This window comes from Passer domesticus, chromosome 9 (genome assembly GCF_036417665.1).
Source record: "Passer domesticus isolate bPasDom1 chromosome 9, bPasDom1.hap1, whole genome shotgun sequence".
NCBI classification, from domain to species: domain Eukaryota; kingdom Metazoa; phylum Chordata; class Aves; order Passeriformes; family Passeridae; genus Passer; species Passer domesticus.
In genome coordinates this window covers 26,650,665-26,932,301 of record NC_087482.1, presented here as the reverse complement: position 1 = coordinate 26,932,301, position 281,637 = coordinate 26,650,665, and the positions used below count along the sequence as shown (strand labels likewise).

The following is a 281,637-nucleotide window of genomic DNA, read 5'->3' as shown; positions in this document are numbered from 1 at the left end:
TTCTAATTAAGTCATGAAGTAATTATGCCATCATTCACTATATCAAATAACTGGAAAAACACTGGAAAAGAAGGGGTTTTTACACTAAGTTTAGAAAAAGTAAATTAATTTCATAAAGAAAACCATGTAGTAAAAATAGAGTAATTTAAATTCCTCAAATTCCTTTGATGATGGAGCCCTGAACCCCAGTCATGTGCAGTGCAGCCTTGTTGTGGTGTGTTTTTTGTTTTATTAGCATGTTTACAGTTTGATTTGCAATTTTGTAGTTTCCTTATGCCTTATGCTGTTCCTTTTGTCCCTGCCCTTTTCCCAGAATTTTCCTCACTTTTCCTTTTATTAGATGCCAGTTTCTCCCTGAGCCTGCCTCCCCTCCAGAATTTTCCCTGTCAGTTTTGTATTTCTTCAAACTTTATCAGTTCACTGAAACCATTTTTCTCCCTTGAAATTCATTATTTGTTGATACATTTTATTCCCCGTTTTGTTTTTCATTCCCAATTCTCCTGATTTGTTAAAGATGGTATCCTCCCCTGAGACCTGCACCTGTATATAAGTCACTGTGTGCTCCCAGTTCAGGGTCCAGGGACAATGAAGAGGGGAAGTTTTACCATCAAATAAAGTTACCCCAGGACCTGTGTGCTGCTTTTGGTTTCATGCTGCGCTGACACTGGTAGTTGGGACTTAGGGGAGCACGGGGCAGGGGGATTGTCACTCCGCTGTCACCATCCAGCCAAGTCCGAGCAACACAGCCTCAGCTCTCCCTTTGAGGCCAGAGAACTGCCAAGGCTCAGGGCTGGGACGACCCTTCGCCCAAAAGCGGCTCCAAGACTGATTGGGAATCAGTCCAGAGCAGGGCTCACACAAAGAGCAAAGTCTCAAGGCCAAAGCCAAACCTTCATCACGTTGGATTTGTTTTAACACTGATCTGGAGCAAATTTGCCTCCCCTGCAATACCACAGTTACCATGAATCTTTACATGAGGTACAAAATAAGCACTGTTCTGTCCTGACCTGTCCTGAGCTGTGCTGCCCAAATACTGTGGAGAACTTGCTCTGCCTCGGCCCCGTGCCCCTGGGGCTGCTCTTGGCCAGGCAGCCTCAGTGGGAGCCAGCACTGGCTGCTGCCCCAGCGGGCCCCCCAGGACAAGGCCCAGCAATTGAGAGGCCAATGGAACCACTGGGCAGCAGCAGAACCCTCAGCAGAGTTATTTGGACAACCATGGACTGGACACAAGTCCACTGCAGCATGACTCCCAGTGAGGCTAACTATGCTAAGAGCAGAGTTATAAGAAAACTGTGGAGAAAAATCAACAACTTACTGTCTGTTCTCGTACAGCTTGCGAATGCCAAAATAGCAGCCTATCAGCACAAGTGGCACAGTGAAGAGTATCACCACCGTGCCTATCATGCAGGACCTGCACGCATCTGGGGGGCAGACAATTCTTGGAGTGTTCTGTGGATTCTGGGTGTTTGTGTCTGACTTGCCAAGCACTTCTGTGGGAGCAATTGAGAGCATGAGCCGGTGCTGTGCTGCACTGCTGAGCTGGCAGCACAGTGGATACGGGCATGACGTTCTCTGTTTCCCCCAGAGCTGGGGCCTGCAGGCACCTTGCCGCCCCTTGGCACAGGCTGTGCCAGCCAAGAAAGCCCAGCAGGCCGGGAGGAGAGCCCGGGGGCAGCGCAGCTGCTTGGGCAGTGGCTGCTGCCAGGGACACGGGCCAAAGCCATCCCTGAGCAGCCACTGCCACCCCTGGCCCTCCCTGTCCCGTGACAGCTCCCCCAGCCCCAGGGGACAGGGTCAGACCCTGTCAGGAGGCATGGGAGCCTTGCATTCCCCCTCTGCCCTTTCCCCACCATGGCCACGCTGTGCAGCTGCTCCCAGGTTTTGGGACGTGTCTCCCATGGAAGGAGCCCAGCAGGAATGCTGAGCCTGGCTGAGCCTGGCACAGCAATCACCTTCTGTGGCACTGTCTGGCACCTCCCGTCTTTGTGCATCGGTGGCTGGCACTGAGCCATCGCTTCCTCCAGGAAGTGCTGCCTTCTGTAAAGCTTTTTGGTCCACGTCTGGAGAAAGGAAAAAGGACAGCTGGATCTGGTGGAAGCATTCCCCATTGTGGAGGGTGGCAGCTTCAGGAAGTATTACTTGTCTAAGACATGGATTATGATCAGGAAGCGGCCAAGGCTCTTGCGGCTGCCACACAGCCCTTCCTCCTCCAGGCCGGTCCCCTTTCTAATCTGCTTGAAACTGGGAAATTGCAGGGGATCTCAGGGTGTGCATAGCCCTTAGTGCACTTTGGGCTCCCTGGCAGCTGATGCCAAATGCCTTCCTGCAGAGGCTGGGCAGAAGCTGCAGCCAGGCCAGGCTGGGAAACAGCCCTGCAGGGCATGAAAGCAGCAGCAGCAGCGAGGCTGCCATGGATTCCTTCCCACTGTGCCGGGCACGGCGTGTTCAGATGTGCAGCCAAAGTCCCCGGCTGCTGAGTCCCAGGGGAAGCATGAGGGAAATGCACCCACCATGGCGTCTCTCCAGGTCACTCAGCATCTTGGCCCAAAGTTGGGCTGCCTCCAGCGACTTGCTGTCTCCTGTGTCTTCATTCTTCCATGTTGGAGGACCTTAATGGAAAACAATTCAATTTCTCCTTTAGGCCTGAGTGGCAGTGAGGGTACCTGGGTGATTGGTGCCCTCCAAGGCACTCCCTCAGCTCTGCCTCCCACTCAGGAGCAGTAGCAGGGGGACCACCTGAGTGCAGTGGCCCCACACTGGGATGGAAGGAGCCCCTTGCCGGGCAGTCTTGGCAGAAAGGACTCCCTGGAGCTGCCAGCAGCTCTAAACCCAGCCCCAGGCAGGGCCAGGGCGTGGCAGTGGCAGCAGGAGCAGCTCAGGCTCCCTGGGGCCAGTAAAAGAGCTGGGTCAGCCCTGGGGCACAGCCCTGGGCCCGGCCCCTTCCTCCTCTGCTCTTCTCCCTGGCTGCACAGAGCACACGGAAGGACACACTGGCATTGCCTATGAGAGGAAGATGGACGGCTAAATGCTCCTTCCTCCCACTGACAGCCATCCTGTGGAATGACTCAGGGCTCCAGAAGAGAACAGGCCAAGGCTTCCTGAATCTTTCAGTCCTGAGATTATGTTAAGGGAAATGGCACAGGCATGATCTCTTGCCACATGGACATAGATTATTTTCCTCTGGAAAGGCACACGGAGAACTTGCCTCCAGCAATCTCCAGGGGTTCCAAGCCACCATCCAATAGGGCATCCAGGTAATCCATGTCACCATCCCAATCTAGAGGGGAGCAAAGATCATACTCATTACCATAGTATGATGGGATCCCCCTCTCCCTTAGGGAACAGGGCACTGCAAGGGGGTCGGGTAAGGCTGTGGGAGCCAGATGTCAGTGGACAAGGCCAAAGCTGCACACGGGCCTGGGGAGCTCTGGAATGGCTCTGGTCACTCTCCACCCTCTTTGCAGGCCCTGTGCAACATCCCTGGAGTGATGGCTGGAGGAGCCCAGGGCACATGAGTGTTTCCACAGAGGAAACGCTCCCCAAAACCCTGGGCAAAACCATCCCCAGCACTTCCCAGGGAGCAGGGAGCGCTGTGCCGGGAAAGGGGAGCCAGGCTGCCGGCTCACCTGCTCCCCGCGCTTCCAGCGGATCAGCCTGGGCAGCCCTGGCAGGCAGGGCCACGGCCAGGAGCAGCAGGAGTAGGAGGCGCAGAGCAAGGGCCATGGTGCCTTGCCCTCTGCCAGTCCCACAGCTCTTGCTGCCAGCGCTGTCCCGACACCGCTGTCCCAACGTCAGCACCGCTGCTGCCACCGCCGCTGCTGCCACAACAGTTGTGCTCAAGGACTGACTGCTGGCTCCTTGTGCTGCTGTGCAACCACGGGGCTCTGGCACCTCTGTGACCTCAGAGCCTGCTTGTGACCTCATGGCCAGGTTGGAGTTGTTTGGAGAACTGATCTGCCTTCTTTGGGAGGGAGCTCATCCTGTCCGGCTGCTCTGCCCAAGGGCTGTGACACAGTCCCAGCCCAGCTGATCTCACAAGCTGGGACATGAAGGGATGGAGAGCAGCTCTGCCTAGAAGGATTGGGGGTACTGCTAGAAGAGAGGCTGGGCAAGAGGCAGCCATGTGCATCGAAGGGAGAGTGCCCAGCAAATTGAAGGCAGTGATTCCCCACCTCTGCTCACGTGAGTCCGTACCAGGAGCACTCTGGAAGAGGTTTTACAGTGACCTCTGTGAGCCATTGAGAGGTTTGATAAGAGGATCCATGTTTACATCTAAAAGAATTTTCTACCAATGTTGTTGACACGGAAACCAAGAAAGAAGAATGAATAAGAGAAACCTGCAACTCCCTATTCCAATGAGCATTTTGCTTGTCTCTCGTGACCAATGAATAAAGGGTAAACATAAGAGCTTTGTAAGAATGCAGAAAAGGCATGCAGGCTAGAATAAAAACAGGGTTTGAAGCCTTCTGGAAATGGACTGTGTTGCTTTGTAGTGTCTCAGTCTCTACCACGACAGAGTACTGCATCCTGTCCCCAAGGCAGGATCAAGTTGATCAAGTCCAGAGGAGGGACAAAATGCTCTGAGGGCTGGAGCCCTTCTGCTTTGGAGACAGGAGCTGTCTCCTAGGAGAGCTGGCAGTGTTCAGCCTGGAAGAGAGAAGACTCCAGAGAGACCTGATTGCTGCCTTTCAGGGCCTTCTGGGGTCTTGTAAAGAAATGGGACAGAATTTACAGTAGAGCCTTTTGTGACCAGACGGAGGGGGAATGCTTTTAATCTAAATAACGGTCGATTCAGACTAGATGAAAGAAACTCATATTTTACACTATTGCTTTTGAAACCCTGGCACAGGTTGCCCAGAGAGGTGGACATCCATCCCTGCAGACATTCAAGCTCCTGCTCTGAGCAACCTGACCTAGTTCAAGCTGTCCCTGCTCACTGCAGGGCATTGGGACTAGATGGCCTTTAAATGTCCCTTCCAACCCAAGCCATTCTGTGCTCCTGTGCACCATCAAAGCAGTGCTGCATTAGTGCTGGGCTGATTATGCTGGCACCTGTATTTTGGTAGTTGTGCCATTTAGCAATTGGCCATGAGAGGATTGATGGGCTGGGCAGTGAAGTCTGCAAATAACACACAGTGTGCTCAAGGAGAAAAAGGAGAGCAACACGGCTTCCAGTTCAGATAAATGCCAGCATTTTGCTGCCCATTCCTGGTTAGAGAAATAAAGGAATGTCCTGAAGATCCTTTCTTGTGGGTTCATTATTGGCCATATCAGTACTTGTGTTCTGTAAAACAGGTTAAGTTGTTACAGCTTCTTGCCCCATTTATCCCTGGATAAACCCCAAATACTGCATTGCTCCTTGTCTACTTTCTTCCAAGTCAAGGTAAATTTTGTTCATTACTGAGTGGGACATGTTCATGTGTTCACAAGCAAATTCCTCTTGCCATTCGCACAATGGCAAGACTGCTTTGTTGATTTGCTCTAATCGGACTGTAACTAAGGCCTACCTCTCACTAGAATTAAAGCTGATGCATTGGGAGGCAAAGTGTTGAGTCATTTCTCCTGGAGTCTGGCACTGTAGAGAGTTGTTCTGTAAGTAAATGACATCTGAAGACAGGTGTAGTCTACCATACTTCTGGCATACTAGAAGTGAGAAAAAACCCTTTGAATCAGGATTTTTTCCTTTCTTCTTTCTCCTCCTCCTCCTAGGAATTCTAATCTCTGAGGTCTAAGCTCTTCAGCTGCCTCACAAACATTGTTTTAATTCAGACAGGCATCCATGCATGGAGCCACAAATCAGGACCGTGGTGTGAACCTTGAAGCAATGTAGGTTTATAGCACTGAAAATAATAATCCAATACCCAGGTTAAGCCAAGCCTATTGGTTATTTCCCAAATAACTCTACCTATCCTCAGAGATGTTTCAAAAACGATCATTGTAAAAGCTAGGAGCGGGGAGAGAGAATGTTATCAACATTAAAAATTCAGCTGTCTGAGCTCTTTATATTCCTATAAAAAGAGAGTCCAAACCGTTCATCTATGGAACATGAACTAAGAAGTGAACAAAAGACTGTCAAAATAATTGCTTGGGGAACAAAAAACCCATAAATAAAAACAAGCTTAAATGTAGATAATAAGTAAACCATCATGCTGAGAAAAAAAAAACAGGCCTGCCAAAACTAAAACCAATAGGGCTATTTCATCTGTCTCAATAAAAATAAAAATAAAAAAAAAACAACAAAAGAAACCCCCCAAAAAAACCTGAAAAGAATCAGAGATTCTCAAGGGCATTACTTTATATAGAAACTTCCAGGTATTGGGAAAAACATGAAGAAAACGGTAGCATGCAATTCACAGATGTAACCCAGAATTTGTTAGTGGCTTTGTTGCAGAATTTCTGAGAGCAGACTGGAACAGCATAGGGGCAGATCAGAGCACGTGTGGGCATTTACAGCAGTCTGAGGGATGTTTTTGGAACCAGCTGGAGGGAAGAAAAGCAGCACACAATTCCTGGGACAATCTCTGTGCTGGCTGTGGACTTTTTGACAGTCTGTCCCCTGGGGCTGGGGGAGCTGTCACGGGGCAGGGAGGGCCAGGGCTGGCAGCGGCTGCTCAGGGATGGCTTTGGCCCGTGTCCCTGGCAGCAGCCACTGCCCAAGCAGCTGCGCTGCCCCCGGGCTCTCCTCCCGGCCTGCTGGGCTCTGTTGGCTGGCACAGCCTGTGCCAAGGGCCGGCAAGGTGCCTGCAGGCCCCAGCTCTGGGGGAAACAGAGAACGTCCTGCCCGTATCCACCGTGCTGCCAGCTCAGCAGTGCAGCACAGCACGGGCTCACGCTCCCCATTGCTCCCACAGATGCAGCCGGCACAAAACACGAGTTACCCATGCCCAGGAGAGCCTCAGAATGGGTTGCTGTTGGGGAACCCTCTGTTTGCATGGGATAAGGGCAAGTTTGGCTATCTCTTTCTGCCAGGAAATTATTTGGAAGTGCTCAACTGAACATTGACTCAGAGCTTCCCCACTGCAGTTCATGTCTTTGATTGTAATTCAGTCCTAGCAGTCAGTTTTATACCCCTCCCCTTATTTTCTATTGTTATAGCATATTTTATTACCAATGGGTTGCTCCTTTCCCCCCTGTGATGTTGGTTTTGCCCCACTTGTCCATCTCCCCAAAGACCTGCCCTTTTGTTCACTGTTCCTCCTCCCATTGCATGTCAGTCCCTCTCCAAGCCTGCTCCTTGCTCTAGAAATTTTCCTATCAATTTTGTATCCTTCGGAACCCCATTGGTTTGTTTAAGATCTTCCCCTCCCCTGTAATCCCCAATTGGTTTAAATATTGTATTCCCCGCCTGGTGTTCCACCCTCAGTTTCTCCCAATTGGCTAAAGGTTGTATCCTCCCCTGGGACCCTGCCAAGTTTGTAAGTTGGTGTATGCCTTTAATGCAGTGTTGGTCTGGTCCTGGTCGTCTGTAGAATAATCACCTTTGGAAAACATAGAGAACAGCTCTCCCTGTTCCTCGTCCCTACCCTCAGGGCAGTCCTACCCCCAAGGCAGTCCACCTGTGCTGTAGAGCAGCTGTGCCCTGCAGCCACAGCCCAGATTCGACAGTTTTCTGGGGGCGGCCCAGTGCCACTGTGGGTGTGGGCAGCTAGTGGGGCTGAAGAAATGGGGCAACACAGCACTTCCCAAATCAGCTCTTCTGCTGCAGTAGAGAGATGCAGCTGTGACCCCAGTGTCCTGGTGGTAGCACAAGCAAAGCCCAACTGGCAAAAGCACTGGCTGAGCTCCATGTCCAGGAGCAGCCGTGGATGCCAGCTCTGGGCCCTGCTGTGCAGGAGGGTCCCTGTTTGCCACTGGCAACTGGGACCTCAGCCACCTCCTCTCCACACAGGTGCTCCTGTGCATATTCAGAAAACAAGCAGAAAAGCAGAGGCAATGAGAACTTGACATTTTATGCCAGGTCTTCGCTTCTGCCCCTATCTGCCCTGCTGTGGCGGCATCAATGTCATGAGGCTGTCCCAAAACCCACCCCTCCACAACGAGACCCTCTGCCCCTGAGCACCCTGGTCCTGTTCCCCGGCCAGGACTAAAGGTGGGCAGCCCTTGTCTGGCAGGGCAGGGCTTGTCCCACATTTTATGTTCAAATAAAGAGATGGAGTTGTCACAACTATGTCTGAGTGGTAGCAGCAGCAAAGCCCAAACGGCAGCACCACTGGCTGAGCTCCGTGCCCAGCAGCAGCCGTGGATGGCCACGGTGTGGGCAGGCAGGAGCCAGGCAGGGGCTGCTGTGCCCAGCAGCGGGGCCCGAGGGGATGGGGGAGCCCATGCTGAGCGTCCCTGGGCTGAGGGCACATTTCCTTCTTTGGCATCATCTGGGCCTGGACCCCGTCCAGGGGCATGCCCAGGAAAAGAGGGAAACCACCTAGAAAGTGCTTGCCTTGAGATCAATGGAATGAGGCTGGACTCTGAAGGAAGTCCTTCATAGCCTGAGGGGTGAGCTCAGAGCCCAGAGACAGAGACTGAGCCTGTGGCACCCGCAGATCTCTTATGAGCAGAGTGGCCATTTGCCCCCAAGCCTCATCTGTTCCCCCAGGGCCACGTGGTGAACCCACACACAGAAGATGGCTCAGCCCTGTTGCTGCTCCCTGAGTGTTATGTTTGGGTCCCTCTAAAAGGCATGCAGGGGCTTTAGGTCATCTCGGTGCTGTGCAAGCGGCTGGGGGCACCCAAAAATTATGCAGGGAATTTACTGCATGTGGAAAGGTGTGCAGGGGCCAAGGGACACCTGTAAATTGAGCAGGGGTCTGGGGTCTCTTGTGAGGCACACAGGGGGATTTTAGGGTGGCTGAGGGTATAGCCATAAGATGTGCAGTGGGTTTGGGTGTCCCCTAAAGTGTGCAGCTCCCCTGATGGCCTGTGTTGCATTACTTTTGTAAGCTATGGCATCAAGTCCTCCACTTTTGAAATAGGGGCCAAAGGCCAGCACACCGCACAGCACGGACTCGGTGGGAGCGGGGCAGGGCTGGGGCTGCCTGCAATAGTGGGAATGGCCAACGTGAGTTGAATTTTGGACGTGACATTGCTTTGGCATGTAGAACCATGAAATGTCTCACATGCCCAATATTGTCTAACTCACTTCTGGTGAAAAAGAGCTAGATTGCACAGAGCTACCAGCAGGGACACACTCTCCTTGCTGGAAGGGCAACTGTTCAGATCCATTCCCACAAAATCCTGCCCCGGCCATGAGGTCACAGCAGGCTCACGGGTCACAACAGGCTGAGGACACAGCAGGCGCTGAGGTCACAGAGGTGCCAGAGGTGACAGAGCCCCGTGGTTGCACAGCAGCACAAGGAGCCAGCAGTCAGTCCTTGAGCACAACTGTTGCGGCAGCGGCGGCGGTGGCAGCAGAGGTGCTGACATTGGGACAGCGGTGTCAGGAGAGCGGTGGCAGCAAGAGCTGCGGGACTGGCAGAGGGCAAGGCAGCATGGCCCTTGCTCTGCGCCTCCTCCTCCTGCTCCTCCTGGCCGTGGCCCTGCCTGCCAGGGCTGCCCAGGCTGCTCCGCTGCATGCGCGGCGAGCAGGTGAGCCGGCAGCCTGGCTGCCCTTTCCCGGCACAGCGCTCCCTGCTCCCCGGGAAGCGCTGGGGATGGTTTTGCCCAGGGCTTTAGGGAGGGTTTCCTCTGAGGGAGGGACAGAGCCCCCACGGGGCCTGGGCGGCTCCAACCATCTCTCCAGGGATGTTGCACAGTGCCTGCAAAGAGGGTGGAGAGTGACCAGGAGCCAGTACAGAGCGCCCCAGGCCCCTGTGCAGCTTTGGCCTTGTCCAATGACATCTGGCAGACAAGGTCTTACCCAACCTCCTTGCAGTGCCCACTTCCCTAAGGGAGAGGGGGATCCCAGCACACGATGGAAATGGGTCTGATCAGATCTGTGCTCCCCTCTAGATGAGCATGGTAGGAAGGCTTCTCCAGCAGCTTGGCTCCACGAAGATTTCCAGCCTCTTAACCCTCCAGCAGGTATGTTGTCAATGTTCCTAAAAGAATAATCATGGACAGCCTGGTAGGCACTAGGTGACAGGAGTTTCTGTGGCTGTTGAGTTACAGGTGTGTCTGCAGGAAAGACTTTTCAGGCTCCTTTCCTGGTTGCTGCACACAAGCCCCACTCCCATGGCAGGGGTGAGTAGTGTGTGCCTGCTGACCCCACAGGCTGAGCCCTTGTTCTGTGGGATCCCTCCCGGGGAAAATGCAAATGCTTCTCTTAAGGTCCTCAAAGAGGGAGGAACAAACCTATAGGAGACAGGAAGTCCCTGGAGGCATCCAAAGACATGGATAGGGTCCTGAGTGATGTGGACAGGCAGCGTGGTGGGTGCATTTCCCTCCTGCTTCCCCTGGGACTCAGCAGACAGGGGCTTTGGCTGCACATCTGGACACACCGTGCCCGGCACAGTAGGAAGGCATCCATGGCAGCCTCGCTGCCCCACAGCTGCTGCTGCTTTCATGCCCTGCAGGGCTGTTTCCCAGCCTGGCCTGGCTGCAGCTTCTGCCCAGCCTCTGCAGGAAGGCATTTGGCATCAGCTGACAGGCAGCCCAAACTGCACCCTGGGCCATGCCAACCCTGAGATCCCCTGCAATTTCCCGGTCACTGGGGAGCTCCGGAGGGGTGGTGGTTTGGAGGAGGGAGGGCCCTGGTCCCGCTCCAAAGCTTGGATGACTTCCTGAACCTTATTAATATCTTCAACAAGCATTGCGTCCTGAAGATGCCGCCTTCCCATTGGGGAAGAGCCACACCTGATTCATCTGTCCCTTCTCCTTTCTGCAGAGATGGAAGGAAAGCCTGTGCTGAAGGCTGAGTTTCCCGGAGGAAGCAGTGGCTCATTGGCAGCCTCTGCTGCAGGAAGGGAGGCGATGCCAGGCACAGGCCCAGGAGGTAATTGCTGTGCCTCTGAGCCTGAGCCCTGCTGAGGCTTCAGCTGCCCTCTCTGCTGCTTGGCAATGCGGAAAGAGCCCGGAGAGGACCGGCACAGCCCAGGGGAATTATCCCGAGCAGGCTCAGGGGCACTCGGGTACTGAGCAGTCCTGCTGGGGTCCCTGCCTGGGGGACACAAACTGAAACCTGGGAGCCACTGCACAGGGTGTCCATGGTGGGGAAAGGGCCGAGGGGGAGAGCAAGGCTCCAGTGTGTCCTGAGAGGGTCTGGGTATGTCCACGTGGGCTGGGGAAGCTGTCGCCGCAGAAGGAAGGACAGGGGATGGGAGGGACACCTGTGGCACTGCCTGCTGCAGTCTTCCCCAAGGATTTAGTGTGGATTTCCTTTGTGGGAGGGAGAGAGCCCCCACGGGCCCTGGGCTACTCCTGCCGCCCCTCCAGGGATGTTGCACAGGGCCTGCAGAGAGGGTGGAGAGTGACCAGAGCCATTCCAGAGCTCCCCAGGCCCCTGTGCAGCTTTGGCCTTGTCCACTGACATCTGGCAGCCAAGGCCTTACCCGACCCCCTTGCAGTGCCCACTTCCCTAAGGTAGAGGGGGATCCCAGCACACGATGGAAATGGGTCTGATCGGATCTGTGCTCCTCTCTAGATGAGCATGCTAGGAAGGCTTCTCCAGCAGCTTGGCTCCATGAAGATTTCCAGGGTCTTAACCCTCCAGCAGGTATGTTGTCAATGTTCCTAAAAGAATAATCATGGACAGCCTGGTAGGCACCAGGTGACAGGAGTTTCTGTGGCTGTTGAGTTACAGGTGTGTCTGCAGGAAAGACTTTTCAGGCTCCTTTCCTGGTTGCTGCACACAAGCCCCGCTCCCATGGCAGGGGTGAGTAGTGTGTGCCTGCTGACCCCACAGGCTGAGCCCAGGTTCTGTGGGATCCCTCCCAGGGAAAATGCAAATAATTCTCTTAAAGTCCTCCAAGAGGGAGGAACAAACCTATAGGAGACAGGAAGTCCCTGGAGGCATCCAAAGACATGAATAGGGTCCTGAGTGATGAGGACAGGCAGCGTGGTGGGTGCATTTCCCTCCTGCTTCCCCTGGGACTCAGCAGACAGGGGCTTTGGCTGCACATCTGGACGCGCCTTGCCTGGCACAGCGGGAAGGGATCCATGGCAGCCTCGCTGCCCCCTGCTGCTGCTGCTGCTTTCACGCCCTGCAGGGCTGTTTCCCAGCCTGGCCTGGCTGCAGCTTCTGCCCAGCCTCTGCAGGAAGGCATTTGGCATCAGCTGACTGGCTGCCCAAACTGCACCATGGGCCATGCCCACCCTGAGATCCCCTGCAATTTCCCAGTCTCTGAGCACATCTGGAGGGGCAGCTCTTTGGAGGAGGGAGGGCCCTGGAGCAGCCCCAGTAACCTGGTGGCAAGCATTGCCTCCTGAAGATGCCACATTCCCACTGGGGAAGAGCCGCACCTGATTCAGCTGTCCCTTGTCCTTTCTGCAGAGATGGAAAGAAAGCCTGTGCTGAAGGCGGCATTTCCCAGAGGAAGCACTGGCTCCATGGCAGCCTCTGCCGCAGGAAGGGAGGCGCTGCCAGGCACAGGCCCAGGAGGTAATTGCTGTGCTTCTGGGCCTGAGCCCTGCTGAGGCTTCAGCTGCCCTCTCTGCTGCTTGGCAGTGCAGGCACACAGCATTACCTGACCCCCTTGCAGTGCTCGGTTCCCTATACAAGGGGATCCCAGCACAGCATGGAACAGTTCCCATCTGTGCTCCTTTCTAGTCTGGGAAGGTGACTTCCGTCATTTGTTAAAGCACAGTTTAAGGATGTTGGAGCTTGGTGAAGGTAGGTTATCAGCAACCCTTCGCTAACAGAATAATCATTGTCTAAATGTAATCATTGTCCAGAGTAATATTCCTCTGTCACTTCCCTTAAGATCCTCCAAAGTTTGATGGATTCTGTAAATCCTGGCCTCCAAATTTCTACTCTTGTACCGAACAATGATCCCACTGGATTGCTGTCAGTGGGAGCATTTAGCTGTCCATCTTCCTCTCCTAGGCAATGCCAGTGTGTCCTTCCATGTGCTCTTTTGCAGCCACCGAGAAGGGCAGAGGGAAGGGGCCGGGCCCAGGGCTGTGCCCCGGGGCTGAGCCTTTGGCAGCTCCTTTACAGATCCCAGGGAGCCTGAGCTGCTCCTGTTGCCACTGCCAAGCCCTGGCCCTGCCTGGGGCTGGCTTTAGAGCTGCTGGCAGCTCCAGGGAGTCCTTTCTGCCCCGACTGCCCTGCAAGGGACTCCTTCCATCCCAGTGTGGGGCTACTGCAGGAACATGCTCCCCCTGCTACTGAGTGGGAGGCAGAGCTGAGGGAGTGCCTTGGAGGGCATCAAGAACTCTCTGCCACTCAGGCCTGAAGGAGAATCATCTGCAGTGTCACAGGAGCTGTTCTGTCCTGCCTTTCTTTGCAGATGAACCTGATGATGATACTGATGATGAATATGAGCCTGTTGACGAAGACTATCCTGTGAATGGAGATGACTTGGATTCCCAACGCATACCCATTACTGAGCCTCTGGGCGATGCTGAGGGTAGGTCAAGGCCTTTCCCCTGGGAGAGCTGCCAGCTCGGAGCCCAAAGCTGGGCCAGGGGGGCATCACTGCAGGTGCCAGCACAGAACCAGGCACGTGTGTGCCCTCACCCTGCGGGATCCCCTCACCGCTCCTGCGGCTCAGCAGTGCCCGTGCAGATCAGCAGAGATGGCAGAAGCTTCTGTGGCTGTTGTGTTATAGGTGTGTCTGCAGGGAGGACTTTCCCAGGTCCTTTGGTGGATGTTGCACGCAAGCCCAGCTCCCATCACAGGGGTGAGTAGTTTGTTCCTGCTGACCCCACAGGCTGAGCCCTCGTTTTGTGGGATCCATTGCTGGGAAACAGAAATATTTCTCTTAAGGTCCTCCAGGACGGAAGAAGAAACCTACAGGGGCTCGTACATCCATGGAGGAATCCAAATATCTGGAAAAACTCCTGAGTGATGTGGACAGCCAGCGTGGTGGGTGCATTTCCCTCATGCTTCCCCTGGGACTCCGCAGCCGGGGGCATTGGCTGCACATCTGGACACGCTGTGCCCGGCACAGCGTGAAGGCATCCATGCACCACAGGCCATGCACACCCTAAGATCCCCTGCAATTTCCCACTCTCTGTGCACATCTGGAGGGGCTGCTCTGTGCAGGAGGGAGGGCCCTGGAGCAGCTCCAAAACCCTGGCCATTCTCCTTATCCATGTCTTTGACAAGTGTTTCCCGCAGCAGAAGGGCACAGCACCGAGGAATTATGGCATGCAGGCTCAGGGGGTTTGGGTACTGAGCAGGCCTGTGCCAAGGGGCAGCAAGGTGCCTGCAGGCCCCAGCTCTGGGGGAAACAGGGAGTGAGAACGTCCTGCCCGTAACCACATTGCTGCCAGCTCAGCAGTGCAGCAGAGCACGGGCTCACGCTCCCCATTGCTCCCACAGATGCAGCCAGCACCTCAACACATTCTGACATCATCTGGAAAAGCATGAGAAGAGTTTTCTGCTGGGGAACACCTTGTTTGTTTAAGTTGATGGCCATTGTGGCTGGTGCGGCACTGTGCCTGATGATGTGCTGTGCAGGAATCTGGTATTGCTGGACGAGAAAATGGTGAGTGTTTTGCGATTCTCCACCTCAAACAGCTTCCTTTAAAGGCTGCTCATAGTCAGGGAACATTGCCAGAGAGTCTGCAGTGGAGTTGTGGCCAGTCCATGATTTTCCAAAGAACTCTGCTGAGGGTTCTGCTGCTGCCCAGTGCTTCCATTGGCTCTTAATTGCTGGGCCTTGTCCTGGGGGCCCCGCTGGGGCTGCAGCCAGTGCTGGCTCCCACTGAGGCTGCCTGGCCAAGAGCAGCCCCAGGGGCACGGGGCAGAGGCAGAGGGAGGTGGGGAGGAGAAAGAGCAGGGCCGAGATTGCCCTTGAAAGGCAGAGGCGCTCTGGGGCCCGCTCCTGGCCAGGGACCCTGCCCAGAGCCGTGCCCTGCTGGCCGGGGCCATGAGGGGCAGCTGTCCAGCTGGGCCCAGCTGTGCCAGCAGCTCCAGCCGTGCTGGGGAGCCTTGCCAGCTCTGGGCCCTGCTGTGCACGAGGCTCCCTGTGTGCCACTGGCAGCTGGGGCCTCAGCCACCTCCTCTCTTCACAGGTGCTCCTGTGCGTCTTCAGCAGATGAGCCTACCAACACAGGCAATGAGAACTTGAGAATTTATCCCACCTCTTCACTTCTGCCCCTATCTGCCCTGCCATGGCTGCATCCCCGCCATGAGGCCGTCCCAAAACCCACCCCTCCTCAACGAGACCCTCTGCCCCCGAGCCCCCTGGTCCTGTTCCCCGGCCAGAATTGAAGGTGGGCAGCCCTTGTCTGCCAGGGCAGGGCTTGTCCCACATTTTATGTTTATAATAAAAAAATAGAGTTGTCACAACTCTGTCTGGATGGTAGCAGCAGCAAAGCCCACCCGGCACCACCAGTGGCTGAGCTCCATGCCCAGGAGCAGCCGTGGATGGCCACGGTGTGGGCAGGCGGGAGCCAGGCAGGGGCTGCTGTGCCCAGCGGCACGGCCTCGAGGGGATGGGGGAGCCCATGCTGAGTGTCACTGGGCTGAGGGCACATTTCTTTCTGGAGAATCATCTGGGCCTGGACCTCACGAGGCACACTGGGATATTTTGGGGTCCATGCAGAGTTGTGCAGGGATCCCTCATGAGGCACAAAGGAGTATTGATGGCCTCTCCTAAGGTGTGCAGGGATCCCTCATGCGGTGGGCAGCAGGGTTAAATTTGAGGGGGTTTTTTACTCTTCTCAGCACAGCACAGGGACACTTGGCCGAGGTTTTGCCAAGCTGGGAGAAAGCCTCTTGCAAAGGCTTGGGCCCAGCCTGTGGGCACAGCGGGCGGGCGCAGCCCATCCCCTGGGCCAGGCCGGGCTGCTCAGGCCGGGCCGGGCCGGGCCAGGCTCGGGCCCCGGCAGGGAAGGGCCGCGGCCCTGGGCTCTGCTGAGGCTGCTGAGCTCCAGCCTGCCCTGTGCTGCAGCCCAACACATTGACAGCCATGGCCGTGCCCTGGGCCACCGCAGGCACCCGGGGCTACAGCTGAGGCCGCGCCTTCTCCCACTGAAGGGAGGCTGGCTCTGTTCCCTCGGAGGGCACAGCTTAGCTCCCAGCACCTTTGGGAACCTGCCTGCCGGGGAAGTGCTGGGGGGCAGAGAGTTCCAACCCTTCTCACTGGGAAATGTGGTGGTGTAGGGATTTAAATTTTTTTCCCTCTCAATTTGTGTCCTGGCAGAGGGTTAAGTTTGCTTGCTCTCAGTAGGGTGCTTTTCTTCTTGGCAGTCAGTGGGGTTTCAATGCAGCCAGGGTTGAAGGAGGATCTCTGGCCGCTTCGGCCGTGGCTGTGGGACACCTTGGCTTCATCCTTCCTTTGGCTGTGATTTGCACTGGTGCTTGTGCTGGCATTTTGCAGTAACTGGCTTCAGTTTGTTGCTCTTGGTACCAAAAACCGAGAATAAACCTCTTTAACACCCCTGTAGTATTAAGAGCCAGGCCTTACTTTCTTGACTTGCTGGATGCACAGGCCATTGGCATCACAGGGCCTTCTTGGTGGGGTCTTCAGATACCCTGGTGGTCACTGGAGAAGGAAGCTGATTTTTCTGGGAAAAAGATTGTTTCTCATGTGTGGAAAAGAATAACCTGTCACTTCCCCATCCCTTTCTATACAAAGTGATACAGCAGGTACATTTCATATATCTCTATCTGCCTTGTCTATCTATCTATCTATCTATCTATCTATCTATCTATCTATCTATCTATCTATCTATCTATCATCTATCTTACTAATCTATTGTGGTGTTGCATTTTATTCAAATAGTGTGCTCTATTTTGAAAATCTATGCCTCAGAAATGTATGGTTTATTCCAAGCTGTGTTCCTCCCCTGAAGTCTCATGGATCTGTAATCCCATTGGCCCAAATCTTATTTCATGCCCACTTTGAATTTCCCTCTTAAGCTGTGTGAGGAAGACCAGATTCTCTCCTGCCCCATCTCTCCCCTAGGCTCCCCCTCTCTCCCTCTCCCTTTCCCTTTCCCCCTTCTCCCTCTGAAACCATGTTACTCCTGGGGCTGGGACCCCAATAAACCCTCATCTAATCAGCACCCTCAGAAGTCGTGTGGAGTCTCCTTGCATGCCTGCTGCTGCCAGCAAACTCACAGCCCAGAGGGCCCTCCGGGGACTCCTTGGGAAGCTCCCCTCAAAGAACTGCTACAATCTATGAAATATTTCTATGCATGATATTTTGTTTATTTTCAAATTATAACACATCTCTTGAGAGCTGGAAAAGAACACCATCTATCTTTGATATAGCAAAGCTTGGGTGTAGAAGCAAACCTGAACTGTGATTTCCTTCTTGCTAGACATATGCTGGCTTGTTTAGATTGACTTTCAACTGAAATCCTGCAAAGCTGGAAAATGACTGGTGGCCATCAATCTGATTTCTTCTAAAAAAACTTTTTACATTTTAGTTTTATTTCATGTATGGTGGCAGGTAAATAGCTTTCTTCCTTAAGCTATGTGCTGGCAATATTGGAAGTAGAAAATAACATAATACTGGATAGTTTAGATACTTGATAGTTTTCTTGTGAAATTTTATGGCACTATCTCCTGCCCCAAAACTAAAGCAGCAGGTCAGCTACTGAGCACAACTTACTGCATAGCTGCAGCTCATGTTTCTACAGTGGAAGTGGCTTTTTGTTCTTCTGCATGGGTATGAAACACTACCAATTGCAAGGCCGTTTACAGAGCAAAGAGCCTTGTTAACTGTTGCCTGGACTTTGGGAAGGTGGTAGCTGTTAGATCAATACCCAGTAAACTGCCGAAATTAATTTTTGTGACTACTCTCTCGTGATTTTGGCCTGGCTTCTTTAGGAGGTTCAATTTTCATTAGAAATGGCACAGTGGAGCCAGTGCTGCCTCAGGACAGGTGGAGCTGGGACAAATGGCTCATTGATTTTGATCTCAACAAAAAGCCATCTGAGCTCCTCATGACAGCAACCCCATGGACTGGAAATGGATCCATTAAAACTAACTCATCACAGAGCTTTTAACTCGAAGCTCTGACACATCGAGCTTGCTCAGTTCTGCCATGGAAGAAGGGAGTTTGAAGACAAAGAGGTTTAGCAAGGAGATCCATGTACAACAAATGTGTTTGTATTTTAGCAAATGAAGTATCTTAGGATGTAAACCCTAATCCATACTCCAGTCTTATCCCTCCATTTACCCAAATTCTCTGTCTTAATTCCTTAGTCAGTAGGAAAATATGACAGGGAAGTGTAGATCCTCCTTTCCTTCTTCAGCTGGGCAGCTTGTAACCTTGTCTTCTCCCATAAACAGGAGCAGTCAAATGGGAATTTTGTCATGAAACCATACTTGGGAAAGTTTGCCCTCTGTTTGTTTTTGTCCCGAAGTAACTGAGATTCATCGGAGTATTTACAAGCCATAAATGATGGATTTATTTTGCTTGCTAGAATTTTGATTTTTTTAGACCTTTTCTGCTGCAGAAGAGCCTGGCACTTGCAGAACTCTTGCCCCATGCACTTCTCCAGTGCTTCTTGCAGAGAAGCTTTGGGAAGCACTCAGGAAAAGTGCCATGTTCATGTGTGGTTTATGGAGCCCACAGGACAGGGACATGTCTTTGCAGTGGGCACTGCCTTTGATTCCAAGGTGTAGAAGGATTCTTGGCTGAACAGGGCCATGATATTCCCCTGTGGGAATTGGACAGCCCTGGCCTGCAGGTTACAGAGTCACTCTGAAAACCATGTACCGTCCTCCAACCGGAACAAGATAGACCATGTACTGTCCTCAAATAGATGCAACAAGGAAGAATGAGCATTGTGCCATGATAAAACCAAATGCGCCAAGCACGTTGTGGGAGCTGCTCATTTGGCACACCTTAGCTAAAGATTCTTATAGTGTGACAACCAATCAGTAATTAAGATGTATGTGTGAATATAGCTACTTAACCAATCAGCATTATGCACCAGTGGCATGAGACAGTGTATAGAGAAGGATAAATATGTCAAAGTTGCTTAATAAAGGAGGATGACATGTAGCCACATTGGCTGTGAGTGTCGTTACTCAGCCGACTCTCTGTGGGACCCTCACCACCAAGGAATTGTCATTGCTGTGGGCACTGGCTGTTATTCCAACACCTGTGTCATTTCTTCTACTGGAATCCATGTGAGAAAGGTTGTTCTTCACCACCGAGATTTTTAGTTGACATTTTTGATCTCAAACAGCCCAAAGTTTTCCATCTCACATGTTTCTGATGCTGGTTTTTCCTTTCCAGTCTGTTGTTGGCCAAGGAAGATGCTGCTTCGATTCTGCAGGCCCCCATACATGGGTACTGTTACAGGTAAAAATCGATCCAGCCAATTTAATAAAAATAAAATATAAATTTATTCACAACCAATATACAGTCCCGACAGCCAACAATCAAGGACAGCACTGACCCTGGGATGGAAGCTGGGTGAACACAGATCCACCTTCTATCACACCCAATCCCCCCCAGTTCACCAGTGCCGCTTGGCAGAATCCGTTTTTATACTCTTTTTCTAGCCCCCAGCAGAGTTCCTTTGTCTTTCCCCAGGGTTCTTCATATTCATGATGCCTCTATTCTCCGTCCTGTGCTGGACAAAACCTTGTCCGGGAACTGATGTGTATCCACTCTTCGGTTACCGGAATCCCGTGTGCAGATGTATGTCCTTGATGGTCCCCTCTGTCTAAGAGGAACATCTCCATGGGCCACCATCGCTGGGCCTCCTCCTGTTCACACCAGTGAGAACGACAATCTCCTGTGCCGGCTGGGTTCACTTCCTATGTTAATGACACTCCTCCTACTCGACTGCCAGCTGCGGTTTCCTCAGCCTGTGAAGCAATCCCCTCTTCCCTTGCTACTGTGATTTCAAGGTTTGATATTTTATTCTTATATATATATATATATATATATTCTATCAGCAGGAATTACCATAATATACATAACAGGTACCAAGCTGAAAGTTCTCCAGTGCTCCACAGCAGCCCAGTTATCCACAGGAGGGCCATGAGCAGCTCCAGAAGCTCCAAGGGATTCTAACAGATGAATTTCTGTCCCTCAGGAAGGCAGGGCTGGGTCTGAAGTACAGGGTCTGACTCTGCACCCAGCTTGGCATGGCAGCAGCTGTCCCACACTTTGTGGAAGGCACATAACATGTGCCACTCGTAATTCAGCACTGGCTTAGTCAGTCTTATAAACCTCTTTAAAAAAAACCCAAAAAACAGATTGGGCAAAAAATTATTTGTATTTAATTGGTTGGGGTGTTTTTGGCTTTTTTTTTCTTGGTTCTTTGCTTTGGTGATCAGAGATCATGGAGGAAGAGACAGATTTTCTGTTCAACTTGCCTGGCAGTATGCAGGGGGCATGAAAAGAAGGTCAGCTTTTCACCATCTGGTTAAGGAGCTCTAAAAGCAATTGTGCTGTCCCTAATCAGGGGGTGGGGGCACTGCTAACAGCCTGGATTGTCCCCACCTGTGTTCCCCTCCTTACCAAAGTGCTGTGTAGATCCAGAGCCTTGTGCCTTGGCCCAATGGTGCAAAAATCCTCCCAACATCCCTCCGTTTGCAAAAATTTGTTCTCATTAAGATGAAAAGCTGTATGGATGGCCTGCAGCTAATGTTCTTTTGTTGCCTGGACCCCAGTCAGTGCTCACATCTAAATGACTGACCAGCCCCAAGCTGCTCTTAAGACTGATTTGATCAAAGGCACTGAAGCTCTGTTGAGTGCAAATTCTCCAGGAAAACAAGCACAGGAACTTGGATAATGTTGGTGGCAAAAGCAGAATGCAGAGTTGAACCTCTGAGGACACCTCACTGCTGCCTCCCCCCACCCTTTTCTTTTAAATTCATTTCATATTCTGAGTGTGAGCTCTTGCATGAAATGGGTCCTCAGCCAGGAGCTGCTGGGCCTCCTGGCTGTGTCCCTTTGTGCTCCCAGTGCTTCTTGAAATAAATGGGGCAGGAGATCTTTCTCCTTTTTAATGCCTTTATTAAAAAGAATCAGCTCAGGTGGGGAGAAATCGACGGGTTGCACCCATGCCGCCGGAGCTCCCAGGAGTGGCACGGAGGAGGAGAATGATGCAGTTGTGTCTGCTGGTCTGCAGGCAGAGCTGGGGATTCCGTCCTCACCAGAGATTAGGAGATTCCGCCTTTTCGGTCCAACACCTCGGGTCCTCTCTCTAGTCAACATCCTTTCAGGTTAGGGTGAGAAACAAAAACGATCCAAGCAGGCACTGGACTACGCTCCCATCCTTAGACATCACCTAGGTCCCCTACTTCTATGTTGGCTCCTTGTTTTTAGGGGTTTTTCTGGAAAACTGCAAAATTTGGTGCAATATATTGCTCATCTGCCTACTAGCTCTGATGCCACTCCCATTCTCCTGGTACGTGCAGGGTCCCTGTGTCACTCCCTGGCAAGCATTAGGGGGACAATGGTTAATCACCAACCATTAACAAGTAATTGAAGAAGAACTCTTAACAATGAAGCTAACTGAACAGCAACTGGTCCAACTTGTTTTAACTCTGCAACCTTAAAAAAAAAATAGATAACTTATTATTCATAACAGTCCCCCCTCTTTTTCTTTGATCAGGCTTAAGCTTAAGCTTGCATCAACTTACAGTTTTTGCCTCATTAGCATAGAATTTCTTATATGTTTTGTATTGATTATAAATTTCCTAAGCACTCTGGTGATCATATTTACCCAAGTTTGTTAATTTTTTTTTGGTTTTTTCAGGTTAATCTCTTTAGAAATCCTTAGGTTATTCTGTACAGCAGTTTTCACTATTTTAATTAAGCAGGGAAATAAGAACAAACTAACAAGTGTACACACAGTGAAGGTTGTAGTTTTCTAGCTTTTTTTGAAAGTCCATAGATTATCCCACCAACTGGAATCAAGTACAGGAGTCCTTTTTTGATTTCTTACATATGCCAGTTTTCTTATTTCATTTAAGATGTCTCTCATGACTGCTACAGTTAATTTGATTTGATAAATTACTGTTTTGGTTTGGGTGAGTTGGTCATTAATATGATTAAGAGCTAATGTGGTCTGATTCGATATTATCTCTGATATTGCTTGTAACTTCATAATTTGGTTTAATATATACCGCTTCTTCAATTTGTTTTTCCTTAAATCATCGTATATATAGGGACTCTTGTACTTGATCCAGATTCTTTGGGAAATATAAAGAAAGCTTGTTTTATAATTCTATGATGCAACTGCCAGACCAGTCTCTTGGCAATTCAGTGGATGCTGTGGTACCATTGACCCAAAACAGGTGTTTAGGGGTCTCCCGAAATATATTAGCTTTTGTTGTGCTCTCCTAATATTTAGAAATATCTTTTCCTTTGACCAGATTTAGCTTGCTTTAGTAGCATCACGTCCAAAGCACCACTAGGTTTCTCCTACAGGATACTTTCTCAGGAGTGGCTGCCTAAATGTGGCAGTGTTCTGGGCTGTGCAATATATTTTCTCATTCTCTTGATAAAGGATCAATTGGGAGAGGTTAACACAATTATAGTTTAAATTGTTGTGGACTCTCAGCAAGGAACTTACTTCTTTCTCATAGAGAGGTTGGTAGCACTCGCTGCACGGCTCTCTTGGGCTCCCCAGAGCACTCCCAGCAGTCAGAGCCATTACTACTACCCTTCCCAAGAGTCCGGTATGGGTCATCTTGCACAGCCTGCCCACCTGGCCTTGCCTCTTGAGGATTTTACTGAGAAGAAGTTTCCAAGCTCTTTAGAGTCTCTTGCTCTTCTGGTTAAACCTCTCTTGATCTGTCTCTGCTAATTTGGTCTCTCCTAGGGGAGCACTCTGCAGAAGATTAACCTGGAGTCTTTGGTACTAAGTTGGGAGGACTTCACCAGAATTACTTATTAACAGTTTTTAACTTTTACAAATTTCTTGAAACACTTTAAGACATGTTATGATTCTAAACTTTTGTCTTATGCAGTTCATCAGTCTTTTTGATATGTCAACTTGAAGTCATTTGGTCCTTTTATAATAGTATATTCAGCTGAATTAGCTCCTGATGTGGTTGAATCTTGTCCTGAGTTAGGGTGTGAGGGTGGTGTGGAATCTGGTCCAATACCAGAGGGAGACACTGACAAATCTTGTCCAATGCCCGGGGGTGGGACTGGTCCTTTAATTCTCGTGATGTGGGTCTAACCTTTTTCTCTGCTCCGCACAGCAGAATTAGCGATGACAAGTGCCTGAAAGGGGCCTTCAAATTTAGGCATTAATGGTCTACTATTCCAGGATTTTATCAAAACCCAGTCTCCTGGGTTGATGTCGTGTGCTTTTGTGTCAAGAGGGGAGGTTTGGGGGAGGTATCCTTTTTTTCTAAGTCTTTCTAGGGTTCTTCCAATGACTTCTAAATATTTTCTGGTAGCTTCTTCTCCTTCCAAATAGTCTCCTGTGCTATAGGGTGTTAACAAGAATGGCAGTCCAAACATCATTTCATAGGGTGAAATCTTTATATCAGACCGGGGTCTTGTTCTGATGCGCAAGAGCGCTAGGGGCAAACACTTTAGCCAATTCATTTTTGTTTTTTCAATTAATTTAGTCAATACATTTTTGAGAGTTTTGTTCATCCGTTCCACCCTCCCAGAACTCTGGGGGTGCCACGGAGTATGTAATCTCCATTTTATTCGTAAGGCTTTTTGCATTTTGCAATGTTTGGGCCACAAAGTGTGGACCTCTGTCTGAGTCTATGGTATTCACCATTCTGTATCTGGGGATAATGTTTTCCAAGATTACCCTTGCTATGACTTGGGCTGTTTCCCTTTTGGTTGGGAAGGCTTCTACCCAGTGAGTGAGATGATCCACTATAACTAGTAGATGTTTGTATCCTTGTACTGGGGGCATCTCAGTAAAATCTATTTGTATGCTCTGGAAAGGTCTTAGAGTTAGTTCCTTCCCTCCAGGTGTTACTTTTCTCATGACTTTCTGATTTACTTTTTTGCAAATTAAACACCCTTTTGTGATTGCTTTTGCTAGGTCATATACACGTATGCACAGGTTATTTCTTAGGAAATGATCACATAGTCCTTGGACTCCCCAGTGGGGTAATTTATTTAGTTCTGTTAGCACTGTCCCGGCAAGTGCTTTGTTTAAAAACACCCTTCCGTCTGATGTTAACTACTCTCCTCGTTGCCTTTGGTGTAACTTTGTATCTTTTATAGCCTTTAATTCTTTTTCACTACATATGGGTTTTTCTCTTTCCTCCTCCTCGGGTGTGGTTTCTGTTTTAAAAACTTTCACTGGATCCCCTGGTTCTAAAGCTGCTTCCTTTGCTATCTGATCAGCCAATCGGTTTCCTTTAACTTCAAGGCTGTGTCCTTTTTGGTGCCCTTTTATATGAACTACTGCTATTTCTGTTGGTTTCTGTAAAGATTCCAATACAGACTTGACTAGATTCTCATGAGCTAAGCTTTTTCCACTTGAGCTTAGATATCCACGCTCCTCCCATATTTTCCCAAATGTGTGTAATATCCTAAATGCATATTGGGAATTTGTAGAAATGGTTCCCCGGTCTCCCTCCAATAAGTCTAATCTTCTTTTCAGGGCATATATTTCACAACTTTGGGCTGACCAGGTTTGGGGTAGTTTTCCTTTTTCATCAATTTGTAAAGTTTTTCCGTCTATGATGGCATAACCTGAAGCTCTTTTTCCACCTACTACCCTTGAAGAGCCATCTATAAACAAAATTCTTCCAGTTGTTAGAGGTTGATCTTCTAAATCCTCTCTTTCTTTGGTTTGGAGACTGATCAATTCAAGGCATTCATGTTCTAGACTCCCTATAGGCTCTCCCATAAGGAATTGTGTTGGATTGAGGGCGTTTGATGTGATGAATTCTAAATGATCTGTGTTCATTAGTATTATTTCATATTTTAATATTCTTGCATTGGTTAGCCACTGTTGAGCTCTTTGGCTCAGCACTGTTTTAAGATCGTGAGGGGTATGTACTTTAATTTTTCCTTGTAAAGTCAATTTTTGGGTCTCTTCTATCAGAATAGCAGTTGCTGCTACTGCTTGTATACAAACTGGCCAGCCTCTAGCCACTGGGTCTAACAATTTGGAGATGTAAGCTACAGGTTTTCTGCAGCCTCCCCACTCTTGAGTTAGTACACCGTAGGCTAGACTTCCTCCAGCACTTACAGAAAGATCAAAGCTCTTCTTGAGGTCTGGTAAACTTAGGACTGGAGCAGAAGACAACTTCTCTTTTAGGTTCTCTAGTTGTTGATCGTCTTCTGCTGTTCAAATTATGGGATCTGGGGCTACCAGCTTATCATATAAAAATTTCACATTTTGTGTGTATTGATCCAACCATAACTTGCAGTACCCAAACAGGCCTAGAAGCTTTCTCACATCGCTTTTTGTTTGTGGAGCTGGGAGAGATAGGATGCCTGAAATTCTGTCAGGACTCAATTTCTTATATCCCTCTTCTATTATGTGCACAAGGTATGTTATTTCTGATTGTACGAACTGTAGCTTCTCTTGGGAAACTTTTAATCTTTTCTGTCCCAGAAAATTCAAAAGTTTAATGCTAGTTGTTCTGACCTGATCTTTTCCTTTCCCTGATACCATCAGGTCATCAACATACTGCAGGATTTGTACTTCTTTTCAGGAACAAAACTGTTCTAACAAACCCTCCTAGGGCTTGTCCAAAGAGATGGGGTGATTCAGTAAACCCTTGCGGTAATCGGGTCCATCTTAGCTGTTGTTTTCTTTTTGTACTTGGGTCTTCCCATTCAAAGGCAAACCAATCTCTACATTCTACTGCCAGAGGACACGCCCAGAAAGCATCCTTCAAATCTATAATAGTGAACCAAGCATGTTCTCTTGGAATTCAGCTTAGAAGATTATATGGGTTGGGCACAACCAGGTGTCTAGCAATGGTCTTCTTGTTTACCTCTCTTAGGTCTTGTACCAGCCTGCATTTCCCTTCAGCTTTCTTAACTGCCAGTATAGGGGTATTGTGTGGTGACATACAGGGTTCCAAAATTCCCTCTTGCAGCAGCTGTTCAATAACTATGGCCAGCCCCCTCTTTCCTTCCAGGGAAATTGGATACTGTTTGACCCATATGGGTGAAGTATCATCTTGCATTTTTATTGTTATCAGAGGAATGTCCCGCTTTCCTCCTTCAGCCCACACCTCTGGGCTTATTTCAGCAACATCACCTTGGGATAACTTCATTATTTGTACCACCATCTTCCCTTCTCTCGGGACAATTCCTACTCCCAAATGAACTTGTAGATCTCTCCCTAACAAACTTTTTTCTAGTTTAGGCAGGTAGATCAAATTTGCTTCACACTGCCTTGAGTTTCCGATTATTTTTACATTCTCGATCGCTGAGGCTCTAAATGGTTTCCCTTCAGCCCCTAATACTTCACAAAATTTTCTACCGATTACCATACCTTCTGGTATTTTGTTGAGACAGGACTTATTTGCTCCTGTATCAACCAAAAATTCAAATTCCTAATTTTGGGTTCCCACTTCAAAGTTTACCAAGGGCTCCTCTAGGTGTTGCATTGGGTCCCCTAAAGTATAGAGCCCTTGACACCCCTAATCGTCACCTCTAAGCATTTTCTCTAAGGCTTCTTGTTCTTTGGCTATTGCTTCATCAAGGGTCAGCTTTTTACAAAACCTTCTAATGTGCCCAGTCTGCTCACAGTAACAGCAACGCCTTTCACTTGAAGGGACTTGAGGCCTCTCCGTTCCTCTTGTACCTGATGGTACTGGCCTATCCTTACCTGCTCCTGGTGGTGGATTCCTCTACTCTTTTGTGGCCTTGGACTGTAGGAAAGAGTTGTTTGCTCCTACACTTTCTCTAGCTATAGAGACCATGATCCTAGCTTTGGCCTTTGCTTTTTCTTCTTCCCTCATTAAATACACTTTCAATGCTTCCTTCAATAACTCATTAATGTCTTTTTCTTGCCAATCTTCAATCTTTTCCAGTTTTCTCTGTATATCAGGCCAAGATTTAGTAACAAACTGGACCTTTAATAGCACTTCACCCTCTTTGGTGTCTGGGTCTATTCTAGAGTACAATTGAAAGTTCCGCTTTAGGCGATTAAGCCAAGTAGCAGGAGTTTCATCCTTCTCTTGTGCGCCCGCGAATGCCAATTTTGTATTAGTTCCTTTGGGAACTGATTCTCTGATCCTTCCAATTATCAGAGACCTCTACTCCATCATGGCTTTCCTCCCTTCCTCCTGATTAGGGTTCCAATTGGGATCCACTAGTGGCAATTTGTCTTCACCTGATGGCACTTGGGGTCCTGGACGATTACCTTTTTCCCAAATTCTTATGCTAGCGGCTCTAAGCATTCGGGACTCTTCTGGGGAAAATAATATATTTAGAATAGAATTCATCTCCCCCCAAGTGTATATATTTGGACCCAAGAACTGATCCACTTGGTTAGCAATGCCCACGGGGTCTTCAACTAAATTCCCTAACTCCTTCTTGAATCCTCTCATCTCAGAAGCAGTTTGAGGAGCGTTTACAAAAGCAACACCTCTTGCTACCTGCTTCCATAGGAACTACTCTAAGAGGAAAAAGTCTCTCTACTTTGGAAGTCTTGGATCGGGTACCGCAGTATGGCCCATCTTCAGACACAAGATTACTCATTTGAGGGGTATTAGCACTAGCTTGGACCTGCTGTAGGTCAGCGGCTGTACCTGGTGATAAGAGGTTACTAGGTAAGGAAGCATTTGTGTCCCAGTTAGGAGGAGGTGGAGGGACAGCAGTAGGAGGGGGAGAAGAGCTTGAGTGCATGTTAAGTGGAGCTGGAGAAGGGGTGGAGCATGCAGCAGGTGGAGTAGGTATTAGTAGTGGTGCAGAAGCAGCTAAAGGAGTCGAAGGACATGGTGAGGGAATGGCCCCCATGGCAGCTGGGAGAAGAACTGGATGTGCTATTTGAGGTGCTCGAAGGAGAGGATTATAAGGTGGAGGGGCATCAGGAGGCAAGTAGTCTAGGGGGTCCCACCTTTCGGCAATCTCTTTAACTTCAGCATCTCCTCTTTCATTCCCCTCTTTCTTCCTCTGCACTTTACAAATTCGCACTCCTTCGTCCTTGATGGCATTCAACCAACAAGCTACACAGAACAATTGCTCAGGATCGGTATCCTCTCGAGATGTCAGATACTGACTCAGTTGTTGACACATCCACTTGTCTTTTGTCCCACACCACGGCCATCTTCCTTGTACATCTAATTCTGGCCACACTTCTAGACAATAGTGAATCATCTTAACTTTATCTAATCCTTCTGTGGCTTCTATGGAGTCCCATCTCTCTAATAGTTCACCTAGGGGACTGTGGGGAGGTATAGTCCTCAGTCTCTGGCCACTTTTCTTACTATTGCACCCTCTCATTTTTTCAGCCTCAAAAAAAAATCACAAAGATGATTTTATCTTAAAGGAAATATATCTTACTTAAGAAGTCCCGACCTCCTCCGCCAAATCTCCAATTTCTCTGACCCTTTTCGTCAGGTCATGTTTGAGGCCTTGGCCTCTTGCGCCCTGTCTCAACAAACAAACAAAAGAACCAAAAAAATTCCTCGAGACCCTGGCTTCTGAGGCTGTATGCCTGACCTCCTTCATCAGGACTTTGTTTGCCTGCAGGACTTTTAGACTTGCCCAAATTCTTCTTGGGACTTCTGAGTTTGCCTAATCTCTCTTGTCAGGACTTAAAACAAAAGTATTGCCTGATTTTCAGTTTGCCTGACCTTCCCCTGTCAGGACTTATGCTTCAGGGCTTGAAAAAACTCAAGACAGGCTTCCTCTGCCAGAACTTGTGCCTGACCTCTGTCATCAGGACTTAAAAACAAAACCTCCTGATTTTCTAAATCGCCTAACTTCCTTCTTTAGGACCTCTATCAGGGCTTTTGGGGTACGTGCCACTCACACAGCTATTTCCTCCGCACGCCCGGAGGGGGGTCCTCTTTACCCCTCTGGAGGCGCGTCAATCACCAGTTCCACTCGCTTCCCCCTGTTCCCGGCCGGCCCCCTCGCGGGGGTGCGGAACCGCGGTACTGAGGGGTCCTCGCTCGCTTCGAGGGGCCGAGCTGCCGGCCCTCGTCTCACTCACACACACTCGCTCGCCTCCCTCTCCCGCCGCCGGATATTCTCACCAATCCAGCGCTGCTCCGTGTCACTGTCCCAAGCCAATCTTCTCTGGTCCCGATATCCAGCTGTTCTGCAGATCCAGGGTGGGCGGCCGTCCCAGTCCTGGTGTCCTCTTCAGGTGTGGCTATCCTGGACGAGCCGCCAAGCTGAAATGAATGAGGCAGGAGAACTTTCTCCTTTTTAATGCCTTTATTAAAAAGAATCAGCTCAGGTGGGGAGATATCAAAGGGTTGCGCCCACGCCACCAGGGCTCCCAGGAGTGGCATGGAGGAGGAGGATGATGCAGCTGTGTCTGCTGGTCTGCAGGCAGAGCTGGGGATTCCATCCTCACCAGAGATTAGGAGATTCCGCCTTTTCGGTCCAACGCCTCGGGTCCTCTCTCTAGTCAACATCCTTTCAGGTTAGGGTGAGAAACAAAAAGGATCCAAGCAGGCACTGGACTACGCTCCCATCCTTAGACATCACCTAGGTCCCCTAGTTCTATGTTGTCTCCTTGTTTTTAGGGGTTTTCCTGGAAAACTGCAAAATTTGGTGCAATGCATTTCTCATCTGCATACCGGCTCTGATGCCACTGCCATTCTCCTGCTACCTGCAGGGTCCCTGTGTCACTCCCTGGCAAGCCTCATGGGGTCAATCACCAACAATTAACAGGTAATTGAAGAAGAACTCTTAACAATGAAGCTAACTTAACAGCAACTGGTCCAACTTGTTTTAACTCTGCAACCTTAAAAAAAATAGATAACTTTTTATTCATAACACTTCTGGTCAGGTTTGGCTGGGAAACTTGTCTACCAGCCTCTGTGGTTGCTCCCTGTCGTTCCAATGCACAGCCCTTTCTCGCTGCTTGGCATTTGAATACTCTGATTACTTCATTGGGTAACTTGCATCTTGCACTGCATGACATTAAATTGTGTTTACTCAGACTCTGCCCTATCCTGAGTTTCTGGAACACATTTCTAAGCCTTCCAGCTGTAGCCCAAGGGAAACTGTTTCTGCCTTGCATCACAAAATTGGCAGATTTTTTGCAAAGACTGCCCATTACAAAGGACTTGCTGTGTGCATTAACATCTGAGGGGCTGCTTTCAAAGACAGGCAAAAAACCCATGAACAAACAGCAAACCAACCAAACAACATATTTTTAAAAACTACTTTATTTTTACCTCTTATTTTTAATCTTTTCCAAGCTGGCCTCCTTTTCCCCTGCAGTGTTTTTCTTTGGAGAGAAAAGCCCCCTTGCCAGATGATGCGACTTCACAAGGAAAACAAAACTCACACACAATGCATATATGAAACCTAAACGTGGAGATTCCCATTATCACAATCATCATCAATGATTTTCAGTGTATTTTGATGTCAGATTGTTTCCAGAAGGGTGAGAACAGTATCTCAGATCTCCTGGCTAGTTTGGTGTCATACCCACTTATTATGTCTCCTTTCTTATTATCTTTCCTTTCTGCAGTTTTGTAGTTGCTCTGCCCATTTGTTGCTCTTGGATCTCTGCCTCCTTCACCTGATTTTTACCTTTTTCTGGATTTGTGGGGATTTTTCTGTTGGTTTGGGTTTTTCTTGGTGGTTGTTTTGTTTGCCTGATTTATTTGGTCAGTTTTGCTTTTGTTTTGTGGTTTTTGGTTTTTTTTAATTTACTTAACAGCGGAATCAGCTTGTGATTTCTGTTGTGAATTTCTGATACACAGGTACATAAAGGCTGTTTATGTTTTTACAGTCATCTCAGACACAGACCGGCAAGCTCCTTGACTTTGAGAACTGAGTGCTCTCAGACAGAAAATTGTGCATGAATAGGAAACTTGTAGCTCCTGTCTCCATTACACACAGCTCAATGTAAAGTGGTTGGAATGATACAAATTCTAGCCTTTATTTTGCCTTCTTTTGCTGCCATGCATCAAATTGTGTCAGACTCATCACTGACCTGGGCTCTTCCAGGATTGGGTGTGCAAGGATGATCCCTCAGCTCGTGTGTGGACCTGGTGTGCACCAAGCCAGAGACGTGACTGTCATCCATAGCCAGCCCCTGTCTGCCAAGAGAACAGGGAGCTGCAGCTCTGAGGAACTCAGGGGTTAGGCAGCAAACAGCCCAAATGCCTAGTTTATATCAGTTACTGGTCAGGAGGATTTGCTGCTGAGAGATTTTTATTTTCCTGGTCAGAGCTGGAATAAAAGAACCCTCGCAGTTTGCTTTAGCGGTGGAGAGACTCTCTTCAAAAGGTTCCAGCTCTGCTGCTTGTTTCAATTAAAAGCAGAGCAAAACTCTTCTGTTGGTCACATCAACATAAGTTTCAGGAGTCTGTGAAAGACATAAGAGTGTCAAAATTATTTCATTTTCTAGTACTTACAGTCTTCTAATTAAGTCATGAGGTAATTATGCCATCATTCACTCTATCAAATAACTGGAAAAGCACTGGAAAATAAGGGGTTTTTACACTAAGTTTAGAAAAAGTAAATTAATTTCATAAAGAAAACCATGTAGTAAAAATACAGTAATTTAAATTTCTCAAATTCCTTTGATGATGGAGCCCTGAACCCCAGTCATGTGCAGTGCAGCCTTGTTGTGGTGTGTTTTTTGTTTTATTAGCATGTTTACAGTTTGATTTGCAATTTTGTCGTTTCCTTATGCCTTATGCTGTTCCTTTTGTCCCTGCCCTTTTCCCAGAATTTTCCTTACTTTTCTTTTTATTAGATGCCAGTTTCTCCCTGAGCCTGCCTCCCCTCCAGAATCTTCCCTGTCAGTTTTGTATTTCTTCAAATTTTATCAGTTCACTGAAACCATTTTTCTCCCTTGAAATTCATTATTTGTTGATACATTTTATTCCATGTTTTGTTTTTCATTCCCAATTCTCCTGATTTGTTAAAGATGGTATCCTCCCGTGAGACTTGCACCTGTATATAAGTCACTGTGTGCTCCCAGTTCGGGGTCCAGGGACGATGAAGAGGGGAAGTTTTACCATCAAATAAAGTTACCCCAGGACCTGTGTGCTGCTTTTGGTTTCATGCTGCGCTGACACTGGTAGTTGGGACTTAGGGGAGCACGGGGCAGGGGGATTGTCACTCCGCTGTCACCATCCAGCCAGGGCCGAGACTCAGCTCTCCCTTTGAGGCCAGAGAACTGCCAAGGCTCAGGGCTGGGATGAGCCTTCACCCAAAAGCGGCTCCAAGACTGATTGGGAATCAATCCAGAGCAGGGCTCACACAAAGAGCAAAGTCTTAAGGTCAAAAACAAACCTTCATCACGTTGGATTTGTTTTCACACTGATCTGGAGAAAATTTGCTTGACCTGCAATACCACTGTTACCATGAATCTTTACATGAGGTACAAAATAAGCACTATTCTGTCCTGACCTGTCCTGAGCTGTGCTGCCCAAATACTGTGGAGAACTTGCTCTGCCTCTGCCCTGTGCCCCTGGGGCTGCTCTTGGCCAGGCAGCCTCAGTGGGAGCCAGCCCTGGCTGCTGCCCCAGCGGGCCCCCCAGGACAAGGCCCAGCAATTGAGAGGCCAATGGAAGCCCTGGGCAGCAGCAGAAACCTCAGCAGAGTTTTTTGGACAACCATGGACTGGCCACAACTCCACTGCAGCATGACTCCCAGTGAGGCTACCTATGCTAAGAGCAGAGTTATAAGAAAACTGTGGAGAAAAATCAACAACTTACTGTCTGTTCTCGTACAGCTTGCAAATGCCAAAATAGCAGCCTATCAGCACAAGTGGCACAGTGAACAGTATCACCACCGTGCCTATCATGCTGGACCTGCACGCATCCGGGGGGCAGACAATTCTTGGAGTGTTCTGTGGATTCTGGGTGTTTGTGTCTGACTTGCCAAGCACTTCTGTGGGAGCAATTGAGAGCATGAGCCGGTGCTGTGCTGCACTGCTGAGCTGGCAGCACAGTGGATACGGGCAGGACGTTCTCTGTTTCCCCCAGAGCTGGGGCCTGCAGGCACCTTGCCGCCCCTTGGCACAGGCTGTGCCAGCCAAGAAAGCCCAGCAGGCCGGGAGGAGAGCCCGGGGGCAGCGCAGCTGCTTGGGCAGTGGCTGCTGCCAGGGACAGGGGCCAAAGCCATCCCTGAGCAGCCACTGCCACCCCTGGCCCTCCCTGCCCCGTGACAGCTCCCCCAGCCCCAGGGGACAGGCTCAGACCCCGTCAGGAGGCATGGGAGCCTTGCACTCCCCCTCTACTCTTTCCCCACCATGGCCACCCCGTGCTGCTGCTCCCAGGTTTTGGGACGTGTCTCCCATGGAAGGGGCCCAGCAGGACTGCTGAGCCTGGCTGAGCCTGGCACAGCAATCACCTTCTGTGGCACTGTCTGGCATCTCCTCTCTTTGTGCATCGGTGGCTGGTACTGAGCCATTGCTTCCTCCAGGAAGTGCTGCCTTCTGTAAAGCTTTTTGGTCCACGTCTGGAGAAAGGAAAAAGGACAGCTGGATCTGGTGGAAGCATTCCCCATTGTGGAGGGTGGCAGCTTCAGGAAGTATTACTTGTCTAAGACATGGATTATGATCAGGAAGCGGCCAAGGCTCTTGGGGCTGCCACACAGCCCTTCCTCCACCATGCCGGTCCCCTTTCTAATCTGCTTGAAACTGGGAAATTGCAGGGGATCTCAGGGTGTGCATAGCCCTTAGTGCAGTTTGGGGTCCCTGTCAGCTGATGCCAAATGCCTTCCTGCCGGGGTTGGGCTGAAGCTGCAGCCAGGCCAGGCTGGGAAACAGCCCTGCAGGGCATCAAAGCAGCAGCAGCAGCAGCGAGGTTGCCATGGATCCCTTCCCGCTGTGCCGGACACGTCGTGTCCAGATGTGCAGCCAAAGCCCCCGGCTGCTGAGTCCCAGGGGAACCATGAGGGAAATGCACCCACCACGGCGTCTCTCCAGGTCACTCAGCATCTTGTCCAGAAGTTGGGCTGTCTCCAGCGACTTGCTCTCTCCTGTGTCTTCATTCTTCCATGTTGGAGGACCTTAATGGAAAACAATTCAATTTCTCCTTTAGGCCCGAGTGGCAGTGAGGGCACCTGGGTGACTGGTGCCCTCCAAGGCACTCCCTCAGCTCTGCCTCTCACTCAGGAGCAGTAGCAGGGGGACCACCTGAGTGCAGTGGCCCCACACTGGGATGGAAGGAGCCCCTTGCAGGGCAGTCGAGGCAGAAAGGACTCCCTGGAGCTGCCAGCAGCTCTAAAGCCAGCCCCAGGCAGGGCCAGGGCTTGGCAGTGGCAGCAGGAGCAGCTCAGGCTCCCTGGGGCCAGCAAAAGAGCTGGCTCAGCCCTGGGGCACAGCCCTGGGCCCGGCCCCTTCCCTGGGCCCTGCTCTTCTCCCTGGCTGCACAGAGCACACGGAAGGACACACTGGCATTGCCTACGAGAGGAAGATGGATGGCTAAATGCTCCTTCCTCCCACTGACAGCCATCCTGTGGAATGACTCAGGGCTCCAGAAGGGAACAGGTCAAGGCTTCCTGAATCTTTCAGTCCTGAGATTATGTTAAGGGAAATGGCACATGCGTGATCTCTTGCCACATGGACATAGATTATTTTCTTTGGAAAGGCACACGGAGAACTTGCCTCCAGCAATCTCCAGGGGTTCCAAGCCACCATCCAACAGGGCATCCAGGTAATCCATGTCACCATCCCAATCTAGAGGGGAGCAAAGATCACACTCATTACCATAGTATGATGGGATCCCCCTCTCCCTTAGGGAACTGGGTACTGCAAGGGGGTTAGGTAAGGCTGTGGGAGCCAGATGTCAGTGGACAAGGCCAAAGCTGCACAGGGCCCTGGGGAGCTCTGGACTGGCGCTGGTTATTATCCACCCTCTTTGCAGGCCCTGTGCAACATCCCTGGAGGGGCTGGAGTGGTGGCTGGAGGAGCCCAGGGCCCATGAGGGTTTCCACAGAGGAAACCCTCCCCAAAACCCTGGGCAAAACCATCCCCAGTACTTCCCATGGAGCAGGGAGCGCTGTGCCGGGAAAGGGGAGCCAGGCTGCCGGCTCACCTGCTCGCCACGCTTGCAGCGGAGCAGCCTGGGCAGCCCTGGCAGGCAGGGCCACGATCAGGAGGAGCAGGAGGAAGAGGCGCAGAGCAAGGGCCATGGTGCCTTGCCGTCTGCCAGTCCCACAGCTCTTGCTGCCACTGCTGCCCTGACTCCGCTGTCCCAACGTCAGCACTGCTGCTGCCACCGCCGCTGCTGCCACAACAGTTGTGCTCAAGGACTGACTGCTGGCTCCTTGTGCTGCTGTGCAACCACGGGGCTCTGGCACCTCTGTGACCTCAGAGCCTGCTTGTGACCTCATGGCCAGGGTGGAGTTGTTTGGGGAGCTGAATCTGCCTTCTTTGGGAGGGAGCTCATCCTGTCCAGCTGCTCTGCCCAAGGGCTGTGACACAGTCCCAGCCCAGCTGATCTCACAAGCTGGGACATGAAGGGATGGAGAGCAGCTCTGCCAAGAATGATTGGGGGTACTGCTAGAAGAGAGCCTGGACATGAGCCAGCCATGTGCATCGAAGGGAGAGTGCCCAGCAAATTGAAGGCAGTGATTCCCCACCTCTGCTCACGTGAGTCCGTACCAGGAGCACTCTGGAAGAGGTTTTACAGTGACCTCTGTGAGCCATTGAGAGATTTGATAAGAGGATCCATGTTTACAACTAAAAGAATTTTCTACCAATGTTGTTGACATGGAAACCAAGAAAGAAAGAAGAATAAATAAGAGAAACCTGCAACTCCCTATTCCAATGAGCATTTTGCTTGTCTCTCGTGACCAATGAATAAAGTATAAACATAAGAGCTTTGTAAGAATGCAGAAAAGGCATGCAGGCTAGAATAAAAATAAGGTTTGAAGCCTTCTGGAAATGGACTGTGTTGCTTTGTAGTGTCTCAGTCTGTACCACGACAGAGTACTGCATCCTGTCCCCAAGGCAGGATCAAGTTGATCAAGTCCAGAGGAGGGACAAAATGCTCTGAGTGCTGGAGCCCTTCTGCTTTGGAGACAGGAGCTGTCTCCTAGGAGAGCTGGCAGTGTTCAGCCTGGAAGAGAGAAGACTCCAGAGAGACCTGATTGCTGCCTTTCAGTGCCTTCTGGGGGCTTGTAAAGAAATGGGACAGAATTTTTAGTAGAGCCTTTTGTGACGAGACGGAGGGGGAATGCTTTTAATCTAAATAACGGTCGATTCAGACTAGATGAAAGAAACTCATATTTTACACTATTGCTTTTGAAACCCTGGCACAGGTTGCCCAGAGAGGTGGACATCCATCCCTGCAGACATTCAAGCTCCTGCTCTGAGCAACCTGACCCAGTTCAAGGTGTCCCTGCTCATTGCAGGGCATTGGGACTAGATGGCCTTTAAATGTCCCTTCCAACCCAAGCCATTCTGTGCTCCTGTGCACCATCAAAGCAGTGCTGCATTAGTGCTGGGCTGATTATGCTGGCACCTGTATTTTGGTAGTTGTGCCATTTAGCAATTGGCCACGAGAGGATTGATGGGCTGGGCAGTGAAGTCTGCAAATAACACACAGTGTGCTCAAGGAGAAAAAGGAGAGGAACACGGCTTCCAGTTCAGATAAATGCCAGCATTTTGCTGCCCATTCCTGGTTAGAGAAATAAAGGAATGTCCTGAAGATCCCTTCATGTGGGTGCATTATTGGCCGTATCAGTACTTGTGTTCTGTAAAACAGGTAAGTTGTTACAGCTTCTTGCCCCATTTATCCCTGGATAAACCCCAAATACTGCATTGCTCCTTGTCTACTTTCTTCCAAGTCAAGGCAAATTTTGTTCATTACTGTGTGGGACATATTAATGTGTTCACAAGCTAATTCCTCTTGCCTTTCACACAACGGCAAGACTGCTTTGTTGATTTGCTCTAATTGGACTGTAATTAAGACTACCTCTCACTAGAATTAAAGCTGATGCATTGGGAGGCAAAGTGTTGAGTCATTTTTCCTGGAGTCTAGCACTGTAGAGAGTTGTTCTGTAAGTAAATGACATCTGAAGACAGGTGTAGTCTACCATACTTCTGGCATACTAGAAGTGAGAAAAAACCCTTTGAATCAGGATTTTATCCTTTCTTCTTTCTCCTCCTCCTCCTAGGAATTTTAATCTCTGAGGTCTAAGCTCTTCAGCTGCCTCACAAACATTGTTTTAATTCAGGCAGGCATCCATGCATTGAGCCACAAATCAGGACCGTGGTGTGAACCTTGAAGCAATGTAGGTTTATAGCACTGAAAATAATAATCCAATACCCAGGTTAAGCTAAGCATTTCCCAAAAACTCCACATGTCCTCAGATATGTTTCAAAAGGAATCACCGTTATAGGTGGGAGTGGGCAGAAAGAGTGTCATCAAAATAAAAAATTCAGCTTTCTGAGATCTTTATATTCCTATAAAAAGAGAGTCCAAGTTGTTCATGTATGGAACATTAACTAGGAAGTGAATGACAGATTGTGAAAATAATTACTTGGGGAATGAATAACCATAAATAATAACAAGTTTACCTATAGGTAATAAGTAAACCATCACGCTAAGAAAAAAAACAGACCTGCCAAAATAAAAACCAATAAGGCTGTTTCATATGTCTGAATAGAAAAAAAAAATACTGAAAAGAATCAGAGATCCTCAAGGGCATTGCTATATATAGAAACTTCCAGCTATTCGGAAAAAATGAAGGAAACTGTAGTGTGCAATAAACAGAGGTAACCTGGAATTTATTGGTGGATTTGTTGCAGAATTTCGGAGAGCAGACTGGAAAAAAGGGGTTGATCAGACCACGTGTGGGCATTTACAGCAGTCTTGAGGGATGTTTCTGGGACCAACTGCAGGAAGGAAAAGCAGCACACAATTCCTGGGACAATCTCTTTGCTGGCTGTGGACTTTTTGACAGTCTGTCCCCTGGGGCTGGGGAGCTGTCACAGGGCAGGGAGGGCCAGGGGTGGCAGTGGCTGCTCAGGGATGGCTTTGGCCCCTGTCCCTGGCAGCAGCCACTGCCCAAGCAGCTGCGCTGCCCCCGGGCTCTCCTCCCGGCCTGCTGGGCTTTGTTGGCTGGCACAGCCTGTGCCAAGGGCCGGCAAGGTGCCTGCAGGCCCCAGCCCTGGGGGAAACAGAGAACGTCCTGCCCGTATCCACCGTGCTGCCAGCTCAGCAGTGCAGCACAGCACGGGCTCACGCTCCCCATTGCTCCCACAGATGCAGCCGGCACCACAACACGAGTTCCCCATGCCCAGAAGGGCCTCGGAAGGTGTTGTTATTTTTGGAACCCTCTGTTTGCATGGGATAAGGGCAAGTTTGGCTATCTGCTTCTGCCAGGAAATTATTTGAAGAGCTCATCCGAGCCTTGACTCAGAGCTTCTCCATTGCAGTTCATGTTGTAATAAATAGGTGTGATTCCTGCTGATAACATTGTAAAGTAATCAATATTGATATAATAATTAATATTTGGAAACAGTAAAACAGTTAGAAGGTGTAATGCCAAGAAAGAAAGGAAGAGCAGGGGCTCCCCCCCTTCTCCTGCAGATGTTCACAATAGTAAGAAGCAAGAGATAAGTATTACTGAGTTTAGTTGGAAGAGAGGAAAGTTTGGTTGGACATCCAGGAAAATGTTAATTATAGGAGATTTATTGCTTTGATGCTAGAACATAGTATTGGCTTGTATGATATTAGCTTTGGCTTACATTATACCAGCTTGGTGTGCATGTGTAATCCAAAAGGTGAATCAAAGGACATCGAGGAAGAGGAGAGGCCTTCATCAGAGATGACCCCAAAGAACAGTGCAACCACCTAAAAAACGGTGGAGCATGCGTGGTAAAAGTGATAATGAAGGTGGAGATACAAGTGTGACAAATTGAAAATGGGAGGAGATGGTGATGATGTACAGTGTAAAAAGGAGAATTTTAGGCTTGGCAATTTGTATGTGAGGGGACAGGGGTCAAGCCCTGCCCTCCGTACCCTCCATGTACCCCGCACGGTTATTTTTCCTTATGCGCTATTATAGGAACCAAATTATCCCTTATCATAACCAAATTATATTGTCAATATTTTGAGTGGATTCAATTTCATATACTTTTCAGCTACTTCATTAAAATTGCTGCAACATTTAATTTGCTTGGTTTACTTTCATGATACAGTAATTGGAGAAATATAACAAATTTTTTGACTGTAATTCAGTCCTAGCAGTCAGTTTTATACCCCTTCCCTTATTTTCTATTGTTATAGCATATTTTATTACCAATGGGTTGCTCCTTTCCCCCCATGTGATGTTGGTTTTGCCCCACTTGTCCATCTCCCCAAAGACCTGCCCTTTTGTTCACTGTTCCTCCTCCCATTGCATGTCAGTCCCTCTCCAAGCCTGCCCCTTGCTCTAGAGACTTCCCTATCAATTTTGTATCCTTCGGAATCCCATTGGTTTGTTTAAGTTCTTCCCCTCCCCTGTAATCCCCAATTGGTTTGAATATTGTATTCCCCGCCTGGTGTTCCACCCTCAGTTTATCCCAATTGACTAAAGATTGGATCCTGCCCTGGGACCCTGCCATGTTTGTAAGTTGGTGTATGCCTTTAATTCAGTGTTGGTCTGGCCCTGATGGTCTGTAGGGTAATCACCTTTGGAAAACATAGAGCAGACCTCTCCCTGTTCCTTGTCCCTACCCTCAGGGCAGTCCTACCCCCAAGGCAGTCCACCTGTGCTGTAGAGCAGCTGTGCCCTGCAGCCACAGCCCAGATTCGACAGTTTTCTGGGGGCGGCCCAGTGCCACAGTGGGTGTGGGCAGCTAGTGGGGCTGAAGAAATGGGGCAGCACAGCACTTCCCAAATCAGCTCTTCTGTTGCAGTAGTGAGATGCAGCTGTGACCACATTGTCCTGGTGGTAGCACCAGCAAAGCCCACCCGGCACCAGCACTGGCTGAGCTCCATGCCCAGGAGCAGCCGTGGATGGCCACGGTGTGGGCAGGCAGGAGCCAGGCAGGGGCTGCTGTGCCCAGCGGCGGGGCCCGAGGGGATGGGGGAGCCCATGCTGAGCATCCCTGGGCTGAGGGCACATTTCCTTCTGGGGGACCATCTGGGCCTGGACCTGAAGAGGCACACTGGGATATTTTGGGGTCCCTGATGAGGGTCCCAGGAGTCCCGCATGTTTTAAATAATTAGCTTTTTTTGATTAATAAGGAGAATTTATTTCATAATTAAAATACAGTCTTAGAATGTCTAGAAGCAAATATCAGATTGGCCCTGAACCAGGCTGACAGCGTCAGGTGAGACAGGTGGGGCATTTCTCTCCCCTGTGCATCACGAAGGGACAGCTTTCACAAAGTGTTTTTGTACATTTCCAAGCTCCAAGGGTTGTTGGGGGCAGGCGTTTTTCTGCTTTCTTATGGTTGATCTTATCCTTTTTGCATTTTCATGTAGTTTTTCCTTCTTGCTGCAGCTCTTGCTGAGAATTTCCCCAAAACTGGTAAATAATTCACATTGTTAGAAGAAAATCTCCTGGAATATGCATTCTAGGAGGCACACATTTATCTTATAGATGATGCATGTCAAATGCATATTGCTGAGATTTGGTCAGAGAAATAATCTTCTGGAATCAGCATTTCTGGGGACGAATATTCAGGCTAGGATTTTGGTGCATATTGATTGCCCAGAACCCTCTTTTGGTATGCTAGGATTTTCATTAGGCGAGATTACTGTAGTCTCAGCATCAATTTGTACATACAATCTATCAGAATCCCTCCCTTTCTATATTAATTTATTAAATTTGTACTTTTAGGATACACTTTTAACAAAACTTACTTATTTTTGAATTTTATATTTAGTATTTATAAAACTTAACAACTACACTTTTATACTACTAGTCAGGGTATCAAATTAACAGCTCTTCTCATAAGGTAGATTATTCTAAATCTTTAATTTCTTTTCTTTGGATTGTCAATTATATTTTTTTTATATCAATGCATGTGCTTATTGTACTTTAGATATATTTTGACTCCATAGTCGTTTAAGGCTGGTAATACTTGTAAAATAAGTTTTTCATGTTTTCTTATGTTGCCTGCTAAAATACGTCTTTACAACTGTCTCATGTACTTGTTTTCTTAACTCTTGAGCAATTTGCTTTATTCTACTCTCAGGATTTATTTCTTCTCTAGCTCTTACAGAAGAAAAAGTTTTAATATATTGCTTACATATTTTACCCATTTTATTCTTTTTGCTATATTTCACATTTCTTTATTCCAGTGTCTTTTACTACTCATAGTGCACATTCTGAATTTGTCAAACTTATAGCGTACTGCACTAACTTGGGAGTGTGCATATGGCCCATTCTTTTTGGGCTTGGATGACTGATACAGTGACAATAATCCTCTGCAGTTTTAACTCTCTACCTCTCTCAAAGACCCTTTGGGTTGAAGCCAAAGGGCCAAGATGTGTATCTTCTTGGTAGCAGAGCTTACACCTTGGGATCTAGTCACTGGTGTCATTCGTCTCATTCTCAGTATTTACTTCATAAGATTTATAAGAGCCTTTTAAATTGTTTTTCGGGATTTATGATAGCATCTCCTCATTTCTAATTGTTATAGTTTTATTTCTTTGACATTTTAGCTCTAAAGTTGTAATTAGTCTGTACACTTCTCTTTCCTTCAGCTATACTTGGCTGTTTTCCTTTACTTTAATTTGATCCTTATTAAATATCTAATGGCTTTTGTTATATCCTATCTGATTTAATTTTACTTTTAATGTTTCTTGGAACTTAAATCTGGTTTGTATCTTATATACTTAATTTTTTCCGATTTTTCACGAATCATATGACTTGTTCTAATATATTCTTTACAGTGTTTCATTAGCTTTTACTTCTATTTCTTTTCTCTATTCTGACAAAAGCACAAAAATATTTTATTTTTTGAAATAAATTTGCATATCACAATCTAAATATTCAGTTCACTTAAAACAACCTCATGAATAATACAGTTTAAAATAAAACATTTTCCTTCCCATAACAATCGGTTTTACAGCTTAAAAGTTTAGGTCTGAACATGCATCAGTCTATTTTACTTCAAGGAGTAGTGGTGACTTTTTAGTGAGGTTTGGCTGGTTTTCTGTTGGTGGTTTTGCAGGTCTTCTGTCCTGCCTTTCTTTGCAGCTGAACCTGCTGGTGAAGGTGGTGCAGCTTCCCAAGCCATGTCCAGGACGGAGCCTCTGGGAGATGCTGAGGGTAGGTCAAGGCCTTTCCCCTGTGAGAGCTGCCAGCTCAGAGCCCAAAGCTGGACCAGGGGGGCATCGCTGCACGTGCCAGCACAGAACCATGCACGTGTGTGCCCTCGCCCTGCACGATCCCCTCACCGCTCCTGCGGCTCAGCGGTGCCTGTGTAGATCAGCAGAGATGGCAGAAGCTTCTGTGGCTGTTGAGTTACAGGTGTGTCTGCAGGGAGGACTTCTCCATCTCCTTTGCTGATTCCTACACAGAAGCCTGGCTCCCATGGCAGGGGTGAGTAGTGTGTCCCTGCTGACCCCACAGGCTGAGCCCTGCTTCTGTTGGATCCATTCCTGGGAAATGGAACTCTGTTGCTCTAAGGTCCTCCGCAGGCAAAGAACAAAGCTACAGGACACCAGAAACCCCATGAGCCATCCGAAAACATGAGGCAAATGCTGAAGGAAATGCAGCAGGCAGGACAAGGTGGGTGCATTTCCCTCATGCTTCGCCTGGGTCTCAGCAGCCGGGGCTTTGGCTGCACATCTGGACACGCCGTGCCCGGCACAGCGGGAAGGGATCCATGGCAGCCTCGCTGCCCCACAGCTGCTGCTGCTGCTTTGACGCCCTGCAGGGCTGCTTCCCAGCCTGGCCAGGTTGCAGCTTCTGCCCAGCCTCTGCAGGAAGGCATTTGGCATCAGCTGACAGGCCGCCCAATTGCACCACAGGCCTGAGATCCCTTGCAATTTTGCAGTTGCCGGGTAGAAGAGAAAGGGCAGCAGTTTGGAGAAGGGAGGACCCTGGCCTACCCAAAAAGTTTATAGGGATTTCCTGATTCTTAGCCTTGTCCTTGACAAGCATTCCCTCCTGAAGGCGCCACCTCCCCAGTGGGGAACAGCCCCACCTGACCCAGCTGTCCCTCTTCCTTTCTCCAGAAGTAAATGCAGAGGCTGGGCCCTTGGCCTGTGGGATTAGTGCCAGGGGAAAATAGAGATGGAGAGACAGAAGAAGATAGAAAGGGAGGGAGAAAGGGCAGGAGGGATGGAGGGATAGAGGGTTAGTTGTGGCACTGCCTGCTGCAGTTTTCCCCAGTGCTTCAGCAAGAGTTTCAGGTGTGGGAGTGAGAGAGAGACCCAGGGCCCTGGGCTGCTCCAGCAGCCCCTCCAGGGATGTTGCAGAGGGCATGGAAAGAGGCACCAGGAGCCAGCCCAGAGTTCCTAAGGCCCCTGTGCAGCTTTGGCCATGTCCATTCACATCCGGCTCGCACGGCCTTGCCCAACCCCCTTGCAGTGCCCAGTTCCCTGAGGCAGAAGGGGATCCCAGCACACCCTGAAAAATGTTCTCAATCTGTGCTCCGATCTAGCTGAGGTTTCTTGGAAGGCTTCTCCATTAGCTTGGCTGCATAAAGTTTTGAAGCCCTTGGAGTCTCCTGCAGGTATGTTCTCAGTGTGCCACCAAGGAATAATTGTTGACAGCCTGGCAGGAAGGAGGTGACAGAAGCTTCTGTGGCTCTTGTGTTACAGATGTGTCTGCAGGGAGGACTTTTCCTGCTCCTTTGCGGATTCCTACACAGAAAGCTGGCTCCCATGGCAGGGGTGAGTAGTGTGCTCCTGCTGACCCCACCAGCTGAGCCCTGCTTTTGTGGGCTCCATTCCTGGGAAACGGAACTACTTTCTCTTAAGGTCCTCTGAGAGGGAAGAACAAAGGCAAAGGCCAGAAGAAACCCCACGAGCCAAACAACATCCTGAAACAAATCGAGACAGAACTGCAGAAAGGGCATGGTGAGAGCATTTCCCTCTGCCTTACCCTGGGACTCAGCAGCCGTGGGCTTTGGCTGCCCATCTGGACACGCCGTGCCCGGCACAGCGGGAAGGGATCCATGGCAGCCTCGCTGCCCCGCTGCTGCTTTCATGCCCTGCAGGGCTGTTTCCCAGCCTGGCCTGGCTGCAGCTTCTGCCCAGCCTCTGCAGGAAGGCATTTGGCATCAGCTGACAGGCAGCCCAAACTGCACCACTGGCCTGATTTCCTCTGCAATTTCCCAATCCCCAGGCCCATCCGGAGTGGTGGCTGCTTGGAGGAGGGAGGGCCATAGCCAGTCCCAAGGCACTGGAGGGATCAGGATTTTCCTGATCCTTATCCATGACTGGGACATGTGTTGCCTCCTGAAGAGGCCACCGCCCCAGTGCGTAATGATTCCATCTGATCCAGCTGTGCCTCTTCCTTTCTCAAGGGATGGACAGAGAGGCTCTGTGGAAGGTGGCATTACCTGAAGGAAGGGAAGAGATGCCAGGCACAGGCCCAGGAGGTAATTGCTGTGCCTCTGGGCCTGAGACCTGCTGAGGCTTGAGCTGCCTGCCATCTCTGCTGCCTGGCAGTGCAGGCACAGCCCAGACAAGACTGGCACAGCCCGGGGGAATTATCGTGAGCAGGCTCAGGGCACTCGGGTACTGAGCAGTCCTGTTGGGGTCCCTCTGTGGGAGACATGTCCTGAAAACTGGAAGCGAGTGCATGGGGTGCCCATGGTGAGGAATGGGCAGAGGAGGTGAGCAACGCTCCGGTGTGTCCTGAGAGAGCCTGGATATGTCCCCTTGGGCTGTGGGAGCTGTTCCATGGGCAGGTGGGCAAGCAGGAGGGAGGGACAGAGGTTGGGAGGGATAGTTGTGGCACTGCCTGCTGCAGTTTTCCCCAAGCATTTAGTGAGGGGTTCCTGTGTGGGAATGAGGGAGGCCCAGGGCCCTGGGCTGCTCCAGCAGCCCCTCCAGGGATGTTGCAAAAGACATGGGAAGTGTGTGGAGTGTGACCAGGAGCCACAGGCTCCCACAGCCTTACTCATCCCCCTTGCAGTACCCAGTTCCTTAAGGCAGAATGGGATCCCAGCACACCATGGAAATGGTTCTGATCTCTGCTCCCTTTTAGATGAGGATCACGTCTTAAATTACTTGGAAACACTGGTGAATGGTGGTTTGAAGACCTTGCCAGATGTTGGAGGCAAGTTCTCAATGTACATTTCCTGACAGAATTATCAGTGTCAATGTGACAAGAGCGCAGTCAAGTGGCATTTCCCCTAAGTTCCTCTGAAGGTTGATCAGTTTTGGAAGTCTTGCCCTGCTCCTTTCTAGAGCTCTGTAGGATTCCACAGGATTGGTGTCAGTGGGAGCATGTAGCTGTCCATATTCCTCCCGTGTGCAATGGCAGTGTGTCCTTCCATGTGCTCTGTGCAGCCAGGGAGAAGGGCAGACAGGGAAGGGGCCGGGCCCAGGGCTGTGCCCCAGGGCTGAGCCTTTGGCAGCTCCTTTGCCAGCCCCAGGGAGCCTGAGCTGCTCCTGCTGCTACTGCCAAGCCCTGGCCCTGCGTGGGGCTGGCTTTAGAGCTGCTGGCAGTTCCAGGGAGTCCTTTCTGCCTCGACTGCCTGGCAAGGGGCTCCTTCCATCCCAGTGTGGGGCCACTGCAGGCACGAGGTCCCCCTCCTCCTGAGTGGGAGGCAGAGCTGAGGGAGTGCCTTGGAGGGCACCAGTCACCCAGGTGCCCTCACTTGCACTTAGGCTTGAAGGAGAATCTTCAACAGTGTCAGAGGAGCTCTTCAGTCTTGCCTTTCTTTGCAGCTAACCCGGTTGGTGAAAGTGATCTGGCTTCCCCACCCACGTTCAGGATTGAGCCTCTGGGACATGCTGAGGGTAGGTCAAGGCCTTTCCCCTGGGAGAGCTGCTGGCTCAAGATCCCAAAGCTGGTGCCAGCACAGAACCATGCACGTGTGTGCCCTTGCCCTGAGTGATCCCCTCATGATTTCTGCTCAGCGCTGGCAGCTGTCTGGGGAAGGGAGGACCCTGGCCCAGCCACAAAAGCACAGATATTTTGTGAATCTTTTCCCCATTTTTGATAAGCATGCTGCCCTGAAGATGCCAGCAAAGAAATGGTGAACTGTTCCATCTGATCCAACTGTCCTTTTTTGTTTCTCAAGTGATGGACCAAAAGGCAGGGCTGAAGGAGGTGTTTCCCCGAGGAAGCAGTGGCTCATTGGCAGCCCCAGCTGCAGGAAGGAAGGTGATGCCAGACACGGGCACAGGCAGAGCAGGTAATTGCTGTGCCGGGCTCAGCCCTGGCCGGAGCTGTGTGGCAGCAGCTCTTCCCCCAGGGCCTGCCCTTGCCCAGCCCGGCAGCAGCCAAAGCTGGAGGCGCCTCGGCTTCCAGGCCTCTGGAGCTCATTCACAGCACCGGGGAAACGGGAGTGGTGCAGCAACGTCCCTGGCGCTGCAGCTGCTGCGGAGCTGGCCCTGAGTGCCCAGAGGCCCAAGGCACAGGAGCAGCCCCGAGCGGGAGCTCTGCCGCCAGCCCAGGGCCAGAGCCAGCCCTGGCTCCCGACTGGGCAGGGGCTGCGCTGGGTCCTGACAGGGCCTGAGCCTGTCCCCTGGGGCTGGGGGAGCTGTCACGGGGCAGGGAGTGGTGAAATGAGTGACACCTGTGGCATGGCCGCCTGTAGTTTTTCTCAGGCCTTTAGGGAGGGTTTCTGCAGTGGAAATGAGAGAGTCTTGCAAGGCCCTGGGGTGTTTGCCCACCTTTCCAGGGATGTTTCACAGGGCGTGAAAAGAATCTGGAGTGTGACCAGGAGCCAGCCCAGAGCTCCCCAGGCTGCTGTGCAGCTTTGGCTTTATCCATTCACGTCCGACTCCCACAAACTTACCTGAGCCCCTTGCAGTGCCCAGTTCCCTGAGGCAGAAGGGGAATCCAACACACCATGGAAATGGGTCTGATCTCTGCTCCCTTCTAGATGAGGTGTTTGGGAAGGCTTCTCCATTAGCTTGGCTGCATAAAGTGTTGGTCCTATCTGAGCCCCTCTCAGGTATGTACTCAGTGTGCTACCAAGGAATAATTGTTGACAACCTGGCAGGAATCAGGTGACAGAAGCTTCTGTGGCTCTTGTGTTACAGGTGTGTCTGCAGCAAGGACTTCTCCAGCTCCTTTGCTGATTCCTGCACAGAAGCCTGGCTCCCATGGCAGGGGTGAGTAGTGTGTCCCTGATGACCCCACCGGCTGAGCCCTGCTCTTGTGGGATCCATTCCTGGGAAATGGAACTCTGTTGCTCTAAGGTCCTCCGAGGGGAAAGAACAAAGGCAAAGGACACCAGAAACCCCATGAGACATCCAAAAATATGAGGCAAATGCTGAAGGAAATGCAGCAGGCAGGAGGACAAGGTGGGTGTATTTCCCTCATGCTTCCCCTGGGACTCAGCAGCCAGGGGCTTTGGCTGCACATCTGGACACGCCGTGCCCGGCACAGCGGGAAGGGTTCCATGGCAGTCTCGCTGCTCCGCTGCTGCTTTGATGACCTGCAGGGCTGTTTCCCAGCCTGGCCTGGCTGCAGCCTCTGCCCAGCCCCTGCAGGAAGGCATTTGGCATCAGCTGCCAGGGAGCCCAAAGTGCACCATGGGCCTGAGATCCCCTGGGATTTCCCACTCTCTGGGTAGATGCAGAGAAGCAGCTCTGTGCAGGAGGGAGGGCCCTGGAGCAGCTCCAAAACGCTGGCCGTTTTCCTTGTCCTTATCCATGTCTTTGACTAGTATTGCCTGCAGCAGAAGGGCACAGCACAGAAGAATTACAGTGTGCAGGCTCAGGGGCTCGGGCAGTGAGCAGTCCTGTGCCAAGGGGTGGCAAGGTGCTTGCAGGCCCCAGCTCTGGGGGAAACAGAGAACGTCCTGCCTGTATCCACCATGCTGCCAGCTCAGCAGTGCAGCACAGCACGGGCTCACGCTCCCCATTGCTCCCACAGATGCAGCCGGCACCACAACACATGCTGAAAACATCGGGAAGAGCACAAGAGTTTTCTGCTGGGTAACACCGTGTTTGAAGAAGTTGATGGCCATTGTGGCTGGTGCAGCACTTTGCCTGATGATGTGCTGTGCCATAATCTGGTATTGCTGGAAGAGAAAACGGTGAGTGTTGTGCTGATCTCTAGCTCAAACAGCTTCTTTTAAAGGCTGCTCATAGTCAGGGAACTTTCCCAGAGGGGCTGCAATGGAGTTGTGGCCAGTCCATGATTGTCCAAATAACTCTGCTAAGGGTTCTGCTGTTGCACAGTGATTCCATTGGCCTCTCAATTGCTGGGCCTTGTCCTGGGGGCCCGCTAGGGCAGCAGCCAGTGCTGGCTCCCACTGAGGCTGTCTGGCCAAGAGCAGCCCCAGGGGCACAGGGCAGAGGCAGAGAGAGGTGGGGAGGAGAAAGAGCAGGGCCGAGATTGCCCTTGAAAGGCAGAGATGCTCTGGGGCCCGCTCCTGGCCAGGGACCCTGCCCAGAGCCATCCCCTGCTGGCTGGGGCCTTGAGAGGCAGCTGTCCAGCTGGGCCCAGCTGTGCCAGCAGCTCCAGCCATGCTGGGGAGCCTTGCCAGCTCTGGGCCCTGCTGTGCACGAGGGTCCCTGTGTGCCACTGGCAGCTGGGCCCTCAGCCACCTCCTCTCTGCACAGGCATCACATTGAAGAAAAACTGAAAGCTGCTGGCTGGACACGAGATCTCTACTGCTGGAACAGCAACAGCAGCATCTCTGACTCGGACGAGTTTTCATTTTAGCACCACCAAGCTCTACGGTGACTTGAGGCCCCCTCCTTCCAGTACCGAAGGCGAAAGCCCACTGGAAAGGCTGTGGGAAGTGCTCAAGTGAATAATGACTGAGAGCTTCCAAAATCTGCTTCCAAATTTTCAAAGTAGTTTTAGAATCCTGAAATGCAACCCTATTTTCTATTTGCTTTTCTTTTTTAGAAATATTTAGAAATATTTTTTTGTAGAAACAAATCCCCCAGTGTTTCTTCCCCACTTCCACAATATGTCTATGTTTTTGAAAGTAGTTTTACAGTTCTGGAAAGTTTTTTTGCACTAATACAATAAAAATAAAATAAAATGGCATTTCAGTGGTCCTCTTTGCTCTGCAAAGAACTAAGGCACCCTAAGGCACCCTAAGGCACCCAGCCTGCTGCAGAGGCAAGGATCTTTTCCCACGGGAACTTTGTACCTAGTCAAAACCAAGTCACGTAAAACCTTTTCCCAGATATTTCCAGGGATTCTTGACCAGCTCACCTCTTAGTCTTCAGAGGCAAACTTTGAGCACAGTGGGAATCTCTTCAAGTCACCATCTTTGTTTGCTTGTGCAAGAACTGCCTCAGTTCCAGAGCAGGGGCTTCTCTCAGCTTCCTGCTGCCCCCGGGCTCTCCTCCCGGCCTGCTGGGCTTTGTTGGGTGGCACAGCCTGTGCCAAGGGCCGGCAAGGTGCCTGCAGGACCCAGCTCTGGGGAAACAGAGAACGTCCTGCCCGTATCCACCGTGCTGCCAGCTCAGCAGTGCAGCACAGCACCGGCTCATGCTCCCCATTGCTCCCACAGATGCAGCCGGCACCACAACACGTCTTCCCGATGCCCAGAAGGGAATTGGTTTCTGCCAGGGAACACACTGCTGGCTAGAGTTAATGACAAGCCTGGCTTTTCTATGGCATGCAGGGCATTGGGGGACCCCTGTAAGGATGGCAGTTGGCCGGGGTCCCTCATGTGGCACACCAGCTGGAGGGGGGATTTTGTAGGTGTTGGGTTTTGCAGGAAGGCATGCAGGGCTTTGCGTCCTTTGTAAGTGGTGCATGGGGCTGGGGTTCCTCGTGAGGTTCTCAGGGGATTTGAGATCTCTTCTGTGGCGTACAGGGGACTGGAGACATCTGTAAGGCTGGCAGGGGCTTGAGTTCCTCGTGATTAACGTGGAGGTTTAGTGCTTGCCGTCAAGGCCTGGAGAGGAGCTGAGTCCTTCCTAAGGTGGGCAGGAGGCTGGGCTCTTTTGTGAGGCACACAAGGCTGCCCTGGGGTCTCTGCATTGGTGTGCACGGATTCTCTGTGAGGCACACAGGGACATTTTGGGGTCTCTGCTGAGGGGTGCAGGGATCCCTCATGAGTCACAAAGGAGTATTGATGGTCTCTACCAAGGTGTGCAGGGATCCCTCATGAGATGTACAGTGGGGTTTTTCAGTCTCCTCAGCGCAGCAAAGGGCCACTCTGGGTGGAGGCTGTGCAAAGTGGGCAGAAAGCTTCCTGCCAAGCCTTGCGGCCGGCGGGCGGGCGGAGCCCATCCTTGGGGGTCGGGTGGGGCCTCTGGAGCTGCCGCGCCCTTGTCGGGCAGGTCCCGGCCCCGGCGGGGAAGGGCCGCGGCCCCGGGCTCTGGCGGCGCTGCCGAGCAGCGGCGGAGGCACAACAAGGGCCCCGCTCCGGCCTGGCCCTGTGCTGCAGCCCTGCAGCCCAGCACAGGGACAGCCACGGCCGCTCCCTGCGCCACAGGCGGCACCGGGGCTGCAGCTGAGGCCGTGCCTGCTGCCACTGAGGAAGGAGCTCCTTGCAATGCCCACTTCCCTAAAGCACGTGGGCAAGCCAGCACAGCATGGAAATGCTTCTGGAATGTGCTCCCATGGACACTGGGATCGAGAGATGGATTGAATGGAAGTCCTGGCCAGTCACAGTGTGAAGATCACACTGCATGCTGGAGGCAACTTCTCCGTTTCCCTTTCCTGACAGAAAAATCACAGATTAGCAATTGTGGCCAAGAGCAGCACCAGGGACACGGGGCAGAGGCAGAGGGAGGTGGGGAGGAGAAAGAGCAGGGTCGAGATTGCCCTTGAAAGGCAGAGGCGCTCTGGGGCCCGCTCCTGGCCAGGCACCCTGCCCAGAGCCGTGCCCTGCTGGCCGGGGCCTTGAGGGGCAGCTGTCCAGCTGGGCCCAGCTGTGCCAGCAGCTCCAGCCATGCTGGGGAGCCTTGCCAGCTCTGGGCCCTGCTGTGCAGGAGGGTCCCTGTGTGCCACTGGCAGCTGGTGCCTCAGCCACCTCCTCTCTCCACAGGAGCGCCTCTGCAGCTTCACAAGACCGGCCAAATAGTTCCATCAGGGAGACCTGTACCTGTACCTGTGCTTCTCATCAGCCTTCTCTAAGCCAGTGTCCAAAGACCCTGACACAGCTGCATTATCAGCTTGTTGCTAGGGACATGCTGCCACCACCCTGAACAGGAGCCTCTGGCCCTGAACGTGCTGGCCCTGGTGTCCGGCCTGGACTGAAGGTGGGACTCGCCTGCCAAGGAAGGTCTTGAGCAACACCTTTCACCTCTGCTCTCTGGGTGGTAGCACCAGCCATGCCTTTGCTGATTTTCTGGGCACAGCCAGGTTTGTGCAGGCAGCAGCTGGCCATGGGTCTCCTGAGACTAGGAGCTACTATAGTTATTTTTAATTTTGCAAGATTTAGGAACATTTGTCATAGAATATTCCCCTAATGATTCTTCCCTGTTTCTACAATAGTTCTATATTTTTCAACGTAGTTTTAGAATTGGGAAAAACACAGGACATTTTCACACTTCTAGAATAAAATATAGAATTGCATTTAATTGGTAATCTTTATTTCTGGAAGAGCTTAGACAGCCAAAACACCTGTGTACTGCAGAGGCTCATTTCCTAGGGCAGATTTGTGTCTTGTCAAAACAACTAATGAAAAACCTTTTCCCTTATATTTTGTGGGATATCTGACTAGCTCTCCTCTTAGTCTTCACAGGCAAACTTTGAGCACAGTAGGAATCTCTTCAAGTCACCATCTTTGTTTGCTTCTGCCAAGAACTGCCTCAGTTCTAGAGCAGAGGCTTCTCTCAGCTTCCTGCCGCCCCGCTCCGCCCCAAGCCTGTCCTGAGCCCTCTCCTGCAGCTGCTGCACTGCCATGGAGCTGCTGTAAAACACAACAGCTCTGCCACAGCCGCTCAGCTGGATTGGAGAAGCTGTGTTTACATTAGGCTGGTGGCTTCTTGAAACACAAGCTGAGCTTCTGAATGCTGTGTTTCACCTGGCAAAGGAACTGATGCTGCCTTTCTCATGGAGCCTAAACTCCCATGGGCTTTCAATGCTTTCTGGCCAGCATAGGGCCTGGAAAACCATTTAATGCAGCCATTTAGTACTGAAAATGGCCCAGTCTGTGTACCAAAGGAACTTGTTTAAATGCTGGAGCACACCAGCGCATCCTTCCAGGGCATATCTTTCTCCCCCACACCTCTCCCTCCATGACTGCCAAACAGCACCTTTGACAGTTCTTTCCTCCAGAAGCTGAATGGCACCATTTCATTTGGGGGAGGAAAATAAAGGAAATGTTCTGGGATACCATCATGATCATCATCGTCGTCATCATCATCATCATCATCACAATGAGCTGCAAATCAATTAAATGACATCAACAACTCAGACTGTGGACTTACTTCTCAGTGCAGCACTGGCTGTACTACCCCTTGAGACTGCAGATGTGCTACAGTCTTTAAAATCAGATGGATGCAGACGAAATTTGGAGCCAAGCCCAGCTCTGGGAGAGCTTTAGGGATTGGGCCTCCACGGGCACTGCTGTGTGCCTTGAGTAACCTGCCCCAAGCCATCTGCCACCTGAAGAGCCAAGTGGGGCATGGAAAAGCACAGGCTACAGAGGGGCTGGGAGTGCAGGGAGCCCATCCTGGTCAGGACTAACACGCTCATCCCACCTTTGGACTGGGTTTGGATGGAGACCAGAACTAATAGCTGGCAAAAGGAAAAGAGGGTACAAAGGTCCCTGGAGTCCCCTGCCCCAGTACCTCAGCCAGTGGGGAAAGGAAGAGGCCAATATGTGGCCGGGGATTTAAAAGGAGGCTGTGTTCCCCACTAGTTGAGAGAGACAACCCCACAAGTGGATGTCCCAATGGACTCGCTCCCTATGTTCAAACAAAGCTGCAGGACTCCTCTGGCTCCTTTATGGACACTGGCTTTTCACAGCGTGATTTTTATGCACACCTGTTTCCTTGTATCAGACTATCAGCAGCCTGCAGTGACTCACTGCCACTCTGGTCTGCAGGGGAAATGGAACTAATTTCCATTGGGGCCCTCCCAGAGGGACGAACAAACCCAGAGGAGACAAGCAACCCCTGCAGGCATCCAAACTTCTGCACCAGACACTGAGTGAGCTGCAGAGGGGGCCTAGTGGGTGCATTTCCCTCAGCCTTCTCCCGAGACTCAGCAGCTGGGCACTTGCACTGCACATGAGTGTTGGATAATATACCAAGTTTAATTTTTGTTTAATGTCTCCAGTCAGGCTTGGTTTGCCTTTGCCTTGGGGAAAGGAATTCTCATGGCTTTTTTAAAGGATGTTGCACCACTCTCAAGGGAAATGAGTTGAATATCTCAATGAACTGGGAATAACCCAAAAGGTCCCCAAAAAGATAATGACCATCAAGAACACATCAATGACCATCAGCAAACATCAAGGAACATCTGCCCCAGACACTGCCCCCTGGCATAGTTGGAGACACCTGGTCTGGAAGAGGCTGAGAAGAAAGTCAAGGAGGGTGGACTTTATTAACATCAGAGGCCAAGAAATCTGGGTCCAATAGGAAAACAAATACTAAGAAGTATGTAATTTGAGACTAACAAATATTAAATGAATGGAAAATTGCATCTAGTTGAATATTAGGAAGTCTGAAGCTTAATAATGGAGCTCTGTGTATTGTGATGTGTTTTTTCCTTTATTAGTTTGATTTGTAATTTTGTAGTTTCCTTATGCTGTTCCTTTTGTCCCTGCCCTGAAAAGAACTTTCAGCACTTTTCCTTTTATTACATGACGGTTTCTCCCAGAGCCTGCCTCCCCTCGAGAATTTTCAGTTTTGTATTTCTTCAAAGTTTATTACTTCACTAAAACTGTTTTCCTCCCTTGAAATTCTTCATTGGTTTATACATTGTATTTCCTGCCTTGTTTTTACTCCCAATTTTCCTGATTTGTTAAAGATTGTATCCTCCCGCTGGGACCTGCCCCTGTCTATGAGTTACTGTTTGCCCTCAGTTCAGGGTCCTGGGATGATGAAGAGGGGAAGTTTTACCATCAAATAAAGTTACCCCGGGACCCGTCTTGCTGTTCCTTTGTTTCATGCTGTGCTGTCACTGGCAGCTGGGATTTAGTGGAGCTCGGGGGAGGGGGATTGTTGCCCCCCTGTCACCATCCAGCTGGGCCAAGCAACAGTGATGTATAGTTATGTTATTGTAGTTTAGATGTCCTCTGTTCTCCCCATAGTTCCCTTTCCCCCCATGTATTGTTACCATCACGCAGCCCGGGTTGTCAAGGCCAGGTAGAAGAAGGCGTGCACATGTCCTTACCTGGGGCAGTTGGGAATGGAGAAGCTTGTTGCCAAGGGGGTGCAGCATGACAATACCTGATCTCCCATCAAGTTACAAGAAAGCAATCTCCACCGATAAATGGCAAAGAAGAGCTGACTGACAGACTTTGACCGGGCCCAGGGCTGTCTGATGCAAGTCTCAGGGGTAGAACAGGCTGAGCACCAATCTTGAAAATGAACCAGCAACGTGGTCTCCACGAGGCCAGTTCCCAGCGCTGCAAATTTTTCCTTATATAGTCCTTTGTTGTATTTTTGTTAAGGTTTAATAAACCTTTTTTAAATTTTCAAAGTGAGCAGTTGTTTCTCACTGATAGAACTACTGTCAATATGCTTTTGCTTTGTGTGATTGGTCAAAAAACTTTTGAAGTAAGTTGTAATATTAAGTTGTTGGTCTGCTGCCAGGGATGTGAGCTGCTGGCATCTTCCCATTGTCATAACCATGTAATGGGACTGATGCTGGAAAAGAAACAGCTCGAGACGCGTTCCCCAGCAGTCCCATCCCGTTCGTGATTTGTACGTAGACTCCCCCGGTCAGCAATAAATGGTGCTCCTCAGTGAGGAGGATTTGTAGACTAGAAGAATATAAAAAATAAAAAATAAGACCGTGGACAGTGCTATTGCCAGAGGCCCAGGCTGTTAAAAGGAGGAATGGATCATGCCCTTTGTTGTCTGTAGCTGGTATCCTTGTAAGTAACAAGTAGCAACTTTAGGGGCTGCTGGGCAACGAGATGGGAAACCATCTATCTAGAACAGGAGGGGATGTCTTTTACCGGCTTCAGACAATTTTACAGGAAAAAGGACATTCAGACAGCTCAAAACATGAACGAAAAGACTTATTAATCTGGGTAAAAGCGAATACTCAAAATATAGACTTGAAGTCTGCTTTTACCTTTGATTTCTGGGACTGGATAAACTGGAAAATTTACAATCTAGTCTCTCTCAAAAGGAAGAGACTTTAGTCAAACCTGTTTCCAGAGCTTTATCATAGAGCTTTAAACAGAATGATCATAACAGAGACTTTCTCAAACACCAAAACAGAACACCTAGTTCTAAGATGTTAACTCCGAGTGGTGCTAGGTCTTTGTCCTTCTCTGGGAGGATCTCGGGTTTTGTTTGTAGCTCTTTCCCTTCTCCTGGCATGTCCGGGGTTTCCCCAGGCAGTGTGAACAGCATCCCAATCCCCGCGAAGGGGGAATCAGATCAGCTTCCAGCTTCGGTCGTGTCCTCTGTTTCTTCCAGGATTCCCTGTGCCTCTGATGCTGTGACCAGGCATCCTCCATTTCTCCGCAAAATCATCCACCCCTGGATTTCCTGGGAAAGCATTCGGGATTTTCGTTGTGCTCCAAGAATTTGGGGGTTAAGGAGTCGTGTTCTGGGGAGATTGGGAGTCAAACGGGTGCGAGAGATGAGAGTTTGGGGAAGGTTTGCAAAACAAGGGCTGCTGTTTCTGCGCCCTGTTCCTCTTCCAAACAAGTTGTGGTCGGATCTTGTTCTGAAGTTGTTCAGCGGGGCCTGCCAAGGGGGGCTCCAGATCCGCTTTGCCTGGCCGAGGGGCTGTGGGAGTCACCCCTGCCACGGTTTCTTCCCGGAAAGTCATTCCCTTAGATCGGGCTCAGGCGGGCAGATTGTTTTGCAGTTCTGAGAATTCTTTTCGTAGAGATTCCTCCACCAAGCCTATTCCAGGGTTTTTGCCGCTTTTAGCACCCCAGACTCTGGTTACAGCTAGTGGGGGGGCTTTAGATTTAGCTCTGCCTGCAGGGAAGCAGGCAGGGGACAAACAGAAGCAGTGGGAGGCAGCCAAGAGTCGAGCAGAGCTGGGATGGCTCTGCCCAGAGAGATGGATGGGGTGGAGGCAGGAGAGCTCAGGAAAGTTTCTGTGCAAACACAAAGAGTTCAGTAGAAGCCTTGAAACCTCTCTCATTTGCTGCTGGGGGTTGGGCGGGGGGAAAGCATGCTGAGATCGCAGCTCAGACCTGAGAGTTTTCCAGCTGAGTCCCTGTGGGTGGGGATGCGGTGTGGAACCTGTAACAGCTCATTGCAAAGTAAATTTGGGATCTGCAGCTGTAGAGCAGCTTGATTTGTATGAATCTATAAACCCCAATTTAGTGAATTGAGATGTGATTTAGCAAGCTCTAGCTTTCTTCCTGTAACCAATACAACACATTCCTCGGCCGCTACCTCCAGCGGCGGGCAGGGGAGGGGAGGTGGGGGTGTGTTAAAAATGTAGAGCTCTCCTCCTCCACCCTTCCTGGCAGGGCTCCCGGGAAGGGCAACACCTCTGCCAAGAACTTGGAGCTTCTTGGCAAGGTTCCTGAGACAGCTGATTGCTGTGACAACACTACCTGTTCTTCTGTACCAGATACAGGAGTGATGAGAGGAAGAAACCACACAGTCTAAATCAGAGGGAAACCTTCCACTTCAACTACCTAATTCATCTAATATTAGTCAAAGTTTAGAAAAAATTTAGACTCAAATAAACAGCTCCTTGCCTTAACCTGTAGGATATAGTCATAATGATGTAAATCCATGCTATGAAACTCATTCTCACCATGATATAAAAGAACTCCGTCAAGCTTTGAAAGAATGTAGGTTCTCTTCTCCTTATTTTAAGAATGTCTTGAAAAGTATATTTAATTCTTTTACTTTAGTCCCTGCTGATTGTCAAAATGTAGCTTCCTTGATCTGAACCAATTCACAATATCTTTTATGGGAATTACAATGGAAAAAATCTTCTTAATAAATCAGTTGAAAAATATAACAATACTCCTTATGAGAATATAGATATTATATACCCAACTAGCAAGCGATCCAACTTTCCACAGACCAGAAAATCAGGCTGTAGAATTGCCTCAGCTATAGTCACAGATATTAAAAATGCTGCTAGAAAAGCTTTCCTTGCAGTTGAGCCAGCTGGTACCCATGTAAATGCTTACCCTACTATCAAACAAACTGATTTAGAACCCTTTAGTTCTTTCCTAGATAGATTACCCAAGCTGTTGAAAAACAGTGTCCAGGTGAACAAACTCATTTCTGTTTTATTCAAAACCTTGCTTTTTTTCGTCAATGCTAACGAAGAATATAAAAAAATTATTTTAACTGTACCTGATCAGCCTCCAAGTGTAACACAGATGCTAACAGCTGGCAGTAAGCTCACCTCTCCACAACATCTGGCTAATGTACAAGTCAATGTTTTTGGAAAGCAGATTGCAGAATCGCAAGAATAGTCTAGAAAAACATCGGGAGATAATTTAGGAAAAGCTTTAAGAGAAAATTTGAGACAACAAATGGAAAAGCTTGAAAAAGCCCTAGAAGCACAAACAAAAATTTTGTCCAAATCTGTTGGCACTTTACTGTTGGACTCTGATAAAAAAAATTTCTTGCTTTGCTTGTAGTAAAACAGGTCACATTAAAAAAGATTGTCCTTCAAAAACAATCCAACCTAAACAACTTTCTATTTGCCCTCGATGTCGGAAAGGGAAGCATCTTGCTAAGCACTGACACTCTCAGTTTGACATCGATGGCAAACCTTTGTCGTTAAACTCAAAAAAGAGCGTGGATAATCTCTAAAAAGAGCGTGGATTAGCACCACCCCTTGACACAAGCAGTGGTACCTCCTGACAGTCAATTACCCAGCCAAGTGGCATTGGTACCTCCGTCATTTATTCCACAGTCAACCATTCCTCAAATGGTCCCAGCTCAATACGCTCAAGTACAAGGTTTGAATTGGCCTCCTCAAAATTAATACAGCTTCAAAATAATTTTTGTTATGAAAGTATTCCTACTGGAATTATCAGTTTTTTTCAACAAAGACAAGATCTTTTAATTATAGGCAAGGCCAGCACCAAAATTTTCAGACTTTCAGTGCATCCAGCTGTTGTTTCAGTAAATTGTAACAAAGAGCTAGTAATTTTAGCTCTTGCACTTAATGTTCCTATAGTAATTCCGCCAAAAACACCTATAGCTATTGCATTTCTTTTACCCATGAATACATCCAAGCAAAACAACTTTCCAAAGAATTCAATTCTGTCTGTGCCATTTGGAACTCAGGTCCTGAGGTCTTTTGGGTGCAATCTTTAGACCACAGCCAACCAAAATTGACTTGCAGCCTGACTCACCGTGGTAAAACAATTTCCATTACAGGTATGCCAGGTACTGGTGCAGGTGTCCCTGTAATTTCTCACATGTTTTGGCCCAGTGACTGGGATTTGGTAGCTCCTGCAAGTTCCCTCACAGGGATTGGAGGTGCTACTGCGTGTTTGCAAAGTGCATCCCTGATTAACATTACAAGTCCTGAAGGACAAAGAGCGACAGTGTGTCCTTTTGTTGTTCAGAAGCCTCTCAGTGTCTGGGGCAGAGACATCCTGTCCCAACAGGGAGCAAAACTAAAAGTGAGCCTGTGATGGAAACCACATCAAAACCTGCCACTTTAAAGCTGAACTAAAACACTGATCATCCTATGGAGATTGATCAATAGCCTTTAACTGAGAAAAAATTAAATATCCTTAAAAGATTAGTAAAAGAACAGTTACAGCAAGGTCACATCACACCCACAAACAGTCCCTGAAATTCACCAGTATTTGTCAACCACAAGAAGACATCGGACAATCCTGGAAGTTGCTTCATGACCTAAAGAAGATCAATAAAGTAACTGAAGACATGGGACCTCTTCAGCCTAGACTTCCTTCTTTATCAATGATCCCAAAACACTGGCCTCTTGTTGACATTGACTTAAACAACTGTTTTTTCCACATCCCACTTCATCCCAGTGATGCTCCAAGATTTGTCTTTTCAGTTCCAGTCAGTCATCAATCGAAGAGAACCCATCCAGAGATACCACCAGAAATCATTGCCTCAAAGAATAAAATAATTGCCTATAATTTGTCAATATTTTATTGCACAAAGTTTTGTCTCCAGGTTAACAGAAGCATCCAAGATCCATTATTCTACACTAGATAGATGATTTGCTCATCACAACTACAATGCAGCCAAGGAGAAAACAAACTCGTGCTAGTGTTGTTACTGAAATCCAAAATACTGGAGGTGAAATTTCTATGACCAAAATTCAAGAAGTTCCACCCTAGAAGTATCTAGGATGGAAAATGACTGAAAAAAACATTACAAAAGATACAGCTCCAGACCAGTATCAGCAACCTACAAAATTTACAACAACTTCTAAGAGAAATCACTTAGGTCAGGACTGATTTGAGAATTACCAGTGATGAACTGAGACCACTTTTTAATTTACTGAGGAGACAAAGCTGTGACATCAATTCTCCTAAAACTCTAACACCTGAAGCTCTTGCAGGCCTTAACAAAGTCATAGAAGCTCTCCAAAGACGACAAGCTCATCGCTGTATTCCAGAAAAGCCTTACTTTTTTGCTATTTTGAGAGAAAAAAATGCAACTTGGTAGTCTCATCTTTTGATGAGACTCTTCTAAGAGAGATCCTTTGTTGATAATAAAATAAGTCTTTCTTCCCTACAAGTTTCCAAAGACTCTTTTTCCAGTTTTAGAGATAATAGCACAAATTGCAATTAAAGCCGGAATAAAATTGTTAAGTTTAGCAGGTCAAGAATTTTAGTTATCTATTTATCATTGGAAAAAAAAATCTTAATTAGGCAATGTAAAATTCTGATGATTTGCAATATGCATTGTTAAATTTTCCAAGTATTTGTTGTGTTCATTACCCAGCTCACAAATTATTGCAAGCAAAATTGAGTTGGAGAGAGAAACCTATGTTAGGCAAAGAAGCTTTGAACGCAATAACTCTTTTCACTAACAAATCTAGCAAAAGTCACAAGTCAGTTGTAACTTAGTTGAACCAAACAACTAAAATTTAAGAATCAGATATTGCAATAGTAGAAGGATCTCCTCAAATTGTTAAGCTTGCTGCTGTAGTTTGGGCTTTTCAGCTCTTTTTAAAACCTTTTAATTTAATCACAGATTCTGCTTATGTTGCTAATGTAGTTAAAAGAATAGAAAGATCAGTTCCAAAAGATGTTATGTTGCTAATGTAGTTCAAAGAATAGAAAGATCAGTTTAAAGAATGTTAATAATGACACTTTATATCATTGGCTTTCATGTCTTTATACAACTTTCAAATCTAGAACTAATCCATATTTTGTTTCTCACACTAGGGCTCATTCCTTGCTTCCTAGATTTTTAGTGGAAGGAAACGCAGGAGCACAAAACCTGACAATGGTTATTTCAAACACTTTACCAAACATTTTTGAATAAGCAAAACTGAGTCATGCCTTTTTTCACCAAAATGCACAAGCACTTGTGCAAATGTTTCAAATTTCCAAAAGTGAAGCTAAGGCTATCGTCAGTACTTACACTCAGTCAGTTTGTGCAGCCTCCTGTTTCTACAAGAGCAGTCAACCCACAAAGCTTACAAAGCCTGCAGTTATGGCAAACGGATATCACTAAATATCCTTCCTTTGGTACATTTAAAAATATACATGTTTCAGTAGACATGTTCTCTTGCACAGTTTTTACTTCTGCTCGCAAAAGTAAAACAAGTAATCATGCCTGTCAACCTTTTTTGCAAGCTTTTGCTTCATTAGGTGTACCCCAAGAAGGAAAAACTGACAATAGTCCTGCATATAGATCTCAAAAATTAGCCACATTTTAAAAAATTTAAGTGTTCATCACAACTTTAGTATTCCTCATTCTCCCACAAGTCAAGCAATTATTGAGACAACACATCAAACATTAAAACACGTTCTTCATCGACAGAAGGGGGAGTAGAGGTCACACCACAGATGAGGTTGAACAAAGCTTTCTATGTTTTGAATTTTTTAAACAGCTCTGTTGCAGAACCCAATCCACCAATTTTTAGGCATTTTTCAAATAACACACAGATGGAATGGAAAGAAAATCCCCCTGTTTTAATTAGAAACCCTGAGACTGGACAAATTGGAGGTCTTTTTGGCTTAATCACTTGGGGCAAAGGGTGTGCTCCTGTCTCTACAGGTGCAGGAATTAAGTGGGTCCCAGCCAAAAACGTCAAACCGTATCGCACCCCAGAACGTGTTGGCGAGTCCAAGACCGTGGAAGCGAGTACCCAGACGTGAGCCCAACAGAGGCATCAGGGTTCACGCCTGGCATTCCTTGTACATCGGTGGAACCTGCAAAGTCTGATTGTATGCTATTTATCAATGTGTCAATTGTGTGTTTCATAGAATCTTTTCCTGGCAAAAGTGTGGGTTTTGTTTTGTTACATTATAGATCTCCCTCTACTGGATTTTCAAAGGTGAAATTCTTTTTAAAGGTCAAAAGCAAAGTTTTTTAATTGAGATATATAGGAAGATCTTTTGCCAAAAATATACTCACTAAAAGGATGGAACGAAATTGAGTGATACACTAGTGTTAGTTGGTTTTAATTGTTTCTTGTAGTGCAAATTTGCCTGTAGAACAACTAAAACCAAATGTTTGGGTGACCTTAGCCAAGGCAACAGGCTCAGATATCATATGCTTGTCTAATTCAGAAGCAGAAAACCTGTCTAGTGGGTGTGCCAGTAAAGGATTTGCCTTTGATTGAAAAACAATTTAATAGTAAGCCTAGTGAAATTGACAATGAGAGAAATCCTGTACTGAATTGGAACATTTGGGCCAAGGAACTTCCCAAAGCAGTGTCTGAACCCCAAGAATTAGAAATCCTTGGTTCTTTAACAATGGACTTTTGCCTTATGTTGACAGCTAATGACTGACCAGAAGGTGACCTTCCAAAGTACAATGTTAGTCCCCATTATTTTGCATACAGAAATTCAAGTTTTTAGTGTAGTGATTCAGACAGTTGGGATGTGCTTTCCGAGGCTGACCAATGTCCTTGACAATTGCCAAAAGGATATGGGCTCATTTGTGGAGATAGGGCTTGGCAAGGCTTTCCATCACGCCTTGAAGGTGGCCCATGTAGCATTGGAATGCTCACTGTGATAGCACCTACTGCTAAAGCAGTCATTAAGAAGAAACATAGGGGAACAAGATCCGCTCATCACTATGATGAGAATTGTAAGAGTGATTTCATGCCTTAGAATGCTGCTAAAAAGGGTTTCAGCAGGTTTGTTTTTACCCCAACTGACTTCAGCAAGGGCATTGAAACAATGAGATGGAGTTGAATGTTGGCTGAGTAAAGAAACTAATGCCACATCCACTGTAATCAGTGATATGCTGACAGATGTTAATAGTGTTAGACATGCTACCCTTCAAAACAGAGTAGCAGTGGATTTTCTTTTACTTGCACATGGACACGGTTTTGAGGAATTTGAAGGATTCTGTTGTATGAACCTGTCAGATCATTCTGAATCCATCCAAACAGCATACAAAGCTGAAAGATTTGACAGCTCAAATTAAAGAAGATGGTCTGTCATAGTTAGATGATTTGTTGCAAGAATGGAGCTTTGCACCCTGGCTAAGGGAACTCTGTAAGATAGGTCTATACGTGCAGAGTGTTTTGGTGGCCATACTAGTAGTGACACCTTGCAGACTTTGGTGCGACAAATGATGGAGAAAACTATCAAAGAAGTTTTTATCATACAAGAGAGAAAAGTAGGAAATAGATTCACAGAAAGTTCTCCAAATCTTACAGAGATGGTAGATGAAGGTATAGCCATAGAAAAAGGTTTTGAATTAAAACCTTAGAACAGGCGAGATTTTTCTAACAATGACTTGTAATTGTTATCAGACATGACTTATGCCCTTTGAACTGACTGGACTTTCACAGCATTAAAATTGCTGTGTTGTAATATAGCAATACTTAATGTGAGCAAAAAGGAAGCTTTAAGCAAGTAACAAGCAGATATATTAGAGTAACGCTACAAAACGCAAGGGAGTTAATAAACGAGACAGTTAGGAAAGTTTCTTTTTAGTTGAACCAAGAGGGGAAATTGTGGGAATCCATGAAATCTGAGGGTTTTGGGAAAGCTGCAAAAGGCAAGCCTCAGTGACAACAGAACTGTAATTACAGCTAAAAAGTAATCATAAGATTTGTCAGCAGAAAAATTGTATAAGAAGTAGGCAAGTAAAGACTTAGAGAGCAATGGTCTATGTATTAACACTTGTCTAGAAAAACTCCCTAACCTGCAGAAAAGTCTATCTAGTTGAATGTGAGGAAGTTCTAAGCTTAATAATGGAGCTCTGTGCATTGTATTTTAAGCAGATATTGTATTTGAAATAAGCAAGCATTATTTTAACCAAAGGAATGTGTGCTTATAGTAATTGGATGGAACTACTGTCAATAGGTTTTGGGTTTTGTGATTGGCCAGGAAACTTTTAAAGTAAGTTGCAACATTAAGTTCTTGGTCTGCTGCTTGGGATGTGAGATGCTTGCATCTTCCCATTGTCATAACCATATAATGAGACTGATGCTGGAAAATGAAACGACTCAAGGCACATTCCTGAGTAGTACTGTCCTGTTTGTGATTTCTACATAGATCCCCAGCCAGCAATAAGGGCCAGCTGTCCAGCTGAGCCGAGCTGTGCCAGCAGCTCCAGCCGTGCTGGGGAGCCTTGCCAGCTCTGGGCCCTGCTGTGCACCAGGCTCCCTGTGTGCCACTGGCAGCTGGGGCCTCAGCCACCTCCTCTCTCCACAGGAGCACCTCTGCAGCTTCACAAGACCGGCCAAAGGCCTCAGTCGTGGAGAACTGGACCTGTCATCTTGCATCTCCTTGCCAGTGCCCGTTGTCCCTGCCATGGCTGCATGACCAGCTCACTGCTGGGCACATGCTGCTGCCACCACCACCCAGAACAGGAGCCTCTGTCCCCAGAGGTGCTGCTCCTAGTGTCCAGCCAGGACAGATGCTGCGGCCCTCCTGCCAGGGAAGGGCCTGAGCCCAGCAACATCTTTGGGCTTCAGCTCAGGTGTCTGTGTGCTACCACCAGCACTGGCTGAGCTGATTGTCTGGCACAGACAGGAGGGGCAGCCAGCAACCACATATAGGACTCCTGAGAAAAAGCGACCCCATTTTGTCTTTCTTTTACATTTTGACATATTAGAAATTTTTAGAAATATTCAGCATTATTTTTCATAGGAAAAAAATCCCCAAATATTTCTTACATTTTTCTATTGTCCTTTAGGATTCTTCAAAATACTTTTCGAATTAGAAAAATTTAGAACACTTTTACACTTGTAGAATAAAAAATAAAATTGCATTTAATTGGTAATCTTCGCTCTAAGAAGAATGAAGTCATGACAAGACACCCAGTGTACTGGAGAGGCTCTTTTCTCACTGGAGATTTGTACCTAGTGACAACAACCAACTTAAAACCGTTTCCCTGATATTTTCTGGGATTTCTCACAAGCTCACCTCTCTGTCTTCAGAGGCAAACTTTGAGCACGGTGGGCATCTCCTGCAGTGCAGGAGGGTCTCTGTGTGCCAGCTGCAACTGGGGCCTCAGCCACCTCCTGTCTCAACCGGTGTCCATCTGCAGCTTTACAGGAATGGCCAAACACCTCAGTCTGGGACACCCGGAGCAGACATTTCCCATCTCCATGCCTATACCTGATGTCCCTGTGCCAGTTGCTTTAACAGCTTGTTGCTGTGCAGATGCTGCCTCCAGCCAGACAAGGTCTTCTGCCCCTGAAGGCACTGGCCCTGCTCTCTGGCCCCTACTGAAGGTGGGCAGGGCTTGGCCCAGCTCTTCTCTTGTAATACAGAGATGGAGCTGTCACCCCAGAGTCCGGGTGGTAGCAGCAGCAAAGCCCAGCCAGGATCAGCACTGGCTGAGCTCCGTGCCCAGAGGCAGCTGGAGATGGCCACGGGGTGGGCAGGCAGGGGCTGCTGTGAGCAGTGGCGGGGCCCCGGGGGGATGGGGGAGCCCATGCTGAGCATCCCTGGGCTGAGGGCACATTTCCTTCTGGGGGACCATCTGGGCCTGGACCTCCTCCAGTGGCATGCCCAGGAAAATAGGAAAGACATCAAGAGCATCTCCAGGGACACAGCCTGACCAGCAAAGTCAGCAGGTGAAAAATAAGGTTTTTCTGAGCAATGGAACTGTGATAAAGCAAAATAATCAGGGAAGCCCATTCATACAGATGGGGGCACACTCTGGGGGTACAGCTAAGGCCATGAGGTCACAGAAGGGCTCAGGGGTCACAAGAGGCTGAGGTCACAGCAGGCTCTGAGGTCACAGAGGTGCCAGAGGTGCCAGAGCCCCACGGTTGCACAGCAGCACAAGGAACCAGCAGTCAGTCCTTGAGCACAACTGTTGCGGCAGCAGCGGCGGTGGCAGCAGCGGTGCTGAGGTTGGGACAGCGGTGTAAGGACAGCGGTGGCAGCAAGAGCTGCGGGACTGGCAGAGGGCAAGGCACCATGGCCCTTGCTCTGCGCCTCTTCCTCCTGCTGCTCCTGGCCGTGGCCCTGCCTGCCAGGGCGGCCCAGGCTGCTCCGCTGCAAGCGCAGCGAGCAGGTGAGCTGGCAGCCTGGCTGCCCTTTCCCGGGACAGCTCTCCCTGCTCCCCGGGAAGCGCTGGGAATGGCTTTGCCCAGGGCATTAGGGAGGGTTTCCTCTGTGGGAGGGAGCGTGTCCCAAGGGGCCCTGGGTAGCCCCATTTCCCATTCCTGTCCCAGAATGTTACACAGGGAAGGGAAGGAGGGTGGAGAGTGACCAGAGCCAGTTCAGAGCTCCCCAGGCCCCCATGCACCTTTGGCCATATCCATTCACATCTGGCTCCCATGGCCTTACCCGACACCCTTGCAGTGCCTGGTTCCCTGAGGCAGAAGGGGATCCCAGCACACACAGAAGTGGTTCTGGTGTTTGCCCCCTTCTAGATTTGGATCACGTCTTACATGACTTGGAAGTCCTGGTTAATGACACTTTGAATGTCTTGGAGAATGCTGGAGGCAAGTTCTGCATTTCCGTTTTTACTGGCAGAATAATCAGTGTCCATGTGGATAAAGCTCACTCATGGGCCATTTTTGTTAAGGTTAAGTCAGAGTGGAAAGATTCTAAAAACTTTGCCCTGCTCCCTTCTGGAGCCCTGAGGGATCCCACAGGATCACTGTCAGTGGGAGGAAGGAGCATTTAGCTGTTCATCTTCCTCCTGTGTGCAATGCCAGTGTGTCCTTCCGTGTGCTCTGTGCAGCCAGGGAGAAGAGCAGAGAGGGAAGGGGCTGGGCCCAGGGCTTGTGCCCCAAGGCTGAGCCTTGTGGGCAGCCTGAGGATCTCCTGCAGTGCCACGGGAGCTCTTCTGTCCTGCCTTTCTTTGCAGCTGAACCTGCTGGTGAAGGTGGTGCAGCTTCCCAGCTCACATCCAGAACTGAGCCTCTGGGAGATGCTGAGGGTAGGTCAAGTCCTTTCCCCAGGGAGAGCTGCCAGCTCAGAGGCCAAAGCTGGGCCAGGGGGACATCGCTGCAGGTGCCAGCACAGAACCATGCACGTGTGTGCCCTCGCCCTGTGTGATCCCCTCACCGCTCCTGCGGCTCAGTGGTGCCCGTGCAGATCAGCAGAGATGGCAGAAGCTTCTGTGGCTCTTGTGTTACAGGTGTGTCTGCAGGGAGGACTTCTCCATCTCCTTTGCTGATTCCTACAAAGAAGCCTGGCTCCCATGGCAGGGGTGAGTAGTGTGTCCCTGCTGACCCCACAGGCTGAGCCCTGGTTTTGTGGGACCCGTTCCTGGGAAATGGAACTCTGCTGCTCTAAGGTCCTCCAAGGGGAAAGAACAAAGCTACAGGACACCAGAAACCCCATGAGCTATCCGAAAATATGAGGCAAATGCTGAAGGAAATGCAGCAGGCAGGAGAAGGTGGGTGCATTTCCCTCATGCTTCCCCTGGGTCTCAGCAGACAGGGGCTTTGGCTGCACATCTGGACACGCCGTGCCCGGCACAGTGGGAAGGGATCCATGGCAGCCTTGCTGCCCCGCTGCTGCTTTCATGCCCTGCAGGGCTGTTTCCCAGCCTGGCCTGGCTGCAGCTTCTGCCCAGCCCCTGCAGGAAGGCATTTGGCATCAGCTGACAGGCCGCCCAATTACACCACAGGCCTGAGATCCCCTGCAATTTCCAGTTGCTGGGTAGAATAGAAAGGGCACCAGATTGGAAAAGGGAGGGCCCTGGCCTACCCAAAAAGTTTATAGGGATTTCCTGATTCTTAGCCATGTCTTTAACAAGCATTCCCTCCTGAAGTCCTCACCTCCCTAGTGGGGAACAGCCCCACCTGAGCCAGCTGTCCCTCTTCCTTTCTCCAGAAGTGGATGGAGAGGCTGGGCAGAAGGCAGTGTTTCCCGGAGGAAGCAGTGGTTCTGTGCCAGCTTCTGCTGCAGGAAGAGAGGCGATGCCAGGCCCAGACCCAGGAGGTAATTGCTGTGCCTCTGGGCCTGAGCCCTGCTGAGGCTTCAGCTGCCCTCTCTGCTGCCTGGCAGTGCAGGCACAGCCCGGACAAGTCAGGCACAGCCCAGGGGAGTTATCCCAAGAAGGCTCAGGGCACTCGGTACTGAGCAGTCCTGCTGGGGTCCCTCCATGGGAGACATTTCCTGAAACCTGGGAGAGACTGCACGGGCTGCCCATGGTGGGGAAAGGACAGAGAGGGAGAGCAAGATTCCAGTGTGTCCTGAGAGGGCTTGACTATGTGCCCTTGGCCTGTGGGATTAGTCCCAGTGGAAAAGAGAGATGGAGAGACAGGAGGTAGAAAGGGAGGGAGACAAGGGCAGGAGGGATGGAGGGATAGAGGAATAGTTGTGGCCCTGTCTGCTTTATTTTTCCCCAGTGCTTTAGCAAGAGTTTCAGCTGTGGGAGTGGGAGAGAGCCCCAGGGCCCTGGGCTGGTCCAGCAGCCCCTCCAGGGATGTTGCAAAGGTCTAGGAAAGAAACACCAGGAGCCAGCCCAGAGTTCCTAAGGCCCCTGTGCAGCTTTGGCCATGTCCATTCACATCCGGCTCGCACGGCCTTGCCCAACCCCCTTGCAGTGCCCAGTTCCCTGAGGCAGAAGGGGATCCCAGCACACACTGAAAAATGTTCTCAATCTGTGCTCCGATCTAGCTGAGGTTTCTTGGAAGGCTTCTCCATTAGCTTGGCTGCATAAAGTTTTGAAGCCATTGGAGTCTCCTGCAGGTATGTTCTCAGTGTGCCACCAAGGAATAATTGTTGACAACCTGGCAGGAACCAGGTGACAGAAGCTTCTGTGGCTCTTGTGTTACAGGTGTGCCTGCAGGGAGGACTTTTCCTGTTCCTTTGCTGATTCCTACAAAGAAGACTGGCTCCCATCGCAGGGGTGAGTAGTGTGTCCCTGCTGACCCCACGGGCTGAGCCTTGCTTTTGTGGGCTCCATTCCTGGGAAACGGAACTACTTTCTCTTAAGGTCCTGTGAAAGGGAAGAACAAAGGCAAAGGACAGAAGAAACCCCACGAGCCAAACAACATCCTGAAACAAATCGAGACAGAACTGCACAAAGGGCATGGTGAGAGCATTTCCATTTGCTGCCTTCCCCTAGGACTCAGCAGCCGTGGGCTTTGGCTGCCCATCTGGACATGCCGTGCCCGACACAGTGGGAAGGGATCCATGGCAGCCTCACGGCCCCGCTGCTGCTTTCACGCCCTGCAGGGCTGTTTCCCAGCCTGGCCTGGCTGCAGCTTCTGCCCAGCCTCTGCAGGAAGGCATTTGGCATCAGCTGACAGGCAGCCCAAACTGCACCACTGGCCTGATTTCCTCTGCAATTTCCCAATCCCCAGGCCCATCCGGAGTGGTGGCTGCTTGGAGGAGGGAGGGCCATAGCCAGTCCCAAGGCACTGGAGGGATCAGGATTTTCCTGATCCTTATCCATGACTGGGACATGTGTTGCCTCCTGAAGAGGCCACCGCCCCAGTGCGTAATGATTCCATCTGATCCAGCTGTGCCTCTTCCTTTCTCAAGGGATGGACAGAGAGGCTCTGTGGAAGATGGCATTTCCTGAAGGAAGGGAAGAGATGCCAGGCACAGACCCAAGAGGTAATTGCTGTGCCTCTGGGCCTGAGACCTGCTGAGGCTTCAGCTGCCCTCTCTGCTGCCTGGCAGTGCAGGCACAGCCCAGACAAGACAGGCACAGCCCAGGGGAATTATCCCGAGCAGGCTCAGGGCACTCGGGTACTGAGCAGTCCTGCTGGGGTCCCTCTGTGGGAGACATTTCCTGAAACCTGGCAGCGACTGCATGGGGTGCCCATGGTGAGGAATGGACAGAGGAGGGGAGCAAGGCTCCAGTGTGTCCTGAGAGAGACTGGATATGTCCCCTTGGGCGGTGGGAGCTGTTCCATGGGCAGGGGGGCAAGCAGGAGGGAGGGACAGAGGTTGGGAGGGATAGTTGTGGCACTGCCTGCTGCAGTTTTCCCCAAGCATTTAGTGAGGGGTTCCTGTGTGGGAATGAGGGAGGCCCAGGGCCCTGGGCTGCTCCAGCAGCCCCTCCAGGGATGTTGCAAAAGACATGGGAAGTGTGTGGAGTGTGACCAGGAGCCACAGGCTCCCACAGCCTTACCAAACACCCTTGCAGTAGCCAGTTTCTTAAGGCAGAATGGGATCTCAACACACCATGGAAATGGTTCTGATCTCTGCTCCTTTTTAGATGAGGATCACATCTTAGATTACTTGGAAACACTGGTGAATGGTGGTTTGAAGACCTTGCCAGATGTTGGAGGCAAGTTCTCAATGTACATTTCCTGACAGAATAATCAGTGTCAATGTGGCAAGAGCTCAGTCAAGTGGCATTTCCCTTAAGTTCCTCTGAAGGTTGATGAGTTCAGGAAATCTTGCCCTGCTCCTTTCTGGAGCTCTGAAGGATCCCACAAGATTGCTGTCAGTGGGAGCATTTATCTTTCAATCTTCCTCCCGTGTGCAATGGCAGTGTGTCCTTCCATGTGCTCTGTGCAGCCAGGGAGAAGGGCAGAGAGGGAAGGGGCTGGGCCCAGGGCTGTGCCCCGGGGCTGAGCCTTTGGCAGCTCCTTTGCCAGCCCCAGGGAGCCTGAGCTGCTCCTCTGCCACTGCCAAGCCCTGACCCTGCGTGGGGCTGGCTTTAGAGCTGCTGGCAGTTCCAGGGAGTCCTTTCTGCCTCGACTGCCCTGCAAGGGGCTGCTTCCATCCCAGTGTGAGGCCACTACAGGCACGAGGTCCCCTTGATCCTGAGTGGGAGGCAGAGCTGAGGGAGTGCCTTGAAGGGCACCAGTCACCCAAGTGCCCTCACTAGCACTCGGGCCTGAAGGAGAATCTTCAACAGTGCCACAGCAGCTCTTCTGTCCTGCCTTTCTTTGCAGCTAGCCCGGTTGGTGAAAGTGATCTGGCTTCCCAACCTACATTCAGGATTGAGCCTCTGGGATATGCTGAGGGTAGGTCAAGGCCTTTCCCCTGGGAGCACTGGTGGCTCAAGAGCCCAAAGCTGGGCCAAGGAGGCAGCGCTGCAGGTGCCAGCACAGATCCATGCACGTGTGTGCCCTTGCCCTGCACGATCCCCTCATGATTTCTGCTCAGCGCTGGCAGCTGTCCCTGGCCCAGCCACTAAAGCCCAGATATTTTGTCAGTCTTTTCCCCATTTTTGATATGCATGCTGCCCTGAAGATGCCAGCAAAGAAATGGTGAATTGTTCCATCTGATCCCGCTGCTCTTTTTTGTTTCTCAAGTGATGGACCAAAAGGCAGGGCTGAAGGAGGTGTTTCCCCAAGGAAGCAGTGGCTCATTGGCAGCCCCTGCTGCAGGAAGGAAGGTGATGCCAGACACGGGCACAGGCACAGCAGGTAATTGCTGTGCCGGGCTCAGCCCTGGCCGGAGCTGTGTGGCAGCAGCTCTTCCCCCAGGGCCTGCCCCTGCCCAGCCCGGCAGCAGCCAAAGCTGGAGGCGCCTCGGCTTCCAGGCTTCTGGAGCTCATTCACAGCCCCGGGGAAACGGGAGTGGTGCAGCAACGTCCCTGGCGCTGCAGCTGCTGCGGAGCTGGCCCTGAGTGCCCAGAGGCCCAAGGCACAGGAGCAGCCCCGAGCGGGAGCCCTGCCGCCAGCCCAGGGCCAGAGCCAGCCCTGGCTCCCGAGTGAGCGGGGGCTGCACTGGGTCCTGACAGGGCCTGAGCCTGTCCCCTGGGGCTGGGGGAGCTGTCACGGGGCAGGGAGGGCCAGGGGTGGCAGTGGCTGCTCAGGGATGGCTTTGGCCCGTGTCCCTGGCAGCAGCCACTGCCCAAGCAGCTGCGCTGCCCCCGGGCTCTCCTCCCGGCCTGCTGGGCTTTGTTGGCTGGCACAGCCTGTGCCAAGGGCCGGCAAGGTGCCTGCAGGCCCCAGCTCTTGGGGAAACAGAGAACGTCCTGCCCGTATCCACCGTGCTGCCAGCTCAGCAGTGCAGCACAGCACGGGCTCACGCTCCCCATTGCTCCCACAGATGCAGCCGGCACCAGAACACGTGTTCCCGATGCCCAGAAGGGCCTCGGAAGGGACTTCTGTAAGGGAGCAGCCTGCTGGCTAGGGTTAATGGCTGGCCTGCTTTGTTTGGACCTTGTTCTCATGTTGTGCTGTGTCAGATTGTGGTGTTACTGGAAGAAGAAACAGTGAGTGGACATCTTTCCCTGAAAGAGCTTCTTTTGAATATCTAATGTAGACAGAAAGCATTCCCAGCAAGGTCGCAGTGGAGCTGTGGCCAGTCCATGGTTGTCCAAATAACTCTGCTGAGGGTTCTGCTGCTGCCCAGTGCTTCCATTGGCCTCTCAATTGCTGGGCCTTGTCCTGGGGGCCCGCTAGGGCAGCAGCCAGTGCTGGCTTCCACTGAGGCTGCCTGGCCAAGAGCAGCCCCAGGGGCACAGGACAGAGGCAGAGCAAGATGGGGAGGAGAAAGAGCAGGGCTGAGATTGCCCTTGAAAGGCAGAGGCGCTCTGGGGCCCGCTCCTGGCCAGGGACCCTGCCCAGAGCCGTGCCCTGCTGGCCGGGGCCTTGAGGGGCAGCTGTCCAGCTGGGCCCAGCTGTGCCAGCAGCTCCAGCCGTGCTGGGGAGCCTTGCCAGCTCTGGGCCCTGCTGTGCACGAGGCTCCCTGTGTGCCACTGGCAGCTGGGGCCTCAGACACCTCCTCTCTCCACAGGGGAGTTTCTGGAACTTCACAAGACCGGCCAAAGGCCTCAGTCATGGAGAACTGGGCCTGTCATCTTGCATCTCCGTGCCAGTGTCCATTGTCCCTTCCACAGGTGCATTACCAACTTATAGCTGGAAATATGCTGCCACCACCACCCACCTCTCTCCCCGAAGGGACTGACCTTGCTCTCCATCCAGGACAGGAGGTGAAGCCCTCTAGCCAAGGAATGGATTGTTGAAAAAGTTCTATTTACTTCTAAAAAATTTAAATGTTTATTAAAACCTTTATTAAAAGTATAACAAGAGACTGAACTGGGAAAATGTTATGGCTCCGGGTGTAGAGGATTTTTCCCACCATGTGCTCATCCACACAATGGAGGTTTCACCTTTTAACTCTTTTGCCCTTCTTCAAGTTCTGTCCATCGACTCCTTCTTTGATGTCCAGTGGTGGCATTTACGTCCTTACATCTCATTTGGAGGTCAGGTGCTGCTGTCGTAGCAAGGTGACCCTCTTAAATGTCCCGAACTCAGGTAACCCCATGGTAAAAACACAACAGGGGGTAAAACATATCTGTAAGTGTATAAATGTTCTCTTACCATATATACATGATATTTATCCTTTAATTGTGAGTGTCAACTGTCACATTACTCATCTATCACAGGCTTGAGTCCAGCTTCAGCTCAGGTGTCTGTGTGCTACCACCAGCACTGGCGGAGCTGCTCGTCTGGGCACAGCCAGGCATGGGCAGGCAGCAGCTGGGCATGGGGTTCATTCGACCAACAGCACCCTCATGTTATCTTTGTCTTTCATTTTGAAACATTTAGATATGTTTTTCCTTTGTAGCATTGAGGAGAGTTTTTCATAGAATACGGACACCAGATATTTGTTCCCCTTTCCTCCAACACTTCTGTATTTGTCCAAGTAGTTTTACAGTCAGGGAAACCTAGAATCTTCTGACACTTTGGCAATAAAAGTAAAATTGCTTTTAATTCTTAATGTTTAGTCTTACACAGCCTGGACAAGAGTGGCATAACTCACAGGGGAATTATCCCGAGCAAGCTCAGGGCACTCGGGTTCTGAGCAGTCCTGCTGGGGTCCCTCCATGGGAGACACATCCCGAAACCTGGCAGTGACTGCATGGGGTGCCCATGGTGAGGACAGGACAGAGGGGGAGAGCAAGGCTTCAGTGTGTCCTTAGTGGGCCTGAGCCTGTCTCCTGGGGCTGGGGGAGCTGTCACGGGGCAGGGAGGGCCAGGGGTGGCAGTGGCTGCTCAGGGATGGCTTTGGACGGTGTCCCTGGCAGCAGCCACTGCCCAAGCAGCTGCGCTGCCCCTGGGCTCTCCTCCCGGCCTGCTGGGCTTTGTTGGGTGGCACAGCCTGTGCCAAGGGCCGGCAAGGTGCCTGCAGGCCCCAGCTCTGGGGGAAACAGAGAACGTCCTGCCCGTATCCACCGTGCTGCCAGCTCAGCAGTGCAGCACAGCATGGGCTCACGCTCCCCACGGATCTTGTAGAGGTTCAAAGCAAGACAGGAACACATGCCCCGATTCCAATTTGATGAATCCCAATGATTTTCTGCTTGCAGGATGGGCACAAGCAGTGCATGATAGGTATAGCAGAGCCTCTGTTCACTGTGTCTCTTGCCATGGCCTCTTTCACAGTTGTGTCTTTCCCCCTTCATATGTCCCGCCAAACACCTAAGGGAGAACTGGACCTCTAATCGCATGGCACATCTCCATGCCCGTGCCCGATGTCCCTGTGCCAGCTGCTTTAACAGCTTGTTGCCATGCAGATGCTGCCTCCAGCCAGACAAGATCCTCTCCCCCTGAAGGCACTGGCCCTGCTCTCTGGCCCCTACTGAAGGTGGGCAGGGCTTGGCCCAGCTCTTCTCTTGCAATACAGAGATGGAGCTGTCACCCCAGTGTCCGGGTGGTAGCAGCAGCAAAGCCCAGCCAGGATCAGCACTGGCTGAGCTCCGTGCCCAGGGGCAGCTGGGGATGGCCACGGTGGCAGGAGCCAGGCAGGGACTGCTGTGACCAGTGGCGGGTCCCTGGGGAGGATGGGGCAGCCCATGCTGAGCGTCCCTGGGCTGAGGGACATTTCCTTCTGGGGGATCATCTGGGCCTGGACCTCCTCCAGTGGCACTCCCAGGAAAAGAGGGAAGCCATCAAGAGCCTGTGAGTTACGCAGGGATGGGGTGCAGCTTCCTCCCTCCTTGGTTAGCGGGCGGATTAAAAGAGACCTCTAGGGTTTGTGGCAAACAGGAGTGGGCAAACAGGGCTGTGGCATGTCTCTGAGGGACAATTCACGAGGCAGCTTGCACAGGCAGGGCAAGCAGGCAGGGTTGCAGGTTTTCTTGCTAGGGAGGTTTACTGTGTGTTGTTTGCAGTGTTTCTGTTGGTTGCTTGGCTTTGGAGTTTCTGGTAGTAATGGTTTTTACGCAATCGAAAACTGTAGTTAGTACAAGTGCATGTAACTAGGTGGAACCCTCCAAAAAGGATGTGTCTGTCCTGACCCATTCCTGTGCAGAGTGTTTGAGCTTAGCAGTGGTTTCAGGGGGCAGTGCGGAGAAAAGCTGCCTGTGGTGTGAACAGGTGAGTGATCTCCTTTCACTGGTGGCCAAGCTTAGGGAGGAAGTTTAAAGGCTAAGGAGTATCAGGGAAAGTGAAAGGGAAATGGATTGGTGGAGTTCAGCCCTTCCATCCTTACGGGAGGCCCAGCAAGAGTCACAGGACTCCTATGCCGCACACTGTCAGGCAAGAGAAGGACACCTGGTAGATGAAGGGGAGTGGAAATGGTCCCTGCACGGGGAGGTTATGATAAAAATTCCTCCTGACCCCCGTCCCCTAGCCAGGGGCCACTTCAGAATAGGTATAAGCCCCTGGATCTAGAGAGTCAGCCAAATGATTAAGAAGAAAATTATATGCCCAGAGAGCCTCCCAATTATGATTAATCTGTAACATGGATTGCCACCTCTAACATCAAAATGGAAAGAAGGGTAATCGTGGTGGGTGATTCCCTTCTGAGGGGAACAGAGGGCCCCGTGTCAAGGGGACCCACCCCACAGAGAGCTCTGCTGCCTCCCTGGGGCCCAGGTGCAGGATATTCCTGAGGGATTTCCTGGGCTGATTCAGTCCTCTGATTATTATCCACTGTTGAAACTCCAGGCTGGCAGTGATGAGATTGAGGAGTGTCAGGAAAATTGAAAGGGACTTTAGGGCACAGGGACAAGTGGTTGATAGGACAGGGACACAGGTAGTCTTTTCCTCAGTCCCTTTGGTGGCTGAGAAAAATGGTGAAAGCAGTAGGAGAGCTCATATCAGCAACAAGTGGCTCAAGGGCTGGTGTCATTGGCAGAATTTTGGATTCTTAAGTCATGGCGCAGCTTTGATGGCACCTGGCCTGCTGGAACCAGATGGGCTCCATCTCTCTGTTAATGGCAGAAGGTTTTTAGCTGATGAGCTTGCAGTAGTTGTTGAGAGGGCTTTAAACTAGGTTTGAAGAGGGAACGGGATGCAGCTGGGCTGTCTGGAAGCAGGCCCAAGGGTGGTAAGCCTGAGTTAGGGATGAAATCAGCAGCCCAGCTGAGGTGCATGGATACCAGTGCACACAGCATGGGTAACAAACAGCAAGAGCTGGAGGCCATGGTCCAGCAGCAGAGCTGTGATGTCATTGCCATCACAGAAATGTGGTGGGATGCCTCACACGGCTGGAGCACTACACTGGATGGCTACAAGCTCTTCAGGAGAGACAGGAAAGGGAGAAGAGGTGGAGGCGTGGCTCTTTATATTAGGGAGGCTTTTATATTAGGAGGACATCATGGATACTGAAACTAATGATGATGAATTGGAATGCCTATGGGTGAGAATTAGGGGGAAGGCCAACAAGGCTGACATCCTACTGGGAGTCTGCTATCATCCACCCAACCAGGAAGAAGTGGTGGACAGCTCATTGTACAAACAGCTAGAGGATGTTTCAGGGTCATCAGCCCTTGTTCTTGTAGGTGACTTCAGCTTGCCAGACACATGCTGGGAACTTAATACAGCAGAAAAAAAGCAGCCCAGGCAATTTGTAGAGTGTGTGGAGGACAACTGTTGGTTGCAGCTGGTGGGTGAGCCCAGCAGGGGAGGGACTATGTTAGATCTGCTGTTTGCAGATAGAGGTGGGCTGGGGGGACATGTGGTGGCTGGAGGCCGCTTGGGGCACAGTGATCATGAAATGATAAAATTTGTTGCATTGCAAGCTGATCTGTAGTCAGCATTAATCAAGTTCTAAGAAGCAATCCAGCTCAGCTCCATGAACTAGCTTCTGTGTCTGACTGACAGAAGCTCACATCCAAAGGGAACTCTCCTAGGGTGCAGACATTGTCTTGGTTCAGAGCCTGGGGGCACACAGATAGACCAATGAGCTGTCTCTGCCCAGGAGATTTGAATGGGCTAGAAAAGAACACTCCGGACAATAAACAAGGCTGTTTTTCTGAGGAAACACGAGTGGTCTGTTGTATGTTATGTCTCAGACAGGGGAACACCAATGTATCAAGAATTCTTGGTATTTTGTGAAAACAGGAGGAAGATCAAGAAGACTTTTACACATGACTTCCAGAGGGCAGACTTTGGCCTGTTTAGGAGACTTCTTCAGAGAGTTCCTTGGCAAGCAGCCCTTAAAAACCAAGGAGTCCAGGAAAGGTGGGCATGCTTCAAAACAGAGATCTTGAGGGCACAGGAACAGTCTGTCCCTGGGTGCCGAAAGATGAGGCAATGAGGCAAACGCCCAGCCTGGATGGGCAAGGAGGCTTTGGAGCAATTTAGGAATAAAAAGAGGATGTATCATCTTTGGAAAGAGGATCAAGTCTCTCAGGAAGTATTTAGAGGAGCTGCTAGAGCATGTAGGAAAAAAAATGAGGGAGGCCAAAGCTCAGTTTGAACTTAAAATGGTGACTTCTGTAAAGGATAATAAAAAAATGTATTTACAAATATATCAACGGTAAAAGGAAGGGTAAGACCAACCTTTGTTCTTTATTAGATGTGGGAGGGAACTTAGGAACTGCAGATGAGGACAAGGCAGAGGCGCTGAACACCTTCTTTGCCTCAGTCTTTAGTAGGAAGACAACTTGGCCTCAGGACAAGTGTCCTGCTGGGCTGGTAGATGGTGTCAGGGAGCAGAATGGGCCTCCTGTTAGCCAAGAGGAGGCAGTCAGAGAACTGCTGAGCTGCTTGGATGTTCCTAAATGTATGGGGCCAGATGGGATCCACCCCAGGGTGATGAGGGAACTGGCAGATGAGCTGCTGAAGCCGCTCTCCATCATTTATCAGCAGTCCTGGCTCACTGGTGAGGTTCCAGATGACTGGAAGCTGCCCAATGTGACGCCCATGTACAACAAGGGTGGGAAGGAGGATCCTGGTAATCATAGGCCAGTCAGTCTGACCTCAGTACTCAGTAAGGTGATGGAACAGTTTATACTGAGTGCCATCACACAGCACTTACAGGATGGCCAGGGTAGCAGACCCAGCCAGCAGGGGTTTAGGAGGGGTAGGTCGTGTCCGACCAACCTGATCTCCTTTTATGAGCAAGTGACCTGCCTGGTGGATGCAGGAAAGGCTGTGGATGTGTCTATTTGGACTGCAGACAGGCCTTTGCACTGTCTTCCACAGCACACTCCTGGAAAAGCTGCAGCCCAGGGCTTGGAGAGGAACACTTTTTGCTGGGCTCAGAACTGGCTGGATGGCTGGCCCAGAGAGGGGTGGTGAACGGTGCTGCACCCAGCTGACAGCCAGTCACCAGTGGTGTCCCTGCGGGCTCTGTGCTGGGGCCAGCTCTGGTCAGTGGTTTTATTGACAACATGGATGAGGGGATTGAGTCTTTCATTAGCAAATCTGCAGACAACACTAAGCTGGGAGAGTGTGTTGATCTGTTGGAAGGTAGGAGGGCTCTGCAGGGAGACCTGGAATGGTTGGAGGCATGGGCAGAGTCCAGTGGGATGAAGCTCAGTAGGTGCAAGTGCCCAGTGCTGCACTTTGGCCACAAGAAGCACCTGCAGTGTTCTAGGCTGGGGATAGTGTGGCTGGACAGTGGCCAGGCAGAAAGGGAGCTGGGGGCACTGGTCACAGCCAGCTGAACATGAGCCAGCAGTGTGCCCTGCTGGCCAAGGAGGCCAATGGCTCCTGGCCTGTGTCAGGAAGAGCGTGGCCAGCAGGAGCAGGGAGGTCATTCTGTCCCTGTACTTGGCACTGGTGAGGCCGCACCTCGAGTGCTGTGTCCAGTTCTGGGCCATCAGTTTGGGAAGGACATTGAGTTGCTCGAGCACATCCAGAGGGGGCAACGAGGATGGTGAGGGGCTGGGAGCACAAGCCCTGGTGAGGAATGACTGAGGGAGCTGGGGGTGTTTACCCTGGAGAAAAGGAGACTCCGAGGTGACCTTATCACTCCACAGCTCCCTGAAGGGTAGTTGTAGTCAGGTGGGGTTGGTTTCTTTCTCCAGGCAGCTCTGACAGAACCAGAGGACACAGTCTCAAGCTGCATCAAGGGAAATATAGGTCGGATATTAGGAAAATGTTTTCCACAGAAAGAGTGGTAAAATTCTGGAATGGCCTGCCAGGGGAGGTGGTGGAGTCACCATCCCTGGATGGGTTTAAAAGAAAGACTGAATGTGGCACTCGGTGCCATGGTTTAGTTGTGCTGTTGGGACATGGGTTGGACTGGATGATCTTGAAGGTCTCTTCCAGCCTGGTCATTCTGTGAATTCTGTATGAATTCTGAGCATCTCCAGGGACACAGCCTGACCAGCAATGTCAGTAGGTGAAAAATAAGGTTTCACTGAGGAATGGCCCTTTGATGAAGCAAAACATTTACAATCAGGGCAGTCCATTCACACAGATGGGGGCACACTCTGGGGGTACAGCTAAGGCCATGAGGTCACAGCAGGGCTCTGGGGTCACAGCAGGCTGAGCTCTCAGCAGGCCATGAGGTCACAGAGGTGCCAGAGCCCCGTGGTTGCACAGCAGCACAAGGAGCCAGCAGTCAGTCCTGGAGCACAACTGTTGCGGCAGCAGCGGCGGTGGCAGCAGCGGTGCTGAGGTTGGGACAGCGGTGTCAGGACAGCGGTGGCAGCAAGAGCTGTGGGACTGGCAGAGGGCAAGGCAGCATGGCCCTTGCTCTGCGCCTCCTCCTCCTGCTCCTCCTGGCCGTGGCCCTGCCTGCCAGGGCTGCCCAGGCTGCTCCGCTGCAAGCGCAGCGAGCAGGTGAGCCGGCAGCCTGGCTGCCCTTTCCCGGGACAGCGCTCCCTGCTCCCCGGGAAGCGCTGGGGATGGTTTTGCCCAGGGCTTTTAGGGAGGGTTTCCTCTGTAGGAGGGAGACAGCACCCACAGGCCCTGGGCTGCTCCAGCCACCCCTCCAGGGATGTTGCAAAGGGCCTGCAAAGAGGCTGGATAGTGACCAGAGCCAGGCCCCTGTGCAGTTTTGGCCTTGTCTATTCACATCTGTCTCCCACGGCCTTACCCAACCCTCCTGCAGTGCCCAGTTCCCTAAGGCAGAAGGGGATCCCAGCACACAATGGGTATGGTTCTGGTCTGTGTTCCATTCCAGATGTGGATCGTGACTTGGATTATTTGGAAATGATGGTGAATGATGATTTGAAAACCTGGCCAGATGCTGGAGGCAAGTCCTCAATGTACCTTTCCTGACAGAATAATATGTCAATCCAGCAAGAGATTACTTGTAACATTTCCAATAAGTTCCTCTGAAGGTTGATATATTCAGCAAACCTTGCCCTTCTGGAGCCCTGAGGGATCCCATAGGATCGCTGTCAGTGGGAGGAAGGAGCATTTAGCTGTCCGTCTTCCTCCCATGTGCAATGCCAGTGTGTCCTTCCGTGTCCTCTGTGCAGCCACAGAGAAGAGCAGAGAGGGAATAGGCAGGGCCCTGGGCTGTGCCCCGGGGCTGAGCCTTGTGGGCAGCCTGAGGATCTCCTGCAGTGCCACGGGAGCTCTTCTGTCCTGCCTTTCTTTGCCCAGCTGAACCTGCTGGTGAAGGTGGTGCAGCTTCCCAAGCCACCTCCAGGACGGAGCCTCTGGGAGATGCTGAGGGTAGGTCAAGGCCTTTCCCCCTGGGAGAGCTGCCAGCTCAGAGGCCAAAGCTGGGCCAGGGGGGCATCGCTGCAGGTGCCAGCACAGAACCATGCACGTGTGTGCCCTCACCCTGTGCCATCCCCTCACCGCTCCTGCGGCTCAGTGGTGCCCGTGCAGATCAGCAGAGATGGCAGAAGCTTCTGTGGCTAGAGCCCTGATTTTGTGAAATCCACTGGGAAATGGAACTATGTTGCTCTAAGTTTCTCTGACAGGGAATTACCCAGCTACAGGTCACAAGAAACCCCATGAGCCATCCATAATCTAGATGCAAGTACTGAAGGAAATGCAGCAGGCAGGAGGACAAGGTGGGTGTATTTCCCTCATGCTTCCACTGGGACTCAGCAGCCGGGGGCTTTGGCTGTACATCTGGACACGCCGTGCCCAGCACAGCGGGAAGGGATCCATGGCAGCCTCGCTGCCCCGCTGCTGCTTTCATGCCCTGCAGGGCTGCTTCCCAGCCTGGCCTGGCTGCAGCTTCTGCCCAGCCTCTGCAGGAAGGCATTTGGCATCAGCTGCCAGGGAGCCCAAACTGCACCACGGGCCTGAGATCCCCTGAAATTTCTTGGTCTCTTGGGAGATCAGGAAGGGCACCAGTTTGGAGAAAGGAGGGACCTGGTTCAGCATGAAGATTCTGGCCATCTTCCTGAGCCTAACCCTTTGAAAAGCATTCCCTCTGAAAATACCACCTCCCCAGTAGGGAACAGCCCCATCTGATCCAGCTGTCCATTTCCTTTATCAAGCAATGGACCAAAAAGCTGTACTGAAGGTGGCATTTTCCGGGGTAAGTGGCGGCTCATTGGAACGCCCTGCAGGAAGGAAGGCGATGCCAGACACGGGCACAGGCACAGCAGGTAATTCCTCTGCTGGGCGCAGCCCTGGCCGGGGCTGTGTGGCAGCAGCTCTTCCCCCAGGGCCTGCCCTTGCCCAGACCGGCAGCAGCCAAAGCTGGAGGTGCCTCGGCTTCCAGGCCTCTGGAGCTGGTTCAGAGCCCCGGGGAAACGGGACTGGTGCAGCAACGTCCCTGGCGCTGCAGCTGCTGCAGAGCTGGCCCTGAGTGCCCAGAGGCCCAAGGCACAGGAGCAGCCCCGAGCGGGAGCCCTGCCGCCAGCCCAGGGCCAGAGCCAGCCCTGGCTCCCGAGTGAGCGGGGGCTGCGCTGGGTCCTGACAGGGCCTGAGCCTGTCCCCTGGGGCTGGGGAAGCTGTCACGGGGCAGGGAGTGGTGAAATGAGTGACACATGTGGCATGGCTGCCTGTAGTTTTTCTCAGGCCTTTAGGGAGGGTTTCTGCATTGGAAATGAGAGAGTCTTGCAAGACCCTGGGGTGTTCCCCCACCTTTCCAAGGATGTTTCACAGGGCCTGAAAAGAGTCTGGAGTGTGACCAGGAGCCAGCCCAGAGCTCCCCAGGCTGCTGTGCAGCTTTGGCTTTATCCATTCACGTCCGACTCCCACAAACTTACCTGAGCCCCTTGCAGTGCCCAGTTCCCTGAGGCAGAAGGGGACTCCAGCACACCATGGAAATGGGTCTGATCTCTGCTCTCTTCTAGATGAGGTGTTTGGGAAGGCTTCTCCATTAGCTTGGCTGCATAAAGTGTTGGTCCTATCTGAGCCACCATCATGTATGTTCTCACTGTGCCACCAAGGAATAATTGTTGACAACCTGGCAGGAATCAGGTGACAGAAGCTTCTGTGGCTCTTGTGTTACAGGTGTGTCTGCAGCAAGGACTTCTCCAGCTCCTTTGCTGATTTCTACAAAGAAGCCTGGCTCCCATCGCAGGGGTGAGTAGTGTGTCCCTGATGACCCCACAGGCTGAGGCCTGCTCTTGTGGGATCCGTTCCTGGGAAATGGAACTCTATTGCTCTAAGGTCTTTCAAGGGGAAAGAACAAAGGCAAAGGACACCAGAAACCCCATGAGCCATCTGAAAACATGAGGCAAATGCTGAAGGAATTGCTGCAGGCAGGACAAGGTGGGTGCATTTCCCTCGTGCTTCCCCTGGGACTCATCAGCCGGGGGCTTTGGCTTCACATCTGGACACGCCGTGCCCGGCACAGCGGGAAGGGATCCATGGCAGCCTCGCTGCCCCGCTGCTGCTTTGACGCCCTGCAGGGCTGTTTCCCAGCCTGGCCTGGCTGCAGCTTCTGCCCAGCCCCTGCAGGAAGGCATTTGGCATCAGCTGCCAGGGAGCCCAAACTGCACCATGGGCCTTGCCCACCCTGTAATCCCCTGCAATTTCCGGTGTTCAGGCAGATCAGAAGGGGCAGCTGTTTGAAGAAGTGAGGGCCCTGGCCTACCCAAATAGTTTATATGATTTTCTGTTCCATATCAAAGTGTTTGGCAAGCATTCCCTCCTGAAGATGCCCCCTCTCGTCTCTGTATTGATTTCATGTGGTCCAGCTGTACACTTTTCTTTCTCCAGAGAAGGACAAAAAAGCTGTGCGGAAGGCGGCGTTTCCCAGAGGAAGCAGTGGCTCCATGGCAGCCTCTGCTGCAGGAAGGGAGGCCATGCCAGGCACAGGCCCAGGAGGTAATTGCTGTGCCTCTGGGCCTGAGCCCTGCTGAGGCTAGAGCTGCCCTCTCTGCTGCTTGGCAGTGTGGGCAAGACAGGCACAGCCCAGGGGAATTATCCCAAGCAGGCTCAGGGCACTTGGGTACTGAGCAGTCCTGCTGGGGTCCCTCCATGGGAGACACTTCCTGAAACCTGGGATTGACTGCACGGAGTGCCTATGGTGGGGAAAGGACAAACGGGGAGATCAAGGTTCCAGTGTGTCGTGTAAGGGCCTGGCTATGTCCCCTTGGGCTGGGGGAGCTGTGCCAAGAGAGGGAGGGAGAGAGGGACTGCAGGAGGGAAGGAGGTAGGAGTGGTTCTGGCACTACATACTGCAGTTATCCCCAGGGATTTAGGGAAGTCTCCCTCAGTGGGGAGGGAGAGAGCCCCAGGGCCCTGGGCTGCTCCAGCTGCCCCTCTAGGGATGTTGCACAAGGCCTAGAGGGTGCAAAGATTGTAAAGGATGTGGAGATTAACCAGGAGCCAGCCCAGAGCTCCGCAGGCCCCTGTGCAGCTTTGGCCATGGCCATTCACATCTGACTCCCACAACCTTACCCGACCCCCTTGCAGTGCCCAGTTCCCAAAGGCCAAAGGGGAACCCAGCAGAGCATGGAAGCAGTTCCGTTTTATGCTCCCTTCTAGATTGGGATCGTGACATGGATTCCATGCTTGTCTTTGTGGATGAGAGTTTGAAGACCTCAGCAGATAGTAGAGGTAAGTTCGCAAAGTCCCTTTTTACTTAGAGAATAATCAGTGTCAGTGTGGCAAAAGGTCACGCATGTCCCACTTTCCTTAAGAGTAGGAAGGTTGTTGAATTCTGGAAGCCTTGCCCTGCTCCCATCTGGAGCCCTGAGTGATCCCACAGGATTGTTGTCAGTGGGAGGAAGGAGCATTTAGCTGTCCATCTTCCTCCCGTGGGCAATGCCAGTGTGTCCTTCCATGTGCTCTGTGCAGCCAGGGAGAAGGGCAGAGAGGGAAGGGGTCGGGCCCTGGGCTGTGCCCTGGGGCTGAGCCTTTGGCAGCTCCTTTGCCTGCTCCAGGGAGCCTGAGCTGCTCCTGCTGCCACTGCCAAGCCCTGGCCCTGCCCATGGTTGGGTTTAGAGCTGCTAGCAGCTCCAGGGAGTCCTTTCTGCCACGACTGCCCTGCAAGGGGCTCCTTCCATCCAAGTGTGGGGCGACTCCAGGCATGAGGTCCTCGTGCCCCTGCTCCTGAGTGGAAGGCAGAGCTGAGGGAGTGCCTTGGAGGGCACCAATCACCCAGGTGCCCTCACTGCCACTGGGGCCTGAAGGAGAATCTTCAGCAGAGTCACAGGAGCTGTTCTGTCCTACCTTTCTTTGCAGCTAACCCGGTTGGTGAAAGTGATCTGGCTTCCCAACCCACATTCAGGAATGAGCCTCTGGGAGATGCTGAGGGTAGGTCAAGGCCTTTCCCCTGGGAGAGCTGCCAGCTCAGAGCCCAAAGCTGGGCCAGGGAGACAGTGCTGCAGGTGCCAGCACAGAACCATGCACGTGTGTGCCCTCGCCCTGCGCCATCCCCTCACCGCTCCTGCGGCTCAGTGGTGCCCGTGCAGATCAGCAGAGATGGCAGAAGCTTCTGTGGCTGTTGTGTTCCAGGTGTGTCTGCAGGGAGGACTTTCCCAGGTCCTTTGGTGGATGTTGCACGCAGGCCCAGCTCCCGTCACAGGGGTGAGTAGTGTGTCCCTGCTGACCTCACAGGCTGAGCACTGGTCTTGTGGGACCCATTCCTGGGAAATATTTCTCTTAAGCTCTCCTGAGAATGGAGAACAAACCTAGAGGAGACAGGAAGTCCCTGGAGGCATCCAAACACATGGAGAAGATGCCGAGTGATCTGGAGAGACGCCATGGTGGGTGCATTTCCCTCATGCTTCCCCTGGGTCTCAGCAGCCGGGGGCTTTGGCTGCACATCTGGACACGCCGTGCCCGGCACAGCAGGAAGGGATCCATGGCAGCCTCACTGCCCCGCTGCTGCTGCTTTGACGCCCTGCAGGGCTGTTTCCCAGCCTGGCCTGGCTGCAGCTTCTGCCCAGCCCCTGCAGGAAGGCATTTGGCATCAGCTGCCAGGCAGCCCAAACTGCACCATGGGCCTGAGATCCCCTGTGATTTCCCAGTTCCTGGGTAGATGCAGAGAAGCCGCTCTTTGCAGGAGGGAGGGCCCTGGAGCAGCTCCAAAACACTGGCCATTTTCCTTGTCCTTATCCATGTCTTTGACTAGTATTGCCTGCAGCAGAAGGGCACAGCACAGAGGAATTACAGCTGCAAGCTCAGGGGTTTGGGTACTGAGCAGGCCTGTGCCAAGGGGCAGCAAGGTGCCTGCAGGCCCCAGCTCTGGGGGAAACAGGGAGTGAGAACATCCTGCCCATATCCACCGTGCTGCCAGCTCAGCACAAGCTCACGCTCCACATTGCTCCCACAGATGCAGCCGGCCCCACAACACATGCTGACAACATCTGGGAAAGCACGAGAAGAGTTTTCTGCTGGGGAACACCTTGTTTGAAGAAGTTGATGGCCATTGTGGCTGGTGCAGCACTTTGCCTGATGATGTGCTATGCCGCAATCTGGTATTGCTGGAAGAGAAAATGGTGAGTGTTGTGCTGATCTCTAGCTCGAACAGCTTCCTTTAAAGGCTGCTCATAGTCAGGGAACATTCCCAGAGAGTCTGCAGTGGAGCTGTGGCCCATGGTTATCCAAATAACTCTGCTGAGGGTTCTGCTGCTGCCCAGTGCTTTCATTGGCCTCTCAATTGCTGGGCCTTGTCCTGGGGGCCCCGCTGGGGCTGCAGCCAGTGCTGGCTCCCACTGAGGCTGCCTGGCCAAGAGCAGCCCCAGGGGCACGGGGCAGAGGCAGAGGGAGGTGGGGAGGAGAAAGAGCAGGGCCGAGGTTGCCCTTGAAAGGCAGAGGTGCTCTGGGGCCCGCTCCTGGCCAGGGACCCTGCCCGGAGCCGTGCCCTGCTGGCTGGGGCCTTGAGGGGCAGCTGTCCAGCTGGGCCCAGCTGTGCCAGCAGCTCCAGCCGTGCTGGGGAGCCTTGCCAGCTCTGGGCCCTGCTGTGCAGGAGGCTCCCTGTGTGCCACTGGCAGCTGGGGCCTCAGCCACCTCCTCTCTTCACAGGCTCTCCTGTGCATCTCCAGAAGACCAGCCTACAAACACAGGCAATGACAACCTGATAGTTTATCCCAGCTCTTCACTTCTGCCCCTATTTGCCCTGCCATGGCTGCATCACCATCATGAGTCCATCCCAAAACCCACCCCTCCACAACGAGACCCTCTGCCCCTGAGCCCCCTGGTCCTGTTCCCCGGCCAGGAATGAAGGTGGGCAGCCCTTGCCTGCCAGGGCAGGGCTTGGCCCACATTTTATGTTCAAATAAAGAGTTGGAGATTTCACAGTTATGTCCGGGTGGTAGCAGCAGCAAAGCCCACGCGGCACCAGCAGTGGCTGAGCTCCATGCCCAGGAGCAGCCGTGGATGGCCACAGTGTGGGCAGGCAGAACCCAGGCAGGGGCTGCTGTGGCCAGCGGCAGGGCCCAAGGGGATGGTGGAGCCCATGCTGAGCATCCCTGGGCTGAGGGCACATTTCCTTCTGGGGGATCATTTAGGCCTGGACCTCCTCCAGGGCCATGCCCAGGAATAGAGGAAAGCCATCAAGAGCATCTCCAGGGACACGGCCTGATCAGCAGGCAAAAAAAAATTTGCTGAGCAATGCCTCATTTATGAAACAAAATATTTAGATTCGGGGGTATAGATCGGGGTACAGTGTGGGGGTACAGCTAAGGCCATGAGGTCACAGCAGGGCTCTGGGGTCACAGCAGGCTGAGCTCACAGCAGGCCCTGAGGTCACAGAGGTGCCAGAGGTGCCAGAGCCCCGTGGTTGCACAGCAGCACAAGGAACCAGCAGTCAGTCCTTGAGCACAACTGTTGTGGCAGCAGCGGCGGTGGCAGCAGCAGTGCTGAGGTTGGGACAGCGGTGTCAGGACAGCGGTGGCAGCAAGAGCTGCAGGACTGGCAGAGGGCAAGGCAGCATGGCCCTTGCTCTGCGCCTCCTACTCCTGCTGCTCCTGGCCGTGGCCCTGCCTGCCAGGGCTGCCCAGGCTGCTCCGCTTCATGCGTGGCAAGCAGGTGAGCCGGCAGCCTGGCTCCCCTTTCCCAGCACAGCACTCCCTGCTCCCTGGGAAGCGCTGGGAATGGTTTTGCCCAGGGCTTTATGGAGGATTTCCTCTGTAGGAGGGAGAGAGCCCCCACGGGCCCTGGGCTGCTCCAGCCACCACTCCAGGGATGTTGCACAGGCCCTGCAAAGAGGGTGGAGAGTGGCCAGGAGCCAGTCCAGAGCTCCCCAGGCCCCTGTGCAGCTTTGGCCTTGTCCACTGACATCTGGCTCCCACAGCCCTATCTGACCCCCTTGCAGTGCCCAGTTCCCCAAGGGAGTGGGGAATCCCAGCACACCCTGGAAATGGGTCTCCTCTGTGCTCTCTTCTCGATTGGGATCATGACATTGCTTATATTGGAAAGCTGGTGAATGACAGTTTGAAGATTCTACAAGATGCTGAAGGCAAGTTCTCTGTGTGAACTTCCTGACAAATTAATCGGTGTCCATGTGGCAAGAGCTCACTCATGTGCCCTTTCTCTTAACATAAGCTCCCACTGAGGCTGCCTGGCCAAGAGAAGCCCCAGGGGCACAGGACAGAGGCAGAGCAAGTTCTCCACAGTATTTGGGCAGCACTGCTCAGGACAGGACAGGACAGGACAGTGCTTTTTTTGTAGCCTGTGTAAAGATTCATGGTAACAGTGGTGTTGCAGGTCAAGCAAATTTGCTCCAGATCAGTGTGAAAACAAATCCAACGTGATGAAGGTTTGTCTTTGGCCTTGAGACTTTGCTCTTTGTGTGAGCCCTGCTCTGGATTGATTCCCAATCAGTCTTGGGGTAGCTTTTGGGTGAAGGCTCATCCCAGCCCTGAGTCTTGGCAGTTCTCTGGCCTCAAAGGGAGAGCTGAGGCTGCACTGCACATGACTGGAGTTCAGGGCTACATCATCAAAGAGCCTTGAGATGTTTAAATTACTGTATTCCTACTACATAGTTTTCTTTAAGAAAATTATTAATTAGTTTTTAAAACTTAACTGTAAAAAAACTTCTTTTCCAGTGCTTTTTCCAGTTATTTCATATAGTCAGTGATGGCCCAATTATCCCATGGCTGAGTTAGAAGACTGTAAGTATTATAAAATGACATAATGTTGACACTCTTATGTCTTTCACAGACTCCTGAAACTTATGTTGGCTTGATGTGACCAACAGAAGAGTTTCGCTCTGCTTTTAATTCAGACAAGCAGCAGAGCTGGAACCTGTTGAGAAGAGTCTCTCCACCGCTAAAGCAAACTGCCAGGGTTCTTTTTTCCAGCTCTGGGCAGGACAATAAAAATCTCTCAGCAGTAAATCCTCCTGACCAGTAACTGCTATAAACTAGGCATTTGGGCTGTTTGCTGCCTAACCCCTGAGTTCCTCAGAGCTGCAGCTCCCTGTTCTCTTGGCAGACAGGGGCTGGCTATGGATGACAGTCACGTCTCTGGCCTGGTGCACACCAGGTCCACACACGAGCTGAGGGATCATCCTTGCACACCCCATCCTGGAAGAACCCAGGCCAGTGATGAGTCTGACACAGTTTGATGTATGGCAGCAAAAGAAGGCAAAATAAAGGCTAGAATTTGTATCATTCTGTAATATGCTTTTGCCACCAACATTATCGAAGTTCCTGTGCTTGATTTCCTGGAGAATTTGCACTCAACGGAGCTTCAGTGCCTTTGATCAAATCAGTCTTAAGAGCAGCTTGGGGCTGGTCAGTCATTTAGATGTGAGCACTGCCTGGGGTCCAGGCAACAAAAGAACATTAGCTGCAGGCCATCCATACAGCTTTTCACCTTAATGAGCACAAAGCCTTTATTTTTGCAAACGGAAGGATGTTGGGAGGATTTTTGCACCATTGGGCCAAGGCACAAGGCTCTGGATCTACACAGCACTTTGGTAAGGAGGGGAACATGGGTGGGGACAATCCAGGCTGTTAGCAGTGCCCCCACCCCCTGATTAGGGACAGCACAATTACTTTTAGAGCTCCTTAACCAGATGGTGAAAAATTGATCTTCTTTTTTGCCCCCTGCATACTGACAGGCAAGTTGAACAGAAAATCTGCCTCTTCCTCCATGCTCTCTGAGCACCAAAGTAAAGAAGTAAGAAAAAAAAAAAAACCCAACCAACTGAAATACAAATATTTTTTGCCCAGTCTGGGTTTTTTTAAGAGGTTTATAAGACTGACTAAGCCAGTGCTGAATTAAGAGTGGCACATGTTATGTGCCTTTCACAAAGTGTGGGACAGCTGCTGCCATGCAAAGGTGGGTGCAGGGTCAGACCCTTTACTTCAGACCCAGCCCTGCCTTCCTGAGGGACAGAAATTCATCTGTTAGAATCCCTTGGAGTGTCTGGAGCTGCTCTTGGCCCTCCTGTGGATAACTGGACTGCTGTGGAGCACTGGAGAACTTTCAGCTTGGTACCTGTCATGTATATTACGGTAATTTGTACTGATAGAATAGATATATATATATATAAGAATAAAATATCAAACCTTGAAATCACAGTAGCAAGGGAAGAGGGGATTGCTTCACAGGGTGAGGAAACTTTGGTTTTAGGTCATTAAAAAAAAAAACAAAAAGGAAAAAAACTGATTTGGCTTCAGCTACTACCTATACTCAGGGAGCATTCAGCACAAAAACCATCAAAATACATTCCCAGACACCATTTTAGGTTATCAGTCACCCTCAGAACCTACTGAGGACAGCATAAACCCAACAGCAATTATGATTCAGCAGTCTAATACTATCTGAACCCTTGCTATTAAAGAAACAGTCAAAAACTGCTTCTCTTTGGATCTACCCTTGTGACCTGATAGGCCCCTGCTTTCTAAAACTCAAAACAGGGAAATCTGCAATATGAACACACACTTAAACTAGAAAAGTTTAATTGTAACAACTACTTCAATGAGACAGGAGGGAAATGGAGAGAAGACAGGCATTGAATAAGAATAATAAAAAGGTTAGAGGATTTTAGGATAAAAGTTTTAGCTGATGAGCTCTTTTCAGATAAAACAAGTGGACAGGGATTGGGAATTAGGGAGGTTATGTATGGTTGATGCCCCATGTGAGGAGACGCGAATCTTGACTCTATGTTTCAGAAGGCTGATTTATTATATTACGATATATATTATATTAAAATGCTATATTAAAACTATACTAAAAGAATAGAGAGAAAAGGATTCATCAGAAGACTAGAAAGGACAAGAATTGAATGAATAACCAAGGCTTGTGACTCTCAGAGAGTCCGAGCCAGCTGACTGTCATTGGCCATTAATTAGAAACACCCAACATGCACCAATCACAGATGCAGCTGTTGCATTCCACAGCAGCAGATTGTAATTGTTTACATTTCTTTCCTGAGGCTCCTCAGCTTCTCAGGAGAAAAATCCTAGCAAGGGATTTTTCCTAAAATATCATGGCTGCAGTTATGGGGGAGCCAGGGACTCTGCAAAAGAAAAACCTTTTCAGGGTACCCTGTGCCTTCGAGCGGTTTGCTCCCGGAGAACTACCCAAAATAAGGAAAAAAGATATATGGATTGCACAGAAAGATATTATGCTGCTCTTGGAATAACAGGGGAAGGAGATCATAAAGTAGAATTTTCAATTCAATGAAATATTGAGGCTTAGCCATGTGGCTGCAGTGCCGGGTTTAGCAGGACGGAGTGGACTCCCGGGGGTTTGTTAAGGGGAAGGCGGGTTAGGGATGGAGTTGGGGAGAAGGAGCAGCAAGGTGGGGAGAGAGTAAGACCAAGGAAGGAGATCACAGAACGGATAAACCAGTTTTGGGGGATGCAGGGTTCGGGCAAAGCTGAAAACTGCGTCTTGTTGGTCTGGTGGCTCCTCTGCGCAAACTGGTGGGCTTTGGTTCATTCTTTCGCAGTTGCTGCTGTGGTCCAGGGCATCGGCTGGTGGGAAGCAGCAATCGGCAGGGCAGGGGGCACCAGGCTCAGTCCTGCGGCGACCGTGGCTCCCGGCTCCCAGGCAGCCACATGGCATCCATGAGGGGAGGGTGCTGAGAGCAGCGGGCCGGGTGTGCTCCACAGGGCTTCTCTGGGTGCCGGGGTGCGCACGCAGAGGAAAGCTGGGGCTGAGTGTGTGACGGGGTCAGGACGGGCTGGGGGTGGTGGGATGGCGCTGGTGGGATGGCAGTGGTGTGATGGCAGTGTGGTGTCTCTCAGGGCCTCTGCGTGCTGCTGGAAGGGCTGCTCGGGGCCACGGCTGCAATCCCTCACGGCCGCCCCACGATGCCGAAGCCGGTGCTGAAGCGGTGTTCCGCGGTCTTCCTGCATTGTGCTGCAGGTCCATTTTCATCTCAGGGTTGTTGGTGCTCTTACAGAATGCTGGTCGCCATTTATGGAGGTTTATTTGGGGAGACTCCTCGGGGAGTCCCCAGATGGCCCCCTGGGCTGTGAGTTGGCTGGCAGCAGCAGGCACACAAGGAGACTCCACACGGCTTCTGAGGGTGCTGATTAGATGAGGGTTTATTGGGGGTCCCAGCCCCGGGAGTAACATGGTTTCAGAGGGAGAAGGGGGAAAGGGAAAGGGAGGGGGAGAGAGGGCGAGCCTAGGGGAGAGATGGGCCATGAGGGAATCTGGTCTTCCTTGCACTGCTTAAAAGGGAAATTCGAAGTAGGTGCGAAATAAGATTTGGGTCAAGGGGTTTGCAGACTGATGAGACCTCAGGAGAGGATCACAGCTTGGAATAAACCATAGATTTCTGAGGGGTACATTTTCGAGATAGAGCATACTATTTGAATAAAATGCAACACCACAATAGATTAGTAAGATAGATAGACGATAGATAGATAGATAGATACATACATACATACACACATACATACATACATAGATTGACAAGGAAGATAGAGATATATGAATGCACTTGCCTGTACACTTTGTGTAGAAAGGGATGGGGAAGTGACAGGTTATTCTTTTCCACACATGGGAAACAACCTTTTTCCCAGAAAATCAGCTTCCTTCTTCAGTGACCACCAGGGTATCTGAAGACCCCACCAAGAAGGCCCTGTGATCCCAATGGCCTGTGCATCCAGCAAGTCAAGAAAGTAAGGCCTTCCTCTTAATACTACAGTGGTGTTAAAGAGGTTTATTCTCGGTTTTTGGTACCAAGAAGAACGAACTGCAGCCACGTACTGTAAAATGCCTTCACAAGCACCAGTGCAAGTCACAGCCAAAGGAAGGATGAAGCCAAGGTGTCCTGTCCCTCAACCACAGCCCAAGCAGACAGAGATCCTCCTTCAACCCTGGCTGCTTTGAAGCCCCACTGACTGCCAAGAAGAAAAGCACCCTACTGAGAGCAAGCAAACTTAACCCTCTGGCAGGACACAAATTTAGAGGGGAAAAAAATTTAAAACCCCTGCACCACCAGCCACACTTCCCAGTGAGAAGGGTTGGAACTCTCTGGCTCCCAGCACTTCCCCGGCAGGCAGGTTCACAAAGAATGGCTTGGGTTGGAAGGGACATTTAAAGGCCATCTAGTCCCAATGCCCTGCAGTGAGCAGGGACACCTTGAACTAGGTCAGGTTGCCCAGAGCAGGAGCTTGAATGTCTGCAGGGATGGATGTCCACCTCTCTGGGCAACCTCTGCCAAGGTTTCATAACAAACAGTGTAAAAAATGTGTTTCTTTCATCTAGTCTGAATCGACCATTTTTTAGATTAAAACCATTCCCCCTCGGTCTGGTCATGAAAGGCTCTGCTAAAAATTCTGTCCCCATCTCTTTACAAGCCCCCAGAAGGCACTGAAAGGCAGCAATCAGGTGTCCCTGGAGTCTTCTCTCTTCCAGGCTGAACACTGCCAGCTCTCCCAGCCTGTCTCCAAAGCAGAAGGGCTCCAGCCCTCAGAGCATTTTGTCCCTCCTCTGGACTAGAACCAACATGTCCATGTCCTTCCTGTCTTGGGGACCCAGAGCAGGATGCAGTACTCTGTCGTGGTAGAGACTGAGAAATTACAAAGCAACACAGTCCATTTCCAGAAGGCTTCAAACCCTGTATTTATTCTAGCCTGCATGCCTTTTCTGCATTCTTACAAAGCTCTTATGTTTACTTTAGTCATTGGTCACAAGAGTCAAGCAAAATGCTCATTGGAATAGGGAGTTGCAGGTTTCTCTTATTTATCCTTTCTTTCTTGGTTTCTATGATCAATGACATAGAAAATTACGAGAAAATTCTTTCAGTTGTAAACATGGATCCTCCTACCTGCTCTCCATCCCTTCATGTCCCAGCCTGTGATATCAGCTGAGCTGGGACTGTGTCACAGCCCTTGGGCAGAGCAGCTGGACAGGATGAGCTCCCTTCCGAAGAACGCAGAACCCACTACACACAACTCCACCCTGGCCATGAGGTCACAAGCTGGCTCTGAGATCACAGAGGTGCCAGAGCCCCGTGGTTGCACAGCAGCACAAGGAGCCAGCAGTCAGTCCCTGAGCACAACTGTTGCAGCAGCAGCAGCGGTGGCAGCAGCGGTGCTGAGGTTGGGACAGCGGTGTCAGGACAGCGGTGGCAGCAAGAGCTGCAGGACTGGAAGAGGGCAAGGCAGCATGGCCCTTGCTCTGCGCCTCTTCCTCCTGCTGCTCCTGGCCGTGGCCCTGCCTGCCAGGGCTGCCCAGGCTGCTCCACTCCAAGTGTGGCAAGCAGGTGAGCCGGCAGCCTGGCTCCCCTTTCCCGGCACAGCGCTCCCTGCTCCCTGGGAAGCGCTGGGGATGGTTTTGCCCAGGGCTTTGGGGAGGGTTTCCTCTGTGGGAGGGAGAGAGCCCCAATGGTCCCTGGGCTCTTCCAGCCACCAGTCCAGGGATGTTGCACAGGGCCTGCAAAGAGGGTGGAGAGTGACTAGAGCCAGTCCAGAGCTCCCCAGGCCCCTGTGCAGCTTTGGCCTTGTCCACTGACATCTGGCAGCCAAGGCCTTACCCGACCCCCTTGCAGTGCCCAGTTTTCTAAGGGAGAGGGGAATCCCAGCACACCATGGAAATTTTCTGATCTTTGCTCCCTTCTAGATTGGGATCGTGACATGGCTTATATGGAAAAGCTAGTGCATAACAGTTGGAAGACTCCAGAGCATGGTGGAGGCAAGTTCTTCATGTGTCTTTCCTGACAAAATAATTGGTGTCCAAGTGGCAAGAGCTCCCTCATGTGCCATTTCCCTTAACATAATCTCTTGATTTAAAGTATCTGGCTATGCTCCTTTCTCGAACCATGAGTAATCTCACAGGATTGCAATCTCTGGGAGGAAGGAGCATTTAGCTGTCCATCTTCCTCCTGTGTGCAATACCAGTGTGTCCTTCCGTGTGCTCTGTGCAGCCAGGCAGAAGAGCAGAGAGGGAAGGGGCCAGGCCCAGGGCTGAGCCCCGGAGCTGAGCCTTTGGCAACTCCTTTGTCAGCCCCGGGGAGCCTGAGCTGCTCCTGCTGCCACTGCTAAGCCTTGGCCCTGCCCGGGGCTGGCTTTAGGGCTGCTGGCAGCTCCAGGGAGTCCTTTCTGCCACGACTGCCCTGCAAGGGGCTCCTTCCATCCCAGTGTGGGGCCACTGCAGGCACATGTTCCCCCTGCCCCTGCTCCTGAGTGGAAGGCAGAGCTGAGGGAGTGCCTTGGAGGGCATCAATCACCCAGGTGCCCTCACTGCCACTCAGGCCTGAAAGAGAAATGGAGCAATTTTCCATTAAGGTCCTCCTGCAATGAAGATGGAAGAGATGGCAGGCAAGAAGAAATTAGAAGCAGCCAAACATCTGGACGAGATGCTGAGTGACCTGGAGAGACGCCGTGGTGGGTGCATTTCCCTCAGCCTACCCCTGTGTCTCAGCAACCGGGGGCTTTGGCAACACAGCGGGAAGGGATCCATGGCAGCCTCACTGCCCTGCTGCTGCTTTCACACCCTGCAGGGCTGTTTCCCAACCTGGCTTGGCTGCAGCTTCTGCCCAGCCCCTGCAGGAAGGCATTTGGCATCTGCTGGCAGGCAACCCAAACTGCACCATGGGCCATGCCCACCCTGAGATCCCTTGCAATTTCCCAGTCTCTGAGCACATGTGGAGGGTCAGCTCCATGGAGGAGGGAGGGCCCTGGCCCAGACCTAACAACCTGGCCATCTTCCTGAGCATTATCCATGATTTCACATACACTGATTCCTGATGATGCCACCCTCCGAAATGCTGAATGGTTCCATCTGGTCCAGCTGTACTTTTTCCTTTCCACAGCAATGGAGCAAAAGTCCGTGCAGATGGCGCCATATCATATTGGAAGCAATGGCTCTGTGTCAGTCTCTGATGGAGGAAAGGAGGAGTTGCCAGACATGAGCAAAGGCATAGGAGGTAATTGCTGTGCTGGGCTCAGCCCTGGGGAGGGCTGTGTGGCAGCAGCTCTTCCCCCAGGGCCTGCCCATGGCTTCCAGGCCTCTGGAGCTCGTTCACAGCCCCGGGGAAAGGGGACTGGTGCAGCAACGTCCCTCCCACGGCAGCTGCTGCGGAGCTGGCCCTGAGTGCCCAGAGGCCCAAGGCACAGGAGCAGCCCCGAGCGGGAGCCCTGCCGCCAGCCCAGGGCCAGAGCCAGCCCTGGCTCCCGACTGGGCAGGGGCTGCGCTGGCTCCTGACAGGGCCTGAGTCTGTCCCCTGGGGCTGGGGGAGCTGTCACGGGGCAGGGAGGGCCAGGGGTGGCAGTGGCTGCTCAGGGATGGCTTTGGCCCATGTCCCCGACAGCAGCCACTGCCCAAGCAGCTGCCCTGCCCCCGGGCTCTCCTCCCGGCCTGCTGGGCTTTGTTGGCTGGCACAGCCTGTGCCAAGGGCCGGCAAGGTGCCTGCAGGCCCCAGCTCTGGGGGAAACAGAGAACGTCCTGCCTGTATCCACCGTGCTGCCAGCTCAGCAGTGCAGCACAGCACGGGCTCACACTCCCCATTGCTCCCACAGAAGTTCTTGGCAAGTCAGACACAAATGCCCAGAATCCACAGAACAACCGAAGAATTGTCTGCCCTCAGGACGTGCGCAGGTCATGCATGATAGGCACGGTGGTGACACTGTTCACAGTGCCACTTTCCATGGTGCTGTGCTATGCTGGGTTCCGGTGGTGGAAGGAAAAGAAACAGTAAGTTGTTGCTGCTCTCTCCCCTCCAGCTTCTTTAAATGCTGCTCATAGTGAAGGAACATTCCCAGAGAGTCTGCAGTGGAGTTGTGGCCAGTCCATGGTTCTCCAAATAACTCTGCTGAGGGTTCTGCTGCTGCCCAGTGCTTCCATTGGCCTCTCTGTTGCTGGGCCTTGTCCTGCGGGCCCCACTGGGGCAGCAGCCAGTGCTGGCTCCCACTGAGGCTGCCTGGCCAAGAGCAGCCCCAGGGGCACAGGGCAGAGGCAGAGCAAGATGGGGAGGAGAAAGAGCAGGGCTGAGATTGCCCTTGAAAGGCAGAGGCGCTCTGGGGCCCGCTCCTGGCCAGGGACCCTGCCCAGAGCCGTGCCCTGCTGGCCGGGGCCTTGAGGGGCAGCTGTCCAGCTGGGCCCAGCTGTGCCAGCAGCTCTAGCTGTGCTGGGGAGCCGTGCCAGCTCTGGGCCCTGCTGTGCACGAGGCTCCCTGTGTGCCACTGGCAGCCAGGGCCTCAGCCTCCTCCTCTCTCCGCAGTCGCGCTGCCGCAGTTCCAGCATCCCGGCCGAGAAGGCGTGACTCTCCCTCGCCCCCAGGGAGCCCAGAGAGCGTCGAGTTTGGCAGCTCTCAGACATGGCCTCAGCCGCAGCAACAGCCGCCCAAGAAAGCAGACTACCAGCCCTCCATGCCTCCCCCACGGCCCCCCATCCCGGCCGTGAAGCGGAAGCCTCCCGAGATCCCCCCACCTCCTCCCCTCCCCAGCCCACCGCCCTGGTCCAGCTAGGACTGGAACTGGGCCAGCCACGGCAGGGCTTGGGCCACCAACAGCTTGGGGCACCTGCTCTCCTTTACAAATAACAGATGTTACCTATGAGCAACAACCAGAGTCAGTTTTCATAATCTTGGATCTTCAACAGGAAGGGCTGAAGATTCTTCCCATACCCTGTCTTCTCGTTTGCCACTTTGATTGTCATACACTTGGCAGCTTGTTGCATCTCTTATAGACTTTATTTGCACTGCATGTTTTGCCCCACCTACCGGGGAAAAAAAATGAAAAATACTTCAGTTTAGATTTACTTTTTAATGTGGTTGGGCCACTCACATTTTGAGCAATTAATTTTCCATGGTACTTCTTCCCTTTTCCTTCCTATCCATAGAAAGTTCATCTGGATGTAAAAATCAGCACAATTAGTGAGATTCAACTCAAAGCCCGGAAGGAAATCTAACACAAAATATAGTACACTCCCTGTGTACTGCACAACAAGAAATATTCAGAGGAAAATTCACTGGCAGCTGAGGCTCGTGGAACTCCCAGAATCCTGAGCCTGCAGAGGAGGCAGACAGCCCTGGCAGTGGCTGAGAGGACTTCTCCTCACAGACTCCTCTCAAAGTGTGTCCCTCCAGGAGGGGAAAGCTTCTAAACCTTTGCCTTACCTTCCTCCTGTGCTAAAATGTTAGCCTCTTCCTGAGCTACAAACAGTTCTCCATTCCTCAACAAAGCTACGCAGGTTCTTGACTTATCTTAAAGAGCAAAAGAAATGTGGTCAGAAATTTCTCATCAAAGCATGTTGGCAGAGAAGCCCCACCACATGTGAGAAAATATTTCTTAGCATCAGTTCACTCAAAAGAAAGTCAGCCCTGAACTGAGCAGTGCTTTAAATGAACTTGAATTCTCTTTCCTCACATATCAGCCAGATTGGTTTGCTCCTTTTTTGTCCTAGAGAATATTAGAACAATTTGCTCTTGACAGGACTCCTTGGATGGCTCCCAAACTACTGGTGGATGCCCACCACACCTTGCCTGGGCTGTTAATGCAGCCTGTTAGCAGCACCTGACTTTGCCACCCTGTTCAGACCTTGGGCACGGCTGGTGCCACCGTCCTCTCTGGTGCCACGGTCCCCTCTGGTGCCACGGTCCCTGCTGGCTCGTGGCATGTCCCTGCTGGTGCAGGAGCCCTGCTCGTGCTGCTGCCTGCGTTCAACAGTGCCGGTCCTACTCCCCAGGCAAAGAGGGACTGAAGGCACTGCTTTGGGCAGCTCCTTTGAAGGAGTTTAACGCTTCCTCACTTCTATCCCAGACCTCTTAAAACCCACACAGCAACACCATAAAGTCACGTCATCTACACAGGTGAGGAGGTCTGAGCGAACAGAAGCTCAGCTTTCACGCACGTTGGGCTTTTAATTTAGTGCAAGCACCACTCACTCATTCACAAGCGCTGCTTGTCAAAGCAGATTGTGCGATGTTGTTGTGCCGCTTGTGTTAAAGAGAAAGCAGAAGGGAGAAATGAGTTAAGAAAGGAGCAGCACACTTGGGGTGCAGGCTTGGCAGACAAGCGGAGCAGGGTGGCACCTGGCCGCTGTGCCGGAATCCCTTTTTGTGCCGGACAAAGGCGGACGCGGCTTGGCTGCGGGGCCAGCCAGGAGCTCGGGATGCTCGTCAGCGCCGCGGGCCGGGCAGGCGTGATGGAGCCGCCTGAGGGCTGGGACCCCTATGGGCGGCCAGCCCGGCACACGCAGTGGCTGGTCAGCGCCCTCGCCTACCACTACGGGCTGGACCGCGGCGTGGAGAACGAGATCGTCATGCTGGCCACCGGCCTGGACCAGTACCTGCAGGAGATCTTCCACCACCTGGACTGCGCCAGGGCGGGCCGCATCCCCGGCGAGGACTTCCGCACGCTGTGCCAGGTGCTGGGGCTGGAGGAGGCGGCGGAGCCCGAGGAGTCCGCGGGGCTGTGGGACGGGCTCTCGGCTGAGCTCACCTTCCGCCAGTTCCACGCGCGGCTCTGCGGCCACTTCAGCACCCGCGCGGGGTCGCGGCTGCCGCTGGGCCGGGAAAGCGAGCACATCGAGACCCAGATCTGCCTGCGCAGCCCCCGCCGCCGCCGCGCCGACCCCGCTGGCAGCGGAGCCGCGGGCAGCGCCGAGCGGCGGCCGCCGAGGCCCTGCTCCTGAGAGTGCTACGAGGAGATCGTGGTGCTGGAGCAGGCCTGCCGCTTGTCTTTCCCCTGAGGGGGGATCGGCAGGTTCCCCCTGGAGCTCCATTGAATCCCAGCTGTCAATTGTTTCGGCGCAATATGAAACACAGGCAGCACACACGGGTCCCAGGGAAACTTTATTTGATGGTAAATGTCCCCTTTTCCTCTCCCGGGACCCCGATCAAGGGGCAAACAATGTGGGGGAAGGTCAGGGAAAGGTGTAACTTTCAACAAATCAGGAGAGTTGGGAATAAAAACCTAGGCAGGGATAACAATAGTGAACCAATAAACTTCCAAGGGAGGAAAAACGGTTTCAAAAAACAGCTAAAGTTTGGAGAAATAGAAACTAGAATCTAGCCAACAAAGTAACTGGGAAAAGGTGGAGACAAAGGAAAACAGCACCAAGGAAAACCACCAAACCACAGATCAAACCATAAACCTACTAATAAAACAAAAAGCACAATACAACACAGGCCAAGGACCGCCTCGCCAAGCTGGAGGAGGAGAACGGCAGCCTGCGGGAGCTGGTGGAGGACATGCGCGCCGCCCTGCAGAGCAGCGATGCGCGGTGCCTGGCACTGCAGGTGAGTCCGGGCTGCTTCTGCACCGGCCTCCCGGGCCGGCTCGGCTGGCCCCGAGGGCTTCAGGAGAGATGCTGCTCTCGGAGGGTCAGCGTTTATAACCCCTCCACTGCCAGACTGAGACCCAAGTTGCTCGTTCATCCTCGGCAGTAACTTTTTAGCAAAGTTTAGTTACGGGGAGGCTTTAAGGAGAAATGTATGGCACCGGCGTACCATTAAATATCGTTGTGATGAGCACTCTGTTAGAAGTGTAGGGGAGTTCAGCTTTACAGACCCACGCGTACAATGCTGCTGCTTCTTCTACTGCACGTGCAGTCAGGATGTGCTGATACCCTATGCTGGGTTTTTCCTGAAGCAAGAAAGAACTTTTGGATTGCTACCTGCACAAGCACAAGCAGTGTCTCAGCCAGAAGTGCCTCTGAGAAATACTAGAAGGCTGTTTTCTTCAGAGTGTGGTCACGAGAGTCCAGAGTTGGAGCCAGTTCTGCAGGTAGGCTGATGAATAGTCTGGGGCTCCTCTGCAGAGCCCCATTATTCCAGGGCTGGTTTCTGCTGGTTCTGCTGTTCTGGCTCGACTGACACACATACACACTTAGCAGCAGTTAAATTCCGCTGGCATGAAATAACGTGGAACAGGCAGAGCAGGGAAGGGCAGCATGGAGCCATTGTTCTGGCAGGTGTGGCCAGGTGTGATTTGATACTAACACAGCACTCACAGAACTCTGCTCCACCTGTGACACTTCCACTTGCAGTAGATGACTGTTGTCTTCACAATGTCCAGCAAGGCAGGTCCGCACTTCTACCATTTTCATCTGAAAATAGGAAAGGAAATCAGCAGTAAACACCAAGTCACCAGTCAGAGGTCCCAGGAAGAATGAAAGCGACAAAGAGGAGAGCTCCAGAACACCCCCAGCTGCTCCCTGCTCTCTTCTCATGAACACAACTTCATTGGAAATATCTTTTTCAGCAGACTACTTAACTCCTGAGTAAAGACCACAGTAATGACATTAAAGCTATACAGAAACTTGTGCAATAATATGGTAGTGTGTAGTGTGAAAATTAAATGCATAGCTAGGTATTAAAAAATACTTTCCAGAGATTGTTTTCTTGTCTCTGTATCTGGCAGAGGTCAAGTAGCTTTAGTTGCTGATCAACTCTATGTGATTAAAAAAAAAAAACAAAACAACAAAGCACAGTCCAGCCACTTTCAGTCTTCATTAAACCCCATCAATTTCTCCCTGCTTTGTGCTCCTGGTCATTACAGGTGGGACTGCGGAAGAGCCATGCCAGCCATAGGATCCTGCTTCACAGGGAGGAAGAGAGCATTAACACAGAAGCACTCCCAGTCCAAGTACCTCCAAAGTGTCCTGGAGGAAATGGAGCTCATCCAGAGCTCCGGGGATGGGCAGGTTGAAGAAGCCATCAGGTTCAGTCAGGAGCTGGAGAAGGAGCTGAAGAGCTCTCAGGAAGCTCTGGTCAGCCTGGAAGATTGCAACCATCACCTGAAGAGGGAGCAGGCAGAGATGAGGAGGAAGGTGGAAGAGGCCAGACAGGCTGTCCTGAACAGTCTTGGCAAAGTGAAGGAGCTGGAAGTGAGAGCTAACGAGGTGCCACATCTGCAAATACACATCCAGCAGCTGGAATCACAACTGCAGCACTACAGGTAGGTTGGAGTCTGACAAAAAGTGCCTATAAAATCACTGGCTTGGGGCACAAGCAAGTTTGAGAATTTCTGGCTGGGGCTCATTAGATGTCTCCAAAACACCTTGTAAAATCTGGCCAGAGGGAAATTAGAAGCTGCTCATGCATTTTCTTGGTAGGGGTCTTTAGGAGATGTGGGAGCCTTCCAGGCCAAAGTCAGGGTGCAGATCTACAGAGAGCTGAAGTTACTCTTCAGACACACAACAGCAGAACTCAGCATGGTAATGCTTCAAGAAAGCCTCAAAACAAATTGCTTACAGTCCTTCAGAAACCATTTCCAGCACACTTACTTTTTTTGCTGCTTTTCCTGGTCCTTAGGTCCCATCCCAAGCCAGCTGTAATCAGATGGCTGGGTCTCCATTTCATATAAAAGCTCTTCAATTGTCCTAGGAATTGGGGAAAAGCACACAAGGACAACTTCTGGTCAGTGGTTTGAAACTTGCTGTGACTTCATTTCTTCTTCACTGACAGAACAGGTGATAGAGGAGAGAAGCTGAAACGTTCCTAAACCCACAAGATAATAGAGTGAGAATCTGAAACAAAAACCACAAGCCAACTAAACCCCACTTTTGCAATAGCATAAATAAATGCTTGCAGAAGTCAGAAAGTTGGTCACAAATGTAATAGTCCACTGCTGTTGTTGCTTTTGTTGAGGGGAAGAGATGGGTTGGCTGAGGCGGGGAGAGGGAGGGACAGCTGGGAACCCACAGGGTTCTGTCACTTGGCAAGAGTGTCACTTGTCCTGTTGCTTAAGTCTGGCTGTGTTTCAGTTGCTGTTACCCGCCCTGTTAAAGTCTGGCTGTGTTTCAGTTGCTGTTGCCCGCCCTGTTAAAGTCTGGCTGTGTTTCAGTTGCTGTCACCTGCCCTGTTAAAGTCTGGCTGTGTTTCAGTTGCTGTTACCTGACCTGTTAAAGTCTGGCTGCGTTTCAGTCACCACTCCAGTGAACAGTTTTCCCCCCTGCCAGGTGCCACACAGAGTGTGTGAGCAGGGTCTGGATTTGGCCAGAACTAATGCTGCAAGGTAGGGCTGGAGAGGAATGGGGGGGATTTGGGTGTTCTGCAGGAAGCACTGCCAATTGGAGATATCTCTCCTGAGAATTCACCTTAACTGGCTTGGTGAGCCACAGGTTTCCTCCAGCTAAAGTCCACTTTCTTCCAGAGAGGATCATATTCAAGAAAGAGTCCAACCTGTAAGCTTTACACACTGCTCATGTTTATAGTTTCATATTTATCAAGGAAATGCTTTCTTCTTTTAGGCTCAGATTTTAAAAGCTCTTTTAGCATCTAAATCCCTCTTCTAGACCTTCATCTGAGACCTACTTGCTATCACTTAGATCTGAAATCCCAGCCATGACCTTAAGTTATAATCCCTAATGCAGGAAACAACAGTTTGCATTTAGTCAAGAAAGTGTTTAAGTACCTGCAAGTGATTAAATGTTGTCCTAAATTGGAGTGTGTAATTATAATCACCTATTCCTGATTTCATATTCCACCTTCATATTCCTGCAATCTGTATGACTTAAACATGAACTTCTTCTGAGAGCACAGATTCCTGTGCCAGGGTTTGAACTGCCCCTGTCACATGACTGGGTTCCTAAACCAGCCTAGTTGACCAAATAGTTCATAGTTCTTTTCTTCAGGTGCCCATCCTGATCTTCCTACTCTGATGAGTGTGCCAGGTTTGTGTCTGGACTATCTTTCAGCTTTTACTTTTTAATTCCTGTTAAGTTAGTGAGTCAGCTCAACTTTAAAGGTACATTTCAATAAATTCCTTCCTGAAAAGCTTGAGTTCAGTTCATTTCAGGGCAAAAAGACATCACAAGAAATTGTATACTTACCATTGGTGTTGTATCAAGAGTGTGTAATTGCCTGTGCCTGATGACAGGAGAGTTTAGGAAGTCAGGCAAGTCCCATTTTTATGCAGTGCCCAGGGATTTATTCTCACAGGACAAATCATTGGTCACTATTCCCTAAACTCCCTTTTTCCCCCGCTGTAAGTTCTGCTGCAGCACAAGGTGACATCTTCCATGTTCTAATGGAATCCTATGATTTTTAAGTGTTGTTTCTAAAAATACCACACATTAAAATATTACTACAGTAAAAATGTCACATCTACTGCTTCTTTCACCCATTGAGCCATTTGCCCTGTCAAAAAAGGAAACTGGATTGGTTTGACATGAATTGTTCCTGCCAAATATGAGTTGGCTTTGTTTTCTATACTAGATTGGAGGTGGCTTAGAAATTGGTTATTTAATAAAGTGTCCATATTCTTTTTCTCTGTAAGCATTGGAGGTGTCTTGGTGGGAAAAGACAGCTTTTGCTAAGGTAGGCAGGAGCCTTCCATGAAATGGACAATGTCAACCCTCTCCCTTCAAATTGCTATAATTTTGAAATTAAAAAGTTCTCTGTTAAAGATATGGGAATAGGAATAACAGTTCTTTACTAGGAAAACTAAAAATATAAATGCAACAGTACAAATGAAAAACCCCAAAACCCACAGCCAGAGCAGGACCTGACACCCTGTGGGTCAGTGTAGCAGGCCCAGGGCCTGCACGGCCTCCTTGGAGATCAGACGCCTGAGCTAGGAAATGCCAAGTCAGCATGACTGGACCCTAGCAGCCCCTCTCTTCCGCCTTTCGGATCCTGCTTATCTCTCTGTAAGCCCATAGGTCACTTTCCCCTGACCCTTTCTATTGGACAGTTTCCAAAACCCCTGTAGGGTATAAAAACCCCTGATTCTGCCTGGTTCAGCAGAAGACCTGTCACTGAGAACTTTGGTGGAACACCCGAAGAATAAAGAATCCTGCGGAACCTCACATGGCCTTCTCCTCTCTCTCCCCGCCTCTGCTGCTGCGGCACCTAGCAAGCCACAAGCTGAAATCACTGAGCTGATAATCACTAAGAGCTCCAATCACTATAGCTTGCCTAGGCTGCTTGAGCCTCCACTGAGTTATCCTGGCTCCGGCACCCTGCTGGGCATCAGCCTGGCGGGAAACTGCCATGATAAACTGGCACCCGAACTGAATGCTGGACCTGGCATTTCAGAGGAGCAGCATTTCTTCTTGAAATTGTCACTGCCTTTGCTCACCAGACGTCCTGGAAGAAGAAGCCCTCCGTTTCAGCAGGACTCTTCTGAAAGGCTGTCAGTCGACCCTCAAACCGCTGACATCTGGACACAAAAAGTGCTCGAGGAGACTGATTCAGCAGACTACCTGCTAGCAGACCTTTGACCCACATCTGGCTGAAGAAGTGTAAGTTTTAAAACAGCCTTTCTTGCACGCAAAAACCTTTTTCCTTGGGTCCTTTTTTTTTTTTTTTGTTTTTCTTTTTTTCTCTTTTTTTCTGCTGGCAGGGAACGGGAACATGGGATCGAAGCTCAGTATGTTAAAACAATCCCAGAATGAGAGAGATTTATATTTACTAATCCTAGAAATCCTATCTTCTAACAACTTTTCTTTTTCTAAAGGTAACCTTTCAAAAACTAACCTGAAAAAATTTATAAAATGGATTCTTTCCCACTTTCCAGATACTAACACACACACTACCACTTTAGACTCCTTTTGGGATACAATTGGGACCATGATATATAAGTTTCACACTAACCGAGATTTTTCTGTAACTCGGTTTATCCCTATATTTCACATTATAACCAAAGCCGTAGAAAAAACTAACAAAAAACCTGTAACTTCAGTGCAAACCTTTTATGAACAAAGTGCTAACTTCTTATCGGTTTCACCAGAACCCTTTCCTTCAATTGCTAATCACACTGATAACATTCCTTCACCCTCCACTCTTCCCCTGGTTCCTAGTGTCCTGCGGTCCCCCCCTCCCCTTGTGCCGCCTCCCCCACCCCGCCGTGCCCGAGGCTCCTGCCTGTGTCCCCCGCTTCCCCTTGGACGTGAATTCCACTGTGCAGCCCGCGGCATCCTGCGAGCGACCTTGCTCTGCGTTATCTCCGAGTGCAACTGCGCCTGTTTCCGTTTTGGCTCAGAGAATTACTGCCTTTCCAGTAGATTATAAAAAGGAAAAAAGGGGCCGTGCTACTACTAGAAAGACATGGGAACCTATTACAAATAAAGAACCTGTACAATTAAGAAATACTGCCAAAGAACATGGTAGAAGTTCACTATTTTTAGAAATTTCCTAGAAGCTATGTTCTCAGCACATGTTCTGGTACCCCACGATATTAAAAATATTGCCCAGTGCCTCTTTTCTCCCACCGACTACATGCTTTGGGAAAGGCATTGGAAAAAGCAATTAAAAACATTATCAGATAACTACGCTGCTGATGCTGATAAGTCAAACTTTACAGTCGAACAGCTGGCTGGTGAAGGGGATTTGCAGAAACCCTCTGACCAAGCTGATACCTTACCTAAGGCAACACTACAAGACATGGTTATTGCAGCAGAAACCTCCTTACTTCTTACCCCTGACGACTCTATTTCTACCCAACACTTTTCTACTATTAAACAAGGAATAGATGAAAGCTTTATCAAATTTGTGGATAGAATTAAGGATGCTTCAGAAAAACAGATAGAGAGCCCAGAGGCAAGAAAAGAACTGTTGTGCAAGCTTCCCATGAGTAACTCAAATGAAAAATGTAAAACAATTCTGAGAGCCTTACCCTTAGACACAGAACCTACCATAGAGCAAATGCTGGAAAGCTGCACACGCCACCTGTCCACTGAAGATACAGTGGCCCAAGCAGTGACTAAGGGTGTTGCAGAAGGAGTTTCTGGTGCATATGCAATAATAGCTTCTAAAGACCAGGTCCGCTGCTACCACTGCGGAGATTTTGGACATTTTATAAAGGACTGTCCAGAGAGGTCACCTACCAGGTACCCTCGCAAATTCTACCAAAGGCCCCAGAATCAGCAGTACTATCAGCAGCGTCCGGGAAACTTCCAGTGGAGCGTGGTGGGGCCCCAGGCAAGGACACCAAATCAAAGGCCATCCAGACCCAATCACGCACCATCCCAGGAGATTCCAGACCACATGAGGAGGACCCAACACACAGAGCGATACCGAGGGGAAGCCGCCGCCAACTGGTAACTGCACTGTCCATTGACTTTAATAATGAGAATGTTTATCATGTTCCCACAGGCAAACGTGGGCCAAAAGGTGGTCCTTCTAACATCCTAATTATAGGTGATACTCTCCATTGCCCAAAGGAAATATTTCTTGTTCCAGAAGTACAAACAGTGTACTCGGGACAAGAAATCTCTGTCCAGATGTACTGCACAGACTTACCTTACTTTCTTCCAAAGGGCACTCCATTCGCACAGGCCTTTCTACTCCCTAAGAATCACAGGGAACAGCTTCCTCTCAACCCCACAGCAATGTGGACACAAGTTGTGAGACCAAGTAAGCCTGTCATCGAGTGCGGTCTTACCTGCAGAGGAGAGAAGTTCCACCTATCAGGGATGCTGGACACCGGGTCAGACGTGACCATCGTCGCTCGCTCAGAATGGCCAGCACACTGGGAGCTACAACCTGCGGCAGGCATGATTACAGGGATCGGTGGAGCTACAGTTTCCATGCGGAGCAAGAACAACTTCCTCGTCGAAGGGCCTGAAGGCAAGTCGGCAACCATCTGCCTGTTCATGGTAAGGGCCCCCATCACCTTGTATGGACGGGACATTTTATGTCAGTGGGGTGCTTCCCTACGTATATTCCCAGTCCGGATTTCTAACTGGGGCCACTGAGGAGCGCGCACTGCCAGACACTCCTCATCTCACCTGGAAATGCCATAACCCGATCTGGATCGAGCAGTGGCCCCTCTCTAAAGTCAAACTGCGTGCACTGCATGCCCTTGTGGATGAACAGCTCACCAAAGGCCACATCGTAGAGACCACCAGCCCTTGGAATTCTCCAGTCTTCGTACTGCAAAAGCCTGGAACGGACAGGTGGAGGCTCCTCCACGATCTTCGCAAAATCAACGAGGTCATCGAGGACATGGGTCCCCTCCAGCCTGGCCTGCCCTCACCATCGATGCTGCCTAGAGACTGGACACTTGCTATCATTGATATTAAAGACTGTTTCTTCAGCATCCCGCTGCATCCCCGGGATGCCCCACAGTTTGCTTTCTCCATTCCCTCTCTTAACAGAGAGGCTCCACTCAAAAGATATCATTGGCTTTTTCTTCCTGAAGGTCTCAAGTGCAGTCCCACTCTATGCCAGTGGTATGTTGCTCACATCCTGTCTCCTGTTCGGAACCTATTCCCAGATGCAATCATCCATCACTATATGGACGATATCCTGGTCTGCGCACCAGAAAAAACTTACTTGGACAAAGCAGTTAAAAGGACTATTGAAACCATAGATAAGGCAAGATTTGAGATCTGTGAGGACAAAATACAGTACACCAACCCATGGACTTACCTTGGACTCCAGATCCGGGAAAGGACCATCGTACCCCAGCAGTTCGCCATCTGAGACGACCCAAAAAGCCTGAGAGACTTACACAGTCTGTGCGGATCCATCAGCTGGGTACGTCCACTGCTAGGAATTACAACAGAGGATCTCGCTCCACTGTTCAACCTTCTTCGGCGCAAGGAGAATCTGGACTCTCCATGCACTCTTACAGCAGAAGCCCGAGATGCCATCACCAAGGTCCAAGAAGCCCTGTCTTCACGCAAAGCCCATCACTTTGAGCCCAGCCTGCCTTTCCAGTTCGTCATTCTGGGAAAAGCACCTTGGTTCTATGGACTGATCTTCCAATGGGACACTCAACTTCGAGACCCTTTACTAATACTGGAATGGATCTTTACAAATAACCAACCACAAAGACAATTACCACCTTCCAAGAAATTATGGCACATTTAATAAAAAAGGCTAGAACTCACCTCCGCTCCCATGCAGGGTGTGAGTTTACATGCATATATTTGCCAGTGACCACTGGGGACGTGGAATATTTGCTCCAGACCAATGAAAATCTCCAGTATGCCTTAGACAGCTATACAGGCCAAATTTCAGTACATATCCCAAAACATAAGCTTTTTAATCGTGATGTAACCTTTCATCTGACCCCAAAATTAGTCCAAAGTAGGACACCTCTCAAAGCTCTAACCATCTTTACAGAGGGCTCAGGGTCATCCCACAAGTCGGTAAGGACCGGGAAAAACCCTAAGACCCAAAACTGGGAATCTGACATAGAAATAGTGGAGGGATCTTCACAGATTGCAGAGTTAGCAGCTGTTGTCAGAGCCTTTGAGAAATTCAAAAATGAACCTTTTAATCTGGTCACAGATTCAGCTTATGTTGCTGGCATAGCTATGAGAGCAGAACATGCTCTTCTCAAAGAGGTTTCCAATCCAAAGTTATACCAATTGATTTCTACATTAACATGCTTAATTTCCCACAGAAAACAACCTTACCACATAATGCATGTGAGGTCACACACTGACCTCCCAGGTTTCATTACAGAAGGGAACAGGAAAGCAGACACCTTAGCCATGGCAGTAGAGACTGCTAATGTCCCTAACATCTTTGCCCAGGCAAAGTTGTCACATGCATTTTTTCATCAAAATGTGCCTGCCCTTATCAGAATGTTCAAGCATTCAAAAGATCAAGCAAAAGCTACTGTTGCCACATGCCCAAACTGTCAAAATTACCAGATACCATCTATGGAGACGGGAGTCAATCCCCTGAGGTTTAAACAGCTGCCAGCTGTGGCAGACAGATGTAACCCACTTTGCACCTTTTGGAAGGTCAAAATATGTGCATGTATCGGTCGATATATTTTCAGGAGTAGTATTTGCATCAACACATCCAGGAGAAACTGCACAGCACACCATAAAACATTTTCTCCTTGCCTTTCCTACCTTGGAGTACCAAAGGCGTTCAAAGCAGACAATGGACCTGCCTATACCTCTCGCAAGTTGAACGAGTTCTTCAGTGAGTGGGGAATAGAAGACAAGAAAGGTATACCTGCAAACCCCACAGGACAATCCGTCATAGAAAGGATGCATCAAACCCTCAAAAGAGTCCTCAATCGGCAATAGAGAGAAACAAAAATTATTTCTCCAGTTGAAAGACTTTGCAAGGCTCTCTATGTCATCAGCTTCTTGAACTGTACAACATCAGAGCCTGATCCACCAATAATTGACCACTTTGCACATACCACCCCAGCAAAGCTCACTGAGAAACCACCTGTGCTCCTGAGTGGGAGGCAGAGCTGAGGGAGTGCCTTGGAGGGCACCAGTCACCCAGGTGCCTTCACTGCCACTCCAACCTGAATGAGAAATTGAATCACTTTCCATTAAGGTCCTCCTAGATGGAAGAACCAAGACACAGGAGGAAGCAAGTCACTGGAGGCAGCCAAATTTCTGAACAAGATGCTGAGTGATCTGGAGAGGTGCCGTGGTGAGTGCATTTCCCTCATGCTTCCCCTGGGACTCAGCAGCCGGGGGGCTTTGGCTGCACATCTGGACACGCCGTGCCCGGCACAGCGGGAAGGGATCCATGGCAGCCTCGCTGCCCGCTGCTGCTGCTGCTGCTTTGACGCCCTGCAGGGCTGTTTCCCAGCCTGCCCTGGCTGCAGCTTCTGCCCAGCCCCTGCAGGAAGGCATTTGGCATCTGTTGACAGGGAGCCCAAACTGCACCATGGGCCATGCACACCCTGAGATGCCCTGCAAATTCCCAGTCTCCAGGCAGATCACGAGAGGTGGTGGTTTGGAGAAGGGAGGGGCCTGACCAATCCCAAAAGCTCATCTGATTGCATGATCATTGTCCATGACTTTCACCAGTATTAGCTTCTGAAGACGACACCTCCCTGATGGGGAGCTGTCCCATCTGATCTATCTGTCCCTTTTCTTTCACCAGCGATGACCCAAAAGCTGGCACAGAAAATGGCTGTTCCAGGCAGAAGCAGTGGCTCAGTGGCAGCCTCTTCTGCAGAAGAACAGTCGGTTCCAGGCACTGGCAGAGCAGGTGATTGCTCCAGTGTCTCCTGACAGGGCCTGACTGTCTCCTGGGGCTGGGGGAGCTGTCATGGGGCAGGGAGGGCCAGGGCTGGCAGTGGCTGCTCAGGGATGGCTTTGGCCCCTGTCCCTGGCAGCAGCCACTGCCCAAGCAGCTGCGCTGCCCCCGGGCTCTCCTCCCGGCCTGCTGGGCTTTGTTGGGTGGCACAGCCTGTGCCAAGAGGCGGAAAGGTGCCTACAGGCCCCAGCTCTGGGGGAAACAGAGGACATCCTGCCCGTATCCACCGTGCTGCCAGCTCAGCAGTGCAGCACAGCATAGGCTCACGCTCCCCATTGCTCCCACAGACGTTATTAATGAAACAGGAATATATGCCCCGGATCCAGTGTGCCTCCCAAGAATTGTCTGCCCCGAGGATGTGCGCAGGACCTGCATGATAGGCACGGTGGTGACAGTGTTCACTGTGCCACTTGTGCTGATAGGCTGCTATTTTGGCATTTGCAAGCTGTACGAGCTCAGACGGTCAGTTGTTGATTTTTCTCCACAGTTTTCTTATAACTCTGCTCCTGACATTGGTAACCTGACTGGGTGTCATGCTGCTGTGGAATTGTGGCCAGTCCATGGTTGTCCAAATAAATCTGCTGAGGGTTCTGCTGCTGCCCAGTGCTTCCATTGGCCTCTTAATTGCTGGGCCTTGTCCTGGGGGCCCGCTGGGGCAGCAGCCAGTGCTGGCTCCCACTGAGGCTGCCTGGCCAAGAGCAGCCCCAGGGGCACAGGGCAGAGGCAGAGCAAGTTCTCCACAGTATTTGGGCATCACAGCTCAGGACAGGACAGGACAGTGCTTATTTAGTACCTCATGTAAAGTTTTACAGTAAGAGTGGTGTTGCAGGGGAAGCAAATCTGCTCCTGATCAGTGTTCAAACAAATCCAACGTGATGAAGGTTTGGCTTTGGCCTTGAGACTTTGCTCTTTGTGTGAGCCCTGCTCTGGATTGATTCCCAATCAGTCTTGGAGCTGGTTTTGGGCGAAGGCTCATCCCAGCCCTGAGCCTTGGCAGTTCTCTGGCCTCAAAGGGAGAGCTGAGGCTGCACTGCACATGACTGGGGTTCAGGGCTCCATTATCAAAGAGCTTTGAGCTTTTTCACTTACTGTATTCTTACTACATGGTTTTCTTTATGAAATTCATTCATTAGTTTTTAAAACTTAGTTGTAAAACAACTTCTTTTCCAGTGCTTTTTCCAGTTATTTGATATAGTCAGTGATGGCCTAATTATCTCATGACTGAATTAGAAGACTGTAAGTATTATAAAATGACATAATGTTGACACTCTTATGTTTTTCACAGACTCCGGAAACTTATGTTGGTTTGATGTGACCAACAGAAGGGTTTGGCTCTGCTTTTAATTTAGACAAGCAGAAGAGCTGGAACCTGTTGAAAAGAGTCTCTTCACTGCTAAAGCAATCTGCCAGCATTCTTTTTTTCCAGCTCTGGGCAGGAAGATAAAAATCTCTCAGCAGTAAATACTCCTGACCAGTAACTGATATAAACTAGGCATTTGGGCTGTTTCCTGCCTCACCCCTGAGTTCCTCAGAGCTGCAGCTCCCTGTTCTCTTGGCAGACAGGGGCTGGCTATGGATGACAGTCACGTCTCTGGCCTGGTGCACACCAGGTCCACACACGAGCTGAGGGATCATCCTTGCACACCCCATCCTGGAAGAACCCAGGTCATTGATGAGTCTGACACAATTTGATGCATGGCAGCAAAAGAAGGCAAAATAAAGGCTGGAATTGGTACCATTCTGTAATATGTGATATAGGCAATTTGTGCTTATGTAGAATATGAGAGGAAGATATGTTTTAATGTTTAAAAGAAATACACAAAAGCATTTTCAAATCCACATGGAATTGCTTCATGGTTAGAGACTGCCGCATGTCATTGCAAAACTGCAGACAGCAGCGAGGAGTGGTCTAATTTGCAATTAAAAGAGCCTAGCTGGGGAAGGAGATGGATCATTTCTCAAAGGCCACCTGGGCGGTCAACGCTCATCAAGCAATGAGATTGAGATAGCAGAAGTTATCAGGGAACTTGCATCCAAATACCAGGTTCCCCCTACCATCAGCAGTCACAGCTTGCCAGGAACCACATTGTCCCGTGCAACTTGGAGAAAGAGGACATCATGAATGTGTTTGACTATGAAAAGAACAAGAGAGACACTGCCTCGAGCAACAGAAAGGGTATAAAACCTGACTGTACCAGACTGCCTTAGTGAACAGAGCGGGTCTGATGCGATAGAGGTCGGATCAGTGTTCACCCAGTGTCCATCCAGGCTCAACGCTGTCCCTTTGATTGTGGATCTCAAGACTGTATATCAGTCGCACAATAAATTATATAAATATATTTATTATTATTAAATTGGTTTGATCAGTATTTATCTACAACAATCTTAGTGACCCCTACATGATCTGATTTAGAGGTTCGGGGGACCCCCTTCCTCTGGTCAGGAGGTGCCCTGGTCATTTCAGTGGCCCAACAAGGTTGGGAAGCCCTGTAGGACCAATCAGACAACCCAAAAGCTAAAAGACACAATCTGGGACGAGATTTAAAAAAAAAAAAAGGGGGCCCAAAAATAGCTCTCAGGTATTCAGAGGTGGGTCTCCGAGGCTGCGGCAAAATTTTTTCACTCATAGAAGTCTACGTGCATGAAGAATCCACACGGGAAAAAGAATCATATCATGTGGTTGAGTGAGGTGTGGTTGAGCGCGTGTGTGAGACATGATACTATCACAAAGTGAGTGTGGACTCCAAGATCCCAGCTCCCCTCTCCCGCGAGGGAAGGGGTCGGTCAAGGGGGAAGCAGAGGAGCTCATTTCACACGTAAAGCCTGTAACTCCAGGGAGGGGAGTTCAGGGGTTTGATCAAGGGCGGACCAGAAAGGGAGGGTACGTTCCCAGGTGTTCGGAAGCCGGTAAATTTTTTTGGTCCAGGACTTCAGTAAGTCCAGGTAAGAGAGCTTTCTACCAGTCGGCAAACCAACACTGTCAGCCTAGCAGGCTGGTAACGTTGAATTAGGATTAAAAACAGGTACGGTACTGATTCAGGGAAAAATTTAGAACTCATATCGAAATACAACGCAGGAACATGATATGGAGAGACTAAAAGAAATAGACTCGAGGAAGATGGGGCAGAAAAAGAGTAAGATGCAGGGAAAAACTCAGGGTAAATCAAAAAAGGAACAGGAGAACGGTTTACCTGAAATTCCAAGAAACAGTCCGTTGGGGTGGATGTTGGAACACTGGGAGGACTGCCTCAAGAGAAGTATGAGATCCAAGGAACGAATGATACATTATTGCATAGAAGTATGGGGAGGAAAAGAGATTAAAAGACACCTAACGTGGCTGATGTTTGGCACTTTCGAAAGGTGGACTTGCCGAGCTTTGCACGACCACGTGTACGATGAGTACCTGCCAGAAAGTGAGGAGATGAGCTGTGCCAAACTATGGGAATATGCTAGCACACTATTGTTCCTGGTTAAAACTTACAGGAGTGCCATGATTCAGGGAGAAATGTGGGAGCCCTTAGATAACCTTCAGCCTCCATATCCTCTGCAGGCTCAGGTTCCTTTGCCCGCATCCTTGGGTCCTTCACACCCACCCACACAGGCACAGGCACCTCCGCTCCCAGTGCAGCAGCCGGAAGTCCCGCTCCCACAGGGACAGGCTTTGGCTCCATAGTATCCACAAGATAGTTCTCAGCCCCCTCCCCTACTGCCGCCAGTGGAAAGCAAGTGGCAAGCCTGTCATACTGGGGAAACCAGTTCTCCTCCAGCCAGCTGAACACGGCACAAGACAAGGAGGGTGGCCAATGATGATAGTGAGAGCGAGGAGGACAAACAGAATCTCTTTAAGAGAAATGCCCATTGCCCCAGGAATAATTTGGTACGTAAATGTACCAATTAATACTGAGGATGTGAGGGCTTTCAAGAAAGAGATGGGGAGTTTGATGGACAATCCGATAGGGGTAGCAGAAAGCTAGATGAATTCCTGGGGACAAGCGTATACACTTACGATGATATAACACCATACTAAGGTCATTGTCTTATCATAAGGGATATGATAAGACAAGTGGCGATATGAGACTGGGATCACAGGAATTCCCAAGGGACATGGGGGAACCAGAAGTGGCCAGATCAGAGGCTATCATGGAATGCTCAGAATGAGGAGGACCGAACAAAAACGATAGAACTGAGAAATATGGTAATACAGGGTATAGGGAAAGCAGTGCCAAAAGAACAAAATATCACTAAGGTATTCCGGGAATGCCAATGAAAAGATGAGACACCCACAGAATGGCTAGAGAGACTAAGGAAAGGGCTTTGAATGCATTTGGGGACAGATCCAGACTTCCTTGTCAGGGAGGTTATGCTAAAAACACAATTCGTTGCGAAATCATGGGAGGATATATAGAGTAAACTAGAGAAAATAGAAGGCTGGCAGAAAAAGGATTACAGAAATTACTAAGGGAGGTCAAAAGGTTTATATGAGAAGAGACAAGGAACAACAAAAAGCACAGGCAAAGGTACTGGTGGCCGCCGTCAGGGAAGCCCAAAAGCAGGAACGGACTCAAGACTCTATGAAACCAACACAGAGTCATCCGCCTCCGAGAAAGCCAAACCTTCCTCAGAGAAGGCACTCGAACAATAACAAGTACAACCCCGAGTGCTTTTACTGCAAGCCCAGGGAGCACCTTCGGAGGGAATGCAAGAAAAGAGTGAAGGATGAGAAAATCTTTCAGGAAGATTAGAGGTGTCAGGGGCTTTTTAATTTGGGGTCCAGAACATCCAACGAGCCTTTAATAAAATTAAAGACAAGACCCCGAAACAGGAATTAACTTTTCTAGTAGATTCAGGAGCAGAGCAGAGCACCATTCAGCGGCTGCCACCAGGATGTATAAGAAGCAAAGACACCATGGTGGTGATCGGATTGAAGGGAGACCTTTTTAAGGTACCTGTGATTAAAAATGTTAAGATAGAATCAAAGTTTTGCTTCGGGAATATGTTACTGGTGGAAGAGGCAGATTATAACCTACTAGGAAGGGATCTGATAGTAGCCCTGGGGATAAGTATAATTGCACAGGAGTCTCAACTCATGCTAAGTTTATATAAACTAACCACTGAGGACAAAAGCAAAATAAATTCAAAGGTTCGGCATATGCAAGGAGAGGCTGGGAGGCTGCATATGGAGCCAATTTGTATTGAAATCGAAAGACCAGAGGATCCAGTTAGAATTAGAAATACCCTATACCTATGGAAGGTAGAAAAGGGCTAAAAGCAATAATAGAGGAATTCATCAGAAAAGGAACACTAGAACCGTGCATGTCTAGACATAATACTCCTATTCTGGCAGTATGGAAACCAGTTGGAAATTACAGATTAGTACAGGATTTGAGGGCTGTGAATGGGAGGACAAAAATGCTATTCCCCACAGTTTCCAATCCTTACACTCTGCTAAATAATATTTCTCCTGAGGATACATGGTATAGCGTAATAGATTTAAAAGATGCTTTTTGGACCCGTCCTTTAGCTAAAGAAAGTAGGGACTATTTTGCATTTCAATGGGAGGATCCAGAGACGAATAGGAAGCAACAGCTCAGATGGACATCTGCCTCAGAGGTTCGTGGATTCACCAAACTTATTTGGACAGGCTCTTGAGCAATTGCTAAGCCAATTTGTACCGCCAGAGGGTATCAAGCTATTGCCGTATGCAGATGACTTACTGGTAGCAGGTCCTAAGGAGGAAGATGTAAGGGCCAGTACAATTTCATTGTTTCTTAGGAGACAAAGGATTAAAGGTCTCAAACTCCAAACTACAATTTACTGAGCCTGAGGTAAGATACTTGAGATGCTGGTTGTCCTGAAAGAGTGGCACGAATTGTTGCTTTACCCTCCCTGCGGACAAAGAGAGAAATCAGACAACTGTTGGGACTTTTAGGATATTGCAGGCAGTGGATCGAGGGATATAGTGAGAAGGTGAAGTTTTTCTATGAGAAATGGACCGCTGATAGACTGAAATGGACACAGCAGGATGAGGAAGGATTTAAGCAGATAAAAGAGACCCTGACGGCAGCTCCGGTGTTGAGTTTGCCTGATATAAAAAGACAATTTCAGTTGTTTGTGGACATGAGTAGCCATGCTGCTCACGGGGTACTAATGCAGGATTGGGCAGGGGATAAGAAACCAGTAGGATATGTATCTAAGCCTTTAGACCCGGTGGTGGCCCACTTGTCTGCAAGCTATTGTAGCTGTGGCATTATTAGTGGAGGAAGCGAAAAAGGTAACTTTTGGAGCCCCACTAGTGGTATACATTCCTCATAGTGTGAGGAATATATTGCAACAAAAGGTTGAGAAATGGCTCACTGATGCCAGGCTTTTGAAATATGAAGCCATATTAATCCACTCCCGTGATCTTGAACTACAACTGACTGCTGCAAAAAATCCGGTACAATCTTGTTCAGGGAAGCCTCAGGGGAACCAGCGTATGATTGCGTCGAGGTGGTGGAATTGCAGACCAAGATAAGACCTGACCTAGAGGAAGAGGAATTAGACAAGGGAGAGAAATGGTTTGTAGACGGCTCAGCCAGAGTCATAGAGGGGAATAGGAAATCTGGATGTGGTGTAGTGGATGGTAAGATCAGAGAAGTAATAGAATCAGGACCCCTGAGTGTTAGCTGGTCAGCAGAAGCATGTGAATTATATGCAGTAATTAGAGCCCTATGGAAATTAAAAGGCAAAAAGAGAACGGTTTTCATAGATTCTAAGCACTCATTTGGGATAGTCCATACCTTCGGAAAAATTTGGGAGGAGCGAAGATTACTTAACACCAAGGGACGAGAACTAGTGCATGGAGAATTAATAAAGCAAATCTTAGAAGCCATCAGGGAGCCAGAGGCAATATCAATAGTCCATGTGAAAGGGCACCAAGCAGGAATGCAGTTCTGGACCCGAGGGAATAATCTAGCAGGGAAGCGAAAAACGCGGCTCTATTGCAGGTAAGTACCCCAGAGATCGAAGAAAGCAGTACCCAGGAATATCCTCTGTATCCTTCTCCCAAAGAAATTGAAGGGTATGAGAAAATAGGGGGAAGATTAGAAGAAGGTAAGTGGAAATTACCAGACAGGAGAGAATTACTGTCTAAAGACTATACCAGAAGGATATTGAAAAGATTAAACCAGCAGACGCTTTGGGGCGCTCAGGCCCTTGCAGAACAGTTTCTAAAATTTTTCGGGTGTAAGAGGATTTATGAATTAGCCAAACAAGGAATACAGGGATGTATGGTTTGCCAGAAAGATAATTGAGCCAGGGCACGACAGGTAGCATTGGGAAGGCGTCCACCAGCATACTGTCCTTTGGAGAGGATTCAGGTGGATTTTACAGAACTGCCTAAGGAAGGAAGATGCAAATTTTTACTCGTAATAGTGGACAAAATGACCCATTGGGTAAAAGCCTTTCCAAGCTCTAGGGCTACGACTCAGGCAGTATCAAGATTTTTGCTAGAAGAAATCATACCTCGATATGGGTTGGTGAAATATACAGATTCAGATCAAATTCTAAAATCATTAAGCAACTAGCAGGAGCCATGGGGATCAGGTGGGAGCACCATACTCCATGGCACCCACAGAGTTTGGGACAGGTTGAAAGGATGAACCAGACACTGAAGGCTCAATTATCAAAGCTGATACTTGAAACCAAGATGTCCTGGTCAAAGTGCCTCCCCTTAGCTTTGCTAAACATCAGGACCATGCCCCATTCAGAGACAGGGCTGTCACCTTTTGAAATGTTATATGGGATGCTGGTAGGACACTCAAGAATAGAGGATGGCCAGATACAGCCATACCTGATAGAGATAAGTGAGAATCTGCAGGAATTACAAAAGCAGGATATAATAACTCAGGGCACCCCCTTGGGGTTTGCTGTACATAGGGTACAGCCCAGGGATTAAGTGCTCATAAAAACATGGAGAGAGGTCCCTCTCTCCTCACTGGGAAGGCCCTTTTCTCATCCTTTTGACCACAGACACCGCCGTCGGGACAGCAGAGAAAGGCTGGACCCATGCGTCTCGAGTAAGAAAGATTGAGCACCGGGAGGAGATGCCTGAGTGAAAGGTTCCCTCTCCCCCTGGAGACCTAAAGATAACTTTATGTCGGCCAAGTAAATGACCAAATGGGATCAGATAAGTTGTACAACTCCCAGGTGTAGATGTTATCCATTTGTGCATTTTAAGTGTGAATATTGCAACAAGGTGTGGGTGGTACATTGTAGAAGGGGATATTGACCAAAGGGCTTGTGTGATAAGTGCCTAGAGGACAAACTGTACCTGACTAGCCATGTCTTAGAGCTCGCTACTCTTTTGGGTATAATAGAATTAGATTCCTGGGAATGGTTTCACCTGTTTCAAAACGGGGTGGGAGGAAAATTAAACTCCAGAGCTCAAATTATAACAGTTGAGTGCCAGAGGTTAAAAAAAAGTACCCTGCAGCGCTGATGCCATTAAACTTGTGAGGTGGGGCTCCTTTAAAAGGAGGTATGCAGCTCGGTCCAGGACCCTGGAAGAATATTCCTGCTGCTGAAAAGATGGCTTACCTCGCTGTTGGTGGCAACCCAGTGAGCGCAGGCAGAGGCAGAGGGATACAAATATGGGGAGTTCTGATAAGCCTGAGTCTAGTCACGTGCCACTTGATTAGCCTGCACCAAGAGAATTCACCCAGCCAGAAGGGGTCAAGTCTCGATAACGGGTGCGGGCAGTGTGTGGAATTGTCCGGGGGAGGACAAGGAGAAGCGGAGACTCTGGCATACCCAGCCCCAGGAAATTGCAACATGAATAAGCAAAGCAGGTTCTGCTTTATAAATGGCACTCAATATGTGAATTGAATGGAAAGATGATATGTTATTCACAAAAGGCAATCTAAGGACAGGCAGTCAGGACATAGACTACGTAAACAGAATGTTGAACAGATGTCTATTCCTACCTGTAACAAATGCAATCACACGGTATGGGTAGGAGGAAAAACAGAGTCAGGATTTGTAGCTTACTTTCAGGTTAACAAACTATGTTATGATAATAGCCAACTGGAGATGTGTGCAATGGGAGAAAAACATATTGGATTGGAAAGAACTTGAAATATGAAGGCAGGGTATCCCTCAGAAATGAACTGGTCTTTCTTGACCTCCTTGAGGAACATGATGACAGAGCCTGTCTACAGTTTGACAAAACCTTCTGCCTTTCAAAGAATAAGGATGGTATAGACCCAGAGGGGAAAATGAAACAGGTAGCCCAAGAATTGAAAAGACAGGAATCAGAAATGAGGAAAAAGAGAATAGAGCAAGAAAGGCTAAGAACTCTAAGTGAACAATACGACCAATTGGAAAAGCAGTATACTGGCTGGGGGCTGCCTGCTTCAGAGAGAAATTTATTTATAGATCTAATGCAAGAAATTGCTACTGAACTGGGTTTATCAAATTGCTGGATTTGCAGAGGGCTTAAATCAGCGGACAAATGGCCTTGGAAAGGTGAGAGCTTAACTCCAGAGCAGCTGCTAAAATGGGATAACACTCAGATTTCAAGAACAATACAGAGGCCCCAGAGGTGGGTCTTGGACCAGTGGGGAATCAGGATGGTTTGTATCAGCCAAGAAGGGAGAGAATATAACAAAGTAGTGGGATATACTTCATTTATCTCTACCTTATCAGTAAATTCAAATAATAAAAGCAGGACCTGGCAACCAGAACCTCCTGCTGGATACTGGAGCCGGGAAAAAGGGACCACTTGTGAGTGGAACGAAATAATTGCGCTCTGCTGGAACAAAGGCTCTGGAGTTAATCCTTACCAATCCTTGGGAGACCTAAAGGGATACTGGAACTCCCCAAAGGGAGCCAGAAAATACCGAGGGGAATTGGAAAAACCCCAAATGGTATATATTGGATCTGTGGGAGAAAAGCATACAAAAAATTACCCCCAAAATGGAAAGGGTCGTGCACCCTAGGAAAAATCAGGTTTTGTTCACACTCCCTATGTCAGAAAGTAGCTCATTGGGAGCACCCTTATATGAAACTTTAAGTAGGGGGAAAAGAGAAATAAAGAAGAAATTCCATATGGTGGACGGTAGCCAGACATGGGGAGAGGAAGAGTGGCCTGCTGAGGGAATAATAGAATATTATGGCCCTGCCACGTAAGCCCCAGATGGAAGCTGGGGGTACAGAATCCTGATTTTTCTGTTGAACAGGCTAATATGACTTCAGGCTGTAGTTGAGATAATTTCAAAACATACATCAGACGCCCTTGAATTGTTATCTAGACAGCATTCCCAAATGCGGGTTTTTGTAGATCAAAATCAGATAGCCCTGGATTATTTGTTAGCTGAAGAAGGGGGCATCTGTGGAAAATTTAACAAATCAGAATGTTGCATAGAAATTGGCCATTATGGGGAAACCATCTGAGGTCTGGCAGCAGAAATTAAGAGGGTAGCACATGTACCAGTTCAGAAATGGAATTCCATTCTCTAAGCATCCTGGTGGGATCACTTATTCAAAGGAGCCTGGTGGAAGAAAGTAGTATTCTTTATACTATGTTCAGTAGCCAGGGTTATATTCCTACCCTGTTTTAATACCTTGATTTATTAGACTGATGTACTCAGTTGTGTAAGGTATGTAAGTAGCAGCCATGCCCATAGACCTAGAATGTGCTACAGGAAAAGTAAGTCAAGTGTCTAAAATAATGAAATTAGAGGAAAAAGATAATAAAGCAGCTGAGGCCCTGGCAATGTTTGAAAAACAAGTGAAGGTGTTATGAATAGAAAGTTGTATTTTTTTTTGAGTTTCAGAGTTAGAAACAAGTCAGACCAGTCAGACCTCTTTGGTTTCACTGCCGGAGAGGAGCTCCTCAATTACCCGTTAATGGCCGGTGATTAACCATTGTTCCCCGATGCTGGCCGCTTGCCAGGGACGGACATGGGGACAGACCCAGAACAGGAGTGACATCAGAGCCGGTATGCAGATGAGAAATGCATTACGCCCCGAATTTTTACATTTTTTACAAGAAAAACCCCTAAAATCACGAGCCAACAAGTGACTTAAGTGACGTCTAAGGATGGGAGCGTAGTCCCGTACCTGCTTGGATCCTTTTTGCTTCTCACCCTAACCTGAAAAGATACTGATTAAAGAGAAGCCCCGGGGTGTTAGACAAAAAAGATAGGAAATTGCTACTCTCCCGTGAGGACAGAATCCCCAGCTCTGTCTGCAGACCAGCGGACAAAGCTGCATCACCCTCCTCCTCCGTGCCACTCCTGGGAGCAGCGGTGGCGTGGGCACGACCAGTTCATTTCTCCCCACCTGAGGTGATTCTTCTTAATAAAGGCATTAAAAAGGAGAAAGATCTCCTGCCCCATTTATTTCAAAGGGAGACAGGGCTGTCTGTAAAGTATATCAGGAGATATCCCAGGACGAATGGGAAAAAGACAGAGAGGCTGGGGAAAATTAAAAAGGTAACTATATTTCCTAAAAACACAAAATAGCTACCACACATAGACATTAAAGAAGTTACATGGGCTAAGGGAAAATTCACTAAATGAATTAAAGGCTATTAGGATTCTAGCATGAATTAATGTGTTTATATAGAAGGGGAGGGACTGTAATATGTGATACAGGTAATTTGTGCTTATGTAGAATATGAGAGGAAGATACGTTATAATGTTTAAAAGAAATACTCAAAAGCATTTTCAAATCTACCTGCGGGAACCAAGGAATTGCTTCATGCTCAGAGACTGCCACATGCCATTGCAAAACTGCAGACAGCAGGGAGGAGGGATCTAATTTGCAATTAAAAGAGCCTAGCTGGGGAAGGAGATGGATCGTTTCTCAAAGGCCACCTGGGTGATCAACACTCATCAAGCTCTGAGATCAAGATAGCAGAAGTTATCAGGGAACTTGCACCCCAATACCAGGTTCCCCCTACTCTCAGCATTCACAGCTTGCCAGGAACCACATTGTCCCGTGCAACTTGGAGAAAGAGGACATCATGAATGTGTTTGACTATGAAAAGAACAAGAGAGACACTGCCTCGAGCAACAGAAAGGGTATAAAACCTGACTGTACCAGACTGCCTCAGTGAACAGAGCGGGTCTGATGCGATAGATGTCGGATCAGTGTTCACCCAGTGTCCATCCAGGCTCAACGCTGTCCCTTTGATTGTGGATCTCAAGACTGTATATCAGTCACACAATAATTTATATACATATATTTATTATTATTAAATTGGCTTGATCAATTTTTATCTATAACAATTCCAACCACTTGACATTTTGCTATATGTAATGGAGACGGGAACTACAAGTTTCCTATTCATGCACAATTTGCTGTCTGAGAGCACTCAGTTCTCAAAGTCACAGGAGCTTGCAGGTCTGTGTCTGAGATGACTTTAAAAACAAAAACAACCTTTATGTGCTACACCTGTATATCAAAACTTCATAATAGAAATCACAAGCTGATTCTGCTGTTGAGTGGATTAATAAAACCACAAAAAACTAAAGCACAACCAGGACCTCTTGCTGGAGAGAGAGAGAGTAGGGGTAGGGGGAAAAAGGAAGAGGGGCCTCCAGAGTCAAAGATCGAGACCTCATAGAAGTATGATCAATGCTCCATTTACTGTTAGTTTCAGGGTACATTTATATGGTTCCAGGGTTCAAGTGACATGGGAAAGTATCTGATTGGTTAACAAAGCACTTATACATAAAACAAAGACTATTTCTTAAACATATCTTGGTCACGTAGCTCAGCTTGTCAGCAATATCAGTAGAACATTTTCTCATCCACTGCTAGAATCTTCAGACCATGTTCTTTCACATCTTCTTCAGTTGGCAAACTTTCTCAGGCTGGCTGTCCAAGGGCAGCAAGCTTCTGCTATCAGGCACATACCTGAAGTGTTGGCAAGCATGCTTCTAAATCCACAGAATGTCCATTGGTTTTTGTCTGCAGGGTTGTGCACATAGGCCACAGCATCTGCCCAAAATGCTCTCTAACAGGGACCAAGTAAAATAGGCAAACAAAACAACCACCAAGAAAAAATCACAACCAACAGAAAAATCCCCACAAATCCAGAAAAAGATAAAAGTCAGGTGGAGGCGGCAGAGATCCAAGAGCAGCAAATGGGCAGAGCAACTACAGAAGTGCAGAAAGGAAAGATAATAAGAAAGGAGAGATAATAAGTGGCTATGACACCAAAGTAGCCAGGGGATTGGAGATACTGTTCTCACCCATCTGGAAACATTTTGACATCAAAATAAACTGAGAATCAATGATGATGATGATTGTGATAATGGGAATCTCCATGTTTAGCTTTCATATATGCATTGTGTGTGAGTTCTGTTTTCTTGTGAAGTCGCATCATCTGGCAAGGGGGCTTTTCTGTCCAAAGAAAAACACTGCAGTGGAAAAGGAGGCCAGCTTGGGAAATATTAAAAATAAGAGGTAAAAATAAAGTACTTTTTTAAACTATGTTGTTTGGTTGGTTTGCTGTTTGTTCATGGGTTTTTTATCTATCTTAGAAAGCAGCCCCTCAGATGTCAATGCACACAACAAGTCCTTTGTAAAGGGCTGTCTTTGCAAAAAGTCTGCCAATTTTGTGATGCAAGGCAGAAACAGTTTCCCTTGGGCTACAGCTGGAAGGCTTGGAAATGTGTTCCAGAAACTCAGAACAGGACAGAGTCTGAGCAACACAATTTAATGTCATGGAGTGCAAGATGCAAGTTACCCAATAAAGCAATCAGAGTTTTTAAATGCCAAGCAGCGGGAAAGGGCTGCACATTGGAATGACAGGAAGCAAACACAGAGGCAGGATGGACAATTTTCCCAGCCAAACCAGACCAGAAGCACTGGGAGCACAAAGGGACACAGCCAGGAGGCCCAGCAGCTCCTTGCTGAGGACCCACTTCATGCCAGAGCTGGCACTCATAATATTAAATGAATTTAAAATAAATGGGTGGGGGGAGGCAGCAGTGAGGTGTCCTCAGAGGTTCAACTCTGCATTCTGCTTTTGTCAACAACATTATCCAAGTTCCTGTGCTTGTTTTCCTGGAGAATTTGCACTCAACAGAGCTTCAGTGCCTTTGATCAAATCAGTCTTAAGAGCAGCTTGGGGCTGGTTAGTCATTTAGATGTGAGCACTGCCTGGGGTCCAGGCAACAAAAGAACATTAGCCGCAGGCCACCAATACAGCTTTTCATCTTAATGAGCACAAAGCCTTTATTTTTGCAAACAGATGGATGTTGGGAGGATTTTGTACCATCAGGCCAAGGTACAAGGCTCTGGATCTACACAGCACTTTGGTAAGGAGGGGAACACAGGTGGGGACAATCCAGGCTGTTAGCAGTGCCCCCACCCCCTGATTAGGGACAACACAATTGCTTTTAGAGCTCCTTAACCAGATGGTGAAAAACTGATCTTCTTTTCATGCCCCCTGCATACTGACAGGCAAATTGAACAGAAAATCTGCCTCCTCCTTCATTATCTCTGAGCACCAAAGCAAAGAAGCAAGAAAAAAAAAAAAGCCAAAAATACCCCAACCAACTAAAATACAAATATTTTTTGCCGGGTCTGTTTTTTTTTAAGAGCTTTATAAGACTGACTAAGCCAGTGCTGATATAAGAGTGTCACATGTTATGTGCCTTCCACAAAGTGTGGGACAGCTGCTGCCATGCAAAGGTGGGTGCAGGGTTAGACCCTTTACTTCAGACCCAGCCCTGCCTTCCTGAGGGACAGAAATTCATCTGTTAGAATCCCTTGGAGCTTCTGGAGCTGCTCTTGGCCCTCCTGTGGATAACTGGGCTGCTGTGGAGCACTGGAGAACTTTCAGCTTGGTACCCATGTATGGGGGCCTTCAGAATCGAAGCAGCATCTTCCTGAGCCAACAACAGACTGGAAAGGAAAAACCACCATCAGAAACCTGTGAGATGGAAAACTTTGGGCTGTTTCAGATCAAAAATCTCAATGGCAAAGAAGAACTTTTTCACAAGGATTCCAGTAGAATAAATGACACAGTTGTTGGAGTAACAGCCAGTGCCCACAGCAATAACAACTCCTGGGAATAAAAGGCAGTGCCCACTGCAAAGACATTTCCCTGTCCTGTGGGCTCCATAAACCACACATGAACATGGCACTTTTCCTGAGTGCTTCCCAAAGCATCACTGCAAGAAGCACTGGAGAAGTGCATGGGGCAAGAGTTCTGCAAGTGCCAGGCTCTTGTGCAGCAGAAAAGATCTAAAATATGAAAGATTCTAGCAACCCAAATAAATCCATCCTTTATGGCTTGCAAACACTCCAGTGAATCTCAGTTACTTCAGGGCAAAAACAAACACAGGGAAAACTTTCCAAAAATATGAAGACAACATTCCTGGTTGTCTGCTCCTGTTTGTGGGACAGGAGGTTACAAGCTGCCCAGCTCAAGAAGAAAAGGAGGATCTACACTTCCCTGTCATATTTCCCTACTGACAAAGGAATTAAGACCAAGAATTTGGGTAAATGGAGGGATAAGACTGGGGTATGGATGTGGTTTTACATCCTAAGATACTTCATTTGCTAAAATAGAAGCACTTTTGTTGTACATGGATCTCCTTGCTAAATCTCTTTGTCTTCAAGCTCCCTTCCTCCATGGCAGAACTGAGCAAGCTCCATGTGTCAGAGCTTCGAGTTAAAAGCTCTGTGATGAGTTATTTTTAATGGATCCATTTCCAGTCCGTGGGGTTGCTGTCATGAGGAGCTCAGGTGGCTTTTTGTTGAGATCAAAATCAATGAGCCATTTGTCCCAGCTCCACCTGTCCTGAGGCAGCACTGGCTCCACTGTGCCATTTCTAAATGAAATTTGAACCTCCTAAAGAAGCCAGGCCAAAATCATAAGAGAGTAGTCTCGAAAAATAATTTTGGTAGTTTGCTGGGTATTGATCTAACAGCTACCACCTTCCCAAAGTCCAGGCTACACTAAAAAAGGCTCTTTGCTCTGTAGGCAGCCTTTCAATTGGTAGAGTTTCATAGCCATGCAGAAGAACAAAAAGCCACTTTCACTGTAGAAACATGAGCTGCAGCTATGCAGTAAATTGTGCTCAGTAGCTGACCTGCTGCTTTAGTTTTGAGGCAGTTGTAGGCAGGAGATACTGCCATAAAATTTCACAAGAAAACTATCAAGTATCTAAAATAATGCAGTATTATGGTTTTTTCTACCTCCAATATTGCCAGCACACAGCTTAAGAAAGAAAGGTATTTACCAGCCACCATAAATGAAAAACATTAAAATGAAAAAAAGGGGCTTTTAAGGAAATCAGAGTGATGGCCACAAGTAATTTTCCAGCTTTGCAGGATTTCAGTTCAGAGTCAATCTAAACAAGCCAGCATATGTCTAGCAAGAAGGAAATCACAGTTCAGGTTTGCTCCTGCACTCAAGCTTTCCTATATCAAAGATGGATGGTTTTCTTTTCCAGCTCTCCAGAGAGGAGACTCCACACGGCTTCTGAGGGTGCTGATTAGATGAGGGTTTATTGGGGGGTCCCAGCCCCGGGTGTAACATGGTTTCAGAGGGAGAAGGGAGAAAGGGAAAGGGAGGGGGAGAGAGGGCGAGCCTAGGGGAGAGATGGGCCATGAGAGAATCTGGTCTTCCTCGCACAGCTTAAGAGGGAAATTCAAAGTAGGTGCTAAATAAGATTTGGGTCAAGGGGTTTGCAGAGTGATGAGACTTCAGGAGAGGAACACAGATTGGAATAAACCATACATTTCTGAGGGGTACATTTTCGAGATAGAGCATACTATTTGAATAAAATGCAACACCACAATAGATTAGTAAGATAGATGAGAGATAGAGAGAGAGACAGAGAGATAGATAGATAGATAGATAGATAGATAGATAGATACATACATACATACATACATACATACATAGATTGACAAGGAAGATAGAGATATATGAATGCACTTGCCTGTATCACTTTGTATAGAAAGGGATGCGGAAGTGAGAAGTTATTCTTTTCCACACATGGGAAACCACCTTTTTCCAGAAAAATCAGCTTCCTTCTTCAGTGAATATCAGGGTACCTGAAGACCTCACCAAGAAGGCCCTGTGATGCCAATGGCCTGTGCATCCAGCAAGTCAAGAAAGTAAGGCCTGGCTCTTAATACTACAGTGGTGTTAAAGAGGTTTATTCTCGGTTTTTGGTACCAAGAAAAACAAACTGAAGCCAGTTACTGTAAAATGCCTTCACAAGCACCAGTGCAAATCACAACCAAAGGAAGGATGAAGCCAAGGTGTCCCACAACCACGGCCCAAGCAGACAGAGATCCTCCTTCAACCCTGGCTGCATTGAAGCCCCACTGACTGCCAAGAAGAAAAGCGCCCTACTGAGAGCAAGCAAACTTAACCCTCTCCCATGACACAAATTTAGAGGGAAAAAATTGTTAAAACCCCCACACCACCAGCCACACTTCCCAGTGAGAAGGGTTGGAACTCTCTGGCCCCCAGCACTTGCCCGGCAGGCAGGTTCACAAAGGTGCTGGGAGCTAAGCTGTGCCCTCCGAGGGAACAGAGCCAGCCTCCCTTCAGTGGGAGAAGGCGCGGCCTCAGCTGTAGCCCCGGGTGCCTGCGGTGGCCCAGGGCACGGCCATGGCTGTCAATGTGTTGGGCTGCAGCACAGGGCAGGCCGGAGCTCAGCAGCCTCAGCAGAGCCCAGGGCCGCGGCCCTTCCCTGCCGGGGCCCGAGCCTGGCCCGGCCCGGCCCGGTCTGAGCAGCCCGGACTGGCCCAGGGGATGGGCTGCGCCCGCCCGCTGTGCCCACAGGCTGGGCCCAAGCCTTTGCAAGAGGCTTTCTCCCAGCTTGGCAAAACCTCGGCCAAGTATCCCTGTGCTGTGCTGAGAAGAGTAAGAAACCCCCTCAAATTTAACCCTGCTGCCCAGCGCATGAGGGATCCCTGCACACGTTAGGAGAGGCCAACAATACTCCTTTGTGCCTCATGAGGGATCCCTGCACCCCTCGCAGGGACACCACAGTATCTCTTTGTGCCTCTTCAGGTCCAGGCCCAGCTGATCCCCCAGAAGGAAATGTGCCCTCAGCCCAGGGACGCTCAGCATGGGCTCCCCCATCCCCTCGGGGCCCCGCCGCTGGGCACAGCAGCCCCTGCCTGGTTCCTGCCTGCCCACACCGTGGCCATCCACGGCTTCTCCTGGGCATGGAGCTCAGCCACTACTGGTGCCGGGTGGGCTTTGCTGCTGCCACCAACCGGACATAGTTGTGAAAACTCAATTTCTTTATTTTAACATAAAATATAGGCCAAGCCCTGCCCTGGCAGACAACGGCTGCCCACCATCAGTTCTGGCCAGGGAACAGGACCAGGGGGCTTGGCGGCAGAGGGTCTCGTTGAGGAGGGGTGGGTTTTGGGACGGCCTCGTGATGGTGATGCAGCCACATCAGGGCAGGTAGGGGCAGAAGTGAAGAGCTGGGATAAACTCTCAAGTTCTCACTGCCTGTGTTGTTAGGCTCATCTGCTGAAGATCCACAGGAGCACCTGTGAAGAGAGGAGGAGGCTGAGGCCCCAGCTACCAGTGGCACACAGGGACCCTCCTGCACAGCAGGGCCCAGAGCTGGCAAGGCTCCCCAGCATGGCTGGAGCTGCTGGCACAGCTGGGCCCAGCTGGACAGCTGCCCCTCAAGGCCCCGGCCAGCAGGGCACGGCTCTGGGCAGGGTCCCTGGCCAGGAGCGGGCCCCAGAGTGCTTCTGCCTTTCAAGGGCAATCTTGGCCCTGCTCTTTCTCCTCCCCACCTCCCTCTGCCTCTGCCCTGTGCCCCTGGGGCTGCTCTTGGCCAGGCAGCCTCAGTGGGAGCCAGCACTGGCTGCTGCCCCAGCGGGGCCCCCAGGACAAGGCCCAGCAATTGAGTGGCCAATGGAAGCACTGGGCAGCAGCAGGACCCTCAGCAGAGTTATTTGGAAATCACAGACTGGCCACAACTCCACTGCAGACTCTCTGGGAATGTTCCCTGTCTGCATGAGATCTTCATATTAGCTGTTTCAGGGAAAGATGAAGAAAACACTCACCATTTTCTCTTCCAGTAAAAATGAATTTGGACACAGCATAAGATGAAGATAAACTCCAAAAAAAGCAGGCCTGCCATTAACCCTGCCCAGCAGCCTGCTCCCTTATACAAGCCCCTTCCCAGGCCCTTCTGGGCATTGGGAATACGTGTTGTGGTGCCGGCTGCATCTGTGGGAGCAATGGGGAGTGTGAGCCCGTGCTGTGCTGCACTGCTGAGCTGGCAGCACAGTGGATACGGGCAGGACGTTCTCTGTTTCCCCCAGAGCTGGGACCTGCAGGCACCTTGCCGCCCCTTGGCACAGGCTGTGCCAGCCAACAAAGCCCAGCAGGCTGGGAGGAGAGCCCGGGGCCAGCGCAGCTGCTTGTGCAGTGGCTGCTGCAAGGGACACGGGCCAAAGGCATCCCTGAGCAGCCACTGCCACCCCTGGCCCTCCCTGCCCCATGACAGCTCCCCCAGCCCCAGGGGACAGGCTCAGGCCCTGTCAGGACCCAGCGCAGCCCCTGCTCACTCAGGAGCCAGGGCTGCCTCTGGCCCTGGGCTGGCGGCAGAGCTCCCGCTCGGGGCTGCTCCTGTGCCTTGGGCCTCTGGGCACTCAGGGCCAGCTCCGCAGCAGCTGCAGCGCCAGGGACGTTGCTGCACCAGTCCCGTTTCCCCGGGGCTCTGAGCGAGCTCCAGAGGCCTGGAAGCCCAGGCGCCTCCAGCTTTGGCTGCTGCCGGGCTGGGCAAGGGCAGGCCCTGGGGGAAGAGCTGCTGCCACACAGCCCCGGCCAGGGCTGAGCCCGGCACAGCAATTACCTGCTGTGCCTGTGCCCGTGTCTGGCATCGCCTTCCTATCTGCAGCTGGGGCTGCCAATGAGCCACTGCTTCCTTGGGGAAACACCTCCTTCAGCCCTGCCTTTTAGTCCATCACTTGAGAAACAGAAAATGACAGTTGGATCAGTGGAACAATTCCCCATTTCTTTGCTGGCATCTTCAGGGCAGCATGCTTATCAGAATTGGGGAAAAGTTTCACGAAGTATCTGGGCTTTTGTGGCTGGGCCAGGGCCCTCCCTTCCCCAGACAGCTGCCAGTGCTGAGCAGAAATCATGAGGGGATCGTGCAGGGCAAGGGCACACACGTGCATGTTTCTGTGCTGGCACCTGCAGCACTGCCTCCTTGGCCCAGCTTTGGGCCCTTGAGCCAGCAGCTCTCCCAAGGGAAAGGCCTTGACCTACCCTCAGCATCTCCCAGAGGCTCAATCCTGAACGTGGGTTGGGAAGCCAGATCACTTTCCCCAACCGGGTTAGCTGCAAAGAAAGGCAGGACAGAACAGCTCCTGTGACCCTACAGAGGATTCTCCTTCAGGCCCAAGTGGCAGTGAGGGCACCTGGGTGACTGGTGCCCTCCAAGGCACTCCCTCAGCACTGCCTCCCACTCAGGAGCAGGGGGACCTCGTGCCTGTAGTGGCCCCACACTGGGATGGAAGGAGTCCCTTGCGGGGCAATCGGGGCAGAAAGGACTCCCTGGAGCTGCCAGCAGCTCTAAAGCCAGCCCCAGGCAGGGCCAGGGCTTGGCAGTGGCAGCAGGAGCAGCTCAGGCTCCCTGGGGTCGGCAAAGGAGCTGCCAAAGGCTCAGCCCCGGGGCACAGCCCTGGGCCCGGCCCCTTCCCCTTCCCTCTCTGCCCTTCTCCCTGGTTGCACAGAGCACATGGAAGGACACACTGGCATTGCACACGGGAGGAAGATGGACAGCTAAATGCTCCCACTGACAGCAATCCTGTGGGATCCTTCAGAGCTCCAGAATGGAGCAGGGCAAGATTTCCTGAACTGATCAACCTTCAGAGGAACTTAAGGGAAATGCCACTTGACTGAACTCTTGCCACATTGACACTGATTATTCTGTCAGGAAATGTACATTAAGAACTTGCCTCCAACATCTGGCAAGGTCTTCAAACCACCATTCACCAGTGTTTCCAAGTAATCTAAGTCGTGATCCCCATCTAAAAGGGAGTAGAGATCAGAACCATTTCCATGGTGTGCTGGGATCCCTTTCTGCCTTAAGGAACTGGATACTGCAAGGGTGTTTGGTAAGGCTGTGGGAGCCTGTGGCTCCTGGTCACTCTCCACACACTTCCCATGCCTTTTGCAACATCCCTGGAGGGGCTGCTGGAGCAGCCCAGGGCCCTGGTCCTCCCTCATTCCCACACAGGAACCCCTCACTAAATGCTTGGGGAAAACTGCAGCAGGCAGTGCCACAACTATCCCTCCCAACCTCTGTCCCTCCCTCCTGCTTGCCCACCTGCCCATGGAACAGCTCCCACAGCCCAAGGGCACATATCCAGTCTCTCTCAGGACACACTGGAGCCTTGATCTCTCTCTCTGTCCTTTCCCCACTATGGGCACCCCATGCAGTCACTGCCAGGTTTCAGGAAGTGTCTCCCACGGAGGGACCGCAGCAGGACTGCTCAGTACCCGAGTGCCCTGAGCCTGCTCAGGATAATTCCCCCAGGCTGTGCCACTCTTGTCCGGGCTGTTTCAGCACTGCCAGGCAGCACAGATGGCAGGCAGCTCAAGCCTCAGCAGGGCTCAGGCCCAGAGGCACAGCAATTACCTCCTGGGCCTGTGCCTGGCATCTCCTCCCTTCCTTCAGGAAATGCCACCTTCCACAGAGCCTCTCTATCCATCCCTTGAGAAAGGAAGAGGCACAGCTGGATCAGATGGAATCATTACGCACTGGGGATGTGGCCTCTTCAGGAGGCAATACATGTCGCAGTCATGGATAAGGATCAGGAAAATCCTGATCCCTCCAGTGCCTTGGGGCTGGCTATGGCCCTCCCTCCTCCAAGCAGCCACCACTCTGGATGGGCCTGGGATTTCGGAAATTGCAGAGGATTTCAGTCCAGTGGTGCTGTTTGGGCTGCCTGTCAGCTGATGCCAAATGCCTTCCTGCAGAGGCTGGGCAGAAGCTGCAGCCAGGCCAGGCTGGGAAGCAGCCCAGCAGGGCGTCAAAGCAGCAGCAGCAGCAGCTGTGGGGCAGCGAGGCTGCCATGGATCCCTTCCCGCTGTGCCGGGCACAGCGTTTCCAGATGTGCAGCCAAAGCCCCTGGCTGCTGAGACTCAGGGGAAGCATGAGGGAAATGCTATCACCATGCCCTTTGTGCACTTCTGTCTCGATTTGTTTCAGGATGTTGTTTGACTCGTGGGGTTTCTTCTGTCCTTTGCCTTTGTTCTTCCCTCTCGGAGGACCTTAAGAGAAAGTAGTTCCGTTTCCCAAGAATGGATCCCACAAAAGCAGGGCTCAGCAGGTGGGGTCATCAGGGACACACTACTCACCCCTGCGATGGGAGCCAGGCTTCTGTGTAGGAATCAGCAAAGGAGATGGAGAAGTCCTCCCTGCAGACACACCTGTAACACAACAGCCACAGAAGCTTCTGCCATCTCTGCTGATCTGCACGGGCACCACTGAGCCGCAGGAGCGGTGAGGGGATCGTGCAGGGTGAGGGCACAGACGTGCCTGGTGCTGTGCTGGCACCTGCAGCGATGTCCCCCTGGCCCAGCTTTGGGCTCTGAGCTGGCAGCTCTCCCACGGGAAAGGCCTTGACCTACCCTCACCATCTCCCAGAGGCTCAGCCGTGGACGTGGGTTGGGAAGCTGCACCACCTTCACCAGCAGGTTCAGCTGCAAAGAAAGGCAGGACAGAAGAGCTCCCGTGGCACTGCAGGAGATCCTCAGGCTGCCCACAAGGCCCAGCCCCGGGGCACAGCCCTGGGCCGGGCCCCTTCCCTCTCTGCTCTTCTCCCTGGCTGCACAGAGGACACGGAAGGACACACTGCCATTGCACATGGGAGGAAGATGGACAGCTAAATGCTTCTTCCTCCCACTGACAGCGATCCTGTGGGATCCCTCAGGGCTCCAGAAGGGAGCAGGGCAAGGTTTTCAGAATCTTTCCACCCTGACTTAACCTGAACACAAATGGCCCAGGAGTAAGCTTTTTCCACATGGACACGGATTATTCTGCCAGTAAAAATGGAAATGCAGAACTTGCCTCCAGCATTGTCCAAGACATTCAAAGTGTCATTCAGCAGCAGGACTTCCAAGTCATGCAAGTTGTGATCTAAATCTAGAAGGGAGAAAAGACCAGAACCATTTCTGTGTGTGCTGGGATCCCCTTCTGCCTTAGAGAACAGGGGACTGCAAGGGCGTCGGGTAAGGCTGTGGGAGCCAGATGTGAATGGACATGGCCAAAGCTGCACAGGGGCCTGGGGAGCTCTGGGCTGGCTCCTGGCCACTCTCCACCCTCCTTCCCTTCCCTGTGTAACATTCTGGGACAGGAATGGGAAATGGGGCTTCCCAGAGCCCCTTGGGACTCTCTCCCTCCCACAGAGGAAACCCTCCCTAAAGCCCTGGGCAAAGCCATTCCCAGCGCTTCCCGGGGAGCAGGGAGAGCTGTGCCGGGAAAGGGGAGCCAGGCTGCCGGCTCACCTGCTCCCCACGCTTGCAGCGGAGCAGCCTGGGCAGCCCTGGCAGGCAGGGCCACGGCCAGGAGCAGCAGGAGGAAGAGGCGCAGAGCAAGGGCCATGGTGCCTTGCCCTCTGCCAGTCCCGCAGCTCTTGCTGCCACCGCTGTCCTGTCACCGCTGTCCCAACGTCAGCATCACTTCTTAAGGACGGAGGGGCTGGACATTGTGATGTTGTAGAACCACAGGCTCTGTGACCCCAGAGCCTGCTGTAACCCTCAATCCTGCTGTGACCTCACAATCCTCCTGTGACTTCATGGCCTGGGTGGAGATGGATCTCAGGGCTGGAATTTTCCTTTCTGGGGAGGGAGCTTATCCTACCTGGCAGTTGTGTCCAAGGGCTGGGCCAGTCCCCCCAGTCAAGCTCACTGCTCTGTGTTCTGGACACTGGCCCAGGAGATCACATCCAAGGATTTCTGAGCTCCTCAGGCACTGGCAGCCACAGCCCACGATGCTGAGGAGTGAGTGATCTCTGGCTGGAGACGAGTACCCCACTCCCTCCTGTCAGCAGCTTCCCAGATGGAAGTTTGGCACCTTGGGAGGGCCCTCACTCACACAGCCCTTTTGTTTCATAGGAAAGGTGAAGCCTTTACTTCACCATTTGCTCTTCATGTGCAATGGAAGGCTCTGCTTCCTCTTGTGGTCCTCAAAGGACACACTCAGTCAATAACACAGCGGGGGAAACCATCCAAGCTCTTCAATGCTTTGATATGCCAAAGGAAACCTTGAGGAGCACACGGTGGGTCTGTGCTGCCTGACCAAGCCAGAGGCCTTCCATGATGGAGTGGCTGCCTCAGTGCACAAGGGAAGAGCTACAGATGCCACCACTCTGCACTTCTGTAATGCCCTGGACACATCAGCCCTGCCCAGCATCCTTGTTTGGTGAGCTAAGGATCTGATGAGGCACAGTTTGGAGAATGAGGAATTGCCTGGCTGGTCACATCCAGGGGGTTGTGGACAATGGCTCAGAGGCCCGATGGATGTCAGGGACCAGTGCTGTCCCTCAGGGTGACAGCAAAACCATCCCTGGACACTGGGAACTCAGTGTCCTGATGGTGCTGCTGGACAAGAGAGCTGGAGGTGCCTCCCAAACAGAACTGTTCTCATTCCCCAAGTCTTTCAGCCTTGCTCAATGAATGAGCAGCTTTAAAAAAAAAAAAAATCTTTTTTTATCCTTTTCCTATGAAATTTGGGTTAGCAAGAAATTTTATTTTACACAGTAATATTTAGCAAAGACATTAAATAACAGATGCTTTTAAGATGCCAAATGCGGGAACTGCAGCAAATTCCTCCCTGACTGACATTCATGAGTGCCTGCTCTCAGGGAGGAATCAGAAGGTCCTGTCCAGTGGGTGGGAGCAGATGTATGCCCTCTTCTCCAGGATCTGCTTTCCAGCTTTTTTAATGGAATCATCCAGGTTTGCATCTGCGTCTGTGGAGAAAGAGAGAAAAGTCAACTAAGGGACCACAAGGAGCTGTTGTAAATTTCTTTCAGGAAGTGTTTTTGAACACAAATGCAAGAGTGTGAGGGCCAGGAAGAAACGGAACATTCTCTTCTGAAAAAGATTGGTTATTACAGACTGAGCTTCAGAGAGCCAATGCCCAACTGGTCAGTGCTTCCCAAAGAGTCCAAATCCCTCATTTCTATCAGCTACTTGTCAGGAGAAATACAGATATTATATTCCTCAATAAAGAACCCTGGCAGTTGGCTTTAGATATGAAGCGAAGAGACTCTTTTCAACAGGTTCCAGCTCTGCTGCTTGTTTCAATTAAAAGCAGAGCCAAACTCTTCTGTTGGTCACACCAAACCAACATAAGTTTCAGGAATCTGTGAAAGACCTAAGAGTGTCAACATTATTTCATTTTATAATACTTACAGTCTTCTAATTCAGCCATGGGATAATTAGGCCATCACTGACTATATCAAATAACTGGAAGAAGCACTGGAAAAGAAGGTTTTTTACAACTAAGTTTTAAAAACTAATGAATGAATTTCATAACAAAAACCATGTAGTAAGAATACAGAAATTTAAACATGTCAAAGCTCTTTGATGATGGAGCCCTGAACCCCAGTCATGTGCAGTGCAGCCTCAGCTCTCCCTTTGAGGCCAGAGAACTGCCAAGGCTCAGGGCTGGGACGACCCTTTGCCCAAAAGCGGCTCCAAGACTGATTGGGAATCAAGCCAGAGCAGGGCTCACACAAAGAGCAAAGTCTCAAGGCCAAAGCCAAACCTTCATCACGTTGGATTTGTTTTAACACTGAACTGGAGCAAATTTGCTTGACCTGCAACACCACTGCTACCATGAAATTTACACGGGCTACTAAATAAGCACTGTCCTGTCCTGTCCTGTCCTGAGCTGTGCTGCCCAAATACTGTGGAGAACTTGCTCTGCCTCTGCCCCGTGCCCCTGGGGCTGCTCTTGGCCAGGCAGCCTCAGTGGGAGCCAGCACTGGCTGCTGCCCCAGCGGGGCCCCCAGGACAAGGCCCAGCAATTAAGAGGCCACTGGAAGCACTGGGCAGCAGCAGAAACCTCAGCAGAGATATTTGGACAACCATAGACTGGCCTCAGCTTCACTGCAGCATGATTCCCAGTCAGGCTACCAATGCCAGGAGTAGAGTTATAAGAAAACTGTGAAGAAAAATCAACAACTGACCGTCTGAGCTCGTACAGCTTGCGAATGCCAAGATAGCAGCCTATCAGAACAAGTGGCACAGTGATCACTGTCACCACCGTGCCTATCATGCAGGTCCTGCGCACATCCTCAGGGCAGACAATTCTTGGGAAGCGCACTGGATCCGGGGCATATATTCCTGTTTCATTGATAACATCTGTGGGAGCAATGGGGAGCGTGAGCTCGTGCTGTGCTGCACTGCTGAGCTGGGAGCACGGTGGATACGGGCAGGACGTTCTCTGTTTCCCCCAGAGCTGGGGCCTGCAGGCACCTTGCCGGCCCTTGGCACAGGCTGTGCCACCCAACAAAGACCAGCAGGCCAGGAGGAGAGCCTGGGGGCAGCACAGCTGCTTGGGCAGTGGCTGCTGCCAGGGACACGAGCCAAAGCCATCCCTGAGCAGCCACTGCCACCCCTGGCCCTCCCTGCCCCGTGACAGCTCCCCCAGCCCCAGGGGACAGGGTCAGATTCTGTCAGGAGGCATGGGATCCTTGCATTCCCCCTCTGCCCTTTCCCCACCATGGCCACGCTGTGCAGCTGCTCCCAGGTTTTGGGACGTGTCTCCCATGGAAGGAGCCCAGCAGGAATGCTGAGCCTTACTGAGCCTGGCACAGCAATCACCTTCTGTGGCACTGTCTGGCATCTCCTCCTTTTGTGCATCGGTGGCTGGCACTGAGCCATCGCTTCCTCCAGGAAGTGCTGCCTTCTGTAAAGCTTTTTGGTCCACGTCTGGAGAAAGGAAAAAGGACAGCTGGATCTGGTGGAAGCATTCCCCTTTGGGGAGGTGGCATCTTCAGGAAACACTACGTGTCAATGATGTGCATAAGTATCAGGGAAAAGCAAAGGCTCTTGGGTCTGCTCCTGGGCCCTCCCTTCTCCAAATAGTTCCCTTTCTAATCTACCCAGAGACCAGGAAATTGCAGGGGATCTCAGGGTGGGCATGCCCTTTGGTGTAGTTTGGGCAGCCTGTCAGCTGATGCCAAATGCCTTCCTGCAGAGGCTGGGCAGAAGCTGCAGCCAGGCCAGGCTGGGAAACAGCCCTGCAGGGTGTGAAAGCAGCAGCAGCAGCAGCGAGGCTGCCATGGATCCCTTCCCACTGTGCCGGGCACGGCGTGTCCAGATGTGCAGCCAAAGCCCCCGGCTGCTGAGTCCCAGGGGAAGCATGAGGGAAATGCACCCACCACGTTGTATCTCCAGTCCAGTCAAGATTTGGTCTGCTTGTTTGGATTCCTCCAGGGACTTACTTTGTTTTGTAAGTTTTTTCCTCCATCTCAGAGGACCTTAAGACAAAGTATTTCCATTTCTTCAGAAATGGATTCCACAGAACCAGGGCTCAGCCTGTGGGGACAGCAGGGGTAGCCTACTCACCCCTGTGATGGGAGCTGGGCTTGTGTGGAGCAACCAGCCCTGGAGCTTGAAAAGTCTTTCCTGCAGACACACCTGTAACTCAACAGCCACAGAAGCTCCTGTCACCTGGTTTCTGACAATTTGTCAGTGATTATTCTGTGAGGGGAAGTTGAGAAATTACCTGCAGAAGCTCCCAAGGGTTCCAAACCACCTTCCATCCCAGCTGCTGGAGAACCTAACCCAGCACCCTCACCTAGAAAGGGAGCATAGATCAGAACCCATTTCCAAGGTGTGCTGGGATCCCCTTCTGCCTTTGGGAACTGGGCACTGCAAGGGGGTCGTGTAAGGCCGTGGGAGCCAGATGTCAATGGACAAGGCCAAAGCTGCACAGGGGCCTGGGGAGCTCTGGACTGGCTCTGGTCACTCTCCACCCTCTTTGCAGGCCCTGTGCAACATCCCTGGAGGGGCACGCACTGACACACAGCAGCAGAGAGGGCAGCTGAAGCCTCAGCAGGGCTCAGGCCCAGAGGCTCAGCAATTACCTCCTGGGTCTGTGCCTGGCATGGCCTCCCTTCCTGCAGCAGAGGCTGCCAATGAGCCACTGCTTTCTCCAGGAAACTCAGTCTTCAGCACAGCCTTTCGTTTCATCTCTGCAGAAAGAAAAAGGAACAGTTGGATTAGGTACAGATGTTCCCCTTTCTGGGAGTTGGAATCTTCAGGAGACAATACTGGTTAAATTGATGGATAAGGATCTGGAAATCATAAAACTTTTGGGATTGGACAGGGCACTCTCTTGTCCAAACAGCTGCCATTCCTGATCTGCCTGGTGACTGGGAAATTGCAGGGGATCTCAGCCCAATGGTGCAGTTTGGGCAGCCTGTCAGCTGATGCCAAATGCCTTCCTGCAGACGCTGGGCAGAAGCTGCAGCCAGGCCAGGCTGGGAAGCAGCCCAGCAGGGCATGAAAGCAGCAGCAGCAGCAGCTGTGGGGCAGCGAGGCTGCCATGGATCCCTTCCCACTGTGCCGGGCACGGCGTGTCCAGATGTGCAGCCAAAGCCCCTGGCTGCTGAAGTCCCAGGGGAAGCATGAGGGACATGCACCCACCACGACGTCTCTCGAGGTCACTCAGCATCTTGTCCAGAAGTTTGGCAGCCTCCAGCGACTTGCTGTCTCCAGCGTCTTGGTTCTTCCATCTAGGAAGACCTTAATGGAAAGTGATTGAAGATTGTCCTTCAGGCCCAAGTGGCAGTGAGTGCACCTGGGTGACTGGTGCCCTCCAAGGCACTCCCTCAGCTCTGCCTCCCACTCAGGAGCAGGGGGACCTCGTGCCTGCAGTGGCCCCACACTGGGATGGAAAGAGCCCCTTGCAGGGCAGTCGGGCCAGAAAGGACTCCCTGGAGCTGCCAGCAGCTCTAAAGCCAGCCCCAGGCAGGGCCAGGGCTTGGCAGTGGCAGCAGGAGCAGCTCAGGCTCCCCGGGGCCGGTAAAGGAGCTGCCAAAGGCTCAGCCCCAGGGCACAGCCCTGGGCCCGGCCCCTTCCCTCTCTGCTTTTCTCCCTGGCTGCACAGAGCACATGGAAAGACACACTGGCATTGCACACGGGAGGAAGATGGACAGCTAAATGCTCCTTCCTGCAACTGATAGCAATCCTGTGGGATCACTCAGGGCCTCAGTCGGGAGCAGGGCAAATTTTCGAGATTCTTTCAATCCTGAGATTATGTTAAGGGAAATGCCATATGACTGAGCTCTTGCCGCATGGACACAGAGTATTTTCTCTGAAAGGCTCACAGAGAACTTACCTCCAGCATTCTCCGGGGGTTTCAAGTCATTATCCGATAGGGCATCCAGATAGTCCATGACACCATCCCAGTCTAGAAGGGAGCAAAGATCAGAACCATTTCCATGGTGTTCTGGGATCCCCCTCTGTCTTGGGGAACTGGGCACTGCAAGGGGGTCGGGTAAGACTGTGGGAGCCAGATGTCAGTGGACAAGGCCAAAGCTGCACAGGGGCCATGGGGAGCTCTGGACTGGCTCTGGTCACTCTCCACTCTCTTTGCAGGCACTGTGCAACATCCCTGGAGTAGTGGCTGGAGCAGCCCAGGGCCCGTGGGGGCTCTCTCCCTCCCACAGAGGAAACCCTCCCTAAAGCCCTGGGCAAAACCATCCCCAGCGCTTCCCGGGGAGCAGGGAGCGCTGTGCCGGGAAAGGGCAGCCAGGCTGCCAGCTCACCTGCTCCCCGCGCTTGCAGCGGAGCAGCCTGGGCAGCCCTGGCAGGCAGGGCCACGGCCAGGAGCAGCAGGAGTAGGAGGCGCAGAGCAAGGGCCATGCTGCCTTGCCCTCTGCCAGTCCCGCAGCTCTTGCTGCCACCGCTGTCCTGACACCGCTGTCCCAATGTCAGCACCGCTGCTGCCACCGCCGCTGCTGCCGCAACAGTTGTGCTCAAGGACTGACTGCTGGGTCCTTGTGCTGCTGTGCAACCACAGGGCTCTGGCACCTCTGTGACCTCAGGGCCTGCGGTGTCCTCAGCCTGCTGTGACCTCAGAGCCCTGCTGTGACCTCATGGCCTTAGCTGTGCCCTCAGAGTGTGCCCCCATCTGTATGAATGGATTGCCCCGAATGTAAATGTTTTACTTCATCAATGAGCCATTGCTCAGCAAAATTTTTGTTTTGCCTACTGACATTGCTGGTCAGGCTGTGTCCCTGGCGATGCTCTTGATGGCTTTCCTCTTTTCCTGGGCATGGCCCTGGAGGAGGTCCAGGCCTAGGTGATGCCAAAGAAAGAAATGTGCCCTCAGCCCAGGGACGCTCAGCATGGTCTCCCCCATCCCCTCGGGGCCCCGCCACTGGCCACAGCAGCCCCTGCCTGGCTCCTGCCTGCCCACACCGTGGCCATCCACGGCTGCTCCTGGGCATGGAGCTCAGCCAGTTCTGATCCTGGGTGGGCTTTGCTGGTTCTACCATCTGGACACTGGGATGACAGCTCCATCACTTTATTGTATCAGAAGATCTGGGCCAAACCCTGCCCTGGAATGGGAGTAGGTGGTGTGGCATGGAGGCTCTTTCAGTGTCATTTGGAGGGCTGGTGTGAGCGTTTTGGGCAATCAGGAGGGGGTGGTCTCAGCTGGGTATGGAAATTGCTGAACTGGTTCTGGGTCGCTGCATAGGTGGAGATGGACTGGGAGGGGGTGGAGGCATCTTGAAGATCCCCATGGGTAGCGGAGGCGGCTCAGGGATTCCTGTAGGGAGTGGAGGTGGCACTGGGATTTCCACAGGGATAGGCTGATTTCCTCCTCTAGGCCAGCTGTTCTGGGGTTGTCCACTGAGGGCTTTTGATGACAGGCCCAGGTTCTTCTAACTGCTGGAGGAGCTACTCAAGTTATCTGGGTGTGAGGTCCAGCCACTGTCCTTCAGCTGCGGTCCAGAGGCTCCCCTGTGAAGAGAGGAGGTGGCTGAGGTCACAGCTGCCAGTGGCACACAGGGACCCTCCTGCACAGCAGGGCCCAGAGCTGGCAAGGCCCCCCAGGATGGCTGGAGCTGCTGGCACAGCTGGGCCCAGCTGGACAGCTGCCCCTCAAGGCCCCGGCCAGCAGGGACGGCTCTGGGCAGGGTCCCTGGCCAGGAGCGGGCCCCAGAGCGCCTCTGCCTTTCAAGGGCAACCTCGGCCCTGCTCTTTCTCCTCCCTACCTCCCTCTGCCTCTGCCCTGTGCCCCTGGGGCTGCTCTTGGCCAGGCAGCCTCAGTGGGAGCCAGCACTGGCTGCTGCCCCAGCGGGCCCCCAGGACAAGGCCCAGCAATTAAGAGGCCAATGGAAGCACTGGGCAGCAGCAGAACCCTCAGCAGAGTTATTTGGACAACCATGGACTGGCCACAACTCCATTGCGGCCTCCCTGCGAATGTTTCCAGTCTGCATTAGATTTTCATAAGAAACTGTTTCAGCGAAAGATGAAGAAAACACTCACCATTTTCTCTTCCAGTAAAAATTAATTTGGACCCAGAATAAGATGAAGATAAACTCCAAAAAATGCAGGCCTGCCATTAACCCTACCCAGCAGCCTGCTCCCTTGCAGAAGCCCCTTCCGAGGCCCTTCTGGACATCGGGAAGACGTGTTGTGGTGCCGGCTGCGTGTGTGGGAGCAATGGGGAGCATGAGCTCGTGCTGTGCTGCACTGCTGAGCTGGCAGCACGGTGGATACGGGCAGGACGTTCTCTGTTTCCCCCAGAGCTGGGGCCTGCAGGCACCTTGCCGGCCCTTGGCACATGCTGTGCCACCCAACAAAGCCCAGCAGGCCGGGAGGAGAGCCCGGGGGCAGCGCAGCTGCTTGGGCAGTGGCTGCTGCCAGGGACACGGGCCAAAGCCATCCCTGAGCAGCCACTGCTACCCCTGGCCCTCCCTGCCCCGTGACAGCTCCCCCAGCCCCAGGGGACAGACTGTCAAAAAGTCCACAGCCAGCAAAGAGATTGTCCCAGGAATTGTGTGCTGCTTTTCCTCCCTCCAGTTATAAATTCGTCAGAATGCTGTGAATGCCCACACGTGGTCTGATCAGCCCCTATGCTTTTCCAGTCTGCTCTCAGAAATTCTGCAACAAATCCACTAACAAATTCTAGGTCACATCTGTGAATTGCAGTTTCCTTCATGTTTTTCACAATACCTTAAAGTTTCTGTATTTAGTAATGCCCTTGAGAATCTCTGATTCTTTTCTTTTTTTCTTTTTGTTTTGTTTTGTTTTGTTTTTCTTAAATTAAGATAGATGAAACAGCCTTATTGGTTTTAGTTTTGGCAGGTCTGGTTTTTTTGTCAGCATGATGGTTTACTTATTATCTACATTTAAGCTTGTTTTTATTTATGGGTTTTTTGTTCCCCAAGCAATTTCTTTGACAGTCTTTTGTTCACTTCTTAGTTAATGTTCCATAGATGAATAGTTTGGACTCTCTTTTTATAGGAATATAAAGATCTCAGAAAGCTCTATTTGTAATTTTGATAACATTCTCTCTCCCCGCTCCTAGCTTTTACAATGATTGTTTTTGAAACATCTCTGAGGATAGGTAGAGTTATTAGGGAAATAACCAATAGGCTTGGCTTAACCTGGGTATTGGATTATTATTTTCAGTGCTATAAACCTACATTGCTTCAAGGTTCACACCACGGTCCTGATTTGTGGCTCCATGCATGGATGCCTGTCTGAATTAAAACAATGTTTGTGAGGCAGCTGAAGAGCTTAGAACTCAGAGATTAAAATTCCTGGGAGGAGGAGGAAAAGGAAGAAAGAATAAAATGCTGTTTCAAAGGCTGTTTTCTCACTTCTAGTGTGCCAGAAGTATGGTAGACTACACCTGTCTTCAGATGTCATTTACTTACAGAACAACTCTCTACAGTGCCAGACTCCAGGAGAAATGACTCAACACTTTGCCTCCCAATGCATTAGCTTTAATTCTAGTGAGTGGTAGGCCTTAGTTACAGTCCGATTAGAGCAAATCATCAAAGCAGTCTTGCCATTGTGAGAGTGGCAAGAGGAATTTGCTTGTGAACAGATGAATATGTCCCACTCAGTAATGAACAAAATTTGCCCTGACTTGGAAGAAAGTAGGCAAGGAGCAATGCAGTATTTGGGGTTTATCCAGGGATAAATGGGGCAAGAAGCTGTAACAACTTACCTGTTTTACAGAACACAAGTACTGATATGGCCAATAATGAACCCACATGAAGGGATCTTCAGGACATTCCTTTATTTCTTAACTGGAAATGGGCAGCAAAATGCCGGCATTTACCTGAACTGGAATCCGTGTTGCTCTCCTTTTTCTCCTTGAGCACACTGTGTGTTATTTGCAGACTTCACTGCCCAGCCCATCAATCCTCTCATGGCCAATTGCTAAATGGCACAACTACCAAAATACAGGTGCCAGCATAATCAGCCCAGCACTAATGCATCACTGCTTTGATGGTGCACAGGAGCACAGAATGGCTTGGCTTGGAAGGGACATTTAAAGGCCATCTAGTCCCAATGCCCTGCAGTGAGCAGGGACAGCTTGAACTAGGTCAGGTTGCTCAGAGCAGGAGCTTGAATGTCTGCAGGGATGGATGTCCACATCTCTGGGCAACCTCTGCCAAGGTTTCATAACAAACAGTGTAAAAAATGTGTTTCTTTCATCAAATGCTTCTCTTAAGGTCCTCAAAGAGGGAGGAACAAACCAAGAGGAGACAGGAAGTCCCTGGAGGCATCCAAACACATAGGGTTTCGATAGGGTCCTGAGTGAGGTGGACAGCCAGCGTGGTGGGTGCATCTCCCTCCTGCTTCCCCTGGGACTCATCAGCCGCGGCCTTTGGCTGCACATCTGGACACGCCGTGCCCAGCACAGTGGGAAGGGATCCATGGCAGCCTCGCTGCCCCACTGCTGCTGCTGCTTTCATGCCTTGCAGGGCTGTTTCCCAGCCTGGCCTGGCTGCAGCTTCTGCCCAGCCTCTGCAGGAAGGCATTTGGCATCAGCTGCCAGGGAGCCCAAACAATTTCCCGGTCACTGGGCAGCTCCGGAGGGGTGGTGGTTTGGAGGAGGGAGGGTCCTGGTCCCGCTCCAAAGCTTGGATGACTTCCTGAACCTTATTAATGTCTTCAACAAGCATTGCCTCCTGAAGATGCCGCCTTCCCATTGGGGAACAGCCCCACCTGATTCATCTGTCCCTTCTCCTTTCTGCAGAGATGGAAGGAAAGCCTGTGCTGAAGGCTGAGTTTCCCGGAGGAAGCAGTGGCTCATTGGCAGCCTCTGCTGCAGGAAGGGAGGCGATGCCAAGCACAGGCCCAGGAGGTAATTACTGTGCCTCGGGGCCTGAGCCCTGCTGAGGCTTCAGCTGCCCTCTCTGCTGCTTGGCAATGCGGAAAGAGCCCGGAGAGGACCGGCACAGCCCAGGGGAATTATCCCGAGCAGGCTCAGGGGCACTCGGGTACTGAGCAGTCCTGCTGGGGTCCCTGCGTGGGGGACACAAACTGAAACCTGGGAGCCACTGCACAGGGTGTCCATGGTGGGGAAAGGGCCGAGGGGGAGAGTAAGGCTCCAGTGTGTCCTGAGAGGGCCTGGGTATGTCCATGTGGGCTGGGGAAGCTGTTGCCGCAGAAGGAGGGACAGAGGTAGGGAGGGACACTTGTGGCACTGCCTGCTGCAGTCTTCCCCAAGGATTTAGTGTGGATTTCCTTTGTGGGAGGGAGAGAGCCCCCACGGGCCCTGGGCTACTCCTGCCGCCCCTCCAGGGACGTTGCACAGGGCCTGCAAAGAGGGTGGAGTGTGACCAGAGCCATTCCAGAGCTCCCCATGCCCCTGTGCAGCTTTGGCCTTGTCCACTGACATCTGGCAGCCAAGGCCTTACCCGACCCCCTTGCAGTGCCCAGTTCCCTAAGGGAGAGGGGGATCCCAGCACACGATGGAAATGGGTCTGATCAGATCTGTGCTCCCCTCTAGATGAGCATGGTAGGAAGGCTTCTCCAGCAGCTTGGCTCCATGAAGATTTTCAGCCTCTTAAGCCTCCTGCTGGTATGTTGTCAATGTTCCTAAAAGAATAATCATTGACAGCCTGGTAGGCACCAGGTGACAGGAGTTTCTGTGGCTGTTGAGTTTCAGGTGTGTCTGCAGGAAAGACTTTTCAGGCTCCTTTCCTGGTTGCTGCACACAAGCCCCGCTCCCATGGCAGGGGTGAGTAGTGTGTGCCTGCTGACCCCACAGGCTGGGACTTCGTTTTGTGGGATCCCTCCCAGGGAAAATGCAAATAATTCTCTTAAAGTCCTCCAAGAGGGAGGAACAAACCTATAGGAGACAGGAAGTCCCTGGAGGCATCCAAAGACATGGATAGGGTCCTGAGTGATGTGGACAGGCAGTGTGGTGGGTGCATTTCCCTCCTGCTTCCCCTGGGACTCAGCAGACAGGGGCTTTGGCTGCACATCTGGACACGCCGTGCCCGGCACAGTGGGAAGGGATCCATGGCAGCCTCGCTGCCCCGCTGCTGCTGCTGCTGCTTTCACGCCCTGCAGGGCTGTTTCCCAGCCTGGCCTGGCTGCAGCTTCTGCCCAGCCTCTGCAGGAAGGCATTTGGCATCAGCTGACAGGGATCCCAAACTGCACCATGGGCCATGCCCACCCTGAGATCCTCTGCAATTTCCCAGTCTCTGAGCACATCTGGAGGGGCAGCTCTTTGGAGGAGGGAGGGCCCTGGAGCAGCCCCAGTAACCTGGTGACAAGCATTGCCTCCTGAAGATGCCACATTCCCACTGGGGAAGAGCCACACCTGATTCAGCTGTCCCTTGTCCTTTCTGCAGAGATAGAAAGAAAGCCTGTGCTGAAGGCGGCATTTCCCAGAGGAAGCACTGGCTCCATGGCAGCCTCTGCTGCAGGAAGGGAGGCGCTGCCAGGCACAGGCCCAGGAGGTAATTGCTGTGCCCCTGGGCCTGAGCCCTGCTGAGGCTTCAGCTGCCCTCTCTGCTGCTTGGCAGTGCAGGCACACAGCATTACCTGACCCCCTTGCAGTGCTCGGTTCCCTATACAAGGGGATCCTAGCACAGCATGGAACAGTTCCCATCTGTGCTCCTTTCTAGACTGGAACGTGACTTCCATCACTGGGAAACGCTGTTAAAGCACAGTTTAAGGATGTTGGAGCTTGGTGATGGTAGGTTTTCAGCAACTCTTTGCTAACAGAGCAATCATTGTCCAGAGTAATATTCCTCTGTCATTTCCCTTAAGATCCTCTGAAGTTTGATGGATTCTGGAAATCCTGGCCTCCAAATTTGTACTCCTGTACCCAACAGTGATCCCACTGGATTGCTGTCAGTGGGAGGAAGGAGCATTTAGCTGTCCATCTTCCTCCTGTGGCCAATGCCAGTGTGTCCTTCCATGTGCTCTTTTGCAGCCACTGAGAAGGGCAGACAGGGAAGGGGCCGGGCCCAGGGCTGTGCCCCAGGACTGAGCCTTTGGCAGCTCCTTTGCCGGCCCCAGGGAGCCTGAGCTGCTCCTGCTGCCACTGCCAAGCCCTGGCCCTGCCTGTGGCTGGGTTTAGAGCTGCTGGCAGCTCCAGGGAGTCCTTTCTTCCCCGACTGCCCTGCAAGGGGCTGCTTCCATCCCAGTGTGGGGCCACTGCAGGCACGAGGTCCCCCTGCCCCTGCTCCTGAGTGGGAGGCAGAGCTGAGGGAGTGCCTTGGAGGGCACCAGTCACCCAGGTGCCCTTACTGCCACTCGGGCCTGAAGGAGAATCTTCTGCAGTGTCAGGAGCTGTTGTATCCATCCTTTGCAGGTGAACCTGATGATGAAGACGCGCCTGATGGCGAAGATAATACTTTTGATGAAGACGATCTGAATTCCCAACGTGTACCCATTACTGAGGCTCTGGGAGATGCTGAGGGTAGGTCAAGGCCTTTCCCCTGGGAGAGCTGCCAGCTCTGAGCCCAAAGCTTGGCCAGGGGGGCATCGCTGCAGGTGCCAGCACAGAACCAGGCACGTGTGTGCCCTCGCCCTGCGCGATCCCCTCACCGCTCCTGCGGCTCAGTGGTGCCCGTGCAGATCAGCAGAGATGGCAGGAGCTTCTCTGGCTGTTGTGTTACAGGTGTGTCTGCAGGGAGGACTTTGGTGGATGTTGCACACAAGCCCTGTTCCCATGGCAGGGGTGAGTAGCGTGTGCCTGCTGACCCCACAGGCTGGGACTTCGTTTTGTGGGATCCATTCCTGGGAAATGGAAATATTTCTATTAAGGTCCTCCAAGAAGGAAGAAGAAACCTATAGGAGCTTGTAAGTCCCTGGAGCATTCCAAACATCTGGAACAAAAACGGAGTGGTGTGGACAGCCAGAGTGGTGGGTGCATTTCCCTCAGCCTTCCCCTGGGACTCAGCAGCCGGAGGCCTTTGGCTGCACATGTGAACACGCCGTGCCCGGCACGGTGGGAAGGCATCCATGCACCACAGGCCATGCACACCCTAAGATCCCCTGCAATTTCCCAGTCTCTGAGCACATCTGGAGGGGCCGCTTTTTTCAGGAGAGAGGGCCTTGGAGCAGCTCCAAAATCCTGGCCATTTTCCTTGTCCTTATCCATGTCTTTGACAAGTGTTAGTTGGAACAGAAGGGCACAGCATAGAGGAATTATGGCATGCAGGGTCAGGGGTTTGGGTACTGAGCAGTCCTGTGCCAAGGGGCAGCAAGGTGCCTGCAGGCCCCAGCTGTGGGGGAAACAGGGAGTGAGAACATCCTGCCCGTATCCACCACACTGCATTTCAGCAGTGCAGCACAGCACGGGCTCACGCTCCCCATTGCTCCCACAGATGCAGCCGAGACCTCAACAGATTCTGACTACACATGGAAAAGCATAAGAGCTTTCTGCTGGGGAACACCTTGTTTGATTAAGTTGATGGCCATTGTGGCTAGCGCAGCACTGTGCCTGCTTTTGTGCTCTGCCAGAATCTGGTATTGCTGGACGAGAAAATGGTGAGTGTTTTGCGATTCTCCACCTCACACAGCTTCCATTAAAGGCTGCTCATAGTCAGGGAACATTCCCAGAGAGTTTGCAGTGGAGCTGTGGCCAGTCCATGATTTTCCAAAGAACTCTGCTGAAGGTTCTGCTGCTGCCCAGTGCTTCCATTGGCCTCTTAATTGCTGGGCCTTGTCCTGGGGGCCCGCTGGGTCTGCAGCCAGTGCTGGCTCCCACTGAGGCTGCCTGGCCAAGAGCAGCCCCAGGGGCACGGGGCAGAGGCAGAGGGAGGTGGGGAGGAGAGAGAGCAGGGCCGAGATTGCCCTTGAAAGGCAGAGGCGCTCTGGGGCCCGCTGCTGGCCAGGGACCCTGCCCAGAGCCGTGCCCTGCTGGCTGGGGCCTTGAGGGGCAGCTGTCCAGCTGGGCCCAGCTGTGCCAGCAGCTCCAGCCGTGCTGGGGAGCCTTGCCAGCTCTGGGCCCTGCTGTGCAGGAGGGTCCCTGTGTGCCACTGGCAGCTGTGGCCTCAGCCACCTCCTCTCTTCACAGGTTCTCCTGTGCATGTTCAGAAGACGCACCTAAAAACAGAGGCAATGAGAACCTGAAACTTTATCCCAGTTCTTCACTTCTGCCCCTATCTGCCCTGCCATGGCTGCATCCCCGCCATGAGGCTGTCCCAAAACCCACCCCTCCTCAACGAGACCCTCTCCCCCTGAGTCGCCTGGTCTTCTTCCCCGGCCAGGAATGAAGGTGGGCAGCACTTGTCTGGCAGGGCAGAGATTGTCCCATATTTTATGTTTAAATAAAGAATTAGAGTTTTCGCAGCTATGTGCATGTGGTAGCAGCAGCAAAGCCCACCCGGCACCAGCACTGGCTGAGCTCCATGCCCAGGAGCAGCTGTGGATGGCCACGGTGTGGGCAGGCAGGAGCCAGGCAGGGGCTGCTGTGGCCAGCGGCGGGGCCCCGAGGGGATGGGGGAGCCCATGCTGAGCGTCCCTGGGCTGAGGGCACATTTACTTCTGGGGGATCAGCTGGGCCTGGACCTCACGAGGCACAAAGGGATATTTTGGGGTCCCTGTTGAGGGGTGCAGGGATCCCTCATGAGGCACAAAGGAGTATTGTTGGCCTCTCCTAAGGTGTGCAGGGATCCCTCATGCATTGGGCAGCAGGGCTAAATTTGAGGGGGTTTCTTACTCTTCTCAGCACAGCACAGGGACACTTGGCCGAGGTTTTGCCAAGCTGGGAGAAAGCCTCTTGCAAAGGCTTGGGCCCAGCCTGTGGGCACAGCGGGCGGGCGCAGCCCATCCCCTGGGCCAGTCCGGGCTGCTCAGGCCAGGCCGGGCCGGGCCAGGCTCGGGCCCCGGCAGGGAAGGGCCGCGGCCCTGGGCTCTGCTGAGGCTGCTGAGCTCCGGCCTGCCCTGTGCTGCAGCCCAACACATTGACAGCCATGGCCGTGCCCTGGGCCACCGCAGGCACCCGGGGCTACAGCTGAGGCCGCGCCTTCTCCCACTGAAGGGAGGCTGGCTCTGTTCCCTAGGAGAGCACAGCTTAGCTCCCAGCACCTTTGTGAACCTGCCTGCCGGGCAAGTGCTGGGGGCCAGAGAGTTCCAACCCTTCTCACTGGGAAGTGTGGCTGGTGGTGTGGGGGTTTAAAATTTTTTTCTCTCTAAATTTGTGTCATGGGAGAGGGTTAAGTTTGCTTGCTCTCAGTAGGGCGCTTTTCTTCTTGGCAGTCAGTGGGGCTTCAGTGCAGCCAGGGTTGAAGGAGGATCTCTGGCTGCTTGGGCCATGGTTGTGGGACACCTTGGCTTCATCCTTCCTTTGGTTGTGATTTGCACTGGTGCTTGTGAAGGCATTTTACAGTAACTGGCTTCAGTTTGTTTTTCTTGGTACCAAAAACCGAGAATAAACCTCTTTAACACCACTGTAGTATTAAGAGCCAGGCCTTACTTTCTTGACTTGCTGGATGCACAGGCCATTGGCATCACAGGGCCTTCTTGGTGAGGTCTTCAGGTACCCTGGTATTCACTGAAGAAGGAAGCTGATTTTTCTGGAAAAAGGTGGTTTCCCATGTATGGAAAAGAATAACCTCTCACTTCCCTATCCCTTTCTCTGTAAAGTGATACAAGCATGTGCATTCATCTATCTCTGTCTGCCTTATCTATCTATCTATCTATCTATCTATCTATCTATCTATCTCTCTCTCTCTCTCTCTCTCTCTCTCTCTATCTATCATCTATCTTACTAATCTATTGTGGTGTTGCATTTTATTCAAATAGTATGCTCTATCTCGAAAATGTACCTCTTGAAAATATATGGTTTATTCCAAGCTGTGTTCCTCCTCTGAAGTCCCATGAATCTGCAATCCCATTGACCCAAATCTTATTTCGCATCCACTTTGAATTTCCCTCTTAAGCTGTGCGAGGAAGACCAGATTCTCTCATGGCCCATCTCTCCCCTAGGCTCCCCCTCTCTCCCCCTCCCTTTCCCTTTCCCCCTTCTCCCTCTGAAACCATGTTACACCCGGAGCTGGGACCCCAATAAACCCTCATCTAATCAGCAACCTCAGAAGCCGTGTGGAGTCTCCTTGTGTGCCTGCTGCTGCCAGCGAACTCACAGCCCAGGGGGCCCTCCGGGGACTCCCTGGGGAGCTCCCCTCAAAGGAACTGCTACAATCTATGAAGTATTTCTATGCATGATATTTTGTTTATTCGTACATTATGACACATCTCTTGAGAGCTGGAAAAGAATACCATCCATCTTTGATATAACAAAGCTTGGGTGGAGGAGCAAACCTGAACTGTGATTTCCTTCTTGCTAGACATATGCTGGCTTGTTTAGATTGATTTTGAACCGAAATCCTGCAAAGCTGGAAAATGACTGGTAGCTATCACTCTGATTTCCTTAAAAGCCCTTTTTTTATTTTAATTTTTTTCATCTATGATGGCTGGTAAATACCTTTCTTCCTTAAGCCATGTGCTGGCAATATTCGAGGTAGAAAATAACATAATACTGCATAGTTTAGATACTTGATAATTTTCTTGTGAAATATTATGGCAGTACCTCCTGCCTAAAACTGCCTCAAAACTACTGCAGCAGGTCAGCTACTGAGCACATCTTACTGCATAATTGCAGCTCATGTTTCTACAGTGGAAGTGGCTTTTTGTTCTTCTGCATGGGCATGGGTATGAAACACTACCAATTGAAAGGTTGCTTACAGAGCAAAGAGCCTCGTAAAGTGTAGCCTGGACTTTGGGAAGGTGGTATCTGTTAGATGAATACCCAGCAAATTACCTAAGTTATTTTTCGTGACTACTCCCTCATGATTTTGGCCTGGCTTCTTTAGGAGATTCAATTTTCATTTAGAAATGGCACAGTGGAGCCTGTGCTGCCTCAGGACAGGTGGAGCTGGGACAAATGGCTCATTGATTTTGATCTCAACAAAAAGCCACCTGAGCTCCTCATGACAGAAACCACACGGACTGGTAATGGGTCCATTAAAACTAACTCATCATAGAGCTTTTAACTTGAGGCTCTGACATATGGTGCTTGTTCAGTTCTGCCATGGAGGAAGGGAGTTTGAAGACAAAGAGGTTTAGGAAGGAGATCCATGTACAATAAAAGTGCTTCTATTTTAGCAAATGAAGTATCTTAGGATGTAAAACCTCATCCATACCCCAGTCTTATCCCTCAATTAACCCAAATTCTTCATCTTAATTCCTTTGTCAGTAGGAAAATATGACAGGGAAGTGTAGATACTCCTTTCCTTCTTGAGCTGGGCAGCTTGTAATCTCGTCTTCTCCCACAAACAGGAGCAGACAAACGGGAATCTTGTCATGAAACCGTACTTGGGAAAGTTTTCCCTGTGTTTGTTTTTGTCCTGAAGTAACTGCGATTCATCGGAGTATTTACAAGCCATAAATGATGGATTTATTTCGCTTGCTAGAATTTTGATTTTTTAGACCTTTTCTGCTGCAGAAGAGCCTGGCACTTGCAGTACTCTTGCCCCATGCACTTCTCCAGTGCTTCTTGCAGAGAAGTTTTAGGAAGCACTTAGGAAAAGTGACATGTTCATGTGTCGTTTATGGAGCCCACAGGACAGGGACACGTCTTTGCAGTGGGCACTGCCTTTTATTCCAAGGTGTAGAAGGATTCTTGGCTGAACAAGGCCATGATATTCCCCTGCGGGAATTGGACAGCCTGGTCTGCAGATTACAGAGTCACTCTGAAAACCATGTATCGTCCTCCAACCGGAACAAGATAGACCATGTACTGTCCTCAAATAGATAAGCAAGGAAGAATGAGCATCATTCCAGGATGAAACCAAATGCGCCAAGAACGTTGTGGGAGCTGCTCATTTGGCACACCTTAGCTAAAGATGCTTATAGTGTGACAACCAATCAGTAATTAAGATGTATGTGTGAATATAGCTACTTAACTAATGAGCATTAAGCACTAGTGGCATGAGACAGTGTATAGAGAAGGATAAATATGCCAAAGTTGCTTAATAAAGGAGGACGACATGTAGCCACATTGGCTGTGAGTGTCGTTACTCAGCCGACTCTCCATGGGACCCTCCTAACCAAGGAATTGTCATTGCTGTGGGCACTGGCTGTTATTTCAACACCTGTGTCATTTGTTCTACTGGAATCCTTGTGAGAAAGGATGTTTTTTGCCATTGAGATTTTTAGGTGACATTTTTGATCTCAAACAGCCCAAAGTTTTCCATCTCACATGTTTCTGATGCTGGTTTTTCCTTTCCAGTCTGTTGTTGGCCAAGGAAGATGCTGCTTAGATTCTGCAGGCCCCCATACATGAATACTGTTACAGGTAAAAATCGATCCAGCCAATTTAATAAAAATAAAATATAAATTTATTCACAAACAATATACAGTCCTGACAGCCAACAATCAAGGACAGCACCGACCCCGGGATGGAAGCTGGGTGAACACAGATCTGCCTTCTATCACACCCAATCCCCCCTGTTCACCAGTGCCGCTTGGCAGAGTCCGTTCTTATACTCTTTTTCTAGCCCCCAGAAGAGTCCCTTTGTCTTTCCTCAGGGTCCTTCATATTCATGATGCCTCTATTCTCCGTCCTGTGCTGGACAAAACCTTGTCCAGGAACTGATGTGTATCCACTCTTCGGTTACCGGAATCGCGTGTGCAGATGTATGTCCTTGATGGTCCTCTCTGTCTAAGATGAACATCTCCATGGGCCATCATCGCTGGGCCTCCTCCTGTTCACACCAGTGAGAACGACAATCTCCTGTGCCGGCTGGGTTCACTTCCTATGTTAATGACACTCCTCCTACCCGACTGCCAGCTGCGGTTTCCTCACACTGGGAGGCAATCTCCTCTTCCCCTGCTAGTGTGATTTCAACGTTTGATATTTTAATCTATATATATATATACATATATTTTTTTCACCACGAATTACTGTAGTATATATAACAGGTACCAAGCTGAAAGTTCTCCAGTTCTCCACAGCAGTCCAGTTATCCACAGGAGGGCCATGAGCAGCTCCAGACACTCCAAGGGATTCTAACAGATGAATTTCTGTCCCTCAGGAAGGCAGGGCTGAGTCTGAGGTAAAGGGTCTGACCCTGCACCCACCTTTACATGGCAGCAGTTATCCCACACTTTGTGGAAGGCACATAAAATGTGCCACTCTTAATTCAGCACTGGCTTAGTCATTCTTATAAAGCTCTTAAAAAAAAAAAAAAAAAAAAGTAGACTGGGCAAAAAATTATATGAATTTATTGGTTGAGGTGTTTTTGGCTTTTTTTTTCTTGGTTCTTTGCTTTGGTGCTCAGAGATCATGGGGGAAGAGGCAGATTTTCTGTTCAACTTGCCTGTCAGTATGCAGGGGGCATGAAAAGAAGATCAGTTTTTCACCAGCTGGTTAAGGAGCTCTAAAAGCAATTGTGCTGTCCCTAATCAGGGGGTGGGGGCACTGCTAACAGCCTGGATTGTCCCCACCCGTGGTGCCCTCCTTACCAAAGTGCTGTGTAGATCCAGAGCCTTGTGCCTTGGCCCAATGGTGCAAAAATCCTCCCAACATCTATCTGTTTGCAAAAATTTGTTCTCATTAAGATGAAAAGCTGTATGGGTGGCCTGCAGCTAATGTTTTTTTGTTGCCTGGACCCCAGGCAGTGCTCACGTCTAAATGACTGACCAGCCCCAAGCTGCTCTTAAGACTGATTTGATCAAAGGCACTGAAGCTTTGTTGAGTGCAAATTCTCCCGGAAAACAAGCACAGGAACTTGGATAATGTTGGTGACAAAAGCAGAGTGCAGAATTGAACCTCTGAGGACACCTCCCTGCTGCCTCCCCCCACCCTTTTATTTTAAATTCTTTTCATATTCTGAGTGTGAGCTCTTGCATGAAATGGCTTTTCAGCAAGGAGCTGCTGGGCCTCCTGGCTGTGTCCCTTTGTGCTCCCAGTGCTTCTTGAAATAAATGGGCAGGAGATCTTTCTCCTTTTTAAAGCCTTTATTAAAAAGAATCAGCTCAGGTGGGGAGAAATCGACGGGTTGCGCCCACGCCGCCGGAGCTCCCAGGAGTGGCATGGAGGAGGAGGATGTTGCAGCTGTGTCTGCAGGTCTGCAGGCAGAGCTGGGGATTCCGTCCTCACGCGAAATTAGGAGATTCCGCCTTTTCCGTCCAACGCCTCGGGTCCTCTCTCTAGTCAACATCCTTTCAGGTTAGGGTGAGAAGCAAAAAGGATCCAAGCAGGCACTGGACTACGCTCCCATCCTTAGACATCACCTAGGTCCCCTAGTTCTATGTTGGCTCCTTGTTTTTAGGGGTTTTCCTGGAAAACTGCAAAATTTGGTGCAATGCATTTCTCATCTGCATACCAGCTCTGATGCCACTCCCATTCTCCTGGTACCTGCAGGGTCCCTGTGTCACTCCCTGGCAAGCCTCATGGGGACAATGGTCAATCACCAACCATTAACAAGTAATTGAAGAAGAACTCTTAACAATGAAGCTAACTTAACAGCAACTGGTCCAACTTGTTTTAACTCTGCAACCTTAAAAAAAATAGATAACTTTTTATTCATAACACTTTTGGTCTGGTTTGGCTGGGAAACTTGTCCATCCTGCCTCTGTGGCTGCTCCCTGTCGTTCCAATGCACAGCCCTTTCCCGCTGCTTGGCATTTAAAAGCTCTGATTACTTCATTGGGTAACTTGCATCTTGCACTCCATGACATTAAATTGTGTTTACTCAGACTCTGCCCTATCCTGAGTTTCTGGAACACATTTCTAAGCCTTCCAGCTGTAGCCCAAGGGAAACTGTTTCTGCCTTGTATCACAAAATTGGCAGATTTTTTGCAAAGACAGCCCATTACAAAGGACTTGCTGTGTGCATTAACATCTGAGGGGCTGCTTTCAAAGACAGGCAAAAAACCCATGAACAAACAGCAAACCAACCAAACAACATACTATTAAAAATTACTTTATTTTTACCTCTTATTTTTAATATTTTCCAAGCTGGCCTCCTTTTCCGCTGCAGTGTTTTTCTTTGGACAGAAAAGCCTCCTTGCCAGATGATGCGACTTCACAGGAAAACAAAACTCACACACAATGCATATATGAAACCTAAACGTGGAGATACCCATTATCACAATCATCATCATTGATTTTCAGTTTATTTTGATGTCAGATTGTTTCCAGAAGGGTGAGAACAGTATCTCAGATCCCCTGGCTAGTTTGGTGTCATACCCACTTATTATCTCTCCTTTCTTATTATCTTTCCTTTCTGCAGTTCTGTAGTTGCTCTGCCCATTTGTTGCTTTTGGATCTCTGCGTCCTTCACCTGATTTTTATCTTTTTCTGGATTTGTGGGGATTTTTCTGTTGGTTTTGGTTTTTCTTGGTGGTTGTTTTGCTTGCCTGATTTATTTGGTCAGTTTTGCTTTTGTTTTGTGTTTTTTTGGATTTTTTTCCCATTTACTTAACAGCAGAATTAGCTTGTGATTTCTATTGTGAAGTTCTGATACACAGGTGTAGCACATAAAGGTTGTTTTTGTTTTTAAAATCATCTCAGACACAGACCGGCAAGATCCTTGACTTTGAGAACTGAGTGCTCTCAGACAGCAAATTGTGCATGAATAGGAAACTTGTAGCTCCTGTCTCCATTACACACAGCTCAATGTAAAGTGGTTGGAATGATACCTATTCTAGTTTTTATTTTGCCTTCTTTTGCTGCCATGCATCAAATTGTGTCAGACTCATCAATGACCTGGGTTCTTCCAGGATGGGGTGTGCAAGGATGATCCCTCAGCTCGTGTGTGGACCTGGTGTGCACCAGGCCAAAGATGTGACTGTCATCCATAGCCAGCCCCTGTCTGCCAAGAGAACAGGGAGCTGCAGCTCTGAGGAACTCAGGGGTTAGGCAGCAAACAGCCCAAATGCCTAGTTTATATCAGTTACTGGTCAGGAGGATTTACTGCGGAGAGATTTTTATTTTCCTGGTCAGAGCTGGAATAAAAGAACACTGGCAGTTTGCTTTAGCGGTGGAGAGACTCTCTTCAACAGGTTCCAGCTCTGCTGCTTGTTTCAATTAAAAGCAGAGCAAAACTCTTCTGTTGGTCACATCAACATAAGTTTCAGGAGTCTGTGAAAGACATAAGAGTGTCAAAATTATTTCATTTTCTAGTACTTACAGTCTTCTAATTAAGTCATGAGGTAATTATGCCATCATTCACTATATCAAATAACTGGAAAAACACTGGAAAATAAGGGGTTTTTACACTAAGTTTAGAAAAAGTAAATTAATTTAATAAAGAAAACCATGTAGTAAAAATAGAGTAATTTAAATTTCTCAAATTCCTTTGATGATGGAGCCCTGAGCCCCAGTCATGTGCAGTGCAGCCTTGTTGTGGTGTGTTTTTTGTTTTATTAGCATGTTTACAGTTTGATTTGTAATTTTGTCGTTTCCTTATGCCTTATGCTGTTCCTTTTGTCCCTGCCCTTTTCCCAGAATTTTCCTCACTTTTCCTTTTATTAGATGCCAGTTTCTCCCTGAGCCTGCCTCCCCTCCAGAATCTTCCCTGTCAGTTTTGTATTTCTTCAAACTTTATCAGTTCACTGAAACCATTTTTCTCCCTTGAAATTCATTATTTTTTGATACATTTTATTCCCTGTTTTGTTTTTCACTCCCAATTCTCCTGATTTGTTAAAGATGGTAACCTCCCCTGAGACTTGCACCTGTATATAAGTCACTGTGTGCTCCCAGTTCGGGGTCCAGGGACGATGAAGAGGGGAAGTTTTACCATCAAATAAAGTTACCCCAGGACCTGTGTGCTGCTTTTGGTTTCATGCTGCAGCAACACTGGTAGTTGGGACTTAGGGGAGCACGGGGCAGGGGGATTGTCACTGTCACCATCCAGCCAAGTCCGAGCAACACAGCCTCAGCTCTCCCTTTGAGGCCAGAGAACTGCCAAGGCTCAGAGCTGGGATGAGCCTTCGCCCTAAACCTGCTCCAAGACTGGTTGGGAATCAGTCCAGAGCAGGGCTCACACAAAGAGCAAAGTCTCAAGGCCAAAGCCAAACCTTCATCACGTTGGATTTGTTTTCACACTGATCTGGAGCAAATTTGCTTGACCTGCAATACCACTGTTACCATGAATCTTTACCTGAGGTACAAAATAAGCACTGTTCTGTCCTGACCTGTCCTGAGCTGTGCTGCCAAAATACTGTGGAGAACTTGCTCTGCCTCTGCCCTGTGCCCCTGGGGCTGCTCTTGGCCAGGCAGCCTCAGTGGGAGCCAGCCCTGGCTGCTGCCCCAGCGGGCCCCCAGGACAAGGCCCAGCAATTAAGAGGCCAATGGAAGCACTGGGCAGCAGCAGAACTCTCAGCAGAGATATTTGGACAACCATGGACTGGCCACAACTCCACTGCAGCATGACTCCCAGTCAGGCTACCTATGCTAAGAGCATAGTTATAAGAAAACTGTGGAGAAAAATCAACAACTTACTGTCTGTTCTCGTACAGCTTGCGAATGCCAAAATAGCAGCCTATCAGCACAAGTGGCACAGTGAAGAGTATCACCACCGTGCCTATCATGCAGGACCTGCGCACATCTGGGGGGCAGACAATTCTTGGAGTGTTCTGTGGATTCTGGGCGTTTGTGTCTGACTTGCCAAGCACTTCTGTGGGAGCAATGGGGAGCGTGAGCTCGTGCTGTGCTGCACTGCTGAGCTGGCAGCACGGTGGATACGGGCAGGACGTTCTCTGTTTCCCCCAGAGCTGGGGCCTGCAGGCACCTTGCCGGCCCTTGGCACAGGCTGTGCCAGCCAACAAAGCCCAGCAGGCCGGGAGGAGAGCCCGGGGGCAGCGCAGCTGCTTGGGCAGTGGCTGCTGCCAGGGACACGGGCCAAAGCCATCCCTGAGCAGCCACTGCCACCCCTGGCCCTCCCTGCCCCGTGACAGCTCCCCCAGCCCCAAGGTACAGGGTCAGACCCTGTCAGGAGTCATGGGAGCCTTGCATTCCTCCTCTGCCATTTCCCCACCATGGCCACCCCGTGCCGCTGCTCCCAGGTTTTGGGACGTGTCTCCCATGGAATGGGCCCAGCAGGACTGCTGAGCCTGGCTGAGCCTGGCAGAGCAATCACCTTCTGTAGCACTGTCTGGCATCTCCTCCCTCTGTGCATCGGTGGCTGGCACTGAGCCATCGCTTCCTCCAGGAAGTGCTGCCTTCTGTAAAGCTTTTTGGTCCACGTCTGGAGAAAGGAAAAAGGACAGCTGGATCTGGTGGAAGCATTCCCCATTGTGGAGGGTGGCAGCTTCAGGAAGTATTACTTGTCTAAGACATGGATTATGATCAGGAAGCGGCCAAGGCTCTTGGGGCTGCCACACAGCCCTTCCTCCTCCAGACCGGTCCCCTTTCTAATCTGCTTGAAACTGGAAAATTGCAGGGCATCTCATGGTGTGCATAGCCCTTAGTGCAGTTTGGGCTCCCTGGCAGCAGATGCCAAATGCCTTCCTGCAGAGGCTGGGCAGACGCTGCAGCCAGGTCAGGCTGGGAAACAGCCCTGCAGGGCATCAAAGCAGCAGCAGCAGCAGCAGCGAGGCTGCCATGGATCCCTTCCTGCTGTGCCGGGCACGGCGTGTCCAGATGTGCAGCCAAAGCCCCCAGCTGCTGAGTCCCAGGGGAAGCAGGAGGGAAATGCACCCACCACGGCATCTCTCCAGGTCACTCAGCATCTTGTCCAGAAGTTGGGCTGCCTCCAGAGACTTGCTGTCTCCTGTGTCTTCATTCTTCCATGTTGGAGGACCTTAATGGAAAACGATTCAATTTCTCCTTTAGGCCCGAGTGGCAGTCAGGGCACCTGGGTGACTGGTGCCCTCCAAGGCACTCCCTCAGCTCTGCCTTCCACTCAGGAGCAGGGGCACGAGGACCTCATGCCTGGAGTGGCCCCACACTGGCATAGAAGGAGCCCCTTGCAGGGCAGTCGGGGCAGAAAGGACTCCCTGGAGTTGCCAGCAGCTCTAAACCCAGCCCCAGGCAGGGCCAGGGTGTGGCAGTGGCAGCAGGAGCAGCTCAGGCTCCCTGGGGCTGGCAAAGGAGCTGCCAAAGGCTCAGCCCCGGGGCACAGCCCTGGGCCCGGCCCCTTCCCTCTCTGCTCTTCTGCCTGGCAGCACAGAGCACACGGAAGGACACACTGGCATTGCCTACGAGAGGAAGATGGACAGCTAAATGCTCCTTCCTCCCACTGACAGCCATCCTGTGGAATCACTCAGGGCTCCAGAAGGGAACAGGCCAAGGCTTCCTGAATCTTTCAGTCCTGAGATTATGTTAAGGGAAATGGCACATGCGTGATCTCTTGCCACATGGACATAGATTATTTTCTCTGGAAAGGCACATGGAGAACTTGCCTCCAGCAATCTCCAGGGGTTCCAAGCCACCATCCAATAGGGCATCCAGGTAATCCATGTCACCATCCCAATCTAGAGGGGAGCAAAGATCACAGTCATTACCATAGCATGATGGGATTCCCCTCTCCCTTAGGGAACAGGGCCCTGCAAGGGTGTTGGGTAAGGCTGTGGGAGCCAGATGTCAGTGGACAAGGCCAAAGCTGCACAGGGGCCTAGGGAGCTCTGGACTGGCGCTGGTCACTCTCCACCCTCTTTGCAGGCCCTGTGCAACATCCCTGGAGGGATGGCTGGAGGGGCCCAGGGCCCATGAGGGTTTCCACAGAGGAAACCCTCCCCAAATCCCTGGGCAAAACCATCCCCAGCACTTCCCAGGGAGCAGGGAGCGCTGTGCCGGGAAAGGGGAGCCAAGCTGCCGGCTCACCTGCTCGCCACGCTTGCAGCTGAGCAGCCTGGGCAGCCCTGGCAGGCAGGGCCACGGCCAGGAGCAGCAGGAGTAGGAGGCGCAGAACAAGGGCCATGCTGCCTTGCCCTCTGCCAGTCCCACAGCTCTTGCTGCCACTGCTGTCCTGACACCGCTGTCCCAACCTCAGCACTGCTGCTGCCACCGCCGCTGTTGCCGCAAGAGTTGTGCTCAAGGACTGACTGCTGGTTCCTTGTGCTGCTGTGCAACCACGGGGCTCTGGCACCTCTGGCACCTCTGTGACCTCAGAGCCTGCTTGTTACCTCATGGCCAGGGTGGAGTTGTTTGGGGAACTGAATCTGCCTTCTTTGGGAGGGAGCTCATCCTGTCCAGCTGCTCTGCCCAAGGGCTGTGACACAGTCCCAGCCCAGCTGATCTCACAAGCTGGGACGTGAAGGGATGGAGAGCAGCTCTGCCAAGAAGGATTAGGGATACTGCTAGAAGAGAGGCTGGACATGAGGCAGCTATGTGCATCGAAGGGAGAGTGCCCAGCAAATTGAAGGCAGTGATTCCCCACCTCTGCTCACGTGAGTCCGTACCAGGAACACTCTTGAAAAGCTTTTACAGTGACCTCTGTGAGCCACTGAGAAGTTTGATAAGAGGATCCATGTTTACAACTAAAAGAATTTTCTACCAATGTTGTTGACATGAAAACCAAGAAAGAAAGAAGAATAAATAAGAGAAACCTGCAACTCCCTATTCCATTGAGCATTTTGCTTGTCTCTCGTGACCAATGAATAAAGTGTAAACATAAGAGCTTTGTAAGAATGCAGAAAAGGCATGCAGGCTAGAATAAAAACAGGGTTTGAAGCCTTCTGGAAATGGACTGTGTTGCTTTGTAGTGTCTCAGTCTCTACCACGACAGAGTACTGCATCCTGTCCCCAAGGCAGGATCAAGTTGATCAAGTCCAGAGGAGGGACAAAATGCTCTGAGGGCTGGAGCCCTTCTGCTTTGGAGACAGGAGCTGTCTCCTAGGAGAGGTGGCAGTGTTCAGCCTGGAAGAGAGAAGACTCCAGAGAGACCTGATTGCTGCCTTTCAGGGCCTTCTGGGGGCTTGTAAAGAGATGGGACAGAATTTTTAGTAGAGCCTTTTGTGACCAGACGGAGGGGGAATGCTTTTAATCTAAATAACGGTCGATTCAGATGAGATGAAAGAAACTCATATTTTACACTATTGCTTTTGAAACCCTGGCACAGGTTGCCCAGAGAGGTGGACATCCATCCCTGCAGACATTCAAGCTCCTGCTCTGAGCAACCTGACCTAGTTCAAGGTGTCCCTGCTCACTGCAGGGCATTGGGACTAGATGGCCTTTAAATGTCCCTTCCAAGCCAAGCCATTCTGTGCTCCTGTGCACCATCAAAGCAGTGATGCATTAGTGCTGGGCTGATTATGCTGGCACCTGTATTTTGGTAGTTGTGCCATTTAGCAATTGGCCATGAGAGGATTGATGGGCTGGGCAGTGAAGTCTGCAAATAACACACAGTGTGCTCAAGGAGAAAAAGGAGAGCAACACGGCTTCCAGTTCAGATAAATGCCAGCATTTTGCTGCCCATTCCTGGTTAGAGAAATAAAGGAATGTCCTGAAGATCCTTTCTTGTGGGTTCATTATTGGTCATATCAGTACTTGTGTTCTGTAAAACAGGTTAAGTTGTTACAGCTTCTTGCCCCATTTATCCCTGGATAAACCCCAAATACTGCATTGCTCCTTGCCTACTTTCTTCCAAGTCAGGGCAAATTTTGTTCATTACTGAGTGGGACATATTCATCTGTTCACAAGCAAATTCCTCTTGCCACTCACACAATGGCAAGACTCCTTTGTTGATTTGCTCTAATCGGACTGTAATTAAGGCCTACCTCTCACTAAAATTAAAGCTAATGCATTGGGAGGCAAAGTGTTGAGTCATTTCTCCTGGAATCTGGCACTGTAGAGAGTTGTTCTGTAAGTAAATGACATCTGAAGACAAGTGTAGTCTACCATACTTCTGGCATACTAGAAGTGAGAAAAAACCCTTTGAATCAGGATTTTATCCTTTCTTCCTCCACCTACTCCTCCCAGAAATTTTAATCTCTGAGATCTAAGCTCTTCAGCTGCCTCACAAACATTGTTTTAATTCAGACAGGCATCCATGCATTGAGCCACAAATCAGGACCGTGGTGTGAACCTTGAAGCAATGTAGGTTTATAGCACTGAAAATAATAATCCAATACCCAGGTTAAGCCAAGCCTATTGGTTATTTCCCAAATAACTCTACCTATCCTCAGTGATGTTTCAAAAACGATCATTGTAAAGGCTAGGAGCGGAGAGAGAGAATGTTATCAACATTAAAAATTCAGCTTTCTGAGCTCTTTATATTCGTATAAAAAAAGAGTCCAAACCGTTCATCTATGGAACATTAACTAAGAAGTGAACAAAAGACTGTCAAAGAAATTCCTTGGGGAACAAAAAACGCATAAATAAAAACAAGCTTAAATGCAGATAATAAGTAAACCATCATGCAGAGAAAAAAAAACAGGCCTGCCAAAACTAAAACCAATAGGGCTATTTCATCTGTCTCAATTAAAAAAAAAACCAACAAAAGAAACCCCCCCAAAAAACCTGAAAAGAATCAGAGATTCTCAAGGGCATTACTTTATATAGAAACTTCCAGGTATTGGGAAAAACATGAAGAAAACTGTAGCATGCAATTCACAGATATAACCTAGAATGTGTTAGTGGCTTTGTTGCAGAATTTCTGAGAGCAGACTGGAACAGCATAGGGGCTGATCAGACCACGTGTGGGCATTTACAGCAGTCTGAGGGATGTTTTTGGAACCAGCTGGAGGGAAGAAAAGCAGCACACAATTCCTGGGACAATCTCTTTGCTGGCTGTGGACTTTTTGACAGTCTGTCCCCTGGGGCTGGGGGAGCTGTCACGGGGCAGGGAGGGCCAGGGGTGGCAGTGGCTGCTCAGGGATGGCTTTGGCCCATGTCCCTGGCAGCAGCCACTGCCCAAGCAGCTGTGCTGCCCCCGGGCTCTCCTCCGGCCCTGCTGGGCTTTGTTGGGTGGCACAGCCTGTGCCAAGGGCCGGCAAGGTGCCTGCAGGCCCCAGCTCTGGGGGAAACAGAGAACGTCCTGCCCGTATCCACCGTGCTGCCAGCTCAGCAGTGCAGCACAGCACGGGCTCACGCTCTCCATCGCTCACACAGATGCAGCCGGCACCACAACACGAGTTCCCCATGCCCAGAAGAGCCTCAGAATGGGTTGCTGTTGGGGAACCCTCTGTTTGCATGCGATAAGGGCAAGTTTGGCTATCTGTTTCTGCCAGGAAATTATTTGGAAGTGCTCAACTGAACATTGACTCAGAGCTTCGGCACTGCAGTTCATGTCTTTGATTGTAATTCCGGCCTAACAGTCAGTTTTATACCCCTCCCCTTATTTTCTATTGTTATAGCATATTTTATTACCAATGGGTTGCTCCTTTCCCCCCTGTGATGTTGGTTTTGCCCCACTTGTCCATCTCCCCAAAGACCTGCCCTTTTGTTCACTGTTCCTCCTCCCATTGCATGTCAGTCCCTCTTCAAGCCTGCCCCTTGCTCTAGAAATTTTCCTATCAATTTTGTATCCTTCGGAACCCCATTGGTTTGTTTAAGATCTTCCCCTCCCCTGTAATCCCCAATTGGTTTAAATATTGTATTCCCCGCCTGGTGTTCCACCCTCAGTTTCTCCCAATTGGCTAAAGATTGGATCCTCCCCTGGGACCCTGCCAAGATTGTAAGTTGGTGTATGCCTTTAATGCAGTGTTGGCCTGCCCCTGGTCGTCTGTAGAATAATCACCTTTGGAAAACATAGAGAAGACCTCTCCGTGTTCCTGGTCCCTACCCTCAGGGCAGTCCTACCCCCAAGGCAGTCCACCTGTGCTGTAGAGCAGCTGTGCCCTGCAGCCACAGCCCAGATTCGACAGTTTTCTGGGGGCGGTCCAGTGCCACAGTGGGTGTGGGCAGCTAGTGGGGCTGAAGAAATGGGGCAGCACAGCACTTCCCAAATCAGCTCTTCTGCTGCAATAAAGAGATGCAGCTGTGACCCAGTGTCCTGGTGGTAGCAGCAGCAAAGCCCACCTGGCAAAAGCACTGGCTGAGCTCCATGTCCAGGAGCAGCCGTGGATGGCCACGGTGTGGGCAGGCAGGAGCCAGGCAGGGGCTGCTGTGGCCAGCGGCGGGGCCCCGAGGGGATGGGGGAGCCCATGCTGAACATCTCTGGGCTGAGGGCACATTTCCTTCCGGGGGATCATCTGGGCCTGTTCTTCCTCCAGGGGCATGCCCAGGAAAAGAGGGAAACCACCTAGAAAGTGCTTGCCTTGAGATCAATGGAATGAGGCTGGACTCTGAAGGAAGTCCTTCATAGCCTGAGGGGTGAGCTCAGAGCCCGACAGAGACTGAGCCTGTGGCACCCCCAGATCTCTTATGAGCAGAGTGGCCATTTCCCCCCAAGCCTCATCTGTTCACCCAAGGACACCTGGTGAGCACACACAGAAGATGGCTCAGCCCTGTTGCTGCTCCCTGAGTGTTATGTTTGGCTCCCTCTAAAGGCACACAGCAGCTTTGGATCATCTCTGTGCTGTGCAAGGGGGTGACGGCCCCCAAAAATTGTGCAGGGAATTTATTGTATGTGGAAAGGTGTGCAGGGGCTGAGGGACACCTGTAAATTGAGCAGGGGTCTGGGGTCTCTTGTGAGGCACACTGGGGAATTTTAGGGTGGCGGAGGATACCCGTAAGATGTGCAGTGGTTTTGGGTGTCCCCTAAAGTGTGCAGCTCTCCTGATGGCCTGTGTTGCATTACTTTTGTAAGCTATGGCATCAAGTCCTCCACTTTTGAAATAGGGGTCAAAGGCCAGCAAGGGCACAGCACGGACTTGGTGGGAGCGGGGCAGGGCAGGGGCTGCCTGCAATAGTGGGAATGGCCAATGTGAGCTGAATTTTGGACATGACATTGCTTTGGCATGTAGAACCATGAAATGTCTCACGTGTCCAATATTGTATAACTCACTTCTTGTGAAAAAGAGCTAGATTGCACATAGCTACCAGCAGGGACACACTCTCCTTGCTGGAAGGGCACATCTTGAGATCCATTCCCACAAAATCCTGCACTGGCCATGAGGTCACAGCAGGCTCAGGGGTCACAGCAGGCTGAGCTCTCAGCAGGCCCTGAGGTCACAGAGGTGCCAGAGGTGCCAGAGCCCCGTGGTTGCACAGCAGCACAAGGAACCAGCAGTCAGTCCCTGAGCACAACTGTTGCGGCAGCAGCGGCGGTGGCAGCAGCGGTGCTGACGTTGGCACAGCGGTGTCAGGACAGCAGTGGCAGCAAGAGCTGCAGGACTGGTAGAGGGCAAGGCAGCATGGCCCTTGTTCTGCGCCTCTTCCTCCTGCTGCTTCTGGCCGTGGCCCTGCCTGCCAGGGCTGCCCAGGCTGCTCCGCTGCAAGCGCGGGGAGCAGGTGAGCCGGCAGCCTGGCTGCCCTTTCCCAGCACAGCGCTCCCTGCTCCCCGGGAAGCGCTGGGGATGGTTTTGCCCGGGGCTTTTGGGAGGGTTTCCTCTGAGGGAGGGAGAGAGCCCCCACGGGGCCTGGGCGGCACCAGCCACCCCTCCAGGGATGTTGCAAAGGGCCTGCAAAGAGGTTGGAGAGTGACCAGCGCCAGTCCAGAGCTCCCCAGGCCCCTGTGCAGCTTTGGCCTTGTCCACTGACATCTGGCTCCCACAGCCTTACCCGACCCCCATTGCAGTGCCCAGTTCCCTAAGGCAGAGGGGGATCCCAGCACACGATGGAAATGGGTCTGATCAGATCTGTGCTCCCCTCTAGATGAGCATGCTAGGAAGGCTTCTCCAGCAGCTTGGCTCCATGAAGATTTTCAGCCTCTTAAGCCTCCTGCTGGTATGTTGTCAATGTTCCTAAAAGAATAATCATTGACAGCCTGATAGGCACCAGGTGACAGGAGCTTCTGTGGCTGTTGAGTTACAGGTGTGTCTGCAGGAAAGACTTTTCAGGCTCCTTTCCTGGTTGCTGCACACAAGCCCCGCTCCCATGGCAGGGGTGAGTAGTGTGTGCCTGCTGACCCCACAGGCTGAGCCCTGGTTCTGTGGGATCCCTCCCGGGGAAAATGCAAATGCTTCTCTTAAGGTCCTCCAAGAGGGAGGAACAAACCAAGAGGAGACAGGAAGTCCCTGGCGGCATCCAAACACATAGGGTTTCGATAGGGTCCTGAGTGAGGTGGACAGCCAGCGTGGTGGGTGCATCTCCCTCCTGCTTCCCCTGGGACTCATCAGCCGCGGGCTTTGGCTGCACATCTGGACACGCCGTGCCCGGCACAGTGGGAAGGGATCCATGGCAGCCTCGCTGCCCCACTGCTGCTGCTGCTTTCATGCCTTGCAGGGCTGTTTCCCAGCCTGGCCTGGCTGCAGCTTCTGCCCAGCCTCTGCAGGAAGGCATTTGGCATCAGCTGCCAGGGAGCCCAAACAATTTCCCGGTCACTGGGCAGCTCCGGAGGGGTGGTGGTTTGAAGGAGGGAGGGTCCTAGTCCCGCTCCAAAGCTTGGATGACTTCCTGAACCTTATTAATGTCTTCAACAAGCATTGCCTCCTGAAGATGCCGCCTTCCCATTGGGGAACAGCCCCACCTGATTCATCTGTCCCTTCTCCTTTCTGCAGAGATGGAAGGAAAGCCTGTGCTGAAGGCTGAGTTTCCCGGAGGAAGCAGTGGCTCATTGGCAGCCTCTGCTGCAGGAAGGGAGGCGATGCCAGGCACAGGCCCAGGAGGTAATTACTGTGCCTCTGAGCCTGAGCCCTGCTGAGGCTTCAGCTGCCCTCTCTGTTGCTTGGCAATGCGGAAAGAGCCCGGAGAGGACCGGCACAGCCCAGGGGAATTATCCCGAGCAGGCTCAGGGGCACTCGGGTACTGAGCAGTCCTGCTGGGGTCCCTGCGTGGGGGACACAAACTGAAACCTGGGAGCCACTGCACAGGGTGTCCATGGTGGGGAAAGGGCCGAGGGGGAGAGCAAGGCTCCATTGTGTCCTGAGAGGGCCTGGGTATGTCCATGTGGGCTGGGGAAGCTGTCGCCGCAGAAGGAGGGACAGAGGTAGGGAGGGACACTTGTGGCACTGCCTGCTGCAGTCTTCCCCAAGGATTTAGTGTGGATTTCCTTTGTGGGAGGGACAGAGCCCCCACGGGCCCTGGGCTACTCCTGCCGCCCCTCCAGGGATGTTGCACAGGGCCTGCAAAGAGGGTGGAGAGTGACCAGAGCCATTCCAGAGCTCCCCATGCCCTTGTGCAGCTTTGGCCTTGTCCACTGACATCTGGCAGCCAAGACCTTACCTGACACCCTTGCAGTGCCCACTTCCCTAAGGGAGAGGGGGATTCCAGCACACGATGGAAATGGGTCTGATCAGATCTGTGCTCCCCTCTAGATGAGCATGCTAAGAAGGCTTCTCCAGCAGCTTGGCTCCATGAAGATTTTCAGCCTCTTAAGCCTCCTGCTGGTATGTTGTCAATGTTCCTAAAAGAATAATCATTGACAGCCTGATAGGCACCAGGTGACAGGAGTTTCTGTGGCTGTTGAGTTACAGGTGTGTCTGCAGGAAAGACTTTTCAGGCTCCTTTCCTGGTTGCTGCACACAAGCCCCGCTCCCATGGCAGGGGTGAGTAGTGTGTGCCTGCTGACCCCACAGGCTGAGCTCTGGTTCTGTGGGATCCCTCCCAGGGAAAATGCAAATAATTCTCTTAAAGTCCTCCAAGAGGGAGGAACAAACCTATAGGAGACAGGAAGTCCCTGGAGGCATCCAAAGACATGGATAGGGTCCTGAGTGATGTGGACAGGCAGCGTGGTGGGTGCATTTCCCTCCTGCTTCCCCTGGGACTCAGCAGGCGGCGGCTTTGGCTGCCCATCTGGACACGCCGTGCCCGGCACAGTGGGAAGGGATCCATGGCAGCCTCGCTGCCCCACAGCTGCTGCTGCTGCTGCTTTCACGCCCTGCAGGGCTGTTTCCCAGCCTGGCCTGGCTGCAGCTTCTGCCCAGCCTCTGCAGGAAGGCATTTGGCATCAGCTGACAGGGATCCCAAACTGCACCATGGGCCATGCCCACCCTGAGATCCCCTGCAATTTCCCAGTCTCTGAGCACATCTGGAGGGGCAGCTCTTTGGAGGAGGGAGGGCCCTGGAGCAGCCCCAGTAACCTGGTGACAAGCATTGCCTCCTGAAGATGCCACATTCCCACTGGGGAAGAGCCACTCCCTTCTCCTTTCTGCAGAGATGGAAGGAAAGCCTGTGCTGAAGGCGGCATTTCCCAGAGGAAGCACTGGCTCCATGGCAGCCTCTGCTGCAGGAAGGGAGGCGCTGCCAGGCACAGGCCCAGGAGGTAATTGCTGTACCTCTGGGCCTGAGCCCTGCTGAGGCTTCAGCTGCCCTCTCTGCTGCTTGGCAGTGCGGGCACACAGCATTACCTGACCCCCTTGCAGTGCTCGGTTCCCTATACAAGGGGATCCTAGCACAGCATGGAACAGTTCCCATCTGTGCTCCTTTCTAGTCTGGGAAGGTGACTTCCGTCATTTGTTAAAGCAAAGTTTAAGGATGTTGGAGCTTGGTGAAGGTAGGTTATCAGCAACCCTTCGCTAACAGAATAATCATTGTCTAAGTGTAATCATTGTCCAGAGTAATATTCTGTCACTTCCCTTAAGATCCTCTGAAGTTTGATGGATTCTGTAAATCCTGGCCTCCAAATTTCTACTCTTGTACCCGACAATGATCTCACTGGATTGTTGTCAGTGGGAGGAAGGAGCATTTAGCTTTCCATCTTCCTTCCCTGTGCAATGCCAGTGTGTCCTTCCATGTGCTCTTTTGCAGCCAGGGAGAAGGGCAGAGAGGGAAGGGGCCGGGCCCAGGGCTGTGCCCCGGGGCTGAGCCTTTGGCAGCTCCTTTACCGACCCCAGGGAGCCTGAGCTGCTCCTGCTGCCACTGCCAAGCCCTGGCCCTGCGTGGGGCCGGGTTTCGAGCTGTTGGCAACTCCAGGGAGTCCTTTCTTCCCCGACTGCCCCGCAAGGGACTCCTTCCATCCCAGTGTGGGGCCACTGCAGGAACGTGCTCCCCCTGCTCCAGAGTGGAAGGCAGAGCTGAGGGAGTGCCTTGGAGGGCACCAGTCACCCAGGTGCCCTCACTGCCACTCCGGCCTAAAGGAGAATCATCTGCAGTGTCACAGGAGCTCTTCAGTCCTGCCTTTCCTTGCAGATGAACCTGATGATGATCCTGATGATGAATATGAGCCTGTTGACGAAGATGATCCTGTTGACGAAGACGATCCTGTTGACGAAGACTATCCTGTGAATGGAGATGACTTGGATTCCCAACGCATTCCCATTACTGAGCCTCTGGGTGATGCTGAGGGTAGGTCAAGGCCTTTCCCCTGGGTGAGCTGCCAGCTCAGATGCCAAAGCTGGGCCAGGGGGCCATCGCTGCAGGTGCCAGCACAGAACCAGGCACGTGTGTGCCCTCGCCCTGTGCGATCCCCTCACCGCTCCTGCGGCTCAGTGGTGCCCGTGCAGATCAGCAGAGGTGGCAGAAGCTTCTGTGGCTGTTTTGTTACAGGTGTGTCTGCAGGGAGGACTTTCCCAGGTCCTTTGGTGGATGTTGCACGCAAGCCCAGCTCCCATCACAGGGGTGAGTAGTTTGTTCCTGCTGACCCTGCAGGCTGAGCCCTGGTTCTGTGGGATCCATTGCTGGGAAACAGAAATATTTCTCTTAAGTTCCTCCAAGAAGGAAGAAGAAACCTATAGGAGCTAGTACATCCCTGGAGGAATCCAAATATCTGGAAAAACTCCGGAGTGATGTGGACAGCCAGCGTGGTGGGTGCATTTCCCTCATGCTTCCCCTGGGACTCAGCAGCCGGGGGCATTGGCTGCACATGTGGACACACCGTGCCCGGCGCAGCGGGAAGGCATCCATGCACCACAGGCCATGAACACCCTAAGATCCCCTGCAATTTCCCAGTCTCTGTGCACATCTGGAGGGGCCGCTCTGTGCAGGAGGGAGGGCCCTGGAGCAGCTCCAAAACCCTGGCCATTCTCCTTATCCATGTCTTTGACAAGTGTTGCCTGGAGCACAAGGGCACAGCACATAGGAATTATGGAATGCAGGCTCAGGGGGTTTGGGTACTGAGCAGTCCTGTGCCAAGGGGCAGCAAGGTGCCTGCAGGCCCCAGCTCTGGGGGAAACAGGGAGTGAGAACGTCCTGCCCGTAACCACAGTGCTGCCAGCTCAGCAGTGCAGCTCAGCACGGGCTCACGCTCCCCATTGCTCCCACAGATGCAGCCAGCACCTCAACACATTCTGACATCATCTGGAAAAGCATGAGAAGAGTTTTCTGCTGGGGAACACCTTGTTTGATTAAGTTGATTGCCATTGTGGCTGGTGCGGCACTGTGCCTGATGATGTGCTATGCCGCAATCTGGTATTGCTGGACGAGAAAATGGTGAGTGTTTTGCGATTCTCCACCTCAAACAGCTTCCTTTAAAGGCTGCTGATAGTCAGGGAACATTCCCAGAGAGTCTGCAGTGGAGCTGTGGCCAGTCCATGATTTTCCAAAGAACTCTGCTGAGGGTTCTGCTGCTGCCCAGTGCTTTCATTTGCCTCTCAATTGCTGGGCCTTGTCCTGGGGACCCCACTGGGGCAGCAGCCAGTGCTGGCTCCCACTGAGGCTGCCTGGCCAAGAGCAGCCCCAGGGGCACGGGGCAGAGGCAGAGGGAGGTGGGGAGGAGCAAGAGCAGGGCCGAGATTGCCCTTGAAAGGCAGAGGCACTCTGGTGTCCACTCCTGGCCAGGGACCCTGCCCAGAGCCGTGCCCTGCTGGCCGGGGCCTTGAGGGGCAGCTGTCCAGCTGGGCCCAGCTGTGCCAGCAGCTCCAGCCGTGCTGGGGAGCCTTGCCAGCTCTGGGCCCTGCTGTGCAGGAGGGTCCCTGTGTGCCACTGGCAGCTGGGGCCTCAGCCACCTCCTCTCTTCACAGGTGCTCCAGTGCGTCTTCAGCAGATGAGCCTAACAACACAGGCAATGAGAACTTGAGAATTTATCCCACCTCTTCACTTCTGCCCCTATCTGCCCTGCCATGGCTGCATCCCCGCCATGAGGCCGTCCCAAAACCCACCCCTCCTCAACGAGACCCTCTGCCCCCGAGCCCCCTGGTCCTGTTCCCCGGCCAGAACTGAAGGTGGGCAGCCATGGTCTGCCAGGGCAGGGCTTGGCCCACATTTTATGTTTAAATAAAAAAATAGAGTTGTCACAACTCTGGATGGTAGCACCAGCAAAGCCCACGTGGCACCAGCAGTAGCTGAGCTCCATGCCCAGGAGCAGCCGTGGATGGCCACGGTGTGGACAGGCAGGAGCCAGGCAGGGGCTGCTGTGGCCAGCGGCGGGGCCCTGAGGGGATGGGGGAGGCCATGCTGAGCGTCCCTGGGCTGAGGGCACATTTCTTTCTGGGGAATCATCTGGGCCTGGACGTCACGAAGCACACTGGGATATTTTGGGGTCCCTGCTGAGGGGTGCAGGGATCCCTCATGAGGCACAAAGGAGTATTGATGGCCTCTCCTAAGGTGTGCAGGGATCCCTCATGCGGTGGGCAGCAGGGTTAAGTTTGAGGGGTTTTTTTACTCTTCTCAGCACATCACAGGGACACTGGGCCGAGGTTTTGCCAAGCTGGGAGAAAGCCTCTTGCAAAGGCTTGGGCCCAGCCTGTGGGCACAGCGGGCGGGCGCAGCCCATCCCCTGGGCCAGTCCGGGCTGCTCAGGCCGGGCCGGGCCGGGCCAGGCTTGGGCCCCGGCAGGGAAGGGCCGCGGCCCTGGGCTCTGCTGAGGCTGCTGAGCTCCGGCCTGCCCTGTGCTGCAGCCCAACACATTGACAGCCATGGCCGTGCCCTGGGCCACCGCAGGCACCCGGGGCTACAGCTGAGGCCGCGCCTTCTCCCACTGAAGGGAGGCTGGCTCTGTTCCCTAGGAGGGAACAGCTTAGCTCCCAGCACCTTTGTGAACCTGCCTGCCAGGGAAGTGCTGCGGGGCAGAGAGTTCCAAACCTTCTCACTGGGAAGTGTGGCTGGTGGTGTAAGGATTTTATATTTTTTTCCCTCTAAATTTGTGTCATGGGAGAGGGTTAGGTTTGCTTGCTCTCAGTAGGGCGCTTTTCTTCTTGGCAGTCAGTGGGGTTTCAATGCAGCCAGAGTTGAAGGAGGATCTCTGGCTACTTGGGCCATGGTTGTGGGACACCTTGGCTTCATCCTTCCTTTGGCTGTTATTTGCACTGGTGCTTGTGCAGGCATTTTACAGTAACTGGCTTCAGTTTGTTCCTCTTGGTACCAAAAACCGAGAATAAACCTCTTTAACACCACTGTAGTATTAAGAGGCAGGCCTTACATTCTTGACTTGCTGGATGCACAGGCCATTGGCATCACAGGGCCTTCTTGGTGGGGTCTTCAGATATCCTGGTGGTCACTGAAGAAGGAAGCTGAATTTTCTGGGAAAAAGATAGTTTCCCATGTGTGGAAAAGAATAAGCTGTCACTTCCCCCTCCCTTTCTATACAAAGTGATACAGGCAAGTGCATTCATCTATCTCTATCTGCCTTGTCAATCCATCTATCTATCTATCTATCTATCTATCTATCTATCTATCATCTATCTATCATCTATCTATCTTAATAATCTATTGAATCTATTGTGGTGTTGCATTTTATTCAAATTGTATGCTCTGTCTCAAAAATGTACCTCTTGAAAATACATGGTTTATTCCAAGCTGTGTTCCTCCCCTGAAGTTCCAGCAATCTACAATCCCATTGGCCCAAATCTTATTTCGCACCCACTTTGAATTTCCCTCTTAAGCTGTGCGAGGAAGACCAGATTCTCTCATGGCCCATCTCTCCCCTAGGCTCGCCCTCTCTCCCCCTCTCTTTCCCTTTCCCCCTTCTCCCTCTGAAACCATGTTACTCCCGGGGCTGGGACCCCCAATAAACCCTCATCTAATCAGCACCCTCAGAAGCCGTGTGGAGTTTCCTTGTGTGCCTGCTGCTGCCAGCGAACTCACAGCCCAGGGGGCCCTCCGGGGACTCCCTGGGGAGCTCCCCTCAAAGGAACTGCTACAATCTATGAAATATTTCTATGCATGATATTTTGTTTATTCCTAAATTATGACACATCTCTTGAGAGCTGGAAAAGGATACCATCCATCTTTGATATAGAAAAGCTTGGGTGTAGGAGCAGAGATGATCTGTGATTTCCTTCTTGCTAGACATATGCTGGCTTGTTTAGATTGACTTTGAACTGAAATCCTGCAAAGCTGGAAAATGACTGGTGGCCATCACTCTGATTTCCTTAAAAGCCCTTTTTTTCATTTTAATTTTTTTCATCTATGATGTCTGGTAAAATACCTTTCTTCCTTAAGCTATGTGCAGGCAATATTGGAGGTAGAAAATAACATAACACAGCATATTTTAGATACTTGAAAATTTTCTTGTGAAATTTTATGGCAGTATCTCCTGCCTCAAAACTAAAGCAGCAGGTCAGCTACTGAGCACAACTTACTGCATAGCTGCAGCTCATGTTTCTACAGTGGAAGTGGCTTTTTGTTCTTCTGCATGGGTATGAAACACTACCAATTGAAAAGTTGCCTAGAGATCAAAGAGCTTTTTTAGGGTAGCCTGGACTTTGGGATGCTGGTAGCTCTTAGATCAATACCCAGCAAACTGCCGAAATTATTTTTCATGACTACTCTCTTGTGATTTTGGCCTGGCTTCTTTAAGAGATTCTGTTTTCATTTAGAAATGGCACAGTGGAGCCAGTGCTGCCTCCGGACAGGTGGAGCTGGGACAAATGGCTCATTGATTTTGATCTCAACAAAAAGCCACCTGAGCTCCTCATGACAGCAACCCCACGGACTGGTAATGGATCCATTAAAACTAACTCATCATAGAGCTTTTAACTTGAGACTCTGACATATGGTGCTTGTTCAGTTCAGCCATGGAGGAAGGGAGTTTGTAGACAAAGAGGTTTAGCAAGGAGATCCATGTACAATAAAAGTGCTTCTATTTCAGCAAATGAAGTATCTTAGGATGTAAACCCTAATCCATACTCCAGTCTTATCCCTCCATTACCCAAATTCTTGGTCTTAATTCCTTTGTCAGTAGGAAAATATGACAGGGAAGTGTAGATCCTCCTTTCCTTCTTCAGCTGGACTGCTTGTAATCTCGTCTTCTCCCACAGACAGGAGCAGACAAACGGGAATCTTGTCATGAAACCATGCTTTGGAAAGTTTTCCCTGTGTTTGTTTTTGCCCTGAAGTAACTGAGATTCACTGGAGTGTTTGCAAGCCATAAATGATGGATTTATTTGGGTTGCTAGAATCTTTCATATTTTATGACTTTTCTGCTGCACAAGAGCCTGGCACTTGCAGAACTCTTGCCCCATGCACTTCTCCAGTGCTTCTTGCAGAGAAGCTTTGGGAAGCACTCAGGAAAAGTGCCATGTTCATGTGTGGTTTGTGGAGACCACAGGACAGGGAAATGTCTTTGCAGTGGGCACTGCCTTTTATTCCAAGGTGTAGAAGGATTCTTGGCTGAACAGGGCCATGATATTCCCCTGTGGGAATTGGACAGCCCTGGCCTGCAGGTTACAGAGTCACTCTGAAAACCATGTACCATCCTCGAACAGGAAAATGATAGACCATGTACTGTCCTCAAATAGATGCAACAAGGAAGAATGAGCATTGTGCCAGGATAAAACCAAATGCGCCAAGCACGTTGTAGGAGCTGCTAATTTCGCACACCTTAGCTAAAGATGCTTATAGTGTGACAACCAATCAGTAATTAAGATGTATGTGTGAATATAGCTACTTAACCAATCAGCATTAAGCATTAGTGGCAGGAGACAGTGTATAGAGAAGGATAAATATGTCAAAGTTGCTTAATAAACGAGGACGACATGTAGCCACATTGGCTGTGAGTGTCGTTACTCAGCCGACTCTCCGTGGGACCCTCCTCACCAAGGAATTGTCATTGCTGTGGGCACTGGCTGTTATTCCAACACCTGTGTCATTTATTCTACTGGAATCCTTGTGAGAAAGGTTGTTCTTCACCACCGAGATTTTTAGTTGACATTTTTGATCTCAAACAGCCCAAAGTTTTCCATCTCTCAGGTTTCTGATGCTGGTTTTTCCTTTCCAGTCTGTTGTTGGCCAAGGAAGATGCTGCTTCGATTCTGCAGGCCCCCATACATGGGTACTGTTATAGGTAAAAATCGATCCAGCCAATTTAATAAAAATAAAATATAAATTTATTCACAACCGATATACAGTCCCGACAGCCAACAATCAAGGACAGCACCGACCCCGGGATGGAAGCTGGGTGAACACAGATCCGCCTTCTATCGCACCCAATCCCCCCTGTTCACCAATGCTGCTTGGCAGAGTCCGTTCTTATACTCTTTTTCTAGCCCCCAGCAGAGTCCCTTTGTCTTTCCTCAGGGTTCTTCATACTCATGATGCCTCTATTCTCCATCCTGTGCTGGACAAAACCTTGTCCGGGAACTGATGTGTATCCACTCTTCGGTTACCGGAATCGCGTGTGCAGATGTATGTCCTTGATGGTCCCCTCTGTCTAAGATGAACATCTCCATGGGCCACCATCGCTGGGCCTCCTCCTGTTCACACCAGTGAGAACGACAATCTCCTGTGCCGGCTGGGTTCACTTCCTATGTTAATGACACTCCTCCTACCCGACTGCCAGCTGCGGTTTCCTCACACTGGGAGGCAATCTCCTCTTCCCCTGCTAGTGTGATTTCAACGTTTGATATTTTAATCTATATATATATATACATATATTTTTTCACCACGAATTACCGTAGTATATATAACAGGTACCAAGCTGAAAGTTCTCCAGTTCTCCACAGCAGTCCAGTTATCCACAGGAGGGCCATGAGCAGCTCCAAAAATCCAAGGGATTCTAACAGATGAATTTCTGTCCCTCAGGAAGGCAGGGCTGGGTCTGAAGTAAAGGGTCTGCCCCTGCACCCACCTTTACATGGCAGCAGTTGTCCCACACTTTGTGAAAGGCACATAAAATGTGCCACTCTTAATTCAGCACTGTCTTAGTCAGTCTTATAAACCTCTTAAAAAAAAAACCCAAACAAACAGACTCGGCAAAAAATTATTTGCATTTAATTGGTTGGTGTGTTTTTGGCTTTTTTTTTTCTTGGTTCTTTGCTTTGGTGATCAGAGATCATGGAGGAAGAGGCAGATTTTCTGTTCAACTTGCCTGTCAGTTTGCAGGGGGCATGAAAAGATCAGCTTTTCACCATCTGGTTAAGGAGCTCTAAAAGCAATTGTGTTGTCCCTAATCAGGGGGTGGGGGCACTGCTAACAGCCTGGATTGTCCCCACCTGTGTTCCTCTCCTACCAAAGTGCTGTGTAGATCCAGAGCCTTGTGCCTTGGCCCAATGTTGCAAAAATCCTCCCAGCATTGCTCTGTTTGCAAAAATTGGTTCTCATTAAGATGAAAAGCTGTATTGGTGGCCTGCAGCTAATGTTTTTTTGTTGCCTGGACCCCAGGCAGTGCTCACATCTAAATGACTGACCAGCACCAAGCTGCTCTTAAGACTGATTTGATCAAAGGCACTGAAGCTCTGTTGAGTGCAAATTCTCCAGGAAAACAAGCACAGGAACTTGGATAATGTTGGTGACAAAAGCAGAGTGCAGAATTGAACCTCTGAGGACACCTCACTGCTGCCTCCCCCCACCATTTTCTTTTAAATTCTTTTCATATTCTGAGTGTGAGCTCTTGCATGAAATGGGTCCTCAGCAAGGAGCTGCTGGGCCTCCTGGCTGTGTCCCTTTGTGCTCCCAATGCTTCTTGAAATAAATGGGCAGGAGATCTTTCTCCTTTTTATTGCCTTTATTAAAAAGAATCCGCTCAGGTGGGGAGAAATCAAGGGGTTGCGCCCACGCCGCCAGAGCTCCCAGGAGTGGCACGGAGGAGGAGGATGATGCAGCTGTGTCCGCTGGTCTGCAGGCAGAGCTGGGGATTCCGTCCTCACGCGAGATTAGGAGATTCCGCCTTTTCGGTCCAACACCTCGGGTCCTCTCTCTAGTCAACATCCTTTCAGGTTAGGGTGAGAAGCAAAAAGGATCCAAGCAGGCACTGGACTATGCTCCCATCCTTAGACATCACCTAGGTCCCCTAGTTCTATGTTGGCTCCTTGTTTTTAGGGGTTTTCCTGGAAAACTGCAAAATTTGGTGCAATGCATTTCTCATCTGCATACCAGCTCTGATGCCACTGCCATTCTCCTGGTACCTGCAGGGTCCCTGTGGCACTCCCTGGCAAGCATCAGGGGGACAATGGTTAATCACCAACCATTAACAAGTAATTGAAGAAGAACTCTTAACAATGAAGCTAACTTAACAGCAACTGGTCCAACTTGTTTTAACTCTGCAACCTTAAAAAAAAAAAATAGATAACTTTTTATTCATAACATTTCTCCCCCTTTTTCTTTGATCAGGAGTAAGCTTAAGCTGGCATCAACGTACAATTTTTGGCCTCATTAACATAGAATTTCTTATATTTTTTGTATTGATTATAAATTTCCTGAGCACTCTGGTGTACCCAACTTTGTTAATTTTTTTTGGTTTTTTCAGGTTAATCGCTTTAGAGATCCTTAGGTTATTCTGTACAGCAGATTTCACTATTTTAATTAAGCAGGGAAATAAGAACAACTAACAAGTGTACACACAGTGAAGGTTGTAGTTTTCTAACTTTTTTTGAAAGTCCATAGATTATCCCACCAATTGGAATCAAGTACAGGAATCCTTTTTTGATTTCTTACATATGCCAGTTTTCTTATTTCATTTAAGATGTCTCTCATGACTGCTACAGTTAATTTGATTTGATAAATTACTGTTTTGGTTTGGGTGAGTTGGTCATTAATATGATTAAGAGCTAATGTGGTCTGATTCGATATTATCTCTGATATTGCTTGTAACTTCATAATTTGGTTTAATATATACCGCTTCTTCAATTTGTTTTTCCTTAAATCATCGTATATAGGGACTCTTGTACTTGATCCAGATTCTTTGGGTAATAGAAAGCAAGCTTGTTTTATAATTCTAATGATGCAACTGCCAGACCAGTCTCTTGGCAATTTAGTGGATGTTGTGGTACCATTGACCCAAAACAGGTGTTTAGGGGTTTCCCGAAATATATTAGTTTTTGTTGTGCTCTCCTAATATTTAGAAATATCTTTTCCTTTGACCAGATTTACCAGGCTTGCTTTAGTAGTATCACATTCAAAGCACCACCAGGCTTCTCCTACAGGGTGCTCTCCCAGGAGTGGCTGCCTAAATGTGGCGGTGTTCTGGGCTGTGCAATATATTTTCTCATTCTCTTGATAAAGGATCAATTGGGAGAGGTTAACACAACTATAGTTTAAATTGTTGTGGACTCTCAGCAAGGAACTTACTTCTTTCTCATAGAGAGGTTGGTAGCACTCGCTGCACGGCTCTCTTGGGCTCCCCAGAGCACCACCAGCAGTCAGAGCCATCGCTACTACCCTTCCCAAGAGTCCGGTATGGGTCATCTTGCACAGCCTGCCCACCTGGCCTTGCCTCTTGAGGATTTTACTGAGAAGAAGTTTCCAAGCTCTTTAGAGTCTCTTGCTCTTCTGGTTAAACCTCTCTTGATCTGTCTCTGCTAATTTGGTCTCTCCTAGGGGAGCACTCTGCAGAAGATTAACCTGGAGTCTTTGGTACTAAGTTGGGAGGACTTCACCAGAATTACTTATTAACAGTTTTTAACTTTTACAAATTTCTTGAAACACTTTAAGACATGTTATGATTCTAAACTTTTGTCTTATGCAGTTCATCAGTCTTTTTGGTTCTTCTTTTTGAGTGTCAACTTGAAGTCATTTGGTCCTTTTATAATAGTATATTCAGCTGAATTAGCTCCTGATGTGGTTGAATCTTGTCCTGAGTTAGTTTGTGAGGGTGGTGTGGAATCTGGTCCAATACCAGAGGGAGACACTGACAAATCTTGTCCAATGCCCGGGGGTGGGACTGGTCCTTTAATTCTCGTGATGTCGGTCTAACCTTTTTCTCTGCTCCGCACAGCAGAATTAGCGATGACAAGTGCCTGAAAGGGGCCTTCAAATTTAGGCATTAATGGTCTACTATTCCAGGATTTTATCAAAACCCAGTCTCCTGGGTTGATGTCGTGTGCTTTTGTGTCAAGAGGGGAGGTTTGGGGGAGGTATCCTTTTTTTCTAAGTCTTTCTAGGGTTCTTCCAATGACTTCTAAATATTTTCTGGTAGCTTCTTCTCCTTCCAAATAGTCTCCTGTGCTATAGGGTGTTAACAAGAATGGCAGTCCAAACATCATTTCATAGGGTGAAATCTTTATATCAGACCGGGCTCTTGTTCTGATGCGCAAGAGCGCTAGGGGCAAACACTTTAGCCAATTCATTTTTGTTTTTTCAATTAATTTAGTCAATACATTTTTGAGAGTTTTGTTCATCCGTTCCACCCTCCCAGAACTCTGGGGGTGCCACGGAGTATGTAATCTCCATTTTATTCTTAAGGCTTTTTGCATTTTGCAATGTTTGGGCCACAGAGTGTGGACCTCGGTCTGAGTCTATGGTATTCACCATTCTGTATCTGGGGATAATGTTTTCCAAGATTACCCTTGCTACGACTTGGGCTGTTTCCCTTTTGGTTGGGAAGGCTTCTACCCAGTGAGTGAGATGATCCACTATAACTAGTAGATATTTGTATCCTTGTACTGGGGGCATCTCAGTAAAATCAATTTGTATGCTCTGGAAAGGTCTTAGAGTTAGTTCCCTCCCTCCAGGTGTTACTTTTCTCATGACTTTCTGATTTACTTTTTGGCAAATTAAACACCCTTTTGTGATTGCTTTTGCTAGGTCACATACACCTATGCACAGGTTATTTCTTAGGAAATGATCACATAGTCCTTGGACTCCCCAGTGGGTTAATTTATTTAGTTCTGTTAGCACTGTCCCGGCAAGTGCTTTGTTTAAAAACACCCTTCCGTCTGATGTTAACTACTCCCCTCGTTGCCTTTGGTGTAACTTTGTATCTTTTATAGCCTTTAATTCTTTTTCACTAAATATAGGTTTTTCTCTTTCCTCCTCCTAGGCGTGGTTTCTGTTTTAAATCTTTTACTGGATCCCCTGGTTCTAAAGCTGCTTCCTTTGCTATCTGATCAGCCAATCGGTTTCCTTTAACTTCAAGGCTGTGTCCTTTTTGGTGCCCTTTTATATCTACTACTGCTATTTCTGTTGGTTTTTGTAGAGATTCCAATACAGACTTGACTAGATTCTCATGAGCTAAGCTTTTTCCACTTGAGCTTAGATATCCACGCTCCTCCCATATTTTCCCAAATGTGTGTAATATCCTAAATGCATATTGGGAATTTGTAGAAATGGTTCCCCGGTCTCCCTCCAATAAGTCTAATCTTCTTTTCAGGGCATATACTTCACAACTTTGGGCTGACCAGGTTTGGGGTAGTTTTCCTTTTTCATCAATTTGTAAAGTTTTTCCGTCTATGATGGCATAACCTGAAGCTCTTTTTCCACCTACTACCCTTGAAGAGCCATCTATAAACAAAATTTTTCCAGTTGTTAGAGGTTGATCTTCTAAATCCTCTCTTTCTTTGGTTTGGAGACTGATCAATTCAAGGCAATCATGTTCTAAATTCTCGATAGGCTCTCCCATAAGGAATTGTGTTGGATTGAGGGCGTTTGATGTGATGAATTCTAAATGATCTGTGTTCATTAGTATTATTTCATATTTTAATATTCTTGCATTGGTTAGCCACTGTTGAGCTCTTTGGCTCAGCACTGTTTTAAGATCGTGAGGGGTATGTACTTTAATTTTTCCTTGTAAAGTCAATTTTTGGGTCTCTTCTATCAGAATAGCAGTTGCTGCTACTGCTTGTATACAAACTGGCCAGCCTCTAGCCACTGGGTCTAACAATTTGGAGATGTAAGGTACAGGTTTTCTGCAGCCTCCCCACTCTTGAGTTAGTACACCATAGGCTATACTTCCTTCAGCACTTAGAAAAAGATCAAAGCTCTTCTTGAGGTCTGGTAAGCTTAGGACTGGAGCAGAAGACAACTTCTCTTTTAGGTTCTCTAGTTGTTGATCGTCTTCTGCTGTTCAAATTATGGGATCTGGGGCTACCAGCTTATCATATAAAAATTTCACACTTTGTGTGTATTGATCCAACCATAACTTGCAGTATCCAAACAGGCCTAGAAGCTTTCTCACATCTCTTTTTGTTTGTGGAGCTGGGAGAGATAGGATGACTGAAATTCTGTCAGGACTCAATTTCTTATATCCCTCTCCTATTATGTGCCCAAGGTATGTTATTTCTGATTGTACGAACTGTAGCTTCTCTTGGGAAACTTTTAATCTTTTCTCTCCCAGAAAATTCAAAAGTTTAATGCTAGTTGTTCTGACCTGATTTTTTCCTTTCCCTGATACCATCAGGTCATCAACATACTGCAGGATTTGTACTTCTTTTTCAGGAACAAAACTGTTCTAACAAACCCTCCTAGGGCTTGTCCAAAGAGATGGGGTGATTCAGTAAACCCTTGCGGTAATCGGGTCCATCTTAGCTGTTGTTTTCTTTTTGTACTTGGGTCTTCCCATTCCGAGGCAAACCAATCTCTACATTCTACTGCCAGAGGACATGCCCAGAAAGCATCCTTCAAATCTATAATAGTGAACCAAGCATGTTCTCTTGGAATTCAGCTTAGAAGATTATACGGTTTGGGCACAACCGGATGTCTAGCAATGGTTTTCTTGTTTACCTCTCTTAGGTCTTGTACCAGCCTGCATTTCCCTTCAGCTTTCTTAACTGCCAGTATAGGGGTATTGTGCGGTGACATACAGGGTTCCAAAATTCCCTCTTGCAGCAGCTGTTCAATAACTATGGCCAGCCCCCTCTTTCCTTCCAGGGAAATTGGATACTGTTTGACCCGTATGGGTGAAGTATCATCTTGCATTTTTATTGTTATCAGAGGAATGTCCCGCTTTCCTCCTTCAGCCCACACCTCTGGGCTTATTTCAGCAACATCACCTTGGGATATCTTCATTATTTGTACCACCATCTTCCCTTCTCTCGGGACAATTCCTACTCCCAAATGAACTTGTAGATCTCTCCCTAACAAACTTTTTTCTAGTTTAGGCAGGTAGATCAAATTTGCTTCACACTGCCTTGAGTTTCCGATTATTTTTACATTCTCGATCGCTGAGGCTCTAAATGGTTTCCCTTCAGCCCCTAATACTTCACAAAATTTTCTACCGATTACCATACCTTCTGGTATTTTGTTGAGACAGGACTTATTTGCTCCTGTATCAACCAAAAATTCAAATTCCTAATTTTGGGTTCCCACTTCAAAGTTTACCAAGGGCTCCTCTAGGTGTTGCATTGGGTCCCCTAAAGTATAGGGCCCTTGACACCCCTAATCGTCATCTCTAAGCATTTTCTCTAAGGCTTCTTGTTCTTTGGCTATTGCTTCATCAAGGGTCAGCTTTTTACAAAACCTTCTAATGTGCCCAGTCTGCCCACAGTAACAGCAACGCCTTTCACTTGAAGGGACTTGAGGCCTCTCCATTCCTCTTGTACCTGATGGTACTGGCCTATTCTTATCTGCTCCTGGTGGTGGATTCCTCTACTCTTTTGTGGCCTTGGACTGTAGGAAAGAATTCTTTGCTCCAGCACTTTCTCTAGCTATAGAGACCATGATCCTAGCTTTGGCCTTTGCTTTTTCTTCTTCCCTCATTAAATACACTTTCAATGCTTCCTTCAATAACTCATTAATGTCTTTTTCTTGCCAATCTTCAATCTTTTCCAGTTTTCCCATATATCAGGCCAAGATTTAGTAACAAACTGGACCTTTAATAGCACTTCACCCTCTTCGGTGTCTGGGTCTATTCTAGAATACAATTGAAAGTTCCGCTTTAGGCGATTAAGCCAAGTAGCAGGAGTTTCATCCTTCTCTTGTGCGCCCTCGAATGCCAATTTTGTATTAGTTCCTTTGGGAACTGATTCTCTGATCCTTCTAATGATCAGAGACCTGTACTCCATCATGGCTTTCCTCCCTTCCTCCTGATTAGGGTTCCAATTGGGATCCACTAGTGGCAATTTGTCTTCACCTGATGGCACTTGGGGTCCTGGACGATTACCTTTTTCCCAAATTCTTATGCTAGCGGCTCTAATCATTCGGGACTCTTCTGGGGAAAATAATATATTTAGAATAGAATTCATCTCCCCCCAAGTGTAGATATTTGGACCTAAGAACTGATCCACTTGGTTAGCAATGCCCACGGGGTCTTCAACTAAATTCCCTAACTCCTTCTTGAATCCTCTCACCTCAGAGGCAGTTTGAGGAGCGTTTACAAAAGCAACACCTCTTGCTACTGCTTCCATAGGAACTACTCTAAGAGGAAAAAGTCTCTCTACTTTGGAGGTCTTGGATCTGGTACCGCAGTATGGCCCATCTTCAGACACAAGATTACTCATTTGAGGGGTATTAGCACTAGCTTGGACCTGCTGTAGGTCAGCGGCTGTACCTGGTGATAAGAGGTTACTAGGTAAGGAAGCATTTGTGTCCCAGTTAGGAGGAGGTGGAGGGACAGCAGTAGGAGGGGGAGAAGAGCTTGAGTGCATGTTAAGTGGAGCTGGAGAAGGGGTGGAGCATGCAGCAGGTGGAGTAGGTATTAGTGGTGGTGCAGAAGCAGCTAAAGGAGTCGAAGGGGGTGGTGAGGGAATGGCCCCCATGGCAGCCGGGAGAAGAACTGGATCTGCTATTTGAGGTGCTCGAAGGAGAGGATTATAAGGTGGAGGGGCATCAGGAGGCAAGTAGTCTAGGGGGTCCCACCTTTCGTCAATCTCTTTAACTTCAGCATCCCCTCTTTCATTCCCCTCTTTCTTCCTCTGCACTTTACAAATTCGCACTCCTTCGTCCTTGATGGCATTCAACCAACAAGCTACACAGAACAATTGCTCAGGATCAGTATCCTCTCGAGATGTCAGATACTGACTCAGTTGTTGACACATCCACTTGTCTTTTGTCCCACACCACGGCCATCTTCCTTGTACATCTAATTCTGGCCACACTTCTAGACAATAGTGAATCATCTTAACTTTATCTAATCCTTCTGTGGCTTCTATAGAGTCCCATCTCTCTAATAGTTCACCTAGGGGACTGTGGGGAGGTATAGTCCTCAGTCTCTGGCCACTTTTCTTACTATTTCACCCTCTCATTTTTTCAGCCTCAAAAAAAATCACAAAGATGATTTTATCTTAAAGGAAATATATCTTACTTAAGAAGTCCCGACCTCCTCCGCCAAAACTCCAATTTCTCTGACCCTTTTCGTCAGGTCATGGTTGAGGCCTTGGCCTCTTGCGCCCTGACTCAACAAACAAACAACCAAAAAAATTCCTCGAGACCCTGGCTTCTGAGGCTGTATGCCTGACCTCCTTCATCAGGACTTTGTTTGCCTGCAGGACTTTTAGACTTGCCCAAATTCTTCTTGGGACTTCTGAGTTTGCCTAACCTCTCTTGTCAGGACTTAAAACAAAAGTATTGCCTGATTTTCAGTTTGCCTGACCTTCCCCTGTCAGGACTTATGCTTCAGGGCTTGAAAAAACTCAAGATAGGCTTCCTCTGCCAGAACTTGTGCCTGACCTCTGTCATCAGGACTTAAAAACAAAACCTCCTGATTTTCTAAATCGCCTAACTTCCTTCGTTAGGACCTCTATCAGGGCTTTTGGGGTACGTGCCACTCACACAGCTATTTCCTCCGCACGCCCGGAGGGGGGTCCTCTTTACCCCTTTGGAGGCGCCTCAATCACCAGTTCCACTCGGTTCCCCCTGTTCCCGGCCGGCCCCCTCGCGGGGGTGCGGAACCGCGGTACTGAGGGGTCCTCGCTCGCTTCGAGGGGCCGAGCTGCCGGCCCTCGTCTCACTCACACACACTCGCTCGCCTCCCACTCCCGCCGCCGGATACTCTCACCTATCCGGCGCTGCTCCGTGTCACTGTCCCAAGCCAATCTTCTCTGGTCCCGATATCCAGCTGTCCTGCAGGTCCAGGGTGGGCGGCCGTCCCAGTCCTGGTGTCCTCTTCAGGTGTGGCTATCCCAGACAAGCCGCCAAGCTGAAATGAATGGGGCAGGAGATCTTTCTCCTTTTTAAAGCCTTTATTAAAAAGAATCAGCTCAGGTAGGGAGAAATGAAAGGGTCGCGCCCACGCCGCCAGGGCTCCCAGGAGTGGCACGGAGGAGGAGGATGATGCAGCTGTGTCTGCTGGCCTGCAGGCAGAGCTGGGGATTCCATCCTCACCAGAGATTAGGAGATTCCGCCTTTTTGGTCCAACACCTCGGGTCCTCTCTCTAGTCAACATCCTTTCAGGTTAGGGTGAGAATCAAAAAGGATCCAAGCAGGCACTGGACTACGCTCCCATCCTTAGACATCACCTAGGTCCACTAGTTCTATGTTGGCTCCTTGTTTTTAGGGGTTTTCCTGGAAAACTGCAAAATTTGGTGCAATGCATTTCTCATCTGCATACCAGCTCTGATGCCACTGCCATTCTCCTGGTACCTGCAGGGTCCCTGTGTCACTCCCTGGTAAGAATCAAGGGGACTGTGGTTAATCACCAACCATTAACAAGTAATTGAAGAAGAACTCTTAACAATGAAGCTAACTGAACAGCAACTGGTCCAACTTGTTTTAACTCTGCAACCTTAAAAAAAATAGATAACTTTTTATTCATAACACTTCTGGTCAGGTTTGGCTGGGAAAATTGTCCATCCTGCCTCTGTGTTTGCTTCCTGTGATTCCAATGCACAGCCCTTTCCCGCTGCTTGGCATTTGAATACTCTGATTACTTCATTGGGTAACCTGCCTCTTGCACTCCATGACATTAAATTGTGTTTACTCAGACTCTGCCCTATCCTGAGTTTCTGGAACACATTTCTAAGCCTTCCAGCTGTAGCCCAAGGGAAACTGTTTCTGCCTTACATCACAAAATTGGCAGATTTTTTGCAAGGATGGCCTGTTACAAAGGACTTGCTGTGTGCATTAACATCTGAGGGGCTGCTTTCAAAGACAGGCAAAAAACCCATGAACAAACAGCAAACCAACCAAACAACATATTTTTAAAAACTACTTTATTTTTACCTCTTATTTTTAATATTTTCCAAGCTGGCCTCCTTTTCTGCTGCAGTGTTTTTCTTTGGACAGAAAAGCCCCCTTGCCAGATGATGCGACTTCACAGGAAAACAGAACTCACACACAATGCATATATGAAACCTAAACGTGGAGATTCCCATTATCACAATCATTATCATTGATTTTCAGTGTATTTTCATGTCACCCTATTTCCAGAAGGGTGAGAACAGTATCTCAGATCCCCTGGCTAGTTTGGTGTCATACCCACTTATTATCTCTCCTTTCTTATTACCTTTCCTTTCTGCAGTTTTGTAGTTGCTCTGCCCCTTTGTTGCTCTTGGATCTCTGCGTCCTTCACCTGATTTTTACCTTTTTCTGGATTTGTGGGGATTTTTCTGTTGGTTTTGGTTTTTCTTGGTGGTTGTTTTGCTTGCCTGATTTATTTGGTCAGTTTTGCTTTTGTTTTGTGGTTTTTGGGTTTTTTTAATTTACTTAACAGCGGAATCAGCTTGTGATTTCTGTTGTGAAGTTCTGATACACAGGTGTAGCACATAAAGGCTGTTTATGTTTTTACAGTCATCTCAGACACAGACCTGCAAGCTCCTTGACTTTGAGAACTGAGTGCTCTCAGACAGCAAATTGTGCATGAATAGGAAACTTGTTGCTCCCATCTCCATTACACACAGCTTAATGTAAAGTGGTTGGAATGATACCTATTCTAGTTTTTATTTTGCCTTCTTTTGCTGCCATGCATCAAATTGTGTCAGACTCATCAATGAACTGGGTTCTTCCAGGATGGGGTGTGCAAGGATGATCCCTCAGCTCGTGTGTGGATCTGGTGTGCACCAGGCCAGAGACGTGACTGTCATCCATAGCCAGCCCCTGTCTGCCAAGAGAACAGGGAGCTGCAGCTCTGAGGAACTCAGGGGTTAGGCAGCAAACAGCCCAAATGCCTAGTTTATATCAGTTACTGGTCAGGAGGATTTACTGCGGAGAGATTTTTATTTTCCTGGTCAGAGCTGGAATAAAAGAACCCTGGCAGTTTGCTTTAGCGGTGGAGAGACTCTCTTCAAAAGGTTCCAGCTCTGCTGCTTGTTTCGATTAAAAGCAGAGCAAAACTCTTCTGTTGGTCACATCAACATAAGTTTCAGGAGTCTGTGAAAGACATAAGAGTGTCAAAATTATTTCATTTTCTAGTACTTACAGTCTTCTAATTAAGTCATGAGGTAATTATGCCATCATTCACTATATCAAATAACTGGAAAAACACTGGAAAAGAAGGGGTTTTTACACTAAGTTTAGAAAAAGGAAATTAATTTCATAAAGAAAACCATGTAGTAAAAATAGAGTAATTTAAATTTCTCAAATTCCTTTGATGATGGAGCCCTGAGCCCCAGTCATGTGCAGTGCAGCCTTGTTGTGGTGTGTTTTTTGTTTTATTAGCATGTTTACAGTTTGATTTGTAATTTTGTAGTTTCCTTATGCCTTATGCTGTTCCTTTTGTCCCTGCCCTTTTCCCAGAATTTTCCTCACTTTTCCTTTTATTAGATGCCAGTTTCTCCCTGAGCCTGCCTCCCCTCCAGAATCTTCCCTGTCAGTTTTGTATTTCTTCAAACTTTATCAGTTCACTGAAACCATTTTTCTCCCTTGAAATTCATTATTTGTTTATACATTTTATTCCCTGTTTTGTTTTTCACTCCCAATTCTCCTGATTTGTTAAAGATGGTATCCTCCCCTGAGACTTGCACCTGTATATAAGTCACTGTGTGCTCCCAGTTCAGGGTCCAGGGACGATGAAGAGGGGTAGTATTAACATCAAATAAAGTTACCCCAGGACCTGTGTGCTGCTTTTGGTTTCATGCTGCACCAACACTGGTAGTTGGGACTTAGGGGAGCACGGGGCAGGGGGATTGTCACTCCGCTGTCACCATCCAGCCACGGCCGAGCAACACAGCCTCAGCTGTCCCTTTGAGGCCAGAGAACTGCCAAGGCTCAGAGCTGGGATGAGCCTTCGCCCGAAACCTGCTCCAAGACTGATTGGGAATCAATCCAGAGCAGGGCTCACACAAAGAGCAAAGTCTCAAGGCCAAAGCCAAACCTTCATCACGTTGGATTTGTTTTCACACTGATCTGGAGCAAATTTGCTTGACCTGCAATACCACTGTTACCATGAATCTTTACATGAGGTACAAAATAAGCACTGTCCTGTCCTGACCTGTCCTGAGCTGTGCTGACCAAATACTGTGGAGAACTTGCTCTGCCTCTGCCCTGTGCCCCTGGGGCTGCTCTTGGCCAGGCAGCCTCAGTGGGAGCCAGCCCTGGCTGCCGCCCCAGCGGGCCCCCAGGACAAGGCCCAGCAATTAAGAGGCCAATGGAAGCACTGGGCAGCAGCAGAACCCTCAGCAGAGTTATTTGGACAACCATGGACTGGCCACAACTCCACTGCAGCATGACTCCCAGTCAGGCTACCTATGCTAAGAGCAGAATTATAAGAAAAGAGTGGAGAAAAATCAACAACTTACTCTTTGTTCTCGTTCGAATTCAGCTTGCGTTCATTCAGCTTGCGAATGCCAAAATAGCAGCCTATCAGCACAATTGGCACAGTGAACAGTATCACTACCGTGCCTATCATACAGGACCTGCGCACATCCGGGGGGCAGACAATTCTTGGAGTGTTCTGTGGATTCTGGGCATTTGTATCTGACTTGCCAAGCATTTCTGTGGGAGCAATTGAGAGCATGAGCCGGTGCTGTGCTGCACTGCTGAGCTGGCAGCACGGTGGATACGGGCAGGACGTTCTCTGTTTCCCCCAGAGCTGGGGCCTGCAGGCACCTTGCCGGCCCTTGGCACAGGCTGTGCCAGCCAACAAAGCCCAGCAGGCCGGGAGGAGAGCCCGGGGGCAGCGCAGCTGCTTGGGCAGTGGCTGCTGCCAGGGACACGGGCCAAAGCCATCCCTGAGCAGCCACTGCCACCCCTGGCCCTCCCTGCCCCGTGACAGCTCCCCCAGCCCCAGGGGACAGGCTCAGGCCCTGTCAGGAGGCATGGGAGCCTTGCATTCCCCCTCTGCCCTTTCCCCACCATGGCCACGCTGTGCAGCTGCTCCCAGGGTTTGGGACTTGTCTCCCATGGAAGGAGCCCAGCAGGACTGCTGAGCCCGGCTGAGCCTGGCACAGTAATCACCTTCTGTGGAACTGTCTGGCACCTCCTGTCTTCGTGCATCGGTGGCTGGCACTGAGCCATTGCTTCCTCCAGGAAGTGCTGCCTTCTGTAAAGCTTTTTGGTCCATGTCTGGAGAAAGGATAAAGGACAGCTGGATCTGGTGGAAGCATTCCCCATTGTGGAGGGTGGCAGCTTCAGGAAGTATTTCTTGTCTAAGACATGGATAATGATCAGGAAGTGGCCAAGGCTCTTGGGGCTGCCACACAGCCCTTCCTCCTCCAGACCGGTCCCCTTTCTAATCTGCTTGAAACTGGGAAATTGCAGGGGATCTCACGGTGTGCATAGCCCTTAGTGCAGTTTGGGCTGCCTGGCAGCTGATGCCAAATGCCTTCCTGCCGGGGCTGGGCAGAAGCTGCAGCCAGGCCAGGCTGGGAAACAGCCCTGCAGGGTGTCAAAGCAGCAGCAGCAGCAGCAGCAGCAGCGAGGCTGCCATGGATCCCTTCCCACTGTGCCGGGCACGGCGTGTCCAGATGTGCAGCCAAAGCCCCCGGCTGCTGAGTCCCAGGGGAAGCATGAGGGAAATGCACCCACCACGGCGTCTCTCCAGGTCACTCAGCATCTTGTCCAGAAGTTGGGCTGCCTCCAGAGACTTGCTGTCTCCTGTGTCTTCATTCTTCCATGTAGGAGTACCTTAATGGAAAACGATTCAATTTCTCCTTTAGGCCCGAGTGGCAGTCAGGGCACCTGGGTGACTGGTGCCCTCCAAGGCACTCCCTCAGCTCTGCCTTCCACTCTGGAGCAGGGGGAGCACGTTCCTGCAGTGGCCCCACACTGGGATGGAAGGAGTCCCTTGCGGGGCAGTCGGGGCAGAAAGGACTCCCTGGAGTTGCCAACAGCTCGAAACCCGGCCCCACGCAGGGCCAGGGCTTGGCAGTGGCAGCAGGAGCAGCTCAGGCTCCCTGGGGCTGGCAAAGGAGCTGTGAAAGGCTCAGCCCTGGGGCACAGCCCTGGGCCCAGCCCCTTCCCTCTCTGCTCTTCTCCCTGGCTGCACAGAGCACACGGAAGGACACACTGGCATTGCCTACGAGAGGAAGATGGACAGCTAAATGCTCCTTCCTCCCACTGACAGCCATCCTGTGGAATCACTCAGGGCTCCAGAAGGGAACAGGCCAAGGCTTCCTGAATCTTTCAGTCCTGAGATTATGTTAAGGGAAATGGCACATGCGTGATCTCTTGCCACATGGACATAGATTATTTTCTCTGGAAAGGCACATGGAGAACTTGCCTCCAGCAATCTCCAGGGGTTCCAAGCCACCATCCAATAGGGCATCCAGGTAATCCATGTCACCATCCCAATCTAGAGGGGAGCAAAGATCACACTCATTACCATAGTATGATGGGATCCCCCTCTCCCTTAGGGAACGGGGCCCTGCAAGGGGGTCGGGTAAGGCTGTGGGAGCCAGATGTCAGTGGACAAGGCCAAAGCTGCACAGGGACCTGGGGAGCTCTGGACTGGCGCTGGTCACTCTCCACCCTCTTTGCAGGCCCTGTGCAACATCCCTGGAGGGGTGGCTGGAGGAGCCCAGGGCCCATGAGTGTTTCCACAGAGGAAACCCTCCCCAAAACCCTGGGCAAAACCATCCCCAGTACTTCCCAGGGAGCAGGGAGTGCTGTGCCGGGAAAGGGCAGCCAGGCTGCCGGCTCACCTGCTCGCCACGCTTGCAGCGGAGCAGCCTGGGCAGCCCTGGCAGGCAGGGCCACGGCCAGGAGGAGCAGGAGGAGGAGGCGCAGAGCAAGGGCCATGCTGCCTTGCCCTCTGCCAGTCCCACAGCTCTTGCTGCCACCGCTGTCCTGACACCGCTGTCCCAAAGTCAGCACCGCTGCTGCCACCGCCACTGCTGCCGCAACAGTTGTGCTCCAGGACTGACTGCTGGCTCCTTGTGCTGCTGTGCAACCACGGGGCTCTGGCACCTCTGTGATCTCAGAGCCTGCTTGTGACCTCATGGCCAGGATGGAGTTGTTTGGGGAGCTGAATCTCCCTTCTTTGGGAGGGAGCTCATCCTGTCCAGCTGCTCTGCCCAAGGGCTGTGACACAGTCCCAGCCCAGCTGATCTCACAAGCTGGGACGTGAAGGGATGGAGAGCAGCTCTGCCTAGAAGTATTGGGGGTACTGCTAGAAGAGAGGCTGGGCATGAGGCAGCCATGTGCATCGAAGGGAGAGTGCCCAGCAAATTGAAGGCAGTGATTCCCCACCTCTGCTCACGTGAGTCCGTACCAGGAGCACTCTGGAAGAGGTTTTACAGTGACCTCTGTGAGCCATTGAGAGGTTTGATAAGAGGATCCATGTTTACAACTAGAAGAATTTTCTACCAATGTTGTTGACACGGAAACCAAGAAAGAAAGAAGAATAAATAAGAGAAACCTGCAACTCCCTATTCCAATGAGCATTTTGCTTGTCTCTCGTGACCAATGAATAAAGTGTAAACATAAGAGCTTTGTAAGAATGCAGAAAAGGCATGCAGGCTAGAATAAAAACAGGGTTTGATGCCTTCTGGAAATGGACTGTGTTGCTTTGTAGTGTCTCAGTCTCTACCACGACAGAGTAATGCATCCTGCTCTGGGTCCCCAAGACAGGAAGGACACGGTCCTGTTGGATCTAGTCCAGAGGAGGGACAAAATGCTCTGAGGTCTGGAGCCCTTCTGCTTTGGAGACAGGCTGGGAGAGGTGGCAGTGTTCAGCCTGGAAGAGAGAAGACTCCAGGGACACCTGATTGCTGCCTTTCAGGGCCTTATGGGGGTTTGTAAAGAGATGGGACAGAATTTTGAATAGAGACTTTTGTGACCAGATGGAGTGGGAATGGTTTTAATCTAAATAACGTTTGATTCAGACTAGATGAAAGAAACTCATTTTTTAGACTGTTATGAAAACCTGGCACAGGTTACCCAGAGAGGTGGACATCCATCCCTGCAGACATTCAAGCTCCTGCTCTGAGCAACCTGACCTAGTTCAAGGTGTCCCTGCTCATTGCAGGGTATTGGGACTAGATGGCCTTTAAATGTCCCTTCCAACCCAAGCCATTCTGTGCTCCTGTGCACCATCAAAGCAGTGCTGTATTAGTGCTGGGCTGATTATGCTGGCACCTGTATTTTGGTACTTGTGCCATTTAGCAATTGGCCACAAGAGGATTGATGGGCTGGGCAGTGAAGTCTGCAAATAACACACAGGGTGCTCAAGGAGAAACAGGAGAGGAACACGGATTCCAGTTCAGATAAATGCCATCATTTTGCTGCCCATTCCTGGTTAGACAAATAAAGGAATGTCCTGAAGATCCCTTCATGTGGGTTCATTATTGGCCGTATCAGTACTTGTGTTCTGTAAAACAGGTTAAGTTGTTACAGCTTCTTGCCCCATTTATCACTGGATAAACCCCAAATACTGCATTGCTCCTTGTCTACTTTCTTCCAAGTCGGGGCAAATTTTGTTCATTACTGAGTGGGACATATTCATCTGTTCACAAGCAAATTCCTCTTGCCATTCACACAACGGCAAGACTGCTTTGTTGATTTGCTCTAATCGGACTGTAATTAAGGCTGCCTCTCACTAGAATTAAAGCTGATGCATTGGGAGGCAAAGTGTTGAGTCATTTCTCCTGGAGTCTGGCACTGTAGAGAGCTGTTCTGTAAGTAAATGACATCTGAAGACAGGTGTAGTCTACCATACTTCTGGCATGCTAGAAGTGAGAAAAAACCCTTTGAATCAGGATTTTATCCTTTCTTCTTTCTCCTCCTCCTCCTAGGAATTTTAATCTCTGAGTTCTAAGCTCTTCAGCTGCCTCACAAACATTGTTTTAATTCAGGCAGGCATCCATGCATTGAGCCACAAATCAGGACCGTGGTGTGAACCTTGAAGCAATGTAGGTTTATAGCACTGAAAATAATAATCCAATACCCAGGTTAAGCTAAGCATTTCCCAAAAACTCCACATGTCCTCAGATATGTTTCAAAAGGAATCACCGTTATAGGTGGGAGTGGGCAGAAAGAGTGTCATCAAAATAAAAAATTCAGCTTTCTGAGATCTTTATATTCCTATAAAAAGAGAGTCCAAGTTGTTCATGTATGGAACATTAACTAGGAAGTGAATGACAGATTGTGAAAATAATTACTTGGGGAATGAATAACCATAAATAATAACAAGTTTACATATAGGTAATAAGTAAACCATCATGCTAAGAAAAAAAACAGACCTGCCAAAATAAAAACCAATAAGGCTGTTTCATATGTCTGAATAGAAAAAAAAAATACTGAAAAGAATCAGAGATCCTCAAGGGCATTACTTTATATAGAAACTTCCAGCTATTCGGAAAAAATGAAGGAAACTGTAGTGTGCAATAAACAGAGGTAACCTGGAATTTATTGGTGGATTTGTTGCAGAATTTCGGAGAGCAGACTGTAAAAAAGGGGTTGATCAGACCACGTGTGGGCATTTACAGCAGTCTGAGGGATGTTTCTGGGACCAACTGCAGGAAGGAAAAGCAGCACACAATTCCTGGGACAATCTCTTTGCTGGCTGTGGACTTTTTGACAGTCTGTCCCCTAGGGCTGGGGGAGCTGTCACGGGGCAGGAAGGGCCAGGGGTGGCAGTGGCTGCTCAGGGATGGCTTTGGCTCATGTCCCTGGCAGCAGCCACTGCCCAAGCAGCTGCGCTGCCCCCGGGCTCTCCTCCGGCCCTGCTGGGCTTTGTTGGCTGGCACAGCCTGTGCCAAGGGCCGGCAAGGTGCCTGCAGGCCCCAGCCCTGGGGGAAACAGAGAACGTCCTGCCCGTATCCACCGTGCTGCCAGCTCAGCAGTGCAGCACAGCATGAGCTCATGCTCCCCATTGCTCCCACAGATGCAGCCGGCACCACAACACATGTTCCCGATGCCCAGAAGGGCCTCGGAAGGTGTTGTTATTTTTGGAACTCTCTGTTTGCATGGGATAAGGGCAAGTTTGGCTATCTGCTTCTGCCAGGAAATTATTTGAAGAGCTCATCCGAGCCTTGACTCAGAGCTTCTCCATTGCAGTTCATGTTGTAATAAATAGGTGTGATTCCTGCTGATAACATTGTAAAGTAATCAATATTGATATAATAATTAATATTTGGAAACAGTAAAACAGTTAGAAGGTGTAATGCCAAGAAAGAAAGGAAGAGCAGGGGCTCCCCCCCTTCTCCTGCAGATGTTCACAAGAGTAAGAAGCAAGAGATAAGTATTACTGAATTTAGTTGGAAGAGAGGAAAGTTTGGTTGGACATCCAGGAAAATGTTAATTATAGGAGATTTATTGCTTTGATGCTAGAACATAGTATTGGCTTGTATGATATTAGCTTTGGCTTACATTATACCAGCTTGGTGCGCATGTGTAATCCAAAAGGTGAATCAAAGGACATCGAGGAAGAGGAGAGGCCTTCATCAGAGATGACCCCAAAGAACAGTGCAACCACCTAAAAAACGGTGGAGCATGCGTGGTAAAAGTGATAATGAAGGTGGAGATACAAGTGTGACAAATTGAAAATGGGAGGAGATGGTGATGATGTACAGTGTAAAAAGGAGAATTTTAGGCTTGGCAATTTGTATGTGAGGGGACAGGGGTCAAGCCCTGCCCTCCGTACCCTCCATGTACCCCGCACGGTTATTTTTCCACATGCGCTATTATAAGAACCAAATTATCCCTTATCATAACCAAATTATATTGTCAATATTTTGAGTGGATTCAATTTCATATACTTTTCAGCTACTTCATTAAAATTGCTGCAACATTTAATTTGCTTGGTTTTCTTTCATGATACAGTAATTGGAGAAATATAACAAAATTTTTGACTGTAATTCAGTCCTAGCAGTCAGTTTTATACCCCTCCCCTTATTTTCTACTGTTATAGCATATTTTATTACCAATGGGTTGCTCCTTTCCCCCCTGTGATGTTGGTTTTTCCCCACTTGTCCATCTCTCCAAAGACCTGCCCTTTTGTTCACTGTTCCTCCTCCCATTGCATGTCAGTCCCTCTCCAAGCCTGACCCTTGCTCTAGAGACTTCCCTATCAATTTTGTATCCTTCGGAATCCCATTGGTTTGTTTAAGTTCTTCCCCTCCCCTGTAATCCCCAATTGGTTTGAACATTGTATTCCCCGCCTGGTGTTCCACCCTCAGTTTCTCCCAATTGGCTAAAGATTGTATCCTGCCCTGGGACCCTGCCAAGTTTGTAAGTTGGTGTGTGCCTTTAATGCAGTGTTGGTCTGGCCCTGATGGTCTGTAGAGTAATCACCTTTGGAAAACATAGAGCAGACCTCTCCGTGTTCCTGGTCCCTACCCTCAGTGCAGTCCTACCCCCAAGGCAGTCCACCTGTGCTGTAGAGCAGCTGTGCCCTGCAGCCACAGCCCAGATTCGACAGTTTTCTGGGGGCAGACCAGTGCCACTGTGGGTGTGGGCAGCTAGTGGGGCTGAAGAAATGGGGCAGCACAGCACTTCCCAAATCAGCTCTTCTGTTGCAGTAGAGAGATGCAGCTGTGACCACATTTTCCTGGTGGTAGCACCAGCAAAGCCCACGCGGCACCAGCAGTGACTGAGCTCCATGCCCAGGAGCAGCCGTGGATGCCCACGGTGTGGGCAGGCAGGAGCCAGGCAGGGGCTGCTGTGCCCAGCGGCGGGGCCCCGAGGGGATGGGGGAGCCCATGCTGAGCGTCCCTGGGCTGAGGGCACATTTCCTTCTGGGGGATCATGTGGGCCTGGACCTGAAGAGGCACACTGGGATATTTTGGGGTCTGTGATGAAGGTCCCAGGAGTCCCGCATGTTTTAAATAATTAGCTTTTTTTGATTAATAAGGAGAATTTATTTCATAATTAAAATACAGTCTTAGAATGTCTAGAAGCAAATATCAGATTGGCCCTGAACCAGGCTGACAGCGTCAGGTGAGACAGGTGGGGCATTTCTCTCCCCTGTGCATCACGAAGGGACAGCTTTCACAAAGTGTTTTTGTACATTTCCAAGCTCCAAGGGTTGTTGGGGGACAGGCGTTTTTCTGCTTTCTTATGGTTGATCTTATCCTTTTTGCATTTTCATGTAGTTTTTCCTTCTTGCTGCAGCTCTTGCTGAGAGTTTCCCCAAAACTGGTAAATAATTCACATTGTTAGAAGAAAATCTCCTGGAATATGCATTCTAGGAGGCACACATTTATCTTATAGATGATGCATGTCGAATGCATATTGCTGAGATTTGGTCAGAGAAATAATCTTCTGGAATCAGCATTTCTGGGGACGAATATTCAGGCTAGGATTTTGGTGCATATTGATTGCCCAGAACCCTCTTTTGGTATGCTAGGCTTTTCATTAGGCGAGATTACTGTAGTCTCAGCATCAATTTGTACATACAATCTATCAGAATCCCTCCCTTTCTATATTAATTTATTAAATTTGTACTTTTCGGATACACTTTGACAAAGCTTACTTATTTTTGAATTTTATATTTAGTATTTATAAAACTTAACAACTATACTTTTATACTACTAGTCAGGGTATCAAATTAACAGCTCTTCTCATAAGGTAGATTATTCTAAATCTTTAATTTCTTTTCTTTGGATTGTCAATTATATTTTTTTTATATCAATGCATGTGCTTATTGTACTTTAGATATATTTTGACTCCATAGTCGTTTAAGGCTGGTAATACTTGTAAAATAAGTTTTTCATGTTTTCTTATGTTGCCTGCTAAAATACGTCTTTACAACTGTCTCATGTACTTGTTTTCTTAACTCTTGAGCAATTTGCTTTATTCTACTCTCAGGATTTATTTCTTCTCTAGCTCTTACAGAAGAAAAGGTTTTAATATATTGCTTACAAATTTTACCATTTTATTCTTTTTGCTATATTTCACATTTTCTTTATTCCAGTGTCTTTCACTACTCATAGTGCACATTCTGATTTTGTTAAACTTATAGCGTACTGCACTAACTTGGGAGTGTGCATATGGCTCATTCTTTTTGGGCTTGGATGACTGATACAGTGACAATAATCCTGTGCAGTTTTAACACTCTAGCTCTCTCAAAGCCCCTTTGGGTTGCAGCCAAAGGGCCAAGATGTGTATCTTCTTGGTAGCAGAGCTTACACCTTGGGATCTAGTCACTGGTGTCGTTCGTCTCATTCTCAGTATTTACTTCATAAGATTTATAAGAGCCTTTTAAATTGTTTTTTGGGATTTATGATAGCATCTCCTCATTTCTAATTGTTATAGTTTTATTTCTTTGACATTTTAGCTCTAAAGTTGTAATTAGTCTGTACACTTCTCTTTCCTTCAGCTATACTTGGCTGTTTTCCTTTAATTTGATCCTTATTAAATATCTAATGGCTTTTGTTATACCCTATCTGATTTAATTTTACTTTTAATATTTCTTGGAACTTAAATCTGGTTTGTATCTTATATACTTAATTTTTTCAGATTTTTCATGAATCATATTACTTGTTCTAATATATTCTTTACAGTGTTTCATTAGCTTTTACTTCTATTTCTTTTCTCTATTCTGACAAAAGCACAAAAATATTTTATTTTTTGAAATAAATTTGCATATCACAGTCTAAATATTCAGTTCACTTAAAACAACCTCATGAATAATACAGTTTAAAATAAAAGATTTTCCTTCTCATAACAATCGGTTTTACAGCTTAAAAGTTTAGGTCTGAACATGCATCAGTCTATTTTACTTCAAGGAGTAGTGGTGACTTTTTAGTGAGGTTTGGCTGGTTTTCTGTTGGTGGATTTACAGGTCTTCTGTCCTGCCTTTCTTTGCAGCTGAACCTGCTGGTGAAGGTGGTGCAGCTTCCCAAGCCATGTCCAGGACGGAGCCTCTGGGAGATGCTGAGGGTAGGTCAAGGCCTTTCCCCTGTGAGAGCTTCCAGCTCAGATCCCAAAGCTTGGCCAGGGGGGCATCGCTGCAGGTGCCAGCACAGAACCATGCACGTGTGTGCCCTTGCCCTGCACGATCCCCTCACTGCTCCTGCGGCTCAGCGGTGCCCGTGCAGATCAGCAGAGATGGCAGAAGCTTCTGTGGCTGTTGAGTTACAGGTGTGTCTGCAGGGAGGACTGCTCCAGCTCCTTTGCTGATTCCTACACAGAAGCCTGGCTCCCATGGCAGGGGTGAGTAGTGTGTCCCTGCTGACCCCACAGATTGAACCCTGCTTCTGTTGGATCCATTCCTGGGAAATGGAACTCTGTTGCTCTAAGGTCCTCCGCAGGCGAAGAACAAAGCTACAGGACACCAGAAACCCCAGGAGCCATCCGAAAACATAAGGCAAATGCTGAAGGAAATGCAGCAGGCAGGACAAGGTGGGTGCATTTCCCTCATGCTTCGCCTGGGACCCAGCAGGCGGGGGCTTCGGCTGCACATCTGGACACGCCGTGCCCGACACAGTGGGAAGGGATCCATGGCAGCCTCGCTGCCCCACAGCTGCTGCTGCTGCTTTCACGCCCTGCAGGGCTGCTTCCCAGCCTGGCCAGGTTGCAGCTTGTGCCCAGCCCCTGCAAGAAGGCATTTGGCATCAGCTGACAGGCCGCCCAATTGCACCACAGGCCTGAGATCCCCTACAATTTTGCAGTTGCCGGGTAGAAGAGAAAGGGCAGCAGTTTGGAGAAGGGAGGACCCTGGCCTACCCAGAAAGTTTATAGGGATTTCCTGATTCTTAGTGATGTCTTTGACAAGCATTCCCTCCTGAAGGCGCCACCTCCCCAGTGGGGAACAGCCCCACCTGACCCAGCTGTCCCTCTTCCTTCCTCCAGAAGTGGATGGAGAGGCTGGGCAGAAGGCGGCGTTTCCCAGAGGAAGCAGTGGTTCTGTGCCAGCCTCTGCTGCAGGAAGAGAGGCGATGCCAGGCACAGGCCCAGGAGGTAATTGCTGTGCCTCTGGGCCTGAGCCCTGCTGAGGCTTGAGCTGCCTGCCATCTGTGCTGCCTGGCAGTGCAGGCACAGCCCAGACAAGACAGGCACAGCCCAGGGGAATTATCGTGAGCAGGCTCAGGGCACTCAGGTACTGAGCAGTCCTGCTGGGATCCCTCCATGGGAGACACTTCCTGAAACCTGGGAGCGAGTGCATGGGGTGCCCATGGTGAGGAAAGGGCAGAGGAGGTGAGCAAGGCTCCAGTGTGTCCTGAGAGAGTCTGGTTATGTGCCCTTGGGCTGTGGGCAAGCAGGAGGGAGGGACAGAGGTTGGGAGGCATAGTTGTGGCACTGTCTGCTGCAGTTTTCCCCAAGCATTTAGTGAGGGGTTCCTGTGTGGGAATGAGGGAGGACCAGGGCCCTGGGCTGGTCCAGCAGCCCCTCCAGGGATGTTGCAAAAGGCATGGGAAGTGTGTGGAGAGTGACCAGGAGCCACAGGCTCCCACAGCCTTACCAAACACCCTTGCAGTGCCCAGTTCCTTAAGGCAGAAAGGGATCCCAGCACACCATGGAAATGGTTCTGATCTCCGCTCCCTTTTAGATGAGGATCATGTCTTAAATTACTTGGAAACACTGGTGAATGGTGGTTTGAAGACCTTGCCAGATGTTGGAGGCAAGTTCTCAATGTACATTTCCTGACAGAATAATCAGTGTCAATGTGACAAGAGCTCAGTCAAGTGGCATTTCCCTTAAGTTCCTCTGAAGGTTGATGAGTTCAGGAAATCTTGCCCTGCTCCTTTCTGGAGCTCTGAAGGATCCCACGGGATTGGTGTCAGTGGGAGCATGTAGCTGTCCATCTTCCTCCCATGTGCAATGCCAGTGTGTCCTTCCATGTGCTCTGTGCAGCCAGGGAGAAGGGCAGAGAGGGAAGGGGCTGGGCCCAGGGCTGTGCCCCGGGGCTGAGCCTTTGGCAGCTCCTTTGCTGGTCCCAGGGAGCCTGAGCTGCTCCTGCTGCCACTGCCAAGCCCTGGCCCTGCCTGGGGCTGGCTTTAGAGCTGCTGGCAGTTCCAGGGAGTCCTTTCTGCCAAGACTGCCCTGCAAGGGGCTCTTTCCATCCCAGTGTGGGGCCACTACAGGCACGAGGTCCCCCTGCTCCTGAGTGGAAGGCAGAGCTGAGGGAGTGCCTTGGAGGGCACCAAGAACCCAGGTGCCCTCACTTGCACTTGGGCTTGAAGGAGAATCTTCAACAGTGTCACAGGAGCTCTTCTATCCTGCCTTTCTTTGCAGCTAACCCGGTTGGTGAAAGTGATCTGGCTTCCCAACCCACATTCAGGATTGAGTCTCTGGGAGATGCTGAGGGTAGGTCAAGACTTTCCTCCCTGGGAGAGCTGCCAGCTCAAGATCCCAAAGCTGGTGCCAGCACAGAACCATGCACGTGTGTGCCCTCGCCCTGCGTGATCCACTTGTGATTTCTGCTCAGCACTGGCAGTTGTCTGGGGAAGGGAGGGCCCTGGCCCAGCCACAAAAGCCCAGATATTTTGTGAATCTTTTCCCCATTTTTGATAAGCATGCTGCCCTGAAGATGCCAGCAAAGAAATGGGGAATTGTTCCATCTGATCCAACTGTCCTTTTTTGTTTCTCAAGTGATGGACCAAAAGGCAGGGCTGAAGGAGGTGTTTCCCCAAGGAAGCAGTGGCTCATTGGCAGCCTCTGCTGCAGGAAGGAAGGCGATGCCAGACACGGGCACAGGCACAGCAGGTAATTGCTGTGCTGGGCTCAGCCCTGGCCGGGGCTGTGTGGCAGCAGCTCTTCCCCCAGGGCCTGCCCTTGTCCGGCCCGGCAGCAGCCAAAGCTGGAGGCGCCTCGACTTCCAGGCCTCTGGAGCTCGTTCAGAGCCCCGGGGAAACGGGACTGGTGCAGCAACGTCCCTGGCGCTGCAGCTGCTGCGGAGCTGGCCCTGAGTGCCCAGAGGCCCAAGGCACAGGAGCAGCCCCGAGCGGGAGCCCTGCCGCCAGCCCAGGGCCAGAGCCAGCCCTGGCTCCCGACTGGGCAGGGGCTGGCTGTCTCCTGACAGGGCCTGAGCCTGTCTCCTGGGGCTGGGGGAGCTGTCATGGGGCAGGGAGTGGTGAAATGAGTGACACCTGTGGCATGGCTGCCTGTAGTTTTTCTCAGGCCTTTAGGGAGTGTTTCTGCAGTGGAAATGAGAGAGTCTTGCAAGGCCCTGGGGTGTTCGCCCACCTTTCCAGGGATGTTTCACAGGGCGTGAAAAGAATCTGGAGTGTGACCAGGAGCCAGCCCAGAGCTCCCCAGACTGCTGTGCAGCTTTGGCCTTATCCATTCACGTCCGACTCCCACAAACTTACCTGACCCCCTTGCAGTGCCCAGTTCCCTGAGGCAGAAGGGGACTCCAGCGCACCATGGAAATGGGTCTGATCTCTGCTCCCTTCTAGATGAGGTGTCTGGGAAGGCTTCTCCATTAGCTTGGCTGCATAAAGTGTTGGTCCTATCTGAGCCCCTCTCAGGTATGTACTCAGTGTGCTACCAAGGAATAATTGTGGACAACCTGGCAGGAATCAGGTGACAGAAGCTTCTGTGGCTCTTGTGTTACAGGTGTGTCTGCAGCAAAGACTTCTCCAGCTCCTTTGCTGATTCCTACACAGAAGCCTGGTTCCCATCGCAGGGGTGAGTAGTGTGTCCCTGATGACCTCACAGGCTGAGGCCTGCTCTTGTGGGATCCGTTCCTGGGAAATGGAACTCTATTGCTCTAAGGTCCTCCGAGGGGAAAGAACAAAGCTACAGGACACCAGAAACCCCATGAGCCATCTGAAAACATGAGGCAAATGCTGAAGGAATTGCTGCAGGCAGGACAAGGTGGGTGCATTTCTCTCAGCCTTGCCCTGGGACTCATCAGCCGGGGGCTTTGGCTGCACATCTGGACACGCCGTGCCCGGCACAGCGGGAAGGGATCCATGGCAGCCTCGCTGCCCTGCTGCTGCTTTCACGCCCTGCAGGGCTGCTTCCCAGCCTGGCCTGGCTGCAGCTTCTGCCCAGCCTCTGCAGGAAGGCATTTGGCATCAGCTGACAGGCAGCCCAAACTGCACCATGGGCCATGCCCACTCTGAGATCCCCTGCGATTTTGCATTCTCCAGGCTGATCATTAACAGCGGGTGTTTTGATGAAAGTGGGCCCTGTCCTACCCAGGATGTTTATGTCTTTGGCAAGAATTGCCTCCTGAAGATTCCACCTCTCCAATGGGGATCAGTCTTACCTGATGAGCTGTTGCTTTTCCTTTGTCCACAAGTGGATGGAGAGGCTGGGCAGAAGGTGGCATTTCCCGAAGGAAGCAGTGGCTCCATGCCAGCCTCTGCTGCAGGAAGAGAGGCGATGCCAGGCACAGGCACGGGAGGTAATTGTTGTACCTCTGGACTTGAGACCTGCTACGGTTTGAGCTGCCCTGTCTGGTGCCTGGCAGTGCGGGCACAGCCCAGACAAGACTGGCAGACCCCATGGGAATTATCCCAAGCAGGCTCAGGGCACTCAGGTACTGAGCAGTCCTGCTGGGGTCCCTCTGTGGGGGACACTCACCGAAACCTGGGAGTGACTGCACGGAGTGCCCATGGTGGGGAAAGGACAGAGGGGCAGAGCATGGCTCCAGTGTGTCCTGTAAGGGCCTGGCTATGTCCCCTTGGGCTGGGGGAGCTGTGCCAAGAGAGGGAGGGAGAGAGGGACTGCAGGAGGGAAGGAGGTAGGAGTGGTTCTGGCACTACATACTGCAGTTATCCCCAGGGATTTAGGGAAGTCTCCCTCAGTGGGGAGGGAGAGAGCCCCAGGGCCCTGGGCTGCTCCAGCTGCCTCTCTAGGGATGTTGCACAAGGCCTAGAGGGGGCAAAGATTGTAAAGGGTGTGGAGATTAACCAGGAGCCAGCCCAGAGCTCCCCAGGTCCCTGTGCAGCTTTGGCCATGGCCACTCACATCTGACTCCCACGACCTTACCTGAGCCCCTTGCAGTGCCCAGTTCCCAAAGGCCAAAGGGGAACCCAGCAGAGCATGGAAGCAGTTCCGTTTTATGCTCCCTTCTAGATTGGGATCGTGACATGGATTCCATGCTTGTCTTTCTGGATGAGAGTGTGAAGACCTCGGCAGATGGTGGAGGCAAGTTCACAAAGTCCCTTTTTACTTAGAAAAAAATCAGTGTCAGTGTGGCAAAAGGTCACGCATGTCCCACTTTCCTTAAGAGTAGGAAGGTTGTTGAATTCTGGAAACCTTGCCCTGCTCCCATCTGGAGCCCTGAGTGATCCCACAGGATTGTTGTCAGTGGGAGGAAGGAGCATTTAGCTGTCCATCTTCCTCCCGTGGGCAATGCCAGTGTGTCCTTCCATGTGCTCTGTGCAGCCAGGGAGAAGGGCAGAGAGGGAAGGGGCCGGGCCCAGGGCTGTGCCCCAGGGCTGAGCCTTTGGCAGCTCCTTTGCCTGCTCCAGGGAGCCTGAGCTGCTCCTGCTGCCACTGCCAAGCCCTGGCCCTGCCTGTGGCTGGGTTTAGAGCTGCTAGCAGCTCCAGGGAGTCCTTTCTGCCCCGACTGCCCTGCAAGGGGCTCCTTCTATGCCAGTGTGGGGCCACTGCAGGCATGAGGTCCTCGTGCCCCTGCTCCAGAGTGGAAGGCAGAGTTGAGGGAGTGCCTTGGATGGCACCAGTCACCCAGGTGCCCTCACTGCCACTTGGGCCTGAAGGAGAATCTTCAGCAGGGTCACAGGAGCTGTTCTGTGCTACCTTTCTTTGCAGCTAACCCGGTTGGTGAAAGTGATCTGGCTTCCCAACCCACATTCAGGATTGAGTCTCTGGGAGATGCTGAGGGTAGGTCAAGACTTTCCTCCCTGGGAGAGTTGCCAGCTCAGAGCCCAAAGCGGGGCCAGGGGGGCATCGCTGCACGTGCCAGCACAGAACCAGGCACGTGTGTGCCCTCACCCTGCGCCATCCCTTCACCGGTCCTGCGGCTCAGTGGTGCCCGTGCAGATCAGCAGAGATGGCAGAAGCTTCTGTGGCTAGAGCCCTGATTTTGTGAAATCCACTGGGTAATGGAACTATGTTGCTCTAAGTTTCTCTGACAGGGAATTACCCAGAGACAGGTCACAAGAAACCCCATGAGCCATCCATAGTCAAGATGCCAGTACTGAAGGAAATGCAGCAGGCAGGAGGACAAGGTGGGTGTATTTCCCTCATGCTTCCCCTGGGACTCAGCAGCCAGGGGCTTTGGCTGCACATCTGGACACGCCGTGCCCAGCACAGCGGGAAGGGATCCATGGCAGCCTCGCTGCCCCACAGCTGCTGCTGCTGCTGCTGCTTTGACACCCTGCAGGGCTGTTTCCCAGCCTGGCCTGGCTGCAGCTTCTGCCCAGCCTCTGCAGGAAGGCATTTGGCATCAGCTGACAGGCAGCCCAAACTGCACCATGGGCCTGAGATCCCCTGGGATTTCCCACTCTCTGGGTAGATGCAGAGAAGCAGCTCTTTGCAGGAGGGAGGGCCCTGGAGCAGCTCCAAAGCGCTGGCCATTTTACTTGTCCTTATCCATGTCTTTGACTAGTATTGCCTGCAGCAGAAGGGCACAGCTCAGAAGAATTACAGTGTGCAGGCTCAGGGGCTCGGGCAATGAGCAGTCCTGTGCCAAGGGGTGGCAAGGTGCCTGCAGGCCCCAGCTCTGGGGGAAACAGAGAACGTCCTGCCCGTATCCACCGTGCTGCCAGCTCAGCAGTGCAGCTCAGCACAGGCTCACGCTCCCCATTGCTCCCACAGATGCAGCCGGCACCACAACACATGCTGACAACATCGGGAAGAGCACAAGAGTTTTCTGCTGGGTAACACCGTGTTTGAAGAAGTTGATGGCCATTGTGGCTGGTGCAGCACTTTGCCTGATGATGTGCAATGCCGCAATCTGGTATTGCTGGAAGAGAAAATGGTGAGTGTTGTGCTGATCTCTAGCTCAAACAGCTTCTTTTAAAGGCTGCTCATAGTCTGGGAACTTTCCCAGAGGGGCTGCAATGGAGTTGTGGCCACTCCATGATTGTCCAAATAACTCTGCTGAGGGTTCTGCTGCTGCCCAGTGCTTCCATTGGCCTCTCAATTGCTGGGCCTTGTCCTGGGGCCCCGCTGGGGCTGTAGCCAGAGCAGGCTCCCACTTAGGCTGCCTGGCCAAGAGCAGCCCCAGCGGCACGGGGCAGAGGCATAGGGAGGTGGGCAGGAGAAAGAGCAGGGCCAAGATTGCCCTTGAAAGGTAGAGGCGCTGTGGGGCCCGCTCCTGGCCAGGGACCCTGCCCAGAGCCGTGCCCTGCTGGCCGGGGCCTTGAGGAGCAGCTGTCCAGCTGGGCCCAGCTGTGCCAGCAGCTCCAGCCGTGCTGGGGAGCCTTGCCAGCTCTGGGCCCTGCTGTGCACGAGGGTCCCTGTGTGCCACTGGCAGCTGGGGCCTCAGCCACCTCCTCTCTGCACAGGCATCACATTGAAGAAAAACTGAAAGCTGCTGGCTGGACATGAGATCTCTACTGCTGGAACAGCAACAGCAGCATCTCTGACTCGGACGAGTTTTCATTTTAGCACCACCAAGCTCTACGGTGACTTGAGGCCCCCTCCTTCCAGTACCGAAGGTGAAAGCCCCCTGGAAAGGCTGTGGGAAGTGCTCAAGTGAATATTGACTGAGAGCTTCCAAAATCTGCTTCCAAATTTTCAAAGTAGTTTTAGAATCCTGAAATGCAACCCTATTTTCTATTCACTTTTCTTTTTTAGAAATATTTAGAAATATTTTTTTGTAGAAACAAATCCCCCAATGTTTCTTCCCCACTTCCACAATATGTCTATGTTTTTGAAAGTAGTTTTACAGTTCTGGAAAGTTTTTTTTGCACTAATACAATAAAAATAAAATAAAATGGCATTTCAGTTGTCCTCTTTACTCTGCAAAGAACTAAGGCACCCTAAGACACCCAGCCTGCTGCAGAGGCAAGGAACTTTTCCCACGGGAACTTTGTACCTAGTCACAACCAAGTCACGTAAAACCTTTTCCCAGATATTTCCAGGGATTCTTGACCAGCTCACCTCTTAGTCTTCAGAGGCAAACTTTGAGCACAGTGGGAATCTCTTCAAGTCACCATCTTTGTTTGCTTGTGCAAGAACTGCCTCAGTTCCAGAGCAGGGGCTTCTCTCAGCTTCCTGCTGCCCCCGGGCTCTCCTCCCGGCCTGCTGGGCTTTGTTGGCTGGCACAGCCTGTGCCAAGGGCCGGCAAGGTGCCTGCAGGCCCCAGCTCTGGGGGAAACAGAGAACGTCCTGCCCGTATCCACCGTGCTGCCAGCTCAGCAGTGCAGCACAGCACGGGCTCACGCTCCCCATTGCTCCCACAGATGCAGCCGGCACCACAACACGTCTTCCCTATGCCCAGAAGGGAATTGGTTTCTGCCAGGGAACACACTGCTGGCTAGAGTTAATGACAAGCCTGGCTTTTCTATGGCATGCAGGGCATTGGGGGACCCCTGTAAGGATGGCAGTTGGCCGGGGTCCCTCATGAGGCACACGAGCTGGAAGGGGGGTTTTGTAGGTGTTGGGTTTTGCAGTAAGGCATGCAGGGCTTTGCGTCCTTTGTAAGTGGTGCATGGGGCTGGGGTTCCTCGTGAGGTTCTCAGGGGATTTGAGATCTCTTCTGTGGCATACAGGGGACTGGAGACATCTGTAAGGCTGGCAGGGGCTTGAGTTCCTCGTGATTAACGTGGCGGTTTAGTGCTTGCCGTCAAGGCCTGGAGAGGAGCTGAGTCCTTCCTAAGGTGGGCAGGAGGCTGGGCTCTTTTGTGAGGCACACAAGGCTGCCCTGGGGTCTCTGCATTGGTGTGCACGGATTCTCTGTGAGGCACACAGGGACATTTTGGGGTCTCTGCTGAGGGGTGCAGGGATCCCTCAGGAGGCACAAAGGAGTATTGATGGTCTCTATCAAGGTGTGCAGGGATCCCTCATGAGATGTGCAGCGGGGTTTTTCAGTCTCCTCAGCGCAGCAAAGGGCCACTCTGGGTGGAGGGTGTGCAAAGTGGGCAGAAAGCTTCCTGCCAAGCCTTGCGGCCGGCGGGCGGGCGGAGCCCATCCTTGGGGGTCGGGTGGGGCCTCTGGAGCCGCCGCGCCCTTGTCGGGCAGGTCCCGGCCCCGGCGGGGAAGGGCCGCGGCCCCGGGCTCCGGTGGCGCTGCCGAGCAGCGGCGGAGGCACAACAAGGGCCCCGCTCCGGCCTGGCCCTGTGCTGCAGCCCAGCACAGCGACAGCCACGGCCGCTCCCTGCGCCACAGGCGGCACTGGGGCTGCAGCTGAGGCCGTGCCTGCTCCCGCTGAGGAAGGAGCTCCTTGCAATGCCCACTTCCCTAAAGCACGTGGGCAATGCAGCACAGCATGGAAACGCTTCTGAACTGTGCTCCCATGGACACTGGGATCGAGAGATGGATTGACTGGAAGTCCTGGCCAGTCACAGTGTGAAGATCACACTGCATGCTGGAGGCAACTTCTCCATTTCCCTTTCCTGACAGAAAAATCACAGATTAGCAATTGTGGCCAAGAGCAGCACCAGGGGCACGGGGCAGAGGCAGAGGGAGGTGGGGAGGAGAAAGAGCAGGGCCAAGATTGCCCTTGAAAGGCAGAGGCGCTCTGGGGCCCGCTCCTGGCCAGGGACCCTGCCCAGAGCTGTGCCCTGCTGGCCAGGGCCTTGAGGGGCAGCTGTCCAGCTGGGCCCAGCTGTGCCAGCAGCTCCAGCCGTGCTGGGGAGCCTTGCCAGCTCTGGGCCCTGCTGTGCACGAGGGTCCCTGTGTGCCACTGGCAGCTGGGGCCTCAGCCACCTCCTCTCTCCACACGAGCGCCTCTGCAGCTTCACAAGACCGGCCAAAGAGTTCCATCAGGGAGACCTGTACCTGTACCTGTGCTTCTCATCAGCCTTCTCTAAGCCAGTGTCCAAAGACCCTGCCACAGCTGCATTATCAGCTTGTTGCTAGGGACATGCTGCCACCATCCTGAACAGGAGCCTCTGGCCCTGAACGTGCTGGCCCTGGTGTCCGGCCAGGACTGAAGGTGGGACTCGCCTGCCAAGGAAGGGCTTGAGCAACACCTTTCACCTCTGCTCTCTGGGTGGTAGCACCAGTTCTGCCTTTGCTGATTTTCTGGGCACAGCCAGGTTTGTGCAGGCAGCAGCTGGCCATGGGTGTCCTGAGACTAGGAGCTACTATAGTTAATTTTGCAAGATTTAGGAACATTTGTCATAGAATATTCCCCTAATGATTCTTCCCTGTTTCTACAATAGTTCTATATTTTTCAACGTAGTTTTAGAATTGGGTAAAACACAGGACATTTTCACACTTCTAGAAAAAAAATATAGAATTGCATTTAATTGGTAATCTTTATTTCTGGAAGAGCTAAGACAGCCAAAAGCACCTGTGTACTGCAGAGGCTCATTTCCTAGGGCAGATTTGTGTCTTGTCAAAACAACTAATGAAAAACCTTTTCCCTTATATTTTGTGGGATTTCTGACTAGCTCTCCTCTTAGTCTTCACAGGCAAACTTTGAGCACAGTAGGAATCTCTTCAAGTCACCATCTTTGTTTGCTTCTGCCAAGAACTGCCTCAGTTCTAGAGCAGAGGCTTCTCTCAGCTTCCTGCCGTCCCGCTCCGCCCCAAGCCTGTCCTGAGCCCTCTCCTGCAGCTGCTGCACTGCCATGGAGCTGCTGTAAAACACAACAGCTTTGCCACAGCCGCTCAGCTGGATTGGAGAAGCTTTCTGGCCATGCTTACATTAGGCTGGTGGCTTCTTGAAACACAAGCTGAGCTTCTGAATGCTGTGTTTCACCTGGCACAGGAACTGATGCTACCTTTCTCATGCAGCCTAAACTCCCATGGGCTTTCAACGCTTTCTGGGCAGCATACGGCCTGGAAAACCATTTAATGCAGCCATTTAGTACTGAAAATGGCCCAGTCTGTGTATCAAAGGAACTTGTTTAAATGCCGGAGCTCACCAGAGCATCCTTCCAGGCCATATCTTTCTCCCCCACACCTCTCCCTCCATGACTGCCAAACAGCACCTTTGACAGTTCTTTCCTCCAGAACATGAATGGCACCATTTTATTTGGGGGAGGAAAATAAAGGAAATGTTCTGGGATACCATCATCATCATCATCATCATCATCACCATTGTCATCATCATCAACAACACAATGAGCTGCAAATCAGTTAAATGACATCAACAACTCAGACTGTGGACTTACTTCTCAGAGTGCAGCACTGGCTGTACTACCCCTTGAGACTGCAGATGTGCTACAGTCTTTAAAATCAGATGGATGCAGACGAAATTTGGAGCCAAGCCCAGCTCTGGGAGAGCTTTAGGGATTGGGCCTCCACAGGCACCGCTGTGTGCCTGGAGTAACCTGCCCCAAGCCATCTGCCACCTGAAGAGCCAAGTGGGGCACGGAAAAGCACAGGCTGCAGAGGGGCTGGGAGTGCAGGGAGCCCATCCATGTCAGGACTAACACGCTCATCCCACCTTTGGACTGGGTTTGGATGGAGACCAGAACTCATAGCTGGCAAAAGGAAAAGAGGGTACAAAGGTCCCTGGAGTCCCCTGCCCCCGTACCTCAGCCAGTGGGGAAAGGAAAAGGGCAATATGTGGCCGGGGATTTAAAAGGAGGCTGTGTTCCCCACTAGCTGAGAGAGACAACCCCACAAGCGGATGTCCCAATGGACTCGCTCCCTATGTTCAAACAAAGCTGCAGGACTCCTCTGGCTCCTTTATGGACACTGGCTTTTCACAGCGTGATTTTTATGCACACCTGTTTCCTTGTATCAGACTATCAGCAGCCTGCAGTGACTCACTGCCACTCTGGTCTGCAGGGGAAATGGAACTAATTTCCATTGGGGCCCTCCCAGAAGGACAAACAAACCCAGAGGAGACAAGCAACCCCTGCAGGCATCCAAACTTCTGCACCAGAGGCTGAGTGAACTGCAGAGGGGGTGTAGTGGGTGCATTTCCCTCAGCCTTCTCCCGAGACTCAGCAGCTGGGCACTTGCGCTGCACATGAGTGTTGGATAATATACCAAGTTTAATTTTTGTTTAATGTCTCCAGTCAGGATTGGTTTGCCTTTGCCTTGGGGAAAGGAATTCTCATGGCTTTTTTAAGGGATGTTGCACCACTCTCAAGGGAAATGAGATGAACATCTCAATGAACTGGGAATAACCCAAAAGGTCCCCAAAAAGATAATGACCATCAAGAACACATCAATGACCATCAGCAAACATCAAGGAACATCTGCCCCAGACACTGCCCCCTGGCATAGTTGGAGACACCTGGTCTGGAAGAGGCTGAGAAGAAAATCAAGGAGGGTGGACTTTATTAAAATCAGAGGCCAAGAAATCTGGGTCCAATAGGAAAACAAATACTAAGAAGTATGTAATTTGAGACTAACAAATATTAAATGAATGGAAAATTGCATCTAGTTGAATATTAGGAAGTCTGAAGCTTAATAATGGAGCTCTGTGTATTGTGATGTGTTTTTTCCTTTATTAGTTTGATTTGTAATTTTGTAGTTTCCTTATGCTGTTCCTTTTGTCCCTGCCCTGAAAAGAACTTTCAGCACTTTTCCTTTTATTACATGACGGTTTCTCCCAGAGCCTGCCTCCCCTTGAGAATTTTCAGTTTTGTATTTCTTCAAAGTTTATTACTTCACTGAAACTGTTGTCCTCCCTTGAAATTCTTCATTGGTTTATACATTGTATTTCCTGCCTTGTTTTTACTCCCAATTTTCCTGATTTGTTAAAGATTGTATCCTCCCGCTGGGACCTGCCCCTGTCTATGAGTTACTGTTTGCCCTTCGTTCAGGGTCCTGGGATGATGAAGAGGGGAAGTTTTACCATCAAATAAAGTTACCCCGGGACCCGTCTTGCTGTTCCTTTGTTTCATGCTGTGCTGTCACTGGCAGCTGGGATTTAGTGGAGCTTGGGAGAGGGGGATTGTTGCCTCCCTGTCACCATCCAGCTGGGCCAAGCAACAGTGATGTATAGTTATGTTATTGTAGTTTAGATGTCCTCTGTTCTCCCCATAGTTCCCTTTCCCCCCATGTATTGTTACCATCAGGCAGCCGGGGTTGTCAAGGCCAGGTTGAAGAAGGCGTGCACGTGTCCCTTACCTGGGGCAGTTGGGAATGGAGAAGCTTGTTGCCAAGGGGGTGCAGCATGACAATACCTGATCTCCCATCAAGTTACAAGAAAGCAATCTCCACCGATAAATGGCAAAGAAGAGCTGACTGACAGACTTTGGCCAGGCCCAGGGCTGTCTGATGCAAGTCTCAGGGGTAGAACAGGCTGAGTACCAATCTTGAAAATGAACCAGCAACGTGGTCTCCACGAGGCCAGTTCCCAGCGCTGCAAATTTTTCCTTATATAGTCCTTTGTTGTATTTTTGTTAAGGTTTAATAAACCTTTTTTAAATTTTCAAAGTGAGCAGTTGTTTCTCACTGATAGAACTACTGTCAATATGCTTTTGCTTTGTGTGATTGGTCAAAAAACTTTTGAAGTAAGTTGTAATATTAAGTTGTTGGTCTGCTGCCAGGGATGTGAGCTGCTGGCATCTTCCCATTGTCATAACCATGTAATGGGACTGATGCTGGAAAAGAAACAGCTTGAGACGCGTTCCCCAGCAGTCCCATCCCGTTCGTGATTTGTACGTAGACTCCCCGTCCGGCAATAAATGGTGCTCCTCAGTGAGGAGGATTTGTAGACTAGAAGAATATAAAAAATAAAAAATAAGACCGTGGACAGTGCTATTGCCAGAGGCCCAGGCTGTTAAAAGGAGGAATGGATCATGCCCTTTGTTGTCTGTAGCTGGTCTCCTTGTAAGTAACAAGTAGCAACTTTAGGGGCTGCTGGGCAACGAGATGGGAAACCATCTATCTAGAACAGGAGGGGATGTCTTTTACCGGCTTCAGACAATTTTACAGGAAAAAGGACATTCAGACAGCTCAAAACATGAACGAAAAGACTTATTAATCTGGGTAAAAGCGAATACTCAAAATATAGACTTGAAGTCTGCTTTTACCTTTGATTTCTGGGACTGGATAAACTGGAAAATTTACAATCTAGTCTCTCTCAAAAGGAAGAGACTTTAGTCAAACCTGTTTCCAGAGCTTTATCATAGAGCTTTAAACAGAATGATCATAACAGAGACTTTCTCAAACACCAAAACAGAACACCTAGTTCTAAGATGTTAACTCCGAGTGGTGCTAGGTCTTTGTCCTTCTCTGGGAGGATCTCGGGTTTTGTTTGTAGCTCTTTCCCTTCTCCTGGCATGTCCGGGGTTTCCCCAGGCAGTGTGAACAGCATCCCAATCCCCGCGAAGGGGGAATCAGATCAGCTTCCAGCTTCGGTCGTGTCCTCTGTTTCTTCCAGGATTCCCTGTGCCTCTGATGCTGTGACCAGGCATCCTCCATTTCTCCGCAAAATCATCCACCCCTGGATTTCCTGGGAAAGCATTCGGGATTTTCGTTGTGCTCCAAGAATTTGGGGGTTAAGGAGTCGTGTTCTGGGGAGATTGGGAGTCAAACGGGTGCGAGAGATGAGAGTTTGGGGAAGGTTTGCAAAACAAGGGCTGCTGTTTCTGCGCCCTGTTCCTCTTCCAAACAAGTTGTGGTCGGATCTTGTTCTGAAGTTGTTCAGCGGGGCCTGCCAAGGGGGGCTCCAGATCCGCTTTGCCTGGCCGAGGGGCTGTGGGAGTCACCCCTGCCACGGTTTCTTCCTGGGAAGTCATTCCCTCAGATCGGGCTCAGGCGGGCAGATTGTTTTGCAGTTCTGAGAATTCTTTTCGTAGAGATTCCTCCACCAAGCCTCTTCCAGGGTTTTTGCCGCTTTTAGCACCCCAGACTCTGGTTACAGCTAGTGGGGGGGCTTTAGATTTAGCTCTGCCTGCAGGGAAGCAGGCAGGGGGACAAACAGAAGCAGTGGGAGGCAGCCAAGAGTCGAGCAGAGCTGGGATGGCTCTGCCCAGAGAGATGGATGGGGTGGAGGCAGGAGAGCTCAGGAAAGTTTCTGTGCAAACACAAAGAGTTCAGTAGAAGCCTTGAAACCTCTCTCATTTGCTGCTGGGGGTTGGGCGGGGGGAAAGCATGCTGAGATCGCAGCTCAGACCTGAGAGTTTTCCAGCTGAGTCCCCGTGGGTGGGGATGCGGTGTGGAACCTGTAACAGCTCATTGCAAAGTAAATTTGGGATCTGCAGCTGTAGAGCAGCTTGATTTGTATGAATCTATAAACCCCAATTTAGTGAATTGAGATGTGATTTAGCAAGCTCTAGCTTTCTTCCTGTAACCAATACAACACATTCCTCGGCCGCTACCTCCAGCGGCGGGCAGGGGAGGGGAGGTGGGGGTGTGTTAAAAATGTAGAGCTCTCCTCCTCCACCCTTCCTGGCAGGGCTCCCGGGAAGGGCAACACCTCTGCCAAGAACTTGGAGCTTCTTGGCAAGGTTCCTGAGACAGCTGATTGCTGTGACAACACTACCTGTTCTTTTGTACCAGATACAGGAGTGATGAGAGGAAGAAACCACACACAGTCTAAATCAGAGGGAAACCTTCCATTTCAACAACCTAATTCATCTAATATTAGTCAAAGTTTAGAAAAAATTTAGACTCAAATAAACAGCTCCTTGCCTTAACCTGTAGGATATAGTCATAATGATGTTAATCCATGCTATGAAACTCATTCTCACCATGATATAAAAGAACTCCGTCAAGCTTTGAAAGAATGTAGGTTCTCTTCTCCTTATTTTAAGAATGTCTTGAAAAGTATATTTAATTCTTTTCCTTTAGTCCCTGCTGATTGTCAAAATGTAGCTTCCTTGATCTGAACCAATTCACAATATCTTTTATGGGAATTACAATGGAAAAAATCTTCTTAATAAATCAGTTGAAAAATATAACAATACTCCTTATGAGAATATAGATATTATATACCCAACTAGCAAGTGATCCAACTTTCCACAGACCAGAAAATCAGGCTGTAGAATTGCCTCAGCCTATAGTCACAGATATTAAAAATGCTGCTAGAAAAGCTTTCCTTGCAGTTGAGCCAGCTGGTACCCATGTAAATGCTTACCCTACTATCAAACAAACTGATTTAGAACCCTTTAGTTCTTTCCTAGATAGATTACCCAAGCTGTTGAAAAACAGTGTCCAGGTGAACAAACTCATTTCTGTTTTATTCAAAACCTTGCTTTTGTCAATGCTAACGAAGAATGTAAAAAAATTATTTTAACTGTACCTGATCAGCCTCCAAGTGTAACACAGATGCTAACAGCTGGCAGTAAGCTCATCTCTCCACAACATCTGGCTAATGTACAAGTCAATGTTTTTGGAAAGCAGATTGCAGAATCGCAAGAATAGTCTAGAAAAACATCGGGAGATAATTTAGGAAAAGCTTTAAGAGAAAATTTGAGACAACAAATGGAAAAGCTTGAAAAAGCCCTAGAAGCACAAACAAAAATTTTCTCCAAATCTGTTGGCACTTTACTGTTGGACTCTGATAAAAAAAATTTCTTGCTTTGCTTGTAGTAAAACAGGTCACATTAAAAAAGATTGTCCTTCAAAAACAATCCAACCTAAACAACTTTCTATTTGCCCTCGATGTCGGAAAGGGAAGCATCTTGCTAAGCACTGACACTCTCAGTTTGACATCTTTGTCGTTAAACTCAAACAAGAGCGTGGATAATCTCTAAAAAGAGCGTGGATTAGCACCACCCCTTGACACAAGCAGTGGTACCTCCTGACAGTCAATTACCCAGCCAAGTGGCATTGGAACCTCCGTCATTTATTCCGCAGTCAACCATTCCTCAAATGGTCCCAGCTCAATACACTCAAGTACAAGGTTTGAATTGGCCTCCTCAAAATTAATACAGCTTCAAAATAATTTTTGTTATGAAAGTATTCCTACTGGAATTATCAGGTTTTTTCAACAAAGACAAGATCTTTTAATTATAGGCAAGGCCAGCACCAAAATTTTCAGACTTTCAGTGCATCCAGCTGTTGTTTCAGTAAATTGTAACAAAGAGCTAGTAATTTTAGCTCTTGCACTTAATGTTCCTATAGTAATTCCGCCAAAAACACCTATAGCTATTGCATTTCTTTTACCCATGAATACATCCAAGCAAAACAACTTTCCAAAGAATTCAATTCTGTCTGTGCCATTTGGAACTCAGGTCCTGAGGTCTTTTGGGTGCAATCTTTAGACCACAGCCAACCAAAATTGACTTGCAGCCTGACTCACCGTGGTAAAACAATTTCCATTACAGGCATGCCAGGTACTGGTGCAGGTGTCCCTGTAATTTCTCACGTTTTGGCCCAGTGACTGGGATTTGGTAGCTCCTGCAAGTTCCCTCACAGGGATTGGAGGTGCTACTGCGTGTTTGCAAAGTGCATCCCTGATTAACATTACAAGTCCTGAAGGACAAAGAGCGACAGTGTGTCCTTTTGTTGTTCAGAAGCCTCTCAGTGTCTGGGGGAGAGACATCCTGTCCCAACAGGGAGCAAAACTAAAAGTGAGCCTATGATGGAAACCACATCAAAACCTGCCACTTTAAAGCTGAACTAAAACACTGATCATCCTATGGAGATTGATCAATAGCCTTTAACTGAGAAAAAATTAAATATCCTTAAAAGATTAGTAAAAGAACAGTTACAGCAAGGTCACATCACACCCACAAACAGTCCCTGAAATTCACCAGTATTTGTCAACCACAAGAAGACATCGGACAATCCTGGAAGTTGCTTCATGACCTAAAGAAGATCAATAAAGTAACTGAAGACATGGGACCTCTTCAGCCTAGACTTCCTTCTTTATCAATGATCCCAAAACACTGGCCTCTTGTTGACATTGACTTAAACAACTGTTTTTTCCACATCCCACTTCATCCCAGTGATGCTCCAAGATTTGTCTTTTCAGTTCCAGTCAGTCATCAATCGAAGAGAACCCATCCAGAGATACCACCAGAAATCATTGCCTCAAAGAATAAAATAATTGCCTATAATTTGTCAATATTTTATTGCACAAAGTTTTGTCTCCAGGTTAACAGAAGCATCCAAGATCCATTATTCTACACTAGATAGATGATTTGCTCATCACAACTACAATGCAGCCAAGGAGAAAACAAACTCGTGCTAGTGTTGTTACTGAAATCCAAAATACTGGAGGTGAAATTTCTATGACCAAAATTCAAGAAGTTCCACCCTAGAAGTATCTAGGATGGAAAATGACTGAAAAAAACATTACAAAAGATACAGCTCCAGACCAGTATCAGCAACCTACAAAATTTACAACAACTTCTAAGAGAAATCACTTAGGTCAGGACTGATTTGAGAATTACCAGTGATGAACTGAGACCACTTTTTAATTTACTGAGGAGACAAAGCTGTGACATCAATTCTCCTAAAACTCTAACACCTGAAGCTCTTGCAGGCCTTAACAAAGTCATAGAAGCTCTCCAAAGACGACAAGCTCATCGCTGTATTCCAGAAAAGCCTTACTTTTTTGCTATTTTGAGAGAAAAAAATGCAACTTGGTAGTCTCATCTTTTGATGAGACTCTTCTAAGAGAGATCCTTTGTTGATAATAAAATAAGTCTTTCTTCCCTACAAGTTTCCAAAGACTCTTTTTCCAGTTTTAGAGATAATAGCACAAATTGCAATTAAAGCCGGAATAAAATTGTTAAGTTTAGCAGGTCAAGAATTTTAGTTATCTATTTATCATTGGAAAAAAAAAAATCTTAATTAGGCAATGTAAAATTCTGATGATTTGCAATATGCATTGTTAAATTTTCCAAGTATTTGTTGTGTTCATTACCCAGCTCACAAATTATTGCAAGCAAAATTGAGTTGGAGAGAGAAACCTATGTTAGGCAAAGAAGCTTTGAACGCAATAACTCTTTTCACTAACAAATCTAGCAAAAGTCACAAGTCAGTTGTAACTTAGTTGAACCAAACAACTAAAATTTAAGAATCAGATATTGCAATAGTAGAAGGATCTCCTCAAATTGTTAAGCTTGCTGCTGTAGTTTGGGCTTTTCAGCTCTTTTTAAAACCTTTTAATTTAATCACAGATTCTGCTTATGTTGCTAATGTGGTTAAAAGAATAGAAAGATCAGTTCCAAAAGATGTTATGTTGCTAATGTAGTTCAAAGAATAGAAAGATCAGTTTAAAGAATGTTAATAATGACACTTTATATCATTGGCTTTCATGTCTTTATACAACTTTCAAATCTAGAACTAATCCATATTTTGTTTCTCACATTAGGGCTCATTCCTTGCTTCCTAGATTTTTAGTGGAAGGAAACGCAGGAGCACAAAACCTGACAATGGTTATTTCAAACACTTTACCAAACATTTTTGAATAAGCAAAACTGAGTCATGCCTTTTTTCACCAAAATGCACAAGCACTTGTGCAAATGTTTCAAATTTCCAAAAGTGAAGCTAAGGCTATCGTCAGTACTTACACTCAGTCAGCTTGTGCAGCCTCCTGTTTCTACAAGAGCAGTCAACCCACAAAGCTTACAAAGCCTGCAGTTATGGCAAACGGATATCACTAAATATCCTTCCTTTGGTACATTTAAAAATATACATGTTTCAGTAGACATGTTCTCTTGCACAGTTTTTACTTCTGCTCGCAAAAGTAAAACAAGTAATCATGCCTGTCAACCTTTTTTGCAAGCTTTTGCTTCATTAAGTGTACCCCAAGAAGGAAAAACTGACAATAGTCCTGCATATAGATCTCAAAAATTAGCCACATTTTAAAAAATTTAAGTGTTCATCACAACTTTAGTATTCCTCATTCTCCCACAAGTCAAGCAATTATTGAGACAACACATCAAACATTAAAACACGTTCTTCATCGACAGAAGGGGGAGTAGAGGTCACACCACAGATGAGGTTGAACAAAGCTTTCTATGTTTTGAATTTTTTAAACAGCTCTGTTGCAGAACCCAATCCACCCATTTTTAGGCATTTTTCAAATAACACACAGATGGAATGGAAAGAAAATCCCCCTGTTTTAATTAGAAACCCTGAGACTGGACAAATTGGAGGTCTTTTTGGCTTAATCACTTGGGGCAAAGGGTGTGCTCCTGTCTCTACAGGTGCAGGAATTAAGTGGGTCCCAGCCAAAAACGTCAAACCGTATCGCACCCCAGAACGTGTTGACGAGACCAAGACCGTGGAAGCGAGTACCCAGACGTGAGCCCAACAGAGGCATCAGGGTTCACGCCTGGCATTCCTTGTACATCGGTGGAACCTGCAAAGTCTGATTGTATGCTATTTATCAATGTGTCAATTGTGTGTTTCATAGAATCTTTTCCTGGCAAAAGTGTGGGTTTTGTTTTGTTACATGATAGATCTCCCTCTACTGGATTTTCAAAGGTGAAATTCTTTTTAAAGGTCAAAAGCAAAGTTTTTAAATTGAGATATATAGGAAGATCTTTTGCCAAAAATATACTCACTACAAGGATGGAACGAAATTGAGTGATACACTAGTGTTAGTTGGTTTTAATTGTTTCTTGTAGTGCAAATTTGCCTGTAGAACAACTAAAACCAAATGTTTGGGTGACCTTAGCCAAGGCAACAGGCTCAGATATCATATGCTTGTCTAATTCAGAAGCAGAAAACCTGTCTAGTGGGTGTGCCAGTAAAGGATTTGCCTTTGATTGAAAAACAATTTAATAGTAAGCCTAGTGAAATTGACAATGAGAGAAATCCTGTACTGAATTGGGCCAAGGAACTTCCCAAAGCAGTGTCTGAACCCCAAGAATTAGAAATCCTTGGTTCTTTAACAATGGACTTTTGCCTTACGTTGACAGCTAATGACTGACCAGAAGGTGACCTTCCAAAGTACAATGTTAGTCCCCATTATTTTACATACAGAAATTCAAGTTTTTAGTGTAGTGATTCAGACAGCTGGGATGTGCTTTCCGAGGCTGACCAATGTCCTTGACAATTGCCAAAAGGATATGGGCTCATTTGTGGAGATAGGGCTTGGCAAGGCTTTCCATCATACCTTGAAGGTGGCCCATGTAGCATTGGAATGCTCACTGTGATAGCACCTACTGCTAAAGCAGTCATTAAGAAGAAACATAGGGGAACAAGATCCGCTCATCACTATGATGAGAATTGTAAGAGTGATTTCATGCCTTAGAATGCTGCTAAAAAGGGTTTCAGCAGGTTTGTTTTTACCCCAACTGACTTCAGCAAGGGCATTGAAACAATGAGATGGAGTTGAATGTTGGCTGAGTAAAGAAACTAATGCCACATCCACTGTAATCAGTGATATGCTGACAGATGTTAATAGTGTTAGACATGCTACCCTTCAAAACAGAGTAGCAGTGGATTTTCTTTTACTTGCACATGGACACGGTTTTGAGGAATTTGAAGGATTCTGTTGTATGAACCTGTCAGATCATTCTGAATCCATCCAAACAGCATACAAAGCTGAAAGATTTGACAGCTCAAATTAAAGAAGATGGTCTGTCATAGTTAGATGATTTGTTGCAAGAATGGAGCTTTGCACCCTGGCTAAGGGAACTCTGTAAGATAGGTCTATACGTGCAGAGTGTTTTGGTGGCCATACTAGTAGTGACACCTTGCAGACTTTGGTGCGACAAATGATGGAGAAAACTATCAAAGAAGTTTTTATCATACAAGAGAGAAAAGTAGGAAATAGATTCACAGAAAGTTCTCCAAATCTTACAGAGATGGTAGATGAAGGTATAGCCATAGAAAAAGGTTTTGAATTAAAACCTTAGAACAGGCGAGATTTTTCTAACATTGACTTGTAATTGTTATCAGACATGACTTATGCCCTTTGAACTGACTGGACTTTCACAGCATTAAAATTGCTGTGTTTTAATATAGCAATACTTAATGTGAGCAAAAAGGAAGCTTTAAGCAAGTAACAAGCAGATATATTAGAGTAACGCTACAAAACGCAGGGGAGTTAATAAACGAGACAGTTAGAAAAGTTTCTTTTTAGTTGAACCAAGAGGGGAAATTGTGGGAATCCATGAAATCTGAGGGTTTTGGGAAAGCTGCAAAAGGCAAGCCTCAGTGACAACAGAACTGTAATTACAGCTAAAAAGTAATCATAAGATTTGTCAGCAGAAAAATTGTATAAGAAGTAGGCAAGTAAAGACTTAGAGAGCAATGGTCTATGTATTAACACTTGTCTAGAAAAACTCCCTAACCTGCAGAAAAGTCTATCTAGTTGAATGTGAGGAAGTTCTAAGCTTAATAATGGAGCTCTGTGCATTGTATTTTAAGCAGATATTGTATTTGAAATAAGCAAGCATTATTTTAACCAAAGGAATGTGTGCTTATAGTAATTGGATGGAACTACTGTCAATAGGTTTTGGGTTTTGTGATTGGCCAGGAAACTTTTAAAGTAAGTTGCAACATTAAGTTCTTGGTCTGCTGCTTGGGATGTGAGATGCTTGCATCTTCCCATTGTCATAACCATATAATGAGACTGATGCTGGAAAATGAAACGACTCAAGGCACATTCCTGAGTAGTACTGTCCTGTTTGTGATTTCTACATAGATCCCCAGCCAGCAATAAGGGCCAGCTGTCCAGCTGAGCCGAGCTGTGCCAGCAGCTCCAGCCGTGCTGGGGAGCCTTGCCAGCTCTGGGCCCTGCTGTGCACCAGGCTCCCTGTGTGCCACTGGCAGCTGGGGCCTCAGCCACCTCCTCTCTCCACACGAGCGCCTCTGCAGCTTCACAAGACCAGCCAAAGGCCTCAGTCGTGGAGAACTGGACCTGTCATCTTGCATCTCCTTGCCAGTGCCCGTTGTCCCTGCCATGGCTGCATGACCAGCTCACTGCTGGGCACATGCTGCTGCCACCACCACCCAGAACAGGAGCCTCTGTCCCCAGAGGTGCTGCTCCTAGTGTCCAGCCAGGACAGATGCTGCGGCCCTCCTGCCAGGGAAGGGCCTGAGCCCAGCAACATCTTTGGGCTTCAGCTCAGGTGTCTGTGTGCTACCACCAGCACTGGCTGAGCTGATTGTCTGGCACAGACAGGAGGGGCAGCCAGCAACCACATATAGGACTCCTGAGAAAAAGCGACCCCATTTTGTCTTTCTTTTACATTTTGACATATTAGAAATTTTTAGAAATATTCAGCATTATTTTTCATAGGAAAAAAATCCCCAAATATTTCTTACATTTTTCTATTGTCCTTTAGGATTCTTCAAAATACTTTTCGAATTAGAAAAATTTAGAACACTTTTACACTTGTAGAATAAAAAATAAAATTGCATTTAATTGGTAATCTTCGCTCTAAGAAGAATGAAGCCATGACAAGACACCCAGTGTACTGGAGAGGCTCTTTTCTCACTGGAGATTTGTACCTAGTGACAACAACCAACTTAAAACCGTTTCCCTGATATTTTCTGGGATTTCTCACAAGCTCACCTCTCTGTCTTCAGAGGCAAACTTTGAGCACGGTGGGCATCTCCTGCAGTGCAGGAGGGTCTCTGTGTGCCAGCTGCAACTGGGGCCTCAGCCACCTCCTGTCTCAACCGGTGTCCATCTGCAGCTTTACAGGAATGGCCAAACACCTCAGTCTGGGACACCCGGAGCAGACATTTCCCATCTCCATGCCTATACCTGATGTCCCTGTGCCAGTTGCTTTAACAGCTTGTTGCTGTGCAGATGCTGCCTCCAGCCAGACAAGGTCTTCTGCCCCTGAAGGCACTGGCCCTGCTCTCTGGCCCCTACTGAAGGTGGGCAGGGCTTGGCCCAGCTCTTCTCTTGCAATACAGAGATGGAGCTGTCACCCCAGTGTCCGGGTGGTAGCAGCAGCAAAGCCCAGCCACGATCAGCACTGGCTGAGCTCCGTGCCCAGAGGCAGCTGGGGATGGCCACGGTGTGGGCAGGCAGGAGCCAGGCAGGGACTGCTGTGACCAGTGGCGGGTCCCTGGGGAGGATGGGGCAGCCCATGCTGAGCGTCCCTGAGCTGAGGGACATTTCCTTCTGGGGGATCATCTGGGCCTGGACCTCCTCCAGTGGCACTCCCAGGAAAAGAGGGAAGCCATCAAGAGCCTGTGAGTTACGCAGGGATGGGGTGCAGCTTCCTCCCTCCTTGGTTAGCGGGCGGATTAAAAGAGACCTCTAGGGTTTGTGGCAAACAGGAGTGGGCAAACAGGGCTGTGGCATGTCTCTGAGGGACAATTCACGAGGCAGCTTGCACAGGCAGGGCAAGCAGGCAGGGTTGCAGGTTTTCTTGCTAGGGAGGTTTACTGTGTGTTGTTTGCAGTGTTTCTGTTGGTTGCTTGGCTTTGGAGTTTCTGGTAGTAATGGTTTTTACGCAATTGAAAACTGTAGTTAGTACAAGTGCATGTAACTAGGTGGAACCCTCCAAAAAGGATGTGTCTGTCCTGACCCATTCCTGTGCAGAGTGTTTGAGCTTAGCAGTGGTTTCAGGGGGCAGTGCGGAGAAAAGCTGCCTGTGGTGTGAACAGGTGAGTGATCTCCTTTCACTGGTGGCCAAGCTTAGGGAGGAAGTTTAAAGGCTAAGGAGTATCAGGGAAAGTGAAAGGGAAATAGATTGGTGGAGTTCAGCCCTTCCATCCTTACGGGAGGCCCAGCAAGAGTCACAGGACTCCTATGCCGCACACTGTCAGGCAAGAGAAGGACACCTGGTAGATGAAGGGGAGTGGAAATGGTCCCTGCACGGGGAGGTTATGATAAAAATTCCTCCTGACCCCCGTCCCCTAGCCAGGGGCCACTTCAGAATAGGTATAAGCCCCTGGATCTAGAGAGTCAGCCAAATGATTAAGAAGAAAATTATCTGCCCAGAGAGCCTCCCAATTATGATTAATCTGTAACATGGATTGCCACCTCTAACATCAAAATGGAAAGAAGGGTAATCGTGGTGGGTGATTCCCTTCTGAGGGGAACAGAGGGCCCCGTGTCAAGGGGACCCACCCCACAGAGAGCTCTGCTGCCTCCCTGGGGCCCAGGTGCAGGATATTCCTGAGGGACTTCCTGGGCTGATTCAGTCCTCTGATTATTATCCACTGTTGAAACTCCAGGCTGGCAGTGATGAGATTGAGGAGTGTCAGGAAAATTGAAAGGGACTTTAGGGCACAGGGACAAGTGGTTGATAGGACAGGGACACAGGTAGTCTTTTCCTCAGTCCCTTTGGTGGCTGAGAAAAATGGTGAAAGCAGTAGGAGAGCTCATATCAGCAACAAGTGGCTCAAGGGCTGGTGTCATTGGCAGAATTTTGGATTCTTTGATCATGGTGCAGCTTTGATGGCACCTGGCCTGCTGGAACCAGATGGGCTCCATCTCTCTGTTAAGGGCAGAAGGTTTTTAGCTGATGAGCTTGCAGTAGTTGTTGAGAGGGCTTTAAACTAGGTTTGAAGAGGGAATGGGATGCAGCTGGGCTGTCTGGAAGCAGGCCCAAGAGTGGTAAGCCTGAGTTAGGGATGAAATCAGCAGCCCAGCTGAGGTGCATGGATACCAGTGCACACAGCATGGGTAACAAACAGCAAGAGCTGGAGGCCATGGTCCAGCAGCAGAGCTGTGATGTCATTGCCATCACAGAAATGTGGTGGGATGCCTCACACGGCTGGAGCACTACACTGAATGGCTACAAGCTCTTCAGGAGAGACAGGAAAGGGAGAAGAGGTGGAGGCGTGGCTCTTTATATTAGGGAGGCTTTTATATTAGGAGGACATCATGGATACTGAAACTAATGATGATGAAGTGGAATGCCTATGGGTGAGAATTAGGGGGAAGGCCAACAAGGCTGACATCCTACTGGGAGTCTGCTATCATCCACCCAACCAGGAAGAAGTGGTGGACAGCTCATTGTACAAACAGCTAGAGGATGTTTCAGGGTCATCAGCCCTTGTTCTTGTAGGTGACTTCAGCTTGCCAGACACATGCTGGGAACTTAATACAGCAGAAAAAAAGCAGCCCAGGCAATTTGTAGAGTGTGTGGAGGACAACTGTTGGTTGCAGCTGGTGGGTGAGCCCAGCAGGGGAGGGACTATGTTAGATCTGCTGTTTGCAGATAGAGGTGGGCTGGGGGGACATGTGGTGGCTGGAGGCCGCTTGGGGCACAGTGATCATGAAATGATAAAATTTGTTGCATTGCAAGCTGATCTGTAGTCAGCATTAATCAAGTTCTAAGAAGCAATCCAGCTCAGCTCCATGAACTAGCTTCTGTGTCTGACTGACAGAAGCTCACATCCAAAGGGAACTCTCCTAGGGTGCAGACATTGTCTTGGTTCAGAGCCTGGGGGCACACAGATAGACCAATGAGCTGTCTCTGCCCAGGAGATTTGAATGGGCTAGAAAAGAACACTCCGGACAATAAACAAGGCTGTTTTTCTGAGGAAACACGAGTGGTCTGTTGTATGTTATGTCTCAGACAGGGGAACACCAATGTATCAAGAATTCTTGGTATTTTGTGAAAACAGGAGGAAGATCAAGAAGACTTTTACACATGACTTCCAGAGGGCAGACTTTGGCCTGTTTAGGAGACTTCTTCAGAGAGTTCCTTGGCAAGCAGCCCTTAAAAACCAAGGAGTCCAGGAAAGGTGGGCATGCTTCAAAACAGAGATCTTGAGGGCACAGGAACAGTCTGTCCCTGGGTGCCGAAAGATGAGTCAATGAGGCAAACGCCCAGCCTGGATGGGCAAGGAGGCTTTGGAGCAATTTAGGAATAAAAAGAGGATGTATCATCTTTGGAAGGAGGATCAAGTCTCTCAGGAAGTATTTAGAGGAGCTGCTAGAGCATGTAGGAAAAAAAATGAGGGAGGCCAAAGCTCAGTTTGAACTTAAAATGGTGACTTCTGTAAAGGATAATAAAAGAATGTATTTACAAATATATCAACGGTAAAAGGAAGGGTAAGACCAACCTTTGTTCTTTATTAGATGTGGGAGGGAACTTAGGAAGTGCAGATGAGGACAAGGCAGAGGCGCTGAACACCTTCTTTGCCTCAGTCTTTAGTAGGAAGACGACTTGGCCTCAGGACAAGTGTCCTGCTGGGCTGGTAGATGGTGTCAGGGAGCAGAATGGGCCTCCTGTTAGCCAAGAGGAGGCAGCCAGAGAACTGCTGAGCTGCTTGGATGTTCATAAATCTATGGGGCCAGATGGGATCCACCCCAGGGTGATGAGGGAGCTGGCAGATGAGCTGCTGAAGCCGCTCTCCATCATTTATCAGCAGTCCTGGCTCACTGGTGAGGTTCCAGATGACTGGAAGCTGCCCAATGTGACGCCCATGTACAACAAGGGTGGGAAGGAGGATCCTGGTAATCATAGGCCAGTCAGTCTGACCTCAGTACTCAGTAAGGTGATGGAACAGTTTATACTGAGTGCCATCACACAGCACTTACAGGATGGCAGGGTAGCAGACCCAGCCAGCAGGGGTTTAGGAGGGGTAGGTCGTGTCCGACCAACCTGATCTCCTTTCATGAGCAAGTGACCTGCCTGGTGGATGCAGGAAAGGCTGTGGATGTGTCTATTTGGACTGCAGACAGGCCTTTGCACTGTCTTCCACAGCACACTCCTGGAAAAGCTGCAGCCCAGGGCTGGGAGAGGAACACTCTTTGCTGGGCTCAGAACTGGCTGGATGGCTGGCCCAGAGAGGGGTGGTGAACGGTGCTGCACCCAGCTGGCAGCCAGTCACCAGTGGTGTCCCTGCGGGCTCTGTGCTGGGGCCAGCTCTGGTCAGTGGTTTTATTGACAACATGGATGAGGGGATTGAGTCTTTCATTAGCAAATCTGCAGACAACACTAAGCTGGGAGAGTGTGTTGATCTGTTGGAAGGTAGGAGGGCTCTGCAGGGAGACCTGGAATGGTTGGAGGCATGGGCAGAGTCCAGTGGGATGAAGCTCAGTAGGTGCAAGTGCCCAGTGCTGCACTTTGGCCACAAGAAGCACCTGCAGTGTTCTAGGCTGGGGATAGTGTGGCTGGACAGTGGCCAGGCAGAAAGGGAGCTGGGGGCACTGGTCACAGCCAGCTGAACATGAGCCAGCAGTGTGCCCTGCTGGCCAAGGAGGCCAATGGCTCCTGGCCTGTGTCAGGAAGAGCGTGGCCAGCAGGAGCAGGGAGGTCATTCTGTCCCTGTACTTGGCACTGGTGAGGCCGCACCTCGAGTGCTGTGTCCAGTTCTGGGCCATCAGTTTGGGAAGGACATTGAGTTGCTCGAGCACATCCAGAGGGGGCAACGAGGATGGTGAGGGGCTGGGAGCACAAGCCCTGGTGAGGAATGACTGAGGGAGCTGGGGGTGTTTACCCTGGAGAAAAGGAGACTCCGAGGTGACCTTATCACTCCACAGCTCCCTGAAGGGTAGTTGTAGTCAGGTGGGGATGGTTTCTTTCTCCAGGCAGCTCTGACAGAACCAGAGGACACAGTCTCAAGCTGCATCAAGGGAAATATAGGTTGGATATTAGGAAAATGTTTTCCACAGAAAGAGTGGTAAAATTCTGGAATGGCCTGCCAGGGGAGGTGGTGGAGTCACCATCCCTGGATGGGTTTAAAAGAAAGACTGAATGTGGCACTCGGTGCCATGGTTTAGTTGTGCTGTTGGGACATGGGTTGGACTGGATGATCTTGAAGGTCTCTTCCAGCCTGGTCATTCTGTGAATTCTGTATGAATTCTGAGCATCTCCAGGGACACAGCCTGACCAGCAATGTCAGTAGGTGAAAAATAAGGTTTCACTGAGGAATGGCCCTTTGATGAAGCAAAATATTTACAATCAGGGCAGTCCATTCATAGAGATGGGGGCACACTCTGGGGGTACAGCTAAGGCCATGAGGTCACAGCAGGGCTCTGGGGTCACAGCAGGCTGAGCTCTCAGCAGGCCCTGAGGTCACAGAGGTGCCAGAGCCCCGTGGTTGCACAGCAGCACAAGGAGCCAGCAGTCAGTCCTGGAGCACAACTGTTGCGGCAGCAGCGGCGGTGGCAGCAGCGGTGCTGACCTTGGGACAGCGGTGTCAGGACAGCGGTGGCAGCAAGAGCTGCGGGACTGGCAGAGGGCAAGGCAGCATGGCCCTTGCTCTGCGCCTCCTCCTCCTGCTGCTCCTGGCCGTGGCCCTGCCTGCCAGGGCTGCCCAGGCTGCTCCGCTGCAAGCGCGGCGAGCAGGTGAGCCGGCAGCCTGGCTGCCCTTTCCCGGGACAGCGCTCCCTGCTCCCCGGGAAGCGCTGGGAATGGTTTTGCCCAGGGCTTTTAGGGAGGGTTTCCTCTGTAGGAGGGAGACAGCACCCACAGGCCCTGGGCTGCTCCAGCCACCCCTCCAGGGATGTTGCAAAGGGCCTGCAAAGAGGCTGGATAGTGACCAGAGCCAGGCCCCTGTGCAGTTTTGGCCTTGTCTATTCACATCTGTCTCCCACGGCCTTACCCAACCCTCCTGCAGTGCCCAGTTCCCTAAGGCAGAAGGGGATCCCAGCACACAATGGGTATGGTTCTGGTCTGTGTTCCATTCCAGATGTGGATCGTGACTTGGATTATTTGGAAATGATGGTGAATGATGATTTGAAAACCTGGCCAGATGCTGGAGGCAAGTCCTCAATGTACCTTTCCTGACAGAATAATATGTCAATCCAGCAAGAGATTACTTGTAACATTTCCAATAAGTTCCTCTGAAGGTTGATATATTCAGCAAACCTTGCCCTTCTGGAGCCCTGAGGGATCCCATTGGATCGCTGTCAGTGGGAGGAAGGAGCATTTAGCTGTCCGTCTTCCTCCCATGTGCAATGCCAGTGTGTCCTTCCGTGTCCTCTGTGCAGCCACAGAGAAGAGCAGAGAGGGAATGGGCAGGGCCCTGGGCTGTGCCCCGGGGCTGAGCCTTGTGGGCAGCCTGAGGATCTCCTGCAGTGCCACGGGAGCTCTTCTGTCCTGCCTTTCTTTGCAGCTGAACCTGCTGGTGAAGGTGGTGCAGCTTCCCAAGCCACCTCCAGGACGGAGCCTCTGGGAGATGCTGAGGGTAGGTCAAGGCCTTTCCCCCTGGGAGAGCTGCCAGCTCAGAGGCCAAAGCTGGGCCAGGGGGGCATCGCTGCAGGTGCCAGCACAGAACCATGCACGTGTGTGCCCTCACCCTGCACGATCCCCTCACCGCTCCTGCGGCTCAGTGGTGCCCGTGCAGATCAGCAGAGATGGCAGAAGCTTCTGTGGCTAGAGCCCTGATTTTGTGAAATCCACTGGGAAATGGAACTATGTTGCTCTAAGTTTCTCTGACAGGGAATTACCCAGCTACAGGTCACAAGAAACCCCATGAGCCATCCATAGTCAAGATGCCAGTAATGAAGGAAATGCAGCAGGCAGGAGGACAAGGTGGGTGTATTTCCCTCATGCTTCCACTGGGACTCAGCAGACCGGGGCTTTGGCTGTACATCTGGACACGCCGTGCCCGGCACAGCGGGAAGGGATCCATGGCAGCCTCGCTGCCCCGCTACTGCTTTCATGCCCTGCAGGGCTGCTTCCCAGCCTGGCCTGGCTGCAGCTTCTGCCCAGCCTCTGCAGGAAGGCATTTGGCATCAGCTGCCAGGGAGCCCAAACTGCACCACGGGCCTGAGATCCCCTGAAATTTCTTGGTCTCTTGGGAGATCAGGAAGGGCACCAGTTTGGAGAAAGGAGGGACCTGGTTCAGCATGAAGATTCTGGCCATCTTCCTGAGCCTAAACCTTTGAAAAGCATTCCCTCTGAAAATACCACCTCCCCAGTAGGGAACAGCTCCATCTGATCCAGCTGTCCATTTCCTTTATCAAGCAATGGACCAAAAAGCTGTACTGAAGGTGGCATTTTCCGGGGTAAGTGGCGGCTCATTGGAACGCCCTGCAGGAAGGAAGGCGATGCCAGACACGGGCACAGGCACAGCAGGTAATTCCTCTGCTGGGCTCAGCCCTGGCCGGGGCTGTGTGGCAGCAGCTCTTCCCCCAGGGCCTGCCCTTGCCCAGCCCGGCAGCAGCCAAAGCTGGAGGCGCCTCGGCTTCCAGGCCTCTGGAGCTGGTTCAGAGCCCCGGGGAAACGGGAGTGGTGCAGCAACGTCCCTGGCGCTGCAGCTGCTGCAGAGCTGGCCCTGAGTGCCCAGAGGCCCAAGGCACAGGAGCAGCCCCGAGCGGGAGCCCTGCCGCCAGCCCAGGGCCAGAGCCAGCCCTGGCTCCCGACTGGGCAGGGGCTGCGCTGGGTCCTGACAGGGCCTGAGCCTGTCCCCTGGGGCTGGGGGAGCTGTCACGGGGCAGGGAGTGGTGAAATGAGTGACACATGTGGCATGGCTGCCTGTAGTTTTTCTCAGGCCTTTAGGGAGGGTTTCTGCATTGGAAATGAGAGAGTCTTGCAAGACCCTGGGGTGTTCCCCCACCTTTCCAAGGATGTTTCCCAGGGCCTGAAAAGAGTCTGGAGTGTGACCAGGAGCCAGCCCAGAGCTCCCCAGACTGCTGTGCAGCTTTGGCTTTATCCATTCACGTCCGACTCCCACAAACTTACCTGAGCCCCTTGCAGTGCCCAGTTCCCTGAGGCAGAAGGGGACTCCAGCGCACCATGGAAATGGGTCTGATCTCTGCTCTCTTCTAGATGAGGTGTTTGGGAAGGCTTCTCCATTAGCTTGGCTGCATAAAGTGTTGGTCCTATCTGAGCCACCATCAGGTATGTTCTCACTGTGCCACCAAGGAATAATTGTGGACAACCTGGCAGGAATCAGGTGACAGAAGCTTCTGTGGCTCTTGTGTTACAGGTGTGTCTGCAGCAAAGACTTCTCCAGCTCCTTTGCTGATTTCTACAAAGAAGCCTGGCTCCCATCGCAGGGGTGAGTAGTGTGTCCCTGATGACCCCACAGGCTGAGGCCTGCTCTTGTGGGATCCGTTCCTGGGAAATGGAACTCTATTGCTCTAAGGTCTTTCAAGGGGAAAGAACAAAGCTACAGGACACCAGAAACCCCATGAGCCATCTGAAAACATGAGGCAAATGCTGAAGGAATTGCTGCAGGCAGGACAAGGTGGGTGCATTTCCCTCGTGCTTCCCTTGGGACTCATCAGCCGGGGGCTTTGGCTTCACATCTGGACACGCCGTGCCCGGCACAGCGGGAAGGGATCCATGGCAGCCTCGCTGCCCCGCTGCTGCTGCTTTGACGCCCTCCAGGGCTGTTTCCCAGCCTGGCCTGGCTGCAGCTTCTGCCCAGCCCCTGCAGGAAGGCATTTGGCATCAGCTGCCAGGCAGCCCAAACTGCACCATGGGCCTGAGATCTCCTGTGATTTCCCAGTTCCTGGGTAGATGCAGAGAAGCCGCTCTTTGCAGGAGGGAGGGCCCTGGAGCAGCTCCAAAACACTGGCCATTTTCCTTGTCCTTATCCATGTCTTTGACTAGTATTGCCTGGAGCAGAAGGGCACAGCACAGAGGAATTACAGCTGCAAGCTCAGGGGTTCAAGTAGTGAGCAGGCCTGTGCCAAGGGGCAGCAAGGTGCCTGCAGGCCCCAGCTCTGGGGGAAACAGGGAGTGAGAACATCCTGCCCATATCCACCGTGCTGCCAGCTCAGCACAAGTTCACGCTCCACATTGCTCCCACAGATGCAGCCGGCCCCACAACACATGCTGACAACATCTGGGAAAGCACGAGAAGAGTTTTCTGCTGGGGAACACCTTGTTTGAAGAAGTTGATGGCCATTGTGGCTGGTGCAGCACTTTGCCTGATGATGTGCTATGCCGCAATCTGGTATTGCTGGAAGAGAAAATGGTGAGTGTTGTGCTGATCTCTAGCTCGAACAGCTTCCTTTAAAGGCTGCTCATAGTCAGGGAACATTCCCAGAGAGGCTGCAGTGGAGCTGTGGCCAGTCCATGGTTGTCCAAATAACTCTGCTGAGGCTTCTGCTGCTGCCCAGTGCTTTCATTGGCCTCTCAATTGCTGGGCCTTGTCCTGGGGGCCCCGCTGGGGCTGCAGCCAGAGCTGGCTCCCACTGAGGCTGCCTGGCCAAGAGCAGCCCCAGGGGCACAGGGCAGAGGCAGGGGGAGGTAGGGAGGAGAAAGAGCAGGGCCAAGGTTGCCCTTGAAAGGCAGAGGCGCTCTGGGGCCCGCTCCTGGCCAGGGACCCTGCCCGGAGCCATGCCCTGCTGGCTGGGGCCTTGAGGGGCAGCTGTCCAGCTGGGCCCAGCTGTGCCAGCAGCTCCAGCCGTGCTGGGGAGCCTTGCCAGCTCTGGGCCCTGCTGTGCACGAGGCTCCCTGTGTGCCACTGGCAGCTGGGGCCTCAGCCACCTCCTCTCTTCACAGGCTCTCCTGTGCATCTCCAGAAGACCAGCCTACAAACACAGGCAATGACAACCTGATAGTTTATCCCAGCTCTTCACTTCCGCCCCTATTTGCCCTGCCATGGCTGCATCACCATCATGAGTCCATCCCAAAACCCACCCCTCCACAACGAGACCCTCTGCCCCTGAGCCCCCTGGTCCTGTTCCCCGGCCAGGAATGAAGGTGGGCAGCCCTTGCCTGCCAGGGCAGGGCTTGGCCCACATTTTATGTTCAAATAAAGAGTTGGAGATTTCACAGTTATGTCCGGGTGGTAGCAGCAGCAAAGCCCACCCGGCAAAAGCAGTGGCTGAGCTCCATGCCCAGGAGCAGCCGTGGATGGCCACAGTGTGGGCAGGCAGAACCCAGGCAGGGGCTGCTGTGCGCAGCGGCAGGGCCCAAGGGGATGGTGGAGCCCATGCTGAGCATCCCTGGGCTGAGGGCACATTTCCTTCTGGGGGATCATTTAGGCCTGGACCTCCTCCAGGGCCATGCCCAGGAATAGAGGAAAGCCATCAAGAGCATCTCCAGGGACACGGCCTGACCAGCAATGTCAGCAGGCAAAAAAAAATTTGCTGAGCAATGCCTCATTTATGAAACAAAATATTTAGATTCGGGGGTACAGATCGGGGTACAGTGTGGGGGTACAGCTAAGGCCATGAGGTCACAGCAGGGCTCTGGGGTCACAGCAGGCTGAGCTCACAGCAGGCCCTGAGGTCACAGAGGTGCCAGAGGTGCCAGAGCCCTGTGGTTGCACAGCAGCACAAGGAGCCAGCAGTCAGTCCCTGAGCACAACTGTTGTGGCAGCAGCGGCGGTGGCAGCAGCGGTGCTGACATTGGGACAGCGGTGTCAGGACAGCGGTGGCAGCAAGAGCTGCAGGACTGGCAGAGGGCAAGGCAGCATGGCCCTTGCTCTGCGCCTCCTACTCCTGCTGCTCCTAGCCGTGGCCCTGCCTGCCAGGGCTGCCCAGGCTGCTCCGCTTCATGCGTGGCGAGCAGGTGAGCTGGCAGCCTGGCTGCCCTTTCCCGGCACAGCGCTTCCTGCTCCCCGGGAAGCGCTGGGGATGGTTTTGCCCAGGGCTTTATGGAGGATTTCCTCTGTAGGAGGGAGAGAGCCCCCACGGGCCCTGGGCTGCTCCAGCCACCACTCCAGGGATGTTGCACAGGGCCTGCAAAGAGGGTGGATAGTGGCCAGGAGCCAGTCCAGAGCTCCCCAGGCCCGTGTGCAGCTTTGGCCTTGTCCACTGACATCTGGCTCCCACAGCCCTATCTGACCCCCTTGCAGTGCCCAGTTCCCCAAGGGAGCGGGGAATCCTAGCACACCCTGGAAATGGGTCTCCTCTGTGCTCTCTTCTCGATTGGGATCATGACATTGCTTATATTGGAAAGCTGGTGAATGACCGTTTGAAGATTCTACAAGATGCTGAAGGCAAGTTCTCTGTGTGAACTTCCTGACAAATTAATCGGTGTCCATGTGGCAAGAGCTCACTCATGTGCCTTTTCCCTTAACATAAGCTCCCACTGAGGCTGCCTGGCCAAGAGAAGCCCCAGGGGCACAGGACAGAGGCAGAGCAAGTTCTCCACAGTATTTGGGCAGCACTGCTCAGGACAGGACAGGACAGGACAGCGCTTTTTTTGTAGCCTGTGTAAAGATTCATGGTAACAGTGGTGTTGCAGGTCAAGCAAATTTGCTCCAGATCAGTGTGAAAACAAATCCAACGTGATGAAGGTTTGGCTTTGGCCTTGAGACTTTGGTCTTTGTGTGAGCCCTGCTCTGGATTGATTCCCAATCAGTCTTGGAGTAGCTTTTGGGCGAAGGGTCGTCCCAGCCCTGAGCCTTGGCAGTTCTCTGGCCTCAAAGGGAGAGCTGAGGCTGCACTGCACATGACTGGAGTTCAGGGCTACATCATCAAAGAGCCTTGAGATGTTTAAATTTCTGTATTCCTACTACATAGTTTTCTTTAAGAAAATTATTAATTAGTTTTTAAAACTTAACTGTAAAAAAACTTCTTTCCCAGTGCTTTTTCCAGTTATTTCATATAGTCAGTGATGGCCCAATTATCCCATGGCTGAATTAGAAGACTGTAAGTATTATAAAATGAAATAATGTTGACACTCTTATGTCTTTCACAGACTCCTGAAACTTATGTTGGCTTGATGTGACCAACAGAAGAGTTTCGCTCTGCTTTTAATTCAGACAAGCAGCAGAGCTGGAACTTGTTGAGAAGAGTCTCTCCACCGCTAAAGCAAACTGCCAGGGTTCTTTTTTCCAGCTCTGGGCAGGACAATAAAAATCTCTCAGCAGTAAATCCTCCTGACCAGTAACTGATATAAACTAGGCATTTGGGCTGTTTGCTGCCTAACCCCTGAGTTCCTCAGAGCTGCAGCTCCCTGTTCTCTTGGCAGACAGGGACTGGCTATGGATGACAGTCACGTCTCTGGCCTGGTGCACACCAGGTCCACACACGAGCTGAGGGATCATCCTTGCACACCCCATCCTGGAAGAACCCAGGCCAGTGATGAGTCTGACACAGTTTGATGCATGGCAGCAAAAGAAGGCAAAATAAAGGCTAGAATTTGTATCATTCTGTAATATGCTTTTGCCACCAACATTATCCAAGTTCCTGTGCTTGTTTTCCTGGAGAATTGGCAGTCAACAGAGCTTCAGTGCCTTTGATCAAATCAGTCTTAAGAGCAGCTTGGGGCTGGTCAGTCATTTAGATGTGAGCACTGCCTGGGGTCCAGGCAACAAAAGAACATTAGCTGCAGGCCATCCATACAGCTTTTCACCTTAATGAGCACAAAGCCTTTATTTTTGCAAACGGAAGGATGTTGGGAGGATTTTTGCACCACTGGGCCAAGGCACAAGGCTCTGGATCTACACAGCACTTTGGTAAGGAGGGGAACACAGGTGGGGACAATCCAGGCTGTTAGCAGTGCCCCCACCCCCTGATTAGGGACAGCACAATTGCTTTTAGAGCTCCTTAACCAGATGGTGAAAAATTGATCTTCTTTTTTGCCCCCTGCATACTGACAGGCAAGTTGAACAGAAAATCTGCCTCTTCCTCCATGCTCTCTGAGCACCAAAGTAAAGAAGTAAGAAAAAAAAAAAAACCAACCAACTGAAATACAAATATTTTTTGCCCAGTCTGGGTTTTTTTAAGAGGTTTATAAGACTGACTAAGCCAGTGCTGAATTAAGAGTGGCACATGTTATGTGCCTTCCACAAAGTGTGGGACAGCTGCTGCCATGCAAAGGTGGGTGCAGGGTCAGACCCTGTACTTCAGACCCAGCCCTGCCTTCCTGAGGGACAGAAATTCATCTGTTAGAATCCCTTGGAGTGTCTGGAGCTGCTCTTGGCCCTCCTGTGGATAACTGGACTGCTGTGGAGCACTGGAGAACTTTCAGCTTGGTACCTGTCATGTATATTACGGTAATTTGTACTGATAGAATAGATATATATATATATAAGAATAAAATATCAAACCTTGAAATCACAGTAGCAAGGGAAGAGGGGATTGCTTCACAGGGTGAGGAAACTTTGGTTTTAGGTCATTAAAAAAAAAAACAAAAAGGAAAAAAACTGATTTGGCTTCAGCTACTACCTATACTCAGGGAGCATTCAGCACAAAAACCATCAAAATACATTCCCAGACACCATTTTAGGTTATCAGTCACCCTCAGAACCTACTGAGGACAGCATAAACCCAACAGCAATTATGATTCAGCAGTCTAATACTATCTGAACCCTTGCTATTAAAGAAACAGTCAAAAACTGCTTCTCTTTGGATCTACCCTTGTGACCTGATAGGCCCCTGCTTTCTAAAACTCAAAACAGGGAAATCTGCAATATGAACACACACTTAAACTAGAAAAGTTTAATTGTAACAACTACTTCAATGAGACAGGAGGGAAATGGAGAGAAGACAGGCATTGAATAAGAATAATAAAAAGGTTAGAGGATTTTAGGATAAAAGTTTTAGCTGATGAGCTCTTTTCAGATAAAACAAGTGGACAGGGATTGGGAATTAGGGAGGTTATGTATGGTTGATGCCCCATGTGAGGAGACGCGAATCTTGACTCTATGTTTCAGAAGGCTGATTTATTATATTACGATATATATTATATTAAAATGCTATATTAAAACTATACTAAAAGAATAGAGAGAAAAGGATTCATCAGAAGACTAGAAAGGACAAGAATTGAATGAATAACCAAGGCTTGTGACTCTCAGAGAGTCCGAGCCAGCTGACTGTCATTGGCCATTAATTAGAAACACCCAACATGCACCAATCACAGATGCAGCTGTTGCATTCCACAGCAGCAGATTGTAATTGTTTACATTTCTTTCCTGAGGCTCCTCAGCTTCTCAGGAGAAAAATCCTAGCAAGGGATTTTTCCTAAAATATCATGGCTGCAGTTATGGGGGAGCCAGGGACTCTGCAAAAGAAAAACCTTTTCAGGGTACCCTGTGCCTTCGAGCGGTTTGCTCCCGGAGAACTACCCAAAATAAGGAAAAAAGATATATGGATTGCACAGAAAGATATTATGCTGCTCTTGGAATAACAGGGGAAGGAGATCATAAAGTAGAATTTTCAATTCAATGAAATATTGAGGCTTAGCCATGTGGCTGCAGTGCCTGGTTTAGCAGGACGGAGTGGACTCCCGGGGGTTTGTTAAGGGGAAGGCGGGTTAGGGATGGAGTTGGGGAGAAGGAGCAGCAAGGTGGGGAGAGAGTAAGACCGAGGAAGGAGATCACAGAACGGATAAACCAGTTTTGGGGGATGCAGGGTTCGGGCAAAGCTGAAAACTGCGTCTTGTTGGTCTGGTGGCTCCTCCGCGCAAACTGGTGGGCTTTGGTTCATTCTTTCGCAGTTGCTGCTGTGGTCCAGGGCATCGGCTGGTGGGAAGCAGCAATCGGCAGGGCAGGGGGCACCAGGCTCAGTCCTGCGGCGACCGTGGCTCCCGGCTCCCAGGCAGCCACATGGCATCCATGAGGGGAGGGTGCTGAGAGCAGCGGGCCGGGTGTGCTCCACAGGGCTTCTCTGGGTGCCGGGGTGCGCATGCAGAGGAAGGCTGGGGCTGAGTGTGTGACGGGGTCAGGACAGGCTGGGGGTGGTGGGATGGCGCTGGTGGGATGGCAGTGGTGTGATGGCAGTGTGGTGTCTCTCGGGGCCTCTGCGTGCTTCTGGAAGGGCTGCTCGGGGCCACGGCTGCAATCCCTCACGGCCGCCCCACGGTGTCGAAGGCGGTGCTGAAGCGGTGTTCCGCGGGCTTCCTGCACTGTGCTGCAGGTCCATTTTCATCTCAGGGTTGTTGGTGCTCTTACAGAATGTTGGTCGCCATTTATGGAGGTTTATTTGGGGAGACTCCTCGGGGAGTCCCCGGAGGGCCCGCTGGGCTGTGAGTTGGCTGGCAGCAGCAGGCACGCAAGGAGACTCCACACGGCTTCTGAGGGTGCTGATTAGATGAGGGTTTATTGGGGGTCCCAGCCCCGGGAGTAACATGGTTTCAGAGGGAGAAGGGGGAAAGGGAAAGGGAGGGGGAGAGAGGGCGAGCCTAGGGGAGAGATGGGCCATGAGGGAATCTGGTCTTCCTTGCACTGCTTAAAAGGGAAATTCGAAGTAGGTGCGAAATAAGATTTGGGTCAAGGGGTTTGCAGACTGATGAGACCTCAGGAGAGGATCACAGCTTGGAATAAACCATACATTTCTGAGGGGTACATTTTCGAGATAGAGCATACTATTTGAATAAAATGCAACACCACAATAGATTAGTAAGATAGATAGACGATACATAGATAGATAGATACATACATACATACACACATACATACATACATAGATTGACAAGGAAGATAGAGATATATGAATGCACTTGCCTGTACCACTTTGTATAGAAAGGGATGGGGAAGTGACAGGTTATTCTTTTCCACACATGGGAAACAACCTTTTTCCCAGAAAATCAGCTTCCTTCTTCAGTGACCACGAGGATATCTGAAGACCCCACCAAGAAGGCCCTGTGATCCCAATGGCCTGTGCATCCAGCAAGTCAAGAAAGTAAGGCCTTCCTCTTAATACTACAGTGGAGTTAAAGAGGTTTATTCTCGGTTTTTGGTACCAAGAGGAACGAACTGGAGCCACGTACTGTAAAATGCCTCCACAAGCACCAGTGCAAGTCACAGCCAAAGGAAGGATGAAGCCAAGGTGTCCTGTCCCTCAACCACAGCCCAAGCAGACAGAGGTCCTCCTTCAACCCTGGCTGCCTTGAAGCCCCACTGACTGCCAAGAAGAAAAGCACCCTACTGAGAGCAAGCAAACTTAACCCTCTGGCAGGACACAAATTTAGAGGGAAAAAAATTTAAAACCCCTGCACCACCAGCCACACTTCCCAGTGAGAAGGGTTGGAACTCTCTGGCTCCCAGCACTTCCCCAGCAGGCAGGTTCACAAAGAATGGCTTGGGTTGGAAGGGACATTTAAAGGCCATCTAGTCCCAATGCCCTGCAGTGAGCAGGGACACCTTGAACTAGGTCAGGTTGCCCAGAGCAGGAGCTTGAATGTCTGCAGGGATGGATGTCCACCTCTCTGGGCAACCTCTGCCAAGGTTTCATAACAAACAGTGTAAAAAATGTGTTTCTTTCATCTAGTCTGAATCGACCATTTTTTAGATTAAAACCATTCCCCCTCGGTCTGGTCATGAAAGGCTCTGCTAAAAATTCTGTCCCCATCTCTTTACAAGCCCCCAGAAGGCACTGAAAGGCAGCAATCAGGTGTCCCTGGAGTCTTCTCTCTTCCAGGCTGAACACTGCCAGCTCTCCCAGCCTGTCTCCAAAGCAGAAGGGCTCCAGCCCTCAGAGCATTTTGTCCCTCCTCTGGACTAGAACCAACATGTCCATGTCCTTCCTGTCTTGGGGACCCAGAGCTGGATGCAGTACTCTGTCGTGGTAGAGACTGAGACACTACAAAGCAACACACTCCATTTCCAGAAGGCTTCAAACCCTGTATTTATTCTAGCCTGCATGCCTTTTCTGCATTCTTACAAAGCTCTTATGTTTACACTTTATTCATTGGTCACAAGAGACAAGCAAAATGCTCATTGGAATAGGGAGTTGCAGGTTTCTCTTATTTATCCTTTCTTTCTTGGTTTCTATGATCAATGACATAGAAAATTACTAGAAAATTCTTTTAGTTGTAAACATGGATCCTCCTACCTAACTTCTCAATGACTCATAGAGGTCACTGTAAAACCTCTTCCACAGTACTCCAGGTGGGGTCCCACCAGAGCAGAGGGGGGGAGTCACCTTGTTCAACCTGCTGGGCACTCTCCTTTGGATGCACATGGCTGGCTCATGTCCAACCTCTCATCTAGCAGTACCCCCAAGTCCTTCTCGGCAGAGCTGCTCTCCATCCCTTCAGGTCCCAGCCTGTGAGATCAGCTGAGCTGGGACTGTGTCACAGCCCTTGGGCAGAGCAGCTGGGCAGGATGAGCTCCCTTCCGAAGAACGCAGAACCCACTCCACACAATTCCACCCTGGCCATGAGGTCACAAGCAGGCTCTGAGATCACAGAGGTCCCAGAGCCCCGTGGTTGCACAGCAGCACAAGGAACCAGCAGTCAGTCCTTGAGCACAACTGTTGTGGCAGCAGCGGCGGTGGCAGCAGCAGTGCTGAGGTTGGGACAGCGGTGTCAGGACAGCGGTGGCAGCAAGAGCTGCAGGACTGGCAGAGGGCAAGGCACCATGGCCCTTGCTCTGCGCCTCCTACTCCTGCTGCTCCTGGCCGTGGCCCTGCCTGCCAGGGCTGCCCAGGCGGCTCCACTCCAAGTGTGGCAAGCAGGTGAGCCGGCAGCCTGGCTCCCTTTCCCAGCACAGCGCTCCCTGCTCCCTGGGAAGCGCTGGGGATGGTTTTGCCCAGGGCTTTGGGGAGAGTTTCCTCTGTGGGAGGGAGAGAGCCCCAATGGTCCCTGGGCTCTTCCAGCCACCAGTCCAGGGATGTTGCACAGGGCCTGCAAAGAGGGTGGAGAGTGACTAGAGCCAGTCCAGAGCTCCCCAGGCCCCTGTGCAGCTTTGGCCTTGTCCACTGACATCTGGCAGCCAAGGCCTTACCCGACCCCCTTGCAGTGCCCAGTTCTCTAAGGGAGAGGGGAATCCCAGCACACCATGGAAATTTTCTGATCTTTGCTCCCTTCTAGATTGGGATCGTGACATGGCTTATATGGAAAAGCTAGTGCATAACAGTTGGAAGACTCCAGAGCATGGTGGAGGCAAGTTCTTCATGTGTCTTTCCTGACAAAATAATTGGTGTCCAAGTGGCAAGAGCTCCCTCATGTGCCATTTCCCTTAACATAATCTCTTGATTTAAAGTATCTGGAAATCTGGCTATGCTCCTTTCTCCAACCATGAGTGATCTCACAGGATTGCAATCTGTGGGAGGAAGGGGCATTTAGGTGTCCATCTTCCTCCTGTGTGCAATGCCAGTGTGTCCTTCCATGTGCTCTGTGCAGCCAGGCAGAAGAGCAGAGAGGGAAGGGGCCAGGCCCAGGGCTGAGCCCCGGGGCTGAGCCTTTGGCAACTCCTTTGCCAGCCCCGGGGAGCCTGAGCTGCTCCTGCTGCCACTGCCAAGCCCTGGCCCTGCCCGTGGCTGGGTTTAGAGCTGCTGGCAGCTCCAGGGAGTCCTTTCTGCCCCGACTGCCCTGCAAGGGGCTCCTTCCATCCCAGTGTGGGGCCACTGCAGGCACATGTTCCCCCTGCCCCTGCTCCTGAGTGGGAGACAGAGCTGAGGGAGTGCCTTGGAAGGCATCAATCACCCAGGTGCCCTCACTGCCACTCAGGCCTGAAAGAGAAATGGAGCAATTTTCCATTAAGGTCCTCCTGCAATGAAGAAAGAAGAGATGGCAGGCAAGAAGAAATTAGAAGCAGCCAAACATCTGGACGAGATGCTGAGTGACCTGGAGAGACGCCGTGGTGGGTGCATTTCCCTCAGCCTACCCCTGTGTCTCAGCAACTGGGGGCTTTGGCAACACAGCGGGAAGGGATCCATGGCAGCCTCACTGCCCTGCTGCTGCTTTCACACCCTGCAGGGCTGTTTCCCAACCTGGCCTGGCTGCAGCTTCTGCCCAGCCCCTGCAGGAAGGCATTTGGCATCTGCTGGCAGGCAACCCAAACTGCACCATGGGCCATGCCCACCCTGAGATCCCTTGCAATTTCCCAGTCTCTGAGCACATGTGGAGGGGCCGCTCCATGGAGGAGGGAGGGCCCTGGCCCAGACCTAACAACCTGGCCATCTTCCTGAGCATTATCCATGACTTCACATGTACTGATTCCTGATGATGCCACCCTCCGCAATGCTGAATGGTTCCATCTGGTCCAGCTGTAGTTTTTCCTTTCCACAGCAATGGAGCAAAAGTCCGTGCAGACGGCGCCATATCATATTGGAAGCAATGGCTCTGTATCAGTCTCTGATGGAGGAAAGGAGGAGTTGCCAGACATAAGCAAAGGCATAGGAGGTAATTGCTCTGCTGGGCTCAGCCCTGGGCAAGGCTGTGTGGCAGCAGCTCTTCCCCCAGGGCCAGCCCTTGGCTTCCAGGCCTCTGGAGCTCGTTCACAGCCCCGGGGAAACGGGACTGGTGCAGCAACGTCCCTCCCACTGCAGCTGCTGCGGAGCTGGCCCTGAGTGCCCAGAGGCCCAAGGCACAGGAGCAGCCCCGTGCGGGAGCCCTGCCGCCAGCCCAGGGCCAGAGCCAGCCCTGGCTCCCGACTGGGCAGGGGCTGCGCTGGGTCCTGACAGGGCCTGAGCCTGTCCCCTGGGGCTGGGGGAGCTGTCATGGGGCAGGGAGGGCCAGGGGTGGCAGTGGCTGCTCAGGGATGGCTTTGGCCCGTGTCCTTGGCAACAGCCACTGCCCAAGCAGCTGCGCTGCCCCCGGGCTCTCCTCCCGGCCTGCTGGGCTTTGTTGGCTGGCACAGCCTGTGCCAAGGGCCGGCAAGGTGCCTGCAGGCCCCAGCTCTGGGGGAAACAGAGAACGTCCTGCCTGTATCCACCGTGCTGCCAGCTCAGCAGTGCAGCACAGCACGGGCTCACGCTCCCCATTGCTCCCACAGAAGTTCTTGGCAAGTCAGACACAAACGCCTGGAATCCACAGAACAACCCAAGAATTGTCTGCCCTCAGGACGTGCGCAGGTCCTGCATGATAGGCACGGTGGTGACACTGTTCACAGTGCCACTTTCCATGGTGCTGTGCTATGCTGGGTTCCGGTGCTGGAAGGAAAAGAAACAGTAAGTTGTTGCTGCTCTCTCCCCTCCCGCTTCTTTAAATGCTGCTCATAGTGAAGGAACATTCCCAGAGAGTCTGCAGTGGAGTTGTGGCCAGTCCATGGTACTCCAAATAACTCTGCTGAGGGTTCTGCTGCTGCCCAGTGCTTCCATTGACCTCTCTGTTGCTGGGCCTTGTCCTGGGGGCCCCACTGGGGCAGCAGCCAATGCTGGCTCCCACTGAGGCTGCCTGGCCAAGAGCAGCCCCAGGGGCACGGGGCAGAGACAGAGGGAGGTGGGGAGGAGAAAGAGCAGGGCCGAGGTTGCCCTTGAAAGGCAGAGGCGCTCTGGGGCCCGCTCCTGGCCAGGGACCCTGCCCAGAGCCGTGCCCTGCTGGCCGGGGCCTTGAGGGGCAGCTGTCCAGCTGGGCCCAGCTGTGCCAGGAGCTCCAGCCATGCTGGGGAGCCGTGCCAGCTCTGGGCCCTGCTGTGCACGAGGGTCCCTGTGTGCCACTGGCAGCCGGGGCCTCAGCCTCCTCCTCTCTCTGCAGTCGCGCTGCCGCAGCTCCAGCATCCCGGCCGAGAAGGCGTGACTCTCCCTCGCCCCCAGGGAGCCCAGAGAGTGTCGAGTTTGGCAGCTCTCAGACATGGCCTCAGCAGCAGCAGCAGCTGTCCAAGAAAGCAGACTACCAGCCCTCCGTGCCTCCCCCACGGCCCCCCATCCCGGCCGTGAAGCGGAAGCCTCCCGAGATCCCCCCACCTCCTCCCCTCCCCAGCCCACCGCCCTGGTCCAGCTAGGACTGGAACTGGGCCAGCCACGGCAGGGCTTGGGCCACCAACAGCTTGGGGCACCTGCTCTCCTTTACAAATAACACGTTACCTATGAGCAACAACCAGAGTCAGTTTTCATACTCTTGGATCTTCAACAGGAAGGGCTGAAGATTCTTCCCATGCCCTGTCTCATCGTTTGCCACTTTGACTGTCATACACTTGGCAGCTTGTTGCATCTCTTATAGACTTTATTTGCACTGCATATTTTACCCCACCTACCGGGGAAAAAAAATGAAAAATACTTCAGTTTAGATTTACTTTTTAATGTGGTTGGGCCAGTCACATTTTGAGCAATTAATTTTCCATGGTACTTCTTCCCTTTTCCTTCCTATCCATAGAAAGTTCATCTGGATGTAAAAATCAGCACAATTAGTGAGATTCAACTCAAAGCCCAGAAGGAAATCTAACACAAAATATAGTACACTCCCTGTGTACTGCACAACAAGAAATATTCAGAGGAAAATTCACTGGCAGCTGAGGCTCGTGGAACTCCCAGAATCCTGAGCCTGCAGAGGAGGCAGACAGCCCTGGCAGTGGCTGAGAGGACTTCTCCTCACAGACTCCTCTCAAAGTGTGTCCCTCCAGGAGGGGAAAGCTTCTAAACCTTTGCCTTACCTTCCTCCTGTGCTAAAATGTTAGCCTCTTCCTGAGCTACAAACAGTTCTCCATTCCTCAACAAAGCTACGCAGGTTCTTGACTTATCTTAAAGAGCAAAAAAAATGTGGTCAGAAATTTCTCATCAAAGCCTGTTGGCAGAGAAGCCCCACCACATGTGAGAAAATATTTCTTAGCATCAGTTCACTCAAAAGAAAGTCAGCCCTGAACTGAGCAGTGCTTTAAATGAACTTGAATTCTCTTTCCTCACATATCAGCCAGATTGGTTTGCTCCTTTTTTGTCCTAGAGAATATTAGAACAATTTGCTCTTGACAGGACTCCTTGGATGGCTCCCAAACTACTGGTGGATGCTCACCACGCCTTGCCTGGGCTGTTAATGCAGCCTGTTAGCAGCACCTGACTTTGCCACCCTGTTCAGACCTTGGGCACGGCTGGTGCCACGGTCCCCTCTGGTGCCACGGTCCCTGCTGGCTCGTGGCATGTCTCTGCTGGTGCAGGAGCCCTGCTCGTGCTGCTGCCTGCGTTCAACAGCGCTGGTCCTACTCCCCAGGCAAAGAGGGACTGAAGGCACTGCTTTGGGCAGCTCCTTTGAAGGAGTTTAACGCTTCCTCACTTCTATCCCAGACCTCTTAAAACCCACACAGCAACACCATAAAGTCACGTCATCTACACAGGTGAGGAGGTCTGAGGGAACAGAAGCTCAGCTTTCACGCACGTTGGGCTTTTAATTTAGTGCAAGCACCACTCACTCGTTCACAAGCGCTGCTTGTCAAAGCGGATTGTGCGATGTTGTTGTGCCGCTTGTGTTAAAGAGAAAGCAGAAGGGAGAAATGAGTTAAGAAAGGAGCAGCACACTTGGGGCGCAGGCTTGGCAGACAAGCGGAGCAGGGTGGCACCTGGCCGCTGTGCCGGAATCCCTTTTTGCACCGGACAAAGGCGGACGCGGCTTGGCTGCGGGGCGAGCCAGGGCGCTCGGGATGCTCGGGCAGCGCCGCGGGCCGGGCGGGCGTGATGGAGCCGCCTGAGGACTGGGACCCCTACGGGCGGCCAGCCCGGTGCACGCAGTGGCTGGTCAGCGCCCTCGCCTACCACTACGGGCTGGACCGCGGCGTGGAGAACGAGATCGTCATGCTGGCCACCGGCCTGAACCAGTACCTGCAGGAGATCTTCCACCACCTGGACTGCGCCGGGGCGGGTCGCATCCCCGGCGAGGACTTCTGCACGCTGTGCCAGGTGCTGGGGCTGGAGGAGGCGGCGGAGCCCGAGGAGTGCGCGGGGCTGTGGGACGGGCTCTTGGCTGAGCTCACCTTCCGCCAGTTCCACGCGCGGCTCTGCGGCCACTTCAGCACCCGCGCGGGGCCGCGGCTGCCGCTGGGCCGGGAGAGCGAGCACATCAAGACCCAGATCCGCCTGCGCAGCCCCCGCAGCCGCCGCGCCGACCCCGCCGGCAGCGGAGCCATGGGCAGTGCTGAGCGGCGGCCGCCGAGGCCCTGCTCCCGAGAGTGCTACGAGGAGATCGTGGTGCTGGAGCAGGCCTGCCGCTTGTCTTTCCCCGACAAGAGAGGGGGGATCGGCAGGTTCCCCCTGGAGCTCCATTGAATCCCAGCTGTCAATTGTTTCGGCGCAATATGAAACACAGGCAGCACACACGGGTCCCAGGGAAACTTTATTTGATGGTAAACTTCCCCTTTTCCTCTCCTGGGACCCTGATCAAGGGGCAAACAAAGACTTATATGTGGGGGAAGGTCAGGGAAAGGTGTAACTTTCAACAAATCAGGAGAGTTGGGAGTAAAAACCTAGGCGGGGATAACAATAGTGAACCAATAAACTTCCAAGGGAGGAAAAACGGTTTCAAAAAACAGCTAAAGTTTGGAGAAATAGAAACTAGAATCTAGCCGACAAAGTAACTGGGAAAAGGTGGAGACAAAGGAAAACAGCACCAAGGAAAACCACCAAACCACAGATCAAACCATAAACCTACTAATAAAACAAAAAGCACAATACAACACAGGCCAAGGACCGCCTCGCCAAGCTGGAGGAGGAGAACAGCAGCCTGCGGGAGCTGGTGGAGGACATGCGCACCGCCCTGCAGAGCAGCGATGCGCGGTGCCTGGCGCTGCAGGTGAGTCCGGGCTGCTTCTGCACCGGCCTCCCGGGCCGGCTCGGCTGGCCCTGAGGGCTTCAGGAGAGATGCTGCTCTCGGAGGGTCAGCGTTTATAACCCCTCCACTGCCAGACTGAGACCCAAGTTGCGCGTTCATCCTCGGCAGTAACTTTTTAGCAAAGTTTAGTTATGGGGAGGCTTTAAGGAGAAATGTATGGCACCGGCGTACCATTAAATATCGTTGTGATGAGCACTCTGTTAGAAGTGTAGGGGAGTTCAGCTTTACAGACCCACGCGTACAATGCTGCTGCTTCTTCTACTGCACGTGCAGTCAGGATGTGCCGATACCCTATGCTGGGTTTTTCCTGAAGCAAGAAAGAACTTTTGGATTGCTACCTGCACAAGCACAAGCAGTGTCTCAGCCAGAAGTGCCTCTGAGAAATACTAGAAGGCTGTTTTCTTCAGTGTGGTCACGAGAGTCCAGAGTTGGAGCCAGTTCTGCAGGTAGGCTGATGAATAGTATGGGGCTCCTCTGCAGAGCCCCATTATTCCAGGGCTGGTTTCTGCTGGTTCTGCTGTTCTGGCTCGACTGACACACATACACACTTAGCAGCAGTTAAATTCCGCTGGCATGAAATAGCGTGGAACAGGCAGAGCAGGGAAGGGCAGCATGGAGCCATTGTTCTGGCAGGTGTGGCCAGGTGTGATTTGATACTAACACAGCACTCACAGAACTCTGCTCCACCTGTGACACTTCCACTTGCAGTAGATGACTGTTGTCTTCACAATGTCCAGCAGGGCAGGTCCGCACTTCTACCATTTTCATCTGAAAATAGGAAAGGAAATCAGCAGCAAACACCAAGTCACCAGTCAGAGGTCCCAGGAATAATGAAAACGACAAAGAGGAGAGCTCCAGAACACCCCCAGCTGCTCCCTGCTCTCTTCTCATGAACATAACTTCACTGGAAATATATTTTCCAGAAGACTACTTAACTCCTGAGTAAAGACCACAGTAATGACATTAAAGCTATACAGAAACTTGTGCAATAACATGGTAGTGTGTAGTGTGAAAATTAAATGCATAGCTAGGTATTAAAAAATACTTTCCAGAGATTGCTTTCTTGTCTCTGTATCTGGCAGAGGTCAAGTAGCTTTAGTTGCTGATCAACTCTATGTGATTAAAAAAAAAACAAAAAAAAAAAAAACCAAAACAAAAACAAAGCACAGTCCAGCCACTTTCAGTCTTCAGTAAACCCCATCAATTTCTCCCTGCTTTGTGCTCCTGGTCATCACAGGTGGGACTGCGGAAGAGCCATGCCAGCCATAGGATCCTGCTTCACAGGGAGGAAGAGAGCATTAACACAGAAGCACTCCCAGTCCAAGTACTTCCAAAGTGTCCTGGAGAAAATGGAGCTCATCTAGAGCTCCAGGGATGGGCAGGTTGAAGAAGCCATCAGGTTCAGTCAGGAGCTGGAGAAGGAGCTGAAGAGCTCTCAGGAAGCTCTGGTCAGCCTGGAAGATTGCAACCATCACCTGAAGAGGGAGCAGGCAGAGATGAGGAGGAAGGTGGAAGAGGCCAGACAGGCTGTCCTGAACAGTCTTGGCAAAGTGAAGGAGCTGGAAGTGAGAGCTAACGAGGTGCCACATCTGCAAATACACATCCAGCAGCTGGAATCACAACTGCAGCACTACAGGTAGGTTGGAGTCTGACAAAAAGTGCCTATAAAATCACTGGCTTGGGACACAAGTGAGTTTGAGAATCTCTGGCTGGGGCTTATTAGATGTCTCCAAAACACCTAGTAAAATCTGGCCAGAGGGAAATTAGAAGCTGCTCATGCATTTTCTTGGTAGGGGTCTTTAGGAGATGTGGGAGTCTTCCAGGCCAAAGTCAAGGTGCAGATCTACAGAGAGCTGAAGTTACTCTTCAAGGTGCAGATCTACACACAATGACAGAACTCAGCATGGTAATGCTTCAAGAAAGCCTCAAAACAAATTGCTGACAGTCCTTCAGAAACCATTTCCAGCACACTTACTTTTTTTTGCTGCTTTTCCTGGTCCTTAGGTCCCATCCCAAACCAGCTGTAATCAGATGGCTGGGTCTCCATTTCATATAAAAGCTCTTCAATTGTCCTAGGAATTGGGGAAAAGCACACAAGGACAACTTCTGGTCAGTGGGTTGAAACTTGCTGTGACTTCATTGCTTCCTCACTGACAGAACAGGTGATAGAGGAGAGAAGCTGAAACGTTCCTAAACCCACAAGATAATAGAGTGGGAATCTGAAACAAAAACCACTAGCCAACTAAACCCCACTTTTGCAATAGCATAAATAAATGCTTGCAGAAGTCAGGAAGTTGGTCACAAATGTAATAGTCCACTGCTGTTGTTGCTTTTGTTGAGGGGAAGAGATGGCTTGGCTGAGGTGGGGAGAGGGAGGGACAGCTGGGAACCCACAGGGTTCTGTCACTTGGCAAGAATGTCACTTGTCCTGTTGCTTAAGTCTGGCTGTGTTTCAGTTGCTGTTACCTGACCTGTTAAAGTCTGGCTGTGTTTCAGTTGCTGTCACCTGCCCTGTTAAAGTCTGGCTGTGTTGCAGTTGCTGTTACCTGACCTGTTAAAGTCTGGCTGCGTTTCAGTCACCACTCCAGTGAACAGTTTTCCCCCCTGCCAGGTGCCACACAGAGTTTGTGAGCAGGGTCTGGATTTGGCCAGAGCTAATGCTGCAAGGTAGGGCTGGAGAGGAATGGGGGGGATTTGGGTGTTCTGCAGGAAGCACTGCCAATTGGAGATATCTCTCCTGAGAATTCACCTTAACTGGCTTGGTGAGCCACAGGTTTCCTCCAGCTAAAGTCCACTTTCTTCCAGAGAGGATCATATTCAAGAAAGAGTCCAACCTGTAAGCTTTACACACTGCTCATGTTTATAGTTTCATATTTATCAAGGAAATGCTTTCTTCTTTTAGGCTCAGATTTTAAAAGCTCTTTTAGTATCTAAATCCCTCTTCTAGACCTTCATCTGAGACCTACTTGCTATCACTTAGATCTGAAATCCCAGCCATGACCTTAAGTTATAATCCCTAATGCAGGAAACAACAGTTTGCATTTAGTCAAGAAAGTGTTTAAGTACCTGCAAATGATTAAATGTTTTCCTAAATTGGAGTGTGTAATTATAATCACCTATTCCTGATTTCATATTCCACCTTCATATTCCTGCAATCTGTATGACTTAAACATGAACTTCTTCTGAGAGCACAGGTTCCTGTGCCAGGGTTTGAACTGCCCCTGTCACGTCACTGGGTTCCTAAACCAGCCTAGTTGACCAAATAGTTCATAGTTCTTTTCTTCAGGTGCCCATCCTGATCTTCCTACTCTGATGAGTGTGCCAGGTTTGTGTCTGGACTATCTTTCAGCTTCTATTTTTCAATCCCTGTCAAGTTAGTGAGTCAGCTCAACTTTAAAGGTACATTTCAATAAACTCCTTCCTGAAAAGCTTGAGTTCAGTTCATTTCAGGGCAAAAAGACATCACAAGAAATTGTATACTTACCATTGGTGTTGTATCAAGAGTGTGTAATTGCCTGTGCCTGATGACAGGAGAGTTTAGGAAGTCAGGCAAGTCCCATTTTTATGCAGTGCCCAGGGATTTATTCTCACAGGACAAATCATTGGTCACTATTCCCTAAACTCCCTTTTTCCCCCGCTGTAAGTTCTGCTGCAGCACAAGGTGACATCTTCCATGTTCTAATGGAATCCTATGATTTTTAAGTGTTGTTTCTAAAAATACCACACATTAAAATATTACTACAGTAAAAATGTCACATCTACTGCTTCTTTCACCCATTGAGCCATTTGCCCTGTCAGAAAAGGAAACTGGATTGGTTTGACATGAATTGTTCTTGCCAAATATGAGTTGGCTTTGTTTTCTATACTAGATTGGAGGTGGCTTAGAAATCGATTACTTAATAAAGTGTCCATATTCTTTTTCTATGTAAGAGCATTGGAGGTGTCTTGGTGGGAAAAGACAGCTTTTGCTAAGGAAGGCAGGAGCCTTCCGTGAAATGGACAATGTCAACCCCCTCCCTTCAAATTGCTGTAATTTTGAAATTAAAAAGTTCTCAGTTAAAGATATGGGAATAGGAATAACAGTTCTTTACTAGGAAAACCAAAAATACTTTCCAGATATTAACACACACACTACCACTTTAGACTCCTTTTGGGATAGAATTGGGACCACGATATATAAGTTTCACACTAACCAAGATTTTTCTGTAACTCGGTTTATCCCTATATTTCACATTATAACCAAAGCCATAGAAAAAACTAACAAAAAACCTGTAACTTCAGTGCAAACCTTTTATGAACAAAGTGCTAACTTCTTATCGGTTTCACCAGAACCCTTTCCTTCAAATGCTAATCCTGCTGATAACATACCTTCACCCTCCACTCTTCCCCTGGTTCCTAGTGTCCTGCGGTCCCCCCCTCCCCTTGTGCCGCCTCCCCCACCCCTGCCGTGCCCGAGGCTCCTGCCTGTGTCCCCCCCTCCCCCTTGGACGTGAATTCCACTGTGCAGCCGCGGCATCCTGCGAGTGACCTTGCTCTGCGTTATCTCCGAGTGCAACTGCGCCTGTTTCCGTTTTGGCTCAGAGAATTACTGCCTTTCCAGTAGATTATAAAAAGGAAAAAAGGGGCCGTGCTACTACTAGAAAGACATGGGAACCTATTACAAATAAAGAACCTGTACAATTAAGAAATACTGCCAAAGAACATGGTAGAAGTTCACATATTTTTAGAAATTCCCTAGAATCTACGTTCTCAGCACATGTTCTGGTACCCCACGATATTAAAAATATTGCCCAGTGCCTCCTTTCTCCCGCCGACTACATGCTTTGGGAAAGGCATTGGAAAAAGCAATTAAAAACATTATCAGATAACTACGCTGCTGATGCTGATAAGTCAAACTTTACAGTCGACAGCTGGCTGGTGAAGGGGATTTGCAGAAACCCTCTGACCAAGCTGATACCTTACCTAAGACAACACTACAAGACATGGTTATTGCAGCAGAAACCTCCTTACTTCTTACCCCTGATGACTCTATTTCTACCCAACACTTTTCTACTATTAAACAAGGAATAGATGAAAGCTTTATCAAATTTGTGGACAGAATTAAGGATGCTCTGGAAAAACAGATAGAGAGCACAGAGGCAAGAAAAGAACTGTTGTGCAAGCTTCCCATGAGTAACTCAAATGAAAAATGTAAAACAATTCTGAGAGCCTTACCCTTAGACACAGAACCTACCATAGAGCAAATGCTGGAAAGCTGCACACGCCACCTGTCCACTGAAGATACAGTGGCCCAAGCAGTGACTAAGGGTGTTGCAGAAGGAGTTTCTGGTGCATATGCAATAATAGCTTCTAAAGACCTGGTCCGCTGCTACCACTGCGGAGATTTTGGACATTTTATAAAGGACTGTCCAGAGAGGTCACCTCCCAGGTACCCTCGCAATTTCTACCAAAGGCCCCAGAATCAGCAGTACTATCAGCAGTGTCCGGGAAACTTCCAGTGGAGCGTGGTGGGGCCCTAGGCAAGGACACCAAATCAAAGGCCATCCAGAGCCAGTCACGCACCATCCCAGGAGATTCCAGACCACATGAGGAGGACCCAACACACAGAGCGATACCGAGGGGAAGCCGCCGCCAACTGGTAACTGCACTGTCCATTGACTTTAATAATGAGAATGTTTATCATGTTCCCACAGGCAAACGTGGGCCAAAAGGTGGTCCTTCTAACATCCTAATTATAGGTGATACTCTCCATAGCCCAAAGGAAATATTTGTTGTTCCAGAAGTACAAACAATGTACTCGGGACAAGAAATCTCTGTCCAGATGTACTGCACAGACTTACCTTACTTTCTTCCAAAGGGTACTCCATTCGCACAGGCCTTTCTACTCCCTAAGAATAACAGGGAACAGCTTCCTCTCAACCCCACAGCAATGTGGACACAAGCTGTGGGACCAAGTAAGCCTGTCATCGAGTGCGGTCATACCTGCAGAGGAGAGAAGTTCCACCTATCAGGGATGCTGGACACCGGGTCAGACGTGACCATCATCGCTCGCTCAGAATGGCCAGCACACTGGGAGCTACAACCTGTGGCAGGCATGATTACAGGGATCGGTGGAGCTACAGTTTCCATGTGGAGCAAGAACAACATCCTCGTTGAAGGGCCTGAAGGCAAGTCGGCAACCATCCGCCCGTTTGTGGTAAGGGCCCCCATCACCTTGTATGGACGGGACATTTTATGTCAGTGGGGTGCCTCCCTACGTATTCCCAGTCCGGATTTCTAACTGGGGCCACTGAGGAGCGCGCACTGCCAGACACTCCTCATCTCACCTGGAAATGCCATAACCCGATCTGGATCGAGCAGTGGCACCTCTCTAAAGTCAAACTGCGTGCACTGCATGCCCTTGTGGACGAACAGCTCGCCAAAGGCCACATCGTAGAGACCACCAGCCCTTGGAATTCTCCAGTCTTCGTACTACAAAAGCCTGGAACAGACAGATGGAGACTCCTCCACGATCTTCGCAAAATCAACGAGGTCATCGAGGACATGGGTGCCCTCCAGCCTGGCCTGCCCTCACCATCCATGCTGCCTAGAGACTGGACACTTGCTATCATTGATATTAAAGACTGTTTCTTCAGCATCCCGCTGCATCCCCAGGACACCCCACGGTTTGCTTTCTCCGTTCCCTCTCTTAACAGAGAGGCTCCACTCAAAAGATATCATTGGCTGTATCTTCCTCAGGGACTTCAATGCAGTCCCACTCTATGCCAGTGGTATGTTGCTCACATCCTGTCTCCTGTTCGGAACCTATTCCCAGATGCAATCATCCATCACTATATGGACGATATCCTGGTCTGTGCACCAGAAAAGACGTACTTGGACAAAGCAGTTAAAAGGACTATTGAAACCATAGATAAGGCAGGATTCGAGATCCGTGAGGACAAAATACAGTACACCAACCCATGGACTTACCTTGGACTCCAGATCCGGGAAAGGACCATCGTACCCCAGCAGCTCGCCATCTGAGACGACCCAAAAAGCCTGAGAGACTTACACAGCCTGTGCGGATCCATCAGCTGGGTACATCCACTGCTAGGAATTACAACAGAGGACCTCGCTCCACTGTTCAACCTTCTTCGGGGCAAGGAGGATCTGGACTCTCCATGCACTCTTACAGCAGAAGCCCGAGATGCCATCACCAAGGTCCAGGAACCCCTGTCTTCACGCAAAGCCCATCGCTTTGAGCCCAGCCTGCCTTTCCAGTTCATCATTCTGGGAAAAGCACCTTGGTTCTATGGACTGATCTTCCAATGGGACACTCAACTTCGAGACCCTTTACTAATACTGGAATGGATCTTTACAAATAACCAACCCACAAAGACAATTACTACCTTCCAAAAAATTATGGCACATTTAATAAAAAGGCTAGAACTCGCCTCCGCTCCCCTGCAGGGTGTGAGTTTACATGCATATATTTGCCAGTGACCACTGGGGACGTGGAACATTTGCTCCAGACCAATGAAAATCTCCAGTATGCCTTAGACAGCTATACAGGCCAAATTTCAGTACATATCCCAAAACATAAGCTTTTTAATAGTGATGTAACATTTCATCTGACCCCAAAATTAATCCAAAGTAGAACACCTCTCAAAGATCTAACCATCTTTACAGATGGCTCAGGGTCATCCCACAAGTCGGTAAGGACCGGGAAAGACCCTAAGACCCAAAACTGGGAATCTGACATAGAAATAGTGGAGGGATCTCCACAGATTGCAGAGTTAGCAGCTGTTGTCAGAGCCTTTGAGAAATTCAAAAATGAACCTTTTAATCTGGTCACAGATTCAGCTCATGTTGCTGGCATAGCTATGAGAGCAGAACATGCTCTTCTCAAAGAGGTTTCCAATCCAAAGTTATACCAATTGATTTCTACATTAACACACTTAATTTCCCACAGAAAACAACCTTACCATATAATGCACGTGAGGTCACACACTGACCTCCCAGGTTTCATTACAGAAGGGAACAGGAAAGCAGACACCTTAGCCATGGCAATAGAGACTGCTAATGTCCCTAACATCTTTGCCCAGGCAAAGTTGTCACATGCATTTTTTCATCAAAATGTGCCTGCCCTTATCAGAATGTTCAAGCATTCAAAAGATCAAGCAGAAGCTATTTTGCCACATGCCCAAACTGTCAAAACTACCAGATACCATCTATGGGGACAGGAGTCAGTCCCCTGAGGTTTAAACAGCTGCCAGCTGTGGCAGACAGATGTAACCCACTTTGCACCTTTTGGAAGGTCAAAGTATGTGCATGTATGGGTCGATATATTCTCAGGAGCAGTATTTGCATCAACACATACAGGAGAAACTCGCAACACACCATAAAACATTTTCTCCTTGCCTTTGCTACCCTGGGAGTACCAAAGGAGATCAAAACAGACAATGGACCTGCCTATACCTCTCGCAAGTTGAACGAGTTCTTCAGTGAGTGGGGAATAGAACATAAGACAGGTATACCTGCAAACCCCACAGGACAATCCATCGTAGAAAGGACGCATCAAACCCTCAAAAGAGTCCTCAATTAGCAACAGAGAGAAACAAAAATCTTTCTCCAGTTGAAAGACTTTGCAAGGCTCTCTATGTCATCAGCTTCTTGAACTGTACAACATCAGAGCCTGATCCACCAATAATTGACCACTTTGCACATACCACCCAAGCAAAGCTCACTGAGAAACCACCTGTGCTCCTGAGTGGGAGGCAGAGCTGAGGGAGTGCCTTGGAGGGCACCAGTCACCCAGGTGCCCTCACTGCCACTCGGACTTGAAGGAGAAATTGAATCACTTTCCATTAAGGTCCTCCTAGATGGAAGAACCAAGACACAGGAGACAGCAAGTCGCTGGAGGCAGCCAAACTTCTGAACAAGATGCTGAGTGATCTGGAGAGACGCCGTGGTGGGTGCATTTCCCTGAGCCTTCCCCTGGGACTCAGCAGCCGGCGGCTTTGGCTGCACATCTGGACACGCCGTGCCCGGCACAGCGGGAAGGGATCCATGGCAGCCTCGCTGACCCGCAGCTGCTGCTGCTGCTTTCATGCCCTGCAGGGCTGTTTCCCAGCCTGGCCTGGCTGCAGCTTCTGCCCAGCCCCTGCAGGAAGGCATTTGGCATCTGCTGACAGGGAGCCCAAACTGCACCATTGGGCTGAGATGCCCTGAAATTTCCCGGTCTCCAGGCAGATCAGGAATGGCAGCTGCTTGGACAAGAGAGTGCCCTGTCCAATCCCAAAAGTTTTTTTGATTTCCAGATCCTTATCCATCAGTTAGACCAGTATTGCTTCCTGAAGATTCCAACTCCCAGAAAGGGGAACATCTGCACCTAATCCAACTGTTCCTTTTTCGTTCTGCAGATATGAACCGAAAGGCCTTGCTGAAGAGTGAGTTTCCCAGAGGAAGCATTGGCTCAATGGCAGCCTCTGCTGCAGGAAGGGAGGCGATGCCAGGCACAGGCCCAGGAGGTAATTGCTGTGCCTCTGAGCCTGAGCCCTGCTGAGGCTTCAGCTGCCCTCTCTGCTGCTGTGTGTCAGTGCGTGCCCCTCCAGGGATGTTGCACAGGGCCTGCAAAGAGGGTGGAGAGTGACCAGGAGCCAGCCCAGAGCTCCCCAGGCCCCTGTGCAGCTTTGGCCTTGTCCACTGACATCTGGCTCCCGCAGCCTTACCCGACCCCCTTGCAGTGCCCAGTTCCCAAAGGCAGAAGGGGATCCCAGCACACCATGGAAATGGGTTCTGATCTATGCTCCCTTTCTAGGCGAGGGTGCTGGGATAGGTTCTCCAGCAGTTGGGATGGAAGATGGTTTGGAATCCTTGGGAGCCTCTGCAGGTAAGTTCTCAACTTCCCCTCAGAGAATAATCATTGAGACACTGTCAGGAACCAGGTGACAGGAGTTTCTGTGGCTGTTGAGTTCCAGGTGTGTCTGCAGGGAGGACTTTTCAAGCTCCATGGCTGGTTGCTGCTCAAAAGCCCCGCTCCCATCGCAGGGGTGAGTAGTGTTTCCCTGCTGACGCCACAGGCTGTACCCTGGTTCTGTGGAATCCATTTCTGGAGAAATGGAAATACTTTCTCTTAAGGTACTCTAGGAGGAAGGAAAAAACCTACAAATCAGAGTAAGTGTTGTGGTTTGGCCCGGAAATGTGTTTTTGGAAAGGTCTAAGTTGGGCCAATCAGTGGCCAAATTCAAAATTGGCATGTGATGTAGCCACTGAGGATCTGGATACGCCTCTGAGAACACACGGGGGTTAAAAGCAGGAGATTCCCAGAGAACTTACTCTTTGGGAATCCGGCGTTGGTGAGTAAGGTCTGGCCTCTCCCCTGCCCAGCTGCGTCTGGGTGCGGGAGGGGGAGGCCATGACAGGGAGGAGGCCGGGAGCCCCAAAAGGTGCAGAGGTGGAGGAGAACATGCAGGGGTGGAAGAGACTTGGGATGTCTAGGCAGCCCCCCCGGAGAGAGGGACAGAGATTGTGCTGGCAACTCAGCCGGCCAGAAGCGGGGGATGCGTCGAGAGAAGGTGCCTGGCAGATGTGGGAGTCCTGGACAGGCAGAAGTGAAGATTTTAACCCCTTTGTAGGCTAATAGAAACCTTACAAATACTGAATCCTCCTGAATCAGAATGAGGTGAGAGAGAGAGATGGGAGATGAAATGGGCAAGCATGAGGAAAGCTGGAAGAGGAGAGAAGAATCCTGGGTGGAAGAGATGATGGAGTGGCCTTGGGCTGGACTCTTTCTTGTATAGCCATGGGCAGACCCGTGTTTTTTCCCTGTGACCCAGAGACTGTATTTAGGGGGAGGCAACACCCGGGAGTCAAGAGTGAAGCAGCAACGTGAACAGAAACAGCTGAAGGAGGTGTGAGATGCCCTCTGTCTCCACGGAGAGGAAGATCTCTGTTCATGAGGCCCCTCGGCCCCAGGGGGTGAAATGTGGGGGGGACTGCTGTCCCAAAGTTGAGACTGTTCATGAGGCCCCTCGGCCCCAGGGGGTGAAATGTGGGGGGGACTGGTGTCCCAAAGTTGAAACTCTTCATGAGGCCCCTCGGCCCCAGGGGGATGAAATCTGGGGGGGACGGGTGTCCCGAAGTTGAGAGACTGCTGCTTCTGGAAGTGGGTGGAGCATCTTTCCGATGTTCTCTGGGCGGGGCCATGGATGATGCGGAAGCACAGGAAGTTTTAATTGTGCTTCCAGGGGAGGCCCATGAGGCAAGGGGGGACTCCTCTCTCCCTGATGGATTTGAGGGTTGATAATTTGAGGGGTGGTGAATCTGTGGAGAAAAGGGAGGGGGAGGAGGAAGGTATCTGGAAGGTTTTCATTCTTAGTTTAGTATGTGTTCCTTTCTAGATTTGTAATAAATAAAGTGTTGTGTTTTTCCCTCCATCCCCGAATGGGAGCCTGCTTTGTTCTGTTCCTGGGTCACATCTCACAGCAACCATTTTGGAAATATACTCTTCATGGGGGCCCTGGCATTGTGCCAGGGTCAAACCATGACAGTAAGTCCCTGGAGGAATCCAAACAAGTGGACCAAATCCTGAGTGAACCGGAGAGTTGTCGTGGTTTCCCTCAGCCATCTCCTGTGACTCAGTGGCTGGGGGCTTTGGCTGCACATCTGGACATGCCGCGCCCGGCACAGTGGGAAGGGATCCATGGCAGCCTCGCTGCCCCACTGCTGCTGGTGCTGCTGCTTTCATGCCCTGCAGGGCTGTTTCCCAGCCTGGCCTGGCTGCAGCTTCTGCCCAGCCCCTGCAGGAAGGCATTTGGCATCTGCTGACAGGGAGCCCAAACTGCACCATGGGCCATGCCTACCCTGAGATCCCCTGCAATTTCCCAGTCTCCAGGCAGATCACGAGAGGTGGTGGTTTGGAGAAGGGAGGGGCCTGTCCAATCCCAAAAGCTCATCTGATTTCCTGATCATTGTCCATGACTTTCACCAGTATTAGCTTCTGAAGACAACACCTCCCTGAGGGGGAACTGTCCCATCGATCCATCTGTCCCTTTTCTTTCACCAGCGATGACCCAAAAGCTGGCAGAGAAGGTGGCTGTTCCAGGCAGAAGCAGTGGCTCAGTGTCAGCCTCTTCTGCAGGAGAATAGGCGATTCCAGGCACTGGCACAGCAGGTGATTGCTCCAGTGTCTCCTGAGAGGGTCTGACCCTGTACCCTGGGGCTGGGGGAGCTGTCACGGGGCAGGGAGGGCCAGGGGTGGCAGTGGCTGCTCAGAGATGGCTTTGGCCCCTGTCCCTGGCAGCAGCCACTGCCCAAGCAGCTGCGCTGCCCCCGGGCTCTCCTCCCGGCCTGCTGGGCTCTGTTGGCTGGCACAGCCTGTGCCAAGGGCCGGCAAGGTGCCTGCAGGCCCCAGCCCTGGGGGAAACAGAGGACGTCCTGCCCGTATCCACCTTGCTGCCAGCTCAGCAGTGCAGCACAGCATGGGCTCACGCTCCCCATTGCTCCCACAGACGTTATCAGTGAAACTGGAATATATGCCCTGGATCCAGTGTGCCCCCCAAGAATTATTTGCCCCCAGGATGTGCGCAGGTCCTGCATAACAGGCACGGTGGTGATAATGTTCACTGTGCCACTTGTGCTGATAGGCTGCTATCTTGGCATTCGCAAACTGTTCGAGCTCAGACGGTCAGTTGTTGATTTTTCTCCACAGTTTTCTTATAACTCTGCTCCTGGCATAGGTAGCCTGACTGGGAGTCATGCTGCAGTGGACTTGTGGCCAGTCCATGGTTGTCCAAATAACTCTGCTGAGGGTTCTGCTGCTGCCCAGTGCTTCCATTGGCCTCTCAATTGCTGGGCCTTGTCCTGGGGGCCCGCTGGGGCAGCAGCCAGTGCTGGCTCCCACTGAGGCTGCCTGGCCAAGAGCAGCCCCAGGGGCACAGGACAGAGGCAGAGCAAGTTCTCCACAGTATTTGGGCAGCACAGCTCAGGACAGGACAGGACAGGACAGCGCTTTTTTAGTACCTCATGTAAAATTTCATGGTAACAGTGGTGTTGCAGGTCAAGCAAATTTGCTCCAGATCAGTGTGAAAACAAATCCAACGTGATGAAGGTTTGGCTTTGGCCTTGAGACTTTGCTCTTTGTGTGAGCCCTGCTCTGGATTGATTCCCAATCAGTCTTGGAGCTGGTTTTGGGTGAAGGCTCATCCCAGCCCTGAGCCTTGGCAGTTCTCTGGCCTCAAAGGGACAGCCGAGGCTGCACTGCACATGACTGGGGTTCAGGGCTCCATTATCAAAGAGCTTTGAGCTTTTTCACTTACTGAATTCTTACTACATGGTTTTTGTTATGAAATTCATTCATTAGTTTTTAAAACTTAGTTGTAAAAAAACTTCTTTTCCAGTGCTTTTTCCAGTTATTTGATATAGTCAGTGATGGCCTAATTATCCCATGGCTGAATTAGAAGACTGTAAGTATTATAAAATGAAATAATGTTGACACTCTTATGTTTTTCACAGACTCCGGAAACTTATGTTGGTTTGATGTGACCAACAGAAGAGTTTGGCTCTGCTTTTAATTGAAACAAGCAGAAGAGCTGGAACTTGTTGAAAAGAGTCTCTTCTCAGAGAGAGAGCTCTTTTTTTCCAGCTCTGGGCAGGAAGATAAAAATCTCTCAGCAGTAAATCCTCCTGACCAGTAACTGATATAAAGTAGGCATTTGGGCTGTTTGCTGCCTCACCCCTGAGTTCCTCAGAGCTGCAGCTCCCTGTTCTCTTGGCAGACAGGGGCTGGCTATGGATGACAGTCACGTCTCTGGCCTGGTGCACACCAGGTCCACACACGAGCTGAGGGATCATCCTTGCACACCCCATCCTGGAAGAACCCAGGTCATTGATGAGTCTGACACAATTTGATGCATGGCAGCAAAAGAAGGCAAAATAAAGGCTGGAATTGATACCATTCTGTAATATGTGATATAGGTAATTTGTGCTTATGTAGAATATGAGAGGAAGATATGTTATAATGTTTAAAAGAAATACACAAAAGCATTTTCAAATCCACATGGAATTGCTTCATGCTTAGAGACTGCTGCATGCCATTGCAAAACTGCAGACAGCAGTGAGGAGGGGTCTAATTTGCAATTAAAAGAGCCTATCTGGGGAAGGAGATGGATCATTTCTCAAAGGCCACCTGGGCGGTCAACGCTCATCAAGCACTGAGATCAAGATAGCAGTAGTTATCAGGGAACTTGTATCCAAATACCAGGTTCCCCCTACCATCAGCAGTCGCAGCTTGCCAGGAACCACATTGTCCCGTGCAACTTGGAGAAAGAGGACATCATGAATGTGTTTGACTATGTAAAGAACAAGAGAGACACTGCCTCGAGCAACAGAAAGGGTATAAAACCTGACTGTACCAGACTGTCTTAGTGAACAGAGCGGGTCTGATGCAATAGAGGACGGATCAGTGTTCACCCAGTGTCCATCCAGGCTCAACGCTGTCCCTTTGATTGTGGATCTCAAGCCTGTATATCAGTCACACAATAAATTATATACATATATTTATTATTATTAAATTGGCTTGATCAATTTCTATCTACAACAGTTCCAACCACTTTACATTTTGCTGTGTGTAATGGAGACGGGAACTACAAGTTTCCTATTCATGCACAATTTGCTGTCTGAGAGCACTCAGTTCTCAAAGTCACAGGAGCTTGCAGGTCTGTGTCTGAGATGACTTTAAAAACAAAAACAGCCTTTATGTGCTACACCTGTATATCAAAACTTCATAATAGAAATCACAAGCTGATTCTGCTGTTGAGTGGATTAATAAAACCACAAAAAACTAAAGCACAACCAGGACCTCTTGCTGGAGAGAGAGAGAGTAGGGGTAGGGGGAAAAAGGAAGAGGGGCCTCCAGAGTCAAAGATAGAGTTCTCATAGAAGTATGATCAATGCTCTATTTACTGTTAGTTTCAGGGTACATTTATATGGTTCCAGGGTTCAAGTGACATGGGAAAGTATCTGATTGGTTAACAAAGCACTTATACATAAAACAAAGACTATTTCTTAAACATATCTTGGTCACGTAGCTCAGCTTGTCAGCAATATCAGTAGAACATTTTCTCATCCACTGCTAGAATCTTCAGACCATGTTCTTTCACATCTTCTTCACTTGGCAAACTTTCTCAGGCTGGCTGTCCAAGGGCAGCAAGCTTCTGCTATCAGGCACATACCTGAAGTGTTGGCAAGCATGCTTCTAAATCCACAGAATGTCCATTGGTTTTTGTCTGCAGGGTTGTGCACATAGGCCACAGCATCTGCCCAAAATGCTCTCTAACAGGGACCAAATAAAATAGGCAAACAAAACAACCACCAAGGAAAAAACCAAAACCAACAGAAAAATCCCCACAAATCCAGAAAAAGGTAAAAATCAGGTGAAGGAGGCAGAGATCCAAGAGTAGCAAATGGGCAGAGCAACTACAAAACTGCAGAAAGGAAAGATAATAAGAAAGGAGAGATAATAAGTGGCTATGACACCAAAGTAGCCAGGGGATTGGAGATACTGTTCTCACCCATCTGGAAACATTTTGACATCAAAATAAACTGAGAATCAATGATGATGATGATTGTGATAATGGGAATCTCCATGTTTAGCTTTCATATATGCATTGTGTGTGAGTTCTGTTTTCTTGTGAAGTCGCATCATCTGGCAAGGGGGCTTTTCTGTCCAAAGAAAAACACTGCAGTGGAAAAGGAGGCCAGCTTGGGAAATATTAAAAATAAGAGGTAAAAATAAAGTACTTTTTTAAACTATGTTGTTTGGTTGGTTTGCTGTTTGTTCATGGGTTTTTTATCTGTCTTAGAAAGCAGCCCCTCAGATGTTAATGCACACAACAAGTCCTTTGTAAAGGGCTGTCTTTGCAAAAAGTCTGCCAATTTTGTGATGCAAGGCAGAAACAGTTTCCCTTGGGCTACAGCTGGAAGGCTTGGAAATGTGTTCCAGAAACTCAGAACAGGACAGAGTCTGAGCAACACAATTTAATGTCATGGAGTGCAAGATGCAAGTTACCCAATAAAGTAATCAGAGTATTTAAATGCCAAGCAGCGGGAAAGGGCTGTGCATTGGAATGACAGGAAGCAAACACAGAGGCAGGATGGACAATTTTCCCAGCCAAACCAGACCAGAAGCACTGGGAGCACAAAGGGACACAGCCAGGAGGCCCAGCTGCTCCTTGCTGAGGACCCACTTCATGCCAGAGCTGGCACTCAGAATATTAAATGAATTTAAAATAAATGGGTGGGGGGAGGCAGCAGGGAGGTGTCCTCAGAGGTTCAATTCTGCACTCTGCTTTTGTCACCAACATTATCCAAGTTCCTGTGCTTGTTTTCCTGGAGAATTGGCAGTCAACAGAGCTTCAGTGCCTTTGATCAAATCAGTCTTAAGAGCAGCTTGGGGCTGGTCAGTCATTTAGATGTGAGCACTGCCTGGGGTCCAGGCAACAAAAGAACATTAGCCGCAGGCCACCAATACAGCTTTTCATCTTAATGAGCACAAAGCCTTTATTTTTGCAAACAGATGGATGTTGGGAGGATTTTGTACCATCAGGCCAAGGTACAAGGCTCTGGATCTACACAGCACTTTGGTAAGGAGGGGAACACAGGTGGGGACAATCCAGGCTGTTAGCAGTGCCCCCACCCCCTGATTAGGGACAGCACAATTGCTTTTAGAGCTCCTTAACCAGATGGTGAAAAACTGATCTTCTTTTCATGTCCCCTGCATACTGACAGGCAAATTGAACAGAAAATCTGCCTCCTCCTTCATTATCTCTGAGCACCAAAGCAAAGAAGCAAGAAAAACAAAAGCCAAAAATACCCCAACCAACTGAAATACAAATATTTTTTGGCCAGTCTGTTTTTTTTTTAAGAGCTTTATAAGGCTGACTAAGCCAGTGCTGATATAAGAGTGTCACATGTTATGTGCCTTCCACAAAATGTGGGACAGCTGCTGCCCTGTAAAGGTGGGTGCAGGGTCAGACCCTTTACTTCAGACCCAGCCCTGCCTTCCTGAGGGACAGAAATTCATCTGTTAGAATCCCTTGGTGTGTCTAGAGCTGCTCTTGGCCCTCCTGTGGATAACTGGGCTGCTGTGGAGCACTGGAGAACTTTCAGCTTGGTACCCATGTATGGGGGCCTTCAGAATCGAAGCAGCATCTTCATGGGCCAACAACAGACTGGACAGGAAAAACCACCATCAGAAACCTGTGAGATGGAAAACTTTGGGCTGTTTCAGATCAAAAATCTCAATGGCAAAGAAGAACTTTTTCACAAGGATTCCAGTAGAATAAATGACACAGTTGTTGGAGTAACAGCCAGTGCCCACAGCAATAACAACTCCTGGGAATAAAAGGCAGTGCCCACTGCAAAGACATTTCCCTGTCCTGTGGGCTCCATAAACCACACATGAACATGGCACTTTTCCTGAGTGCTTCCCAAAGCATCGCTGCAAGAAGCACTGGAGAAGTGCATGGGGCAAGAGTTCTGCAAGTGCCAGGCTCTTGTGCAGCAGAAAAGTCATGAAATATGAAAGATTCTAGCAACCCAAATAAATCCATCATTTATGGCTTGCAAACACTCCAGTGAAACTCAGTTACTTCAGGGCAAAAACAAACACAGGGAAAACTTTCCAAAAATATGAAGACAACATTCCTGGTTGTCTGCTCCTGTTTGTGGGACAGGAGGTTACAAGCTGCCCAGCTCAAGAAGAAAAGGAGGATCTATACTTCCCTGTCATATTTCCCTACTGACAAAGGAATTAAGACCAAGAATTTGGGTAAATGGAGGGTTAAGACTGGGGTATGGATGTGGTTTTACATCCTAAGATACTTCATTTGCTAAAATAGAAGCACTTTTGTTGTACATGGATCTCCTTGCTAAATCTCTTTGTCTTCAAGCTCCCTTCCTCCATGGCAGAACTGAGCAAGCTCCATGTGTCAGAGCTTTGAGTTAAAAGCTCTGTGATGAGTTAGTTTTAATGGATCCATTTCCAGTCCGTGGGGTTGCTGTCATGAGGAGCTCAGGTGGCTTTTTGTTGAGATCAAAATCAATGTGTCATTTGTCCCAGCTCCACCTGTCCTGAGGCAGCACAGGCTCCACTGTGCCATTTCTAAATGAAATTTGAACCTCCTAAAGAAGCCAGGCCAAAATCATAAGAGAGTAGTCACGAAAAATAATTTTGGTAGTTTGCTGGGTATTCATCTAACAGCTACTACCTACCCAAAGTCCAGGCTACACTACACAAGGCTCTTTGCTCTGTAGGCAGCCTTTCAATTGGTAGAGTTTCATACCCATGCAGAAGAACAAAAAGCCACTTTCACTGTAGAAACATGAGCTGCAGCTATGCAGTAAATTGTGCTCAGTAGCTGACCTGCTGCTTTAGTTTTGAGGCAGTTTTAGGCAGGAGATACTGCCATAAAATTTCACAAAAAAACTATCAAGTATCTAAAATAATGCAGTATTATGGTTTTTTCTACCTCCAATATTGCCAGCACATAGCTTAAGAAAGAAAGGTATTTACCAGCCACTATAAATGAAAAATATTAAAATGAAAAAGAGGGGCTTTTAAGGAAATCAGAGTGATGGCCACAAGTCATTTTCCAGCTTTGCAGGATTTCAGTTCAAAGTCAATCTAAACAAGCCAGCATATGTCTAGCAAGAAGGAAATCACAGTTCAGGTTTGCTCCTGCACTCAAGCTTTCCTATATCAAAGATGGATGGTTTTCTTTTCCAGCTCTCCAGAGAGGAGACTCCACACGGCTTCTGAGGGTGCTGATTAGATGAGGGTTTATTGGGGGGTCCCAGCCCCGGGTGTAACATGGTTTGAGAGGGAGAAGGGAGAAAGAGAAAGGGAGGGGGAGAGAGGGCGAGCCTAGGGGAGAGATGGGCCATGAGAGAATCTGGTCTTCCTCGCACAGCTTAAGAGGGAAATTTAAAGTAGGTGCTAAATAAGATTTGGGTCAAGGGGTTTGCAGAGTGATGAGACTTCAGGAGAGGAAAACAGATTGGAATAAACCATAGATTTCTGAGGGGTACGTTTTCGAGATAGAGCATACTATTTGAATAAAATGCAACACCACAATAGATTAGTAAGATAGTTGATAGATAGAGAGAGAGATAGAGAGATAGATAGATAGATAGATAGATAGATAGATACATACATACATACATACATAAATAGATTGACAAGGAAGATAGAGATATATGAATGCACTTGCCTGTACCACTTTGTATAGAAAGAGATGCAGAAGTGTGTGGCAGAGAGAATAGGGACAGGCGGTCGGAAGATTTCGGGCTGTCACGGAAACCTGATAGGGCCTCCCTCACCTGACTCCCCAGAGATAAGAGATAGCCGCAGGACAAAAGGCCAAGAATGTAATCCCCCCAAGAATGTTGTAACTAACACGGCCTCCAGTCCCCTTACTAACCATATAAGGTAAAAGTCAGACCCCGAAGGTAGGGGAAGGACCAAGGGTATATATACCGAGGAGAAAACCAATAAAGGGCCTTTGGACCGTCTATCACATTGATGTCTGCGTATCCTTAGCCCGAGCGGCCAAAAGCATTGGGCCGTCGTGCTGCGTTTCCTTGGAACCAGGTCATTACGCCTTGCCTGCAAGGCAACAGAAGTGAGAAGTTATTCTTTTCCACACATGGGAAACCACCTTTTTCCACACAAAATCAGCTTCCTTCTTCAGTGAATACCAGGGTATCTGAAGACCTCACCAAGAAGGCCCTGTGATGCCAATGGCCTGTGCATCCAGCAAGTCAAGAAAGTAAGGCCTGCCTCTTAATACTACAGTGGTGTTAAAGAGGTTTATTCTCGGTTTTTGGTACCAAGAGGAACAAACTGAAGCCAGTTACTGTAAAATGCCTTCACAAGCACCAGTGCAAATCACAACCAAAGGAAGGATGAAGCCAAGGTGTCCCACAACCATGGCCCAAGCAGCCAGAGATCCTCCTTCAACCCTGGCTGCACTGAAGCCCCACTGACTGCCAAGAAGAAAAGCGCCCTACTGAGAGCAAGCAAACTTAACCCTCTGGCAGGACACAAATTTAGAGGGAAAAAAATGTTAAAACCCCCACACCACCAGCCACACTTCCCAGTGTGAAGGGTTGGAACTCTCTGGCCCCCAGCACTTCCCCGGCAGGCAGGTTCACAAAGGTGCCCTCCGAGGGAACAGAGCCAGCCTCCCTTCAGTGGGAGAAGGCGCGGCCTCAGCTGTAGCCCCGGGTGCCTGCGGTGGCCCAGGGCACGGCCATGGCTGTCAATGTGTTGGGCTGCAGCACAGGGCAGGCCGGAGCTCAGCAGCCTCAGCAGAGCCCAGGGCCGCGGCCCTTCCCTGCCGGGGCCCGAGCCTGGCCAGGCCCGGCCCGGCCTGAGCAGCCCGGACTGGCCCAGGGGATGGGCTGCGCCCGCCCGCTGTGCCCACAGACTGGGCCCAAGCCTTTGCAAGAGGCTTTCTTTCAGCTTGGCAAAACCTCGGCCAAGTGTCCCTGTGCAGTGCTGAGAAGAGTAAGAAACCCCCTCAAATTTAACCCTGCTGCCCAGCGCATGAGGGATCCCTGCACACCTTAGGAGAGGCCATTAATACTCCTTTGTGCCTCATGAGGGATCCCTGCACGCCTCTGCAGGGACACCACAGTATCTCTTTGTGCCTCTTCAGGTCCAGGCCCAGCTGATCCCCCAAAAGGAAATGTGCCCTCAGCCCAGGGACGCTCAGCATGGGCTCCCCCATCCCCTCGGGGCCCCACCGCTGGGCACAGCAGCCCCTGCCTGGCTCCTGCCTGCCCACACCGTGGCCATCCACGGCTGCTCCTGGGCATGGAGCTCAGCCACTGCTGGTGCCGGGTGGGCTTTGCTGCTGCCACCAACCGGACATAGTTGTGAAAACTCAATTTCTTTATTTTAACATAAAATATAGGCCAAGCCCTGCCCTGGCAGACAACGGCTGCCCACCATCAGTTCTGGCCAGGGAACAGGACCAGGGGGCTTGGGGGCAGAGGGTCTTGTTGAGGAGGGGTGGGTTTTGGGACGGCCTCGTGATGGTGATGCAGCCACATCAGGGCAGATAGGGGCAGAAGTGAAGAGCTGGGATAAACTCTCAAGTTCTCACTGCCTGTGTTGTTAGGCTCATCTGCTGAAGATCCACAGGAGCACCTGTGAAGAGAGGAGGAGGCTGAGGCCCCAGCTGCCAGTGGCACACAGGGACCCTCCTGCACAGCAGGGCCCAGAGCTGGAAAGGCTCCCCAGCACGGCTGGAGCTGCTGGCACAGCTGGGCCCAGCTGGACAGCTGCCCCTCAAGGCCCCGGCCAGCAGGGCACGGATCTGGGCAGATTCCCTGGCCAGGAGCGAGCCCCAGAGCGCCTCTGCCTTTCAAGGGCAATCTTGGCCCTGCTCTTTCTCCTCCCCACCTCCTTCTGCCTCTGCCCTGTGCCCCTGGGGCTGCTCTTGGCCAGGCAGCCTCAGTGGGAGCCAGCCCTGGCTGCTGCCCCAGCGGGGCCCCCAGGACAAGGCCCAGCAATTGAGTGGCCAATGGAAGCACTGGGCAGCAGCAGAACCCTCAGCAGAGTTATTTGGAAATCACGGACTGGCCACAACTCCACTGCAGACTCTCTGGGAATGTTCCCTGTCTGCATGAGATCTTCATATTAGCTGTTTCAGGGAAAGATGAAGAAAACACTCACCATTTTCTCTTCCAGTAAAAATGAATTTGGACACAGCATAAGATGAAGATAAACTCCAAAAAAAGCAGTCCTGCCATTAACCCTGCCCAGCAGCCTGCTCCCTTACAGAAGCCCCTTCCCAGGCCCTTCTGGGCATTGGGAATACGTGTTGTGGTGCCGGCTGCATCTGTGGGAGCAATGGGGAGTGTGAGCCCGTGCTGTGCTGCACTGCTGAGCTGGCAGCAAGGTGGATACGGGCAGGACGTTCTCTGTTTTCCCCAGAGCTGGGACCTGCAGACACCTTGCCGGCCCTTGGCACAGGCTGTGCCACCCAACAAAGCCCAGCAGGCCAGGAGGAGAGCCCGGGGGCAGCGCAGCTGCTTGGGCAGTGGCTGCTGCCAGTGACACGGGCCAAAGCCATCCCTGAGCAGCCACTGCCACCCCTGGCCCTCCCTGCCCCATGACAGCTCCCCCAGCCCCAGGGGACAGGCTCAGGCCCTGTCAGGACCCAGCGCAGCCCCTGCCCAGTCGGTTGCCAGGGCTGCCTCTGGCCCTGGGCTGGCGGCAGGGCTCCCACTCGGGGCTGCTCCTGTGCCTTGGGCCTCTGGGCACTCAGGGCCAGCTCCGCAGCAGCTGCAGTGGGAGGGACGTTGCTGCACCAGTCCCGTTCCCCGGGGCTGTGAACGAGCTCCAGAGGCCTGGAAGCCGAGGCGCCTCCAGCTTTGGCTGCTGCCGGGCTGGGTAAGGACAGGCCCTGGGGGAAGAGCTGCTGCCACACAGCCCCGGCCAGGGCTGAGCCCAGCACAGCAATTACCTGCTGTGCCTGTGCCCCTGTCTGGCATCGCCTTCCTTCCTGCAGCTGGGGCTGCCAATGAGCCACTGCTTCCTTGGGGAAACACCTCCTTCAGCCCTGCCTTTTAGTCCATCCCTTGAGAAACAAAAAATGACAGTTGGATCAGTGGAACAATTCCCCATTTCTTTGCTGGCGTCTTCAGGGCAGCATGCTTATCAAAAATGGGGAAAAGTTTCACAAAGTGTCTGGGTTTTTGTGGCTGGGCCAGGGCCCTCCCTTCCCCAGACAGCTGCCAGTGCTGAGCAGAAATCATGAGGGGATCGTGCAGGGCAAGGGCACACACGTGCACGGTTCTGTGCTGGCACCTGCAGCACTGCCTCCTTGGCCCAGCTTTGGGCCCTTGAGCCAGCAGCTCTCCCAAGGGAAAGGCCTTGACCTACCCTCAGCATCTCCCAGAGGCTCAATCCTGAACGTGGGTTGGGAAGCCAGATCACTTTCCCCAACCAGGTTAGCTGCAAAGAAAGGCAGGACAGAACAGCTTCTGTGACCCTACAGAAGATTCTCCTTCAGGCCCAAGTGGCAGTGAGGGCACCTGGGTTCTTGGTGCCCTCCAAGGCACTCCATCAGCACTGCCTCACACTCAGGAGCAGGGGGACCTCGTGCCTGTAGTGGCCCCACACTGGGATGGAAGGAGTCCCTTGCCAGGCAATCGGGGCAGAAAGGACTCCCTGGAGCTGCCAGCAGCTCTAAAGCCAGCCCCACGCAGGGCCAGGGCTTGGCAGTGGCAGCAGGAGCAGCTCAGGCTCCCTGGGGCTGGCAAAGGAGCTGCGAAAGGCTCAGCCCCGGGGTACAGCCCTGGGCCCAGCCCCTTCCCTCTCTGCCCTTCTCCCTGGCTGCACAGAGCACATGGAAGGACACACTGGCATTGCCCACGGGAGGAAGATGGACAGCTACATGCTCCCACTGACAGCAATCCTGTGGGATCCTTCAGAGCTCCAGAATGGAGCAGGGCAAGATTTCCTGAACTGATCAACCTTCAGAGGAACTTAAGGGAAATGCCACTTGACTGAACTCTTGCCACATTGACACTGATTATTCTGTCAGGAAATGTACATTGAGAACTTGCCTCCAACATCTGGCAAGGTCTTCAAACCACCATTCACCAGTGTTTCCAAGTAATCTAAGTCGTGATCCCCATCTAAAAGGGAGCAGAGATCAGAACCATTTCCATGGTGTGCTGGGATCCCTTTCTGCCTTAAGGAACTGGGTACTGCAAGGGTGTTTGGTAAGGCTGTGGGAGCCTGTGGCTCCTGGGCACTCTCCACACACTTCCCATGCCTTCAGCAACATCCCTGGAGGGGCTGCTGGAGCAGCCCAGGACCCTGGGCCTCCCTCATTCCCACACAGGAACCCCTCACTAAATGCTTGGGGAAAACTGCAGCAGGCAGTGCCACAACTATCCCTCCCAACCTCTGTCCCTCCCTCCTGCTTGCCCACCTGCCCATGGAACAGCTCCCACAGCCCAAGGGCACATATCCAGTCTCTCTCAGGACACACTGGAGCCTTGCTGCCCCCCTCTGTCCTTTCCCCACTATGGGCACCCCATGCAGCCGCTGCTAGGTTTCAGGAAGTGTCTCCCACGGAGGGACCGCAGCAGGACTGCTCAGTACCCGAGTGCCCTGAGCCTGCTCAGGATAATTCCCCCAGGCTGTGCCAGTCTTGTCCAGGCTGTTTCAGCACTGCCAGGCAGCACAGATGGCAGGCAGCTCAAGCCTCAGCAGGGCTCAGGCCCATAGGCACAGCAATTACCTCCTGGGCCTGTGGCTGGCATCTCCTCCCTTCCTTCAGGAAATGCCACCTTCCACAGAGCCTCTCTGTCCATCCCTTGAGAAAGGAAGAGGCACAGCTGGATCAGATGGAATCATTACGCACTGGGGATGTGGCCTCTTCAGGAGGCAACACATGTCGCAGTCATGGATAAGGATCAGGAAAATCCTGATCCCTCCAGTGCCTTGGGGCTGGCTATGGCCCTCCCTCCTCCAAGCAGCCACCACTCTGGATGGGCCTGGGATTTCGGAAATTGCAGAGGATTTCAGTCCAGTGGTGCTGTTTGGGCTGCCTGTCAGCTGATGCCAAATGCCTTCCTGCAGAGGCTGGGCAGAAGCTGCAGCCAGGCCAGGCTGGGAAGCTGCTCAGCAGGGCATGAAAGCAGCAGCAGCAGCTGTGGGACAGCGAGGCTGCCATGGATCCCTTCCCGCTGTGCCGGGCACAGCGTTTCCAGATGTGCAGCCAAAGCCCCTGGCTGCTGAGACTCAGGGGAAGCATGAGGGAAATGCTCTCACCATGCCCTTTGTGCACTTCTGTCTCGATTTGTTTCAGGATGTTGTTTGACTCGTGGGGTTTCTTCTGTCCTTTGCCTTTGTTCATCCCTCTCACAGGACCTTAAGAGAAAGTAGTTCCATTTCCCAGGAATGGATCCCACAAAAGCAGGGCTCAGCAGGTGGGGTCAGCAGGGACACACTACTCACCCCTGCGATGGGAACCAGGCTTCTTTGCAGAAATCAGCAAAGGAGATGGAGAAGTCCTCCCTGCAGACACACCTGTAACACAACAGCCACAGAAGCTTCTGCCATCTCTGCTGATCTGCACGGGCACCACTGAGCCGCAGGAGTGGTGAGGGGATCGCACAGGGTGAGGGCACAGACGTGCCTGGTGCTTTGCTGGCACCTGCAGCGATGTCCCCCTGGCCCAGCTTTGGGCTCCGAGCTGGCAGCTCTCCCACGGGAAAGGCCTTGACCTACCCTCACCATCTCCCAGAGGCTCAACCATGGACGTGGGTTGGGAAGCTGCACCACCTTCACCAGCAGGTTCAGCTGCAAAGAAAGGCAGGACAGAAGAGCTCCTGTGGCACTGCAGGAGATCCTCAGGCTGCCCACAAGGCCCAGCCCCGGGGCACAGCCCTGGGCCGGGCCCCTTCCCTCTCTGCTCTTCTCCCTGGCTGCACAGAGGACACGGAAGAACACACTGCCATTGCACATGGGAGGAAGATGGACAGCTAAATGCTTCTTCCTCCCACTGACAGCGATCCTGTGGGATCCCTCAGGCCTCCAGAAGGGAGCAGGGCAAGGTTTTCAGAATCTTTCCACCCTGACTTAACCTGAACACAAATGGCCCAGGAGTAAGCTTTTTCCACATGGACACGGATTATTCTGCCAGTAAAAATGGAAATGCAGAACTTGCCTCCAGCATTGTCCAAGACATTCAAAGTGTCATTCAGCAGCAGGACTTCCAAGTCATGCAAGTCGTGATCTAAATCTAGAAGGGAGAAAAGACCAGAACCATTTCTGTGTGTGCTGGGATCCCCTTCTGCCTTAGAGAACAGGGGACTGCAAGGGCGTCGGGTAAGGCTGTGGGAGCCAGATGTGAATGGACATGGCCAAAGCTGCACAGGGGCCTGGGGAGCTCTGGGCTGGCTCCTGGCCACTCTCCACCCTCCTTCCCTTCCCTGTGTAACATTCTGGGACAGGAATGGGAAATGGGGCTTCCCAGAGCCCCTTGGGACTCTCTCCCTCCCACAGAGGAAACCCTCCCTAAAGCCCTGGGCAAAGCCATTCCCAGCGCTTCCCGGGGAGCAGGGAGAGCTGTGCCGGGAAAGGGGAGCCAGGCTGCCGGCTCACCTGCTCCCCACGCTTGCAGCGGAGCAGCCTGGGCAGCCCTGGCAGGCAGGGCCACGACCAGGAGCAGCAGGAGGAAGAGGCGCAGAGCAAGGGCCATGCTGCCTTGCCCTCTGCCAGTCCCGCAGCTCTTGCTGCCACCGCTGTCCTGTCACCGCTGTCCCAACGTCAGCATCACTTCTTAAGGACGGAGGGGCTGGACATTGTGATGTTGTAGAACCACAGGCTCTGTGACCCCAGAGCCTGCTGTAACCCTCAATCCTGCTGTGACCTCACAATCCTGCTGTGACCTCACAATCCTCCTGTGACTTCATGGCCTGGCTGGAGATGGATCTCAGGGCTGGAATTTTCCTTTCTGGGGAGGGAGCTTGTCCTGCCTGGCAGTTGTGTCCAAGGGCTGGGCCAGTCCCCCCAGTCAAGCTCACTGCTCTGTGTTCTGGACACTGGCCCAGGAGATCACATCCAAGGATTTCTGAGCTCCTCAGGCACTGGCAGCCACAGCCCACGATGCTGAGGAGTGAGTGATCTCTGGCTGGAGACGAGTACCCCACTCCCTCCTGTCAGCAGCTTCCCAGATGGAAGTTTGGCACCTTGGGAGGGCCCTCACTCACACAGCCCTTTTGTTTCATAGGAAAGGTGAAGCCTTTACTTCACCGTTTGCTCTTCATGTGCAATGGAAGGCTCTGCTTCCTCTTGTGGTCCTCAAAGGACACACTCAGTCAATAACACAGCGGGGGAAACCATCCAAGCTCTTCAATGCTTTGATATGGCAAAGGAAACCTTGAGGAGCACACGGTGGGTCTGTGCTGCCTGACCAAGCCAGAGGCCTTCCATGATGGAGTGGCTGCCTCAGTGCACAAGGGAAGAGCTACAGATGCCACCACTCTGCACTTCTGTAATGCCCTGGACACATCAGCCCTGCCCAGCATCCTTGTTTGGTGAGCTAAGGATCTGATGAGGCACAGTTTGGAGAATGAGGAATTGCCTGGCTGGTCACATCCAGGGGGTTGTGGACAATGGCTCAGAGGCCCGATGGATGTCAGGGACCAGTGCTGTCCCTCAGGGTGACAGCAAAACCATCCCTGGACACTGGGAACTCAGTGTCCTGATGGTGCTGCTGGACAAGAGAGCTGGAGGTGCCTCCCAAACAGAACTGTTCTCATTCCCCAAGTCTTTCAGCCTTGCTCAATGAATGAGCAGCTTTAAAAAAAAAAAAATCTTTTTTTATCCTTTTCCTATGAAATTTGGGTTAGAAAGAAATTTTATTTTACACAGTAATATTTAGCAAAGACATTAAATAACAGATGCTTTTAAGATGCCAAATGCGGGAACTGCAGCAAATTCCTCCCTGACTGACATTCATGAGTGCCTGCTCTCAGGGAGGAATCAGAAGGTCCTGTCCAGTGGGTGGGAGCAGATGTATGCCCTCTTCTCCAGGATCTGCTTTCCAGCTTTTTTAATGGAATCATCCAGGTTTGCATCTGCGTCTGTGGAGAAAGAGAGAAAAGTCAACTAAGGGACCACAAGGAGCTGTTGTAAATTTCTTTCAGGAAGTGTTTTTGAACACAAATGCAAGAGTGTGAGGGCCAGGAAGAAACTGAACATTCTCTTCTGAAAAAGATTGGTTATTACAGACTGAGCTTCAGAGAGCCAATGCCCAACTGGTCAGTGCTTCCCAAAGAGTCCAAATCCCTCATTTCTATCAGCTACTTGTCAGGAGAAATACAGATATTATATTCCTCAATAAAGAACCCTGGCAGTTGGCTTTAGATATGAAGCGAAGAGACTCTTTTCAACAGGTTCCAGCTCTGCTGCTTGTTTCAATTAAAAGCAGAGCCAAACTCTTCTGTTGGTCACACCAAACCAACATAAGTTTCAGGAATCTGTGAAAGACCTAAGAGTGTCAACATTATTTCATTTTATAATACTTACAGTCTTCTAATTCAGCCATGGGATAATTAGGCCATCACTGACTATATCAAATAACTGGAAGAAGCACTGGAAAAGAAGGTTTTTTACAACTAAGTTTTAAAAACTAATGAATGAATTTCATAACAAAAACCATGTAGTAAGAATACAGAAATTTAAACATGTCAAAGCTCTTTGTGCAGTGCAGCCTCAGCTCTCCCTTTGAGGCCAGAGAACTGCCAAGGCTCAGGGCTGGGACGACCCTTCGCCCAAAAGCTACTCCAAGACTGATTGGGAATCAATCCAGAGCAGGGCTCACACAAAGAACAAAGTCTCAAGGCCAAAGCCAAACCTTCATCACATTGGATTTGTTTGAACACTGAACTGGAGTAAATTTGCCTGACCTGCAACACCACTTCTACCATGAAATTTACACGGGCTACTAAATAAGCACTCTCCTGTCCTGTCCTGTCCTGAGCAGTGCTGCCCAAATACTGTGGAGAACTTGCTTTGCCTCTCCCTGTGCCCCTGGGGCTGCTCTTGGCCAGGCAGCCTCAGTGGGAGCCAGCACTGGCTGCTGCCCCAGCGGGGCCCCAGGACAAGGCCCAGCAATTAAGAGGCCAATGGAAGCACTGGGCAGCAGCAGAAACCTCAGCAGAGTTATTTGGACAACCATGGACTGGCCGCAGCTTCACTGCAGCATGATTCCCAGTCAGGCTACCAATGCCAGGAGTAGAGTTATAAGAAAACTGTGAAGAAAAATCAACAACTGACCGTCTGAGCTCGTACAGCTTGCGAATGCCAAGATAACAGCTTATCAGCACAAGTGGCACAGTGATCACTGTCACCACCGTGCCTATCATGCAGGTCCTGCGCACATCCTGGGGGCAGACAATTCTTGGGAAGCACACTGGATCCGGGGCATATATTCCTGTTTCATTGATAACATCTGTGGGAGCAATGGGGAGCGTGAGCTCGTGCTGTGCTGCACTGCTGAGCTGGCAGCACGGTGGATACGGGCAGGACGTTCTCTGTTTCCCCCAGAGCTGGGACCTGCAGGCACCTTGCCGGCCCTTGGCACAGGCTGTGCCACCCAACAAAGCCCAGCAGGCCGGGAGGAGAGCCCGGGGGCAGCACAGCTGCTTGGGCAGTGGCTGCTGCCAGGGACACGGGCCAAAGCCATCCCTGAGCAGCCACTGCCACCCCTGGCCCTCCCTGCCCCGTGACAGCTCCCCCAGCCCCAGGGTACAGGGTCAGACCCTGTCAGGAGGCATGGGATCCTTGCATTCCCCCTCTGCCCTTTCCCCACCATGGCCACGCTGTGCAGCTGCTCCCAGGTTTTGGGACATGTCTCCCATGGAAGGAGCCCAGCAGGAATGCTGAGCCTTACTGAGCCTGGCACAGCAATCACCTTCTGTGGCACTGTCTGGCATCTCCTCCCTTTGTGCATCGGTGGCTGGCACTGAGCCATCGCTTCCTCCAGGAAGTGCTGCCTTCTGTAAAGCTTTTTGGTCCACATCTGGAGAAAGGAAAAAGGACAGCTGGATCTGGTGGAACCATTCCCCTTTGGGGAGGTGGCATCTTCAGGAAACACTACGTGTCAATGATGTGGATAAGTATCAGGGAAACGCAAAGGCTCTTGGGTCTGCTCCTGGGCCCTCCCTTCTCCAAATAGTTCCCTTTCTAATCTACCCAGAGACCAGGAAATTGCAGGGGATCTCAGGGTCTGCATGCCCTTTGGTGCAGTTTGGGCTCCCTGTCAGCTGATGCCAAATGCCTTCCTGCAGAGGCTGGGCAGAAGCTGCAGCCAGGCCAGGCTGGGAAACAGCCCTGCAGGGTGTGAAAGCAGCAGCAGCAGCAGCTGTGGGGCAGCGAGGCTGCCATGGATCCCTTCCCACTGTGCCGGGCACGGCGTGTCCAGATGTGCAGCCAAAGCCCCCGGCTGCTGAGTCCCAGGGGAAGCATGAGGCAAATGCACCCACCACGTTGTATCTCCAGTCCAGTCAAGATTTGGTCTGCTTGTTTGGATGCCTCCAGGGACTTACTTTGTTTTGTAAGTTTTTTCCTCCATCTCAGAGGACCTTAAGACAAAGTATTTCCATTTCTTCAGAAATGGATTCCACAGAACCAGGGCTCAGCCTGTGGGGACAGCAGGGGTAGCCTACTCACCCCTGTGATGGGAGCTGGGCTTGTTTGGAGCAACCAGCCCTGGAGCTTGAAAAGTCTTTCCTGCAGACACACCTGTAACTCAACAGCCACAGAAGCTCCTGTCACCTGGTTCCTGACAGTTTGTCAATGATTATTCTCTGAGGGGAAGTTGAGAACTTACCTGCAGAGGCTCCCAAGGGTTCCAAACCACCTTCCATCCCAGCTGCTGGAGAACCTAACCCAGCACCCTCACCTAGAAAGGGAGCATAGATCAGAACCCATTTCCATGGTGTGCTGGGATCCCCTTCTGCCTTAGGGAACTGGGCACTGCAAGGGGGTCGTGTAAGGCCGTGGGAGCCAGATGTCAATGGACAAGGCCAAAGCTGCACAGGGGCCTGGGGAGCTCTGGACTGGCTCTGGTCACTCTCCACCCTCTTTGCAGGCCCTGTGCAACATCCCTGGAGGGGCAGGCACTGACACACAGCAGCAGAGAGGGCAGCTGAAGCCTCAGCAGGGCTCAGGCCCAGAGGCTCAGCAATTACCTCCTGGGCCTGTGCCTGGCATCACCTCCCTTCCTGCAGCAGAGGCTGCCAATGAGCCACTGCTTTCTCCAGGAAACTCAGTCTTCAGCACAGCCTTTCGTTTCATCTCTGCAGAAAGAAAAAGGAACAGTTGGATTAGTTACAGATGTTCCCCTTTCTGGGAGTTGGAATCTTCAGGAGACAATACTGGTTAAATTGATGGATAAGGATCTGGAAATCATAAAACTTTTGGGATTGGACAGGGCACTCTCTTGTCCAAACAGCTGCCATTCCTGATCTGCCTGGTGACTGGGAAATTGCAGGGGATCTCAGCCCAATGGTGCAGTTTGGGCTCCCTGTCAGCTGATGCCAAATGCCTTCCTGCAGGGGCTGGGCAGAAGCTGCAGCCAGGCCAGGCTGGGAAGCAGCTGAGCAGGGCATGAAAGCAGCAGCAGCAGCAGCTGTGGGGCAGCGAGGCTGCCATGGATCCCTTCCCACTGTGCCGGGCACGGCGTGTCCAGATGTGCAGCCGAAGCCCCCGGCTGCTGAGTCCCAGGGGAAGCATGAGGGACATGCACCCACCACGACGTCTCTCGAGGTCACTCAGCATCTTGTCCAGAAGTTTGGCTGCCTCCAGCGACTTGCTGTCTCCTGTGTCTTGGTTCTTCCATCTAGGAAGACCTTAATGGAAAGTGATTGAAGATCGTCCTTCAGGCCCAAGTGGCAGTAAGGGCACCTGTGTGACTGGTGCCCTCCAAGGCACTCCCTCAGCTCTTCCTCCCACTCAGGAGCAGGGGGACCTCGTGCCTGCCGTGGCCCCACACTGGGATGGAAGGAGCCCATTGCAGGGCAGTCATGGCAGAAAGGACTCCCTGGAGCTGCCAGCAGCTCTAAAGCCAGCCCCACGCAGGGCCAGGCCTTGGCAGTGGCAGCAGGAGCAGCTCAGGCTCCCCGGGGCCGGTAAAGGAGCTGCCAAAGGCTCAGCCCCGGGGCACAGCCCTGGGCCCAGCCCCTTCCCTCTCTGCTCTTCTCCCTGGCTGCACAGAGCACATGGAAAGACACACTGGCATTGCACACGGGAGGAAGATGGACAGCTAAATGCTCCTTCCTGCAACTGATAGCAATCCTGTGGGATCACTCATGGCCTCAGTCGGGAGCAGGGCAAATTTTCGAGATTCTTTCAATCCTGAGATTATGTTAAGGGAAATGCCATATGACTGAGCTCTTGCCGCATGGACACAGAATATTTTCTCTGAAAGGCTCACAGAGAACTTACCTCCAGCATTCTCCGGGAGTTTCAAGTCATTATCCGATAGGGCATCCAGATAGTCCATGACACCATCCCAGTCTAGAAGGGAGCAAAGATCAGAACCATTTCCATGGTGTTCTGGGATCCCCCTCTGTCTTGGGGAACTGGGCACTGCAAGGGGGTCGGGTAAGACTGTGGGAGCCAGATGTCAGTGGACAAGGCCAAAGCTGCACAGGGGCCATGGGGAGCTCTGGACTGGCTCTGGTCACTCTCCACTCTCTTTGCAGGCCCTGTGCAACATCCCTGGAGTGGTGGCTGGAGCAGCCCAGGGCCCGTGGGGGCTCTCTCCCTCCCACAGAGGAAACCCTCCCCAAAGCCCTGGGCAAAACCATCCCCAGCACTTCCCAGGGAGCAGGGAGCGCTGTGCCGGGAAAGGGGAGCCAGGCTGCCAGCACACCTGCTCCCCGCGCTTGCAGCGGAGCAGCCTGGGCAGCCCTGGCAGGCAGGGCCACGGCCAGGAGGAGCAGGAGTAGGAGGCGCAGAGCAAGGGCCATGCTGCCTTGCCCTCTGCCAGTCCCACAGCTCTTGCTGCCACCGCTGTCCTGACACCGCTGTCCCAAGGTCAGCACCGCTGCTGCCATCGCCGCTGCTGCCGCAACAGTTGTGCTCAGGGACTGACTGCTGGGTCCTTGTGCTGCTGTGCAACCACGGGGCTCTGGCACCTCTGTGACCTCAGGGCCTGCGGTGTCCTCAGCCTGCTGTGACCCCAGAGCCCTGCTGTGACCTCATGGCCTTAGCTGTGCCCTCAGAGTGTGCCCCCATCTTTATGAATGGATTGCCCCGAATGTAAATGTTTTACTTCATGAATGAGCCATTGCTCAGCAAAATTTTTGTTTTGCCTGCTGACATTGCTGGTCAGGCCGTGTCCCTGGAGATGCTGTTGATGGCTTTCCTCTTTTCCTGGGCATGGCCCTGGAGGAGGTCCAGGCCTAGGTGATGCCAAAGAAAGAAATGTGCCCTCAGCCCAGGGACGCTCAGCATGGTCTCCCCCATCCCCTCGGGGCCCCGCCACTGGGCACAGCAGCCCCTGCCTGGCTCCTGCCTGCCCACACCGTGGCCATCCACGGCTGCTCCTGGGCATGGAGCTGAGCCAGTGCTGATCCTGGGTGGGCTTTGCTGGTTCTACCATCTGGACACTGGGATGACAGCTCCATCACTTTATTGTATCAGAAGATCTGGGCCAAACCCTGCCCTGGAATGGGAGTAGGTGGTGTGGCATGGAGGCTCTTTCAGTGTCATTTGGAGGGCTGGTTGTGAGCGTTTTGGGCAATCAGGAGGGGGTGGTCTCAGCTGGGTATGGAATTTGCTGAACTGGTTCTGGGTTGCTGCATAGGTGGAGATGGACTGGGAGGGGGTGGAGGCATCTTGAAGATCCCCATGGGTAGTGGAGGCGGCTCAGGGATTCCTGTAGGGAGTGGAGGTGGCACTGGGATTTCCACAGGGATAGGCTGATTTCCTCCTCTAGGCCAGCTGTTCTGGGGTTGTCCACTGAGGGCTTTTGATGACAGGCCCAGGTTCTTATAACTGCTGGAGGAGCTACTCAAGTTATCTGGGTGTGAGGTCCAGCCACTGTCCTTCAGCTGCGGTCCAGAGGCTCTCCTGTGAAGAGAGGAGGTGGCTGAGGCCCCAGATGCCAGTGGCACACAGGGACCCTCCTGCACAGCAGGGCCCAGAGCTGGCAAGGCCCCCCAGGATGGCTGGAGCTGCTGGCACAGCTGGGCCCAGCTGGACAGCTGCCCCTCAAGGCCCCGGCCAGCAGGGCACGGCTCTGGGCAGGGTCCCTGGCCAGGAGCGGGCCCCAGAGCGCCTCTGCCTTTCAAGGGCAATCTCGGCCCTGCCCTTTCTCCTCCCCACCTCCCTCTGCCTCTGCCCTGTGCCCCTGGGGCTGCTCTTGGCCAGGCAGCCTCAGTGGGAGCCAGCACTGGCTGCTGCCCCAGCGGGCCCCCCAGGACAAGGCCCAGCAATTGAGAGGCCACTGGAAGCACTGGGCAGCAGCAGAACCCTCAGCAGCGTTATTTGGACAACCATGGACTGGCCACAACACCATTGCGGCCTCCCTGCGAATGTTTCCAGTCTGCATTAGATTTTCATAAGAAACTGTTTCAGCGAAAGATGAAGAAAACACTCACCATTTTCTCTTCCAGTAAAAATTAATTTGGACCCAGCATAAGATGAAGATAAACTCCAAAAAATGCAGGCCTGCCATTAACCCTGCCCAGTAGCCTGCTCACTTGCAGAAGCCCCTTCCAAGGCCCTTCTGGACATCGGGAAGACGTGTTGTGGTGCCGGCTGCGTGTGTGGGAGCAATGGGGAGCGTGAGCTCGTGCTGTGCTGCACTGCTGAGCTGGCAGCACGGTGGATACGGGCAGGACGTTCTCTGTTTCCCCCAGAGCTGGGGCCTGCAGGCACCTTGCCGCCCCTTGGTACATGCTGTGCCACCCAACAAAGCCCAGCAGGCTGGGAGGAGAGCCCGGGGGCAGCGCAGCTGCTTGGGCAGTGGCTGCTGTCGGGGACACGGGCCAAAGCCATCCCTGAGCAGCCACTGCCACCCCTGGCCCTCCCTGCCCCGTGACAGCTCCCCCAGCCCCAGGGGACAGACTGTCAAAAAGTCCACAGCCAGCAAAGAGATTGTCCCAGGAACTGTGTGCTGCTTTTCCTCCCTCCAGTTGTAAATCCGTCAGAATGGTGTGAATGCCCACACGTGGTCTGATCAGCCCCTATGCTTTTCCAGTCTGCTCTCAGAAATTCTGCAACAAATCCACTAACAAATTCTAGGTCACATCTGTGAATTGCAGTTTCCTTCATGTTTTTCACAATACCTTGAAGTTTCTGTATTTAGTAATGCCCTTGAGAATCTCTGATTGTTTTCATTTTTTTTTTGTTTTGTTTTGTTTTGTTTTTCTTAAATTAAGATCGATGAAACAGGGTTATTGGTTTTAGTTTTGGCAGGTCTGGTTTTTTTCTCAGCATGATGGTTTACATATTATCTACATTTAAGCTTGTTTTTATTTATGCGTATTTTGTTCCCCAAGCAATTATTTTGACAGTCTTTTGTTCACTTCTTAGTTAATGTTCCATAGATGAATAGTTTGGACTCTCTTTTTATAGGAATATAAAGATCTCAGAAAGCTCTATTTTTAATTTTTATAACATTCTCTCTCCCCGCTCCTAGCTTTTACAATGATTGTTTTTGAAACATCTCTGAGGATAGGTAGAGTTATTAGGGAAATAC

The 281,637-nt window shown here is 50.5% G+C and overlaps 4 protein-coding genes, 7 long non-coding RNA genes and 2 pseudogenes across 17 annotated transcripts; 11 read left to right on the top strand and 2 right to left on the bottom strand.

The window, feature by feature from the left end:
• The first annotated feature begins 42,249 nt into the window (after positions 1-42,249).
• Positions 42,250-42,800, top strand: LOC135307489 (uncharacterized). Its single transcript, XR_010368215.1, has 3 exons — positions 42,250-42,335; positions 42,537-42,608; positions 42,696-42,800. It is a non-coding gene; the product is annotated as an uncharacterized LOC135307489 (long non-coding RNA).
• A 4,167-nt stretch (positions 42,801-46,967) lies between these two features.
• LOC135307304 (uncharacterized) lies at positions 46,968-49,202 on the top strand. Of its 2 annotated transcripts, XR_010368010.1 has the most exons (5): positions 46,968-47,148; positions 47,237-47,308; positions 47,396-47,500; positions 48,075-48,237; positions 48,767-49,202. It is a non-coding gene; the product is annotated as an uncharacterized LOC135307304 (long non-coding RNA). The 2 variants fall into 2 exon arrangements; XR_010368009.1 differs by having other exon boundaries at positions 47,237-47,500.
• Positions 49,203-80,723: 31,521 nt separating this feature from the next.
• LOC135307302 (uncharacterized) lies at positions 80,724-207,076 on the top strand. 2 transcript variants are annotated; one of them, XM_064431857.1, is made up of 12 exons: positions 80,724-80,902; positions 81,338-81,448; positions 82,142-82,213; positions 82,302-82,373; positions 82,461-82,562; positions 83,013-83,120; positions 83,784-83,855; positions 84,483-84,554; positions 84,756-84,827; positions 84,908-85,006; positions 205,986-206,148; positions 206,678-207,076. In XM_064431857.1, the coding sequence occupies exons 1-12, from the start codon at positions 80,863-80,865 to the stop codon at positions 206,718-206,720; spliced, it is 1,026 nt and encodes a 341-aa protein (XP_064287927.1). In that variant the 5' UTR covers positions 80,724-80,862; the 3' UTR covers positions 206,721-207,076. The 2 variants fall into 2 exon arrangements, with proteins under 2 accessions (XP_064287927.1, XP_064287926.1); XM_064431856.1 differs by lacking the exons at positions 205,986-206,148; positions 206,678-207,076 and adding exons at positions 85,576-85,741; positions 86,268-86,540.
• LOC135308300 (uncharacterized) lies at positions 93,811-97,123 on the top strand. The gene is made up of 6 exons (XM_064433241.1): positions 93,811-93,921; positions 94,278-94,349; positions 94,943-95,041; positions 95,470-95,583; positions 96,176-96,350; positions 96,877-97,123. Exons 1-6 carry the CDS (start codon positions 93,825-93,827, stop codon positions 97,121-97,123), a joined length of 804 nt encoding a protein of 267 aa, XP_064289311.1. The 5' UTR covers positions 93,811-93,824.
• Positions 98,802-102,970, top strand: LOC135307301 (EF-hand and coiled-coil domain-containing protein 1-like; annotated as a pseudogene).
• LOC135308299 (uncharacterized) lies at positions 135,322-139,998 on the bottom strand. Its single transcript, XM_064433240.1, has 10 exons — positions 139,941-139,998; positions 139,247-139,345; positions 138,685-138,792; positions 138,324-138,395; positions 138,164-138,235; positions 137,977-138,075; positions 137,417-137,524; positions 136,780-136,954; positions 136,001-136,066; positions 135,322-135,555 (listed from the first exon to the last, which is right to left on the bottom strand). Exons 1-9 carry the CDS (start codon positions 139,996-139,998, stop codon positions 136,042-136,044), a joined length of 816 nt encoding a protein of 271 aa, XP_064289310.1. The 3' UTR covers positions 135,322-135,555; positions 136,001-136,041.
• LOC135307669 (uncharacterized) lies at positions 170,701-172,078 on the top strand. Its single transcript, XR_010368359.1, has 3 exons — positions 170,701-170,773; positions 171,233-171,398; positions 171,929-172,078. It is a non-coding gene; the product is annotated as an uncharacterized LOC135307669 (long non-coding RNA).
• On the top strand, positions 192,349-199,652 carry LOC135307300 (uncharacterized). The gene is made up of 4 exons (XR_010368005.1): positions 192,349-192,567; positions 199,119-199,190; positions 199,392-199,463; positions 199,551-199,652. It is a non-coding gene; the product is annotated as an uncharacterized LOC135307300 (long non-coding RNA).
• Positions 207,077-229,364: 22,288 nt separating the features above from the next.
• On the top strand, positions 229,365-231,218 carry LOC135307303 (uncharacterized). 3 transcript variants are annotated; one of them, XR_010368008.1, is made up of 5 exons: positions 229,365-229,558; positions 229,994-230,104; positions 230,798-230,869; positions 230,958-231,029; positions 231,117-231,218. It is a non-coding gene; the product is annotated as an uncharacterized LOC135307303 (long non-coding RNA). The 3 variants fall into 3 exon arrangements; XR_010368007.1 differs by lacking the exon at positions 229,365-229,558 and having other exon boundaries at positions 229,767-230,104; XR_010368006.1 differs by lacking the exons at positions 229,365-229,558; positions 229,994-230,104 and having other exon boundaries at positions 230,449-230,869.
• A 588-nt stretch (positions 231,219-231,806) lies between these two features.
• LOC135307478 (uncharacterized) lies at positions 231,807-232,756 on the top strand. The gene is made up of 2 exons (XR_010368201.1): positions 231,807-231,953; positions 232,484-232,756. It is a non-coding gene; the product is annotated as an uncharacterized LOC135307478 (long non-coding RNA).
• A 7,456-nt stretch (positions 232,757-240,212) lies between these two features.
• LOC135308343 (uncharacterized) lies at positions 240,213-243,542 on the top strand. The gene is made up of 6 exons (XM_064433282.1): positions 240,213-240,333; positions 240,689-240,760; positions 241,362-241,460; positions 241,889-242,002; positions 242,595-242,769; positions 243,296-243,542. The coding sequence occupies exons 1-6, from the start codon at positions 240,237-240,239 to the stop codon at positions 243,540-243,542; spliced, it is 804 nt and encodes a 267-aa protein (XP_064289352.1). The 5' UTR covers positions 240,213-240,236.
• A 1,621-nt stretch (positions 243,543-245,163) lies between these two features.
• LOC135307745 (EF-hand and coiled-coil domain-containing protein 1-like) lies at positions 245,164-250,012 on the top strand (annotated as a pseudogene).
• Positions 246,404-254,279, bottom strand: LOC135307746 (uncharacterized). 3 transcript variants are annotated; one of them, XR_010368409.1, is made up of 3 exons: positions 252,193-254,279; positions 248,328-248,424; positions 246,404-247,120 (listed from the first exon to the last, which is right to left on the bottom strand). It is a non-coding gene; the product is annotated as an uncharacterized LOC135307746 (long non-coding RNA). The 3 variants fall into 3 exon arrangements; XR_010368408.1 differs by lacking the exon at positions 246,404-247,120 and having other exon boundaries at positions 247,137-248,424; positions 252,193-252,334; positions 252,679-254,279; XR_010368407.1 differs by lacking the exon at positions 246,404-247,120 and having other exon boundaries at positions 247,137-248,424.
• Between the last annotated feature and the right edge of the window lie 27,358 nt (positions 254,280-281,637).

What these genes read in the sequence shown, in the direction of transcription:
- LOC135308300 (XM_064433241.1), top strand. Translation starts at nt 93,825, where the DNA reads ATGGCCCTTGCTCTGCGCCTCTTCCTCCTGCTGCTCCTGGCCGTGGCC. An exon ending in GACTCCAGAGCATGGTGGAG is followed by an intron (nt 94,350 to 94,942) that starts GCAAGTTCTTCA and finishes TTTTCCATTAAG; the next exon opens with GTCCTCCTGCAATGAAGATG. An exon ending in TGACCTGGAGAGACGCCGTG is followed by an intron (nt 95,042 to 95,469) that starts GTGGGTGCATTT and finishes TCCTTTCCACAG; the next exon opens with CAATGGAGCAAAAGTCCGTG.
- LOC135308343 (XM_064433282.1), top strand. Translation starts at nt 240,237, where the DNA reads ATGGCCCTTGCTCTGCGCCTCCTACTCCTGCTGCTCCTGGCCGTGGCC. An exon ending in ACTCCAAGTGTGGCAAGCAG is followed by an intron (nt 240,334 to 240,688) that starts GTGAGCCGGCAG and finishes GCTCCCTTCTAG; the next exon opens with ATTGGGATCGTGACATGGCT. An exon ending in GACTCCAGAGCATGGTGGAG is followed by an intron (nt 240,761 to 241,361) that starts GCAAGTTCTTCA and finishes TTTTCCATTAAG; the next exon opens with GTCCTCCTGCAATGAAGAAA.
- LOC135307302 (XM_064431856.1), top strand. Translation starts at nt 80,863, where the DNA reads ATGCAAGTACTGAAGGAAATGCAGCAGGCAGGAGGACAAG. An exon ending in GCAGCAGGCAGGAGGACAAG is followed by an intron (nt 80,903 to 81,337) that starts GTGGGTGTATTT and finishes TCCTTTATCAAG; the next exon opens with CAATGGACCAAAAAGCTGTA. An exon ending in ATTGCTGCAGGCAGGACAAG is followed by an intron (nt 82,563 to 83,012) that starts GTGGGTGCATTT and finishes TTCTTTCTCCAG; the next exon opens with AGAAGGACAAAAAAGCTGTG.
- LOC135308299 (XM_064433240.1), bottom strand. Translation starts at nt 139,998, where the DNA reads ATGGACTATCTGGATGCCCTATCGGATAATGACTTGAAACCCCCGGAG. An exon ending in GCCCAGCTCCCATCACAGGG is followed by an intron (nt 138,076 to 138,163) that starts GTGAGTAGGCTA and finishes CTTTGTCTTAAG; the next exon opens with GTCCTCTGAGATGGAGGAAA. An exon ending in TGGACTGGAGATACAACGTG is followed by an intron (nt 137,525 to 137,976) that starts GTGGGTGCATTT and finishes TCCTTTCTCCAG; the next exon opens with ACGTGGACCAAAAAGCTTTA.